The sequence below is a fragment of the Parambassis ranga genome, chromosome 13 (genome assembly GCF_900634625.1).
Source record: "Parambassis ranga chromosome 13, fParRan2.1, whole genome shotgun sequence".
Lineage (NCBI taxonomy): Eukaryota > Metazoa > Chordata > Actinopteri > Ambassidae > Parambassis > Parambassis ranga.
The window spans coordinates 15,521,968-15,763,085 of record NC_041033.1 but is presented as its reverse complement, the minus strand read 5'-3'; the positions used below and the strand labels follow the sequence as shown (position 1 = coordinate 15,763,085).

Sequence of the window (241,118 nt, the reverse complement as noted above, 5' to 3'; positions counted from 1 at the left end):
CAGATGTATGGATTTGTTCAAGGGATTAAAGGAGCAGTGGCTCTGCTGTAGTTTTAGTTGAATATTATGCACCAGAGGCACCATTATTGTATCCTATAAATCATTTTTTTATTCTATCCTTGTGTTTTTGGAGAAGATGAAATAAAGCAGTCACCACTAGAGACATCAGAAAGTTTCATGCTCGCAGTAGTGACAGTCTGAGAAGATCCCACTGGACAATGACCCTAAAAATAAATGAGTGTGCTGCACTTGGAAGACAAATTTCTATCAATTTTTCATTCCATTATTTTTGGCTGGGGCACCTGACAGCACATGCTCGTCTTACCATCGGCCAGCATTCATCAGAAAATATACCTGTTTCCTTTTATTGATTTCTCCTCAAAATAAGACAGATCAATGGTGCAGGAAGTAATCCTATGTGCAGATAAAAGTATAATTTAATCTGTGTACAGATACTCCATTATCAATATTTTTAATGTAGTAGCAAGAAAAAGAGTAATTAAAAAACACCACTGGCAGGATGCTCTTGGTACCTGATAGGTGATTGATAACTTTGTGGCCTAGCAGAAGGAGCATTTCTGAGCCTGAAAGATAACCTCATGTCATGGAAAACCTTTCATCATCACCACACACCTAAACATTGACTAAATTCATGATATTATCCTGATAAAACAATGCACAGAGCAGGGTCTCTCCATGCTAATACAGGGCATATCTGCAGTTTTTGAGGTTGATCACGACATGAATAAATAAATAACACTTGGGTCCAAGTCAGTCCATCACAGACAAATCAGTGATGTCTGCAATCAACATGGCTCACATCTCACACATGTAGCTCACTCTTATAGATACCTACTCCATTGATCTGTGTCATGGCTGCAGGGCACCAGTCCACAAGGCAAGTCCACAGTGGGGAGGGCTGATATCCAGAAATGTAGATTTCTTCAAACACCCTGCCCTGTTCCCCTGATGTGATGTGGTACCCTCAGATTACCTCTTAGCCAATGTGAAGAAGGAGCTAAGTGTTAAAATAACTAAAAGGTAAAAGGGGGGGAAAGAACGCTCTAAAGTGAAACAGCAGGATGGCTTTATAATGGGGATATCCTTGATCAGATCAATGGCAGGCTGCTGCAAGCACAAGCCTTATAGGCGGTATAAGCACAAAAAATAATCCTGAGGTTGTATTTCTGGGCAGCTCCAGTGCTCCCTGCTGCATTTGAAATTTAGAATCATTTCATCTTGCCTTCCTGCTCTTTGCTAACAGCCATCCCCAGTCTCCCCTAACAGCACTGTAGACCTAATAGTGTTACATAAGAGATTATCTTATCTTTTCACTGCCCTGGCTTGTAGAAAATCAAATTCCACCACCGGAGAAAAACAATCTCTCCCGCGGTTGTATGAAGCAAAATGTCATCATCGTCGAGGCTGCTGAAGGCCTTCAGTGTGCTTGGTGTGTTGCGTCAGCACTTCTGTAACTTTAGGTGCGGGTTAGAGGGGGGTATGTAGGTAATATGACCTTGTGCTACACAGCACACCTCCTCCGAGAATCAGAGGAATACAGAGGCTCCTCCTTCTGCATGGCCTGGTGGAAGACTTTCTATATACACCTCTATCAGTGGACTAATCAAGGACTCCTTTCCACACAGCTATTGACAATAAAGATTCATAATTTATACTAATATCTTGCCACTGTATAGACCATTGTATCTTTTGCAGAGTAAAGCTTTCACCATCTGACATAGGAGGTTTTTTCTTTAGCTTCCAACACTGGGTGTCACATCTAAACCTGCTTACACTGAGCCATATTTATTTATTTATTTATTTATTTAGTTTTAGTTCCCAACAGCCTCTTTTTATGGCAGGGAACCCCATTAAATTTGTAATTTAAATTTAAATTAAATATTTTCCTTTATGATAAAGAAATAATGGCATTATGCAGCTTTTTGTACTAGAAGCACCCATGACCTCATTTTTGGGTTGCAAAACATGTCTGCTAGACTGTTTTCATTCACTGTGAGAGACCGTCAGTACAACTGATCCGCATCCTATGAGGAACCATTGGCAGCTATGGGCGTGTTTTAGGTGCAATGACAATGAGCAGTGACTGTTTAACCTTTATGCACATATTTTCATTGCAAAGGCTGCAAAAATAGTTTATGCTAACAGCTAACTTCCAGAGATGCTCAGTGGCGGGTTGTGTTTCCTCTTCTGTGGCACATTGATCAAACAGGTTGAAGTAACCTGTCATGATAGATGATGACTGACAGACGCTTCATCCAATCACCTGGCGGGTATTGCTTTGAAAGTTCCGGACAGTTTACTAGGGCATCCTTCCAGATGGTTCTGTGTAATAAACCATCTGGCGTGTCAGGCTTACAGACAGCAGCTCTTGAGATGAAGAGCAGCTGGGAGAAAATCACCAACTGGTGCAAGAGGATCATTGTTGCTGCTGTTGATGTGGCTTACGTAGAAATATCTGTAGAAATCCACCACAAAAGGGTGTGGAGGGATGGATGGTTGCAAAAGAGTTACTCTAGTCCTTTAATTTGGCTAAGGTTGTCATCATCATGACCTGACGTGGGGTTAAGTTTCACTCATGGTTAGGTTTAGGCATGAAAAGCACCTTGTTAGGTTCAGCAAAGATTGTGGTTAGGTTTCAGAGTCTTGCCCTGAACAACATGTTTGATACAACCCCAGGTGGCCATCAGCTACACACAGACTGGTCATTTAAATGGCCTGGAATTATCTTCCTGTTATTGCACTCTCCTGTTGAGCATGGTGTTACTGTTTCCTTATTACTCAGAGCAACAACATTGACCTCCTCCATCATCACAGTGAACAAAAAGGGTCAAATATGTATATATAAAGGAGCAGTGAAATCCTTTATTAAAGCCTCATAAAAAAATCTAGATTTCACATAAAGCACACATGGAGGTGGAAGGTTATAAAGGTGTGCTTGAATGTTGTATGACACTGCAGCACTAAAAGGTCTGCAGACAGAGAAATAAGTGTCTTTGATTTCTGGTGGATTTTTTTTTTTTTAGATTTTTTTTTAGACTTCAGACAGGGACATGACAGCCTCAAAGAAAAAAAATCAAGGGAGGTGGGGCTGAGGCAGACAGACATAAAGACAAAAAAACGAGACAAATTCAACTGAATATGACTTCACTGACATAGATATCCTCTGCGTTTATCATCCAGTAAAAGAGCAGCGGTGTAGTCTGTGTTATTTGGGTGAGATCTGAGCTGATGTCGAGCAGCCAGAGGCGCACGGGCATTATGAATCCTCTCTGTGGTCATGCATGTAGAAAACAGAGACAGCCTTATCAGCGGTAACCATGTGTGCGCAGTGGGCAGCGGGGATGGAGCTGCATCCTCGCGGCCGTCGAGGAAAGCCAGGCGAGCAGCAGCAGCAGCAGTAGTAGTAGCGGCGGCGCTGTATATATATATGTGTCGCCACACCCATCACATAAAGCCAGACACGGCGCGGTAGCGGAAAAAGAAGCGTTTAATGTCGGCGACAGCGACATGACAACAGCCGAGGGCTGTGGATGAGTCACACACTTCCACCAGCAGTCCCCCTCCTCCTCTTTTATTCATTACAGCCGCTGTATATAAAGAGCTGGAGGCTGCAAATATTGATATAATGCAAATAGATGAATGGATGATGGGCGGTGATGGTGCACGTGGGGGCCAGTTTAGGAGAGGTATTTAAAGATGTGGACGCGGCTCGTTCTGTCAATGCGCATGATACTGCGGTTCCACTACTACGGCACGCTCCAACTCACCTTGAATCGGCGCACACGGCCACTTCTCCTGTCATTCGGGTGCGGGTGCGCACGGAGAGCCAATACACGCCCCAAAGCCTCAATCAGCAGCCAATCCGATGACGGGAGAGGCGGACCTGTGGCTGCATTCTCACACTTGGTTTCACTATGCGCTCGTAAAAACGGCTCCGTCTACTACAAACGCGGCGGTGCAGGTGCTCTGTCTCTTCGGGAGAGGATGCGGATGGAAGGACGGGGGAGGGAAGGGATGAAGGGAAACGCCACGAGGAAAGAAAACAGGATATGAAAAAAGGGGCTTCTGCTAATAAGAGACCGCGAGGTGCAAGGTCGAATATGAGAGATTGGTTGAACGGGGCACTTTGCGTGGTAATAGCTGGTCGGCAATAGTACTATGATTTGGTATGTGGCCACTCTGATAGCAAGTGTATTCAGCACCAGAGGAACGGCCGCTCAAGGTGAGTTGAAGTGCAATATATCTTGTGCCGCACATAGCTTATGATTTCTGCTGTCTCCGTGCGTGTGCGCTTGGTGCTGCTGGTTGTAAGCGCATGACATTTTTCTCTCTTTTTTTCTATGTTAGGTCATATGAACTGTGGGGGCAATTTCATCCTAACAAATGGCTGCATATGTCACGTGAAAGTTCAGCCCTGGCTAAATCTAATCATAATTGTCTTTGGCTCATATGCAAGATGTCTGAAAGGCCAATGACAGGCTACAAATCCACAATGATTGATCATGACAAAGATGGCTCATTTATGAGATAAAAGAAGACATCACATCCCTGTCTTCTCCTTCTGCTGCTGCTGCTGCTGAATAGAAGGAAATGTGTGCATTGTATCATAGCAAGCAGTCCCATTTGAGTTCTCCAGAGAGGGGTGTGACCGTCTCAGCCCTCAAGATGGAAAAGTAACTAAATAATGCATCACGTGTCAGATAAAATGCACTCTTGGATTTGATAGAGCTGCATGCATGGGATTCACATGCCGGATTGCACATGGATGTGGTCGCGGTCCTGTGTGTAGATCCACTGATTCACCTACAGGCTGCAACACTTGCCGTATGTGCTGATATAGGAGGTTCATTAAGTAGTCACTCCTGCAGCTACAAACTGCACAATATCCCTTTTGTTCATATTTTTTTTTCCTGAGCACTCTGTATTGACCCATGTACTTACTTAACCTTGCTTTTCCACTTGTGTCCAGATGAGGGAGACATGTGCCAAGCTGTCGCCTGGTAACTGATCCCAATGACCCCGCATACCCAGTCAAAACTGGTCTGCTCACATTTGCAGGTCTGGCTCCTCTTTTGATGCCAGCTGAGGCTGAGATAAGCAAAATTTGCTCTAATGCAGTGAAACGCGTTTGATTTAGGAACAGTGGAGCTCTCGGGGGTGTCATTTTTTAAAGCACAAATTAGCCACCTTATGCAGGCGTGTAGAGGTGGCTTAGTACTATCGATTCAAAGGTGTTGTGTGGTATCGACGCTGCACTGAAGATTTAAGTCTTATGATGTGCACCAGAGAGTCACAAATCACAACACAGTCTGTTAGTAATTACAAATGATGGCTAGTTTAAGTCTTATGTTACGGTGTCCCAGAGTATACTGTAGTGTCTGATTGCACCCCGATGATACACAAAAACCTCTGAAATGCATGATAACACTAGCTGGGACCTATTTCTCTATTCACTTGCTAATGATAAAGCCAACACGCACAGTGAGAAAGAAGGAGAACAGAGGTATAAAGTACAACTTAAATCCTTTTTTAGAGACATTATGAGACAACATTTACCATATAAACTGTAATGAGAAAGTGACGCTTCAGGCGGCAGCTAATTAGCATAGCTTAGCATAAACTCTGCTTGGAGGCTAGCATATAAAAAGATGGTATTCTGTACTTAGACACTGACTTGGTCCTCTGTTATACTTGTATTATGGTTCAAAAAATTGAGTGTGAAACTAAGATGGCTTTAGCGGCCGCCATCTTGGCTACTTAGCATGAATCACTGCTGTGAAAACGGCGGCAGCAGCAGCAGCTTTTAAACTGCATTGTGTTTATTTTTCGATAACTACCTCTAACCTGTCATCACATTGAAGCCATCAGTGGGCTCATTGAAATGTACTTACTAGCTATGTAGCATTGTATGAAGCATTACATAAGGTTGAATTGAAACCGGAAGAAACATCAGATTTGTTGTGTACAGGCCTGTCAAACCAACACCTCTGCTAATAAACCTGCTGTGTGTGTTCAGAACTTAGTTTACCTACACACTGGCACACAGGCTGTGTGAGGTCCGTCTACATCTATGATTTGACTTTACTGTAATTCAAGAATTGTCCAGACTTACAGAAAAAGAATAACCCACTAACAGAACCTGCCCAGCTCAGGTGTGAGATCTCAGTTGCAGGAAATGTACATTCAGAGAAGTTTCCTTGTGCCAGGTGCCCATGGGGGGAGACAGCATATGGTCAGGGAGACCCGAGGTTAGTCCAACAAAGTCATGATGACTTGGCAACCAATCAAGGTGAAGCAAGAGGGACGCCAATGGCAATATAGAAGTAATTAAATGTCATCTGCAAGTGTTAGGGAGTGGGATGTTTGAAGGACTATTTTCAGCTAGACTGACTCTCCTCTCAGGTCCTGTGCTGGGACTTTTGTAAGTGTTTGTGGAGCTGGCTTTTGTCCAAATGGTATTCATCTGTAATTCCCATCTTGTGAGCTGCCTCCTTGATGTTTCACAGGAATCAGCAGCTCCCCGGTGAACTGGCTTGGCACATTTGTTCTGGAAAGAAAGCGATATACACGGAAGCAGACGGGCTATGTGAAGGTGTCAAAAACGTCACTCACTTATCTGAGGCCCTCCAAGCAGTGCAGAGATGACGTCTGAAAGAACTCTCACTGTTTCTGTGGGTCCAGCTCCAGGCTGCGGTTTAGATAAATGAGTTTGTCTTTGGTTATTGTCTGAGTGTTGGAACTGTGGGGGGGGGGGCATAAAGCGAGGCTGCTTTTCACAAGATGGTTGAGAAGATGTTTTGACAGCACAGTTTTAATTTGTCTGACATGTGCAGTGTCTTCAGCAGTTTTAATGACGGATAGGGGAGTGGCGTCTTCCTAAACGTCTGGTACAGTGCACTTTAATGATGTGATGCTTTTCTGCTTTTGTTAAAATGGATTACAAACCGCCTGAAACTGCAACAAAAGAGTGAACATTCTGACACAATATAAAGGAAACACAAACACAGTTTCAGTTTTAGCTAATTTAAATGCAAAAAGGATCAAAATTAAATAAAAAACTTGTTTAGTGTTTCAGTTGATTACATTATGTATTCTAATGAGTTAGTGCCAAACTAAATTAGAGTCAGAAATACTTTATTAATTTCCGGGGGAAATGTCTTCAAAAAAAAAAAAAAAAAAAAAATCAACCTTTGACGTTGGTGTGTGCTTACTTTACATCTGCAGAAGTGCACAAGGGTCAGCATGATGAAAATTTTGTCGTCTAAATTCCCAATTTAAAATGTAGATGCAGAGGACACAGTCTAAGAACATCTGGGACAAACATCTACTACAGCTTGATGTGTAAATACAGCACACTGCTGAGTAAATAGACTATATTACTATATGCATTGCTATAGTAATCAGAGCGATAGAATGAGTGAACATTGCTCTTTGTAATGTATGATTGTGACATGATTGGATTATTCACTGTTGTAATTGAGCTTTTTTTGAAGGACAACATACATGTTCTGTGTGTTCTGTATTGTAGGTGTCTTTATAATACTTTATTGGCCGGCCTGCCTGCCTGCCCCATCTGAGATGATCTTTTCCTCATTAGGTCCAACCAATTTGCCATTTCCAATAACTATTTTTTTCCTCCTGCACTGTACTTTCTAGATCGTGAGAGTAAAGCTTAGCAATGAGCTTAGGAGAGGGGCTGTGCTCAAGCTGTGGATGGCAGACTCTCATTACTGGGCATGTGCCAGCTCTTTCTGGTGATGCCTCCCCCTCCTCCCCTCTTCTCTCTCTCTCTCTCTCTCTATCCCTATCCCTCCTCTCTCAGCCAGGCCAGTCCCAGCGGAGTCTCCTTGCAAACAAAGCCTGCAGCATTCTGGGAAAGCCAGTTTTTTAGATCACGTGGTTCTGGTTGGTTGGTTGGATTGACCTTAGATCCTCATAGCATCTGAAAGCATGTAGTTACTGCTTGTTGAAGTGTAAGAGTCAAAATGTTGATATCAGACTTTCAGTAGGTCTGGTTAAATGATCTGTGGGCCGGAGTTGTCAAGTTTCTAATTTTTCATGCAGCTACATACACACCCTGTGATCAGTATAATAATAATTTCACTTAATGATTACTTAGACTCACTTAGAAAGTCTATTCTCATTCTGTTAATAATTTTACATTACAGTGAAGATTTTAATGATTGCCAGTTATCAGTCGAACTCTCTGTTTTGCTGGTATATATTGGGACTCTTCATTGTTATGTTTATGGGAAGGTGTATATCACCATAACAACAAGAAAACTAGTGAGAGGGGTGGAACATGATGTGTCATGGTCTTTATTGTATGATGAAAAGCAACAGTGCAGGTTGTTATGACCCTCTGATTATTCAGAGTTAGGAGACATAGGCATCTTGGATCACATAGGCTGGACTGAACCGATAACATTTGGGCACTTTATTAGCACAGGGAGAGGAGTCTTCTCCTCATGGATGGTCAGGTATGCCCATAGAAAATAAGTCTCAGTGCTGACCTGAAGAAGCAGTTAATGCAGCCTTAATGTTAGACTATTCATTTATTTTCTCCTTCTTTGTGTCCTAGTGAACCCTCCTGGCTTTTGTTGGAACGACATCTGCCTTTAAGTGGTATTAAACTCATGAAAATGTGTATTTTAGTAAAACAGTGACTTACATTCTAGATGCATTTCTAGATGCATAAACACTTTCTAGATGCATTTCACTTGCAGTTTTGACACATCTTCCCTCTGTTTTGGGAAAAATATGTACATGAATCTGTCCAAGAAGTACTTGTGCTAAATCCTCAGAGAGCACACTTATGTCACTCTGAATGTGAGAGTCATAGAAGGAGGAAATGGGCATGAGAGAGGGAGGAGGGAGTGCACTGTGGATGCCTCAGGAGCTCACATCCAACATGTGCAGACTTTTTCCCCCCGCCTCACATGGTTACATATGATTTATTGGAGCTAAATAAACTAAGTGATGAGCAGCTGTAATGTGAAAGCACTAATAAACACTGAGTGAGGCGAAAGGCCTCTTTGTGTAATTACTTTCAAACACCTTGGCTGAAGCATGTAAAACTCATCTGAAAATGTTGCTGTGAGCAACTGAATCATGGCCGGATTGAAGGATTTCTGTGACTTACAGCTCCTGCCAAAGATGCAGGTGATGTGCACCTCTGGCAGTGCAGTGCCCAGCTATGTTTGTTCGCCCTTTGTGTCTTTGGCAAGTCAAGCCTATTTTACACATCCCTCTTCTCTCTCTCTCTCTCTCTCCTTGCTGCACTTTCGAGCAGGTGTCAGCACATCCATTGCATCCCTGACTGAGCATTGCTTGTCGATGTGTGTGTGTGGGTCTTTGCCATTAAAGAGGGCTAAATAATGAAGAGATCTATATAGGATTGTCTCTGCACAAAAGTAGACACAGCAGACACAAGGTCTGCTCTTCTATTCAGGCTGACCTGCAGATTCAGACTTCGTAGTCTACACCTACATAGAATAGTGAGTCTGGTGATTGTTCGTCAATCAATAGCAGAAAAATGTGACTAAGTGCAGTGGTACCAGACATAGTAAATATAGCATGACTTACATGAAGCATGTGACCAGAAAGTTATGTCAGTCTTGAAAGTGCGAGAAAATAAATAATTAGGAAAGTTACACAGAAAGTTGTCTTAATGATGTCATCACACTGAAAATGTTTACAGAGCTGGTCTGCAGCTCTGTACACTTTTTTTCTACTGGAATCTGAGGCTAAATGTGCCAAAGTAACCATACATCACGTCAGAGGAGAGATGCATTTCAGCAAGCTGTTTCTAGCATTACTATCTTTATTATAGACTTACAAAACATTGCCCTGTACTCACTGGTTGTGAATGGAGTCTCTGCAGTTGAGTAGTTTTGTAGAGATAAGTTCTCTTTGAGATGAAATACAGGAAACTGGAAGAGTGGTGATTAACTATGAATGATAGAGTGGCAGGAAACAGCCTCTTACTGACTGTAGTAAGCAAGAAAGAGATCTGTGCTTCCTGTTTCATTGCATAGTTTGTATTCTGTTGTAGTTTAGGTGTAGCAAGTTTTAATTTTACAGGCCCAGATAAACACTGGTACGCTGATACATCCTCCACACACACACACACACACACACCCTCTCAGAACCATTTGCTGATGTGACCTTCAGCACATGCAGGCTGGCATTCAATTACCGCCCTGTCAGTGGCCCATCAAGCCCAGTGGCTGCACGTCCTTGAGATTCTCTCTCCAGCCTCCGTCCAGTCTATATTCCATTACATCCTCCACATCAGGAACTCCGTCCAGCACACAGCAGCGCTTGCATCCTCATCACTGCACACACACATAAACACACACACACTCTGCTTGATGTACGCTTTGCAAAATCTACAACTGCAGTGAACAATGAATCAAGAAGAGGTAAATATTAGATTTTAGTTTAACCAGCTGAAGTATTGTTGTGATTTGAAGCAGCCTGATCAGAAACATGTTTAGCCCGTCTGAAGTTGTTGCTTGTCAGATTTCTTCTTCGTTATTGGACTGAATTACTGTCAAAACATTTCTCAAGCTCTCCTCTTCCTGATTATTGGCCAACATTGCCTTGTGAGGCTTTTTACTGTTTGCTTTTTTGTGCCATTTAAAGCTACTGAAACACACTCGGAGTTAAAATCTCTCTTGGATTTCACTCTGCTGTTCTGCTGTGATCATCTGACCTCGAACAGAGATCTTTTATTTTTTGTGATATTTATTACATAATAGGTACAAACAGAAATATACAGTGTGTCACTAACATCTTAGTGTTGTTTATGATGGTATTTTTGACTTGTGTCATGAGAGACTCTAAATTATTCAAAGTGCTCTATTTATCAAGATTGCTGGATGGAAAATCAAAATGAAATGTTTACATATAATTGAATGGTTACTACTTTGGCTTTGGCCTGTTTGTTGGAGCTTTTTCCACTATTTTTTAACATTTCCTAGCCTAAATCTTCAAACGAAATAATTAGCTGATTGACGGATAACTTAAGTAATCACCAGCAGGAGCCTGCTCACAGCACCGCTGCCAAAGGGTAAAGACTTACTGTACTGCCCTCTCTGTTTTGCTTTCGTACATGAACTGGCTGCCACAGAAGTGATTTATCTGGCAGGTAACTGAATCAGGAATTTATGATTATGACTGTAAATCCACTGTAGGCTGAGGATAGATACATAAAACATATTGGTCTGCAGGATTTATTAGATATCTGATTTATACAGATCTTACTCAACAGATTTCCCTTCTCTGTTTATTTGGAGAGTTTTGGTTCAGTTGATGTTTACAGTGCCAAAACAATCAAGTTGCAAGCATCTCCCAGCTGCATTGATCACTTTATATCTTCAGTGATGTTTTTTTGGTTTGATGTTAACATGGCTCCTTTTATTTTATGCATATCTTGTTGAGCACATAAATATTTTGCTTGGATAAGCTTCAGTACACTATATTGGGTCACTGTGTCTCCATTAGGAAAGCAAGGGCTGATTATGTCTTTATGAGCATCTTATTAAAAAAGGTGGGGGGTCATTGATCATATCTTATCTCAACTCTACAAACTTTACACTTTCCGTCTGCTATAAAGATCCAAAAATGAAGTCAGCTGGAAACCCGAGCTGCTCAGCTCCTGTAACCAGAACTGTCTGCAGAGAAAACAATGGATTTCAGCAGCATGCATTGTTGTGCCACAGGGTTTGAGCCTGTGCTTCATGTCAAGTGACTCTACTTACTCAAACCAAACAATGTATCCAGTGTGTTTCATTATGGATGGAAGCCTGCTCGCTCTTTTCTCCTGGAATCCATTGAACACAAGTGTTGCAACCACAAGTTAGGATGAAAGATCCTTGACGTCTCCAGTATAATGTGTTATTTAACACCTCGGCTCAGGTACACATATGAACGCAGCACGCCACAGCCTCATTCACTCTCCTGACTTACTATACAGCTGCTTAAATCTTTATCACTAGTCATAGCTTCAGCACCACTAAGTGGGCTAGGCTAGTTTTAATCGGACTGTAAAAACAGTAAAACTCCTATCTGACTATATCCAAGAGTTTTACTTTTAGTGTGTTTTTTTTCTACCAAAATCCAGCAAGCAGCTTGTGGATATTTTAAATATAACAAATATTCTGATGTAACTCTTAAAAAATGAGTTTCTTAAGTTGGACAAAGTCAAGCTAGCAACTTGTTTCCATCTTGTTAAGCTAAGTTCACCAGCAGCTAACCGCAGCCATTCTAATTCTGTAGGACAGCCAAAGAGTGAATTTTTCAAATTGTGTTACATTGCTGAGCCAGAATTAATTTTTTCTTCTTACCTAAATGTAATTTAACAAGTGTAGTTTGTCAGCACTTTGTGGGCTGTTGAAAGGGGTTATTATAATCGTTTTTAAAGGTGTTATAAATGAGGCTCCAGTGGAGCGTGCTCAGGTGTGAATTTCAGGCTTTTGGCGAGCCTGAAAGGATTAGTTCAGCAGATTTCTGATTTTGTTGTGCTTATGGCTGGATGGGACAGGTTTCCTGTGAGGCCTATTAAAAGGTCAAGGTTCATACTGGTTGCAGGGCAGCGTCATGCCTACAGAAACTATGTGCTCCCCTCTTTATGGGTTTGACGTGCACACTGTGTTTGATCAGACATTCACTTTAACTTTAATGATAAATGCTGCTTTAATACTGGCAAGATCTGGAAGTGTTTGTTCTCATGGCTCTCAGCTGTCACTCAGCTCCCAAATGAGATTTTCACTTTCACACAATTTTTCTGTAATTTCTCCTCATGTTAGAGTTCAGACTTCTGATATTATTTGTCTGTTAGAGGCTGTTAAACAGTCATGTGAGGTCATGCACACATGTTTGGTTGGAGTTGTGTTGCTCATTACAGCTCAGACTAGCATAGCATAGCTGTTTTCCCCCTTCTTATTAAAGAGGAACAATAGCAAAGCAAATTCCAGCAGTGAGGCCCGTAATGGGCAGACCACATCTCCACTTTTTTAAAAAAAAAAGTGTAATTTCATTAAATCTGCTCTGTTTCAGTCTAAAATCTGTGCTGGCTGAAACGAATAAAGTGGATTAACTTTGTCACAGGATAATGCAGATTAAACTGGTAAACATAATTACTAAGTGGTGCATATGGCCTTTAGGGGTGGAGCTATATTTTTTACAGACAGAGGAACTGGCTAAAAATATTTGGCTTTTAAATTCCACCATGCTTAAAGATCAGTTACGGTGCACTGTTCAAGTCCATAAAAGCATGTTCAAGTCTTTGCATATTTGTTCTTCAGTAAAAGATTATCCCTGATAATGCAAATGATACTGCTAATGAAAGCGTTAAGTTATTCAGCTGGTGTTCCTCTGGAGTGAAACGTCAGCATGTCTCTTGATCCCTGAAGCGATTTCCCCCCTGGTCGAGGGCGGGTAGTCCTGCTTGCTCTGACGCTGGAGATGCAGCCAGCTCAATGAAAGCGGGGGTGGCAGCTGGAGAAAATCCATTCCCAGAGTGAGCGTTCTGCTGAGGCAGGTACGCCGACCTTTGAGTCATCTGATAGGTCAACGCTCGGCAGCGTGCCTGGACTTTCATGGCGAAACGCCAGGCCTGGTGGTGCTCATAGTAAAGCTCATCTGAGCAGCAGCCAGCAATGATCAATGGAACCCCTTGGCAGCTCATTTATAGTACAGTACGGCACAGCCGCAAAACACTCACCAGCACATGCAGATGACAGATGACGATAGGACGTCAGGAAGAGCGAGGCCGATGAAGGAGTGACCATTCAGAGAGTGCACGGCCACCTCATTGTACTGTATAGTAAACCATAAGCAAAATCCATTGGCTTAATCGATCAGGTAATTATTGTTTGTAAATTAGTCTTGGATGACTTAAATGTAGTGAGATTTTCCTGCTTGGTCTGCAGGAAGTCTGTGCCTGAGAATTGTCCTGCATCCTTTTCTCACACATATCAAACTCCAGTCCTGCTGAGATGAATGAATCAAACTTCTCAGCTGCATTTAAACATCCTCCTCTTTCCTCTCAGGTGCCCACGGAGTGAGAGAGGAGCCCCGGTTTGTGACGGCGCGCGCTGGAGAGAGCGTGATCCTGGGGTGTGACGTGTCCCCTCCCCTGGACGGCCAGCAGCCCCCCTATGTGGTGGAGTGGTTCAAGTTTGGAGTGCCTATCCCCTTCTTCATCAACTTCCGCTTCTACCCTCCTCATGTGGATCCAGAGTACACCGGTAAGATGTGTGCAGATATGGCAAACATAAAGGGGATGTAATCCAGCTCAGTGGGAGAGTTTTATCTGTAACCGAATTAATAAGGACAGATGTAATTTGGGGTGAATATTTGGTTGCCAAGTACAGTAAATCCACAGGATTTTGTCTTGTTGACACTTGAGCAAACACAAAGCTGTTAACAGAATTTAACTTATAAACAGTGGCCAGATAGAAGGACACAAACTGTACAGCTACACCTCTCTTACATATTTTTGAAGAGGATGGAAGATTGATGCCACTATCGTGTGTATGTAGCTAATCTGAGGCTGCATTCAGCCACTTAGCGTAGCTTAGCTTAATGTACCCAAAGGACACCTGATAATTTTACCTTTTACAGTTTTACATTAGATAACATAAATGTCAATGTGAGAGGGGGAACGTGGGCCATCTGTGTACCCACCAGTGGTCTATATACAGTCTATGTACAGTCTGTGTACGGAGTAAGGAGCATGCTTCGAACTGCTAAATGTGCCTTTCTGAATCAGTCAGACTGATTTATACAGTAATGATGTATTACTACAGAAACATCACAGAGTTTTGTAAACATTTCTGTGATTGTGCAGGATATAGATTCCCCTGCATTGCTGCAGACCTAATTACGAGCTTCTGGCTGAGAGCAGAACCATTTCTGACAACCAGTTTTAAATAGATTGCAGAGCAAATGTGCTGTGTACATGTACCTCTCAATCCTATTTCACTGAGCAGATTGACCTGCAATTTCAGCATGATCCAGACCCCCCCCCCCCACCACAAAAGAACGGTACTTCAGCTGTTAAGGCTTTAAGTGTAAGGCGAGCACGGCACACTGAGGTCTTTATGTAGTAAGAGAATGACTTTTACTGCACTTCTCACTGTAGGATGTGCAGGGGTGTGCATACAGGGAAATAACAGCGGCTCAGCATTTTACTACTGCATTGTACATACGTGTCTGTTCACACACTCCAGTGACAATGGAGCACAGAGCAACACCACTATACAGTAAATAGCTAAAATGTTATATAATAAATTACACGAAAATAAGAAACTAAAACTTATTACATGTATTTAAAGGTTGTGATGGTCATTAAATTAGAATCTAGGTTTTGGAAAAATCAAGACTGCTGCTGACAACCTGAGGACATTGGACCAAAAACTGGTGACACTACAAAGCTTGAATAAAAACTGCAGAATTATGAATTATAGCAACTTTATTTGCATGTGTTTTCTTCACCTCCATGATCGCACAAACTGGAAATCTTCCTCTCAGACAACATGTCTGCAACTGCTGTTACTCTCTAGTCCCTTACAGCAGGAAATTGGTTCTTCTGATGTTGCTTCATTGTCTGTGACAAGATGGCGAACCGTCAGAACGAGGTCGAGAATTATCTTTCCCTCTTCCCACGTCTTTACCAACTACAAAACCCCTGCCTGACCTGGTAATATGCTGTGAAGAGAAAGGCAAAGCAAGGCTTGTTGAGAAGCTGCTGGATTTACCTCCCTAGTGTGAGTGTCCTAAATGCAGCCTTAACAGATTTGTAGTGTTTTTTTTATTTATGTGAATAGTGTGAAATGTGTGTGAATATAATTAAATTTACAGAATTTCGTCCCTGGAGGGGGGGTTTAAGCAGGATCTTCATTGTAGAGGAGCCTAATGGCAGTGACTCAGTGCCTTGGGAGCCCCCCCCCTTTTTATTTAGTAGTGGCTGCAGTAGATGTTGCAGCTGCTGGAGCGTTTCATTGTTTACTTTAACCTCCTGAATAACAGCGGGCTAACATCAACACTCCACTGTGCTCATTTGGACTCATACTCGTGAGCCTCTCTGCCATGTGGCATCAAGTCCACAGTTGAGGAATTACCAGTGAACAGATGCAACATGAATATGGCCAGTCTCATTACATAGATTAAAGTGTATTCTGGGGATTGCATGTGCATGGCGACAGTGTGATAATGACACTGGACTGTAGTTTATGAGGCGCTCGTCGGGGCGCTTAATGGGTCCATGTGGTCTCAGAGCTCATTTGGGCTATTCCCATGAATTGTTATCACGCCGTATGAATAAAATTGACGAATAGAGTTAAGTGTGTGATTATTCCATCACACAGCTGCTACCAAAACAGAGAAGATTTTCCATGAATACTGTACTTACAGTATCCACAAATCCAGAGCAGATCAAACCATGTTTTATGTGTTCGTTTGTTTGGGTCAGTTTCCAGTTTTGATCATTGTTAAGGGACCTACTGTGTATTAATTTTAGATGAAGTTATCATCCTATTACACCTGTATGCTTTCTCTGTCTAATATACTGCAAAGTGAGAACTGGTTCATATCTACCCACTCTCTGCTATCACTTTGCCGGTTTGTCCTGCAGCCGTATGGAAATTATAACATTTAAAAACATCTATTTTTGTGCCCACATTAGCAAAGATGCAATCAATAATTCAGATGTGCAGCTTGTGAAATTTTAGTGTTAGATCCTCCCGCTTTGGGACAAGCTGCTGGAAAACTAAATCGCATCTTTCTTGCCACCAGGTTTTAGTCACATCCTGCACATGAATAATAAGGATGAAATGTGTAATGATATCATCGTCATCTGCAGATAAATGCAGATTTAAAACGCTGCTCTTTTTATTCACAATGATTTGCTGTTTCTTGTTGGAGCTGAGGTGCTAACAGGTTATCCTGTTTGAAATCAGTTCCGTTCATTCAGTGATGTAACATAATGAAACATTAGAAGTAGCTATGTATTTATGTGCTATATGCTGATACCTTGTAAATCTGAAAAAAAGCATCTGTATATCTCCTTCTAAATGAGATATATAGTGCTAACATTGCCTTAAATTTAAGGCTTCTTAAATGTAGGAATTTCTTCTGGAATTTCTAGCATCCCTTCTTCCCAACTTCAGGTAAAATTCTTGTATTAATCTACAGTTACAATAAGTCCTTTAATTATAATCCGCATAATAAACCAAAAAACTAGCGTTCATTTCATGCATGCTGCTTTATAAGCAATGTCACATTTGGTTAATAATACATCTGCCAGATGTATTATGCTATCAGAACCTATTGATGTACTGGCAAACATATGTTTCATTTATGTTAAACAAGACTAAATCGTGTTTTGTTGCTTTGGTGCTCATACTGTATTCAAAGACAGCTAAGCTTTGCTTTAACCAAGTCATGTGACCACTGCCCTTTTACTCAATGATTTTTAAAAAGGCGTTTTTTCACACTTTGTCACATTGTATCTCTCGTATTTACCTCTCAGAGCTTTCCTATCTGACAAAGGCTGTGATGTGATCTGAACAAGGTGTTAGCTTCTCTGTTTTCACAGCAGACAGAGCCCTGTTGTGTGTAAGTGGTCAATGCCCAGGAGGCCATTCCTGACGTGGATACAGTGCTGTTAACTCTGTTTACAGCAGCACCCTCTCGCTCTTTGACAAATGGGAGCTGAGGTTGATCCCTACCCTTCACGCCACCACCCGCCCAACTCAGCACTTCAATGCCCAGGCAAAAATAGACCTGACTTTTTAAAGACAGGCTACCTTTTTACTGCAAGCCTGCAGTCCTCACTTCTCTTGCTTCCTCTTTGCTGTATTGACTTTCTGCTAACTAAAAAAACGTCACTTTTCACTACCCCAACTACGGCAGCAATCTCCGGGTTGGGTACCTACCTATCTATTGCATTTATGCTGCTGCTAGAGCAATTCAGCCCACGTTCAATGTCAATATATTTGCCTGACACTCAGTCTGAAGTAACGGGAGACTGTGCTTACACTACATCTACACATCAAAGTTGGGAAAAATGCTCCATCTCCGAACAGTCGTCAGACAGAGCAGAAGCGAGTGTTTTAGTCTGTTGGGCTGTCAGAAGCAGCCATGTGAGCAGCGGGCTGGAGGCTTGAAGACAGACAGCTTAGCAGCTGAAGATTTCACCATGCCTGCTTTCCTGAATGTCTCTCATCCCTTGTGATTTCCCTCTTTTAGAATTCCAATTTATCCTCAGCCTTGTAGAAAAAAAGAGGCGGGGATGGAGAAGTTTTATAAGAAATATTATTACTGTGAACTAGAAAGATGGTCTTTTGCCACAGTGACACCAAATACCTTATTTTAACTCAGCTGAAGGTGTGGCTACTTGGCAGTTTCATGCATAAATCCGAATACTTCATCCAAGGCGGGTTCGTTTGTGGTTAAAAATTGAGTTCAAGTCAAAGTTTTGCATTTTTGGAAATCTATAAAATAACTTTTTGCCAGGAGTTAGGTGAAGTCTGTATAACACTTTGTTGTTGGCTTAGATAGACTGAGAGAAATGGTTATGTACAAGAACATCTAAAGCTAGTAAAGCACACACTTTGCATAACTCCTAAACTTGTTTTTAGATGGATCCAACCATCTGACAGAGTTCAGATACCGTTAGCTGTTTCAGCGCACTTTTTTAGACAGTTAGACTTTGTGTTTCCCCATGCATGGCAGGGTTGCCCAACATGCTAATGCTAAGCTAATGGACTTAAACAGTTTGTTTAGTGCAGCTTCCTGGACCTTCTCTCCTATTTCATGCTTTGAAATAGGAGAGACATTACCCTAGAGACAGTAACAGCTTCCACTTTTTGTTCAACTACCTTAAGCTGTCTCCTGCTACTAGAGATTTTTGCACATGCCTGTAGGTGTATTCTCTGTTTCTTCAGACAGGACTAAGCCAGGTTTGTTCACTAGTTTCTAGTCATACTCTTAAACTACGCTAATCTCCTGTTTGTAGCCTCATGCTGAACAGGGACTGGTGTTCTCCTTATCTTACGACTGGCAAACATGCATATTTAACCAGATATCAAAACTGATGTTCTGTTAGATCTTAAAAATGTGGCTAATGTTGTGGATATCTAGACCCTTCGTGCTGTTTATAGCACACTGTGTTTCCAACAGTCCAAAGAATCAGAGTCAGGATGAATGAAGGCTCTAAATTTCCTGCCTTCCTTCCATCCAGCACTTGGAAAGCCTCCAGACTGTTGCATGAACGGGAATAAAGAATGAATTTGTTTGTGACACCCAGCTTGGACTTTGTGCATTAGAATAGGCTTGTGCTTGTGTTTATTTTTAATAAAAAGCAGCTCCAAGTCTGAGTTTATGGAGCTCTTTGCAGAGAAAAAGAGAAGCAGAGGGTTATATAGCGATGCTCTTACAAATGTTACACCACTGTGACCTGTAGGCTACTGTCAATGCAAAAAAAAAAAGATAACCCACGCTCACACAGAGCCACTGCCCTAAAAGGGAGCACTTAACCCCCGACTGCTATGATGGATCTCTGTGGCGACAGGCGAAGCTCCTGGCTGTGTGCTGGAAAAGAGCATCTATGCAACTCACAAGATAAAGTCACAATGTGAAAGCGGTTAATTTGATCTCTCTCTCTGTTTACTTCTGTGTACAGGTAGAGCCTCTCTGCATGGGAAGGCCTCCCTGCAGATCGATCCAGTGCGCTCCGAGGACCAGGGCTGGTATGAGTGCAGGGTCCTGATGCTGGAGCAACAGTACGACACCTTCCACAACGGCAGCTGGGTCCACCTCACAGTTAATGGTGAGTCATCAGTCCAAACAGCCTACTCTCTGACCGGGAACATGTGTTTGTGGGTGTGAATGAAAGGAAAAAACAGAACATGCGTCATACACTTAAGCTTCATATGTAATAATCCAGTATTTGTCAGAGGGCATTTCAGAGGTCGCTTCAGACCTTGTAAGGTTGAAATCACCAAATATATTTCAAGCGATTTAGTTCAAATTGAAAGCTTACTGTGAGTTTGTTGCAGTGCAATATTTGTTCTCTTTTTCTCAGACTTGAGGACTTATAGATTTATTAATGTTTCTATCTTCTGACATCTTATTTAGAAAACAATTCATAAAATAGTAAGCCAATAATGACGTTGCACATTTATTCTTCATCTGAAAGATTTGACCTCCAGGTCCAATTTGTTGTTTTTTTTATCATTTGAATGAGACATTTAGTGTCAGATCTGTCCTGCAGCTCCTTGTGGTTGGCCTCAGGGTAAAAATGAATGAGAGGCTGGTTAGAGCAGGATTGATTGTGGCGAGTTTAAGGCGGTTCCGGCAGGGATCGTCTGTGATAGTCTGAGAGCTATCAAAGTGATGACCAGGCGGAAAAAAAATCCGCACCTTTGCATTTCCCAGGAATGCCCCAGTGGCTCAGAGAATCCTGTGTGAAGTGTGGCTTCGTATTGTTGCAGAGGACCAGAGCCTTTGTGTTGACGGATTTTAAGCCGTGTGTGTCTGTTTTTAATATGAGAAACACTTTGTGCAACAGAGGCGAGTAAAGAATCAGCAGCCGGCACATATTCAGTGAAGAAGCAGTTCACTTTTGGGGTGTTGAAGACTCACAGGTCTCAAACTTCAAGAAGCTGTAATCCTTTGAGTTGTTCGAGACTTTGGAAGCAAAGCACTGTCAGGCTTATTCGCATGTATATTTTTGGTCTGTGAACTTATGATTGCTGTGTGTGAAACTCATGCATATTTAATTCGATCATGCATATGTTTTACACTGGATGCAATTCTTGTATTTGAATAATGATTACAACGCACTGTGCAAACTGCTGTATAAAGAACCATTTATAAAGTCCATTGCACTGCATAATCACTTTGGAATAAAAAAAACGCTGATCAGTATAAATGGTTATTATCAATGCAGAACATAATGTTTTTTCTCTTGTGTGCCGCTGTTGAAGATGAACGGGCCGTACTCTACAGACAAGTGTCACCTGCACACTCTTGTGATGTTTGGGGTTTGTGACCGCCTGTAGGCGTGTGTGCATGAATGCCTTGTTGTGTAGGCATACTGCATCTCTGTAGCTGCCTCATCAATATTCACTCTGAACTGCTCCTGCCTCCCTCTTCGGCAGCTCTCCACTCCTGTCAGGCCTTTCAACAGAAACGGAGCTCTTTAGGCTGCAGCAGAACTAATAATATCCCTGAATGTGACATGAATTTGGCATTTTAAATTGTGGCGTCTTCCATGACCTCGTGTGCATGTGTGTAATGCGTCTCATGATAGATAAAGATGCAGGTGGACGTGTTTAACTGGTGGCAAATGTTTTTTTCATTTCTCTGGTGCTGTTATGTAACGTGTAGACAGAAATTCATGGAAATATCAAACACTGCTTCTGTGTCTGGACCACCAGCAGGGGAGTTCATATGCAGACTTTCTGGTACTGTTGTCGTCTAAATGGGAGTCTGTGAGGGAAGCAGGTGCCATTTTTGTCTGGCCTTCACACAGACACTAAGGACACTCATTTCCTTCGCCCGTTGGTATTTGCATACACTCCTCCTTTGAGTTCCTGTTTGCTGGCCTTAACTTCCTGCCAAACGGACAGGGAATTCATGCCCACTCAGTGGCAGGTGTCAGATGGCACGGCCTTGTGCCCAAAAAAGACACTAAGGCCACTCTCTCTGTCCACCATCCTCCTCCTCTCCTCTCCTCCACCACCCTTATCTGTCTTGTTCTTGAATTCTTTTTTTTTTTTAATTTAAGCATCACCAGGCTTTTCAGCGATCAAAAAAAAAGTACTATCACCACATTTTTTAGTGATTTCAAGTTAATCTCATGCACTCAAATACAACAAATTATAGCCTGTCCTTGAGTTAGTGATTGGCTGGCATTTGGTTGACCCTACTGGGGCTGTAATGGCAGCTCATTTCTCCATCAGCTGCATATATTCCAACTCCAAACTCCACACTACTGTTATTGACCAAAAAACAAAGACGGCGTTGCCATCTAAATGGCTTATTTTTCTGATTTGCTTAGGGTTGCAGTGCTTCCAAAAAGCTGTCATATTTGAGATGTATTTACACACAGCTCAGGAGAGCTCTGGTGTGGCACTTTGTGGACATGTACCCTCGGTGGGATATCAGGTTAAAAGACGTGGTCAAGTCTTGTTGCAGGTGGTGGCTACAACCAAAAATAGTTTTGTTATGTGTGATTCAATGCTGTAAAATGACTGTGCTATTAAAACACAGTTCTATATTGACCCATAGCAGAAGCTGTCCAATAGTGCTGAGTATAAATATCCTGAAATGAAAGAGAATATCTGTTTGTTTTAGACAACCTGTTAAGAATGTACCAAATTACAGATTGTGTAACTAGACAGACTCCACCACTGAATCTATTGAAGTTATAATGATGCCTAGAATGCTAATTGTTTGCACATATTTGTATATTTTTACACCCCCTGAAGTCTCATCTGCTCTGATTGGTCAGCTCCAGTTATGGTATCATAAGTACCATTAATAACCAATCAAACAACATATCTGTTATTGCAGATAGAGGTGTTTGGGTGAAAAGTACAAGTCATGTAATGGAGAAAACATTGATTATCAAACTTGAAAAACAAAGTACGGATGTGAGTCCCTTGGTTACTTCTTTTAATTAGAAAATATCCTACTGGAGTTTCTGTGGAGTACCTTGAGTGTGCTGACATTAGAGGAGGGAGGAGGTTCTCCTTGAGTGCCTCTTTCTTCTCTGTAACAGTTTACACTGAAACGTTTGAGGCTTGTGATGTGAAATCGATGAAAAACGTGTTCTCCATGTAGTCATATTCTCTTAGGAGCAGAGACACGAGAAGAAAAATCCAGCAAGAGAATAAAATGATGCAAACACACTCTTTTTTAAGTTAGAGAGTGCAAATTACAGAAAATGTGAGCCTTCAAAGAGCAGGCTGAGCATCCAGGCCATCTGCTGATGTGCTGCGTGGTCTATAGAGGAGATCAGTGGGGGGGATCCTCCAGCATCTTTTAATGTATATAATTGATGAAGAACGGCAGTAAGTAGGGCAAGAATTTGATGCTCAGCTTACTTTTTTGTAGAACAACTCCCATGCTTCCCAACCATGGTGACACTTTTTTCTGTGACGAACTGTACCTGACGGTGTGAAACAAATCCCAGGTTGACCAATGTACCTGCTGCTGTCACCAGCACCTCCATGTTTGCCGCCTATTTCCTGTCAGCTGATGCCTGCTCCCTTGAGAAAAGCATGAAGTAGGATTAGAATTAATAACAGCACTTACAGTGGTGGAAGAAGGACTTTTAAAAGGCAGAAGTATGAGTATTGTTATTATATGTATCGATAAAAGGTGTGCACAGACGTCACTCCCCCACCGGAACAGAATCAGTAGACGAAACTACAAAAACAGGAGTTAAATAGATGATTATCTTCCTGAATTAAAGCCAGCTGGACTCTAAAAGTGATCGTCAAAGCAACACTAACATGTGGCCGGGAATCTGGTTTCTATGTACATCCAGCGATGTCACATGCATACGCTCTATATGTACCCTCCAAAGGTCACAGGTGGTGTTAGGACCTTTACTTTTATTTAACCTTATGATACGGACCCATTCTCTTACATGTTTAAATAAGCTAATGTATTTGAATAACTTCTGTCATATTTTAATATTATATTTTGAATGAATGTGGGATTTACACAGTGGTGAACCCACAAGTCACTTACTTAGCACTTAAGCTAAGTAATTACTTTTGTGGGCAGCAGTTTGACCAGCAATTGTTCAACTAAATTACTTTTACATTTCAGAGTGAATAATGCAGACTTTAACAAAATACGTAAGTGATATGTTGAGTTTGAAGAACAACAGAGGTCAACAGAGAGGTGACAGAAGTGTTGATGAAGATTCTCAGTCATTCAGGTCATATTTATTCAAAAGGTTGAAGCAAGGCATCTTGAAGACATTTCGCTGCTCATCCAACCAAACAGTTGGATAACTGATGAAGCTGCTTGGAAGCAGCGGAACGTCTTTAGCAAAACTCTACATGTCCAGATGCCTTGCTTCAACCTTCTGAAAGTGAGTGACAGAAGTTTAATGATATAAACATTGATTTTTTTTTTTTTGCGTAGTTTGTAGGTAGAACTGCTAGGACCTGAAGAGGATGCTATTGTTCTTATTAGGGGACAAAAAGCTTTTCGTTCACTAAATTGTATTTTGTTGATGTAATATGAGCTTATACTCATATATTTCTGATCAGTATTGATTACTGACAAGCTGACAGCTACACCGTCGTAAATTAGTAACATTTTCCAAGTATAAAGTATCAGAACCTCACTTAAGTAAATGCACTTGGTTACACTGAACACATAAAAGCATGAACACATAATGAAGCAACTGCACAGCGTCGCCTCTTAATAACTAAAATGATGCATCATGATGCGTTTAATGTAGCCGCTGACCCATCATCTGCATGAGCAAGGGACGCATAAACCAGTTGCGCATTTTATTAGAATCTCCATTAATCTACTGTATCATGTAATGTAATGAGTGTTGGGGAGTGAGAGGGCAGTATGGACGGGCAGATGTCTAAATGTGCTAATTGGGCGATTTGTTTACTCCTTGCCAGGTGCTTGTGTGCAGTCTGAAGCATGGCAGCACTCCCATCAGCAAGCATTGACCCACTTGTATAGCGGCGCCTTTTTTCTCTTAAACTAAACACAGTGCCACTATTTATAATCAAAATATTATGTTGAAGCAGTGAAAGCAGCTGGCTGAGGAAGCTACAGTTTACTGGCCTGCAGGAGGTGGTGAACAGCTCCCACGTGGCTGCTAGTGTAGCTCGGAAACATCAGGTGGAAAAGTGGGGATGACCTAAAGTTGTTACTGACGGTTTTTGTAGAGAAAAAACATGGCAGCGTGCAGATGTGATTGTCATCAGCTGTCACACGGTATCAAAGCATCATCTGTTAGATCTTTTATTTAACGCACAATACAGCATCTCAGCAAAAGAATGCAACCAGTATGAAGAGTGGGAATCAGGAGTAAAAGTCTATTTACTATATTTCACATCAGTTGAACAAAGTGGTGCAAACATTTTTCTTTTTTTTTCTTCCACAGCCCCGCCTTCATTTACAGCAACGCCGCCACAGTATGTGGAGGCGAAGGAAGGGGGAAGCACTCTGCTTAGCTGCTCTGCCCAGGGAAATCCAAAACCAATGATCAGCTGGCTGAGGGAGGGGGAGGAGCTTGCAACCAACGCAAAATACTCGGTAAGGAAAACATAATGAATAAGAGTATGGTGGTGAATGAGTATGGTGTGGCCATTTTTATGATTGTGTTCAGAAATAGAAGCAGGGTTTGTGCACAGATGGTGTCATCCGCTGAGCCCATCTGTACTCAAAGTATGTTATGGACTCACTCAGGCTAATATCTGTTTAATCTGTTATTGTGCTGCAGAAATGTCACTTCTTTATAAAGAAGTTATATGGGTTAGGATAAAAATGTATACGGTATAGGTGTATAACATTAAAAGGTTAAATGAGATGAGTTATTGTTGAAGGTTTCTATATTTGATCATTATAACTTCAGTCTAAGATAATAGACTACATCGGGCTTTGTGCAAATATCTCTGTCATCGCCTGAGAAAAGGTCCATTATGATTCGGTGGTAACACTAGTGGAGGCTGCTCCTTGTTACAGCATGATGAAGAAGTGAGCAGCTGAATTAACTATGGCAGAAAGAGCCTGGAAGATAGATGACCTCTGACCTGGAAGGCCTGTCACCACACAGAAAACCAGTGATAAAATCCATTCACCCATTTAAAAACCGCTTCATCCTGTATAGGGTCGACCCAGGTGCGGGGGCAGCAAAACCCTGGACGGGGTGCCTGTCTGTTGCAGGGCTAACATAAAGAGACCAACCATTCACATCACATGTACGGCCAATAGTCCCAACTTAACCGAACAGGCATGTCTTTAGTACGTGGGAGGAAGCCGGACTACCCATAGGCAGATTCAAACCTGTGGGGTAGCAGTGCACCACTGTCCCTTGACCAAGATCCATTTTTGATTGACTGTAAGATAGGAGTGTATCCATGCAATTATCCACAACAAATTCCACATGACCCAAGGATTGAGTTGTCTGTGTTGCCAAACTGATGAGAATCAGATCAGAACAGCATGTCAATATACAGTCTGCCTTTTTTCAAAGATGGATTCAGATTTCTTCAGCAGTTTGTGGATGTGAGTCAACCGCTTCCGACCACAGATAAATAAACAATCAAAACAGTTTCTAGCTCTGAAGAGAGACGGATCAGGGATGCAAAGGGAGTGGACTGCCTTGGAATAGAGCCACAGTATCACAGGGGCCTTGTGCTCCTCCACCAGGACACTTCTCCAGCCAACACGTCCACAGTAGTGATCATGGCTGCCATCCAGGAATGTGGATATGAGCCCACATGACATTCACCCTCAGACTGCTACCCCTTCTCCAGCATGATGAAGGTGCTCTGTGGTTGACATTTTGACAGTGATGACGGTGTCTTCTAAGCTCCTGACTTCTGCATAGATCATAAACCTCTCGGCTTCAGTAAAACCGCTGACTGATTTCTGTTTGTGTGATCAGTCCAGGCTAACTGACAGTCAGGCTGCTCCTCCATCCCCGTGTTGTCTTTAGTCAAAAATAAAAATACACTCTGAATCACTTTAACAAATATTAAAAACAGCTTCTGGCAGCTTGCCTCACAGTTCTGAGTTGTCTTTGTTGTCTGGTGATGCCTGATTTTTTTTATTCCTGTGGATAAACTCCCAAATGTAGACAGTCTGATGTCATGGCGAGATTATTTCTGGCACAGCCTCAGCATGATTTGATTGCAGCAAAATGTCTCAGCTACACAAACCAACAACAATAAACCTGAGGTTTGCACCGAATCAAAGGCGTTTAACACACACGCTCCATCAAAGATGACTCAGAAACACCAACGAGCTTTAACAAGCAGCGATGATGCATTGCAGGCACAGGATGTTGCATCCTGAGTGAGAGGTGCAAATGCCACTTTGTGTGGAGCGGAAGTATGTCTTGTTCTCTCTATGCTATCAGAAACGTTCTTGCTCCACCTACACGTCTACACCGACAAAGTTCACGTGTTAATCGAAGTTAATTGAAACAAAAAATTAAATCACAAACAGAACTCTGAACATAACAGACTGGCGATTATGTCTAACAAGCACCAGAGCATTGAAGGGCTTTTTAAAATACTGCTTCTAATAGTTTTGGGGATTTTTCAAAGCCTTCCTTTTTCTGCATGTCTTCACATTCTCATATGTCACTGATATTGCAGTCTGCTGCAGGCGCTATCAGCTCCTCACAGCCTCCTGTGTGATATTACTGTAGAGGAAGTGACAGGGGCATGCAGGAGCATCTCCTAAAGGCCTCTTTCTCTTTCATTTTTGCCTCCCGTCTCCATCCAGTCTCCCCTTTTTAACACCATCCCCTCAGTAAATGATTAGACAACATTCTGATGCATTATTAATCCCCCCCCCCTTCTGCATCAATATTACATTAGTCCTAATTTGAATGTTAGGCGATAAAGGAACATCTCTAGTGTGAGAGCCAAATGGACTTTTTACACTAGCTTTACTACATTTATCAGCTTCCCTGTTCTCTGTGTATCTGGCCTCAAATTTGGGAAAGCTCCTTCTTGTGGTGAGATGTGTGTGTGTGAGGATATATTTGCTCACCCACATGCTCAGATCCATGGAGACATCCTGGAGAAAGGGAGGAATGTGACAGACAGGGTCAGAGAGGAGCTTGAATCCTCCTCATCCTCCTCCTCCTCTCTTTACTTTTCTTCATTACTTTTTTTTAAACTCTAAATAAAAGAGTTGAGAAGAAGAGAGAGGAAACCGAGAATCACACAAAGTTTCAGACCGGTGGATTTGTCAGTTAAGTTCACGACAGAAATTGAGATTCTGCCACACCGTATCTACTGCAGACCTCCTCCTCCTCCTCCTCCTCCTCTACCTTTTCTTTAATCTCCTCTCCCTCACCTTGGATTGAGCTTAACTATGGCACTGAATGTATTGGAACAGACTGATGACCATTACATATCATCAGATCGGCTGTTGCCATCATGGCTGTATTTGCAGCATGTGTGGGAGTATAATGATCCGATCCAACAACAATTTGATTCTTTGACTTCAACATTAAATCACAAGATATGAAAACAAGTCAGAACAAACTGTATGTTTGCTTTGAGTTTATAAAAATAGTGGATGTTTGGTTTGTGGATATTTGGATATCACCACGCTTCCTTTCTGTCTCTCTTGACATTTGACCCTTAACAAGGGAAAAAAAGGGATGTCATTGAGCGTCTGTGAAGCAGACTATGTAAGCAAATTTGAGTTGAATAAATGACACATTTTTTATTAAAGTATTCATATTTAATGTCTGTAAAGTCTAAAATGAGCTCCACCTAGATTTATCGTGCATTGGTGTTTCTTGGGTCCAACAGCTGGTGCGACCTTCACAGGCAAACTGCTTGAGGCCCCTGGTCAGTCAGGGGCCCACAGGTGCTGACAATCTTTAAACTACAGTCATTGCAATGATAATAGGAACCTGTCCTAAGGGGGTCCCCCAACTGACTGCACTAACCGCCACAATTGCATGTTTAGTGCATCTTTAATGAGATAATTTTGAGATAATGTCAGATTATTTATAATGGTGGGCCCCTGTGAAGTTTCACCCAGGGGCCCAGCAGAGGGACAGCTGTGTTTTCGGCCTACAAATTAAAATATTAAAAATACATCTTTGTAGATCATTAAAACTTACATGAATGAGTCTGAATAGAGGCAGATGACATTAGTAATAAAAAAAAAAACTTTAATCTGCTCCAACTTTTTAATCAAAGTTGATGGCTCTCCAAGCCTCCAACTGATGCTTCACAGCACATCAGTGATTATTTTACACTCCTCACACTCCACGCGCCACACATGTTGTATGTTTACAGCAGCGATACACAAAGTGTTATCTGGCGATAGACTTGTCTGATGATAATACAGTTTGCCAAGAGACTTGCAGAAGTTAAATGCTTCTCTGGTTTATCCACTCGTAGCATCTTTCCTGGTTGTAAAAAGGTCTGAGAGACAGATGAATAGGAAATAATTCTGCAGTCGTAGCAGATTCCCCTCCTCAGCTGTGTGAATGGACAGACTACAGCTGTGTGTGACTTGAATGGACAGAGCCTCTCACAAACCTGTTGCATAATTTATGAGGGTGTTTCTTTGAGGTTTTGGTTAATGTGTTTCCTCACCACTTATTGGTTCTCATCAGCGCCTCCACACAGCAACGTGGAGTTAGATGTTTCCAAGGTTACCATATGCAGGAGTCAGACCTGGAGTTAATTAAAGTGTGACACATTCATGACTTGTGAGTGTTTGATGTATTGGAGAAGATTCTCACCATGAAACAGAGGGTGGTGTTTATCAAAGCGCACATTTCAAGTGCTGGTGTGATACATTGTTCTATATTGACTAAACCCACAAGTTACTTTACAAATGAATAATAATGACATAGCATGGACTTCTAGAAATTTAATACTAGACAGTACTGAACAGTCGATATAAATCAATAATCTGCACTATAATCTACAACATGCCAGCCTTGAGTGGCCATTTGACGAACTGCAGATTCTTTCATTTTTTTCAGTTGATCTGTAAAATATGCATCCTGTGAATTTCATTCTGAAGATCTGTTTAAAATGCTTCTTTACGTTCAGGTTTCTATCATAGAAAATAAGCAAATACAGCGATTTGAGTAGCTTGAATAAGTGGAAAATATCCATTTAAACTGTGTGTGGATCGATCATTGTAGCTACTCACCCTGCGACTCTAACATGTTGTGTGGATGTGTGCCTGCTTCTCTTTGCAGGTACATGATGGCAGTCTAACCATTCTTGGCATCACTAGAGATGACAGAGGGGCGTACACATGCCGAGCCTACAGTGACCAGGGAGAAGTGCTCCACACTACCCGTCTGTTGGTTCAAGGTAAAATGTTTCCTGCTCCATTCCTTACCTTGCCTGCTCTAATGTTGAACCTTCATCAATGGAGTATCTAGGTTTCATTATTTATACTTGGAGGCAGGCTGCTCTCTGGTGCACTGATGTATGTAACATAGTGTCTCGGTCTGTATCAGGCAGTCGATAGCTCAGTCTGGGCTCTCTGTATGTGCCGTGTGCTCTCGTGCACAGCCATGTGTGTACAACAGGATCTGTCTGTGAGAACGTCACTGTCTCCGGTCCATTAACCCGGCTCTCTGCTAGACACGGAGCAGATAGATGGTTGTGATACCAGCCTCCAGTTCCTCTCAGTCTCCTGAAACTGCAGCGCTTCAGGGAGTTAACAGTGTGTATTTAACAAGCAGCTGAGCATCTTTCTTTAGCATAAGGTCTATTTTTAATGCTTCTGTAGGTACAAACATAGTCGAGGAATCACACTCCCCTTTTCTTTACTGTACAGTAAATGCAGGTACACACATGCTGTAAACACAGTGGCTGCTGTACTGCTTTTACAGTAAGAATACTTTCATCAATATCTTTGTTGTCACTTGGTTTGGACTGAAGGACCAAATGTTGTGATGCATTACAGGATGAGATTTTACATTTTTGAGCCGAGTTTCTATTGTAGGCGTTATGGTGCTCATACAGCCACCGTCAGAAACATTTTTCTGCAGTCGTGATGTAGAGGAGGAGAGATGTCAGGGACCAGATTCATCATTGGTTTTATTTAAGCAATTTTTTTTTTTTTATGGACAACACAATTACACTGGACAAACCAAAAGTATTAGTTGTTGTAGTACATATGCTAACACCTTTCAATAGTCGATAGATTGTTAACAGGGTTAAAGAATTTGTTTACGTAGTTAAAATAAAAAAAAAGTCACATTTAAGACTCTAATTATTTCATAATTAAAGATCTAATTTTGTAATCTTATTTAATAGTATTAGTTGAGCTAACACCTTAATGTGTAATTAACTGTTTAAGCCATTAGGGGACATTCACTGTGTGTTTTCTGCATTTGCAGCAGAGACGGCCATGTTTTTAGGTTTTACATCTGTGAACGTAACGCTTTAGAAACACAGGGTTTCTCTTTATATTTGGAACAAGGACACTAAAAAAACTCGGAACGTTTCTATTCAGACAGGAATTTAAGACATATAATCATATACCGTACCTTCTTTGTTGTCTTTAGGTGTTACATACTGACGGATATTTTAGGTTTTTAGATTTTCACTATGTTCACAAGCTGTCTGGACTGTCAGTCGCAGTGTCATCTAAAGAAAATCATAATAATAATTTATAATAAATAATCATAAATGCAACAGTGTTCTCCAGTTTAGAGTCCGTCAAAAAAAACATTTGCAGAATAAGGCTTTTTTTAAAAAAATAATAATATAAGCCTTCATTACACTACTTCATCCATTATTTTCCATGCTGTGAGACACTGATGTTTTAATCTCAGCTGCTGTGATAACCTTGTTAACTTAATAATGAGAATAAGCAGTAGGATGTGTGATGAGGACGAAAATGTGACGGTACATGTGTGTAGTAATAATAAAACCACAATGAGCTTGGCTGAACATCACTGTGAAGAAAAAGATATGATTACTGCTCACACCAAGAGCAATAACAGGCAGATATCTGAGGACTCATGCTTCTCACTGCCGTGATCTGTTTTTAATTGTTATGTGAGAAGCCCCCGCGCGCCGCCGCCAGCCGTCCCAGCTGATGCATAAAGCCATGCACGCCGAGATGAAAATAAGCAGGAGGTTTGTATCTGGGCCCTCTCATAAAAGACAGCTTACCTTTCATGGCTTCTGCTGTTTTATTGAGAGTTCGGAGCAAACCTAGAAGCACCTCAGGGGAGGGGAAGGTTACAACGTGAGGCATGCATAAGCTGCAACACCCACTACTATTAAGGTCACAGCAGCTGGCTGCTCACTGTATTTTACATCAGGCTCTGGTGATATAATGTAAATAATACTTAGTGTGTGCTTGTTCTCACTCTGTTCCTGAAAGGGAAAATGGTGACAAAGTGGAAATGGTGAAGGACAACATGTGGTGTTATTTAACTCTTTTTGCAGTCTTTTTTGTGACACAATGAATACAACAAATAGTCATACTTGAATCATCCTGGTGGAGCACTTTAAACGCACACATTAATGACATTAGGGCGCTAAATGATCTCAGGCACATTACACTTAACAAAAGCTGAAATATAAAGTAAATATGTAAAGTAAGACATCTTGCAGAGCTCCTTGACTGAACCTTCCTACCAAGCAAATGGCCTTGACTTTGGAACAAACCTGGTTAAATAAAGGCTAAATCCATCAGCATCAGCATTGGCTCTACAAGATTCAGGATTTAAAATCTTATAATATCAGTTTAAACACCAGTATTTATGTATCTCACCCCAGCTTATTGGTTATTATTGAGCTCAGAGTGACTTTTGGAGCTATTAAATTAAAAGATGTGTCACTGTTTGGTGATGATAATTGATGAAATGACATATGTGCCATGTGAAACAGTGCATAGAGGTAATTATCACCTCACTCTGCAGCTGCTCTGCTGAGCTCTTAACCATCTCCCAGCCCCAGAAATGTACTCCCTTTTCTTCACCTACTCTGGAGCAGCTGTCTCCATGGAGAATACTCTAAAGACCTTACATAACACTACCTGCTCATCACCACGCCCAGATAAGCACAAGCTGGTGAACATAGTGGGACATTTAACAGCTAAAGAGCAAGAGATTCCCCTGAGCTTGTGGAGACCAAAAACAGAACTAAAAGAGCGTGAAAATTAGATTAAACACATCAGGTGACCTGAAAAATGACTCAAAATAAATCACAGCATTGCTGAAAAGATGATGTCACCTTTTGGATTTGAAGGCTTGTTTCTGTCCAGTTATCAGTGTTTTGCTGTAACAGTTGGTTTCCGTTTCTCTCAGGGCCTCCATACATCGTCTCACCACCTGAAAACGTCACTGTTAACATATCCCAGAATGCACTCTTCACCTGCCAAGCGGAGGCGTATCCTGGCAACCTGACCTACACCTGGTTTTGGGAAGAGGATAACGTCTACTTCAAGAAGTAAATTTATGATCAAGTTCACTTCTGTACTGTAGCTAAAGTCAGGCAAGCGGCTTAGTTAAGACTAAAGGGCCAGTTTAGCACAGAAAGAGTTAAAATCATCTCCACGCAGGCCTTTAGATTTTTGGGATGTGAGTGGCAGAGTGTGTCTTTCTGCTGTGCAGTATATTGAGTGGCTGTCCAAGTGTATTTGGTGTGTGTGTGTGTGTGTGTTAGGGCACTGTCCTGCTGTGACCCTAGAGGCAGTAAGAACGGGCCTGCCGGGGGTCCGTCTGGAGCGTGCCAGGCGAGTTAGTGCACTCCATTGGCCACATCACATGACTCAGGCCTTGTGTCATCATATGCCTCTCATGCAGCGATGATGTGAAGCGTGGCCAAGACCTCTGCAGGCTCCCCAGAGCCGGTCTTTAGAGTCTGAGAGGGCTTTACAGCAAACGAATGACAGACAGAACAAGTGGGAAGGAGGAATGAAAACAAGCGTCAGAGGGACTCTCACTGAGGAAGTGTCCAAACTCATTTTAAACAGCTTTTGTGGTGTCAATCTTGAACTTTATTCGGAAGAATAGGGAAAATGTACTTGAGAGAGTTTCACTGGTGTCACTTTGTAATAAAACACGCTTTATGGAGAGTTTATGCACTGATCAACTAGTCAGAGGACTTTTAATAATTACACCTGACAACGTCTGAGTATGAAGAATAAGAGTTATGGAACAACTTCCTTCTACCCGGAGCAAAGAGAACCTGTAAGAGCAGCTCACAGATGACCACATGATTAGTGCTCAGAGCACAAATAGCCTGTTAGAGATGAGGATTTCTTACTCATATTTAATCCAAAATAATAGGAATCCAATACGTGTTGGTATAACATGCATACCATGTGTGGATTATGATAGTTAAGATGCATCAGAAATATATGTTATTATTGTCAGCTAGATCACTTATTGTAGTAACATACTAGCTTTTAGGAACTACATATTTTTGGTGTTCAGCTCCCTGCATTCCATTAATACATTATATTGTGTATTCTGCAGAAGTCTGTTCATATATTATCCACACCACTATGCGTTCAATGTAAAAAAAACTTTTGTAATTCAGCAGATTTTAAGAAACTGGATGAAATACAGTCATCCAATGCCTCAAATCTCGAGGGCGTCTTATCCCTGTGAGGACATGTGAGGTGGTAAAACAAGCAGAAGATGTTCCTTCCTACAGCGTAGGCTGCTGAACTCCTAAAAGGCCAGTCATTACCACCACACAGGAGGCTATTGATAGAGTCCATGACATAAATAATGTGGTGCATTAGCAGTGTCCATGCAGTTATAACAAAATAACCTTAGTGCCAGCTCTCTGGGTCATGCTTGGACCTGATCAGAAGATGACCGGACACATGTTAAGGAACGATCTGCCCTTTTTTAAAGTTGAATCTGTGCAGCAATTAGCAACTGTGGATGAGACTTGAGTCCACCACATCCAACCAGAAAAGAAAGAATTAGTGACTTTTAATGGCCATTTACTGTGTGGACCATAATTCACTTTCCTTAGAGGAGACTTAGTGGTCTCCTGTGGATCACTTTGTGGAGATCTGGGTCTTCTACAAAGAAAAGATGCACCACAACTGGACTCAGTCTTAAATGTAGCGGAGGACTATGCAAAATTCCCTCCATACCCACTTTGCACAGTTTTCTTGCTACAAATATTTTGACACTTTTGTTTAAACTTGCTACAGAATTAATAATATTCTCATTGATAACCAGTTTAATAAATTCTATGAGCTTTAATTCTACTGCATGATAACCACTGAAATCCTGCCTGGACATGGAGAGCAGCTCCATTAAAGACAGCAATGTGACTGTGTGCTCCATCATGAGTGTGTTTAATTTCAAATGGTGTCAGGGGGGGAAACATGAAGGCTGAACCATTTGGCGATTATGGCAATTAGCAGATTTATTTGAATCTCTTGCTCTGTACTCTGTGTTCTTTGGATCCCTCTCAGCTGGCTGCTGTTTGACTCTCTGCTGCTCTCTTATGGTACCTCCTTGTAATTTAAATAGATGTGTGCTCTGTCCTGTTGGTGTGTCTCAGCCTCTTGGTGTGACAAAACATCTGTGTGCTCTTGCAGTGATCTGAAGCTCCGTGTGCGCATTCTCATTGACGGCACCCTGATCATCTTCCGGGTCAAGCCGGAGGACGCTGGGAAGTACACCTGCAGTCCGAGCAACAGCCTCGGCATCTCGCCCTCAGCATCGGCCTACCTGACTGTTCAGTGTGAGTGTTACTATGGCAACCAAGCGAATGGGGGGGAGGGGCGGGGAGAGACGGTACAGTGAGCTGTGTGTGGAGAAGGGAACAGCAGCAGCAGCAGGAGCAGCAGTATGGAGGCAGCTCGTGTTGGAGGCTGCTCTAGGATTTGGCAGCGCTGCTCTGCCACTGTAATGCAAAGTAACCTTCTTAAATTTCAAGGTCAGACATTACAAAGAGTTCATCCGTGTTGTTTTGAGTGAGCCTCACTGAATTATCATCCATCCCTGTGCACAGAGACGGACAGACATCTTTGTCCATCCCCTTTTACATGAAATCCTGTACATCAGTGGGAACGCCTCTCTCGGCCATGTGAGGTTTCATCGCCAGGCCTCTGTGCAGAGCTAATTTGCTCCAAAGTTGCTGCTGGTCATTGATTATTGTGCTACAGTGAGAGAGAGAGAGAGAGAGAGAGAGAGAGAGAGCTTGGGGGGTGGGGGGGATTCACAGCACTGCAGCCACTGGTTTCATCATTGGCCTCAGATACAGCAGAACCAAATGAAACCAGGGTGCTTGATGGGAGGATGAAAACACACTGCGTCTTTATGAATCTTATGAGTTGCTCCAGGAACACACCTCTGAGCAGGCCTCTACAATCACTTTGACTCATAAAGCTGCAGCTGTAACTGTCTTTTAGTTTTATAACGATTAACATATTTTAAAGCCATCATTACATACTGTGGGGATCACACACATGTGGACAAACATGATGCATAAGTTTTGTCCACACACACAAGTCCAGGCACAGGTTTCCGGCACTTTCACATTTTTTAAAGCATCTCTTTATTCATTGGATCTGTCTCACCATTATTATCACTGTTAGGTCATCATGTGTCAAGTGCTTTAAATTGCACTGACCTGCACAAAAAGTGCTATACCAATACAGTGTGATTGATGGATTGATTGAGATGTGGTGAGGAGTGGACGTCTTTACTAACTGTCCTTAGGAGTCAGCACTTGTTTTGGTTTTCTGCTGCAGGCACAGCTTGTGACAAACAAATCCACACAGTCACTATAGGTTGGCAGGTCCATGTCCACTTTGTGATGAAAAAAATGGACATTATGGGTGGCACTTCATGGACATGGAAAGTATAATACATAATGCTACACCACATCTTGCACATAGCCTATTGTATTGACTATGTTAGCTTTTGCCTTAGATAAAATAAAAATGCATCTGTGTAATTAAGTAGAGGTATTTTTTTAATTGTCCCATCATCAGTAATTCCATCAATGTTGTAAAAACATTTAATTACAGATCATGCATTCTCAGTCTCAGACATGGCTGTACAGTATATTTTACCTGTACTTTACTTCCAGACCCTGCCCGAGTGATCAACATGCCCCCGGTTATTTATGTCCCTCGGAAACTGCCAGGCATCATCCGCTGCCCGGTGGACGCGAACCCACCTGTGACGTCAGTGAAGTGGGAGAAAGATGGCTATCCGCTGAGAGTGGAGAAGGTCAGTCTGCCTCGAGGCTTGTGTTGTGAGTGTTGTTGTTTGTTTTTTGGAAGGTTGTGAATTTGGTGAAGTGCTGGAATATGTTGCTGCTGTTGAGGGCAGGTGTGTATTGAACAAACATTTCCTTCTTATTCAATGGATTTTCTTGTCTTGTAGTACCCCGGTTGGAGCCTGATGCCAGATGGAAGTATCCGGGTGGCGGAGGCCACAGAAGACTCCCTGGGCACCTACACCTGTGTGCCTTATAACGCCCTGGGTACCATGGGCATGTCCCCCCCTGCCACTTTGGTGCTAAAGGTACATGGCACAGTTTTTGTCACATCAGCTGTTTCATTTCTACATGTCTATACTGTGTAATATGTGTGTGTTTATGAAGGATCCCCCTTACTTTAATGTGAGGCCTGGGGGGGAGTACCGTCAGGAGGCTGGGAGAGAACTAGTAATCCCCTGTGCTGCTTCTGGAGACCCTGATATACCAACCATCACCTGGAGAAAGGTGACAAACACGAACCTGAATTCAAATTAGTGTGCTTTATTTTGCCTCTACCTGCTGTATGCCGTACTGAAATGTGTCTGCCCCCTGTTTAACCGTGTTGCTGTAATTTTCATGTCACTTGAAGGTGGGGAAGCCAAGCAGGAGTAAGCACAACATCCTACCCAGTGGCAGCTTACAGTTTCTGTCCCTCAGCAAGGAGGACCACGGAGAATGGGAGTGTGTAGCCACCAATGTGGTCACGAGCATCACTGCCAGCACGCGTATCCTAGTCATCGGTACAGACAGTCTGCACGGCGCTCTCAGTGACCCTTTGTGGTTATTTTCAGTTCACTGTGATCCAGCTTTGCTCTGTGGTTTGAGTGATTACTTGAAGAAGACTTGACTCGTCCTTACCTCAACCCCAATTTCCCCCTTATTAAAATTTCATCCGATCATATCTGTAATAGTTTAGTACAGTTAATTTAAAGCCTGAACGTGGACTGAGGAAACACATGCTGCAGCTTTTATCTGATTCAGTCTTTTTACTCTTAAAGTGTTTGAAAGGCAAATAGAGTGATGAAATTCTCTTTTTTAAATGTATAAAACAGTACCTAGCATTAGCATTCAGATGTTAGCAACTAATGAATCCTCCATATTGCTTGCTTATATTGTGGCAGTATCTTTACAGCTGTATTAGAAGACATTTGTAATAGATCAGTACCTTTAAAGCTGCCTCAATCCGCTGCATATCCTCACCAGCATGTAATTATTCTGGCATTGATGATTATAAAAAAAAAATATAGGCCTACATGGAACAGCAATAAGAGGAGCACAAGTCAGTATTTCTATAAAAAAATTGTAAATTATTATCATTATATTATTATTTTTGAATTTTTTTCTAAGCAATGCTAACTCTCCTCTTAATATTCTTGTGAGAGGATACAAGCCTGAATTGTTGAACTGCTCCTTTAAGCCTGGTAGTCAGTGAAATGTGAGCAGCTCAGGTTCATTGCCCCGGTGGCGATGCAGCCGCACACACAGCTGGCAGTGCTCCGTGTGACCAGCCCTCAGCTGAGAGGTGTCACAGGGCGTCACAGACAGCTGTGCTCCTCAGGCCACGCTCAGGTCTGTCTTTTATCCCAGCGAGGAGTAACTGGCTTCAGGCCACGCTGCACAGCTGTTATGTGGGTGGGCTGAACAGAGCTGTAGACAGCGACGTTGCTCCTGAACTTGACCTTAACGCTGGTCACCAGCTCCGAGCCGGCTGTAGGTTATTCACCACGAGCTGGCAGATTCTCATCATTTGCACTCAAACTGTATAAAAAAGAATAAATATTGGGAGAACATGTATTAGCTGATAATATTAGTTGATAATACAATAGGATGTGTGCATTATGAATTTATTTCTCCTCTCTCTGTGTCTCTGTGACCCGCTCAGGCACCAGCCCACACGCTCCTGGTAACATCCATGTATCGCCCTCAACAACCTCTGCTAATGTGTCCTGGGAACCGGGTTATGATGGCGGCTTCGAACAGACATTCTCTGTGTGGTACGGTCCAGTGTGAGTGCTCCTGCTTTGCTTTTAAAAAAAAAAAAAATCAAAGAAACACTTCCTGGAGGTTATCGGCCTAGGTTGACATACAGTAACTTCAATGACGATGATAAAAAATGAAGTTACAGCTGCAGCTGACGGTGGAGTTGTTTTGACAGCACATTTCTCAGGGATGTTTAGCTGATGTTTTATAATTCACAGCGTCCTGTCCAAACATCACTTTTTCACTTGCTAGTGGTCAGAACAGAGAATATTACTATTTTTTTATAAAATAAAAAAAGGTAGTAATCAAAGGTGCAGATTAGTTACATAACAGTGAGAGGAGATAAATAAATGAATAAAGTAAAATAGTCACATTAAATGAATAAAACAACAGACAGGCTTTATAGGTTTAGAAATTCTGGTATTTTAATGAAATATGAACAACAAATAAAAACTTTTGTGTAGAGAATAGATATATGGTAATGGGGAAAAATGGGGTCAGGATCTCATCTCTATTCATATGCTTTAGAACAGCTCCAGTCTGAGAAGCTGTGGGGACACCCTGTTTCAGGCATCACAGGCATGTCAATCAGGTCCAGCTCCATGAAGTGCTGCTTATATTATATCTATTTGCTGGCTGAATCTCAAATTAACAGAAAAAGACACTCTTCATTATTTCATTTTTTTCTCCGACGATGCTGCATGTAACTTTCTGTTTGTCTCATTTCTGCTCTCAGGTCGAAGAGAACAGACTTCGGTCCTCATGACTGGCATTCGATGCCGGTTTCTGGTGCTCAGACCTGGCTGGTGGTGCCAGGGCTGGAGCCTGGGACAGAGTACCAGTTCAGTGTGTTGGCACAAAACAAACTGGGCACGGGCCCATTCAGTGAAGTTGTGACAGTCAACACTGCAGGTGGGTGCCGCTCATCAAAGGTTGTTCCAGCCATGTTTACTGGTTCTTGACTTCACAGTCAACCTGCCAAGCTCCACTGAGGCACTATTTATAATTTTAGAATATCATCAGAGGCTGGATGGGAAATATCGCCCTCTAGTGACATGTGAACTGATGTGTACAGGTGTGGAACTTCATCTGGGGATGACAATGTTGGGAGAATAAAATGGATTCTGGTGCCACCCTCCCTTTAATGAAACATAATTACATTTATCTCAACATTGTTTTCTGACTGTCCTGCAGCTAAAAACCAGATGAAAGGCGAAATTTAATTTTCTCATCACAGTCACCCTAAAAACAATAAGCAAATAGTGGGTGGATTGAAATGTTTTGCCCTGAGTTTCACCTGTCAGGCCACATACAATCTAAAATTTTTTTTATTAATTAAATTATTTTTATTATATTACTATTGTCTTATTATTTTTAAAAGTAATTTAATCTTAATAAATGTATCTAAATTCCATATGCAGTGTACCATCAAATTGATTCTAAATCTAATCCTGAGCACCTCTGTCACAACAGGCCAATGTGAGATAATAAATATAATTATTATATGACTAATCAAACAATTTCAGGAAACATGCTGGACTTGCTGAACTAGTTCATGTTCATTTAATCTCACAATAGTAATAGCAGAAAGGACACAGGTGTAACTATTGAAATTAATACTGGCACTGTTCCATGTAGGTGTGCCAACCTGAACGGTTCAGCTGAGCTTTAAAAATATGTGACTGGATAAGATGTGGTTTTTTGATATTGCTTGTTAAAGCAAGCCTGTTGTTCACTAAGGATGGCTAGGCTTGCAAAGTTCTGACCTAATTCACACACTTGTATGACATGCTGACATTATGTTAGCATGTAGCTCAAAGCATTTGGTACCCTTAGGATATTTTGTTGAACTGATTCTCTTCTGGTCCACAGGCTCTCCTCTGGGTACCCCAGAACCACTGGTGCTTCTTACTCCACCACGGTGCCTCACAGCCAATCGAACGCAGCACGGTGTCCTCCTCACATGGCTCCCGCCCGCCAACCACTCCTCACCCATTGACAGATACATCATGGAGTTCCGCCTCGGAGAGAGGTGGGAGGTTCTGGATGACCTGATCCCATCCACTGAGACTGAGCTCATAGCCAGGGATCTCGTTCAGGTCAGTGACATACACACATATCTGGAAACAGTTGCTTCATTATGCCACTGAATCTAGAGGGACAAAGCTGATGAACTTCCCCATGTCCCAATCTAAAGTAATGCTTAGGGTTTATTTATCTGACAGGAGTCCTGGTACGAGTTCAGAGTGATGGCTGTCATGGATGACCTGATCAGTGAGAGCAGTAATGTGGTGGGAGTGTCTAGCACAGGTAAATGTGTTTACACACAGGAGCCTGTGGTGCTTAATGAGTTTTTCAGTGTAAACTGTCTGTTCACCCTTTCATCTGCTCCATCAGAACCTTTCCCTGCGGAGCTGCCTGATGAGGGGCTGGCGCGGCCGGTAGTGGCAGGTGTCGTGGCAACTATCTGTTTCCTGGCAGCGGCAGTACTGTTCAGCACTCTAGCAGCTTGCTTCGTCAATAAACAACACCGTCGCAAACTTAAGCGTAAACCAGGTAGGTCCCCCTGTTTGTTTAATTTAAATTTTGTAAACGTAGCTCCTGTCTGGCTGTAGATGGGTGACTAAATGAGTCTGGATTTAGACGAGAAAGGACTACAACCAGCACTTAAAGCTACAGTGCAAAACTCATTTTTTATACATGAATGTGCAGACATTCCCCTGTTGGCTCATAAGGAGGAGATCAAGAGAAAAAAAAGAAAAAAGATTGTGGCTTAAACTGAGAAGATCGACAGCAATGACAATCGCTTTCTCTCAAAAAGCCAGACTACAACCCTGAGATGTGGGCTGAAGCATAATCAATGTGATCCAACAATGCATTTCTCTGTGTTGCCCTTGAGCTGGGTTAGCTTAGCTTTTAGCTCACATTCGTGATGTTATATTTTGTGACCTATTACAGGCTGTGTACATCATTAGGTGTGTTTTTGACCTCAGAAACTGCTCAGCAGTTTTAGGGCAACCAGCACCCTTCATCCCTCCGACCCTGAAAACCGTGGGACTGATATTATTGGCTATGGTCTACATCACAGCTCTGTTTCTGTTAGACTCCGAGGCTGACAAAAAATGTGAAAAAGTAAAAATCTAGCAGAAATAACATAAGCAGAACTATTTATGAACATTCTTATATGTAAGGGCATTGACAAGGTTTGTGTAATTACACATTTTGAAAGAAGGGGGAGACAAATATTATGCACTGCAGCTTTAACAGCAGCTGTTTAACTTGCTTGTTTACTGGTGGGTGGGGTTTCTTTTTCGGTCTAAGTGTCTGACTTTTAATTTACAAATGCTGAATTGATATGTGTCTGTCCTCTCAGATCCTCCCTTGTCGGTGACACACTTCAGGAAAAGCATTGAGTCGCCGTAAGTAAAGCAACGCCACAGCACCTGCAGCCTGCCAGAGGTGGCTGCTACTGTTCATCTTCTATTACACCTTTCCCATGCATGCTGTGATGAGGCATATACTTGTTGGATGTGTTAGTGGATCTGATTATATCACGTAGCAGGTGTTCCTCAGTACTTTTAGATATATATATATAAAAAAAAAAAAAAACAAATACAGATTTCATGCTCTACTTGGAGGGTGTGGAAGAACATGCACAGTAGCAACCTCTAGCGGATCATGTGCAAATTAAGGAGAGTTCAAAGCAGCAAAGTCAGCATTTTAAGCACATTACCCAGTATGGAGTGCCCAAGCTGCAGTATGTGTATTGATTTTTGATCCATCTGTATTCTTTAACCTCAAACGCTGTCTGCTTTCTGCATGATTCTGTGTTTAATTATGCTGTTTTTTGTTTAGCTGCACATTTAATGTAAATCAGCTACATGTGTGTACTTGTTTGTCTGTAAACCTTGTGTACATGAATGACTGCAGCTCAATCCCAGAAAAAGCTCATTTTCTGAAAGTAATCTGTGTAAAATCCCATTCCAGAGAAAATGTGTGGAGGTAATTTGCCAGATCACTTCTGTCTATTTTCTTATGAAATGGTCCAGGCAGGTCAGGGAGTTTACACTCAGTCCTTCCTGCAAGTAGGTTAGTTAAAAGATAAACCAGGCCCGTGTCGTTTGTCTCCCATCGCAGGCCTCCTCTCACCCCCTTGCCAGGGGTAGAGCCCTGCTGGGACGAGCCTGCCAGGAGCAGTTTCTTGCCCCCGCCGGCCAGCCCCCTGTGAGTGCCTGCCTGCACCAAAATACAGAGTGTGCTGCACTGCACTGGCTTGGCTGCATGGTTAATGCATTGGCTGACAATGATCGTCTGTAGCTGTAGTGGAGCCTACTTCGGGCCTATTTGCATGCACAGACCCTCACGCACTACACAGGGATTAAATTGCATTAGCTCAGCTGCATGTACAGAACAATACCGTATATATGCACTCATTATAATTTATGTCTACCCGATGCATTCAGTGACCCAGTACAGTAAGTGTTGAGTATGCTGCTCCTGGTGTGGGCAAATGAGGCCTGGTTAGATGTCATCTGCTTTCCTCACATCAACATTTGGTGCAGCATATGGAAATTGGTCTCACGTTTGCTTGAGAAGATGTAGAGTCAATAGATCTGTAATATGGTTGTCATGGTTGCGTCGTTGGTTCTTTTCTCATCCTGTCATTGTGGCTTAGTTCTTTAGATGCTGCCCTGTTAAGATGCTGCTGCTGCTGCCATAAACTGGTCTTATCACCATGTAGTCCATTACAGCTGCTGTGATCGAGTGCTCCAGCTTTGTCCTGTGTCATCCGTTTGAAACTGCAGCATCAGAGATTTTTTTTGGTTTTAAAATACATCAATGTTACATCAACGTCAGATTAATTCAGTTCCGGTGTCTACATTTTTTTCCTTCAGGTTATCATCGGGGAAGATAAGTCCAGAGAGCTCTCCTCCATCACGACCTCGCTCTCTTTCTTCAGAGGGTTCCCACGGTCCAGGTCTGTACGTCAGGAAGCTGCCAAGCCCTCAGAGAGAAAGAGACAAAGAGCTCTCCTTCTACAAGAAAACCAAGCGTGCCATTGCCGGCAAGAAATACAGTGTGTCCAAACATGAGGCAGAGGTCACCACGCCTATTGAGCTGATAAGCCGCGGCCCCGATGGCCGCTTCGTCATGGAGACCAGCCCACCTCCCCGCCGCATCCAGGGCTTCCCCTTCGCAGAGGAGTCTGACTTGTACCCTGAGTTCCGGCAGTCTGATGAGGAGAATGATTTTGACCCCGGGCCTCTGCCGCCCATCATGCCCACGCTGCGGCCTCAGCTCTCCCCAACGTCCTCCAGCCTGGAGTCAACGCAGCCCCCCACCTACAGCCCCCGCCTACACAGGCCCATGGAAGGTATGAGCTTTGCAGAGGGCAGTGCACTTCACGCCTCAGGGCAGGCCCCAGCCTCCCGCTACAGGGGCTTCCCCCATGGCCCATTCTATGGGTATCCAGGTAGCCGCGTTGAATCAGGGATTCCACCACCATTCTACATGCCTGACATCAGCCCGCGTAGCTCTGCTCTGTCCTCACCGCCAGGCACCGCAGAGGGGCCCTTTGGTTACCCCTCCATCCCCGAGGAGAGTGGAGAGATGGAGCTCCATCAGTACACTGCCTCTGGCCATTCTCTCTCTCACACACACAGCCCTCCTCCTCGCTCACCTGAAAGCTGGCAGCCTCATGAGTTACCTTTCCTGGGCCTAGAGGGTCCACGGTTCATTTACCCACCTCACCATCCCTTACATCATCCCCAGGACCTCCCTGACCCACCCCCATATCCTCCACATACCCTCCCCCCCAGTCGTCTACACCTAGCCTCCCTGAAGGATCCAACAAGTCCTGGACTCCTGCAGCTGGAGGTCCCTGTGGCTCCCCCAGGCAGAGACAGGCCCTTAGGGCCTCCGGTTAGGCGTTTAGCTATGCAACAGGCCCAGAGTCTCGGCCAGCTCAGACACACGGCCCACGGTGTGGGTGTACCAGTGTTGCCTTACCCTGACCCGGCAGCCCGTGCAGGGAGCCCAAGCACAGCCCCCAGTAGTAGCCCTCAGTCCTGGCTCAGCCCGAGGGCGGGGCGCCGGGCAGACCCCAGCCTACCCCCACTAGTACTCCAGCCCTCCCGTCTCTCTCCGCTCTCCCAAAGCCCCCTTAGCACCCAGCCAGGTTCCCCAGACATTCTCGTGCGGCCCCCTCCGCGCCCCAGCATCCTCCGCACCTCTCGGTCTCTGGAGATGCCTGAGATCACCCTGCAGCCCTCAGCCACTGTCAGTTTTTCCCGGAGGTCCTCCCTGACCGCCTCTCCCACTCAGAGCCAGGGCGCCAAGCAACCCAGCCCCAGTTACCACGCCCACATGTCGTATGCCTCCACTGCAGCCAGTTACCCCTCCCAGTCCCCCTCTCCCCCTCCAGAAGGCAGGGATGTTTTCGGGCAGAGGCCATCCCAGAGAAGGACAGAGGAGGAGATGCTACCCTCAGAGCCCTCTCAGCTCCAGATATCAGCCTCAGGGTAGGTGATCCATTCCAGTTGAGAATAGTCGCATTTTTATTTAAAGAGGAGACCTGCCTCCTCATCTGCTCTCTATTCCAAATTTCCTCAGTAATTATCCAGTTTTACTTTGATGTTTCCATTTAGGACTGATTAAAATGCATATTGTACTTTAATATGCAGAAGGCATGTAATTGCATTTAGCACACATTGTGTCAGTTCTTAAAAATGACAGCTCTCTCTCAAGTTAGCGGCATGCCAAAGCTCAAACTGATTTTAAGATCAATGTATCATTTGTTTTTTAATATCTTAACCTCATGAAATATTAATGGAAATGCACATTTAAATTCAGAAAAATACACTCAGTTTGATGAAACACAGCTAATGGCTACAGAAACTTTCTGTCCCTTTATAACAATGAAATATTTTTCACAGGTTAAATCAGGTCACAGATGAAGTATTACTATGACAGCGACAACTTGTGTGAGGCACATTAAATTGACATTAGTCACAACATAAAATGCATCACTCTTTGAATCACACCTTATAATGTTTGCAGGCTTTTTTAATGCTTAGTAAACAGTTTACTAATGCTATAGTGGTATAGTATAAAGTATTTACCAACTTTTACTCTCCTCTTTTATCCATTTATTTCATTCAAGGATTGATTGAATTTGACTGATTTTCTGCACAAGAGCTGCATGTCTGGACTGAAATAAATAAACATATAACTTTAGTTGTTTTTGAAGGATCTTTTGCCCTTTTAGAATATTTAGAGCATTGAAAGTTCTTCAAATTTAACGACACATTTTTTTTATTTTTACCCAGCCCAAAACTTTACAAAAAAAGGATATGATAGAACCCTAACCACTAGGTCTGCAGGTCTGCTGAATAGTGTAATCATAAGGTTAGTAAGCCATAAATAGAAGGTTATTTGTTTTTTATTAAAAATAATAAGCACCCAAATGCATCCAGACCCTTTGTAACTCTTTTCCAGAAGGTCAGAGGTCAAACAATCCATCACATAGCTAAAGACCAACATCACGTATTACTGGAGAGTGATTGTATAGCATTAGTAAATGGTTAATTTCTAATTTTACTTTAATTAATAACAACTTTTGAATCTTTTGCAAAAGGTGCCATACCAGTAAGGAAATCTCCTTAGTGATTATGAGCTTGTTTTATTTCATTTTTAATGTCACATTATAATATTTTGACATTTTCCTACTATATTAAGACAGGACACATACATAAAACTATAGCTGAGGCTCGTTTACATTTATGCCCTATTACTGTACACGCTCCAGTGCCCCCTCACACCCACTTCTTAACCCTAGCAGCTACAGTCATATGGTAGCTAAAGCCACAAATGCAGAAACTTGCTCCTGCACCATCACTGGCCTTTAAGGGAACGTAGCTTATAGGGCTGCAGCTTTATAGAGGGTAAGGGTCTTACCTGATTTGTTTTTGATTGATCTCAGCTATCTGGGCAGCGTTGTTGTGACCCGGTCCCCTACGCCGCAATAGGTAAGGGTCGGACCCATGTCTGAGAGGGGAGGGGTCAGCAGGGGGAGGGCTCTAATCACTCTCTCCTTTAAAGGGGAATCGCTTTGGGTTGTGCCTCTGTGCTGGATTCAAGTGAAGTACAACTAATGGTTATAATGACTGCAGGACACATTTGTCAATACAGTTTCTAGGCACAGTAAGCCTGCTGTGGCGTAGCCTACAGTAATTAGGCTTGTGAGCAAGCAGGAGGAGTGGTTTTGGACTGTGGAGAAGCATTTTGTCTTTTTCATTGTTTGAATACAGACATGTCTCCCTGCACCAAAAACAAACAAACAAACAAACAAAAGCCTTGAATCAATAGAGGACGCACATGAATGATAGACTGGAGTATTCCCCTTTAAAGTTTTGTTTCATGTGCAAAATGCCATGCATGCATTCTCTAAACTTCTCTCTACGACCAAACAAATAACAACAATTCTCAAACTAAATTCTTTGTCACATTTGTTGTCTTAAGTGCTTTCGTTTTTCTGTCATGTGACTGTTTTTAATGGCCATTTCCTCTTCCTGTCATGTGACTTGTTCTTTAACGGCCATTTCCTCTTCCTGCCATCTCCTCCCGTCAGCATGGTGAAGCCTCTGTACGCAGTGTATATGTTTATGAAAGTGTGCTGTATAGTGTTTATGTCTATGGAAGTGTACCTTAACACGCTGTGGCCTACGCTCACAGCCGCTGTGATAATGGAAATGTTCTCTATCTGTCCAGGACTGTTGCAATTCTCAGATTTGTCTCCCCCTCTCTGCTAATGGCTCTCAATCTCTCTCTCCACAGTGACAAATGATGGACAGCATCTCTAAAGCTTTGTGTTCCTATGATCTTTGAAACGATACATGTTTGGCTTAATGAAAGCATTAAGTCAGGGTTTTGAGTATTCATCTCTTTAAAAGGCAAAGCCTACATCGTGCCTCATGAACCTGTAATTCTATGTTTAAGTGTTTGTGAGGTCATTATTTAACTTTATTGCATTTTTCTATGAGATGGACAACAAAACCAGAGTATTCGGTATGAGGTAAAACTGCTTCAGACAGCCTGTGAAAGTGAAGATACTTTAACTTCAATGTGATTACTTTGTGCTGATTAAACATTATTTTCATTTAAAGCATGTATCACTCATGAAATGAAAATAGTTCTTCAGCCCTTAAAAACAGGTTCTATTTGGGAAGACATGTGTAGACAAACTTCATGTCAGCACGCTGAGCAGAAATGCTGACCGAGCACCAGCTGCAGGGGTCGGCAGTCTTTTCTCTCACAGACGTTTATGCAACACCAGTAAAGTGCCTGTCTCTCACACAAAACATAAGATTTCACAGTACAATGAGATTATTTTAGCACCTTATACCTACCTGTTAATGTCCTGCTAGATTTGTTCACAGTATTGCACCTGGGTGGTCAGTGGTATCAGCACCTGGTATGTTGTTCCAGCAGATCGTCATGCCGACATTAATTTATCATGCTGGTTTAAGCTCTTGGATGACTCGCCCAATTTAGCAACTAATGCATTATTTAGGGGGGGATTTATTACTATAATTTATTCAGACCGGTTAATATTACAGCTGATTATATTGGCCTAAAGAATTCTACTGTCTACAGTCCAAATTACTATTTGCTTTGACATGTATAGGCGCATGTGTCAAAGGTTGCCGACCCCTGACCTTGTGTTCACTGAACATAGATGTCTGAAGAGAACAATAAGGCCTCATTAGTACAGGAACAACAACTTTACAGTTCCAGAAATTATTTTCATTTTATGAGTTTTATACAGCAAACTAAGCAATACTGCCCGCATTTCTAAAACAGTCACTATTTACAGACCCAAACCTGAATGATGTGTTATTGTCTAAACCTGAAAATGGTTTACTTCATTTTTAGTGGTTGCTAAGACACCATTATGTCCCCATTTTTCAGATATCAAGCTTTTGAAAGTGAATTAGAGAATACAACAAATGAATGATGATGATCAATATTATAACAATAAACCCTGGACTGGGTCTTTGATGTAGTGACTGTTTAACAACAAGCGTATAGCCAATAATTTCACCAAATCCACTGCCACCTTATGTCAACTATTCTTTATCTTTTTCATTCTTCTCTCTGTGTCTTTCTTTATTTGTATCTAACTTTTATCATCCATCAATGCAGATAGAAAGTGGAAATTCATCATCATAGTGAGAGGGCTCTCAATAGAAGTTCAAGAGCTCATCAGCTCATGTGATAGCACCTACTGGAAATAGAAATGAGAGTGCCATTTTGTTTTTTTTTTCACTCTGAGACGTGACTGTACACGACTGTTGGATTAATGCAGAACAATGTGTGCTGTGCTGTCTCTCGTCTTCTCAGGGAACCTCTAGGTGCGTCTAGTGATACTGCCGGGTCTGAGAGCTTACCAGCACTGCTACACCACTGTATTACTAAAGCCAAGGGAGTGGCTGCTAACAACAATAACAACACAACCTCCGCTAGGAGAACAGGTTTGTATGATGACCCGAGAGAAGGGACAAAAGACGGATGTGGCTGGTGAATGTTTTTAAATGAAATTATTCTGTTCTGTGACTGCGAGTACAGAAAGGTACGTGTGAAAGGAGGACCTGGTGCAAGAGAGCCAGCAGCATATTCACTGTGTGTAATGTACAATGTGGTACAACACGGAAGTTCCAGAAACTGCAGTTACCTGCATGATCACTTGATGCAAATCCGTTTTAATCCATTTTAAATGACTTAAAACTTGATCTTTGCAGAGTATCTCCCTCTTTATGACATGCAGTCTGTTTGACACACAGTACATTTTGTCTTCAGAGAGTGGACACTCTGCAATCCACAGTGACTTTACTGAAACACCTTCACGTCTGCTATGGGTGCAGCTGTCCTCGTATAATTTCACTGACTGTCGTGCTCTTTTTCAGGTGTGTCCCCCTCTCAGACCCTGCAGCAATCTCAGACACCCCAAGAGGGAGAGGATCTCAACTACCACAGAAAGAGGAAAAGGCAAAACAAGAAGAACCCCTATTTCTATTTGACCTCCTTCCTGCACCGCAGGCAGTCTGAGGAGGACCAGACAGGCATTCTGGCCAATGCAGACTCAGAGGGCCCAAATTATGGGACTCTACATTGACCTGTGTGCCCACCAAGCCATTGGACTCGACTCTCCCCTTACCGAGAAACCTCCACCTCAGCCCCTCCCTGCTCCATCGCAGTATCAAACAAATACATTTCTTATAGTGAAGTTCATCTGTATTTTGGGGAGTGGGAAACGTGGAGCTGAATACTCCGGGGTTATCTACAGACAAGAACTTTTCACCACCACTTGTCTAACTTGAAAATATATAATGTATATAAATAGTAAAACAAGGGAATTAAGCTTCCTCTTACAGTAATAATGATGTGTTGGTGGAGTATGTCACAACACGTTACAGATTTTTCACTCACTGGTCATTTAGGGGTCCATATCTTTCGGTTTTTCAGTGATACAGCGTACTGTTAAGCCTCTGGTGCGTCCTCGGACAAGGGACATGAGTCTACCTTTCCTACAATACGAATAGTGTCAGTATTTAAACACAGGGTTCTTACTGCAAAATATACCTCAGTAAAAGCAGAGTTGCTGTAATTCTTGTGGTATACTGTACGTACTTGACCTTTTTACATATGAAGCATATGGATAAAAAGGTTTATATTACACACCACTCTCATTCAGATGAACAATATGGCCTAACTTTATCTAATTTAGAAGCTTTTTACTATCAGTAACAGCTGGCATATATTGTGTTTACTTTGGTTGTGATTCGATGCCAACCATTAGAGGACGGTGTCTTAGTATTTGTAGTGCTTGATGGCTGTTTACACTCATCACTGCAGCACTGGCATTAAGACAAAGATCATAGCCTTCATGAGATCTCTCAAACTTCAAAAATTTGGGACTTTTACGCTTAACAGAGGTTGGACTCAAAGCCGGAACGGGGTGACAAATGGTGAAGTGTACTGTATGTATTTCATTATTAAGGAGTCATTTGTGAAACGTGGCACACAGGTGCCTTTTTTGCCTTTTGTTTAGTTTCTTCTAACATAAACTGCCTTTTTCTTCGCCTTTTCATGTTTGTCTCTCCGGGGTGGAGTGAGGGACTCCAGTATTATGTGTAAATTTTTACTTTCTCTGCCAAGGACACACACACACGTAAGAGAAAATGCTACAGAAGATTTTCTTTCTACCTGCTTCAACTGTGTATATCTGAGTAATAGGACAGAACCAGGAAAAAAAAGATGACGTTTAGATTGGAAAAAAAACAATAAATACACTTTACTGTCGTAGGACGAGCACTGTACATGCAACAGCTGTTAAAAAGCAATGGGAAATGTCCAAACTACGGCCACCCTGACTGTTTATCTCTAACAACTGTATATTACTTGCTCGCTACTTCTCTGTATGTTTGTTCATTTTTCAACACTAACCGATAATGAATGTATGTTTAGCTGTACAGGAAATGAATGTCCAAATGTCGCTGTACATTGAATGACCCTGTTAAATCTTGCTTATAGTGCAGCTTCAGTCAATGAAGATGACTAGCTGGCACATTAAGTCTAAATTCCTCCTATTTGCGTTCCCACACTGGTTCTGAGCCCAGTTTCCTCCATTGTGAGGACTGTGGCCACTGTAAAAAAAGGTGTATGAGTTCTATCTTTTTTTTTCTTAGAATTCTGACCTTACTTTTTTATTTTGAAAGCAAGGCATATTACATTTCTCATCAAAATTCTTGCTTTAGATTGTTATTTAAAGAAATCTGACTTAAAATTGCAACTTTTTAGGTAATTCTTATCTCAAATACTTGAAAATTAGATTTTACGCCTGATTTAAATGTCAGAATTAAGATTTTGAAAGTCACAAAACTAAGTTTAAAAAATTCTTTAACTCACAATTTTACTTTTTTCCTAAGAATATTTTTTTTTTCGTTTTACATTTTAAGATTTGTTTTGGAATTCTGACTTTTTCCTCTAATTTTCCAAGTTTAAAGAAAGAATTAAAAAATGTTTTTTAATTCAAAAGAATTCTGAGAAAAAAATCTTGGGCTCAGACATGTCTTCTTGTTGCTCTTATTGCCCTTCTGTACTAAAGCTTATTTAATTGCTCAGAGACATATCAGAGACGTATCCACTTAATACCCACATGAATGAATCGACTCAATGTCTGCTTAAGAAAGTGCTGATTGCCTGAGGTGAGCGTCAAAGTGCATATTCTACTTTAACAAATTGGTTTCATGTAAGATACAAGGAGAAAAAAAACAATCTATATTTGTTATATACTGTACATGGTGTGTATTGTATTTGTAAAGATGAATCAAACCATGTTCTACAGGAAGACCTGTATCTTGTATGAGGATGTATGAAAAATACGGGACGGCTCCCAAGCAAAATTAGATTATTATATCAAAGTATTTGCTTACAGTACAGCTTTAAGTGGATAATGTTTTTCAAATATTTTAAGGTGCCTAATTTGTCATACTTTAGCAGACATTATTTTATCTGAGAAAAAAAAAACGTAATGTTAGTACCGTACAGTGTATTATCGCCATAGCCCGCTGGCTGCACAAGTTGAGTAGTATTTTCTCTGATGTATTAGTACGTGAATGCCCATTGGAAAAAGCTTTAGAAGCAGAAGTATGTTGCCCAATATTATATTTCTGGAACACAGTGATACTGTATACTTTTGCCCGCCCATGAGCACACATGTAGACTCAGTCCAGATCTCTCCGCCTTCACGTGTCCAAAGCAAATAAACTGAAGCAAACTTTTTTCTAAGACTCACGGACATGCTGTAGTCATGTACAATACGTGCTGTGGAGGAAATTGTGTTTACATTAGTTTGATGAAGAAAAGTGTGTTAGGGCATAGTTGCTTTGAACATTACGACTTGGTGCTATGTTTAACTTTGTGGTGCTGTAGAGTTAGAGGTCTAAAGATTTTTGTTTTTTTGTTTTCTCTGTTTTCTGTTTCCACACTTTTGGCCCTGTGTGTTTGAGCAACTAAACTAGCTCCAGTAGACTCTTATCATAACAGTATCATGGTGTGACCACAGTGATAGACAATACTGGAACGTAGTCGTATAACCTCAGATAATAGAGACTTGTGACATTCAAATGAACTCAAATGACCTGTTTTCTATAGTGTGTTTGCAATGTCTGTCTGTGCTTCCAAGGTACCCTCTCTAAAAGTATATTTGTGATGATATTAACCCAGCCTAAAAGGAGAAACATAACCTGATGTAGATTAGTCACACAAACATGTACGCACACACACACAGACACACACGGGAGGGAATCTGAGAGCATCGTCAGGTCATGAGGGGATCTTTTTATACACACTTCCTGTACTGTAGGTCTTTGGTTAACAGCACTGTTTTTCAAGCACACTACTGCAGGGACGTAAGCGTCTCACATCACCCCCCCACCCCACCACCTTTCTTCAGCTCCTACTAGTACTGTACAGTATAGCCATGAGTAGCCATCGGTCCACATTTGTATTTATTCTCCTGGTAGAAGGGTATATTGGGAACGCTCATACATCCTCTCCATGGGTTTTTTTCTAAAGAATGGATGTCGTCTTCCGGGTTTTTTTTTTGTTTTTATCACTTTGTTTAGTGCACATTCAACAGCAACATGTACAGTGTTAAAGAGGGCTGCTTTGGACGTACTGTTAGCTCAGTTTTTTATTCTCATTTTCTTTTCTATTTTTCTGCTTACAGCTTTTAGTGCATCACTAGGTGCTGGTAGGATGATACTTAGAACAGATTTGATTTTTTAAATTGTATTAATCTTGCATGTAGAGACAGTACAAAAAAAAAAACGCCTATTTAGCAATCATTCATGGACATCCAAGCTGGTTGTTATTGGACGGAAAAATAGAACTATGTAGTATTTTCTATATTCTCTGTTTTTTCATGTGTACCAGCACTGAGAAACTAGAATGTATTATGATTATGATTATTATTATCGTAGGCTACAATAAGCACTACATCGTTGACTGTTTTAGCTAAAGCTCATACTCAAGCAAACCACGTAGTGCTTAAAAAGGACGAAAATTGACATTTCATTTCACCTTCATCCACTGAACTCTGTGCTGTACATCACATGTTTACATTCTGTACTATATGTTGTCGTTTTTTTGGTCTCCATATTGTTCATATGTAAATATTTCAAAACATTTTTTTACTTTTAAAACCAATAACCTGATGTTTTTGTTTTTTATTATTATTATTATTTTTAGACTTGTCTTTCTGTTCTTGTCACCGCATCAGGTATTTACGCTTCACTTAACTTTTTTTTGTGAGCAATTAACTCATACTGTATGGTGCTGTACCAAAGCCTTATGTATAATATTTGTATTACTTTTCTCTCATTTGCCACTGCTGTCCCAGTAAATTCTGTATTGTCTGAGATCATGTCTTATTCACTCTTCATGTTCAACTGCCATGGATCTCGTTTTCTTTATTGAGTAAAAACAGAAAACATGAATGAACTATGACGTTAAGGAAAAAAAAAACACTCTGGCCTGTTCTCCGCAGGCTTGGATGTACAGCGACAGTCGCCATTACAAGCCTTGATTGGGGAAAAACGCACAGGCTCACTCCTGGTGGCTCGTTTATGATGTAGACATGGGCCTAGCACATGATCTACGCTCTATCTATGGCATGTCTGTGAGAATATGAAAGCGGTGTTGTATTCATGTCACCATATCATTTCAAATGCTTAGTCCCATACGAAATTTTCCTCTCAAATTTTTGTATTTTGATATAATAAAAAAATGAAAAGAGGTTTTATTTTTCCTTGTGGTTTTGTCTGCGCTGTAGTTCATGTGCTGGACACAGGGTGTAAGTGTTGGGCAGAGAGTGGGGATAAGTGTGTGAGATAAGAGCTGCTTAATCAGGTCAGGGGCTTTTTTTGTTCATTTATTCTAGGACACATCAGGCAGAAGCAGCATAGCAGTGCCAGGTTACAAATTCAAGAATACAATTATTCTTTAAACTTATTGTCAATAAGGCAAACCTAATTCCGAATATAAGGATTAAAGACAGCGTTAAAGGGCACGCTTGTTGTTAAATGATTGATATTTTGACCCCGGCTCTGCCATCCCCACCCAGACATTAAGGAATGAACTATACAACGAACAAGGAAAGCAAATAACCTGAATCCTGAGGTCTGCCACAATGACCTTTGTGCTTTTGTTCCCCCTCTGGCGGGCCGGGAAGCAAACAAATGAGCAGCCATCTGCATACACCTGAGAAAAATGAAAAGTTCAGTTAATCCACTGGTTAAACACATTAACTAAATGTCAAAGCACTGCAGAGGTTTAGCTGCTTTGTACATCTCACTATTACCAGTACTGCAGTATTAGACAGAACAAACAAATTTATATTCAATATATATATATATATATATATATATATATATATATATATATATATATATACACACACGTATATATATATATATACGTATATATTCTACAAATGTAACATTTAAAGCAACGTCTTGATATTTTGATTGCACTTTTTTTGCTTAAACCTCATAACGAACTGTTAGGTCTCTCTTTATAGGGAGTAGTAGAAAACAGTTAGCCTAGCTTAGCCAAAGTTAGTCTATTAGCTAAGCTAACTAGTCGTTAAAGTTGAGTTGTCACCTGGCTGAGGCTCTAGGAGTGTAGTGTGTTTATTTTTGTAATTTTTACATGTTACAAACTAAAGGAAACACTAGCCTAACTCTCAACTGCTTTGTGGTTAAGTTACACATAAAAACAAAATCAAGCTAATATTTTAGCACCTAGCTAATTTTTGAAAGAGAAAGGTAGCGCCATCGTTTACAGCGGAAGCCACAACCACTAAGCTAGCTGTTGTTGTAGGTTATACTGATTTTAGTATTCTTTTGTCAAACTGCTGCTAATGTAATATAAATAAAGGTCAACAGACACTGGGTTAAAAAAAAAGAATAAAAAGCTAGCTAGCTAGCTAATGCATTGCTTTAGTAAAACACCAAAATGTTAATACATGTTGCAAAAAGTCAGATAGCTGAAAAATGTCACATTATCTCCTTCAGTGCACAAACACAATAAGATGATGTATGAGGATGAGTGATTGTGCAGCAGGTTTCACTCCTCTCACTGTTTCCACCCACCTACACTGAGGGGTTATGTAATTCAGTACCAACCATTATCTAACAGCGCACACTTCTGCCAGATGGGGCTCCTCGGCGGGCTGGCGGGTATCATCACACAGAGGGCCCGCGTCCCCTCCGCGCCTGTCTCCTCTTCCTGTACCTGGTCCTGGTGACTCGGTGAAGCTCTCTGGGAACCCCTGAGGCTAAAACCTCTCGGTGCGCGGGCACGACATTAGTTCCGGCGGTGCGCGCTCCCGGCGCTGAGTGCAGATCCTCCGCTCTTCACCGGAAAGACTCCCACACACACACCGCCTCAGCGATGCCGCGCCCGAGCAGGGGCTTTCTCCGAGAAACATCTACCTCCGTGGAACGGCCGTAGCCCCCCGTGTGTGTGTGTGTGTAGGTGTGTGTGTGTCCGAGCTGCGGCTTTCTGCAGTGCGATGCTGACAGCATGTTTCCACGTCGAGAAGCTGAGCGCTGTGCAGCATAGAGCGGAGCAACGTGCACACGGACAGGTAGGCTGCTGCTGCTGCAGCTGTCACTGACACACACACACACACACACACACACACACACACACACACACACACATTTATCCAACACTGATCATTTTCAATACAACCCAGCGCGTGGGTGTGTGCGCGTGCAGCTGACCGATGATCCGTCAGGCCCAACAGGTCAGAGTACAGCGGCGGTAAACTTTCCAGCGGTGTGACCCGCTTCTGGTCTGTGGGCAGGGTTTGCTGGTTGTGTTGTGTGTTTTTTTTAGACCCACTCTAAAGCAGTGCGTGGTCACAGAAGAGCCGCGTGTAATCTGCTGCAATACAGTGCAACACCTGCAACAAGTGATGATTATTAAATCAGACATTTTCTAAAAATGACACGTTGAGGGCTAAACCATAGTCTCTGAGGCTGTGTGTGGTCTGTGGACACATCTGTGGTTAGCTGGTTAATAGAGCCATTTTAAAAAAATAGGGACTTATTTATTAATTTGAAGCAATATTTGCCCTTAACTGCACAAAATACTCAGATAATTGCTGTTAATGTGAGGCTGTAAGGCCCCAGCACCAGAGGAGAACTGGATAAATATGGTCTGTGGTTCATCCAGCCACGGACCCAGGTTAAAGCTGGTGGTCTCAGCAGTGGTCTGACCTCCTGGTGAAGCAGTGGAGGAGCCGAGGTACAGGCAGGTGGATCCGTAAGAAGACGGCCAGTTAAAAGAGGCAAAATCCACACAGAGGAATAAATACTAATGCACAACTGGCACCAGAAGAGAGTCGGTGCTGTGCAGTGACTCCTCTGGGACATCCAGTCAATGTTTAAGATTTTAAGTCGATAAGATAACAGCACTGAATCCAGAAAGCAAGCAGTCGAGGCTAACATTAGCTTGCAGGATGCTATTATTAGATATTCTAATATTATGTGATATATATTATAACTCGGCTCCAGTCAGAGTGGAAGGATAGTAACCTGTGTGCTGATCGATCCTTCTTACACCACAGGCTCTGATTTGTGTACATAAAATGAAATGAGGCGTTCCGTCTGGCAGGATAATCTGGTGGTGTGTGTGTGTGTGTGTGTGTGTTGCACCATCAGTTACAAATTTCACAATTTGAGATCCAAGAGAAGGAAATGTGTGAGGATTTTCCTGAAGTGTGTGTGTGGTGCAACCTGATGTCAAACTACCCCAGCCATCACTACGTAATGTTATCAATGCTGTTCTACCACTTATTGGAACATGATGCTATTAAATTATGCCAAAGAATGTCCCTACGAACAATAGACACAGACAGAGTTAGCTGCTGTTGCTGGGATCCTGAGCTGGGTTTAGACCAAAGAGGTGGCTCTGATCTCCTGTAGGAGTGTTAAGTTAAAGCCTCCTCAATGTGAGTGTCTTGACTGTAAGCCTGAGGTTGTGCTGACAGATCGGCCTGTTGATGAAACATGTGGATCTCTGTTGTGTGCGGTGTAATCGTCCTGCTGTTCAGCCCGCTCTCCACCCTTCATCAGGGATCACTGTGACTCTGAAGGTTACAGAGTAAAAGATTGAGCTGTGACACGGACTCAGTGTGAGATGAAATAAAGTTAATCTCACTCTGGTAGATTTCAAGAAGATTATAGGATCAAATGACCGGCCTCCCACTAGCACCGCTTCTCAACCTCCCCCCAAAGACATGAGTCGAGTGACAGAGCTCCAGTAAGGATGGTTGTTTTTTTTTCCTTGCCCGCTCCAGCAGTCAGTCAGAGTCCTGCAGTGCAGAGGAGAGACAGTGATGCCGCCTCAGGCGGGCTGGCACCTCATGTGTCAATGCTTCTGGTCCGAGCCTCCTGTTAGGCTTCATCAAGCCTCCCTGTGCTACCTCATCCTCAGTCTGGAGGAGCATCAAGTCACGATGGACAGGGAGAGCGGTTACCGTGGCAACCGCTGGGCTTCCTCCGCTGCGCCTCTTATCCCTGTGTTGACTGCAGTCCAGAGCTTAGAATGAGAGCGTGAAACCCAACTTTCACCCTCGCTCCACAGCTCCTGTTTGGGATCCGCGCGTTATCAGCCATCATTAATGACAGTCTAAGACTTCACTTCCCATAGACCTCCATGTTAAAGTGACTTCACAGCAGAACCTTACCTCTAACTCAGTAACAGGCCTCAGCTCCACAGTCTTTGCCTATTTTTGCATTAACCAAAAAGAGAGGCAGAGTCAGAAGAGTGCTAGCACACGGATCATGGATTATTACTTATAGTCCGTGCTTTTAACACGTTGTTCTGGTTGAGCCCGGTTCTACCTGTGTTGTTCCCAGCCACAGCAGGCCTGAGAAAACCTGCTGTAAACAACCTGCCAGCACCGAGTCACAAACATGGAGAGCAGGTCGTCGTACGCTGGAATAACAGAAGGTGGTGATGTGTTTGTGTTCAAGATGCAGACACTATTCAGAGGACAAGTTTGTAGGCTGAAAAAAAAATAGGATTTTATGTATATTTATATATATCGATGTCTTAAGGCATGTGTTTCCAGTGATCTGTCACACTGTGTGTTCGTAGCCCCCTTGATCTCTCTGTAGTCCTGTCCCCTTTTGTCCAGTGATAGCAGCTAAACTGGTCAAGGATCATTTCAAAGTCAAGTTCCAAAAGTCTCCAAATGTTAAAAATGACAGCTACATTACTGAGGAGGACAGTTCTCCAAGCACAGAGAGGGTCTGAGTTAATTATTATTCATATTGTTACTCTGCTCATTCATTAGATCTTTCTGCTCCTGTTAATCCTATTATAAAAATGTGCTTAGCTCATGTTACAGCCCACCCACTGTCCATAAATGTACTGCCTAATACCCATATAGAAGCTATATTAGCACTAGCCTGTGTCTTCTGACTGTTGCAGAAACAAGGTGAAATGTCAGTTTTTATATCCATCTCCTGGGCTTTACTGCCTCCCTCCTCCCACATGTGATAAAGAGATCTGCAACACATCTGCTGTGTGTCTTTATAAACAGCATGTAAGATTGTGTAGGTTGCCCTGTTTCTCTTTAAAAATGCCATGTAGGCCATCAGACACCAGGGTGACATCTTTTTATGTGTGTGTGCTTGCTCAAATCAGAACAGTGACTTCTTCCTTTAAGAGTAGAGAAGGCTTCTTCTGTGAAGTACTGGGAAGAAGCTTTCTGCCACCTGGTTAAACATTGTTGTGCTTTTCTCAGCTACATATTTCACCTTAAATCATGCTCCGGCTTTTTATAGCTCTATCTATTTGGGGCGTCTCCAGAATAGTCTTCTTGTCATGGTGCGTGTTATTGAGCTATAGCACTGGCTTGTGTGAGTGTTCTGTCACACAGCTTCCTTTGCTCTGGTACAACATGTCCCTACACTTTAAAAGAGTCTGATGTGCTTCAATCAGCAAGGTCAAGTATTGCACTATGCACCAGGCTACATGTTTGTATCATCATGTCATGCATGCAGCAGAATCTCTGTCCTCCGTTAGCCAGAATGCTACAAAGGCATCCTGGATCCTGCCTTTATGGGCGTGCAGGATGACTGTGATCTTTTTTTCAAGACGGTGGCACGCTGCTTTTTGACTTGGTCCATGTGACCCTTTACATTAAGTACTTCTGAACAGTGAATTCATTTGCTTCCTGTGTCATGCATTGGCTCTCCTCTGGCAAGGTTAGGGTGTCTATTAGAGCGGTGTCCATTCTGGCCCATATTCCTGTCTGCCTGTTTGCATTCTGCTGAGTCAGGAGGCTTTGTGGAAGTCCGTCAACAGCAACTCAGTGAGGCTCTGGGCCAGAGAAGAGGGGCTGCTGCTGGGGAAGCTGCTGCTGTGAATCCGCTCTGAACCTCTCTGGTCTGTTGATGAGTGGAGCCGTTTGTGGAGGAGGTAAAAACTACCTCTGTGTTAACTGGAGGGATGATTGTGGAGCTGCAGGTGGGACACCCACATGCACTGAAATCATTGTTTAATGTGAAGCACCCACATGCACTCAGAAGCTAGTTATGGGAAGATATATGTTTGCTTAATCAGGACATTCCTCCTGTTAGTTTACAGTTCATATGGAGAGGAAAGGAGTGGTCATAATGGAATCTGGTAAAGGGTTGTAGTGACAGGGGTTGTTCCATGATCAGTCCTCCCATATTATAAACACGAGAAGCTCCCATTTTACTTTTCTAATGCTGCTTTAGAACATCAGCATCAAGCTGAGAACACCAACATGTCAGCATTACACAACATTAAGTGGTGGTCAGTGTTTATGCTTTCAATCTGCTTCTGGATGTTAATTAGGATTCCTCCCTGCTGTCTAATGGCCGGTTTACACTGTGCAATTTTGGACTGTCGCAGACGAAATACGACCATTGTAGGAGAATCGCTGAGATATCTTTGGTCGTGGCTCTAAAACGGTGGTCTTACATCGCACTGTGAGGCAGGTTCCTCGACGGCCGTTGCGACCAAAGATAACCTAAGATAAAAATCTAGCGGTGTCAGAAATTTAGGATGACTGTCTCACAGTGTGACAGCTGTCACTCTGCGTCCATGTCCTTCTCCTGCTCGCATGTTGACGTACGTCGTAACCTGTGATCGGCTGCGATTCAGTGAATGGTCATCGTACAATGTGCACGCATCAAACTTATCACATAAATGTGACCATTTTTTTAATACGTAATGTTTTGAGGCTCTTACCATTTCTTAATGCACACAGCATAAACATCAGCAGGTCTCAGGTCACAGCTCTGTGTGGCCTGACAAAAGGGCCTCAGGTGAAACTCAGGTGAATCAAACCTGAAATCGCCTTTTTGGATGACGTTCATAGAGGAATGAGGCCTCTGAACTGGGACGCAGCTGTTCTCTAGGTCCTCCCTGTGCTGCCCACTCTGGAACAGGAGCTTTTGGTGTGTACTGTGGTGTCTGGCAACGGATCCTTTGGGTCCTGGCTGTAGCTTGCAGGGCACAGCCTCTGTGGATGAGGAAGGTTCAGGCTTATCAGCATCATCAGGTTCGGATCTTGAAGAGATTTGAAGCCACATCAGGTTTCGGCATTCGTGTAGTTATGTAGTGGCATGTCTTATCCTGCTGTTAGTAGACACTGTATGACCAGTGTTGTCAAGGTGAGTCTGGTTCTGGGTACCAGTGGAGAATGCAGCCTCAGCTTCATGTCTAACATGTCTAACTCCTATTATTATCAGGGATGTATTCAGGAGTAATGACCTTAATTCAGCACATATTATCCTGGAGTCCTGCTGTGACAGACAAGTTTCTTTCAGGAGGATATTTTCCAGCTAAAACCTGTCAGAGTTATGCTGATATTCTGCTGAAAACATCTGATGCATTTACAGCCTGACATGCTTTATCACTGTGGCAGCTCCTCCGGCACTGTAGCATGATGTCATCGCAGATTACAGTCTGTGGATCGTATCCTTGAGAGTCGGCACACGCTGCAGCCTCAAGTGGGTTAACGTCTGGCGGCTCCATAGCATTGGACCCTTCCTCCCATCCATCCTCATGCTCTCTCTCTTTCTCTCTCTCTCTCTCTTCCTTCTCCTCCCACTCACGTTTCCCTACAGCGGGCTGTTGCAGTAAGGCAGCATCATGGAGGCTGGATGTGTGGTTGCCACGGTGATTGAGAATGCTGCCTCAGGACCCCAGGGAGAACCAGGAAGTAGTGACGTCCTTGAGGGGTGAGTTACTCCTTTTTTTTCCTCCCCCCTCCATGTTTCATGTCAGCTGATCTGAGTTATGTAAATCCATATACATGTGCGCCTAAAGGAAGTGTGTGTTTTTTGTAGCGTATATAATTAAAAGCAGGACCTCAGTGTATTTCTCACTGGCATACACTGTTTACATAATTCTTGTGTGTCGGCGTGGGTCACATGAATTACATTGTGTGTCTGTCCTGATCTCATCATGGTGACAAATCCAAGCCCTGTCCCACTCTCTCTCTTTCTCTCTCTCTCTTTCCCTCTCTCTCCCTCTCTCTCCACTCTTTGTTGCTTAAAAGTTGAGCTGAATGGACCTCACCCATCACTCCCGAATACACTGAGCCACATTTCAATTGAAGGTTTTGTTAAGATCTCCCTTGTGGGTGGATTGCCTTTATGACTCTCTGAATAGACCAGCTCTTTTTCCCCTTAGTGCATACAAAAGACACCACATTTGACCCCACAGAAGATGCAGACATACACCTGTGTGAAGGATGAGTAAGAGCAGATGTGTTTTCCCATGTTTTATTGATTAAACTAAGGCATCACACTATTAAAAAAAACAAACATATTTTTTGTGCCATGCTGGTGCAATGTCATGATTTGAGCCCTAGCTACATATGAATTTCCCTCACTTGCTCCCTCTGGAGTATTTTTTAAAAAACTACAAGCCTTAATTGAAAACCTCTTGAAAGTCTCCACAGTTGGCATCCTGCATGTGTTATGGTTCATTTTATGTAAATTTCTATCCCATGTCTTCCTGCAGTGACGTGCCACCCTCTGCCGACCTGGAAAAAGACGATGCCTTACCTCAAGCAACCAACAGTAATCCTCTAGAAGAAAAACAGCCACAGGAGACATCCACTGCCATGGTACGTGCCCACACACACACAACTCTGACTCATCACTTATACAAGAAAAAACACACACACACACACACACACACCAACAGCCATGTTGCCCTACTTCCATGAGGCTCTGTAGGTGATTCACACCATGATGGCAGACACGTGAGAGTCAGCTGTCACAGTCAGTAATGTGTTAACATGCAAATTTCATCATCAGAGGACTTCTCACCTGCAGGTGAGGTGGTGTGTTTGGTAACTGCAGGGGTAAAGGAGTAATGACACACACACACACACACACAATGTCATCCTCACTCACTGTTTTGACATAATTAACTTTCAAAATAAGAGTTAAGTAAGCATGAGCTTCATACATGCTATAGTGGGCAGATAAAGGCTTCCTGCAGGCCCAAAAGCTACCTAGTTTAAGGGTTTTAATGTTGACAAGTTGACTGATTTAATTTGGAATAGATAGATTAAGATTAATAGCACAACATACAGAGCTGTTGCATAATATAGCCTTGCATAAATATACACAGCACGACACAAAACAGCATAAATACATAACAATCAATTTAAGATGTAACCCTGCATAACATAACAAGCATTAAAAACATCAGCAAAATAGCAAAACCTAATGTTAGCATAGCATAGAATGCTAATATTGCCAGAGTATTCTATGATGTGGAAATGTAAAACAGTGGTCTACAGAAAGCTAACATTGGGTAGCATGATATAACAGCAAAAGTATTGTTAGTGTAGCGCAATGTATCCTAGCATAAGTAACATGTAACCTAACTTACACAGAATTAGAGCACAGTATAAAACCATCACATATTATTTAGCATTGCTTAAAAACCAACATTGCTAGAATTAAACATAGCATACATATAACATAATATAACACTTTAGGCTAGCCAAGTGTATCATGACACACATAAAACACATGTAACATAAAGTCATTGCTTGACATTGTCCTTGTGCTGCACCACCCCTGTTTTATGTGATCCTTGTAATTACCATTGACTGTAAATGTTGCTCCATCCGGTGGCTGACTGACACTTATCGATGTCTGCTTTCTTTGCTTTGTAGGCGAGGACTGATGACATCACCGAGCAGGCGGCCGAGCCCCTCCTGCGCTCCTGCGTCAGCACAGCCAGCATGAAGGTCAAGAACATGAAGAAGTAGGTGTTCCTCGTGACAGCGTCGCTGCTATTATAGGCTATAAACCAGGGCTCTTATCCAGGCCAGTGAAATGACGACCTATAAAGTGACGGCTGCGATGGCTGGCCTTGTTCTCATGCACAGGCCTCCTCGTTCCCTTCATCACACGGTCCACGTGTTTTGAATACTGATGAGCTGCTGTTGTGTTGTGTGTGTTTTTTTTTTTTTTAGGCTGACGTTCCCCAGAGGTCACTTCCCCAGACTGGCAGAGTGTGCCCATTTCCACTATGAGACTGTTGATTTTGGCAATGTTCAGGTGAGCTGAAAAAAAACCTGCACGCTGTGACTTCAGCAGCACAGAGCTGCTATGTTTAGTAATTGTGTCTCTGGCTCAGGTTCAGTGGCCATTTTGGTCAGCTGCTCCAGAAATGCATCTTTCCTGAAACACAGTGTGGCAGCTGAATCAATATCCCTGTCTGTCTCTTTCAGGACAGTCCACCTTCATTACTGTAGATCTTTTTTCCTGAAATGTCAAATCAGAGACAAACAGCTGCTTCTGTTGTGAGAATATTGGGTTACACTTTAATATAGGTCCAGCTGCTATAATATGGATTACAAATAAATCATTGTGTCATCACAATACACTGATTAAGCCTCCAGCAGGTATATAATGACATTTTAAATGCGCCGTCTGTGGTGAGACTTAGTAGGGAAGGAGTCTGCTGATGCTACTCATTATATGGAAGAATTATGGCAGTACCAGCTCTGGACATTTACAGGCTCGTGTTGAAAAATATTTACAGAAAACATCCACAATTTCAAGATGGTGGTCCATCATTGATAGTTAGACTTAATGGCTACATGTAGCAGAGCCAAAAGTTCCACAGTGCAGCTCTAACTTATTTCATCCATATTAGCAGAGTGGGTCTGCTGTTTGGTCTTGTCTGAAATATCTATTAGTCTGCTTTGCTTGCTTACAGGTTAAACTGTAACTGTGGATGTGGATTTTTAGGGTGTGTCCATACTGCAGTGTGAACGCTGCCATCTTGTAGCCTGGTGCATTCGGTGTCTGGTGCAGAGTAGAGATTACAATGCAGCACAAACATAAAAACATCCAGATGAACCAAAACAGGGTGTGACGTGGGAGAGATGCACCCCTAAGATACACATCATGGTTTTATAGCAGGTTGTGCTGCATGTTAACAAGTAGGAAATAAGGAGGAGGCAAACATGGAGCAGATTTCTGTGAGTGTCAGATGAAGTGTTTTTCTTTGAAACCTTCTAGTTGTAAATGTTTAATATTAATGCTGGAGTCACTACTTAAATGTAATGATTGAATTACTTTTATAGGCCAATTAATAATTTAGACATATAGATATTTATTGAGAGACTTTGTTCTCAGCAGTGATAATGAAAAGCACCCGTGGCTGCTCAGTCATGTGTGGTCATGCTTGTAGCTGCCTGGTTAACCCTGGTCCAGTTCTGTGTGCTTGCCAGCAGAGGGCATCAGTCACCTCTGCTGCGACTAGAACCCTTCTGTTTAATTTTAGCACACACACGCGCGCCCACACACACACACACACACACTCTTACTGTTCTTACATGACCATTAATGTGCTACAGTGTGGTGGGCTGGAGGGGAATATAATCCCAGGATGCTCTCGCTCTGTTGGGTAAATGTCCTGCTCTGGTTGCCATGACAGCGAAGACTCCAGCAATAAGGAAGCAGCAGCAGCAGCAGAACAGTGTCTGTGACCTTGAAAAGCTCCACAAGGAGACAAAAGGCAGAGCTGAGGAGATGCTGACACTAATGGCTGCACTGCTCACAGAGATACAAACATGCAGCGTCACTGATGAAGGTTTTTGTGGCTGTCTGAGGCTTCTGATCAGGTCTTTGCCGAGTATCACAAGGACGGCAGACAGCCTCCGTCTGCAGCCTGATCCCTGTCTAGATTAGCTCCAGTCTCGCCTTGTGTGTGGAATGAATGAGAATTGTTTTGGAATGATGAAGGCGCCGTCTGGTTAGATGTCTCATGCTACCGTGTGATGGATGAGCTTGAGTGCTCGCCGGTTGAGCCCATTTATTGGCACACTCCCCCCTCTTTGTCACCGGAGAAAGGAGAGCGGTTAAGAAAGAGTGAGGGGGAGGGTGACGGAGACAGGAGGAGGAGGGGGAGGGGGAGGGGGACGTAGATCGAATGAGGGAGGCAGGGAGAGGGGGGGGCAAGGCGCACGGTGGGCAGCATCCTTTTTTCATATCTCCTGCTTTGAATGGATCATGAGCCCGTAAACATTGGAATCACTGTACAGGAGTTTTTAAGCACGGGACGGAAAACAGGCACTATGAGGAGCGGCGTTTAAACTCTGGGAAGGTTTGCTGTGCTGGAGGAGCTCAGTGAGGTCCAGGACTGCGGCTGCACACAAAGACTGAGCCACTTCCTCCTGCTGCGGATGGATATCTGAGAATCCTTAGAGGCAGGTAACATGAACATGTGGATGACTATGCACTGATTTCCACTGGTATTTGTGAATTAATAACATGTCAGAGGTTTGTTTTGGAGCCAGAGGTCGAGGTGTGGGCTGTGTTCAGCTTTAAGGTGTGAGCATCACACAAAGCAAATGTTAGCTTCAATGAAAACTTTCAAATTTCTCCAGTTTTTCTGTATATAACCCCGCGTCCCATCATGCCTCTGGTTTTCTGGGTTTGAACTTAATTTAGCTGTTTGTTTCTGACTCTATTATGGTGACTTATCTTGCGCTGTTTGTCAGTCTGACTCTGTGTTACTGTTAAGCAGTAACTAGGTCGCTGTGTGTTGTGTAACTGTGTATTCTGGATGAGTTGCTAACAGATATAAATAACCAGAACTTCCCTCGGCTTCAAGGCCTTTGAAGTCCCTCCTGTAGAAATGTCTGTCGACATATTCCCACACTCCTGTGTGGCTTTCATCTTCTTCAGATTTTTTTGTGGGGCGCAAATGAAATGTTGGTGAAAAGAAACAAAAAAAAATCTGCAACGCCTTCCCAGCTTTGACATCGCAGCAGCTAATCTATTATACATCTCATACTGCAGTGAGGAATAAAAGTCATGGTGGCAGAGGAAATAAACTCATTCATGAGTGCTTCATATGAAGAGTCTTTCTCTGAATGCTTTTCAGCTATGAGTCCTTGTTAAAGGCTTTTATACTCCACTACTGATCATGTTTTTACTATTTAATGGACATCTGGATCTGGACATGATGTTCTTCGTGTATGCTGGGTCAAATACAGAAAGGTTGTTGTACGATACTCATTCATTATTTACTAGAGTTCCCCTCTATCTATCTTCCCTTTTTTCCTCTTTTACTGCAGTTGGCCTTGGCAGAGGGGCCGAGCGAAGGACTGAAGGCTGGTCTGGAGTCCAAAGAGCTGGTCTTCCTGGTCCAGGTCACTTGCCAGGTAACATTAAATATGCCTGAGAGATATTTTCATCACACCGCGGCTTAAGAATTTGCATGCACACAGACACATGGTTTTACATTGTAAAACACAAACATGTAATCAAAGTTGATGCAATTACAACACAAGCAAAACAAAACAATGGCACAAATGACAGTGGGCATGTTTCTAGGGGACCCCTAAAAGAGACGGACGTGGCCGGGACACACATGCTGAGAAACACTTCGATTTTTTTCTTAGTTACTGAAGTCAGATATTCATCAGAAGGAGTTGAGAAATTTCATTTGAACACCTTCATCATGTGATTCCTTAGCCTCCTGCTAATCATTAGGACAGGCAGGTTCATCACTTTTTGGGGTTCCCTTAGAAACATTTCCTTTGTGAGGACTGAAGATGTTTTACCTGATCGTATTACCTACATTTTGATCCTTGTAACCACAGGAATAGCTTTGTACAGGTGACCTTTAGTGTCTCATATTCCCTCCATCAGGGTCGAAACTGGCTAGTAACGAGATCCTATGAAGACTTCCGTGTTCTAGACAAACACCTGCACTTGTGCATCTATGACCGCCGTTACTCCCAGCTCACCGAGCTGCCTCGACACAACACGTTAAAGGACACCGTGGAGGTATCATCATCAATGATCACAGATCAATCATGATTTATCTGATAATCAAACTGTGTGACGTTTGTAAGTGTTAAAGTTTTGTCTCCTTTCAGACTGTAACCACGATGTTGGCCACCTACCTGTCCCGCTTCTCAGCCATCGCTGATAACAAGATCAACTGTGGTCCAGTTCTAACATGGATGGAGGTATCAGTGCTTCTTGTTTGCTCACATTACTGTAGGGTGATTGATAAGTTCATGGCCTGAGGTAGATAGGTAGAGTACCTTATAAGAAACCTAGCACATCATTGTTCAGCATACATTTTACACTTGTATTGAGAAGTTGAAGAGTGGTCTAGGCACAGTTTTTGTTCATCTCGGACACTCCTTGCACAGGCAGAGTCAGTCTATCATCTCTGCTGTTTGAGTAACACTTTTTATTTTTAGATCGACAACAAGGGCAACCATCTGCTGGTGTCTGAAGAAGCCTCCATCAATGTCCCTGCCATCGCTGCTGCCCACGTCACCAAACGGTACACAGCCCAGGCCACAGACGAGTTAACCTTCGAGGTAAATCATTATTATATAAGACATGTAAAAAAATGTTTTACTGGATGTTTCATGGCTGCGATCAGACTCTCATCATCACTGTCTTTCCATCCAGGTGGGGGACATTGTGTCAGTCATCGACATGCCTCCTAAAGAAGAAGGCACAGGCTGGTGGAGAGGGAAGCATGGCTTTCAGGTAAAAATGCTGCAATATGAAGTGATTTTATCCAGCAAGGTGATACTGTGCCCAGGTTTAGCTCCATTCAGTCTGCTGTCCCTTTAATGACGGCCTCTTTATTCCTCCATTGCTTTTTATTGTCTGATCTGCTTTTGCTCCCTGACATATCGTAGCTTCTGTGAAACTAGCAGATTCTGAACAAGCTGCTCCTCCATTTTTGTGTTTACCAAGAAGCTGCAAGAAGGCAGTGTGATCCAGAAAAAAAAGAGGTGTCATTGGAAACAATGAAAACTTGTGCTGGAGCCGCAGCCAGTCCAGTGTAGACCGCAGACTGGCTTGTAGCTCCTGGGAGTTGATACTCCTCCTATTTGTCCATCTTTAATATTGCATGAGTTTCACCCTGTATTTTTAAAATCATTCTCAATGTTTGGCACAACAATGCAAACAAGCCCTTTTAAGCCTGAGGCAGCTCTCATGTTTCCTGACCTACTTCTGCACCTTCACCCCATACCAGTCTGCTGCAGCGTTAAACGCCAGCCGCCAGCGCTTTGAACCTCCACTTATCTCCTCCTCAGTCTGCTCAGCCTCTCTCCTTTCTCTTTCTGCAGGTTGGTTTCTTCCCCTGCGACTGTGTGGAGCTGATAAATGACAAGATTCCCCCCAGTGTTCAAAGCTCAGTGCCAAAGCCAGGTACTTTCCACTGTGCGTCAGTGATGATTTATTTAAGACTTGCTCCCAGGATGTGAGTCGGACGGATTTACCATGGCTGTTCTGTCTGTCTCTGTGTTGTCTTAATCAGTGTGTAAGAAGCATGGAAAGCTGGTAACGTTCCTTAGGACTTTTATGAAGTCTCGACCTCCACCGCAAAAGCTCCGGCAGCGCGGCATCCTCCGAGAACGAGTGTTTGGCTGTGACCTGGGGGAACACCTGCACAACTCAGGACACGAGGGTAAAATATCCCCACAGTGTTACTTCTTATTTTTATGTGATTTTTACCTGCTGGCAGTGAACATTTTCAATGAGTCTTAATCCCAAAGTGAGAACTGCACTGTGAATGTTCTCTTTGTAAAACTTTATGTCCTGTTGGTATTAAGTTTTAAACATGCCTTTCATCCATCTATGCACAGTCACACCAGCAACCATAAAGAGTCACATGACTTCTATGGTTTGCAAAAATAACTGTGTAAAGTGTAAATGAAAACCGAGTACCTCAGGGGTGCTTAAGGGTCACAAGATTATGACCATTTAACACTGTGGAATGAATGAATGAGTGGAAACGTACAGAGAGTTTAGTGACATCATGAATGGTACATCATCAAACCACACATTTCCTGCAATTTTACTATTTGCCCTAGAACTCCACTAACAATGTTTACTTCTAAAAGATGTTTTTATACCCAATCATGTGACTGACCTACATAATTAACCTCATTTGTTGTGAGACTACCTTGATTTCTTGCATCCCGGCTAATTAATTATCTTGAATCTTACTCTTACATTTAGGGGTGGAAAATTTGTATTTTCTTTAAATATATCTATATATATAAGGGCTCTTTCTATCATTATTATTATTATTAGTCATGTTGCACTTTAAAGTCTGGTGACAGACCCACGACATTACTCTTTTTAATTAAATAAATGTTTTGCAAAGCATTGCATCCTGTTTTGATTAATTTAAGAAATAAAAAATGTCTGGGCCCCTTTTGTTTTGATGAATGCCAAATTTAGTTTGCAACTTACTGTACATCCTTCCCTGTCCTATTGTCCTATGTGCGTCATTTATCCAAAGAACATGTCGCAGATGTAGTTGTAAGAAATGCAGCAGATGATACAGTCAAAGTCAAAATATTTGATGAAATAAATGATTATTAATAATAATAAAAATAATTTGAATTCTATTTTTCAGTCTTACTTGAATGAAAGGTCATTGCTGATGTCTGTTGTCTCATGCAGTCCCACAGGTTGTTAAGAGCTGTGCTGAGTTCATACAGAAACATGGAGTGGTAGATGGAATCTACAGACTCTCTGGGATCTCTTCCAACATCCAGAAACTGAGGTTTGCTCCTGTTTTTTTTGCATAAATCTTAAATCAGTCTAAAAACCAAAACATTTGCCTCAGGTTGAGCAGCAGCAGCAGACTCCTGCCAAACATTTAAAAGCTTCTTCAAACATCCTGAGCGATGCGGGGCTCCAGATGTGTGTTTTAATATGGACTGAGTGAGTGAGTTGTTGGTTTCAGTGTAGGTCTGTTTCAGATTTGGACACAGTGATTGAAATTATACAGACAACGTTAACAGAACAACTGTGATTCCAGAGCCCACTACAGACAGCTGCTGTCTGAGTGTCATTTTTGAGTTCCTTCTGAAAACCATCAAATACAATTAGTTTCAAGCTGTGCAGCTGTAACAGTCTCCTTGTCTATTTTATGCTTGCTGGGAGGATTTTGTGAAACAAACCCCTGATGGTGTCTGACAGCCAATCAAAAGGATTGGGGCAAAAATGAATGTCACTTAAAATATGATGCATAAAAAGGTGTTGATGGGGTTTTCTGTCAATAATCAGAATCTAATCGGGGCCGACCATGTATATTTGTTATTTTTTAAGACTAATAATGTGGATTCTGGCAGGGAAACTAAAAAATCTCCATGTTTTTGTGTTGCCATCCTGGCAGATGGGAAATAGGATGACTCCCACTCTGTTCTCCTTTTTTCTGTCTTGTTGTAGGCACGAGTTTGACTCCGAGCAGATCCCAGACTTGAGCAGAGACGTCTTCAGACAGGATATCCACTCGGTGGGCTCCCTCTGCAAGCTGTACTTCAGGGAGCTGCCCAACCCTCTGCTTACCTACCAGCTCTACGACAGATTCTCAGTAAGGACCAGAGCTGAAGTGTGCAGGGCAGAAACGGGAGCTGGCATTGTGTCAGAAAACAAATCTGCATGTGACATATTTTCAGTTTCTTTGTGATAACGAAAAAATAAATGAAATAGTTCATTTTAAAGTGCTGCTCAAAATGGGGTCATTGAATTAAGATGAGCTTTCTAGGAACAGCAGGGGATGCTAAAACTGTCTAGCAGATTAAGCAGAGCTGAAACACTGGCTGCACTGAATACAAAAAAAAAAGCGAGAGGGGAGCAGGGATGCTAAGGTAACTCCCTCTGCTGTCATTATCAGCCTCACAGTGCATTTTATTCTTTGTCTCTTTGCAGGAAGCCGTGTCTGCAGCCACAGACGAGGAGAGGCTGGTCAAAATCCACAATGTCATCCAGCAGCTTCCTCCTCCACATTACAGGTCAGCCTCAAGGCTCACTGCTGCACCCTGCTGGCTCCAGGGAGAAATGGGATTTCTTGTAAAAATAAGACACAACTTCAGATACTTCTCTGATGTCTGATGCTATTACTAGTTTTGGCTCCATGTGCTCCTCCTGTCCTATGCCGCTACATGAGCAACAGTTTAAGTTGTTATTTTTCTGCAGGACTCTGGAGTTCCTCATGAGACACCTCTCCCACCTGGCCACCTTCAGCTCCACCACCAACATGCACACCAAAAACCTCGCCATTGTTTGGGCCCCTAACCTCCTCAGGTGACTATCACTGCACTGTTTGCATGGCTAATTCATCCTCTAGCCTTTCTGTGACAGTGAACTGGGGCATGTCTCAGTGGTCCAAAGCAGTGAAATAGGTCGTGATGTTCTGTAACTGTCTGTGTTTCAGATCCAAACAGATCGAGTCAGCCTGCTTCAGCGGCACAGCGGCCTTCATGGAGGTGCGCATCCAGTCGGTGGTGGTGGAATACATCCTCAACAACACAGAGACCCTCTTCAGCTCGAAGCTCAATGCCATTATAAGGGAAAGCACTGGTATGCCCATTCTTTGTGTAGATCTGTAAAAGAAAATAGACATAAAAATGCATCTCTAACATACTTTTCTTAACTTCAGGCAACAACACCTTATCCAGACCCAAGTCCCTGATGGTCTCTTCCCCGTCCACTAAACTGCTGTCTCTAGAGGAGGCTCAGGCCCGCACTCAGGCGCAGCTGGGCTCCCCAGCTACCACACCCTGCCTCACACACAGCGACTACATCGAGGTCGGGGAGGGACCTGGAGCTTTGCTCGGCAAGTTCCACACGGTCATTGAGCTCCCGATGGAGAGGTAGGCCTGCAGAGCGCCACAGCAGACATCCTTTTTTTTTTAGATTCTGCTGGTTTTAAGTCTTCTTCTTCTTTGTGAAAATAGTTTGTCAAAATGTCATGATTTTAGGGTTAGACTGGGTTAAGATGTTTTTCATTGTCACACATGCAATCAAGGACAGCAGAGCAGTAGAAAATCTGACAATTCCTTCATTTTTTTGTTGTTTCTGGCTAAATGCTTTACATTTGGAGATTTTCCTAAACAAAGCATGGAATTCAATCCTGTCATTGGGTTTTGGGATTCAGAGGGTTAAACTAGGTCTGCCACAAATATTTACTTTGCTTGATAAAGATGTGTTTTTTAGCATTGCATGATATTTAGTGCACGGATATCAGAGATTTGAATATAATGAATGATCTGGTATTTTTTTTTCTTTCCTTCTACAAGTCCTTAAAGATGATTTGTGTCTGTGTTGCAGTGGTAAGCGGCCTCCTGTTAAGGCTAAGAAGTCTCCTGTCGGGAACTGGCTCTCCTTTTTCCACCTGGGCAAGTCCCACTCTGTGTCTAAGCGTAAACTGAAGAGGCACCCCAGTGAGCCTAACGAGATAAAGAGCATTGCACTGCCAGGTCAGCTTCAACGCAGCCCAAGAAAAAATCCAGTACCTGCCTGAACCTCTACTTTTTTTAAGCTTCTTTTTCTACTCTAAGCTCTTCCCCTAGTCTTAAATTTGGATGTGATGTTGCCATAATCTATTTATTTTATCCTTTGCAGGTGGAAGAGGAGATAGTGGCACACTGCGCTCCACCAAAAGTGAAGAATCTCTCACATCTTTGCACAATTTAGAAGGTAAATATTCATTTAAAAGCCCACTGTGCACACATAGAAAAGCTCCCAGTATAAATTTTTTTTTTTTTTCAATTTCAGGGGAACCTCCAAATTACCGTCCCCTCAGACCTCGTTCAACCAGTGAGGCCATTTCTGCCATCAGTAGAGATGATTTACATTATGCTGAAAGCAAAGAAGACCGCAGAACCCACCCACTAAAAGAGAGTCATAATGGTGCTGATCGCGTTCATGCTGCAGTGTGCACTTCACCGCCTCACCAGGAGGACGATCTGGACCTTTTCCCGCCGGCTGCAGGCATCTCTTCATTGGACTTTGACCCCATGTCTTTTCAGTGCAGCCCACTCTCAGCAACACCCAGGCCACAGCACAGCAAAGATGGAAATAAATGGAGGAAAGGCGTAGGGTGCTCCAGTGAGTCAGAGCCCATCTCCTCCCCCAACAACAACATCAGCCATTCAGAGTCCCCAGATATGAGCCCAGTCCTCGGTAAAGGTGGGAAGAAGGTTACCGCCAAGCAGCTCTCACCCAAACTCAGGAAGAAATCGTTTAAGACGCAGGCAGATGTTCAATCTGCCTCTGTGCCCTCTTCATATCCCCGTGTGGATCAGTGTGGCGCTCCAGCAGCAGATGGAAAAGACCTGAGAGCAGCCTATCAGCACAGCAGCCCACTCAGCACAACGAGCCAGGCGTCAGCCATGACGGACCTCAGTCACTCTGCACAGAACCTGCCCGATCCAGGTCAGTGCCACTACTCTTTAACCACCGCTTTATTTATATATCCATAGCTAGTGTTTATTTAAATAGGAATTCACTTTTTAGGTTCTTATGAAAGCTTTTGTGTCTTGTCCCATCATGTCTTACCATAGCTTTGTTTGTCCTGTCATACTGTAGTGTTGTTTGTCTTATCCCTCCCCAGGAACAGATAGACTTATGAGTTCAGTGTCTGTTCTCCCTCGCCACCCTCCCTTGACGAGTGCTGCACGCAAGTTGGCTTTGGCGCTGGCCGAATCTGCCCAGAAGGCCAGCAGCGGCTCCCAAAGAAGACCCAACATCCCATCGCACCCTCTACAGAGACAGGAAGCATCTCACGTCCAAGACAGACTGCCCCGGCCCTCCATTCTGGATCTCAAAGTGTATCCTCAGGAGTACTGCGGCCCTCACGTCTCATCTGTTTCCCAGTGGCAAACATCCACACACGGCCCTGTGGAGACCCACCGCTACCCTCATCCTGTTCATTTACCGCCTTCACACCTCTGCTCAGAGCCACAACAGGTCACTGACGGACAGGACAGCATGTGCAATTTCACCCCCAATGTCAGCCCACTGGGGTCCGGGAGTTTTGACGAGGGCAGCACAGACAGGAAGGACCGCATGGAAGAAAAAGAGCTCAGAGATGACACCCAAGAGGAGCACACCTATCAGAGTGTTGGCGTTTCAACGCCCACTCAGCCTGTCTGCTCAGCTCAGAGCCCATCAACTCCTCCTGTATACGTCAACACAGACTCTATCAATGTGTTTAATTTCCGTGCTGTTCTGGCAGAGACCTCCATGCCTGCCTCTGTTGAGGAGGTCTTTCCACGTCCATTACAGCCCTTTTCAGCCCATCACTTCAGCCCGGAGGAGGACAGACCTGTTGGCATGATTGAGGATGTCTACAGTAATCATCATCATCATCATCACCATCATCATCACCTTCCAGTTCAGGCAGGACGGATGCCTGCATCTCGCTGCCCTCGGCCTGACGCTCTGCCTCCTCACCTGTCTGGACCAAAGAGCTTGTACAGGCAGTCCTCTGAAAGCCGCTACAGCTCTTTAGGTTTAAGACACCCTTTGTCACCTCAATACAGACGTTACTGTAGGGATGAGCACCTTATCAGACAACAGAGCCAGTGGCAGAGGTCTGATGAGAGAGGGCATCCGGCCATCCGGAGGGCTCGCTCCTTCCATGCCCCTCAGGTTAGTCACTACGAATTGGCAGAGGCAGAAGTCCTGCCCCCTGACACCATGTTTTATGTCGAGCAATCAACAAGCCAGGAAGTACCCTATCAGAGGCTGATCCAGACCGGCCTCCACCCTGTAAGACAGTTTGAGAACACACACACCGACTACCACTACAACCCTTACTCAGATATGAACCCAGCAGATGGCTCACGTTATTATGTAGAGCCATACCGACAAAGTGGCATCCAACACAATCAGTCTTACACCATGAGTTCCACCAGAGACAGTGGACAATCAGATTACTACAACTACTCTCCACACCGTGTCCCTCCAGTCAACAGAGAGCTCTACATAGAAAGCAGGGACACTGTTGTTTACAAGGCAAGAGACGCAGAGCTCTTCGAACAAATCGTTTATCAACCAGTCAAGCAGGAGAGACATAAAAACACATATCCAGCTGTGTCTCCCTGTGAGAGTCCTGTCTCACCAACGGACATGAGAAACAGAGACATAATGCACACCAGAAGTAAGTCAGACCCCGGAAACGCCTGCCTCCTCTCTGCTGACAGAGTGGAAAGCCAAAATGTTGTTGTTACATCACCAACCTCCCCAAAGTCACTGCAGGCTGACCCCGAGGTCACCAGGCAGCTGTGTGGTCACCGCCCGAGTGCAGAATCAGGGCCATCCAGACGGATTCAAATCAAAGAGAGATCCTCGCAGCAGCCGCTGCTTCGCAAAGTCCCCTCACTCCCAGAAAGAGGCTGTGCCAACCTAAAGAACATGGAGCACAATGACAGAGGTCACACACGGGTTCATGACCAGGATCGATTAATGATGACCGGCGCTGTCAACAGCTACTCCGGATTTGTGAAGCCCGGCATACTTAGGAGACCCGGGCGGTCACAGAGCACCAGAGAAAACCGTCACTGTTATCGGTACCAAGCCAAATCCTCCATGGATCCTGAACATCTGGGATCCTTCCCTTCTCAGCTAAACAGAAGGACTCAGAGCACTAAAGTCAGACCCACACAATATGACCACATGGAGGGGTATTACGCAGCGCCCAGACCTAAACCCACTAGATCCGGCAAAGCTGTGGGAGGATATTTGCCTGGCCAGGGCTGCATGTCTCCCCGCGGGCACAGACTGCTGTCCAAGGCTCTGGGTCATGATGCTTTTTATCACTCTGCACTGAGATCAGAGGCCGGAGTCTACGAGTGAGTCTGACCACCGGTCTTTGTCTGATTCCACATCGGGGCCAAAGGAACTGCACTTTATCCTCAGCCAGACCAACAGACTGTTGCTTAGAGAGTGTCTGTTTTAACCTTCAGGAGCTGCTAGTGTGAAGTGAGGCTGCCACTGGGGATCATGCTGTCGGCGTCACCGGTTATTCCACAACGTGCTTCTGGGGACGCTGAAAGGGAACAAATGAATCATATGCAAATATTGTCTTAAATTTAAGGATCAGAAAGTAACAGTGAGAAGCATGTTTGAGGACAAAATGGCTGACTTGTTTTATTTAATGTCTAACATTACAAAGGATGACAAGGTAATTTAAGAGATTTTATTAATATGATTTTAAAGTTAAGGAATGTCTATAAAATAACATTCATTTTAAATGTACATTTGTATAAATAACACACAGCTAACATGTGGCCAACGTACTGTACATTTTGTTTTCTATTCTAGTCTGCTCAGACTCCAACAAGCACTTTTGAGGATAACTGTGTATGGAACACATTGTCTTAACGTGGTGTACATGAAGCCTCTTGATATACAACATACAGTATATATATATATTTTTTTTCATGGAAGAAATCAGCTTGCTCTGAATCATTGTTTAATGCTAAAATAGCACTTTCTTGGTGAGGACGGTGGGGTAAACAGACGATAACCTCATGGTTTCTAACTTTTCACATTTTGCTTTCTCACACATTGTATACATGCAGTTTTAAAAAAGATTGCTATGATTTCTGTTAAGGTCAAAAGCTACCGTGGCAAAATATACCAGACATAAATGCAAATCTTTTCAGTTAGGTGGAAAATTGTATTTTGTATTTGCATTGTTGTTTTGTCACAAGAATTCCTTTTTCCTCTTTATAAGGAACTTTTAACAATGTGGTGTTTTACATGAAATATGAAAGATGTTGTTTTATTCATTTAAAATGCTATTTCAGATCTAAACATGTAGATCAGGATATTCTGTTAAGACATGTTATTTTAGTGAGTCAAAAAATAAAGATATATTATCAATGGTTAAAGTTTGCCGGATTCTTATTCTAGAAAAGATAATTTATAACTTTAAGTTATTTAATTTATTTAAGACTTTAAGATCTACTCGAATTATATCTGTTCTACAAATTTGATTATCGTTTGTCTAACTTTTTACAATCACTTATATTCCTTAACTTTTGCAGAAAACCTATGCCTCGCTTTAGAATTTTATATATTTTAATGAGACTGTTCTGTTCGGTTTCTGGCTGATGAGGCAGCTGGAAAACACCAGCACAGCCTGCACCGTCAGTGGGCACAGCCCGAGTCTGTTACATCCTCATGAATCCTCTGGCCTGTTGAAAAACCCTGTTTGCCTCTCAGACTGACCCCTTTCCCGACAACCACAAATTAAGAGTGAGTTTTCAACCAGTTTGTCAGCTGGTGCCACAGATTGTCTGGAAACAGAGGTTAAAGTTCTGAGAGAGGATTTTTAGGCTCATAATGAAGTTATGTGAGCCAGGATGTCTTTTTTTAAATATCATTATGCTGCAGTATTTCACAGGACTTCAAATAGGTTTATAATAGATGTGGTTTTGCAGATACCATAAACTCAGCATGTACCAAAACGAGATGACCATTAGTGGACCTTTAGTAAAAATATGAAGACTCTTAATGAATGTATTCAAACATAAAGTTAAAAACAAATGAATAAAACAAAACAAATGTTTATTGTGTGATGAAGGATTTAATCTTATAAGCAGCAAGTCTTGTGAGTTTCAGCACACAGAACAAGTAGTACTGCTAATTTAGGGATTTAATATGTTTGTTGTTACTCAGTGGGTGGACTATATTTCATCCATTCAGTATTTAGTCTTCGTCATCTGATCATTAATATTTTTCGAGCTCTCAGACAGACAGAATATCTGTTTTTATCCAAGACTGAAGAAAAATATTAGAGAAAAATCACAAAATAATTGATTTAATTGTCACCTCAGATCCTTTATCAGGATTGACCTAGGTGATTGACATCAGAAATTGTCTTGATGTTTAAATTGACTTGACCCTCTGCTACTTTAAGACTTCTCGCAGCGCTGTAGTTGCGTGTTCTCCCCACCAGGTGGCACTGTAGCACTGCAGTATTGGCAAAATCTCTTCCTGCATTCAGGGGAGATCACAGACTTTGATTGGCTTCTCAGACATCTCAGATCTGCTCAGAAACACTGCAGAACATCCTGACTATTTTATTGTTTGTGTTGTTTTTAAATTTCTTGAAAGTTATTACAAAAAAAAAAGAAATCTGGATTTTAGTGGAGAAATGTGTCCAGAGTGTGTGTTTGATTCCTCGGGTTGGTCGACCTCAACAGTAGATGACAAGCTGTAAAATGTGTATGATGTTATGTTTCATATACCTGGAGCTCGTTGCTATAGAAGAGCCATTCAATCACGGTTTAAAGAGAGTGTTGAGTGGCTGCAGGATAATCAGAGGGAATCAGTCAAGGTTGTCCGAAGCGCCTGGGGAATTGTTGCTTTGTTAGAAATTATTAAAGTGTTCCCTCCCCAGATCAAAACAGCCTCCCATTCACAGCTGACTGAAAGGCTTGGTCTGTGGCAAAAACCATTAAGAGAGCTCGCGGACTCAAAGCAATGTCTCCTGGCAGCTCTGCATTGCTCCTGGAGCAGTGAGCCATTGTTTATTCATCGCCACATTGGCATTCAAAGTGCATCCTCACTGTTCTCTCTCATAACCAACAAGTTGCAATTTTTATGCATGTGAAGGTTGAAGGCAAATTATTTATGGGAGACTGGACCTGAGGAAAGTGAACGGCCTCTAGCAAAATGCTTTACGTCGAGAACCAATCCTTTTCTATAGGCTATTGAATTCGCTGGATCATGGCAAGATATGCATGTATTATTCAGCTTTTTCAGAGAAAGAAATCGTTGCCTGCTAGACATCCTTCTGCTTTTTGAACACTGTGATGCATTTGAGACACGCTACCTTTCAGGATCAGGTTAAAGTCTTATTTTTCAGTAGGGGGCAAATGAAATGAGTGGCGAAAAAGGCCTCTCCCTCTTTGTTTGCACCACCTCTCACTGCAGCATTGAAAGGTTTTTTTTATATATATAAATATCTGAAGGGAAATTGCACAGGCCTGTCCTGATGTGCTGAAATTGGAAGGGATGTAGAGCAAGTTGAGGTTCAGCTGTGAAAGGGAAGCAACTTTCACCTGTGTGCAGAATTATTCAAGAACATCTGGTGTTGTCCAGATGCAGCGATGGGAAGTGTGAGGTGTGTGCTGCCAAACTCCAGCAGGTGCAAGGTGAAAGGACTGTCACCTCTCCAGGGGTAGGATAATAGTTGCCCTACACTCTTGGGGGAGATGACTCTTTAAAGTCGAACAAAACTGTGTATTATAGAGTGCTTACAGTCTGGTTAATGGTTAATGGTTCAGACTGTGGCTGCAGTCTGCAGATCTATTAGTGATATAGCACTTGGCAGTAGCTGTGTTGCTCTGGTTCATGGCACTTTAGAGCCTCCATAAAGAACCATTTTTGGTTGTTCATTACAGAGTAATGTTCCATTACAAAACATTATTGGAACTTTATGAATGTACACTTCCTCATTGTTTCTTTGATGGATCTTGACTGTGAAGTGCGGAGCATATTTAAATAGTAAAATGGTGCAGTGGAAGTCTGTAAAAAAAAAAAAAAGCAACCCTTTTAAAAGTGATATGAATCCAGCTGGGGCTTATTTTGGGATTCATATCAGTCTAAATATGGGCTGATTTTTTCCCTCTTCATCTTGTGAATATGTATAAAGAAAAATTGTCTTTTAAAATGCTGCTGCTGTATATAGATAGCAGTGAGTGACGGCCTGAAATTGTGCCTTAAAATAGATGTTTTAGCGAGCGCATAAAATACTACTTCAGCTTAATAAGAGCTAAAACATCCATTTCTGGTGCTTTGCCTTGCTCGCTGCGACAGAGGAGAAGTCTGATCTCACGCTCTCCAACCTTGGATCGATGCCACATTGTCCTCTGTGGTGACGGTTTCTACATTTTGGCATGTTCTTGTTATCTTTTCAACATCGTATATATATATCTATGAGGATCTGCAGTAGCTTCACATTTTGTATGCTTGTTTGTAAAATGCAGTGTAGTGCCGCTGATAAGAGAAAGTTCTTAGAGATCATCTGTGTCTCACTTAATTACCTAGTTAACATGACAATGGATTCTCATTTAATTAAAGCAACCAAGAGAACCTTGTTAGTTCTTCAGATAACCAATTAGACCCTGGCTCTGGGCAGAAATATATATTTTATTCAAGTGTATCCATGGTGTTATAAAAATGAAAATCAACTGCTTTTTCAGAGGGAGCAGTGGTGGCAGGGTGGAGGAGAGCAGGGACACAATGCTTAGTGATTGAATAAGTGATTAGACCTCAGGTTTACACAAAAGGCTCCTCACTTGCAGTAATGGCTGCCTATTAGGGCTTAGTTCTCTAATTTGACATTCACATGCATATCAAAGTGACTAAGCAACTAGACGACAGTGTGCAGGCCCATACAATGCAAGGCTCAGTTTGTGTTGCAAATAATGCTCTTGACCTTTAACTGATGAATAATAGCCTGAGAAACAGAATGTAATTATCCAAGGCATTACAGTTGGTTCAAAAGGTAACCACCAGTTGAGTAAGCTTTAGCCATGTGAATCCATTTGGGGGCATTTACTTGTAAATGATACATCTGTTATTTGGGGGTAGTGGTGGGTGGGGGGGCGGCTCCGTGGTGCTGAATACAGTTCAATGATTCTGAATTTTGCAAAATTTAAAAACCGTAAGGCATTACTAATGAGGAAATGGGAACAAAAGGCAACAGGTTACACGCTACAGAGAGTAGGCTTTCAGCAGTGCTGTGCACCTGCAGTGTTATTCAGTGCAAGCATCAGATGGAAACCGGAGAGAGATGCATGGTTACCGCACCAGTAAGGTCAAACTTGGACCAACACCATCAGCAGTAATGGAGAAATATATTAATATGCTGCGCCATTATCTGTTATTTTTGTCATCACGTTTTTTAACATACTGTCCAGGTACCTCCCACATCAGTGTTTCCAAATGTAGATGTGATGAAGTTATCAATCATCTTACTACAGCCTACCTCCAACCCACTGACATAGCAGGTCAGTAGTGTTGACATGATTGGTTTATACACACATGTTCTTGTTTTGACTGTTTTATTTAAATACTTTAAACTGTTTGCTGATGTCGTTTTTGTTTTCACTTGTTAATTGGGAAAAGAGAGACAAAATTGTTCCATCTGCAACAAGCTTCTCTGCCATTTTCATGGCTAGCATAGTGACGAGTAAAGGCTGATTTATACTTCTGTGTCGATGACATTGAGTGCTGTTTTTGCTTGGCTTGGTAGTCGTGGCAACGTATTTCTGCTATTTTGGACTTTGTGCTCCTGACCTCCCATTTTGAGTAAGCAAGCTTGGCGCTCCCTCGGTGGGTACGCCATCGATTCGATGCAGAAGTATAAACCAGGCTTAACGCTGGCCAAAATGTTTGACATGCACTACAGTCACATGACTACAAGAGGGTTCTACATAAATACAATCAAGTCGAAGTTAGAGTATGTTTTTTAATGCTGGTAGTGACTCATTATTATTCATTTTTTAATCTTTTTCTTTAGAATGATGTGTAAAACATTGTCTGATGGAGGTGAGCTGTCAGTGAGTGCAGAGCGTAGCCTTTCCCAGTGCATATAAAAGGCAGACGTTTGCTGCTGCAGGTACACACACTAAACTTTACCAATTTCCTAAAGTCAAGACACGTACCATGACATGTATGATAAAGATGCAGCAGAGAAAATTCAGTTAAGTTGAAGAGAAGAAAAAAAAACCTATAACTGAGCACAAAAGTAATTACATCCATGCAGTCATTTAGCACCAGAACAGGGAGCCTGTCTGGCTTCGGGCTCCACCTTCTGTAATTTCAGAAGTATTTAATTTATGTGTTTAAGATCTGAATTTAATTTCTACATTAGGAAACAAAGCATGCTTGGATATAATTTATCTTTCTGACATGCCCTTTTTTAAAAAAATGGAACTAAATTAAATATGCCTTTTGGTTCAGGCTGAATGTTGTCTAAGAAATCTCAGCCTCCATTAAACCACTTAACCAGTAATATAGTTATAAAAGTTAACCTTCTCAGGTAAACAAAGCAGACTAAATATTTTCACATGTGGAGGCAGAGCTGAATTCCTGAGAGGACCTGAAGACGTTTTAACTGGTAATTATCGATGAGACAAGTGTGTGTTGTTCACACTCACATTTGCTGGGTCTAAAATTCCTAAAATAACACATTACTTTCAGTTCTGCTGCTCTCCTGAAAATGCTAATTAAGCTTGGTAGAGGAGCTGTGTTCCATCTTGCTTCCATTAACTAGTCTCTTTTGTTCTTTCCTGTACACGTTTTCCTTGTTTCACCAGCTCTGTTTTCTTTTGTTCACATCACAATGACTCGCTAAGAGTGCACTGGGTGCTTACGCATCTCAGACTGCAGCTTTTCCTGTCTTAAAGATATGAATACGCAGTGATAGCACCAGAGTTATGCCTTAGATGATGGCTTTCCTCATCTTGTGGTGGTTTGTCAAGCCGCATGTTGCGTCAGTGTAGACTCGGTGTTAGATGTGCCGAGATGACCACACAGACGCACAAGATAAACAGCTTCTTCCTCTGTGATGTTTTACCAACTGAAAACTGCATCCTTTGCACAGCTGAACAAAGGAAGTGAACACCAAACAGTTCAGTATTTGTCTGTAAACTTCCATATCCAATCATTCTGAGCAAGCTAAAACACAATAACTACAGTTGTTGACACCGTCCCTCATTGAAATGATACATACATGTGTCATCTATACCCCACAGATAAGGCAGTATATGCACCTGCCTCACTTGTTGCAGCTTGTCAGAGGCACTAACCTTTGGTTCATCTTTGTTTCATTTTGGCTTTGAGAACTTTGTATTCAGTGCTTTGTGTGTGGTCCAAATATTTGCTGTAATATTACAAATGTTTGTGCAACTTTATCTAAAAGACACTGGCCACTTCAGCTCAGTGGCTCCACCAGCAGCTCTGCCCTGCTGTCCCGCACCGGCTGCTGGTGCTTGACTCTTGGCTGTGGCGTCCTCTTTTTCTTCCATGTGCCATAATCCTGATTGTCTGAGTCCAACATTACACTGAGGAGTCTGTTAAAGGACTTACACAACATACATCGGTGTGTTTTACAGCTTCTTAATTTATTGTTTCTTTATGTTAAAATGCTCGCTTCAGGGTGAGGCTGTGTTAAACAGCTAGAGAACAGCAGCCTTGTAGCTGGTGAATGAGCCGGGGGTTCGGAGTATGTGTGCAACATGGAGTAAAGTGTGATCATTCACACACTGAACCTAGTTTATGGCCTTTGCAGACTGAAGGTTGCACCAAGACGATCTGTTGTATGAAGGTTGTCTGTTTATTTTGTATGCTGCTGTTGCCTATAGCAACCCACAGTACATTAACATTTAAAAGTTTTCTGGTCACTTGAGTTGAATTTGTAGAATTTGCTGTATCCTCTTTGCAAAAAAGGCACAATAATGTTGTGTGAAGAGCTTCAAAGGATCCTGTGTGTGCAGTCATAGGTTTGCTTCTTACTTGGAAGCTATGAGGTCTAGTTTGGTCGCTTTTGGCTCTGATTTTAAGTGATTTCATATGAATAAGTTGTCAGATTTTCTTTCTGCTTCTTCCAAAAAGTTTCATAGAAGAACTTTCCAAACTTTTTTTTTTTTCACTCAACCTCACTCTCTGGCTCTCTGCATTTGTGAGACAATGCGAAGTGTTGCTATCTCCAGCTCCTGTTCATAAAGAGTGACTGAAATGGTTACAGAGCATGAAACAGATAATTTTTTTTTAACTCATCCACATCTGCCCAAATGGGATTGAATTGAAGTTCCGGCTCACTCAAGCTGATGAACTGCATCCCATGATGCCGTTTTTTTTTTTTTCTAGGTGGAGGCCCAGTGTTAGAATTCAATGCCAATTTAATTAAAACATGCAACTTTTAATTACCTGACTAATTAATTTAATAAATGAAAATAGACTCAGAGTGATAAATTATGGAAGTGGCAGAGTTCCTGCAGCAACTCTCCATCCAGCTGACTTAGACTCCATGCGACTGACTTCAAGGCTTGTAACAGGCTGTCCCATAAAAATAGAACACTTTCATATGCTGACAGCAGAAACACACACATACACACACAACATATGTGACAAACATCTATAGAAGCGTAGAAGCTGTGGAGGACTAAATATACTTGTCATGCATTTTTTTACACCTATCTCTAAAAGATAATCACAAATAGCTATCAGAGTGTTTCAAATTAAGAAACGGCCTTAAATGAAAATTAATTATGCACCAACAATACTAAATATGATAGAAAGATTACATGCAGACGTCGCAGAATAAAAGATAAGAGGAGAAGATTGGGGAATGTTTGCTTTGCTTAGTGTATCCGTGTGGTGGCAATGGAGCGGAACGTCAATGTAAATGTACTAAAAAGAAAACTTCTCTTTGCAAGACAGGAGTCACCTTGAGATTTGGTTGAAGGAACTTCAGAGGATGCTGCTGGAAGCTTAGGCTCAGCAGATAATTACAGATTTCCTGTCTGAAACACTTAACCTTTTCGGAAGGGAGTGAAGGGTAAAAAAAAAGAAAAATAAAGTCTCATTGTTTTCATAGTCCCCCCCTCCATCATTAATCACAACTCAAACTTCCAGCATTTCCTCCCTCTGGTAAACATCAATCTCTGATTAAGTATATGAAGAATTAAACATCAAGCAGCAGCATCGCTGACATTACAGCCTATAGTGCTGTTCACAGCATCTTTCAGGTTTGGAGTTAATCACCTCACAAACATAAGTCTCTTCTCCCTGACACTTCCATACAGGATTAACGGGCGGCTTGTGTGTGTGCTTTAATTAATGCAGATTTCTCTGGGTCATACTGTAGCAGTCTGGAGATAATTGTGTTGTGGTTATCACCGGCTTCAGGTGCTTGTCCTTCATCATTGTTTGAAACAACTAGCTCATTTGTTTAATTGAACATGACTTGCCCCCCCCCCAACATTAATAGAGACTTTTTTTGAAGATCCAAAAGGTGAATATTTTTCTTTTGCTTGGGATTGAGGGTTGCTCTCTACTCGTATAACTGCTAATATACCGATAAAAACAAAATTTTCTTCTAAACAGAGTACAGAACATCACATGATCAGTCCTCACAGTATATTCATCAGCTCATTCTATGCTCCACCAAATGGACAGTAAAGCTGTTTCTAATACTCTAATGTAGTTTTTAACTGTAAATAATTTTAAAAATAATTCAAGCCCCAAGAGGTGACTTATTGTTTTTCTTATGAAAATATATTCATTCCAACAATACCCTAATATGTTTAGAAAGTGTAACATAAAATGTATTTGCTTCCTCTGTCAAATGAGTTCAACGAAGAGAGCATGTGCAGGAGAGCATCATCATCCACTATTGAAGACAACAAGAATGGCGTCACGGGTGAAACTTCTGTTGTGGGTATGTTTTCTGTCTTCTTTTCAACATTTATTGGATGGAAATCCTGCCCACAATTTAATTGAGTTTATGCAATGTATTGTAAATGGTTGAAATCGATCACTAAACAGATAAACGTTTAGCCATCAAAGGTGCTAAAAGTTCAAATAATTTAAACTAAAAAACAAAACGTGCTATACGTGCTGCCTTCATCAGTAAATAAACCAAAGCAGTCCAGAGATAGCACTTGTAATCAGAATTAGAAATGAAAGATGGCGTCTTACAAGCTGTCCTCACTATGAACAGTCATGACAATATGACAATATTTCCTGTCTTCAGAATCCGAATCAGAATTACTTTATTTATCCCAGAGGGGAAATTCTTTTTTGTTACAGACAAAGAAATCAAAGATAAATTGAAATAGAAATATATAATAAATATCTAAATACCTAGATAGCATTTAAATCCCTGAGTTGTCTAAAGAAGAAGAAACTATTTACTACTGTATAAAAACCTTTACATAGTAAAGAGCATAAACATGAATGTACAGTGTCTGAGTGACTGTTTACAGTTCACAGTTCAGTAGTTTGATTGAGACGGGCAGGAATGACTTCCTGTGTCTCTCAGTGGTGCATCGTGGGAGTCGGAGTCTGTTGCTGAACGAGCTCCTGTAGCTGGTCAGCACAGTGTGGAGCGGGTGAGAGGGACAGTCCAGTATGGTGTTTATTTTGGACAACATCCTCCTCTGAAACACCTCTGTCATGTCTTACCATATGATGTACTCTGGGTCATAAATATTCAAGTTTATTTGCATTTTTGTTTTTGCACATTTACAGCAGTGGACATTAATCTGAACGTCCTCTAACATTTCACACAATAAATGGTCAAATATGTACTGTTGAATTTACATTCATTTGGGTTGACAGTACCTGCTAGTGAACATACTAGTCTGTTGTATACAGACAAAGTTTTGGTGTGTTACTCCACACGTGTGACAATAAACGTGTGCTGCTGAGAAGCAGGCAAGTCGAATTAGAAAGTTAATTTTTTGTCCTGATTTGTCTAAAAATTCAATATTTTTACTGTCAGATTTTATAAAACCTGGTGGTTAGCCTGGAGAGTCTTGGTCAGAATCTGAGCTAATGATCATTATTCATAACATGTGACAAGTTAAACATGTCATGACACAGTCTCAAGTGTAATGTGTGTCCTGCCATTCTGGCTCTGCTGTGCCTACCTCCAGTGTTTGAAAGGATCGTATCTATTTTGCTATGGATTTGTATTTTGTTTGACATTTAAGGCCAAACATTTGTTCATGTAAACTGAAACATGTCATTACCAATGGCTTTTTTTCTGCCCAGTAAAAGCTTTTTACCTTGAATATTTATATGGCTTAAATCTTCTCAAGACTGAAGCAGCATTACAAGAAGTTGTGTGTGAGGAATAACAGAATGCTTGCAACAGAGATTTGTCCTCATAAATAAAATAAATTATCCAGGTTCCTTGAATATTTGTGCTGTAAAATAGTGACGTAGAGGGAGACATGCGTGCAGAATGAGTCTGTTGCATTTGCCTTTGTTCACCCACTATTTAATCCCACATCATTTAATTATACCTCAGCCAAGCCGAGTGCTACATGCCATCAATCTCAATCAATCAATTAGCAAACTAAACAAGCCATGCTCAGACATTCGTTCACTCTCAATTTCCCCATTGTGCTAATTACACTTAAACGTGTCATTCCAGATTAAAACTGAACATTTAAATGAGATTAGTGGCATCTAACTGAAACATCAACCTTCTACATTCATGCATTCCGGATGTGTACAGACCAACAGGAGATATATGTAAAATCCTGTAATCTGCCATGTTTCACATAAAAAAAATCAAACCACAGCTTTTTAACGTTCCTGAGAGAAGCATTATATTCCAATGATTGTATGAGTAAGGCAGAAAAGTGGCTGGTTTCTAAGGTTAAACTATTCCCATTAAAGTTTGAATAATGTTATTGACCTTTACCTGGGATGGATCATTTAAAGTAATGGGAAATGGTGGCACTGACAGAATTATGATGACAGAATAGCTTATGGTTATGAATTAGGGCTTGTTCCTCAAAATGCCTATCAATTTGTCAAATCACTAACAGCCACGTGTTCAGCTGGAAAACCTTAACAGGGGCCCCTCCGAGCCTGCCGGTGTCAGTCATTGTGTCATTTAAAACATTTTCTCACCTCTATCTGTACCACAGCGCCATGTGTCAGTCACTGATGGGAGCTCAGATTGCTGCCACGCCGCTGCTGCTGCTGTTCACCCACATACACTCTACATCAGTACAGTATTTCTGCCAAACTCTGGGTCTTTCTTCTTGAGGAGTTTGACAAGTATCAGCAGCTCAGGATGAGGCGGGGCAGGTTCAATCCAGCTATAATGTATTCAGCACGTTAAACAGGCTGACAACAAATACGAGTTAATACATTCAGTTACGTCTCAGAGCAGGACAGGACTACAGAGCGAAGCTCACGTTTTTGATCAAGTCAAACCAGCACGCCACTTTAAACATTGATATCTTTTTTTTATTAAGACAAGTACTCTTCTGATTTTTTTTTTATCCTTTTTGTAAAAATGTTGGTGTGAACCAATACAAAATATGCATGGTCGTATGAGAAACAGCCTCTTCACTACACAAAAGAAAGAAATAAAAATAATGTCACCCATAAACAAAAGAGAAATTTAAAGATTCAACAACAAAAACAACAATTATTTGGGGGTTATAAAACAGCCAACACCCAGCTCCCCCACCCACCCCCACCCCACCCTCCCTCCCTCCCCAAGTTTTAAACATGAGTTTCATCCAAATATCCAAGACGTTACAGATCATTAATAAAACTTCATGTCACAGTTAATACACCATCTTCATCTATGAGAATGCAAACAGATGCTTGATTTGACTGTCGTGTGGTCACATCCTATAATCACTAAATAACCGATACTGTATGAGCAAAGTGTTACAGTGGAAGTTCCATGAACATTGTTGTGATTTTGTTGACACTTGACTGTACATCGTTTTTCATCTGCTTAACAAATCTAGTTTTCTGTCTTTGTGAACTAGGTCTATGTAAAATAATATTGAACGTTTACCGTTAACAGTGCACCATATTAAGAACACATAAACATGTACAACTGAGAAAAAAAACATGTACATCTTGTGATTTCTTTTTACTTCGTACTTTTTTCCCATAGATGTGGTATACTACAGTATATACTCGGGGGGCCATAAAATTTGCATTCTACCTGAGATGCAAACGAACACAACTATTAACACTCATGAACCTGAGAGAGTGAAAAACAAACATACTAAATATCAAGTATTTTTAAAAACAAATCAGAAATTTAGAATGATGCCTCCGACAATCTTTTAATGTTCCTCCATTAAAAGCAGCAGTCACCATTTAAAGATAAATATCAAACTCTAGGATAAATTTCTGTCATGCACATAGCTGTTTCCATGACACCGAAAACTCTACAGTCCAGAAAAAAACAACTTTTATTGTAGCTTATTATAGCTATTAGTACTGTATTACTCACTGCTGATAATACTATTGAGCCTTGTCCTTGAAAATATCCAAATAAATAACAAATGAAGTGAAGCTTGATATTTTTTTTATGATCATTAATTAAGACAACAACATTCTAGTCAGTGGAAGCTGCCATACCACCCCGATAAATAAGGAAATACTTTGTTTTTTTTTATTTATGCTGCAGTGATGCAAAATCTATGGTGCAGGAACACAGACAACTTGGGTGAGTATTGGCCCTGTAAGTTAGAAAGGACAGAAATATACAAGGTATACTGTAGGAGTGTACATGAGGATACTGTACCATACTAACCAGATGCCTCGAAATCAGAAGAAGAAGGCACTAAATTAAGTCCTTCAGTCTTTTCCTTAAAATGATACGTATCAATAGGTGGGTTTAAGGCAGTGGTTATCCTTTCTCCAGAACACATTTACAGTTTTTTTTCCTTTCTTTTTTCTTTTTCTTTTTTTTTTTTACATTTTCAGGCAATGACAATGAAATCGCTCACTAATTACTGTATCTAACAGCTTTTACTCTTCTAGCTGCGAGAGGCGTGAAGCATGTGCACACTGCTGATCTGTGAACACAAAGAGAGAGAGAGACGTTTTTTTTTAACAGTAAACAGCTCCTCTGTAAGAAGTTTTGAGGCTGCAGGATGACAGTAGGAGAGTGATCTTTCTCAAACCAGGTCTAAAGCTATAAGCAAATCTTTGATAACTTGTAAAGGCCAAGAGCCCTCACAAGCTATCAAAGACAGCCCAAAGGTAAAATGTCTTTGCAGGCAGCAAGGAAATGTAACTGATTAGGTGCCGTTCTGCTTGCGTGTGGGCAAGGGCAAAAAAAAAAAAAAGTCAGCTGTGATTTTTGTTTTTTAATTTTTTATGGATTGTGTCACATGATCGTACCTTCTTATGGTATAGATCACTGATGCAGCACAATCAAATAGAGATACAACTGTGGGAAATTAATAGAACCAAAGTCCTGGTAATATTTCTCCATATGGTCAGAAAAATGTCTATTAGAGAGCAGCTCTCTGCAAACAAGACTTTCAGCCTATGCTGTAATATTTACTGTATATATACACACACTCGCTTAATTATTATTTTTGGTCCAGGGTCGACCTCGTGGGTAGTATGAAAATATGAGAAAATATAATGCTATATTTAAACCAAAAGCTCGCGCAAACACACACACACACACGGCAGGCTGGAGCAATAGCTAACAAATAATACAAAAAAAAAAGATTTTATAATCAATGCAGTTTTTTACATACACAGCCTGTGCATCAATATTAAAATCTGACCTTACAATTAATATAACGTCTGGGCAGCCTGACTGTCAAATCCAACCACAAGCATCAGTAAAGCTCTCTAGTCTCCTGCTGTATCTCAACTATGAGCACGAGACCGTGTTTAATACAGTCGTCGGGGAGGAACCAACAAATGAAATCTATAGAAGTTTTAACTCCGTATCACGGCACATTACAGCTGTCTCAAACTGTGCTTCACAACTGGCTATGCAAACACTAAACTGACCTTACATCTACTATTTGTCAGATCTCAAAACCACCAAGAGGTTCTTTGCGGTTTGGTGAGAAATGATGCGTAACGGCACTCCTACTTCATGAACAGATACATTCTATGATGAGTTTAATTACTCACAAGTGTTTAAATAAGTAATCAACACAGTGAACCCGACCTCCGAGGGGCTCAGCTGAAATCTGTCAAAATCAATCAGACCTGCATGCATGGTGGGGTCAGGGGGTGGGGGGTGGGGGTTGGGGGAGTGGGGATGGGGGTTGTTGAATTTGCAGGCACTGTTGGACTTTGACCCAGCGTGGATTAATGTGTTGACATTGTGTTCCAGTTAGTGAACTCTGGAGATTACTCAAAAAAGCAAAAGGTGTGGTTGAGCTAAATGCTAGCTGCAGCACACATGGACAAACACCAACCCCTTTTAATCTCCTCCAAAAGCCCAACGAAACATCAGGTGGAGAGAGGAAAGAAATTCAACCCAACAAGCATGTGAATGGAAGAAAAAAAATAACAAGAAAACAAATAAAAGAAATAGAACAAGGCACAAAATTGTCTGTAAAATAACTGAACTGTACAGAATAGGCCCCAGCAGTCCAGGAAGGGTCGGATAGGAGACTCAGCAATGCCTCTTCTCACCTTTTGGCCATGCCAGTCCTACTTTCTTTCATCTTTTCTTCTTTAAATGTGGCCCTCTCGCCCCCCTAACGTGCCATCTCGTAACCAATCAGAGTTAGACATCATGCTCCTACAACACCACCACCACCACCACCATCAGCATCCCCACCCGTCTCTCCTGGCCTGTCCAGTTTAGATATAATACTCCTTCTTCTCGTCTGTGTTGTTGTGTCCTCCCTCTGCGTTGATGATGGCCGTGTCTGCATCGGCTGCATCATCCGCCCCTTTGGCTTCATGTGTGAAGTAAGTTCCTGTAAAAAGAGTACAGATAAATTAAAGCCACTCACCTGCTCCACCTCCTCGTCCCTTTGTGCACTCCACTCACAAAAAACAAACAAACAAACACTTGAACTCTATGATGTGTTCATGATCAAGTATGATTGCACTGCCGAGCACTTTACCTTTGTGTCTGGCAAAGTATCGACCAAGAACAATGAGTGCACAGAGAATGGCAAACATCACCACGGCAACCACTCCTCCGATGACAGCATGGTCAATTTTCTGTGGTGCCCCCTCGCCGGCTCTGGAGTCTAAAAACAGGACAATAACCGTAAATAATTTCATGATGAGCAAACCCCCCTCAGCCAGTAACAAAACTAATACCTCCACACAGGCGTGGACTGCACTGGAAGCTACGGCCATTAAATTGTTAGGCTGCCAACATAAACTAAATTGGTTTGTTTTGTCTCAAGGCATTTTAGCATGACCTAACCACAGAGTGGGAACACTTGGAAAAAAAAGGGCTGCTGAGAAAAATGCCAGCTTATGTTGTTTACCAGTAATAATGAGAAGATGGCATGGCACGACTTGGTCCATGGAGGATGGGAAATGAAACACAATATGTTGCTGAACGTCCCACAAATGGGCTAAAAAATATTAAGTTCTTACTAGCTGACAAATCCTTCAAACCGCTGCCAATAAAACCAAAATATCCTGTTTTTACTCAATACAATATGACTTTTTTCCTCACTAGTTTCTGTCCCAGCTTCATGTAAAAGTGTTATTGTTCATTTAAACTTAACAAATCAAGACATTAAATGTTTGGGGAGTAGGTTTGTTCACTTCTTGCCGAAGTATGATAGAAAACTAACTCCTGTCTGCGATCTCTTTTGTAAATGAAAGGAAATTGTTGCAGATTTTGAACCAGAGTTGAATGACAGGATCATTATTATCACATTATTGGTATTGCATGAATAAATATACCATCCCTCCATGTTGCCTGCACACAAAACAACTTGCTTATCAACCAGCAGAAGTCTGCCATGTGACATAAATCACAGTTCAGTTCTTCTGAATTTATATCCTATGAGCTCAAACGTAGACTTTTGAGCCAATGGGCAGTAGGCAGTGCGGAGGAATTATGAGTGATGGATGGCCATCTTGATTTCAAATAGAGATAAAAAAAAAGCAACCATTTTTGCTCTATGATCCTTCTGATTACTTTTTTGTTTTAAGCTGGAAGGCGAATTTTCACAGTTCCACCATTTTCTCTGGTTATGTAGCAGCACTTTCTGCACTGGACTTCCAGGGGGCACAGTTTTGTTCTGTATATGTGTAGTTCATATAAAACCCAGATGCTTTGTGTTATTTCTTGGCTTTGCGCAGTGATTTTTAGTTTCCTCTCTTTGTGCAATGCTAAGCTACAGCAGCTGAATGTTCATATTTATGTGTGCCATTGATTTTTTTTTTCTTATTCAACCTTTGGCAAGAAAAAGAAGGTAAATCTAAAATGTATCTCTTGCCCGAACAAGTCTGAAAAAACTCTGATGTCTCTCCTGGTTATAAAACACACATTTGTGGTGTTGCACAGTTGAACCCAGCTCGTTACATGAACGTTTTTTTAGCACCTTTTACATTTGAAATGGCTGCTCGAGCCCCTCAAGAGAGCGATGTTGAAAAATGTTTTAAGACAGTTATTCCACCATGAAACAGTAGACACTGTCTGCAATCTCAGCGAGAGTTCACACACTGTAAAATATACTGTGATTTAAGAGGCCATTTCTGGAAGTTATAGAGCTCAATCATCAGAAATAGACACAAGTCTGGAGATAAATTGGCGCCCGGTGTCCCCATGCAGAGAAATACGTGGCTGCCTCAGGTGTCAGGGAGTATCACTGTCTAGCACTTAGGCAGATTTATCCATGCACCACAGAAGAACAAGGCAAAATGTGAAGCCTTAAAATTTCCAGTCTCAGAATAGTTCACAGGCATTTATCAATAGTCCATATCTGTGCACATTTGGACTGATGGAGGAGTGGCGGGTGAGGGAATGGCTGCACTGTTCTTTGCTGCATGAGAGAGCAGCTCAATTTTCCATCAATCTCACTAGTCATGCTCTGAACTTGAATGATTTTGATAAAAGAGGAGCAGGGAGTGCAGAATTTCGAGTCGAGTTGAGCCATCCAAGACAAGTGGCACAGTCACATCTCCACCCAGAGACAACAACACCTTACTTAAGCTGCATTTACTCAGCGCGAGGATGTCTTAGAACGGGAGCTACAATGAAACTAATTAATGAGAAAAGTTTTGTTGCGGTTGAGCGCTCTCCTAAAATGGACTCATCTTCACGGAGCGCCGGTGTGCGTCGGTGTGTGTGAAGCAGAGATGTGCAAGGTGCAGTTTGTTTACTGTATCAGGGTTGTCAGATAGCACAGCTCATTCCCCGAGGAGAGGGAACGGCCCATGCTCCATGCTAATGAACATGCACCCACTAAATGGCCTGTGCACAGTCCTGTCTCCTCTCTTCCTATACCCCACACCTCCCTGCCCTCACCTTGCTCCCCTGCTGTCTTCCATTTGACACATCCACAAGGAAACATGCAGGGTCTCGGCCGCCTCTGCACACTGAGGGAGAGGTTTACTTAAAAGGAAGAAAAATTCACCCTGAGTAAGCACCAAGACTCTATCAGGGAAAAAATGTCAGAGAGAAAGTGAAAACACCTACAGTATCACCTGTTATGGCTGGTTGCTTTTCATGTCCCCTGCATTGAGTACACTGCTGAACACACTGGTTTTCTGCTTATCGGTTCTGTATTTGCTACAGAGGATGGCTGCAGAAACATGGCCTAAAATTCAATATACAGGCAATAAATGTGGCTCATTTTAATTTATTTTGAGATGTCAATATATTGTAGAGAGATTAAGAGACCTGTGATAAAATGCAGTGCAACAAAGCGGTGAATCGTAAGATGATTGCAAATATAAACGTCAATAGGCCTAAGCTGCAGATTTGTCTTATATGAATATAAAAGTGTGTGTGTGTGTGTGTGTGTGTGTGTTTGATAATGAAAAGATACTGCAGCTTGCATCACAGGAAATAATTGGTGCAGCGTTTTTGGACCTACTGTGCAAATAAATATAAAATGTAATATATAATATAAAATATTGCTTTTAGTTTGCTACCAGGGTCCTGGTTGTCTGCATTTTGGTCCTACTTGGGTCCATGAAGTGTATATCTTCCTAAGTGCCAGTGTATTTAACCAATGAATGCCTCCCCAGTATCCTATTTCACTGATTTTTGCCTTGATTTTTTTGTTTAGCTGCTGTACATGCTTGTGGTTAAAACATTTCTACCAGCTTTACAAACCTGGCATGAGTGCAAAAGTGGAATCTACTGTATGTGGCGTCATGTCAAAACGTGCTGGTGCTGGTAACAATATGTGCAGCAATCATAAACAGATCAGCTTATCACTTAATGTTGCTGGTGAGTGTTATGCAAATGGAAACATCTAGGACTGAGGAAAGAAAGGCCATAAGAGCTATAAACAGTCAGTCCTCACTGACCTCCATGTTACAATAAAACGTCTCTCTTTTAAATTGAATGCATGCATGGTAAAGGGTTTGACTGCATAACATGTGGGTACATACTGCGTTGCTAACCACCTTTGGTTAAATGAATCGGGCGGAGTCTGGAACCACCATGATGGCGAAGGCCACATCTTGCAGCAAACACATATTGCTATTATCATGGGTCATTGTCCAGTCAAGTCTATGTTGTCATAGAAACAGGAGTTGAGCACTGGCAGTGTGGTTGTGCTGATTTGATGAAGTGCTGGGATGAAGTACTCCCCAGTTTCCAGCAAGAAAATAAAACCTCACCCTTACCTGCCAAAAGGTCTTGTGCTAAAACTGATTCTAGCCCTTTATAACATTTCAACATTGATTATATATAAAGTGTGTTGTGCAGTAGAGCGTCACACACACACACAGATTTCTAAGCTTAGTCTTGTTTGTAGAAGAATCTAGAAAATGTAAATTTATGATTTATCCCTTACAGATGCAGACTGACTAAATCATCTCCATGACAACTCCATCCACACCGAGGATGAATCCAACAAGTGGCAGAAAGCTTCAGAGAAAGCAGACTGAGATGTCAGAAATTCTTTTCAACTATGACTGCATTCCTATAGCATAGCATTTACCCACCCATTCAAACACACGCATACCAAGCAGCCATCAGTGTACTGAGAATACTCTACATGTGATTATCTGAGGTGCAACTATATTTTTTGCTCTCAGAGGACAAAGTATAAACTCATCATCTTCAGGATTCAGATGCAGATCTGTGTGTGACCCTGATCTCTGACCTCAGCAAAAGTAGATCTTTGTCATGCTCTATTGAGATTGTCCTTGCTGTGTGGATTAGTTTGTCATTCAGTGCTGTAGAATACCAAGGATCAAGAGTGCTATTCCCTGTTTGTCCACCTATGCAGTTATAATACCAGGAGGTGCATGCAGTAGAAAAAAAAGACAATATTATTACAGCAGCCTTTGTGGCCTCTCACTTGAATTAAGTAGAATTTGATTATGTCTGTAATGTGGCTGGTGTCCATACCACCGGCACAGCTCTGCTCGCTGCTCGATCAGGGAGTGCTGACATGCCCACACCGGCGTCCTGACAGGATGTGCACAGCCGTGGGGATTTATGGGGGAATAAAGAGGATTTGCAACTGATGCCTGTGTCGGCGTGGCGGTGAAATCTGCTCTGCTGAACTCCCCAGTACCACATGCTTTACTGTCGTACCTTTCCATCTCCGTACTGGAATGACTAATTGTTGTTCTGGTCAGCAACACGGCGTCCTATCAGACGACCGCTGCCGGCGTGCAGATCAGAGCCGTCACCGGGCTGATTACACAGACACGTAATTTCACTTTTTCCCATCTTTTTCCTTTTAATAGTTTTCCACTCACATAAACAAGCGTTTCAATCACACATGCACCCACCTCCACAAACAGATTACAATTTATAGATGTAATTACATGGATATAATTGAAACAATGGCTCTCTAGCATTGATACAGACAAACCTTTGCTTGCACTGAATAGACTCTCACAGTAACTCTTTCCTGGTGAGCGTTGAACTGCTAACATCAGCGGCTCCTGTATTATTTGGGCGTTCGAAAAGGAAACAAGTGTAATGAAATGCACATACATGGGCAATCATTTCTGTATTGCTCTTGTAGCAGACCATCAACAGAGCACGACTTTGTCCTCAGCTGATTTCCAATGCCACTGCTCGCCCCACTAAATAGATTCCCAGAGTCCTTTGTAATAACCCAAACAATGATTCGAAGATGTACAAATAGAGCACTGACATTTAATGGAGGTGCTCAGATGCAACTGAAGGCCTGAATACAGCTAATAAAACAGCCACTGAAATGAGATTGTGTCAGTGGACTCCAACTCCTCAATGGCAGTGTATTGCATCTTTTGAGATTGGCAAAAAAATCTCCACATAAAAGAGGTTAGCACCCATCTATATTCTAGCCATCTGCACGCCCTGGTGGAGATCAAGGTAAAGGATGAAGGTTGACAAAATAATAGAAATCTTTTCTCCTTAAAGTTGCCTCATGCAGTAAAAACTACTCTGTATCAGGTGAGACTTCATTGGCATCATTCATGTGCTGAAGAGGAGCACTCATAATCATTTACAACAACATTACTGCAGTGAAAGACTTCTGAGTGCGCCAGCATTACTAACCTCTTCCCTGGAGACCAATTAAAATGGACCATTACACTATTTTCTTTCTTTAATAACAGTTTAAAGAAAAGAAAAAGCAATACTGCAGGTCAGGGTAAAAAAAAACAAAAAACAATTCCGACTGGGAATTAAGAGTAAACAAATGTGAGTGAAAAAAAAAATAATTAGCATTTCTAAATGATTCTTTAATTTTTCCAATGAAATACTTCAAAGAGAAATGATCCATGTGAGATTTTAAAACAACACTGGTAAATGTTTAATGACTAATTATGTTGAATACTAAATGCACCCAGAGCAGCCTTTGTTGAAGTCAATAGTGTACGAGGAGTTAAGACTTGAATCCCAAGACTAAACAGCAGTGGAAACCTGCCAGCAAGCCAAACGTACCAGTACCAGTGCTGAGGGAGGAACACGGCAAACAAAACACATCTGAAAACCTGCCAGCAATGGATTTCTGAAATACCATCTGGCTGTGTGGATCATGTGATTTTTCTTTTTTTTTCCTTGCTTGGACATAAAATATCTCATGTGTTGTGTCAAAGCAAAGACGCGGGAATAACCCGAAGTCACGCATGTATCCTGTGCGCCGCCTGTTAAGAGTCGTAAAGATCTACAAATCCCAGACGGCTGAGCCGAGCAAGCAATAAAAACAGCATTATTGTTAATAGTATTACTGTGTCTGAAGGGTGCTGTAGAGGCCAGACTCAGGTTATATGTGTATAGTTTAATGTTTGCCTGCAAAGCTCTTATTGACAGTTAATTTACAGTTTTGTGCTGTTGATAAAACAGAAGGATGTTGACCTCAGAAATCCCCCCCTTTAAACTGCAAAGCCACGCTTTCCTCCTGAATTATAGGGTGTAAAAAAAAACAAAAAAAACAGCAATGACAAATTACCCCTATATTAGTTATTGTTTCCTTTATAGATGCATTTATTCTAATAATTATAATAATGTTCTCAACCCGAAACCTTTTCCAGTGTCTGCAGGTATTAATTTCAGACTGCCCCAACAACCTCCAGCAATGAGGCAGGGCAGCCTGTATTTAACCTGACAGGGAGCAAAAAAAAAGCACTCACTGCACAGGGTAATAATTGAAGACGACGCAGATGAGTGCATCAATATTTTTATCAACACCAATCTTAAAACAATTTTCAGAGAGAAAAGCGAGGGGAGAAAAGGGAGGGAGGCAAAAAATGGTTCCTATTACAGCATCCTAAACAACAATTTAGTTCGGACTGCAGATCTGTGGAAACATAGGGTGTTTTCAATCAAGTCTACAACATAATTCCTTGTTCCATATCTTTCCTCTGGCTCTCGACAAGCTTGGGGGGGAGAGAGGGTTACCGCAGGCTTAGCCAGGATATGATGTCCCTGCCTTGGATCATCTCTGAGCATCTGACGAGCTGGAGTATTATCGCCACAGACTCTCTTTATTCCTTCGGAGCTAGAGATTCTGAGTAAATTCCCCCCCACCCTGCCCAGAAGAAATACAACCCCTGACAACGAACAAGTGGCATACTCATTTTTTTGTTTCCATGATGTTGTAAACTGTCTACTGTCTAAAAACACAACATTCTGCGGCATCCCTGCTAAAACGGCTTCTATCTGGATTAAATTTGGATCTGTGACGGAGCAGGCCTCAGATATGTGGTGCAACTTTGATACCAGACGTTGAATAAAAGCTCGGTTTCAGTGTAAATATTCAATAAAAACACAGAGAGAAACAAGGTCTGAAAACTTTCCAACACATAAAAGAGATGTTCTTATATGAAGCAGTGACTTATCACACACACACACACACACACACACACACACACACACTGTCTGCATCTTTAAAGACACTGGAAGATCCAACAATATGAACTCCTGTGAAAACTTTCTGAACATGAAACAGCAAAGAACACAAACAACTGTGAGTTTCTGTGGCTTTTGCTCCCTGACTGCACAAAACTATGTTTAGTTCTGGGACTGATCCTTCTGAGGCTGCACCAAGAGGGGAGAAAAACAACATTACAGAAGAAAAAGTACCATTTAGGAAATAATCATCTTTGTGCATCAGCTATAATGAAGTACAATATTCAGACCTTTTATTCTACACAGAGTATTTAATTCACTTGGTTTGTCTCTGCCCTAAGTGCTGTATAAATACTCTGTTTTGGATGGAGCTATGCAGTAAAATAATTCATAAAAACAGCTAAAATATATGTATTCAATTCTGTATTTCTACTTTATTTGCTTTTCCTGTAGCAGCTGGGAATCATCCACATGTTAAAATGCTGAGGTAGAAAAAAATAAAATAATTTGTATTTAAGGTAATTTTCCAAAACTACTAAGGCTAAAATTTGCACACAGCTTAGGAAAAGGCTGCTTCTGAGTGCAGTCACAGGCTGCTAACTATCCCATGCAGGTCCATCTTTACTGTCTATGCTAATATAATATTGATACATAGTTGAAACTAACACACACAGACCAGACTCAATGATCATAACGACATAAAATAACTGGCGGCATGAAGTCATTAAGACACAAAACATCACACAGAAATGTGGTTGTGTTATCTTGTTGTTGTTGTGTATATATGCTGTCACAGACTTTGATTCAGATGTGTTGACATGCATCCAAAAATGCACTGACTGTGCCTTTAACATCAGATCACATTTGTGGTTCACTGGCCTCTGATTACAGCAGAAAATCACAGCTGGTGGCAGCAGTGGCTATGCCAACATACACTGTAGTTATAATGAAAGAATAAGAAAAAGTGCTGTATACTTATTGGCGAGAGGAGAATACTATACTGTGCTGTTATGCTGATTAAGGTAGTGCAAAAGCAATCTACTGCAAGCCAGCTTATAGCATTGCCCCTGTGACAGGGTATTTAGAAGAGTAGTGAACTGCAAGAAAGCTCAATTACATCCTCCCAGCATGTTCTGCATAAATCACGCTAAATCCTCTTTCAAGCCTGTCTTTCGAAAATTACTGGAATGTTATGGCGGAAAAAAACACAGAGACGGCTGCGTCAGTGGAACTCCGACGAAGAGGAAGAGGAGGAGGAGAGAAGCTTAAAGGAAAACTGCAGAGTAATGCACAGGCGACTTCCTGTTTGGCTGAGCCACGCCCAGAGAGAGAGAGAGAGAGAGAGGTTGTAAGCATGCAGCATGACATACACTGCTGCAGATACTTGGAGAAGGGACATTAATTTTGAAGAAGCAGTACGAAAGCGCTGTGTCATGGTAAGAAGAGAGTTAAGGCAAGGAGTGCAAAAAAAATACAACCCTATTCTTAATAAATATACATACATATATACTTGAAAAGCCACATTTGAATATAGGAACTTGACACTGCTGCACACTGTGAGTTTCAAACTTATTATTATGTGCCCAGATTTTTATGCAGAGTGGTCACAACAAAGGAGCAGACATCTTTAAAGCAGCCATTGATACACCAATCTATTCTTAAAGGATATGTTTATTTATTTATTTATTTTTTGTATGAAAATGTCACATTCTGGCATATCCAAATGTCAACTCCCAAGGTTGCCTCTGCATCTGTCTAGCCTTAACTGAGCTTTAAGTATAATTTTTTTAATGGTTATTATTAAAAATTTGCAACAGACGTTAATCAAAGTAGCTCCAACTGAAATAACTGTATTTATTTACATTAAAAAACAAAAAAAAACAGATATTGATGTTTTTCAAGGTTTGCAAAGACAAAATGTGACTGGCATTTGTAGAGGAGATGTAAAGGGCATTATAATATGATGGATGGGCCGGTTGAGATATAGCTGCAGATGCTGATAAGATAGCAGAACAGCAAAGCAGAGTCTGTACATTTTCTCAGATCAAACATGTGACTGGAAAGGCTGTGACAGGTGTCTCTGACAGCCCTGCACTGCCTGTCCTTTATTGTCACCTATCAGCAGCACTATCTGATTGAAACTGGCCATCCACAGTCTCGCTTAGCTGTAGATACAAGCCCTCATTCTCTTTCCACCCCAATACCTGGTCACACACTGCATGCAAAGCTCACACATACACACACACACATGATTGCAGAGAGGGACAGCAGTGGGGGCATACAGTACCTTGCGTGTTGACTGGGTTGGTGGTGGGTGTGGGGATAGTAGTGGGAGCATCTAGATGAAAAGAGTAAAAAAAATAAAGAACATGTATAAGAAATAAAGAAGGACAAGAGTAAAGGAAGAGACAAAAGTCATTGAAGATGAGAAGATCTACTATAAAAATAATAACATGCTCATGTTTTAGCTACTGTGTGACTTTAGTCCATGCTGGCAGCTACGGTGGGGGAAAGTCTACCTTCACAACAACAGTCCAAATGAACACAGAAACAGGGCTTGTTAGTTTGCTATAATCTACATACCTACTATTCAACCAAGGTCATAGACAGTAGAAAGCAGCATGGAGGCCACTGACTATGTAAAGGTTTGACTTCAGTCAGTGCAGAATGAATTGTGTGAATGGAAACAGATGGAGTTTGTAGGTGAGGTGGCAAAAGCTTGCTGAAGTTTACAGACAAAGGTGTGCTTGGACAGGGGCTGTCCTGTTCACATCGCTGCAGATTGAAGCTGGAAGTGACAATCTGGCTGCTCACTGTACTCACAGCAGACAGAAACCTGACGTCAGAGGATGTGTTTTTTTTAGCAATACCTCAGGGGTGCTTTAATACAATTAACAACAAGAGGGTTGTTTGTACCAGATTTTATGATTATCCACAGTAATTCTCAACATAATTGACCAGACAACAAAATGTTAATGTCATGATTGTCATGATCCTCAGTTTGGTTTTCAGTTCAATCCTTGGTGTTTCATTGTTATTTTGATATATTTGTATTATTTTTCCCTGTCCCTTTCCCTGTTATTTCCTGTTTAAATTTGAAAGTGTGCCTGTGTTTTACTTCCTCATGTTTTCCCTCCATTGTGATTGCTTGCCCCGCCCTAATATGTTTCACGTGTGACTTGTTTTTCCTCAGGTTTTTAAGTCTTGTGCTCCCTTGTTGTACTCTTTTGGTGCCTTGGTCCACATTTGTTTGTGTAGTCCTGCTTCATCTGTGTTTTCAGTGTTTCTTTGGTTAGTTAACGTTACCTTTTTGCCTTTTGTTAGTTCGTCTTGAGGATTTTGAACTTACTGTTAAGGGATTTTAAGCTTTATGTTGGATATCTCAGCGTTGTGTTTGCATTTGGGTCCTCTTGAACACTTTAACCTAAGAATGATAGCACTAAGGATCATTTGTATACCATATTTTGTCTTAATTTTAAACATAAATATGTGTGACATATTTTACTAAAAGCAAAAACATCAACCTTGTGATGGTGCTACAGCACAAATCAATGCCCCAATAATTGCATGCATCATGTGGGGATCATGAACGTCCACTACTAACGTCAGAGCCATGTCGCCATCAAGGCTAAAAGTACACACACACACAAAAAGCTACATTGTGCTTGTGGTGTATTATATTTCATTTTTAACTAAATTTTCTAATTAACTATGAATAATAATGTCTGGCAATCATTGCCATTTTCCACAGTCAATAATTAAGTCAGATTGCAAATTAACCACTCTGGTGGTCTCCTGCTGCAGCACGGCGGAGCCCCGAGCAGCATCCTCTGCCCCTTGCCGCACTGATTAGGCCTGTCACTAACCCCCAAAACAAAATAATCAGAAAGACAAAATGGAGGGCAATTCAGGTATGCAATAGCACTAAGGAGGGCTGAAAGCTTCCTCATCAGGGGAATATATGCCAGGCTGTGTTGCAGGGGGAAGATAGCACGACCCCTTGCTGTGGGAGAGTCGCAGCATGGGAAATTGGCTGGCTGTCTCCAAGCTTTCACTGTCTGCACTCCATCAAAAGACAGCAGTGGGGAACCACACACTCCCAAACTAATGATAAAACATCAAGGACAGCATAATGTTGCCGCCGGGGATGGAGTATATGGCAGAGGTAGTGTTGATGGTGGTAGGGGGGTATCGGGGTATCAGGAAGAGATTCTCCTCTGACAGTATTTGAAAGAGGGGGCTGGGTGGGGGGTGGGTTTGATTTCTTTTCCTGTGACCGAAGGCAGTGTGATAGCTGAAATGTCAGTGTCTGGAAAGGGGGAAATTGGCCATTCAGGGATGAGGGTCTTCACAAAGGCTGGGATAGGATGTGGCACATACAATATCCAGACGAACAGGAATTCTCCATGGGCAATTTCCAGGCTGGATGACTCTGGGCTCAGCATTATGAGGGCTGAAATATGAGTGTATTTTTTTCGAGAGACCATATTTTCAGGGAGCATTTGTATCAGTGAGAAATGTGATATGAGAAAATTTAACCATAAAGTGAAACAATGTAGAAGAAATTGTTTATCTATGCCTGCTTAAACCTGCCCGCCGACACAACAGTAGGGTGGATATTTTGTTTGTTTTTATTGCTCTTGCTTAAAAGTTCAAATTTACATTACAAGTTGTATAGCTGTTTTCTTCACAAATAATGAGAAGTGTCTGTAAAAGAGTCTTGCTACAATTTATCTAATGATTTCCTATTGTGAAAAAACTAATCTACAAGCTGAGGTGTTGACTACACACAGTGTGATTCACAAGGACATCGTTTCCTGACAGCCTTCCACGGGTCCCCTCTGTTCAAGCTGTGTCAGAACCACACATTTCCAGTGGCTTATGAATCTTTGACTTTTTTTTGTCCATGGAAGATTTATGGGTCAAAAAAGTCAAGTGCGTGCGAAAGTGCGGTGTTAAAGGGCGGGCTGTTGTCCTGCCAACGGGCAGCACATGTGAGTTATAGCACCCGGTCACCTCTGTGGGGGGGGGGATAGGGCGAGCTGTCTGCAAAACATACAGCGACCAGGGGGCACACAGCCTCACAGCCTGGTTAAGACACATTCTCATGGAGAACATCGTGATCAACAACATACATGTGCCACAAAAGAACTTGATTTTAAGGTGGAATTATATTTGCCTAACGACTGTCCAGGCTGTTGCACAGTGAGAGGTCATTAATCTTTTTGAAACAGGAAGAGCCGGAAGGACTAGAAAGTGATAGAAGAAAGAAAAGAGAACTGATGGACAACTCAACCTGGTTCCTACAATACTTCACACGCACAAATATTTATCAAGAACAAAACAACTCATTAAAATAGAACTATTTGTCGCAGGACCTTAGTTTAACAAAAGGCTTCCGTTGACAAGCGTGTGATGGCTTTAACAGGAGCTCATAAATCGCAACAACAAAAGAGGGAAAATAGCAGATAAGAAGAGAAGAAAATGGTAATTTTGTTGAACAAAGTTAACAGACTGGAATAAAAAGGAGGGTGAGAATGGTGGACAGCTGCTGAAAAAACTACACAAAAATAGCACAAGGTCATCATGCCACGACCAATGTTGCAGACGCAAACCATAATTAACGCAACTGTAGCAAGCATGATTATGTCTGGGACAACAAACCCTCACATGGACCACAGAGTGATTTTGTCTGGCATTAAATCCTTCAGAAAAAGAGGAGTGGGAGATATAATTCTATGCAGTTTGAGCACCTTTTACCAATCTCCTGTGTCTCATTACAGAGAGCTGAAGTCATAGAGCTTCCAACACTCACACACCAGAGAGAAATGCTGTTTAATGGAAAGTGGTAAAATATGTGGATAGGAAGTTACTAATTGAAGAAGTCATGGCCAAAGGCACAAACATCGATAAAATAGATAGGGTAGGTTTTATTCTGGACCCTGTGAACATTTGCTTCCTGTTGTTTTTCAGTCGGTCATGCAAGCACGAATCAAATGATACATGAACATAACAGCACTACGCACAAGCTCTGAAACGCCTACAGGCAATTCAGTGAAAACTTTCAAACTGTATTCAAGTGTTATGTTGCTAATTTAAAGGTCTGTGCAGGAGAATAAAAAAAAAACATGCTTTTTACTCATTCAGAATAAGGGAGGATTTACCCACAGCGTTCACTAAATCTTAGCTTCAGAGGGAATCGTTATGCAGCAATTAGAAATGTAGTCATAATAGCTTGAATAAGTGTGCTTTGAGTGAGCTATTTGCAGGCATATGCTGTCCTTTTGTTTGGGAGTGATCATTATGGGCCCATTGGGAACAAGCAGATGTCATCATCTGCCTGGCAGAGCACGATGATGAATAACCATGGGGCAGCAGAGTTATGAGAGTCATAGGGAACCTATGTCACAGTGACAAAGTCGCACACGTCAGCTGGTAAAATAAACACATCATTTCTCTGAACATCAGCCCAACATATAGAGCATGATGGTGAGACAGTCTTTATGTGTTCCATTAATGGCGTGCTGGGAGTTTTTTTTTTCTGTCAGTGCCTTTCTGCTTTGTACCTCTGAGGGTTGGATTAGCGAGGTCCTGCTGTGTTTATAAGACATTCCTAAAACCCCCACATGGTTATTTTTTCCTGCAGATTCAAACCATCAATAACACCCATCCAGTAAACCATTCAGGAGGCAGTCATATTCACAAGTTTTTTAAAGTTTCCAGGTGTAGAAATCTACTTCCTGGGCACACACACCACCACCACCCTGATCTCCTTCTCCAACTCTTCCTCTGACTGACAGTTTCTCCTACCTCTGCCCAAGACCTTGTCCCTCCATTAAAACCCTATTCACTGCTTACCCTACAATTGGTGAAATAGTGTTGACGTGAAAACCATTACAAATGCATTTATTTTGCACATTTTCAGTAACTGACATCATAAATATTTGCAGACACCCCCCCATAAACACAGTGTTGCATTGCTGGGTTCTGACGCACAGTTCATGGCTGTCAACATGACCTAAACAAGCACACTGAGTAATAATCAAAACAATATCACCAGTCAGAAACCTGCAATCGGCTCCAGCACAAAATCCACACACACACACACACACAAAAAAGCCCATTTTCAACAACGGCTTTTAGCATAACGCCCTGAACCTCTGCTCCTCTCATCTCACACTGACACCGCTGCTTTGGGCTTGTTAGGTTTAAATATGAGAGCAGGGCCAAATCTAACAGTCTGCATCAATGTGATGAATCAGACGTAATAATATGCTTTGTACCATATAAACCACCATGTTTTGGAAGTTCTAAACAGAGCTGCCCTGTCACTTTCTTTTCCCCTTTCACATAAATAGCATGGTTTAGAAGAACACACAAAAAGCACAGGAAACATTCTAGAAGACAGACTCAAATCAGCTTTTGGAATCTGGACCAAACTGTGAGACTTATAAATGGATAATAATGGGATATATCGTATAGACACTCATGCCGAGTTACAGATATAAATATTCACATTTTAAGAGACCCATGCAACTGTAAACATGCGAAACATAGTCATAGTACAATTTGTTGAGACTTTCTAGTCTCTGTCTAGACAAATTAAAAGTCCATTTTAAAATCTACTTTGGAAGAAAATAGCATGTACATGCTTCATTAATGGAGAGCATAAAAAAATCAGATTTCCTCCCTTTATTCCTTGTTTCAGGTATGGTCACTGGCAAACAATGTTTTTTTTTGGCACAGAGAGAAACAAATTGAAATTTGGGAGTGAAATACAAAATTATTTTCTAAACAGCAGGGAGCAAGCACTCCAAGGAGACACAGCTAAACTCTCCAACAATGACTGCACCTGCTGAAAATGCATTTCCCCACTCATCCCAATCACCCCTGCCAGCCACCAAAAAATAGGAAATGAAGGCCCGAGGAGTGTGTAACTCACTGACGTCATGATGCAAGATTTTAGAAAAGATGAAGTCCTTCTGACTTTAAAAAACTTCAAACAGTACCCTCCGGGGGATTCAAGTGCAAAACATGCCTGGTGCCTTTAAACGCCTTAGTTGTTTGTGATAAAAAGTTTTTTTCTTCAGATCAGATGCATCCAAGTGAATTTACTGGCAATGATGAGTTGAAAAGAAAAACGACAAAAACAACAATTAGTGTGAAATGGCTGACAGTCATGTTGAGGTAAGAAGAAAATGAGGCATCAGTGAAGGAAGGTTAACCAAGAGGAGCAAACTGTCTGTGGCATTTAAAGTCAAGTCCTGAGAGAGATGGTCCCTCCACTGCCCTTTACTGGTTGGCTGCAAAACACATTGAAATTCCACCCACTTCAATATGAGTCAACAGCACCAAAGCCAAGTTTTAATCTTAAGAAATAAAGAGCTAATATAGACTAATTTTCATTGTTGTTATTATTTTAGTTTTTTATGTATGCACATAAATCAGATGTTGACAATGTGGCGATGCATGTCTGCACGTTGTGTGTTGTCTTAGCTGGTGAAGTCGGGACGTGATGGATGTGTTTAATATGTTGAGTGAGAAGAAGATCGCAAACTGTGTCTAAAAGCTAAGCTGCAGAAGCAGCTTTATGGTTAAATAACTGTAACCAGAATATCACTTGTCTTGAAGGGAAATTTCAAATATAGCGTAACAATAACTTTAATAGACAGTTACACGGTCATCGTAACAACTAGAGGGACGTTCTGAACACTTTTGTGGCTCCAGTGAGAGTGTGAAAATGCACCAAAGCACTTAAGGCAGTACTGGCTGAAGCTGCAAACCCTCAATTGTTAAAAAAAGAACAAAGACATGAACAAATCTGGAAATGTATAGCTTGTCAGACCTCTGCAGCCTGTTCCACATCTACACTAAGAGCTGTAGGTGACATTACCAGGGTAATTAACATAAGACTGATAATAACTCAGAGGCATATTTTCAATTCAAGGCTGCATCTTCTGAAGGACACAAACAATGACACCATGAGAGTGAGCAGGAAGGATGTGGACCTGAGAATCTTGTCGCATCACTTGTTCTTCACTGCTGAAGGGGGGGTTCTGTCTCAGAATTTTATGTGGAAGCCCTGAAAAACTGGAAACTGTGAAGGCCTCGAAGCCAAAGATTTTTTGAAAGTATACCCCTTCACCACAATTTGTGGAGTCCTCTGTATTCTCATGGGGTACAAAAAAACAGACCATCCCTGGCAATGCAATGAATCCTGATTTAGCTTAGGAGGGCTCTACAGGTGGATCCTTGTCAACGAGGGAAAGGTGTGAAGGGACTTCACACCTTTCTGTCACATTTTGAGGAACCCTCAAACTAGAACAGCCTTGTTAAACCACTAAGACACAATCAGTCTTTAAATGCAGCATCAAATTAGGCAACCCCTGAGGTGAGACACAACTAGAGTGCAGCTACTTATGAAAAAGACCTGGCAATGAATGGTGAACTGTCCTATATTGAAAGAAACAATAGAAAAGCAATTACTGTGTAATGTGACTGTACATGTGGCAAAGGTGTGGGCTTCCCGTAGCTCTGCTGCATGGACAATAAGAGTTTACAATAGAGCAAGGCTACTTGTTCCAGGACATAGCAAAGCTTTAGTATGTATGTGTATGAGCAACACAGTTTGTCTCCTGCTGTGAAAGAGTGATGGAGCCATTCAAACATCAGTTAAGCCTGATACCTACCATACACGTAGAGGATGTAGTCGTCGTAGGCCTCTCCAACAGCGTTAGATGCTACGCAGCGATAGGTGCCATTGTAGGACTTGTTGAGGTTCTCAATGTAGAGATCAGAGCCCGTGACCACAGCGTGAGGCGGTACCTCCTCCTCTACTCTCACCCAGTTGATCTGATGGGGACTGGAGAGCACAAATACCACACACATCACTCAGGCTCTGTCTATCCATGCTAGAAATCTGAAGTAAAGGTCAAATCTGAGATTGTCTGAGAGGGACCATTGGCAGGCCCTGTCTAATGATATACTTTCTACAGCATGCTAACAACTGGTAACATTTAAACGGTACACTGAAATGTAAAGGTTAGGGCGGCGTGAGGTTTGGAGAACATGGTAAATACAGTGGAAGTATACAGTATAAGTGATGCTGTGCATCCATCTGTGTGAATACTCACTGTGGTTTTCCTTCAGCAATACACGTCAAATCTAGATTATCTCCTTCTCTGGTTAAACCTTCAGGATATGTCACCACAATCTTCACTTCTGGTTTATCTAAAAATGAGAGACGAGTATTTACTCTACACCTGTAGCCAAAATAATGATTACTGGACAGTGAAGTGAAGTCTAAATGAAAGGAAAACAGCCAGGAGTGAAACATGTAGGAGGATGACATGATTATCCGACGTGCTCAGGTGACATCCAGTCAGTCTGCACTACCTTCCAGCCAAATGATTTTTTTCCCCTCCTTCTTATCAATGCTAGCCAAAGATTACCAAAATGTCAAGCGGTTCCAGTCAAGCTTTCTCTTTTTCCTTGAAAGGTCAGACAAAACAGTTATCTACCTGAAAAAAAAATTAATATTCCATACAGACTACAAAAGGGTGCCATAACCTTTCTTTGATGTTTAACAGTGTAAAGCAGTCTGTATTACCTCTTCCATCAATACACCTTTTACAAAACACCTAAATATCATTTGACACCTGAGAAAAACATGTTTTTGTTTCTCCTTTTAGTGACTGTATTTCAGTACTACTACACTCTAAGAACTGAATGTCAACTGCACAATAGATAGGGCAGTGAACACATACTGTGCAGCTATGACTCGAGGGTCACAGGGTCTACATAAAAGAGTTGCAACTACTGCAGTATAGTATAATGATTATATAGTATAATATTATACAGCTGTTTACATTATATTATAGCTTGTGTTGTGCATATTTAAGGGTGTGGTCACTCTGAGTGACAGGTGCCGTCCCAGCTCACTAGCTGTCTACACTCTTTGCCTATTTTCTGGGTCAGGAACTGCCAAAATGGCCGAGTTTCAAAACTGCTCTTCATCTGTGCTTGGTGTTACATACAGTTCATTGATCCTGACAACAGTCTATGGTTAGGTTAAAAGTACTGATGCCTTTCAGGCCACAGAAGCCATTGAAGCAATGTGTTAATGTCAGAAAGAAAAAACATATTTCCTTTTCCAATAAAAGAGACTCCACTCTAACTCACCACCTCCACTGCAGAGAGCTGGGGAAAACAGAATGTAATTAGCTCCTAATAATGGTGGGCCATAATAGTTGTTTCAGGTGGTTACGTTCTGTATTTACTTTTTTTACTCGGAGGCTCTACATCACATCTCTTTAGGAAAAGATCTTAACTCGCGGATGCACAGCAGAAGTCATATTCATTTAAATATGTGACCTCACAGATTGATGGTGAGATCTGACTCCAGATTAAGAGGCAGATTATAATGAATACAGTATTTATGTTGCATTTAGGACAGTTTCAGTAACATCTGTGTTTTTGCCATTATTTTCTGGTTGATTTTGACTAGGTAGACTCTCACTTCTCATCTCTATCTGGTGATTCTTAAATTTGTCTATTAGAGCCCAGGGTTGTGTTATTTTAGCTGCTTTGAGTGTAGAGGTGTTATTTAGGTGAAGGTAAAGCTTAGGGTTAGGGTTAGGGTAATAACATCTAAACATTTCAGAATATTTTGTGGCAGAAAAGAGGAGCATTCGTGTGTCTCCTTGAGTCTAAAAAGATCCTGTAGCAGATCCCTGTCAGCGGTCTCTGAGTGAGGTCTGTTTTCCATGTTTTGCAGTTTGTTATTACTTTTTTAAATTGTGATGGTTATCTTGTGGTGTCTTTGAATCATTTGAAATGTAGTGTTGAACCTGTGCACAGGCCCCAGAGTAAGAATCTGTCAACAAGCCAAAGCAAGGGACAGATCCTGGTCTGCTTTCATTAAATGGTGCAGTTTTGGGTCACTCACAGAGCACTTCCAAATGTCTTTGAGCCAGGAGGTCCTTTACAGCAGGGTGGTCAATGATGCAGTCCACCGGCACTCCATCATCCTCTTTGGTGACAGAAAATCTCACCCGACTGGTGACAGTAAACATCCTGTCATACATCTCTTCAACCTGAGTCATCTCACCTAGGAAACCGTCACAAGAAAAAAAGTTAATGGCTAAACAGCTCAAAAAAACAAACCAGAAATCCTGCAGGGTCACCAGCTGCTGTGGCTATAATGAGCAAACAGTCATAGCTATTATAAGCGCATAACCTGTCAAAGTGGAGCTCTTTCAGATGGCATTTACATTTAATTTATGATTGACTGATGTGATGCCTGAATGAGACTTTAGAGCATTCAGACCAGCCTGAGGCCTTCGATTCTGATGAGAGCGGTGAGGAGCGGCTGGGTCATATCAAACCTGATAATGAATGCTGCTGCTGCTGCTGGAGTTTTGAGCATTGTTGGGGCTAACCCTGCAGTAATCTGCTGCCCACTAGGCCCTAGGCTGTCAGAGGGGCATTCATTTAGAGAGCATTACAATGCCACAGGGGCATCACATTAGCCGCAGTGCTGAGTGTGATGGTTTACTCGCACTTAATGAAGTGAGGAAATAATTACAGCCCCACACTGACCTGCAGCACACTTCCATTCCAGCCTTGTCACAGGGGAACCCGGCTAGACTCAGGGAGGGCAAAACACTGTTGTTCCACAGTTGATGATCACCAATACACACATATGTGCCCTCTTGATGGAGATTAACCCCATGTAACACACACCCACCCACCTAAGACCTGCCTACATAAAATTTAAAGTACTGGGATCAGTAAATGGTCAGTGCACTTGAGGGCATTAAACTCCACCACTCTGCCAACTGCAGTAAGAGAGCAGCAAAACACACTGACCATTTGAAGAGAGTAATAACAGTAATAATCATAATCATGGGAGAAATAAAATAATAAGTGTGACACTGTGAAGAAAAGGCATTACAATAAAAAGCTTTCCTTTCAGAAACAGTAGCCAACTTGATATTTTGATATCACAGGATTTGGCCACCACACGCTCATCCACTGTTATACCGTACAGTGTTAACTGTAAAATACATCAAATCAACAGAAAGAAAGCACAGCATTAGCTCATCTCAAACATCTTTTAATTAGGCCAGAGTACTGCCAAATATCAGTCCTCATGAACAGCTGTATGGTCACTATGCAATCACAACACCAAAGCACAGCACATTAGACCGCATTTGTGAGGTCAACGAGGTCATTTCCGAGCACACCTGCCAGAAGCAGCACTCCGTGTGCCAAAGAGCTGGGTGAAGTGGAGTGTGAATTGGAGGAGTGTGGTGATTAGTCATTATTTTCTCACATATCCACACTAATTGCCCCCAAAACAACCACAGACCTACATGTAGACTGTGCAACAACAACAGCAACAATCATGTACGTTTACTGTATGTCACACTGGTCTGCAATCTCAGTCAGACTGCACAATGTAAGTTTGAAGTGTGTCACACTCCTCAGTGGATCGTTGCACTCTGATGTAAAGAGAAAGAAGAGGCTTTCGAAATGCAGCAGAACAATAAACAAGCTCTGGCCATACGGTAGTGCTCACACATCAGCCCTCTTCTTGGTTCTGGTGATGCCTCCTTCATGATTATGTTTTCCAGTTCAGTCCATTTATAAAGCCCATTCCTGTGAACGCAGTATCTCAAAATCATCTTGAGGATTTTCTTCAGATTTGGCAGCAATGTTCTCCCAAAGGGTGAGATATTGACAGTGAAAGGCTGCTGTGGTTCATTACATTTGTGTGACATAACAGGAAGACTGGCTCTAATGTTGGATGTGACTTTAAAGCAGTAATGTATAATAACATTTCATAAAATAAAATGACAGATTTGTGTTTCTGAAAGGTCAGCCTCACTGTAACATCATGCAAAAACACAACAATTCATTAGTTTAAGTGACGAAAATTAATGTAAACAGCAATCTGACAGGTCAAAAATTCTCCCTTTCTAAATAGCAGAAATCTGTAGACATTAACATTCTATTAAGTTCATCTCCACTGGTACTGTATGGCTGTTTCAGCAACAAGACAGCCTCATCATTTCCTCATCATACCTTCCTCATTAGAAGTGGCATAACGTGACCTCGCCCTGTTTGATGCAAAGTTTGTTGTCTGCACTATTGCTGATTTTGTGCAAAACCCAGCTGCCCATATCCAATGTCAAAGAGTTTCTACCAAATAAGCACCAGCCCGCCTTCTACAACGACCTCGTCTGCATGAAAGCCCCATGATGATGTGTGTCTCATTTCATCTCTGCACCGTGCAAAATACCAAAGGGACGAGCAAAACACATTCAAGGTCAGGGCGGAAAAAAAAAAGCACAGCTTGCACTCATCACAGAGTTGTCATGGGAAAAAACGGCCTTTAATTTGACTTCTTGTATTGCTTATTTTTTGTCACTAAAATATTTTAATCTTAAAAAACAACTGAATAAAGTGCTGAATCATGTTTTGAAGATCAGACTGATTACGGATGAATGGGGGCTGACCAGCGCTTGTCAATTAACAGTGTCGTCTAAGCCCACAATGAGGAAAACAAGTGTGGAGCAGGTCACAGAAAGACTCGAATATGAATGCAGAGGAGACATGAGAGATACAGCAGAGATGTCAAATCAAACGCTCTTGTGAGCATCGAGCACTGATCAATCCCAGTGCAATCAAGCATAGCCTCTTCTCAGGGTGACATTTTCTTTCAGTCAGTCTCTAACCCGAGTCCTCTGCCTGCCAACGCGCTGCAGAGCCGCCAGTGATCAAGCTGTTTCAGCACGGCTTAGACAGTCAACGGCTGGCATAAGTATTAGGAAAGCTGGCTAAAATGAAGATAATATAGATTTAAAACTCACCACGTTCACTGCAGCAGCATCAGCAGCACTGGGTGATATGTGCCTTGTTTGAAGAGAGATTTTCAAACTGTGAGGTGAATTTTGCAGCCCAGAAGGAGACATACGAGTAAAAGTGTGAGGTGAGACAGTTAAGTTATTTGCTGGCTGCTGATTTCTGGGCTAAAGTTACATAAATATTCAACTTTCGCTGTTTATCAAATTTGATTCTCCAGCTCTGAGACAGGGCTGTCATTCAAAATAAACATCTGTTATTCTGCTCATTACACTGCTCTCTTGTGTGACTGCACTGCAATAAGGAACTGAAAACTGTTCATTTGGCAGCTGCAGTGTACATCCATGTTCTCCCTTATACAATCTACAGTAACTCTATGCAGGTAAAACCTTGCTTTGATCTTTCAGATATAAAATGATTTACATCATAGAGGCCTAAATATGTGTTTAAAACCTTGTTCTGTGAGACCACAGCTTATCCTTAAGTCCAAGTGGATGTTGAAATCACTGCACAGCATGAACAGACAGCCTGAAAAACTTTCAGTTGAAGCTAATCAACTCTTTGGTGACATTTACATCACAAAACATTTATCCCCTAAGACAAACAAGGATGCTCAGCATTACAAGGTGCATAGCTTAGTTATCAGCCAATAGCAAAAAAGGCTAGCTCAAAAGATAAAGTGTTAAAGTATAGTTATAGTTAGTATAGTATAGTTAAAGTTAAAGTATACCTGTATGTTTGTATGTGTGTAATTTATCTATCTATATTCAATGAATTTTGTTTATGTGTCAGAAAATGAGTGAGGAAGGATGAAGGATACACTGTAAAAGAAAAAATCTTAAATTTGGAATAATTCATTTAACCCCTCAAGGTTGAGTGTAAATCTATTTTCAAGGTATTGAAATAAAAAATTAGAGAAAAACACTGAATAAGATTCTATTTGATTTGCTGATAACAGAATCCCAAAATGTTTTTTCCCTTGTGAATATTGATTGTGGCTGAATTTGAGATTGCGGCTTTAATGGCTGAGTGTATTTTAAAAACTTACATTTGAGCTGTTTTTCCACCTAAAAAATGTGATTATTTCTAATTAATATAAAAAATATTCAAGGTTTACTGGTTAAAATTTCCTTTTTAATCACCTGCATTTTTTAAAATTTAAAACATGAATGCAGCTGTCCAGTGAAAGAAATCACTTCCTGTACTGTTGAGCGGCAGCAGCAGCCTCCACTACATTTAAATAGTATTGCAGCTGTCATTTATGCTAACAAGCATTTTGCCACCTCGTGTGCTGAGTCTCACATGGGCCGTCCGTCCCATATACCTGCCAGCATGATGAATGGTCGCTGAACCAATCCAGCCAATTTCAAAGTGAGTTTTAAACTAGCAAGGGGACGTAAATACCAACACCATCAGAGAGATTCTATAAAAGCAGTGCGATGTGTGCTTCTTCTAAACACTGGAACTATAATGAATTGTTTAGCACGTCACATAATGAGAAGTGATCGGTGTTTCCTAGGGTACAGGAGGACGTGACTTTCTGGCTCTCTTTATATATCCACTGCCACTATGGATTAGCCCTTCTCAGCATGTCAGTGGCATTTCGCTGATCTAAACAACCCGTCGCCTCTCCCTCCTCTACACAACACTCCACAACTCATAAACAGAAATTGACTTGGACTCCTGTAGGGAGCACTGGAGGCACAGATGGCATTTAGCTTCAGATTCGCTCTTGTCTAAATATTTCATCTCTCAACAAGCCAAATGAATCCCCTCTATTCTAATACATATATAATTTGACAACAAGCTCAGAGACATCCACTCTGGTGTAAATAGGATATGACTAAAATGAATATCCCCCTTTGCTGTACAATAAAAATAGAATAAATAATTGACGACCCCTAATCATAACTGAAAGGTAATAAGGATTTTTACCAGTACAGATTATATACCTCTGTTTGCAGCAGCAGCCTGGCAGAAGGCTCTGAGATGAAGACAACAATGTTCATCACCATGTTTACCATGTACTGAAGTAAATGAATCAGCTTTATAGTTTTGAAAAACATATTCCAGCAGCAGTCGAGGTGCGACTAAATGCTCACGGTAAATATTTAAGTAATTTTAAATCGAAACCTTCATCTCTAAAATGAATATTACGGGATAAAAGTGCCTGTAGGCAAATGTTTCATTACATTTATGAGGAACATAACGTAGCAGCTCTTGCAGTTGTGAATGCACAGTTTGATCATTACATACTGTAGTATAAAGTAGTAGAAAGGAAGGGAGGAAAACACAGTCCTCCTCCAGCTGTATATGCCGGAAAGGATTATCTTCCTATACATGTCAGTCAACATAATCAGTACAACATGCATTAATGTTTCAGAGTAGAACTACATTTTGTTCACAGAGGAAGTGCCTCCAGAGACCAGGACTTGTAGGAAAGTGGACAGGCCTGCGGCATGTGAAGCAAACTGGGAGAGGCTGTTATTCCACTGACCTGTCAGTTCTTCCTCCCCTTTCATCCATCTGATGGAGGCGGCTGGCTTACTGCCAATGGCTGTGCAGGTGAGCTCCGTCTCGTTCCCCTCACTGACCACATCCTCACGGCTCTCGATGATTGGGCTGCCCGGTGGGACTGAACCGCACCAAAGGTCACAAAGACACATTTCAATTCACACAGATTAATTTATAACAACAACAACAACAACGACTATAATGATTATAATAATGTGTGTAAATAACTTCCTCAATATTAACATGATTAGGGCCGCTGTGGGGTGTAGAAGTGAGACATTTCCATAATGCTCTCAGTAAACTGAGTACGGCAAACCACAACTCTGCGACCTTCCTAACCCTAACCCAAACCCTAATGCAGAGCTAGGGTTAGGTTCTTGGCAAGTGAGACATTTCCGTAATGGTCTCAGTGAGCCAAATGTAATAAAGTTTGAACCACAACACTGTGACCTTCCTAACTCTAACCCTAACCTTAGTTTTGACCCTAATCCTAATCCTGAGCTAGGGTTACCACCTTGGACTAGTTTATATCCGCAGGATCTTATAGTCTTATATACTCCCAATAGAACACTCAGATCACAGGAGGACGAGCCTTTAGCTATCAGGCACCACTACTATGTAACCAGCTTCCAACTTGGGTTCTGGAGGCAGACACCCCCTCCACCTTTACCTGTTATTTCTCTCACTCTTTCATCCTCTCTGTCCTGTCTACCTCTTCTTCTCTTCCTCTACCTGCCCAGCTATCAGCAGGAAGGTTCTTTCTTATGAGCCGGGTCCTGTTCAAGGTTTCTTTATGTTAAAAGGGAGTTTTTCCTTGCCACTGTTGCTCTTAAGTGGGTTCAGGCTCTGGGTTTCTGTAAAGCACCTTGAGATAATTCTGACTGTAAAAAGCCCTAAATGAATGAAACTGAATTAAATGTAATGTGCTGTAATGTGATGCCTCTGTTACAGATGTATATGTGACTACAGCCTATGGTTACATGGTGTAAAAACAGAATAAGGAACAGTTCTCCCTCAGCCTCTGTATTAGTCATCACAGCAAACTTACTGAACTCCTGTTACTTGAAAGCAAGAAAGTCAGTGGGGTGCTCATTTCAAGGACTCTTCAATGCAACCCTTGGTTCAAAAATACTGCAGCTAGGTTTCAATTGTACAACTAGAGTAATTACTTTAAAGTGCTTTTAATTCCTTTCAATCCCCCAGGATGTCTGCATGTATAATAAAGCTTAACTAGAGTAATTTCACTCCAAAGCATCAAAGTGTGGCACAGCTGACTCTCAATAGGGAATCGTTTGGAGCAGCCAAGTCAACATTCACCGGGATTCACAGAGTCAACACAGCTGCCAAAAGCAGCGCGGTCTGAGCCATCAGTTTCAGCATCTGCTCCTTTTCGTTATGCTGTTGAGCACCGTGAGAGCCTAATTGGCTGACATTTTGTTTCAGTTGCTAAAGATAACAGGATCAAAGATTACTATTATTTCATATTCACCATTTATAATGGAGTGAAATACAATGAAACAGAGTGTGTGTCTGTGAGGTTCACACATGAGTCCTCACACCTACCCAGGACAGTGATGTCTGCGTAGGCTTCCTGAGGAGGATCTGTGTAGAGCTGGCACACATAGCGTCCCTCATCGGAGAGTGACACATTGGACAGAGACACCCGCAGTTCGTTGTCAGAGAAATTCACCAGCTGGAACCGGCTGTCCTTGAGAGCTGTGGGGATACATGTGAGACAGAGACAGTGAGGCTACAGAGCACAGGGACACGGGCATGAGACACGTTGTGAGAGGGAAAAGGGACGAGGGGAGAAAGTGGAAAGTGGTGAGAATGAGACAGAGAGGAAGGAGGAAGGCGAAGGAGACACCAGGAGAAAATGAGAGAGAGGAGGATGAGAGAGCGAGGAAGAGAGTGCTGCCCTTTTGTGGGCTTTCTCCTTAATTGAGTAAAAGAAAAGTGGGTTTCAAAATGATTCATACAAGTTGATTTATAAAGTAGCTTTACAGTCCACAGAGCACCCGCAAAGACAGGGAAGTGTGAAGAGTGCTCATGAGGACTCCTAACAAGCTAAGAACTCTTAAAGTGGGCTGTGGCTGGTCATGGGTGGATGCGTCAAACTCACATATTCTAGAAAAAAGGGGAGAGGCATTCAAACATACATAATGAATTAAATCGCAGCGTGGAGGTAGAGAGGCTTGATGCCCGAAACTCGAAATCAAAAGTAGCCAAGAATCTGTATGTATCGGTATAGATTGGCTGGATTTTTCTTTTAATGTCATCAAACTAGGTTAGCCATCTCTCTGAGTTTCTACCCGCTGCTTTTGATTTGGGTCAGCCCTCATCCCTGAGCACTCTTTTACATAAACAGCTTTGGTTGATTTGATTGGGAGCCCTTTTGATGTTTTGACCTGCCTTCTTTATCAAGTCCTCTCTCTGCATCTGTCGAGCTAACGAACTCCATTCAGCCCCTGTTTAAAGCGCTGAGAGTTTATTATTCCCATCAGGCTTTACACACTTAGCATCATGATCATTACCCGAGGTCTCGGGGCAGTGTCAACATGAAACCTTATCCCCCAATATAATTTGAGAGCTCTTTGGAAGTCTCTCCTCAAAGGGAAACAATGACACTGATGCACTTTGAGAGCTGAAGCACCTGCGAGGGAGGGAAACCCTTCAACATCTGAGATGCAGGATTTATACCATGTTGTTTCATAACCAGCTGACTGCTTACATAACAGCATGAAAGGTGTGCACCAAAATATGCCTATTCATTAGTGTTTGATGGTTGTCTAAGTGGATCTTTTGGTTCATAAAATAAAAATCTGTATATATAGTTATGAAATAAAACACTTGGCTTATAAAACAGGCCCAGTTTAAAGATTGTTTATAGACTGGTGATGTGTCCAGACAGTACTCCTCCTCTCACCCATTGACAGCTAGTCCCTAAACCTGCTTTGTTCTACAGCTTGTGGGGGATAATTCAGGTAAAGGACTGGATGGATGGTTTATAAAACAGCCATTGTGCAAACAGAACAATAAAAAAAAATAAAAATTCAAGTCAAACACAGAATCTTACTGGCCACTCGAAAAAAAATAGCTATTCTCTTTGGCACGTTGTTTTGATTGACACGTCAATATAAAAATAATGATTATAAATGCTTTAAGATTTAATACCAGCTTGCCAGAGCCTTTGACCCTATGAAGGGGTTTGATGCTGAAAGGAAAGTCTTTTGGCAGAGTTTCACTTTAAACATAAAATCCTTTTGTTGCACAGTCAGACAACTCCTGAGGAGTGATAGCAGTGAATAAATAATGGTGTTCTATTGCATCACCATCCAAAGAGGTCCAACCTTCACTGATAAAGGCTCATTTTTCCCATTTCAGATGACAACTCTGCCAAATTGCATGTCATTTCGCATATATCTAGCAGAATAAATGGCTCATCCTAACAAGACTCGCTCGGCTTCTACCTACGACATAATTCATCTTTATTTGCTGCAGCAGAAATTTGTTTATATGGCCTTCGCTGGTACTGTAATGCTGCTATCGTTCTCGGTGTTTGTGTGCATATCTGTTCCTCCGGCTGCCGCTTTACTCGTAGCTGCTGTTCTTGTAGCTCCCGGTGTGTCCCCGTGTCACTGCTGTTTACTTCCTTGTATACAAAGATCTGCCACTGTGTCGGGCGGCCCCGTTGACAGGTAACAATGCCACAGGCTGAGGGGGGTCCCTGCAGAACCAGAAGTCCTTTAGGAACACAGCCTAGAATAGCGCTGCCATGGGGGTTCACCAGACCCCATTACCAGAAACACAAATACACAGCAGCAGCTCGGTGACACTTTAGCTTCCCGTCAAAAAGTCTGACATATATTCACATCTAATTGTACATAAACAAAACAGTTTGTTTTTTGTAATTGACAAAGGCAGAACATTGACTTAGCAGAGGAAATGATGGAGCAGCTCAATAAAGAATAAATCGAAAAGGTTGTCTTAACAGTTTTAACAGTAAAGAGCTGATATTGAGTGTCCGTATGATGTAAAAGCTAATTAATTGTTGTTTCTTTTCTATCTTCCTCCTTGATGTGAGAATATATATGTTGAGGTGTACAGCACGACATGATCTATACACTTTGCATCAGTCCATTTTTCTCTGCCACATTCTGCGGCAGCTTTGGGTATTTTGTACAAATACAGTGAAGATGTGTACTCAAACTCCCCTGATGCTCTTCGCGAGTAAGAAACTGGAACACACATCTCACTACCTCCACTTGTGAAACAGCTGCGATGCAATATAGACTGAAATAAAGGGTGTTTCTCGTTCACCTTGAATTTTGGCTCAGATCCCAGATACAAACAAGTAAAAAAAAGCAGAAACAAAACCTTGGTTCAAAGTAGAAGTAGCCCATATGCTCATGCATAATCATAATGTTCAATATCCTAATCTAAGAGATTATCGTAAAATCGAACACTGACAAGGACACAAAAGTATTCCCATTATGGCAGCACTGTGAATTATCTCATATTAATCTTGCAGCATTCTGAGCTTAATGACTTGTGTAAAAGAGCCAGAAAGTCAAGGACAGATGGAATCATGTTTGCACAGGAAATCTAACGTAAAGCTGGAGCTGATCTTGCACTGATATCGGATACCTTCACGGAAAATGCCAAAACCATGGCGACTACAGGAGGTAGCTGTAGCAGCAACACAGTGTTACAGATGTAGCATGTAGCCGAGATAATGTAGACACAGTATTTCAGTGGATTAAAAGCTTCATGCCATATTTTTTAAATCAGTTTTTCCTTTTCTTTTCTCCCTTCTTTTTAAGGCTGCTTAACCTGCAGCTATTTTTAACTGATCTTCAATTTAGTTGATACAAAAGAAAACATTAGCATTGTTTGAAGAGCATGAAATAGACTTTTTTGATTAAAAAACTAATGATTATATTTTGTATTCCATCTTTAATATACATATATATATATATATATATATATATATGTCTTTATCTTATCTGAATCAAAAATTATTGACGTTTGCAATTTTCTTGAAAAAGCATGTCTGACTCATATACTGATACAATTTAAATTCCTCCTAACCCAACAGCACTGGACAGCAGAACTCTTGTAGAGTGTTGAAGCTGACCAATCAGAACAGACTGTTGTTAGCAGATAATTCTGCCTTTGTGCTGTATGGTATATATGTAACCAGCTGAAAGGCAGAATGCAGCATGGAGGCCAATGACCATACAGAGTCTATTTTTTATTTGTTGCATGAGTCAGTGTTGAATAAACAATCCCTACGCTCTGCTTGGGTAAAGACAGATGCAATTAGTGGCCGTGATGGCAAAGAGTCACTGAAGACAGAGATACAGCGGAAAATTGGTGCATCCAAACGTTTCACCCAGGAGTGACTGCTGATTATAGCCCTTCTCATTGTAGACAAAGGAGTAAGAGTTTAAGAGTAACCAGAGTTTTGGGGGATTTTCTGTCTTTATTATAGAATACAATGGAGAAACAGACAAGAAGAAAATAGGTGCAGGGAGGACTATTATCTCAATTTATGGGGCGTCACTCATCCAGGTGAGCTATCTGGGGTTCCATTATTAATGCTAAAACTATAGAGGCATGAAGCTACAGTATTTTTAAAAGATACTTTTCTTGAAAAATGAACTAGTGTATAAGGCAGACATTGGATTATATATAATCCATCCATCTAAAGTTATTGTACACCAACCACAAGCAAGCATTTTAAGATATCATGCTTAAAATTGAGTGCGATGTGGTTAACATTGCATCACTTACGTCTAACATCTTTGAAGTAGATGGTCTGTCTGTTAGGGTTGAGTAGCTGGATGACGGAGTCGTCGTTGTTCTTCACCCTGCAGCTGATGGTGGCCATTTCCCCCTCGATCACCGACACATTGTCGGTTGCCAGGTTCTGACCTTCGACTTCACAACACAGGCAGAAAAACAGAGGAACAGATGACATTCTTTTTAATGGGAAAACCTGCTTTCCTGTCTGGATATATTTACAGTCTATGAAATATTTATCTTTCCTACAACTGGGACTGCATGTCAACACACGCGCAGTGTAAAGATACGTGAATAGGCCGTGTCGATCGTCTGTTTGCAGCCATGTCTAATCCTTTTAATATAAGAGCCATGTGCAATGTTTGTCACTATTGATCTCCCCCAGCTCAGAGTGGGCCCTGTGAGTCAGTGCCAGATGGGCTGTAAGCTCTACTGCCCACGAAGGTAGAGAGAGAGGAGAGGGTAGGAAGAAAAAGAGACAAAGAACGAGTGTAAGAAAGTGGCAAGTAGTAGATATGGGCGGGGTGGAGGAGGTGAGGAAGAGAGGGGGAGTTAAACAGAGCTCCGGAGAACAGAGAGAAAAAAAAGAGATAGGCGAGCCGAGCTGGATGCTGTTTATGGTTAAGCTTTATCAGAGCCCTCCATCTGAGGTTCCATGTGACCAATGTGTGCTCAGTGTGCTCAGCGGTTCTGTTCTGTATCTCCAGGAATAAAAGTGCTGTAAGCATCTGAATCACTCTCTGTACACTGGCATTGTTGCCACTGACAGACCCTGGACCTTGTCATCGTAACTTACACCTCACACCAATCCCTCTGCACACAAAACGCCTGGCTTTGTTTCCACTGCCTTCACAGAAAAAGAGGAAGGAAATCAAAAGTCACCTTGTGCTATATTTATCTGGCAGCAGCCAAAAAGAGTATACGGAGAAGGGAGAATACGTTTTAACGTCTCAGATTCACACCAGTGGAGGAACAACACTCTCAGCCACAGCCCCAAGAAAACATCAAAAGCACATTTGCATGCCCGGGTTGTCAGACACCTCAATTGCGTTCTGACATTTACAAAGTGGAGGGGAAAAAAAAAAAAAAAAAACGCCTGCATTTTCAGATAGTGATAATGGGAATAGACAGGCAAACTAACATGATTCAGAATGAACTCTGTGAATGCGGCAAGCAATAAGAAATTAACCTCCTGTGGAGAAAAGCTCCTTAGACCTGTCTGATGCAATGAACTACCCATTTCATTCCACTGCCAGGGCTCAGCTTCAGGACAAAAGGAAGGTAACAGGTAAAGACAGACAGATGATGTCCAAAAAGTACACAATGCTGCACATTACAGTTTTAAAGTAAATCCACCATGATGATATATGTAGTTTATATTTACTATTTGTTGGTGTGATTGAGATTAATGGAATAAAATAATACTGTAACATAGAGAGAATTTAATAAAATGAGCCATAAAAAAATGAATGACACATTTTTTATATTTACATGTTCATAGTGTAAAATGCAGTGACTTGTAAATCACTCTATATACTCACTCTATATTTAATTGTAACACAAGGACTCTCATAGTTTTACTTCATTAAGTCCCCGTTCACACTGGATAAAGTCAATCCAGCTAGAGTAGGATTGAATCCAGATAGCCTTTAAGGTGGATATGTTCAGACCTATTTTCAAATCTGGCTATTACATACGCATGTCCGTTTGTTGTCCTCCAAACCGCTAGGTGGCGCCTCACAATATACAGAGTCCTTTCAGGCCTGTGCGTTGTGCGTTATTTTTTTGTCCTGTGTCGCTCGTTTTTTCATTTTTTTCAGTTCAAAAAGCAGTTTATTCCTTTGTAGCCCTGTCAAAATTAAACTCGGGGCAAAGCTGTCATACTTCGATGGTTGTTTACATATGACTTTTGTACAGAACCAAACTCAGAAAAAAACTATCTGGATATATCCAGATACGGCCCGAATCCAGCTCTAGCCGGATTGATTTCCCCAGTGTGAACAAGGTCTAAGAGTCATCTTCAGTGACAAGTCCTGCAGTAGACTTGTCACCCCTCACAGAGCCCTGAACTCAACATCATGGAGTCAGTCTGGGATTACGTGAAGCACACTGAGACGGCCTAAATCCACAGAGGTTTGGAACAACCTACCTGCCAAGTACTAAAACTGTGTGCCTCTACAGAGTTCATTCACTTTTGCACAGTGTTCAGAATCAAGTCAATATAAATGTAATTCTGGGTTTGTTCTGGTGATTTTGTAAGCTTTACAGGGAGTTATTATTCACACAAAAAGCCCACATTAAGCCTTAATAATAGCTTTTAAACTCATATAATAATAACTGTTCAGCTTTTTCTTCCAAATCCTGTAATTTGCTCCTGGCCTGTTAGCAGCATGGTCTTGTTCAGCACTGGGAAAGAGTAAGAAGAGAGAACTATTACTTTCTTTCTTTCCACATAAGTTGTTTAATATAGGATTATAATGTAATTCATCAAATGAAAATAAGTGATATCAAGCCAAGCTCTCCTCAGCACACGTAGCGCTGCAGAAGATGAGGCGAAAGCGCTGGTGAAGTGTTTTGATGTCTATTTTATTTCATCGCTGTAAAAGTAATATATTTGGCAGTCAAAACAGCAACATAGAGCAGCCTCAAAGCAAGGTTATTCTGCTCCCAATCTGTTGGACTGAGAGAAAGGCAACGTAAAAGATAAATTCTCCATAAGGTTTTGCAGCCCCAAGCAAGGTTGGTCCCCCTCCAATATCCTAGCCTAGGCTCATCTCCAATTCAAAACACACATAAATAACGTCGCTGTGATTAGCAATCCCATCAAAGTGAAAACAGGCCATTTTGTGAAACATGGAGGGTTTTTGCAATTGAAGTAAACATTTTCAATTGCCTCGGCATCCTGGTCATGATTGGGTGCAAATGAGGAGAGGCAGTCATTAATTCTGGGAGGTGGGTGGGGATGGAGTGGGGGGAGGGAGTGGGGGGAGGGAGTGGGCAAAGGCATGGCACAGATGACTGGCTGATAAATTCACACTCATTCCAGCAGCTGTCTGGGAGAGTAAAGTGCCTGTATCTCTACACATGGCTGCCCTCCTGTTCCTGCATCACAACATACTGAATGAAACAGTCGGAGGGAAATACAGACCTTCAAAAAGTCTGTGCGCTCTCCGAGGGGATGTACAATCTGGCATGGAAGTGTCTGGCACGGAGGCTCAGCTCATCAGCCGTACTCAAAATGCAAAACGGCACCAGCCCTCCGACCAATTTTAACAAAAGTTGACGAAATCAGGAAATATCAGTGGACTGACTCCTCCATTAGAAGTTCGGAGACAGGCACCTTTTGAATCAAGTTGGCTCTTTCTTTGAACTTTTCTGTCTTGTTTTCACATCAAAAGACATGAAAGGGGCAGTAAAAAGCAGGACAGCCAGCCCCCAATTCCTCTCCCTTGAGTCGCTGCTGTCTGCAGTAGTCGTGTCCTTTCAAGGAACAAGCAGGACTATAGACAGTCATTAACAATAAAAGTTTCTCCCTCTCCTTCTCTGATGCTGCCTTTTTATTCTTTATCCCGCTCAGTCATTAAATCCTGATCCTCATGATGAAATGCTGTTTTAAGGATGTTCACAAGTAAGAAAGCTTGTGTCTCTGGGTATAATTAGCACTGTGCCATTTCTCATAGACCCGTTGCATTGAAAAGGTTTCAAAAATTTTATACCCACTAATTTGACCATTTTTTTTAACAAAAAACTAAAGATAAGCTCTCTTAGAAGCTCTCTCGGTGTACCCGGTTGTATAATGATGCTGCAACACAACTAGAAAGTAAATCATTTACTGACTGACGTATAACAAGGTGTACTTCTGAAATAAAACTGTACTGACTGAGCACAACCTCATAAACTGTGAGAAAGGTTGTTTTCATTTTTTAATGAATTACCTCACTTGCTTTCGCCAAATTACCACCATATAAATATATTATATTATATGTCTTTGCTTCATTAGATTCATCAAGTATTCAGGGATGTATGTGATGAATTCTTCATGTCCTAGAGTTAGAACATTTTAGACACTGCTAGCAAACTAGCAAGCTAGAAACTAACCAGCCTGTCCTTACCAGGAGAACGTGACATAATGTTCATGTTTCAGTGCTTGAAAAATGCACATATGTGGGTACTTCTCTAGCTGCCTGTCTGTGTGTTCATGGGGACAGAGATATGCCTCAGTGAAAACAAAACTTGCGGTTTCAGGGGCCTTGAACCACTACGTTGCATACTGTACCTGGACTCTTGCACCTTTACGGGTCTCATGTTCAGAGGATGTTGGGCAACACAATCATATGTTCTGTAAATGTAACCGCGTTTGTTGTGCAATATGTCTAAATGTTCTGTTAGCATAAACGTGACCATGTGTCATATATGGTGGTGAATTATCAGCCATGTTTTTTTGTGTGAACATAACACAACCTGGACCATATATGTCTATAAGATTCTGAGGTTTTATGGATAATTAAAACAACAGCTTTAAATCTGAGATTTACTTTAAGTTTGCCTCTCTGAGAGAGCAAATGTTTGTACCATTGCTTTCATTGGGTACATTAAGGTCAACAATGTTGATGTGTTATTTTTTGTGTGGTGCGGTCTACATGATGTGCAGTCACATTAACAGGTGGCAACAAACAAACAATTGTGTCAACACATTGCCAAGGACATGCACAGACAAGAGATTTTTAATGAAAGAGAGACGTCCACATCCAGAAGTGGAGAAAATATGTAGACAAAGAGGCAGAAATAAGCCATGCAGGAAGCTTAGAACAACATCCACTCTCACATTTGGCAAAAAATAAAAAACAAATAATTGACCTACAGTCTGAATGACAGGTTGTGTCACCTTTGGCAGTTTGGCTTGATGCAGACAGTCAGGATATCTGTACTCTTTGACCGTCAAATCATCAGTTCATTTCTGAGTCCTTGATTTCACACAAAGGCAGGCAAAAGATGCCTAATCATTAGGATTATTGATTTCTCTGGCCAAAAAGATCACTGCAGAAATGTACCAGAGGTAGTGTGTTAGCTAAAGAAGACAGACTCTAAATGACTTTATCCCACTGACTCATTTTCAAACCCTGTAAAGTTTTTTTTTTAAATGTGCTGCATTGAGAATATCATCCTAAAAAGCTGAGGTTAAATCTCTGTGTCACCACTCCAAGATGTGAGAAGGAGATAAGAGAGTAAAGAAACAGCATGGAGTGAGTCAGTCCTAGAATTAAAAGAATTAGAATAATGATAAGGAAAATGTAGGTCAGGACTCATATTTCATTCCACTTTTAACTCTGCATGGCTGCTTAGCTGCCATACTCTGACAAGAAGTGCTCATATGTTCGAATGGGGTGTTTGACGTTTAACATTACAAGAAAAAAACACTTTCAGGAGGATGAGGACTTACTAATGTGGTGGAATAGAGTTGTTGGAGACATTCAGACATGAGATACAGCAGCAGCACCCAGAGCAGAAGGAAAAATACTAAAACATGTATTTTATTTTTCTTTCTTTCTAAATGATAATATGGTCCTTAGATGCATGTTAGCCAACAGAGAAGACAGGGACGCATTTGAAAGCTTGAAAACGTGAGGAGATTAGCAAACGGTTAATTTTCAGAGGATGAAATGTGTTAAAACTGCAGAGAAGAAATCAAAAGTCTTTAAAAGGAAATGAAATCTGTACATGTGGCAAAATGTTGACTGGAGTATTACAGCTAAAAACGGTGGATCAGTGCTGGTGAATGCACCGTTACCTCTGCCTTCCTGCAAAGAAATACCAAACATAACCAGCCATTCATGTAAATATGCACAGATGAACAGACTACGATGGACAGCCAATCAACAGATACAGACAGAAGCAAGCGCTTCCAAATGAACAGCAGGTGGCAAAAAAAAGAAAGAAAGAGTACCTGTCAGGGTTTCAGCAGCTCCTGTTGCAGCGCAGGCAAAGATGAGAGCAGCAGACAGAGAGGGGAAAAAAAAGAAGACAGGTTGTGAGCAGACAGGATGTAAGCAGAGAGCCATATTTTCACTGGAAACAAAAAAAAATGAATTCATAATTTCTAAGTAGGCATGTTAAAATTCATCAAATACAAACTCCATATGCTATTTTTGTATTTTTTCCACAATTAAGAACAATACAGAAGCCATCGTTATGAGTAAGTTCTACAAACCAGTCATTCATTTTTTCCACAGGTGTGTGTGATCCTGACATAATGATCCATTTTCCTGAGTGTTACATTAATATGGAGGAACAGAGGGAATATGCAGACTTTCTTTTCTCCCCCCCCTCATGTCCCTGATTGAGATTCCAGCCAGCCCCACTGAGGAGCAGCCACTGCCTGGAGACGCTCCCCTGGGAGCCGTGGTGTATCCTGGAGAAGAGAGCACCCATTCGGAACGGTGCCCACCCAAACTGGCATCTCGCAGGGCATGGGAGACTGGCGTGTTCCCAAGTCCCTGCAGCATTGCTCAGGGCCTGTACCCTCGGGAGAGCTTCCATCATTCATTGTCTGCTATTCATAAACAACCCCCCCCCCTCTTCCTCCTCATCCTCTTCCTCTTCTCCTCTCCTCTCCTCCTCACTCACACTTCCTTCCTCCCCTGCCCTCTGCTGCAGATCTACATTTTTATATTTCACACACCATCTTTTATTATATTGACATTTCACACAGACTTTGGGGCTCTTCTTTTGCTGCTGCGGCTGTGAGCAATGGGAGCTTCAAGTGCCAGCCGTACTGTATGTTGAACTGACTGCTTGTCTCACTTGTCATTGCCGGCGTAATAAGGGTGTAAGGTATGACACATGTCCTTGTTACACTCCTTTGTGCATTTTCAACGTGTCAGCAATTCCCTCAGGACAAAAAAAAAGTGTGAGTGACAAATCACACGCGATGGGAAACAAATTTTTAACATTGTCCAGGAGCCGGCTGCAATATCTCAACAGCTTATGTTTCCGCTTCTTCAAAACTTTTGAGTGTCAGTCTAAACTTTATTATGTGATAATTCAATATAATGAGGCTTCTGGGTGGTTCGTGGAAAAAAGGAAATGCGGCGGATGGAAGTTGATAGTCAGATAGTCAGACTGGAGGTTGGATGGGTACACCGTGTGTGTCCCAGTCCAAGCGGCCCTCAGGACTGCCCATAATGAGGCTTTTGAGCTGCTTTAATTGCCAGGTAATTATAATGTTGTAGCAACATTATGTAAATGAGTCATTATCATCTTGTATGTGTAGTATATCTGCCCTTGTTTTATGTTTCTCTGTTAGAAGTGTAACCCAGAAAAAAATGTATCACCCTCATACCGTGCCATCTCAGTGTTTCATCTTGTCAACGGAGACCTATATCTAAACACAGAGATTTGTGATATAGTGTGGTGACACCTCCCCTAACCCTTCAGTATGATCCACTTCCTGCTGGTGGCCTCTGAAGAGGCTATAAATAGTGTGACTGTGGCGGCGTCGTGCCGTGCTCCCCTTTCTCTCCCTCTGTACCTGCAGCACATTAGGTAGAAGTTATGAGGTGCCAGTTCGTCTGTGATTAGATGTCATGGCTGTCGCTCTGCTTAGACAGCGCTGATAGACAGATTTCTGGGGGCAACGCATGCGATGGCATTCGTACGAAGTGCTCCCATTGCACCAATCCGTCAATCAAGCAGGATGAGAGCAGGCAGGCCAGCCGTCCTTCCAAATAGTGTCTGTCCTTGTCTCCTCACCTCCTCTCCTTTTCATCCCAAATCTCATCCTCCTGTTCTGCAGCAGCTTTATGTTCAGACAAGTGGAGCATTTCACACTCTCCACTACAGTGATGTTACACTTCCTGTTGTGAACATTTGAAAGGCCATATTCTCTCACTGCACTGTTCTCTACATAAAGTGAAGCTGCTCTGGTATTCAGGGAAGCCATTGCCACCCAAATGAATCCATAATAATGTGCACTATTTTTTTAGTCACTGAGGCAAACTAAGCTCTCTAGAGACAAGACGTCTGTGTGGTAAGAGTGGCACATAGCCTCTCTCTTTTTCTCTCTGTTTTGCTACTGCTCAGTAAAAGCAGTGGGGTAACACTAATGAGGCAACATCTCTTCTCAGTACTGGTGTGATGCCTTTGAATTAATGTTCTTCCTTTCAGGTAAAACATTCCCTTGCTTATTTATGCTCATGATCTGCAGCGTGTTGCATGTCAACCTAGTGTGTGATCGTACTGCATAAGAGGACACAGCAGAGTTGGATGCTGGTGCTCTGTGTAGTTCCCCATAGAGACACCCACACTGGAAAGGACACAAAGGAAATCAGATCGAGCTGCGAGCTCCTGCCGAGTGGACCCAATAAACAAGAAGGTGACTTTTGAGGCCAGGGTTTTGACAAAAGAAACCGATCAAAAGAGTTCCAGATTTCCTTAAAAAAAGATAAAATAAAGATGTCTGACACTTTACGCTAGTCTTTGTTGTCAGGCATCATCATTTTCACATCCACATTAAATAGTTATATACCTCATACAGATGCTATGGGAACAACCAACGCTGATGCTTTGATGTTGAACTGAAACAATAACTATTAATTGATCAACAGGAGATTAATTAACAAACACTGCAACACTAATGAGAGCAAGAACTCCTCTTTGGTTTGATTGGTTGAGGTGTGTTTAATGCTTCAGCTGAAGAACGTTCTCAGAAAGATGTGTGGCAGCTTATGCTAAAGGGATCGAAGGCTTAGAGAAGTTTTTGGGGTAGTTCTTGAGCTCTTTCTGGTTAACGCTGTGTGACAGTTTTCAGATTTTAATCTTTTCTTAAACTTGAGAAGCAGAGAATAGAAGCAATAGAAAAATCTTAGATGAAGGATCCAACTGCTAAAAAGTTGTAGTTTTAATAATCGAACACATAAAAAAAGCTTCACGTCTTACTTGTTACCTCATTTCCTGTCATAGGAAAACATAATATGAGGTTATATTTCAATCCTTGGAAAACATAATACCTTTCCAGTTTTCTCCAGCCACATCTTGATTTATTTATGAGGGCAGGGTTGCCATGGTAGCTTAATAAGACACCTAACCCACCCACTGTTTTTTGATGCTTGACCAGTAATTTTTAATGGTTAACCCATAATGATCCATCATGCTGCTTTTGTCACCATTTACCCACCCCTGCCTCCAAACGCAGACTTCGGGAGCCATGTCAGTTCCATGATCAGATGACGTTAGCCAATACGTCCATATTTTCATAACTATGAGTCGCATCTGGGGGCTTGTAATCATTAAAGTGTTGTATATAATACAAGGTGAATACAAACCACACAGACTAACTTCTGAAAACAGGCGCACACATTTCTTCATCATAGTGTGTGAAAATCACACCAGGATGAGAATAGACAAAATAATTGATTAATAAACAAAATAATTAAATCATTAATTGAACTGTAATGAAAATTGTCATTAGGTGACTAATACTGTTAGCACTAATTAATTGAACTTGAGTTAAAATCACAACTTCTGCGTAACAACAGATGAATCTCCATGACAACTGAAATGAACTTTATCCACCAATAAAAAGCAGCTGCCAACTGTCCCTTCAGTCTGCTACAGATCATTTATGTATTCAACCTCTAAAGGTTGTGCGACAATTCAATTCAGAAGCTTGTTTCTGTTAACTTGACCCACTTCTTTTCTTATCAGTGCTCAGGTGCAGCTTAATCCAGCCAGTGAGATATCAGAAAATGCTCACCTGTAAACACAAGTAGTAATATTCAGTTTAATTCTCCCCGGAGTCACCTGAGACATAATAATCAGGTCGGCTTACAGGAGATGCTAAGCATGTTTCTGCTTGATAAACTGTAACAAAAAGGAGATTTTGCATGTATCCCCACAGAGGAAGGTAATTGCTCTCTGTTAATGGGATACGCTTTGTAAATGTCCGGCTTATTGGCTTGAGTGTGTTTGTGCATGCCAGGAAGACACGTGTAGACATGTGAGGGGGGGCTTGACGTTGGGAGATTAAGAGGTAATCCTTCAGAAATGCTGGCAGATAAAAAGCAGATTTATTGAATTCGGTGACCTGTCTCCTTTTACTAAAGTGCAAGCAGCATCATAGACAAAATTAAGACATGTCAGTATTCCATTCGGCGCTTTGAAAACAACCGGGTCCTGTCATATACATGAGAATGTCTCTGCAGCAACCAGCCGCTTTAATGACAACTCTTCCGAGCTCAGGTTGTGTTCGTGCTCTTGCAGTCGTGTCAAGAAAAAAAAAAAGAAAGCGTTCACACATTTCTGATGACTGTAGACACGCCACACTGCTGTGCTACACAGCCTCACATGATAGGCACCCAGCTCTGCCTGTTATACAAATGAAACGGCAGAAATAAAGTGAAATTTAAAAAGAAAAAAAAAACAGTCAGTGACACATTTATCAAAAAAGGTAATTCAACATAAAAAACACAATTTTACCAGGCAGGACGCCTCAAATCAGCATAATAGAAGGCTGGAAGAGTGTTATAGTAACACACTATTAAGTCATGCTGATTGTGACAAATGCAGTAACTATAAAGGTCTATAAATCACCAAGCAACTGCTTTTGCTGGGAGGTACTACGCAGATTTCCATTTCCCTGCCAAGCACAACGATCCACTCCACTGTTAATAATAATGTTAACAAGACTGGTTGACTGAGTATGGACTTAAACCAAAGACAAAGCTTAAAGGGGCAGTACACAGTTCTTCTGTTCTGGTTCCAGAAAGCATATCCTAGTTATAGTAACTTCTTTCGATGCAATATTTGAGTATTCAGGGATGTTTGTTGGCCACAAGGCACTGCTTAAAATGTGTTAATATAGTGTATAATAACAGCTTGTGGCTTGAAACTGGTCTATTATAGTGTCACAAAAATCAACTGATTTTAGTTTTGTAACTAAAAGAAGACATTGCTATCAAGTTTTTCGGTTGTATATTTAGAAGCTGTGACCACCACAAACCAGAGTGCCATTAGTTCAGTTTAAAGTCTGAAATATCTCCAAACTTCTTCCTCTCACATCAGCCTAGATGATTGAAAAGCACTACAGGCCGCTGAAAAGAATATGCATGTTTGACTCTGGTGTGAACCAAGCAGAGTGACACATCACATCTATATTCAGGTGGTCCATTTTCAGATGATGCTGCAAACCTTTTGGTGTTTTTTTCTCCTCAGAGGCAGCAGAAACCTTCTTTTAGCCAGGTCATGTTTTTTTTTTCCCAAAGAAAGTAGCTACAGAAGAGAAATCAGCGCTCTGATTCTGCCCAGGATCAAACATACACACACAACATTTCGAATCAAAGCCCCTGGAAGAGTCTTGAGGGAGGATTCTTTGTTATTCTGGTGACACAGTAATACCTCACCTATACTGTGGTCTCTTGCCAGGGAAACTCACATGAGCAGTGTTCACAGAGGCGACGGTGGGAGTGTGTGCTTTGTGTCTGCCAGTGTATCTGCTTACTCACTAGGAATGTGTGTACATCTGTGTCTCTGTATGCATGTGTGTGTGTGTGTGTGTGTGAGGGGTAATTAGGACATTAGGAGAAGCTTCTGACAGGCTTGTCATTGCCACAGCCTGCCCAGTGGAAAGGAGGTGGTCAGAGGGGGTAAGTGGGGGTCCGGCTGGGTCAAGAGACAGCTGCTGCACCACCACTCACTGTCTGGAAGCTCTCAGAGAATATTAAACCGCCGGGGCCTTGGCCAAGACGCTCCCTCATCTATGGAATACACAAAGCCTTTTTTTCACAAGGAGGCAGCGACTAATTTATGCCACTGTTATAAAAGAGCCACTGTTCTTCTATCCTGAAACACGAGGGCATAAACATAAAAAAGACCAAAATAAATGGCGATGGCATCGAGGTAATTGAGGTTATTTTGTAAATTTGGAATGCACTGACTGTTGTTCTCATTTTTACACTCGCACTTTTTTTTTCCATGATGATAAATCTGTGTGGTCTCACACCTCCTGTGTATGTGTCATCAGCAGAGAGAGAGGCTCTATTATTACAGTATAAGACATATTAAGTACATCCCCCACAGCTGATGACCTTGGTGATGACATACCATTAATTGTATAGATGGATTATTATCATCACAAACAATAACATGGCTGCTTTCCTGCTCCTACTCTCCTAAAACACCTGTGCCCATTCTCTGGCTGCCTCCACTCATACACTCATAATCACTTCTATCAGCCCAAAACGTTAACTGCATCCGGGGACGCTAAACACGTCCATTTGTTTGCAGTTGTAATGTCTTTTGTGCGCCTCAATCAGGCACCTGTCAGGCACACACCTGCTACCTCAGAGCTAAGAGAAAAGGCAGAGGGAAGGCCTTTTGTTTCCTCACAGAGTTTATAATCAGCACGTTGTTTCCAATCTTCTTCCACCATTTTTCAATTTCCCATTTCCCTTTTCTCAGTCAAATCACTGCTATCAATCAGGTGGGTGTTTGAAAGAGAGCGAGAGAGAGAGAGAGAGAGAGAGAGAGAGGGAAGTTCCTTGATGGAACCATCTCCAGCCCCAGGCCTCATTAGTCAGAGACTGCAGGAGGAAATATGTGTGTGTGTGTGTGTGTATGTGTGTGATAAAAATGAATACTAGTAGAGTGTGTCTGTCAATATGAGGCCATTTAGCAATTCCTATTCCATCCAAATGATGCACAGCGGACATTACGCTCTCTATTCGAGTTCCTCTAAATGGATACTCAACCTTAGTAAGTTGCATTATATTTTGCCATTTCCCTCCACTGTGCTTACTGATATCATGACAGAGGATGACCTATAACGTCTCAAAAACAATTTCTGTGCAGCCATGACAACACACTTCTCCATATCAGTGCACAGTACATCTCAGAAACCAATGCACCTGACTGATGTGACAGTCAATACCAATCAAACCGTAACGGCTGCATAGGCACAGGCCTGTATTGATCCTGCACCACAAAAGGGAGCTAAAAGTGCAGCGACGTCCTCTGAGAGAGTCAACCTGATGGTAAATACACTTTCACAACAGAAACAGCCTCTGTTAACATTCATGAGACACAAATTAGGCAACAAATACAAACAGTGAATAAAGGATGAGCAAGCACACAGAGGCCAGATTTTTTTTGCCTACGTGGCAATACGTTCGATGTTTTACCGAGTGTATTGATTATAAAAGAGATCTATCTCAAGTGGCCGCACAAAATGGCAACTATAGTAAATTCACAATGGCAGGGTAATATACGGCTTCACTGCTTTCATTTATTCACAGCTTGACATTTCCTCCCTTGCACAGAGTGTGCTCTAACTGTGTGCCAATGGCCACATCATTTAGACTGGACCCACATGAATATTTAACATTAGTGCCTGGCTCGTAGCTCGCAGAAAATGAATTATTTTTAGTAGGCTTTGCAGAGGCACCGTGAAAAACCCTCACTCTGGTGATGAATCGCTGGAGAGTTTATGTTGTATTAAGCAGGCAAAACAAATGGCTATCAATCATTTGAAGCTTTCCACGCTTGCCAGCTACACGTCTCTTCCCTCTCGCCTTTCAGAGATTCAGCCGGTTTTCAGGGGGATCAGCTGCCAGCCTTGGGAACGAAAAGAGAGGGTCAACCTTGAGTCACTGCTGTTTGTTGTTGACAAGCCCTTTCTGGACGACAGACCCAGTCCTAGTGCAGTTTTAGGCAAATGTAAATACAACTATAGACGCAAGTGGCAGGCTAGCATAAGGCTACTAAATGAAAACAGTAATAATAATAATCATAATAATAGCTATTGCCACCTCTTCTGTTGCAGCAACAGCTTGTCCTATTCAAATGTTTTCATACCATTCTATGACTGACAGTATGGGCCCTCGACCTACCAGCATATTGTTCTCATGCAGTTAAATAGCCCATTTGTTACCATCCCAGCACCGGGTAAAATGTTTACTGTTCAGGTATCATTCCCTTTAACAGGTATGTGTTGTTATAACTGCCATACTTGAGGCAAGAAGGGCCCATTAGATGTATTATCATGTGACTGTTGTCATCACATTAAATGGTAGTCGTATGTTCCGCTATCAGTCCCTTCAATGGCTATCATCATTTGTGCTATCAACCCACTAAGTGGCCATGTTATCAATAGCTGTACCTGTTGCTACTATGCCCCTCCTCTACACACACACAGGTAGCATAGGTGCACTGATTTAACCGAGGCTCAGCTGAATGCAACATTTCAGCATTAGTGATTGGTGGAGGACCCTAACTGTGGGGGGCTACTGTCATTACTTCAGTACTCACTGTTCACATTTCTTTTCTGTTTTTATAATTATTATTCACATGACCACAAGAGGTCTCTGTCCTCATCACTCATCACCATACATGACAAGGCATCGCCCGGTCAACTATTAGGTAAATACTGTATGTGTGGGAGATGATTATGACACTTACTGGTGAATTTTTCCTCTTTACATTGTACCAAAGTAATCCAACTCATTACGTAGCTATTTCTTGAAACATTTCCAACTTAACAAGTTTGAATGTTGCAGTTTTAAAATGTTTCACACTGTTTGACGTAGAGCATAATGAACTTCAATGGCAATCAGCTCAGGCTGCAGGAGACGTTAATGATATTAGCTCTCATAATAAACCAGTTTGAGAAAAATGTGAGTTATATTAATCCTTACAGACTTTTTTTTTCCAATAAAGAAACCGTGTTTAAACTATCTGTAACCTATCTTTAATAACTTAAAATGATATAAGCAGAAAAATTCAACTGCTTTAAAATGTATATCGGATATAAAGTAATTCATTGTATGTGTAACTGTATGTCTGTATATCAATTGCTGCATAGGACATGTTGAAGGGACTCAAATACTTGTGATGTATACAAGCATGATTCAGCAACTGTGTGACCTACATTTAATCTAAGAGTGGGAAGGATTCAGGAGAACGCTTTCCACAGCAGCTGCATTTGTTTTTTAAGCAAAGATCGATGAAAAGAAGTTCGAGGCTGATGTCTGACTCATCATTTCCGATTTGTATCACCTGAGTGCTGACAGATATCTACCAAGGCCGCTGATGCAGAGGTGTGAATGCTAAAAAATACAGTACAAATAAAATCAGAAAATTAATGGTGCTAAAAGATCAAAGAGTGAATGCAGGAGCAGTTCTTATGGATGATTAAATCAGCACCTCATGCCTCTCCTACCTGCTTTGAGTTTTATTTGATTGGCTACGCAATTACCTTAACATTGGTTAATTGCTAGTTAATTTACCTCTCATAGCAATCACATAACCCTCTGCTCTGCCAATCAGTCACTTAAAAATCATGTATAAATTCAGTCAGCTGAAATACACACAGGCGAGTGCCCGGGGTGCCGGTGTGACACGCCGAGTTTACAGATTCTCGGATTACTTGACAGTTTCATTAAGACAGATTACAGTGACCCTGAAGTTTTAATCTTCCAGATAAAGTAAAGCTGTTTTTACACCCATCCTTGAGGATGCACTTCATTTCCAACAACATCCAACACGAGATGAGATTTGGCCTCCTTCAAATACAATCTGAATTGCTTCAATTGATTAAACAAGAAACCGGCAGGCTGAAGAGAGCAGAGCTGAGTACAAACCTGTCCACGCAGCCACTGGCAACCGTGGACGCAAGATTGAGGGCGAGATATCTGCGAGTGTCCTGGCACCCGAGTCAGAGAGATAGTCCTGCTTATTCTTGGGAGGGAGGGGGTCAAACTGCAGACCGGGTAGCTCTGCCTGTGTTTTCCCTTCAGGTTAATATTTTATGGATGTGCGATACAGTTCAGATGACAGCTCGAGATGACTGAGAGTCAGCAAGGAGGCGGCACAAGTTCAGCGATTTATTAAAAGGTAGGGGAGTGTGGCACGGTGGAGTGTGAGGCTAAAGAATGTGTGAGTGGCTGTTAATGCGAGGAGTCTCATGATGACTAAAGTTTGGGCTCGTACATGCATCCGTGCACATGTGTACAACAAGAGACCATTAAAAAGCAGACGCACACCAGCAGTACAGATGTGTGTGTGTGTCTCTCTGCGAGCCCGACATGAAACACAGGAAAAGGTCTCTTTGATCATTACCTACCTGTCAGTCTGCCCTCCACAGGGACCGCCTGTTACGATTGCTGATGTGCCGCACTGACAGGCCAGAAACACACATGCTAACTCAAACACATCAAGAAAAGAAAAGAAAAGGGAAAAAAAGCAGCGTAGTCTGACTGGTGCCGGCATACAAACCCGTCCCCAAGGAGGTATAACCATGACGACCAGTAGTGTGGGCAAAGCGCAGGTTTATTATTCTATATTTGGATTCCAATTAGCCTCAGTGACTGTGAGGCTTGCTGGGGTCCACATTCACATTCGCACTGACGGGCAATTTAGTCTCCAATTTTTGTGATTATGTGTTTGTTGAATGTAGGAGGAAACAAGCAGAAAACCATGTGATCAAAGGGAGAGCAGACCCACAGGGGGGACAGAACTTTATTTGTTTGCTTCTACAGTAGATCTGTGAGTATTTGTAAAAACATGTAGACTGTCGTGATGATGCCACCCAGTCAATAAACTGCTCTAATTATGTGGTTTTATGCCATTCTGCCTCCTGTGTTTCTTCACTTCATTTTGGATGACAGTGATGATAATTAAATCCGATTTTAACTTTCAGGGGCCTTACAGCAGCCTTAAAAAGTCCATTCAACAGAATTACTGAAAATATAATGTGTCTGTTTCCTTCAGGGACAATTTGACAATATTTTGAAACATCTAGTGACAATTATGGCTTTGTCCTAATACTTGTTACTACACTACAGTAGAAACAACACGTTCTCAAAAAAAATGTCCCAGATATATTTATGCTAATGGACATCTGGATGAATTGTCTGGCATGCGACATTATTTGATATTTATGCTGACCGAACATGAGATTGATACTGCTGCAAAAGCCTGGTAGTTGGTACAGTTGGATTTGGCATAAAAAAACTACTGGTTAAGGTTGGGCATCAACAACAGGGTTATGTAACGATCGTCTTAAAACACAAACACACTCAACATGAGACGCATTTTACAAGGCAAACCACTACGGCTGCATCACAGTGAGTCCCCGCCCCCATGAAGATGTAGAGATTAGGGATGCACCAAAATGAAAATTTGTGACCGATGCCGAAGCCGAATAAAAAATTAAAAGCTTTGCCGAATACTGAATGGTACCAAATACCTCTGAAAGCCAATGTCCTCCACAACACTAAACGGTTGATCACCCAAAGCCATGTACTCCATTCTCTTCTTTGTGATTCTGTTTGCTTTGGCACTGTCTTCTGCAAACTTTTTCTTCATTTCAAAGACGTCGGCCACGGACGGAGTGGGCGTCCTGTGATCAGCATGCTGTTCAGGGTGTTTGGCTTTTAGATGACAAATTAATGTAGTAGTGCTAAAGTTCTTTGCGGAGGAACCCCCTCTAGATAATTTGGCTGAACATTCATTAAAAACTGCAATTCTGTTATCGCTCTCCTGCACTTATAATAGCTCTATAATATCTATAATATCTCCACACCGCAGACATGTTAACTGGCGCCAGGTCACAGCGACACTGTACATTGCGTGATTGCGTGACATGCCACTAATCCGCTTTGCCTTTATCTTTTAACCAAATGTGGCTTTTTTGCAATATTAGACCGAATATATTCGGTTCTGGTAGAGATCCAGCCAAAACTACATGCACTCATTACATTTCTAAGGGTTGAAATATTGACCTCATGTTACGTTTACCTGGTGGGGGCTCACTTGCTATAAAACAGCGGTGAATTTTCTCTTTAATGTAATTTCAAGGGATCTTCAGGTGAAAGTTTGCAGCCCGGTCTGATTAATCCATATAAGATGCTGTGGACAGTTAGAAAGGCCGCTGGAGCCCATGAAACTAAACAGTTCTGAATATCTCATTTCTGTGAGCACCACAAACAACATTTCACTGTAAACTAAAACTTCAAAGTCAGATAGCAGATAAAATATGCCTGACCCTTTGAGGCTATGGTACCGCTGTGAAGATATCAGCAGTAAAACTGGCACCACACTGTGCTGAGGCCTGCTGGCTTTGACGAAAATAAACTTTGCCAACCAACTCCCAAAGTAAAACTGTCTAAAAAGTGTCTGCACTGCATCTGTATTGTTGGTGCTGTCTCTGTGTGTATCTGTGGGTTAGCAACTGTTGGTCATCATTTTCAAAAGAAATTCTACAGAGACTCAGTTTGCTAAGCTTGTTAGGGGAATATCAGCACCTTTATGATCAATCAAACAGTTTCTGAATCCTCATGTCCTCTGCTGCCTTTGTGGCTTTTTTTCCACCACAGCCCCTCGTTTATCTCGTTCTCTGATTTTTTTTTTCTTTCTGTCACCGCTGTTTCCAGCTTCGATAGGTTAAAGTTACCTCTTTAATCTTTATGTGCCCTCAACAGAACCCAGTGTAAGAAGAATGAACAATATCATGCAGCAACATAAACACATTGATATGCAGAGCTGTGTTTGTGTCTGTCGTAGGTGAATTTGACTGTGTCGTTAACGCCCACATGACTCAGGGTGGTCACATTTGGTTGCAGCAATTTACACAGTTTAAGTTGTAATGGCTTTTCCCACATCTTTCTCAGAAGCAGCTAAGACACCTCTGTAACTACTTTGGGAATACATTGTGCGACCACAGCGCCGACACCATTAGCATGCATCGTACTGTCAATTTAAAGGCAGCGTTTGAAGCTCATTCTAATGGGGATGAGTCCATTTGCTCTGAGAGCAGGATGGCAGTGTAGGACAGAGGAAACATGTGGGCTGTGATGTGCTTTAGATTTGAGCAGGAACATTATATTGTGCCGCTCTATATGCAGAATCTCTTGATGTCCTCCACATGAGAGTGCGAGATCTCACGGCACACATCAAACACGTCTTAACATCCAGACCAGTCAGTCCCAGAGCCTGACAGCAGCTCGCTGCAGCGCTGTCCGGCTGCACGGCTAAACTGTCCGTATACCTTCAAACCTGCAGATACACTAATATGATTGTATCACACGCTCGTACATCTCTTCCTGCACTTCTCACCTCAGATAAGAAAGATGCATATCTGTCAGTGCTGCAGCTGCCTGCGAACACTTGAAACATAAATTCTTGTTAAATAAATAATGTAGTCTGTCACACTGTGTACAGTGGTGGAAGAAAAATGTATTTACAGTGTAGCTTCGCTGTGGAGAAGCGCTAACTGTGCACAGCCTGGTGAAGCATTTTACAGCTAAACTCCAGACTTTGAGAAGACAAACACAAAGCTGTAAGAAGAGTGAATATTCATCATGTCGCCTGAACCACAACTCCAAACAAATGCTAATGTTGATTCATATCTGCCGGATGTGCAAATAATGAACTGTTCTCAAACACCATTTACCAAAACAGCTTTAAGGTGACGATATGTCAGCGTTGTGTTTACAGCTGGTTGTAAGGGTAAAAAAAAATCAATAATTGTAGCTCAACTAATTCTTCCACTTTTGGTTGATTACTTTGAGTTGCTGTTTTGAATTAGGCTGTTTAATCGGATTTAATCTTTCAATGTTTGAGCCGAAACAAAACAACAAAGTTTCTCTGTAGTTTTCTCTGCTACCAAAGATTTACAAGCATTTATTCACAGGACCACAGGAGGCTTTCACTCACCTTAAGATATAAAAGCACCACTGGCATTTCCCTGGTGTGAACTAGATGTAATCTATATAAACTTGACTTTGTAGCATAGTTGCTGAGGAAGAGTACTGACAGAAGCTGATTTAAGCACAGAAATGTTTTCAAAATGCCTTTGGTAGGAGCAAAAAGGGCTTGCAGAGATGTATATATATATATATATATATATGCAAATATACACAATAGAAACAACACTGTTGTCATGAAAATTATTACAAGCTATTGCAGCATTTCATCAAGCTAATTTTAAACTATAATCCCAATTTAATAACTTCACAATTAAAACAAACATTTATCTCTGAGGTTTTTTTTTTCTTCATTAAAAACACTCAATTTAGGTAAAGTTATTGGTTTTGGATTTAAACTGACTGTAAACACATCGTTATTGAACACACACCACCTGCAACAAGCTTCTCTGCCATTTTCTTGGCTGCCATGGTGACAAATCATGCAGGAAGGCAAATAAATAAAATATTCATAATATATAATATTTATATGATAAATTCCTCTGAAACAAGCAGGTGTTGCATAGCACGGTAGCCATATGTAACACTACAATTAGGAGCAGACATTTAGTGTGTTTGCTTTTGCTTTTTCTCAGCACCAAAACAAACACACACAAAGAACAACTAATAAGGTCTGATACCAGCTGGTGCTTGTATTATCCTCCTCCAGTCCAGACACATAAGGTCTGATTTTATATATAGTTCTGTCACAGCAAAAGCTATGACAGCTGCAATCCACTGTCCATCCTGCTACTAGTAGTAGTACAAATGGAAATGATAATAAAACATGATTGTCAGATGATGCACAGTGGTCCTTGCCGGGGGGAGGTGATGAACACTGCAGAGATGATCATTGAGGAAATAAAGACGAGGAGTCGGGTAATCTATGACACAACACAGCTACACCTCATAAGATTAGAGCCGCCTCTCAGTCTAATTCAGCCCTCTATCTGCATGCTCAGTGCTGTGCAAAGCAGTGGGGTTCTACCCTCAGGGGTGTATGGCCCACACTAGAGTAGGTGCCAGACTGCAGAGCAGGAACACACACACACACTTCTGTGTGCAGGTACACACAGAGTGAAAAAATATCCAGCATGATGATTAACATGGAAAATTAACAACGTCTTACAGAAGGTTTCCGTGGGCTGATGGCACAGCCACAGTGGTGGAAGCTCCCCAGCAGCCATGAATCACAGCTCAGGAGTTTCCTCTCCTTTAAATTTAAATGCAAACTTCTCAGGTTCAACCTTGCTGTGAATACAGCAGTCAGAGAAAAAAAATAGCATTTGAGGTGAAGCACACCGGTGAGAGCGTGTTTTCCTGGATAATCAGGCCAATGAAAGGGTATTGTTTGTTTTGGGCAGACAAGAGACAGCTGCTGGAATGCCAGTGTAAATACCCGCTTTTGTCAGTTCTCTGTGCTGCTGTTTTGGGATCCGGAGCGACCACAGGATCAGCATCAGAGAACATTTTTATCCCTCAGCTTACAAACCTACTGAACTGCAGCTCTACATCCTCTTCCTAGCCTTACTGCTCTTTGCTGTGAGCCAGCTTTACTCCACAACACAAAAAAATGGACTCACAACTCGCTCCTCAAGGTTGAAGGAAGCACAGTTCGTTGGCAAGTTTTTGCTTCCTTTGTTGCTGTGTGAGGATTTTGAGGCTTGTTGTTGAAAGTGATAAAAATTACAACTGAAAAAGAGACATTAAAGAGTTCATACTGCATCTAAAACAAAGCTTAAGAGCATATATGTTGTCTCTGAGGCTGAAAAAAGAATTACACACACATGTGCCTTCACCTGAGCTCGTCCCACGGTGAAATTAGCTAAGCTAACCCAGGCTGGACGTAAGTGAGAAACTTGATCATCCTCGTGCAGATGGGGTATTTAAATAATCCTAACACTTCCTCAAAATGATGCAACATACCTCACCGATGCAGATTACCATTGTCTCCCTATTACAATAACATATATAATAGTCAGTTTTACAAGGCAGTTGAAACAAGTAGTGTTTACAAATCTTACGCCCTCCTGTGGCCATATAAGGATAAGACAAGAGAGAGATGAGATAGATAAGATGAGATAAAATGAGATTAGATAAGGTTTTGGGTTGAGGCAACCTGCAGATGGGATGAGTTTGTCTTATAAAACAACAGACAACAGATTTAAAACTCTTAATTATGGTGAAAAACAGACAGATTTACCTGCTGCTGAAAGGCTTAATCTGCATTGTGTGTTTAAGTGTAACTGATGTGCTCATTCAAATATAAAAGTCAGATTACTGTAGCTCTGAACCACTTTGTATTCAAGAAGGCAGATGCAGGCTGGAAGTTGATTTTATTTAAATTGAATTACTGGAGTCAGTTTCAACTATGAAAAAAAACCCTCACATTCAACCTGGCGACAATGCAGACCCATATAATGAGGTAGAATAAAGGCTAAATGAATCCAAATCAGAGGAGCCATGGGACTGAGGGAATGTGCACTGTGAACAATTAGCTAGCTCACCCAGCATACGAATCAGCTCCTGGCACATTACGCACATACTGTAAAGCTCATTACTGCCGAAAAACACACACAATCAAGTCGATCAAACTCAGAGACAGAGCAGCAAGTGAGCTCCGTCAGGATCCACCAGTCATTTGACTCTTTAACCCGCCGCTGTGCCGCAATCACCCGGCGCAGACACAACAGCAGCCTCATGTCGTGTTTTCACAAGTCATGCTCCGTTGTTATGTGCAGGACTTTTCCCAGACTTTTGCGCTCTTTGATGGATGCTGACTGTTGTGATGCTTTCATCTCCTCCCTATATATATATATATATATATATATATATATATAAAATAAAAGGTAATAAAAGGATTCTTGAACGCAAACACTCATGGTTAAACATAAAAGGGCTGAGATATTTTAAAACTGACATGACTTCAAAGGGAGCGAACACATTCAAAGGGTATCACAGGAAAGAGATTCAAAAGCCAGCTAGTCACCTGTAATCCACTGCTAATACTCGGTCCCCATACATAACGTTCACATCGTTCACACACGCTTCACTTCAATGTATAGACGGGCATCAGGTCATTGACATGCAACCAGCACAATGTACAGCAGTGAGAACTTCTCATAGATATCTTGTAGTTAAAGTGTCTGTATTGATCCAGCGTGCCTATACACATACACAGGGATTAACCTGTGAATATATCAGTGTCATTACAGATCAGCTGCTGTGTTACAGTAACAGCTATCCTGTTCATCGCTGAAGCTCTTTGTCTCTGCAAAAAACACATTCTTGGAATTTATGTGAGTTGTTGAAAGGTATAGTTTTCAGAGGAGGAACTACCTTACAAATAAACCGAGGAAGGAACTGTGCCTTCAAAGGCTTTTCACCATGGAACTAACATTTTTTTTCCTTTCAAAGTGTAAGAAAAAAATCCTTGACGCAGCACAAACAACCATTTAGCAGCTCCGACGAGCTTTTGATCACAGCTGTAGGTGATATTTTACTTCCAGTAAACTAAAAAGCCACATTTACAGCGTCACTTTCAAAGTTTTTTAATAATCGGTGTCACATTCTGACTATGCTCTTATTATATAGCTGCTTTTAATTGTACTTTGGTTTAATTTGTTTGGTTATTAAAGGTCAATGTGTTTTTTTGGCAAGCCCTGTGAGCCAATGAATGTTGGGCACAGGTTTTTTTTGTGTGACGTTTATAGTGAAATGTACACCATGTTCCTGCTACCATGTGTCAGGCACAAACACTCTGACTTCTTGGCTGTCAGAAAGTCGTGATCATGTGTTCTCATGTACACGTGTGGAACATGTCTGCATACATTTTGTAATGTATGTACAGCAGATCTGCTGTTTTAAGGTTTAAACAGTCACTGATGATATAAGATGTTTTCTTGTATATATTGTATTTATTGTTCTTTGGTATGCTGCTACTACAACTTAATTTCCCCATGGGGATTATTAAAGTAATTCTTAATCTTAATTTTAATCTTAACATTTTAAGATTTACATTTTATGGTATTAAATGGCTGCACATTCACTGTTAAATGATTATAACTGCTGTGAGGATTCAGGTTTCAGCTGCTGATATTTGCACATAACAGCATATAATGTTTATAAAACTTATTTTTTTAAAAAATTGAAACATTTTGCACAGGCTGACATATTAAAAAATATCATCAAAAAGATGTTGTGACATTTTGAATAAACACCAGAATACAGTAGCAGTGCTGCTCTGTAAAACGATCTCCTGCATCAGGCCTAGAAAAAAAAAGTGTAAACAATGTATAACAGAAGGAGTGTGTGGACGTCAGCCAGCGTGGCCTCAGAACTGTCTCTGTGAAAAAAAAAAAGAGAATCACACATTTTGGCAGAACGCTCACAATCTCTTAAGGGAAAAATGAGCTTCATCTTTAAGCTGCTCAAATTTCCATTTCCATTTGATTGCTCTCTCAAACTGCAGCGTATTAGTTTGGCACAGCGGGCAGATAGAGAGTCCACTCTATAAAACAAATCTTTAAACCATTATGTTTCTGGGCATCTTCATTTCAGCACAAAAAAAGTTTGCTGATTGTGTGAAGAGACAAGTGAAGCCAGCAGAGGAAATTAAGACACAGCAGCAAGATGAGTTCCTTTGTGGAGCAGATATTAAGGTGTGCAGTTAGACCTCAAACATCTTTACACCTTTAATTTGTTCTATTTATGTATTTTTTTATAAACTCACTTGTATTCTGCACAAAATGTCCTTTACACAAGTTTAAATTTAGTTTTTACCTGATTCCTCTTAAATCAATGCTCCTGTGTTGTCTCTATTTCAAGGAAGATAATTGTTGATGTCGCTCAGAGCGACCACCCTGCAGGTGAAGCTGCTCCACCTTTCTGATGATGATGATGATGTATGTCTTTGTAGGATGAGAACTGCTAATCTCTCCACTCTGATTATTGCTATCACTTTAGATTTATCCATTGTAGGTGTGCAGATTCGGCAGTCAATTTCATAGCCTTAAACACAATCTCCCAGGGAAATGCTAAGGTCAAGAAGGATCCATAAATAATCCCTTAAAGTCTGTGGCTCTTCTACTAAGCGTTATTCAAAGAGGATCGATAGGATGTTGTGATTCAAACACAAAAACCTATTCTTTTGCTTATCAGCAAAGCTCTCTCCCGGCGGTTTGTGGTGATCAATTATTAAAATCAACTTCACATGGCTCCCACGTGTCAACAAAACGGGGAAGTCAGATTTATTCTATAGGCTAAGACTTTTGAGAGGTCATTTTTCATCTGAGTGGCCTTTAGCATTTCTTATTAAAATACATTATTGTTCTTGTAGATTTATTTATTCAATGTGATAGCTCATTAGTCAGATTAATGTAATGTACTCTCTCTCTTCTGTCTGGGAATGGTACGCCTGCAAAGAGGTCCGTGTCGCTGTATAAATAAATGACAAGAGGGAAAGTTCAAGGCTTTTTTAAAAAAAAAACTGAAACACTGACTTTCATTACACATCTATTTTTAAGTATGCTAAATTTAACTGGAAGCAGACTCAGCTAAAGCAAAACTGTCTAAAAATAAAAAAAACCCATGACATCATTTATTAATACTGTTCATTTATTTAGTAAAGTTGCACTGAGTCATGCATTCTGTTCACTTTGTAAATATATTTTTTTCTTCATTAGTCTCTATTATTTAACACATACACCATGTCATGTGTGAGAACTATCTACATGCACACTGCTACTCTGCCACTGTGCGACGTGTGCATCATCTCAACTATCATGAATCTGATCACAATCCTGAGAGGATGAACCTTATTTCAGGCTGGAAGAAACTAAATTAGTGATTTACCCAGAATGCATTGAAGTAGCTGCTCTATTTATTATCTTAAAATTAAAATAAGTATCATATTTACTTATACATCATTGTTTGCCTCGGCACCACTTAACTGTATGTATTCAAACCTTATTAGCATGCGGTATGTGAATGTAGTCATCTGTTGGCCTTGAAATCAGAAAAAGCTAAAAGGCTGCATATACTATTGTGTGTAGGAGTGTTCAGATATTAATGTAAAAAAAAAGTACCTGTTTATGGTCAGGCTTACAGATGTGCAGAAACAAGCCAGCTAGCACAGGCTGAGGGCTTACACCTACACAACACAATGCATGAACAGCAAAGATTCTTCAAATCAACACATTCTGAAAAACTGTAACACCAGGTTCAATAGATGTTTGATTGCTAACCAGCTAACATCACCCTGTTCCCTGTTTGTAATGCCACACTGAGCCTTATGATGGGCTATGGAGTCACTTCTTCATGATAGCAGAGAGTGTGTTCTTCTGCACATGTAGCATAGACGTCGACACACCAGTGTTTAGGACTACTGTGGAAATCTAACCTGCAATAATGATCAGCTGGATAAATGATCCCACCTCTTTGTACGACCAATGCCAAAAGTCTTAATGTCATTATAATTATATTAGGACTTAAAATTACACATAATTATGGGCTTTGAGTGACAGGCAGGTGCCGTATAACAGCACAAGCTGGCTGCTGCCGGCCTCAATTCTAGTCATGCTCCACCTCTTTGCCTGTATTTGGAGTTAAGGCAGACTATGAATCTACTACAATGGCGACAGTTGGAGCTTCCCACAGACTCAAAACAGCTCTTAATAAAACTCTGGGTGATGTCACAGAAGCTTTGTCCAGAGTTATATTCTGTCTGTGGTGCTTTCTGATGCTGGCGGCCAGCGCAGCTAGAGGTTGGTGTTTGCCAGGCTACAACCACCTCCTGGACCAAACCCAACTACTGCATTCAACACACCTTTGAGTTGTATCTTTGTTGGTTGATGTGGCTTAGCACATGTAGACAGACTCACTTTAGTTTGTGTAAGAAATGCAGGCACAGAACGGGTTGTGGTATTAATTGATGTGTTAACATTAGCTCAGTGCCTGTTTCTGGTTACATCTCATGATTGGTGGACGAATAGATACAAAAATGGTTCCTCATGCTGCTTTTACAGTTTTAATTAACCTTTGAGTTGGTAAACACAAATGTTTGATCATGATGAAAGTGACTGCAGTATACCAGGGGTATCAGCAAAGTTTGTTTAAGAATTACATGTTTAAATACCAATTGATGAGTGAATTAATTAGATACTTCACAGCATATAAACTTCCTGAAAAATGTTATTTATTCACAGTTACATGACATACACAGTGAATGTGTTAGGAGGCCACCAGGTTTACATTTGTTTTGTGTTTTTTATTAATGTATTTAAAAATAAAAGTCACTGATAAGGTTTTTAATTAGTTTTCCTACTTGCTGAACTTGTTTAAGGCTAAGAAAGGGTTGTTGTGATTTACCTCATTTATTACTAATCACACACACTTAACATTAAAGTTCATCACTGTGCAAATCATGCAGCTCCACGTTCACTGCTTTCAAAGCGTCATTGGCTTTGATTCCATTGCGTTGCTTTGTATCCACGAGCAATCGTTATGAGCTGATGCAGATCTGCAGAACATTATACTGAAAATACAATTCTGACAGAAACTATAGCATGCCTGATGTTTATTCTGATTTTTGCGTCAAGAGTATTGATTTTGTAACAACACATAAGTCAGTCAGTGCATGACCCCTTAACACTGGCAGCCAAGCTTGTTCACCATTAAGAGGTTTCGATGTCTAAACCTATATGACATGTGTTTTGACATCATTAAGTGGTTTTCCACAGCAGGACCTCAGGGTCACCTGATAGCTTCTTCGCTAAAATAAGTCAACAAATCCAGTCTTTACCTTTTTCTACCCAGCTCTTTTCAAGGTAAGAGGTCCTACACTGAAAGAGGTGGGAATGTGTACACCAGTTGAACTGAACTAAAATGACCAGTTGGTTCCTGCAGTGGGATAACACCAATTGGCAACTGACCTGTTCTGTTGTTATGTGTTGCTGTGTGTAACAAACATTTCTAAATTTATGCCTGGACAAAAATACAACTTTTTCGTGTAGTTTCTGTTTTTAGCACTCCAGCTCTCCTATGTATGCTGTTTACTGCACTTCACATCAAAGCATTTAAATTGTCTCTCTTACTAGTGTGTAAAGGACACACCTTTTACTCTGGGAAAACACTGCCCATCTTTGTGGCTATTTGAGGAACTGCAAACTCCCAGAGGACTAGTAAACAGCATTTGTATAAAATGTAGAACTGAGTCATCTCTTCTCGAAATGCCAACCTCCACTCAAGGAAAAAAAAGAAGGTAAGAAGACGTCTTTTTACTATGTCAGGGGGAAAAAAAGACAGCGATTACAGATAAACACTGTTTACAAAATGTTCTAATACTGGCTGTTTGTGATGATGTGATTCCAGTGTTTGATCACAGTCCTAAGGCAATTTTTCAAATCTATCTGCACTACAAAACAGTCTGATGGAAAATGCATTTGCTGTGCTCCGATTACAGATTATTACAACCCAATGAACAAACATTTGTCTTGTCAACATCTGCAGTATGAACTACTTCCTCCTGATTGTGATCCTATTTATATCTCACCGTATGCTATCCTTCATGTCATCCTTCCAACATCTCAGGTTTGAGTCCAGTTGGAGAACTGGTTCTGTATGTGACTCCTCTTTGCACTTTTTCTTTCCTCAATCATGTGTGCTATCATCCTTCACCTCACACTGCTCAGTCAAGGCTGGGCATGTAGTAAAATATGACCTACATGGATGTTGCAGCCAGCCATGCAACACTTGCCTTGAGCCATGACGTCTGTTATTATCCAACTAATAATAAGGTGTTATGATAGAAACAAAGACAATGAAATGTAAAATTTAAGGGTCATGTTCTCATTGGTTCTAATTGAATATGGTGCAAATCATGCACATGGGTAGAACATAAGTAAAATAATTACTGTGTTCATTGTATATTTTATTAAACGTCAAAGTGACTTCTAAAGTGACTTTAAAGAGTTTATGTTACCACTATTACTCATCTGCCTTCCTCCTGTCATTAGTGACACTACTCTTTGATGACATGGTGTTTATTGTAGCTTAAATATGTATTTGCCAGCAGCAGTGGTCAAATTATCAAGGCATTGTAAATGACCATGTCTGATCTGTGGGAGGCCTGTTTGTCATGACGCTGTATTCTATTGTCCTAGGATACCCTGGGCCATGATGGATCCACCTGATCCTACAGATGACTGTCATAGATGATAGGTGGGAGAATCTTTGGAGGTGGCAGAGAAGAGAAGGGCAGAGCATGAGCAAAAATGCAAAACGATTTTGTGCAAGATGGCGCCAGTGTGTACGGCCCGCTCTCTGTCTCCACAAACTCTGGTTGTAATTCTGCTGTTTTTATTGCTTGCCCTTTTAAATATCAACGCTCTGCTGGTGTATGATCGCCAAACGCTTCTGAATCTTCGACTGTCCTTTGAGAATTTGGAGCAGTTTGGACATGATGGACAGAAAACTTTCTGCCCCCCGGTTCTCTCTGGTATACCGGCTTACCTTCTCCGTGTTCCGCCTCTACCTGCACGCAGAGGGCGTAGACGCCGGGGAAAACGCAGTGGCAGACTGGTGAAGCTGAAAGCGTGCTTGGCGTGCTCTCCTGAGGCCGCTTTGGAATACTTTGGACCCGACTATCGCCGCTTCGTCTCGTGGCGCTCCCTGGATCCGATCGCCTCCTCCCTGGTTACGGTGGCTGGTACAGACGAGGGACCGGGGACTTGTCACTCCTCCTTTCGCTACCTTCATGGGCGCGGGGTGAACCTGCACAACTTGCGGCCACTTCTTCGGATCCCACAGACGACTAATGCGCCGGCTCCAGCTCCGGTCAGGATGGCCCTGGTGAATGCTAGATCACTAGCCAACAAAACTTTTATCCTTAAGGATTTCTTTACGTCGCGCCGGTTGGATTTTCTGTGCGTAACAGAAACATGGATGACTACCGGTGAGTCCAGTGCTCTTTGTGAACTTTTGCCACCTGACTGCTCATACTTCAACTCTCCCAGGACGTCAGGTCGCGGAGGAGGCATAGTGACTGTTTACAGGGAGAGGTACATTTGTAAACAGCTCACGCCGACTCCTTCTTACTCCAGCTTCGAGCTGAATTTATTTGAGCTGGGCTCTGTCTCTCCAGTGTTGTGCGCCGTCATATACAGACCTCCCAAGTACTGTAAAGACTTTGTTGATGACTTTGCTGACTTCTTGTCAGGAATAATGCCTAAATATGATCGAGTTTTAATAGCTGGGGATTTTAATATCCATGTGTGCTGTCCTGTAAGGCCATTGGCTAAAGACTTCTTACATCTCATTGATTCTTTTAATCTCATTCAGCATGTGTCTGGTCCTACACACGAACACGGACACACGCTTGATCTTGTTTTATCCCATGGTTTTACTGTTTGTAGCCTAGAGGTTTGTGATGCTGTGTTCTCGGACCACATGCCTGTTGTGTTTGAGGTACCTCTGCCCTGTCACACAGTCAAACCTCGCGCTCCTGTGCAGCGCAGTCGTATTATTAACTCTTCCACTGCTGCTCAGTTCTCCTCAGCTTTTAACTCGGTGTTCAGCCCAACTGAAGATTTGGGCTCAAATTGTGATGTTGAGGCTCTCTCCTCTTATTTTAACTCAACATGCCAAACTGTGCTCGATGCTGTGGCTCCACTAAAAACAAGGCCTTCCAAACCCAGACCTAAGCCGTGGATAAATGACTCTACACGTGCTGCCAGACGCGAGTGCAGGAGAGCAGAGCGAAAGTGGAAGAAGGACAAGCTACAGGTGTCTTTCCAGATGTTGAGGGACAGCTGGCGTTTTTATCAGAGAACTGTTAAGGCTGCAAAAACCAAATATCTTTCTGATATTATTTTATCTAATTGTCACGATCCTCATGTTTTGTTTAAAACTGTAAATTCTGTTCTTAATGCTCCACAGTCATTTTGCTTGGAGAATTCCACTGAAGTATGTGAGAACTTCCTGAGCTTTTTTATCGACAAGGTTGTGAGCACTAGGGCCCTGATTACTCTCCCTTCTTATGATCCTTCCATCTCTGTCACATGCTCGGCTGTGTTCAACCAGTTTGAGCATGTCAGCCTGCCCTTTCTGAGAGACATAATGGATCATATGAAACCTGCTGGGTCTCCCTGTGATCCAGTCCCCCCTCGTCTTTTTAAAGAGGTCTGCTCTACTCTGGCACCACACTTGCTTAACATCATAAACAGCAGTTTGTCAAGTGGGAGTGTACCTGTGAGTTTTAAGCATGCGGTGGTGACACCACTGGTTAAAAAGCCTGGCTTAGATCTTTCTGTGCTTTCTAATTTTAGGCCAATTTCTAAACTCCCATTTCTTTCTAAAATTCTGGAGAAGATTGTCTACTGCCAGCTAAATTCTTTTTTAGAGGGGCACCACATTCTTGAGATGTTTCAGTCTGGGTTTAGAACCCGTCACAGTACGGAGTCAGCACTGTTGAGGGTTTTTAATGATGTTCTTTTAGCTTCAGACGCGGGTCACTGTGTTGCTCTGGTTCTGTTGGACCTAACAGCGGCCTTTGATACAGTGGACCATCAGATCCTCTTGTCTCGCCTGGAGAACTGGGTGGGCATCCAAGGTGGTGCTTTAGACTGGTTCAGGTCCTACCTAACAGGGAGAACCTTTTGTGTACAACTTGGAACAGTGGAGTCACGTGCAGCACCTCTCACATGTGGCGTTCCTCAAGGCTCTATACTTGGCCCTATTCTTTTCTCCCTGTATATACTTCCTCTTGGATCTATTTTCAGAAAGCATGGTGTCACATTTCATTGTTATGCTGATGACTGTCAAATTTATCTGCCACTAAAACAGGGAGAGGCTTCTTGTTTAGAGAAACTTTTAGAGTGTATTGCAGAGATTAAGGCATGGATGTCATTAAACTTTCTCAGCCTGAATGACGAAAAAACTGAAGTCATGTTGTTCGGCCCTTGTGATGCTTCCAGAATTCATGTGGATCTGGGTCCTCTGAGTCAACATGTGACACAAACAGCCACAAATCTAGGGGTAAAAATGGACAGTGGTCTGAAATTTGATGTGCAGATCAAATCAGTTGTCAAGTCCAGTTTTTATCATTTACGACAACTAGCCAAAGTCAAGCCATTTTTACCAAGACATCACTTCGAGATTTTAATCCATGCTTTTATCTCATGTAGACTTGACTACTGTAATGCACTTTATGTTGGGCTCAGCCAGACGCTGCTGTCTCGTCTGCAATTAATTCAAAACGCTGCAGCCCGTCTTTTAACAGGTACCAAAAAATTTGAGCACATCACTCCGGTTTTAGCTTCCATTCATTGGCTCCCAGTGCATTTTAGGATTGATTTTAAAATTCTTTTATTTGTTTTTAAATGTCTTAATGGCCTCGCCCCACAGTATCTGTCTGACCTGCTTCAGCCATACACTCCCTCACGCTCTCTTAGGTCGGCAGATCAGTCTCTTTTAATAGTCCCACAAACAAAGAGGAAATCTAGAGGGGATCGTGCTTTCGCAGTCACTGCCCCCAAACTATGGAACAATCTGCCCCTGCACATTAGGCAGACTGACTCTCTTGTAGCTTTTAAATCCTCTTTGAAAACATACCTTTTCTCTTTGGCTTTTAACTCAGTCTGAGATGTTGACTTTTACTGTTTTATGTTTTTACTATGTTTTTATTGTTCTTTTTATCTTCATGTGTTTTATATGCTTTTGTATTTGTGGACAGCACTTTGGCCAACTTGGTTGATTTTAAAGTGCTCTATAAATAAAGTTGAGTTGAGTTGAGTTGAGGTTTAGTCTATGATCAAACCACTCTGCCTATTGGAAACTGCACTACAGCGCGATGCTTTTAGAATCTGACCGAACATCCATATGTGATGCCTGTGCACGAACTTGACCGACCTGTGCAGAGCTTTGACTTGAGCTCCTTCGGGAGAAGCAGTGCCTGCAAATCCAGACCTCATCGCCTAACATCGGGGGCTGACCTCACTAAATCTCTTGTAGCTGAATTGGAGCAAATCCCTGCAGCCTGGTTCCAAAATAGTGTGGGAAGCCTTCAGAGTAGAGGCCTTACAGGGGCACAGTAAAGCTTATAGTTTTGGTACAAGATGTTTTAATGATGACATTTTATAATCTATAGTATAATAAACTCTCATAAGTGCTCCTACCTGGAGACCTGTCACATCTCCTTGCTATCCTTCTGTCGTCTGCAGTCATCTGAATCTTACAGCCTGTGTGATTTGTGCAGATTGTACCTTCTGATTTCTGCTACAGCTTGTAACTAATGGCTGGCACTGTCTCTGCTAGATGGGCCATTTGGTGAAGTTTGGCAGTAAGAGTGACTGTGGACAATCACCCAATGGGATTTTGTATTTGTTTTCATTTTTTTTACATTCTTTAATTTGTTCTTTTATGAACTGAAAATATTTTTGTGTCAGATGTGTGTGGGCCAGAGGGCAACACATATAAGGTTTGAGACAAACAATGCATTATCATATTACAAAAACAATCCGAAAAGACCAAGAGAAGGAGATGAGAGAGCAGTCCCACAGACTGGAAGAACTTATGCAAAACAATACATCTCACAAAACTCATCTTATACAGCCCTAACTGAAGCTTTGAACTCAAAGAAAGAAATTAATTTCCAAACTTTAAAGTTTTCCTGCAGGCGATCCAACACAGAGGATGAACTTAAGGTTCAGCCAGCTGAGCCGAAGAGCTGAACCACGACCTCCACTGACCTCCTCGCTGCCGTCATTATAAGAAGCAGGAGCTGTTTTAATAAGTAATAACCTCACAATCGTTTTTAAATAATTTCTCTTTAAACATGTTTACAATTCAGTTATTAGGATAAATAATTAAACAAAAACACTATCACTGCCACTAGAATGGTGCAGAAGAGCAGCCAGGCTTGATTCTGGGGGTCTTCGCTTCATTTTAATACAGTTTTCATGCAGCTCACTAGGAGAAGCTAAAAAAAAGAGGCACATATTTGCAAATAACTGTGGTCATATCTCATCCGAGCGGCAACCTCCGGGGCTCAGACATGCGCCAATACGGAAGTGTTAAAATTGCAGTTCACGCCACATCTGCCGGGAGCTCCCATAGTCTGCCGTCGAGCCTCAAAAACAGCTCCTCAGAAACCAACAGGTGACGTCACGGGAGTTTTTTCCACAGTTTTTTACTGTCAAGGATCTGATAATGCCTACACATGAGTGCGAGTGAAACCCTGGGATAGGTAAATGTTCATTTATGAGGATGTGTTTATTTCTTGTAGCTATTTTGTGCTTGGAAAACCCATTTCTGCCAAGAAAATAAAGGGAATAATAGATTTACTGTAGGCATGATAAGAATTTAAAAATCTATTTGTTGAAGAGCTTCTCTCTAACCAGAGCTGTCAGCATCGCAAAATCATTATCTGAATTTGAGATATATTTATTTCGATTAAATGTAATGTAAACCTCAAAACATGAATTCTTAATGATGCACTGTATCTGGCAGAAAGTGCTTAGGACCACAGAGAGGAAACACATTGAACTTCTGCAGAGAGCTTTTGTGGGGAAAAATGATTCCCACAACTCCACTCATGTGCGGCCCTATGCAAATCCACTTACCACCGATGTGCATAAAACCCTCGTCAGCCCGAGCTCAGGCTCTCCACTCTGAAGCTGCTGCTGCTGCTGCTGGTGGTGGTGTTCCCTGGTGAGGCCACCTTATTAAGCTGAATGACAAACACTTCAGCACTTGGAAGTGGAGAGAAGCTGAAGAAGAGGAGGAGGAGGAGGAGTGTTCCCACATTTCAGTAACTTTTTACTTTTCCAGAATGAGCTACTTTAGTATTCTGCTGTGTCATCTTGATTAACATCACACACTGTTTAATAGTTTCCTGTTTTTGTGGGACCTAATTTAAGTACTTTATTTAAATAGTATCAATAAAATGTTTAATTTTCAGGTTCACAAGAATAGTGTACTTCTTATTCAACTATATATAAACAGACTGTTATGATCCACAGCTGTTTTGATGTAGTCTTGGTTTTTCTGTAATCTTGGTTGTCCCTGGACTTCCTGTTTTATTTTGAAAGTCTTATTTCTGTGTGTTTGCTTCCTCTTGTGTTTCCCTCCCTGTTGATTGCTTGCCCCATCCTGATGTGTTTCACCTGTGTCTTGTTATCCTCATGTAGTTAAGTCGCATGCTTCCCTTTGTTGGTTTGTGCTGGGTTGTTCCTGCTCATTAAAGCTCAGCTTTAGTTGGACTTCTTGGCTTTTGTGTCTTTGTTTGGATCCTACCTGAACTCTCTCACATCCCATCTAATGCTACATACAAAATATGAGGCTACAGATACCGTGCATGCTAAATCATATGTGAAAATATTATATAAGTTTATTTTTTAGCTCTGTCTTTGTTCTCTTACACTTCCAGAAAGAATGTGTTGCTCTTCAGCTGCTAACTGCCCCTGTCAGTTCAGCAGCTAGTCACACATTGTGTCTGTGGGCTGTTTGGTACGGGAGCTTTTTCTCTGAGAGGAGCTACCTGCTGTGTTCAAAATCACCACAGGGAGTAGTGAGAGTCAATCACATTAGTATTGTTACGACCACCCAAACAATGAGCTTGAACTCAATATTAAACCTCATAAATAAGAGCAGAGCTTCAGATTCAGATCATCATTCTCTGTGGGTTCTTCTCTAAAAGGACTTAGAGCAGACAGGATGGGCTGACTGAAAGGATGAGGCTGGGTGGTGCTAACTCAATTTTTAGACTGGGGTAATTTTTAACTTTTCATAGTTGTAGGAGAAGATCATTGCTTGTATTAACAAAATTAAACACATGCTACAAAGCAAACTTCTTATTTCTTGGCTGACATGGTGACGCTCAGACTATAGATAAAGACTAGAGATAAATTCCCACTCCTTGACAATTTGAACATAAATTAAACTCACAGTAGCTTTGTGAACATAATTAACTTATTCTGACAACGAACAGAGAAAGGTTACACACAATCCATATAAATTAATTAATCACAATGCTTGTGACAAACACCCTCATTATAACCGCTTTATGTGGAGTTTTTTTTTTAAAAGCATAACATCTACATACTTATTCCACAGACTAGGAAATGCACCGAGCACATATAATCATTACCACAATAACTAAAAGACACAAAATCAATATAAAATCTCAGAGGTCAGCTCAACAAGCCTGATATTTAAATGCATTTTCCCTAGAAATAAGCAGCAGCTTCCCATGACATGCAGGCCAGGTCCAGACTGACAGGGCGAGCGCTGCTCGAGGCTCTGTTGCCGCAGAAATGCAGTTTAATACTCGCTTTTGCTCCAGCACCAAGATATTTCCCCTGCTGGCTTTCTAATTCAATGTATGACCTCTCGCCAGAGACTTTTAAAAGTCTTCAGGCAACGATCCAGCAGCTTTAGGTCTGGCCAATGACAGATGAGCTGCAGAGGCAGGAGCAAGACAGCTTGCCCCGGGCAAACCACAGAGCTTTGGTCAGCCTGCAGGGGTGAACTTTGACTGCAGCCAGGGGGACAGAAAGAGCTTGCGTAACATTATTCTCCATCTACAACATGGCATCGTCCTTTCCAGCCAGCCCCCAACCACAGCATGCATCCAGCAACTACACTGTGATACAGGCAGTTCTTCCTGTCTGACTCACTGCCAAAACATACTGTAGACCTGAGCTGTTGTCACTTCCATACGTAGGAAGTGGTCACCTGTCTAAATGAAGCATGTAACTTCTTCTGTTGACTAGTTTATATTTAACTGGATGATCAGCACAGATCACAGCTCACAGATTCAGTGGTTAATGACACCAAAGGGACACATTATGAGAGCAACAAGAAGACAAGCCATGCTACCCTCTGGTGTTACTAATTGCTACCACAGAGTTTTTTGTTTTTTTTTCCATGAGAATTTTTCTGGAGTTGCTGGGACGGGGCAAAGCTAATTTAGTAATTGGATATGCAAGCAAGAAAGTGAATAATAGATCTCAAGGAGTAAAAGGGCTGTTTTGCATATGAGGGAAAGCTGCTATTTTGCATATTGTAAGTAGTACACTAGAGTATGCTGGTCATTTTGTTTTCACTGATGAACGAGCTTTTATGTTTGTATGATGTATGACATGCATGAGGACACCTGTTCCCCTGATTAAGAGGCAAATGGTGATTTAATGTTGAAAGGACTGCCTTATGTTTCTTATTAGCATTTCACTGCCCTTCTCTATAAATGTAGTAAATACGTATTGCATTAGACACAAAAGACGCAGATGATGTTAGATAATCGACATTAGGAGCTGCTTTTCTGCACTTCTGCTGTGATATATTTATTAACAAACTGATCATCTGCTTGTTTGTTTCTGACTCGTGCATACAGCACAGATCTCTGCTAAAGCACACTCTGTGGCATTGTAGTCCAGTGCTGGAGGGGAGCCTGCCCTCCAGTTATGCCGTTATCAGACAGTTGATAAAATGTTAACAAAGACGACATTAGAAAGCAAACGAGGGACAGCTGGTGCAATCTTAGCTGAGCAGAGCGGCAGAGGAGATGTCAGACAGACATTGTGAGTCCCTGCCAAAAGCCACAATATGGTCACTAAAATTGCACTGCATGGACAATTTGCTTTTCTCTACAAGAAAAAAAAGGGTTCTTGAAGACTTAGTAGAGCATAAGAAGAGTTCTTTTTACAGCACTTTGAGTGTTTGTCTGTTGACAAATTGCTTTATAAACTCGATTATTTTGACAAAAACTAAAATCTCTCACTTTTGGTTAGATTGTTGATGTTAAAAAAAAAGGTTTACAGAAGGGAGTCGCAGAAAAAGCAGCTATGATAAATAAATACAGCGTGCTAACCAGCAGGCCCCAAGATACTACATGGTGTAATACCACTTGGCACCACTAGATGACTGGACAAGTGAGACAAATTAGCATCGTCTCCATGAGTAAAAGAAGAAGTGTTGTGCACGGCACATTTTGCAGACTAGCTAAACACCTGTCCACCACACAGGGAGGAAAGCAGCTCTCTGCAAAAAGTCTTCCTGTGGTGTTTACATCAACTTGGTAAAAGAAGTTTTATATAAATACTCTGAAACGATAAATGTAATGACACATTTATAACACGAGGCATTGCTGGTCCCTTTAGCAGGCTGACATTGTGTAGCTTCACACAAAAACATTAAGCGGGTTGGTTGTTAGAAGATCTGTGTGCCATGAAGGTAGACGTGCATACTCCAGTATCCATTTGCTATAAAAAGTCAAGAAAAAGGAGAAAAAAAAACACTGCACGGGTAAAAAATACATGTTTTTCATGTGGGAGAAATCTTCTTTGCTTTTTTTGTAACACCAACCTCAGACTAGAGTGTTTTCTTGTGAAGTACATGTGTAATCACCTTGAACTGCAACTATGATCCAACTATTTGAAGACCCAGAGGTTTCACCTTAACGCCCAGTTAAAAACGAAACAAGTTTTTAGAGCCACTAAACACAACATGAATCTGTCCTGAATATGTGGTTTGAATGTGTATGAGGAAGGAGCTGCAGCCATTAGCAGATCTTAAAAGAGGGGCACTTGGTGGTACACATGTAAAAGTCTGACATTAAACATCCACGTGCATTCGGTCTCACGCTGTCTTGGAAGAAGACGTGTGTTAAATTTATCATCTGGCAGGAAGCAGAGATCGTGTACAGCCTCCACTGCTTTTGAGGGGGTAAAATAAAACAAGTGAGAAATCTTTCTGCCATCTTGTTTGACCACAGGTGGCTGAAAATAAGATAGCTCAAAGTCAATTATTGACAGTAAAGAATCATGTGGGCAAAAAAAGCCAAGGCTGAAAGTCTTCCACTGCCAAAGGGCTGGGTTACAGAAAAGCTTAATCAATTGTGAACGACTCTGTCCTGTTGGTTGTTTTCTTTGAGTTTATCTTTGGAGCCAGCAGGACCAATTTCTGGGCTGGCCTGCAGCAGTCACCGGTGAGCGCCGGCAGTGTGCACACTGCACATTTGTCATAATTGTCTGCAGGCCAGCACACACAAAAATAGTAAGTTAGAGTTGTTGTGCTGGTGATTCTGCTTTGACAAGTAAGCATACTGTAGGTGAACACACCCAGCTGTGCGATTGGCTGAGCTGAGCTGGACTGGATCTCTGAACCATGAACGTAAGAAATTCAGCATATTCTGGTGCACAGTCTATCTGATCAAACGTCTAAATTCAGGTCACAATCACATTAGGATTATGCAGCTACTCATAAATTGTGTAAATCGAAAAGCATGCGTGCCACTGTGTGTTCTCTGGTGTTGTACTATGTGAGGAGAGAGATCCATAATATCTTTTGTTGCATCATACAGACTGTCATTCATCAAATAGTGTGACCTCTGGCCGGTGCCCTTAGCCACATCCACAGAGTCTAGCTATGATGGATGCCTTATTAGAGTCCTTTATTAGTGTACTTTAGCCGGGAGATAAACTTTGTAATTAATGTCTCAGTTTGAGTATATCTCATTTATTTCAATCGGATAAAGGTGACTCTTCCAGCCGACCGGAGAACAATGGCCATCGGAGGAGACAGCAGCTTGGCAGCCGAGCGGAGCCTAGGAATGCTGAATAACAATCCCATCATCCATCATGGTATGTAAGGGAGCCGGTAGACTGTGTTCGTCCTGAGGAGGAGCTCCAAGGAGCAGTTCACAACCATGAGGAATGGCGAGGCTAAAAAACAGCCTCAACCCCCCCCCCCCACTCACTCACTCACTCACTCAGCATCACAACCTTCAAAACAGAATGATTGTACTTATTTACCAAAACTGGCAGCGCGGACTTCAATTAGATTTCAAAGCATTTTAGCAGTCATGGTTTCCAATATGTACTGCCGGCATGCTGCTGTAATCTACAGTTCAATATTACCCACGCATCATTAAAATCTGAGCTGATAAATGACATAATGATGAGAGCAGCTCGAGCTCGGCTCAGTCTGTGATGATGGCAGTGGTAATTTTCCTGTTAGCCTGGCCCCTCCTGTTTACTTAACCTTTCCGCAGTCCTCATTAACTCACCAACACCAGCAACTACGTTGGGTTGCCAAGGGCAAACACAATGGGCAGATGGAGCTGAACTGAGACCATCACTTAGCTGGGCTGAGGTCACTCTGATATCCCGCTGGTCCGAACTCTTCCTTCTGAATCTTAACATGTCATTACATTATTCCTGCTGCTAGCTATGCAACCAGCAATAACCAGTATTTCACAGGCGCTCATTCTCATTTAAGGATGAGGCGAGACGTAAACCAGCAGGGTGTTGAGAGAAAGAAATCTCACATTATTTCCTCCCGCTCTGAAGACACTTGAAGCTGTTTTTTTTTTCTATGCTTCAGTTTAGCGCCATGAGAGAGGACAAAATGCAAACCCAGCACCAGGGGTAATGGGATATGCAGTCATTCATTCTGCTGTGGGTTCCTACTCTTTGGCCAAATGACATCTTGGAGCAGAGCCACGCTGATACAGTAGCACCTCGTGAAATCACGGCTATTATTAATCCCAGAGAAGGGCAGCAGTCTGATTACACTCAGCAATAAAAGACACACACAACACATGGAGAGTTAGCTGTGCCCATTGAAAAGCTTTGCAATTAAATTTTCAGGAAATCCAATGTGGTGATAAAAAGAAAAAAAGAAAAAAGGAAAACACTTCTTAAAGCTGCACTCCCTGACTTTCCTCCCATTCAAATTTAAGCACCTTATAAGTGTCTGCCTGACACTGTTGTTGCACTACAGTGATTAAAGAATGATTTATTCACTGAAAGTGACAAACATGCACTCTTAACATATTCAGCATGCAGTACAGAGTCTCCCTAATGCAGAGGTAGAGTCTGAAATATGTTAATAAGAGCAAAAACAGCTTCACCTGGATGTCACACTCTTCTCTCTCAGGCTGCACATATGCCAAAACAATCAAGTAGCAATGCAAAAGCTACTTTTCCCATTGTTTTTGAAAGCAATCACACATAATTAACTTATGATTATGGTTAACTTATGATTAAACTGATTATGAGACCTTTAAAATAAAGAATCATTCAGAGATTGAGCTCAGTGTCGGTAATTAAACAACAAGTATTTTGATAAAAATGTAAAAAAAAAAGGTAATTTCGAAGTCAGATTTGCTGGTTTCTGCATGTTAAGGATGACGTCTCTGCAGGTCTCTTTGCTTTGTATGGTAGCCACTTGACTACCTTTGATTGTAAAACTGTAAACTGCAGTCTTAATGAAAAGATAAACACATGATCTGTAGGTCTGACTGAAAAAGCCTGCTGTCAGAGCTAATTTTGATCATTAATAGTAATGGCCAAAAATAAAAGAAACAATTTACAGTGATGTACAATATATATATGTATTATTAGCCCAGCTAAAGAAGACTAAGACTAAAACAAAGCTGCTTGCTCTGTTTTAAGTACCTGCTTCCGTGCTGCTCTCCCTGTCGACCAGTTAAAGCAGATGGCCAGTAATGTCAGCGCTAGCAGGAACTTCCTCTCCTAAGCCCAACTTAGTCTCTGTCAGGTCCCTGTGGTTATTTGAAACGCTCACCAAAGGTCACGTCTGCCATGTTAGAGTGAACAAGAGACCGGTTATAGCAACATGTTTTGCCTCTGTAACACTCTCTGCGGGATGTCCACACTTTGTTTTGTTTAAGTAGGCCTGGCTCCAATCACTTAAATCAACAGCAGCCATTTGGAACAGGAGCCCGAGTGACAGGTGAACTGTGGCGCTGTGTCTGCTTTCTGGCTCCGCTGTGTTATCAGCTCCCAGGTTTGTGAATGGCAGGGCTTGAGCCACTCTTCTGTCGATAGCGAAACAACCCACAGGGACACACAGGAAATCCATTAGCCTGGTACAGCTGTTTGACATGCTCCAAGTGAACTGCACCTATCCTGACACACTGTGAGTGAATTACTGAGTGCACTGAGCTAACTGAACAGTCAAAATATTACATTCAAATCAGTCAACTGTTTAAGGATTTAACCTAAAGAAAATCAGTAAACTGTCAAATATAAGTAAAAATGTTTCTTAGCAGAGGCCTCCTGGTTTTTGAAGTTCAAATGATACAGACCAATCACATTTAAGAAGGGATGGATACATGCAGGTACAAAGATGCTGTGCAGAGTAAAAGTAGCAGCATGGCTAGTCAAACAAATATCTAAAATGAAGTCTGTGTATTACATTAGAGTGTCCTGTTGGAGAATTAATCTTTCAACAGGACAGTCTTGAATGTCTCATTGTCTCTCCCTCCCTAGTGTTCTTAAGGTGTGTGTGTCCCTTCACTCCCTGCCGGTTCCTCTTGTGTGTTTGGTGTGTTACATCCGAGCGTTCCAGCCTTGTTTCTAGGTTCTAAGTTTCCTGTTGATGACTGTTTTATGAATTTTTGCCTTTTGCCTTGCTCTCTTTGTACCGTTGCATACTAGGATTGACTTCTCTGTGTCAGGGAACCCTTCGAATTAAACTATGGAATCTGGGTCATCTCTCATCTAGTTCCTGACAAGCCCCCAGCAAAGATGGGAAAATTAAAGGTAGACAGGTTCTATCTTAAGTTATATTCAAGAAAAAAAATCCTAATACTCAACAAGAATATCAGGTTTAGTTACCGTAATCTGAAACAATGTCTCATACTGTATTTATTGGCAGTCCTCCTACAATCAGTGCTTATTACAGAAAGCCAGGAGGCCACCTGGGGTTAGATATGTGATGGAAAAAAAAAAGCTCAGACACTTCAGGCTCACAGCAATCTGCAGTCCTGCAACCTCAGCACTCCCAATGTGACTCTATTAATCGAATCACAGCACTAATAACGGAGCACCAAAAGGCAACAAGGAAACAGAAAACAATGTCTTCCTCCAGCTGGTTGGCTGCCTTTCTGGCAACCGATACGACAAACCGTGTTACCACAAAAAAAACACATAAATTCACTGTAGAAGGTAGCATTTTGCATGCATAATTCTGGATTCTCTCTCATTGTGTGTTATTTTAACACTATAATTTCTCTGACCTGCTTAGCTTTCCAAACCATTTTGAGGTCCAAGCCACCGAAGCATGGAAGTTTCAAAAGCAAGCAAAGAGCAAAAAACAGGAAGTAGTAACCTCTCAGCAAGATATTTGGAGAGGCATGATCCTACAGACCGGTCTGATGGTGTTACTCCTAGAGACGCTGGCACCAGCTCCTCTCTGTTTATAAAGCTGGCGGGCCCAGAGCATGGGGTGGAGACTGTAGAGATCTCTGATATTTGGCAAAGTCAACAGTGGTAACAGGAGGATACTTCATCATAGTCACAGTCACTGTCAGGTAGCTGAGACCTTGCCAGCTTTTTCAATTTCTACTGGCCTTGTAGCAATTTGCCAAGTAGTGAAATAGCAGTTGAATTGCAATCTGTGCGTAATTTTATTTTGTATAACACCGTGGAGGGAGTGACCTAAATGGAGCTGAAGGACACCTGCAGAGATATACCCAATAATGCAGTCAGAGGTGCTATATTGCTTGGCTGCCACTGGAGAAATGTCTCTTGAGTTGTTTGGAGGAGGTCACCAGATGGCATGAAAGTCACCAGACTATCCTATCCCCCCCCCCAACAAACTGACGAGCCTGTTTAGTGAGAACTGTCTTTTACTTTCAGGTGTGAAAGTGCTGAGGAGTCACGCTCTGACTGTGAAATGTCACTTTAGTTAAACAGAAAGTAGCAAATATTAAAAGTTTTAATCCACCTGAATTACAGGAAAATCATGTTTTCTTACTACACAGTTTGACATTTTGAGAAATGTATTTATTCTCTTTCTGGCAGACATTAAGAGCTTTAAATCTTTCTGCTTATGCACATATTTCTTTCTTACATCGGCTTTAAATAACATACACAGATACTTTTTGTATTAACCTTTCTTTTTTTAGCTCCTCTGATTCAGGGTATGAGGTTCTTTATAGGCTAGGCCTGAGCTACTGTAAAAATGCTAACATTGACAGCATGTTAGCATTTTTACCGCTAGTTATAGAAATAATCTTGATGCTTGGGCAGCTGTGCTGGTAGCACGTCTGGCAACACAGGGCTTAATTGAGCTTTTGTCTCTACAAAGAGGGGATGACATCCTTTAGTCAGCAGTGCACCACTGCATGTCTCCTAGCAACCCTCCCATGTCAACTGTTGCCACGGCGAACGCACAAAATTTGACAAGTATTTCCAAAAAAAAAAAATGTACTACAGCTGCCGTATAATTATAGTAAATATATTCTGACACAACTTTTCCACTTTCATTCGGATTAAATCAGAGTTTTTAATTAAAAGCCAAATATCATCTGTGTACATCTCAGTGTGTGCAGTATCTGCATGTCAAACAACACAACGCACAGACCCCCAAACACACACACACACACACACACACACACTACTATCACAAGAGCTGAACTCAGAGGAAGAGACAGGTTATGACAGGAGTAAAGTGGTTATCTGAGATAAGGAATGTCTATCCTTCAACCGAAAATCTTATTTCTCACTTCACATTTTATCTGTGGCTAACACCTGTTGCAATAACAACAAGTCAAATGGTTACAGACGCATGAGGGCGACTCACTTGCCAATATGATTTTAGATCCAGGGCAGGGGAAATTTAGCCACACTGTACACGGTGTCCCCTTTTTTTCACAAATGACACTTTGATGTGCAAATTTGTACAAAGTCACAGTCTGTTTGCTCTGTAAACACCGAAACAAGTGCCTCCATCCAAAACCACAACAACCACATGTTGCAATTCACTTTAATGCCACAATCAACGTAAACATGTTGTATTTATCCCACCGAGTTGGGTCTCTCCACTGTGACGTCCATCGATCATGTCAAACCGCTGCCTTTTTAGCTTGGGGACATTTTTTTTGTATTTGGACAAGCGTCACTAGACCGAGCACCCTGTGTTTAAGACCGAGACCCTGTGTTTATGTGGCTGCTGGCAGTCTGGGCCGTGAACTTACATGTGCCGTGGAAACATGATCCATTTATCTTTGGGATTGTGAAGATGCATCTGACCTTGCTGCCCTGAGGAAACGTTGATAAAGCTTGTTGCCTCTGAATCACGGTTGATAGCATTAAGTTTGCTCTAACGCTTTCTGTGTTACACATCAGCTAACATGTGCAGACCAGAGAGAGAGAGAGAGAGAGGCGTGTGGGATGCTATGCTACAATATGCGGTGGCTTGAAATTGGATATTTCTCAGTTTCTTGGCAACATAATGTAACATTGTGAAAGAGAGAGGGCAGTGCTGAAATGTGCAACTTTTTCTGCTGGTTTCAGGACAAAACACAACAGATTTGTCTTTACATTACTCACTCACACTGCACAGCTGCTATGATTTAAGGATGATCCACATATATATGTTGTAACACGACAAGATGCCTGACAAAAGAAAAGCAACATGATAAATTAGGTCAGAGATAACAAGTGTCAACACTGTAGCTCCATCTCCACCTCTCCCTCTCTCCTTGCTCCCTAATTCCTCCCTGTGCACACTTATAGCGGGGTCCTGGTAAATTCCACCTGTGCATCCAGCTCTCACCTGGTGGCAGCTGCTGCCCATTATCTCACACCACAAGTCATCCCTGCTTATTTAAGGCCTCCAGTCGGCTGTCATTTTAACATCCTCTGCTGAATTGTAGCTGTGCACATCAATTTAAATACTGTAATTAAGTACAATTATTCAGGTGCTCTACAGTTTAGTTGTTATAGTATTATTAACTATTATTAAAGGTCACACACACAAACACATTTGTTGTTGTTTTTTTAACATGGCCTCAGTAGGACTAACATGTGCTTCCTAACTAGAATATATCTTGCAGCAAATATGAGTCCATATAGACAATAACATGTTCCAATGTCAAAGTTGACTATATTATTATAGTAGTCAGAATAATTATCAATATGAAAATATCTGAGTGTTTTTTTACACTAACAAACACCCTGGAGGGCAGAATAACTACAAATTGAACTCCCACACTGTCAGCTAATGTTTCTGTGTCTCAGTTTGTCTCGGTAGATTATGCTCAGCAGAGGAAGCCACAGTCTCGATGTTCCTAAAAGTTCCTAAAAGTTCCTATAAGTCGAGGATGCTTCCTTAATAGGATGAGTATTTCTGTATTTCTGAGTCCTTCACATGCCAGTCTAGACTGCTTACTTCAGAGAACACATAACGGAACGATTTAACAAGTGTGGAAGATCCAGCCTTTGTCTTTTTGTGGATGGAGGATTATGAGTGCTCTGACAATGACAAGATACACATGAAGCCTTTAATCCTTTAAATTTCTCAGAAGAGAAAGGGACTCAGTCCTAGAATCTGAAGGTTCCCCAGACAACTGAACAGTCCTTTGATGAGACTGGATGACGTATCCATAGCAGTTAAAGGCACTATCCAGCAAGAGCTGTGCAGTGAGGAGAGACAACATGGAGGAAGAAAAACAAACACGCTATAAATAGAGATGGATCATGAATTGATGAAACTTGCAGCTTTCTGACTGCTGTAAAGCCAGATGGATGTTCTTCGTCTTCAGATGGTTCTCTCTTCTAGCCGGGTGTTGGAACACTAAGCCTCATCTCGGTCTTGACGTCACCTCACCTGCCTCCAAGGCAGATAGAAAAATCTTGACCCCTGCATTAATCCTCTTCACTTCCCCTCTCAGTTACAAGTCCTTCAAAGGAGACTCTCTACAAAGCTGTAGTGTTTTCGCTCGCTCTGACTTTTTTGTAGTGACACTGATGGTGGCCTCCCTTTGTGAGGGGAATGGTGCGGCTTGTTCCACCTGCCCTGCCAAGCTCCATCTGTTGACCTCTGCCTGTGTTCACACATCTCTGTAGGCTTTGTTACCTGCCTGTCCCCTCCTGATAGGAAAATAGCTTTTCTTCTGGCACTGATTAGCTCTACATGGAACAAACCCTCTGACCGAGGGGCAAGCAAAGTAGAATTCAGCTTCATGATCAGATGTGTCAAAGGCCAGGAGTATGTCACTTTGTAGATTTCTAAAGTTTGTCTCTTCACTCTGAACTTTCTAACACCTTATCTACAATAAGTCACATTGTCCTCTGTTGCATGTCTCATTGATGGCTCTGCTGCTCGAACACTTCTGTCCTCTAAAGAAAAATGAGTTCATTTATCAAAGTGTTGAAAGCAGCATATGTTTAGTTAAGTCAGAAAATGACTCTTGTCTGCTAGGACCACAAACACAGAGAAGCTGAATCATCTTGTTGTGTACTGACAGTCAATGTTATTACTTCTAAACCTGATCCTGCCAATAAAGACGATGATGATGACGATTTATGTCTCTAGCAGTACCACTTCATACCACAAGATGGGATAGTGAGTAAATCCGCCTCCTGTCAGGCAGGTTGTTGATAAGTTCGGTTTGTTTTTACATGAATGAACAACTGGATTATTTCTATGCTGTAGTGGATGCTGATATAAACACCATCCATGTGCTGTGGACATCTTACTGTCGTACTGTGACTTAACGACATGCAGGTCAAATAGGAATAGTGTAAATTGTTCTGTGGATTTAATCCAAATTTAAGCTTCTCTTCTCTTTACCAAATCGCAGGCGATCACAGGCTACGACATACATCAACATGCGAGGAGGAGGAGCATGTGGATGCGGATTGACGGGTCGTAGCAGCTGTCACACTGTGAGACAGTCATCCTAAATTTCTGACACCTCTAGAATTTTATCTTAGCTCATCTTTGGCCATCGAGGAACCTGCCTCAGTGCGATGTAAGACCGCCGATTTAGAGCCATGACCAAAGACATCTCCACAATTCCCCCTATGATGGTCGTGTTTCGTCAGAATCACAGTGTAAACCGGCCATACGTCATCACCTTCAAACCTGCCATTTAAAACAGTTAAATAGTTTCAGCTGCAGCATCCACAAACGCTGATGATTTTATTTATTTATTTATTTATTTTTTTAAATCAGTAAATGTTCTGATAGGCCCTTAATAGGCGAGGTCATTAGTAGACATTAGAATAGCCAGCAATCATCCCTGCCTTTCTTGCTGTTTAGACTGTAGATGAGCTCGGAGGTTGAGCAGGGAGTGGGAAACCAGCATTAGCACCACACAGAGCAGCAGCAGCACTCTGATTTACTGTTCCCAGGCCTGGTGATTGAGGAGAGCGTTACGTCACAGCTGATAGATCAGAGAGTCTTACAGCAGAGTGGAGCTCCATCAACTGCAGCTGACAGTAGCGTTAGTGCTGACAACCAGCAAAAATGGATTTATGAAAAAAAAAATACACAGAGATACTCCATGAACTGACACAAAACAGTGACAGGCACACATACATCTGAGCTAACTCAATACTGTGCAAGCTCATAATTCTACAGGGCAAACACACATATTCAATAACAATACATGAAGACATTGTTATTCAGATCTGCACAACACAGAGCGATGAGAACAACGTGCGGGAACAAACTGTCAGTCTACAGTATTTCACTGTTGGTTTATGTATTTATTGTCACTGGGTGACAGTTACTGCTGTCTCAAACTGAGGTTTTCTCCAATAATCCAATGACATGCAAGGTTACAGGAAGTTTAAACTGTCTGTATGTGCTTTTGATTTGTCTCTGCATGATGTTTTCTTCACTGTTTTTCCAAACCTACAACTTTTCAGGGAAATTGTCAGCTTTTTCATACCTGTGGTAGCCTCAGAAAAAAGCATGTTAGAGCTAGAACTGAAGCACGTGGCCCTCCATTTCCATTAGCACTGTCTGTTTCCATCACATTCAATTCTGGTCATTCTGAGAGATGATATGTTATAAAGGTTTACAGCCTGCTATGCTGTTATCTGGTGATGATCTGTGTAGACACAGCTATTTAAAAAGGTGCAGTGATTTAACTGAGATTGATCTCAAGTAGTTATTTGAACCCTTAGAGAGTTAGAGGCAACACATTTTTATACTGTGGAGTGTTTTAACAGATGATCACGCTGTGGCCTGCAGTCACAACTTTAATTCAGGTACAGCACATTAAACGGTACCTCAGTGTTCAATGCTGCACACATTACAAATGATTGTCGGCCTTCTGTTTGTGTTTTTTCAGATCAAGTAAAAAGCATGTCCTGAGATAGGCCCTGCCTGCTGCACGGGGAGTGTGGAATAGAAAATTGATGAACTGATGGATGTTTCATCCTGATGCATTACTTCACCACTCACCATCTGGATACACACAGAGGCTTTGATGCACTCCTAAAATACCTGTACGGAGCAGGAAAAGTTTGCAAAAAGGTATTTAGGTGCATGTTTTATTTAAAGTGTACCTGCGTATCTGAAACTTTGATTTCACAGGAGCCAGCGGCTACAGCTTTTTAATGACTCAGTACATTGAATAAATGTATGATTTGGCTTCATTTATTAACAACAAATGGCTCATGTTCAGACCTTAAGCAAACCCTATTAGACTTATAGAGCTAAAAGGCATCTCTGTGTGCTGATGATGGACATGCACCACATTGCTTTTGAAGCTGAGGCTGCTACACAGATTAATAAGGCTTCATTTCTAATATATACAGTACATGCTATAGTATTAATCCAATTCTGTGTAATTGTGTTACGCAATACTATGTGTTATGTATTTTTCCTGGAAGCTGAGAACCAACCATCCGCCCAGCAACAACAGCATGCGGCGACGACAGCGCTATAGGCTCTGCATACCAACTGCTTATCAACACAAATGCTAATGTGACCTTTAATATTAGAAACAAAATTATGAATGAGATTCACTTTCAATAGCTGGCAGACATGTGCGTATCCTTTGCATCCATGAAGGGAACCTACAGCTTCCACTCTGTGCGTGCTGTAGGTTAATTGAAGTTAACCCTTTACAGCAACACCAACAGGTCGCTGAATTTAACAAAAGGAGGACAATGTAGATGATGATACTTTGATACTAGTTCATGCTCAGACATGTTGTTCCATTAGACAAAATGTAGCAGACGTACTGCTCGGAACACTGCCTGCTTTTAAGGTTATTTCTAGCTGCAGAGAAACATGCTAAAAGCTACACCACTCACTGTTATAACTATAGAGGCAGGCCCAGCTCTAAAAATGTAAACAGTTTAATAAATATAGAATTAGAGGGATGGAAAACATGCTCGTGTTTTGTAATATTTATTTTTGAGTAGTCGCACACAGGCCGTGTATATTTTGTATGCTCTCTTTTCTGAGCGGTTATTTTTCTATAACAAGAGGGATGGCAATGAAAACCCTACACCAACATGGCCACTGCCATTTTCATAATTACAGGCCTGAGGGTGTGTTATCATATATTCTTCTACACAAATTAATCCTAGTCGTGTGATGTGCATGTGCATGCAATCGTGTTTTTCCTTTGTATTACCTCAACTCAGGGATGAGAGCATCTCAGTCTTCTTACAGACAGCACCTCTAGTCAATATAACGCTGGCTGGTTTAGGCTCTAACAATGCAGTGCATTTTACAAGCAACAAATGTTCAGCGTGTAAAATCCTAATGTGCATAGTTACTGGTTAATAGCAGGACAGCACAGCTTTAGAGCACCATGTGGAGACCAATAAAATGCATACAAGTAAGCAAACAGACAATGATTATATTTAAACTTCTATTTCTAAAAGGTTTTATCTGCTACAGGGGCTCTAAGGAGCAAAATTCTGTGATGTTTATAACTGTGTTTAATTAACTAGTAAACTATCACTCCTTAAACAAATATGGAAACATTATTTAGACAAGATCAAACACTTGCAGCAATCTGTTGTGGCACCTGGGTTTACTGGTAGTTAACTTCACACAGCCACTATATAATTAAAAAAGGCAAAAATAGCAAAAACAAGTGACATAAAGTCAGAGGTCAGGCATGACTTGTTTGCAGAAAGATACCCTGTCCATTAGACCAGAAAAAATAATCTGCGTGTATGTCAGAAGGTTCAAAATGGAAGAACCTGTGGCTGTGAACAGAAGGTGCCCAGGCAGACCCAGAAAGACTCATAGCAGATTGGACTGCATAATTGTGAGTAAAATTAAAAAGAAAAAAAAAAACACCCCGAGAAAGGCAGGAAGCACCTCTTCAGAGGTGTGCAAGAATTCCCAGATACCACTCAGCTCACAGACCATTGGATACAGTAAAAACAGTTGAGCTCAAATCACACACAGCTACACATGCATATATCCTCAGCTTCAGACTTCTGCACTGCTAAATGCACCAAATGTAATTGAGATATGTTTTTGGAGGAGCTGGTCACATTTGTAATTAGCTGCACAGCTGCAGAGCTGCACAGATAAAGGAGTCTCTTCAATTTTCTTTAATCAGATGTTAGAACACAAAGGCAGCCTGATAAGGATTATTTCTAAGACGCTCCAGTGACGGCTGCTTGTGTGTAATGTGCGTTTGCAGTATGGTATGTTGCTTATTAACAGTAATCTATAGACTTCCTGAGGGCATTAGAGTAGGGCGTCTCATTCAGACATATGGCACCCTGAATCGGAGGGGGTGGGAGGGGGCTCTACTCACAAGCCATCCTGAACCCACAGCTCACAGTTACATAAAGAGATAATCTCTTCAGCGTTACATATTCACACAGAAAGCATGATTTCACCACTGCTCATCTCTCAAGGTTGCTGCCTCTTCTTTTGCCTTGAGCAAAGTCTTTTCCATCCAGGCTGGGAGTGATGAGCCCTGCTATCCAGATTGAGGTGAGAGAAGGGTTGGTCTCCTGCCTCCAGCACCATCTGCTCCAAAGGGCCACTTTTAGACATGCTGAATAGACAATACTGTACTCGGAAAACACAGGTGGTGATTATCAAATGCATGACGTCATCAATATAGACAGAAGGACGATCAGCTCTTTTAGAGATGATGCGCTAAACCGAGCTTTAACTGTATCTTATAAACTGATGCTTAAGACGAATTACCCATTTATCTGCAGTAATTGAAGACTTGCTTCAAATCTAGCAGCAACAGACATGACAAGTAAAAGTATGTGACTGAAATGTCGGGTAAAATGTAGTCAGCCCCATGTTGACACTGATCCAGCCTGTCCTCACCATGAGAGAACAAGTTAACACTGTCATCTGCTTTGTCTGTACCTATAGGCTACAACTGTGCCAAAACTTGGTCCACTCTCAGTACACAAGCTTCACTTGTTTCACCAAGTTATACAACACAAAACAATGACAATACACAGTTGTAATTGCCAGTGCTGATGACCGTAGTTTCAATGTACGTCATCACAGACAGTCCATTCTTTAGCAGACAAAGCCTCACAAAAACTGTTGAAACCATCTCTGCTGACACTTTGCTGCACAGAGGTGGGGCGTCCAATAATTGAAGTATGAATCACTAATAATACTAAACAACAAAGCATCAAGCACCCAGCATGAACTCTACACTTTGCCCTCATCTGTGTAAGTTTAAAACAACCCGTGCCTGGAGAGCTATTAGATCAAAGCAGCAGGCCAACCTTTGAACCGAGGATCGAAAGAAACCCAGCCTCAGAGGGAGGGAGGGGGTTATTGACTGAGAGGGAGAGGCAGGACCTGAGGTGGGAGTTTCCGTGTCAGCGGGCTCATCTTACAGCCTCCCTGATGGACGCTGGCGATGTCCCCCACCAGAGTCCAGATGGGATTCAGTGGTCAGCTCGGTGACAGCTGGTGAAGAGTGGTCAGGCCTCATGCATAATGGAGGCAAGGCAGACCACACCACAACCCAACTGCTGCACTGATGTGGAAGTAGTTCCATCACAGCGTCAGTGCTGCAGGGTTACTGGAATATTAACTGCTGTTTAAGGCATAAACCTCCTCCATCAGTTGTACCATTATGTTTTAATGTGACATTTTGTAAAATCCAACAGAGCATTTGAGCCAACGTGTTGATTGATAGTTGACTTTTTAAAACTGCATCTCTTGTGGTTTCTCATTTTCTGTTGCATGGTCTACTTCTTACAGTAATGACAGTATTGTGCTCCTGTATATTGGTCCTAGGGACAAGGTGACTTTACAACAAGAAGAGCCAGCGGGGGTGAGGAACAAAAGCGGTCAGATGTTAGGTTTAGTTTATCTTGATGATCTGAACCTTTGTTTGTTTTTTAAATAAAGAACTAGTATTATTTTATAAGCTTATCTTCCACTATAGCCACAGTGTAGCCAGACATGCACTACCCAGGACACTAAATATCACCATAATAACAGTGATTGCCCACCGTGGAACCATCACATGAAAATTTCAATAACATCAATATTATTAGACCATTTGTGCCATATTCATAAATTAAATATGCACATCGTGCAAACGTGAAATGTGATACTAACACTCACAACTACACAATGCTGAAGTCCTGCTAACAGCCTAAAGGTGCAAGGAGTTATCAGCAGTTATAAGGACCCAGTCAGTCATACTTGCAGTGTTTCTCTATTTGCTGATGCTTTGTCTGTTTGACTATGACTATGTGCATTGCCACTCTGGTGGTCACTGTGAATTACAGACATGTCAGATTCCACAGGATTAAATTCACAGACCTTGTGGATAAACTAGTCCCATGTGAGAAGGGCTTATGTCAGTAATTTGGAGTGACATGCAGACTTGGCTTATCCCATGCAAACACTCCTCACACACATGTGGAGGGATCACTTCTAAAGAACATGAGGCCTCCTAGTAATACTAATGTGCATGCACACAGTAGAGGATAATGTGCAGCAGTGTTCAGCCAGGTCAGAAGGTTGAACCAAGGCAACTGGACTTGTAGAACTTCCTTGAAGTCCAGTTTCTTTGGTTCAACCTTCTGAGTGTTAAGTAGCATGTGTCAGCAGAACTGCATATTATTCACTGGGATTTGTATCCACCTGATAAAATCCAATATTCACTCATTCTCATTTTTTTCTGTCCACTAACTCCAGAGAGAAACAGTTTGAGCTGTTTTAGCAGCTAAACACTCCACTTTGTCCACCAGTGAGTCGCTAACATTATCTCTTTGCCATCTGGTGCTGAGCAGGTAATGCAGGATGCATTTAGCACAGCTTTTAACTGAACACAGCTGCCTGCTGCTGTGCTGATGAGCCAGGACAGTAAAGCAAAAAACCCAAGAGAAGGAGCTTAAAGATGCTAAATGATTTTTGTTATTATATTTTTAATATAAAACATTTTTTTTTATTTGATCCATGGAAGAAAGAAATCTGCACTTGTTCACAGCAAGCAGGCAATGGACTGTTTTCCATTTTCTCATTTTGGCCTTGTTTGGTTTGTTAAAATGTTTGATTAGCTGATGACTCATGTACTTGTGCTTGTTGTGAAAATAAAACCCAGTTTGTGTAAAAGAGAAGGATTTCCTGCTGGTATGTTACTGGGTGTGGGCAGCGCACCCCCTAAGTCCTCGCTTGTCAACGTGTTGAGGTATAAGAGCTACTAGCTATTCTGTTGTCAACGGACACACTACAGTACATCACCTCCATCAGTCATCGCAGCCCTCATAGGCAGCCACCTCGACTAGCGACCCGACCCCCATCCCCCGGCACGGCAGCAAGAAAGTGCTTACCTAGGAGAAAAAGACAGAGAGGACATTAAATCAGTGAGCATAATATTCCAGTGAGCACTAGACTCGCTTTCACAGATTAGCCAATCTCTCCTCTGCACAGTGCTCTGCCATAGAGTTTTAACCCTCTCCAGCTTCAATTGAAATGGAGAGAGGGGAGATTATCCTGTATTCTGCTGCTCAGCATTTTATAATGTGTCTAAAAGCAGGCAGTAACAAAGGTCATGTGTGTCTGTTTCTCAGGGAACAATTTATAAAAAATGAAACAAAATAGTATAAGGCCAAAAACGTGTGTTCTTATGCTTCTGATTATTCACAGAGCACAGGCATTAAAACGTTAAAAATAAAGAGGTTTTGGGGAGCGTCTAAGCCTTGCATTCAGGCCGTACACCCAGTGTGAAGTGTTTTTCACTCACAGAGTGCCTCGCTCAAAAGACAAGGATGTCTTCCAGTGCCGGATGTTACATCACACGGTTTGATTCTCCACACTCTTTTATCTGTTTCTCTGCTTATTTGTACCCATTCATAGTCCAGGGAACCCACAACCTCTCCACCGAGCCGACACAGGCACACAGACAAGGCTAATGAACAATCACAGGAAGGATGGCACAAAAATAAAGAGAGAAGCGTGGCGTGTCTGTGAAGGACTTCAGTGAATGGGATTGTGATCAGTCAAGTGCCTGCTGTTGATAGATTGTAGTGAGAGAAAATAACTAAGAAAGCACAACTGGGTATTGTGCTTAAAAGGCAGCATTTATTATGAAACCATTTGATGCAAATACTTACTCAAGCCATTAATATGTTATATTATGATTACTGAATTCATGTATTAGTATGTCTAATGTGGCATGTTAAAGGCTGAGCTAACACACAGGTAAGAGCAGTAGTCGTACATTTATCTTTTGCAAACATTCACATCATATTCATGATTCTCTATTCTATATAGAAATCATGATGGTTACTGCTACAGAGGTCAGAGGTCTCCCAATGAAATGTAGGTGTAAAGAATTTTTTTTTTAAAGATTTCTTTAAGCTTTGCAGATCTACAAAGAGGCTCACAATGCTTCTCATTCATCCATTCACACACACAGAGGCAAAGTAGCTACTATGGCAAGGTGCTTGCCTGCCAAGAGCCCAAGGACACTTTGAGGAAGCTTGACACAGCCACCCCTGCCTGAGCCTCAGCCAAAGTGTAGTGGAGTAGATAAAATAATTAAGTATTTATTAGGTGTTCATATTACATCATTTAATAATGCTTAAGAAGACATTAATCAAAGCACTGGGATGCACTAAATATAAGTAAAATAGTGGGTCCCTGCTCTCTGAATGGGTTCATCATTAAAATGACCTCCACCCTTCTTTCTATTGGACTGTGGACCCCAGGTGTTTCAGAGCTGAGCTGAGCTGTGACAGCCAATAGAGCAGGACAAAGATCGACTTACACAGAGAGACTGGCTGCCACAAAGCCTGGGAGAGAGGAGGCCAAAGCATGCTGTCTAGACTGCTACTGATAATCAGTCAAAACGCATCGGTGGGTCAATGGTTAGGAGGAGTTCAAGGTTGTCCACCTGAGTGGGTCTTCCTCAGTGGGAGCTAACACCTGCCCATTCAATAGATTAGCCATCAGGTTCCTGTGAGCTCTGAAAAGACACAGCCGAGCTCCAGAGAACAGCCTCTCACATTGTATTTACCTTTAATAAGGAGATATCTATCCAGTTAATGCTGCTAAAAGAAAAAAAAAACTCACACTACAGCAAGTAAATGAACAGGCAGTTCACTCCGGGACATACAACTACAGTTTTGCTACCATCAATGCTTTATAGAGCAGCTCTTTTGCTGTTGTTCTGTGGCCTTGAATCAACAACCGAAAAAGGACACACTCTAATTTTCCAGCCTTGAGAAGTGCTAAGAGCAAAGACTGCTTCCAGCTTCACAAAGCGCTCTGAGCCATAAATTTGCAGAGCCGAGCTGCAGAGCAAGGTCATCTTAACAAAGTTACATGGATGCAGATAGAGAGAGGTATCCTTCAGTTACAATATGCTATATATCAATAGTGATAAAGACAGCAAGCAGAACTGCAGAACTGGCTTATATAACAGGCCATATGAACTTTAATAACTGCTGTAGCTTTCACTCTGACGGTGTTGAGTCACCGAGTAAAGCACTATGAGCAGTGGCCGTTTAAATTGTCATTTTTCTGTTGGTGTCCAGGTGGGAAAAGCAGGCAAATTCAGTGGGATGCAGTCTACACCCTCACCACTAGATTTCACTATATCACTCACACCGGTCCTTTAACATGTGCTCATCAGAAGAGTTTTATTTTAATCCATCAAAGTATGTCATTCATTTGTCATATATATAATAAGTGAATAAAGAATACATTTCAGGAAGCCTCTCGGCAATTGAATGCAGAAAAATGTGAATATTAGCTTCATTTATGAAGAAGATCAATGTGAAAATAACTGCTGTGTCAGAGACATGTAACGAGTTCCATCCCTCGGATAATTTATGCAAAACAGCCAAAGACTATTCAATTAACGGTATGGGCTGGTCCGCTAAGACCATTGATTAACAATAAATCAGCTGATGAATAATTAACCTCAAACCTAAAACAATTACTTCATCACTCTGGGTGACACCCCTAGCTGTTTTATGTCTGTGCTGTTTTTCAAAGATACATATTTACTATTTAATCAATGTGAGTGTGTGAGTGAAATCACAGCAGCTGCAGATCTGCAGCCTGGATAAACTGACACTCTGTGTTCAACTGAAGTAAAAAAGAACAGCGCTTGTTTGGATTTTTCCTCAGGCACTGTTATGCAAAACAAGCCTCTGAACCCTATCAATACTGCCCTCCGTGTTGAACTGAAGACTTTGAGCTCGCCCAGGGTTGTCAATCTGCAGCGCACACTTACAATTTGCTCCTGTGTCAAAAACAAATACATGAAGAGAAAACAACAATCCAAAGCTGCATAATTTCACCGACAGACAAGGGCAGGGAGGCGGTGCGAAGGTGGCACGGGCAAGACGGCACTTGTGGGCATCGTGCAGCATTTTAAACCACTGAGGCAGCTTTATTATTTGTTTATTTTTTTGGAGGATTCTTCCCCTCAGAGCTGCAGCAGCTCCCTGTGGATCACATCAGTGTCAAGTCATCATCGGTGACAGCAAACTGTCACTGCTGAAGACAGCAAAATGCACCAGTAAACTCACACCAATGACAAGCTGCCCAGTTAAAAAATTCAACATATCACGACAATGAAGCCAGACCATATCAATTATCAATTACACTTAATGGTGGGGGAGAAATTGAATTAAAACAGAGTCATGGCTGACCACAGAACATGAAGAGATATTGTTCTTGGCAACCGCATTTTATTCATTCATCATTGACGTAAAGGTAATAGGACTTCAGAGCTGTACTAATGACCAACGACAGCCTCTCTGTAAAATAGATGAAAGGTGTGCCATTATGGGGTGGACTCATGAGAGGAGAGGCCATGCGGCTAATGACTCATTAGAGACATCTATAGCCAGACAGGCTGGGAGCCAAAAGGCCAGGAGTCCTTTTTAAAGACTCAATACCCCAGCTGACACTAATTGTAGCCGTCAGGATAGCATGGATTTTCATCGCAGATAATAACAGTCTGCTCCCCTGACACATCTTGGCCTGGTACCCACGACTGGCTCTGCTCAGGTCTGCTATCCCAAAGAGTTTGGTGCACCGCAGAACCACTATAAAACAGCCAGCGCTCGGCGCAGTAATGGCGGCTTTAAATCTGATAAGGTGCTAAATGTGTGTGAGTGAGATGCAGCGGCAAGGCCGGAGCTAAAAAGAAACGGCAGCCAGAGTAATTTTCAATAATCTTGTTGCATCATTCAGCTTCTGCAAGCACCTGCAGTGTGTGAACAGACACATCTCTCATTTGGACAGAGGCAAAGCGGGATGCTTTATGGTCTAGTCATACTCCCTGTCACTGTGCTAATGTGATTCAGTTCCAAAACAGAGGAAATGAGAAAAGCTACTCTTTCCTACCCTTGCAGCGCTCAGACATGGTACACATGGGCTTTATGCTGCTAGCAGGAGGGGAAAGAGGAATTATAAAAACCTTTCATGATACACTGACATAAGGGGAGGAGAGACACTTACCACCGACTGCAGCAGCGGCAGCAGTTGATGCTAGATTTGAATGTTAGAAGGAGGAAAGATTGGTGACAGTTCACTTCAAACTGAAAATGACTGGCAGCAGAAAACAAGAGCTGGAGCACTGCGTTTTACAGACGACAGCCTAACGAACGCACTGCTGGTCAAAGCGCTAATCAGAAAAACATTCAGGAGAAGCCCTGTGGTTTGTTTTTTCTTTAAAATACATAATAGGTTTTACAGAAAGCACTGGGATAGCATTTGACCACAATTCCTCCAGTGTTCACTATTAGCCATTTAATAAATAACAGGAAAAACGCTCTGACTGGAAACAGAAATTCACTTAAGAGGGAAACTAACTTAAACCTTTGCATCACCGTGACTGTGCAGGATGTATGTTTTGACGGCTCATTTTTAATATACTTTCCATTAACCTGAACAGCAGAGAAGCCAGGCGGGCCTGTAGGCTATTTGAAATAAGCTTCTATGAAGGACAGATGATGGTTTCTAATTCCACCTGTTTGGTATAAGTAATAAGTTCATTTTAGAGGTGCCTGTGTCCTGATTTACCACCTCTTTTATTTGGTGTTTGTCAAATGTTACACAAATTTACTATAGTTTTAGTAAGTTAAGCATATTGTCACTGATTCTAGCAGAGCACAAACAATGAACCTCTAATTGATTACCGATGACATATTGTGCAAAGCTTACTGACTTGAATATATTTTTTAATCTACTGCTATGATGCAAATAGATGTAACTTTTTTTAATCAACTAATGTAGAAACATCTTACTATCTTAATATTTCAGTATTTTCTTTTTGCTCCCAAAATCTAGATATTATTCTGAATTGTAAAAATATACATATACATAATACATAATACACATATACATAATATTACATTTGTTATTTTGCTTTGTCACCAGTGTTTTAACAACCTTAGTGCCCCAGTCGGGCTTTTAATTTGAAAAGTGTTGAGTGTAATTAGAGCAGTAATTAGGCAAAAAAAAAAAAAAAAACATCAGAGGTCTGGCTGCTAACATCCATCTCCTTTGTCTTCTCTTTGGCACACCCTGTGGTGATAAGCTGTAATTGCAGGTCTAAATAGCGACACCTCTGTGACATCATCATCTCCTACTACTATAGATCCTCATTCGATCTATATTTGACTGGAACCCAAACATTGACTCAGAGAATAAGCCCACCTGCCCTGTTGGTGTCTAAATATCCACCGATTACACCGCCATTTTGTTCCTTTTTTTTGGCTCCTTGTGTGAAATAATTCCACAAAGCAGAGGAGGCCTTTCTTGTCTATGAAATCGGGTGTGCTTGCTTTTTAAAGGGCTTCCAACAGCGAATTAAAACCATGGCTCCTCAGTCAACCATCTCAATGAGAGGGAAACAAATCCATAACCACTGGCTTTAAAAGGCCACAGGACCAACAAACCTTTTAAAAGACCAAAAGAGGTGTAAGCTGAGAAACAAAGGTCAATCTAATATGGACTTCTTTAACGATTGCTTCGCTCTTTGACTAATTCCCAGAGGCAAAAAGAGAAAGACAGGAGAGAGAGAGAGAGAGAGAGAGAGAGAGAGAGAGAGAGGGGAAGGGGAGGCTTAGTCCTCTCTGTGCGCTCCTCTCTGGCTGTTGAGAATCCAACCAAGGTGAGATTTCTCCCACCTCTAAAGTGTTCTTCAACCTTAAACTCGCTCTTAAAGCTAATGCTCACCATTTTCATAAATATTCTAAGGTATGCCACTGTAATGGTGAGGGTGTTGGGTGGTGGGGCTAGTCCTGCCTCGTGTCTGCTATTACGAGGCTAATCTAACCTCCCCATGAGAATTTCTAGATTTAATTTAGGCATTTGGGGATGATGCTTGGCGGAGACAAGGGCCATCCATCTTCTCTTAACAGTCCTAATCTTTATAGAGGCTCCAGACTTCAGGTAGTGCATGTGATGGATAGTACCCCTGGCTGAGGACAGTCCATTAGTAGGAAGAGAAAACCACCAAGCCAAAAGCCCAGTTACACTGTCTTAAGTGCAATTCAGAGGGAGTGGCAGCTCTGTGTATACTGCATTACCAAAGCAAAAAGACAATGTTTTGGAACAGACGTCCACCCTGGTTAACCGTCCCAGTGCACCTCATAGAGTTCAACTCTGACTGTCTGGCACCTCAGCAGCCAAGTAACCCAGTAGTATTATTCTAATTTAGGTAAAACAAACACATAGAAAAGAGACAACTAGAGGCGAGTCAAGTGCATTCACTTCACTTTGAAGCCTCAATCAGAAAAATATCTGAGGAGTGTTCAGTAGTTTAGCCCCGAAATAGCTAAATAAAACGTCTCAGCTGTGACTGACAGAGCTCTTGATACAGTAGGTTGATTGACAGTGTGTGACAGCTCAGTCTGTATTTGATATCAGTGGAAGTTTAAGCTTTTTTTAAAAAAAATAAAAATAAAAAAGTCAGACAGAAACTAGGTCTATATTTTGGATTTCTGAGGGGTGTGTAGGCGGGTAAAAATATTCTCTGCCTGGAGGACCTAACCTTGAAGGTTGAAGATGTATCCTTTTTTTGTTGTTGTATCTGTTTCGAAACCCTTCAAGCAATAAGTCATGCTCAACTTTATGAATTTATCAGCGATGCTAATTTGTATAAGCAGAGATCTCAGTGACCTTGTACTGTGCACATTATTGGGATGACGTTACATCAACGGAAAATAAACAGAAAAGCAAACTTTGCTCGTTAATCAGTTGAAGTGAAGATGATGTGCTTTTACTCCCCCCATGATGTCCAATTAAGAGTTGTGTTTATCACTATGAGCTCTGCAGCGGAGCTTTTCACAGGTACCCACTGCTGCTGCTGCCACCACTTTTATCTGCACAGACAGCAGGACACCGGTTCAAAACAAAAACACAGATTATGTATAAAGTAAGGGAGGGGAAGAAAAAAATGTCTCGCACATATTTGCAAAGACTTGTTTGTTAAATCATTTTTGCGCAAACACAAAAAAAAACACTGTTTATCACACATTCATTTGGCATTATAGCAAGCTTCAGTGCATTTCCACTGAGTAAATAAAGGGAAGATAAAATGCAGTAATCCATCACAAATCATCTCAGGCCTCCTGTCATCTCACACAGCATGCTAGCCTGCCTTGGCTTTAATTAAGTTATTCTGGAACTGCTGACAACAAAATAAATAAAGAAATGGAGGGAAAATAGAGGAGAGTGTGAAGTGTGGGGAGTTTCTATGGAGACCTGAAGCATCTGGCTTGATCCCAATAATTTGTTCTCTGCTGTCTTCATCTCTTTTTCTGTCTCTCTCTCTCACAAGTTTCTACACACAGAAACTCCTCTTCTTCGCGCACGTATCCCCACAACGACATGGAACTCACAACTTACATTATAATCGCTGTCAGTCTTTAAACATCAGAGCATCTGAGCACATAAAGGGCAAACAGTTCTTTAAAACTGCAATTTTGGAATAGTTTTATTAAATCCTCAGGGTTCTGATGACACGCTGCTGCCTTAAAGACTTAATGCCAAACACTTAATGTATTGAAAATACGTCAGTCATGGTCGTATTTTCAGGGTCTAATACCTATCTGAATATTGATTATAACTAGAAAGGGTAAAGGGGTTTAAAAGCACTGGTTTCACAGAAATACTGATAAAAAACCGACTGCTGAATACAAAAAGCCATCACATGGTTCACACGTATGTTTATTACAAGCTACAAAGTGAAGAGCAGGATAACTAATGGTGTAAAGGGCTGAACTGTGCCACTCAGCTACAGCATTTAGTCTCAATTTAGACAGTGAAGGAGCATCACCTTTAAGAGCCTCGGGCTTGTTTGGAAGCCGTGATGGAGGAGTAGCTGTTACAGCCTCTCTACAGCTGATTTTAGAGACAGAGACGAGACATGATAGATGGTTGAACTTTACATTTGACCAAAAGGAAAGCTGAACACAGTGTAAACTGCAGGCAGGCAGCTGAACTCAAAGGTTCAGCAGACAAGGTATTCAAACATATAACCATAGTGCTTTTTACTAAAGGTGTAAAAGCCTTTTTTAAATAAAGATGGACAGATAATGGATGGTATCAGTCTGAAGACATATTTCTTGTTCTTCTTCTTCTACTTTACAACAATATTCAGGATTCAGGTGTGAGTCTGGGTGGGTTTACTCTTCTAAATGATCATACATGTTTTTTTAGAAGCCCTTCATTGTCAAAATATACACATTTATGTATCAGGGATGTGTTGGTCACTTGATCTTAACGCAGCATGATCAGCTGCTGTGGATATTTTTCAGTAAATACTAACATAAAACAAATGAGTTGTCCCTGTATGTCCTGTTTTATTCAATATATAAGTCTTATTAGTCTTATTATAAGTCTTATTTCTGTGTGTTTTGCTTCCTCTTGCGTTTCCCTCCTTGTTGATTGCTTGGCCGGTCCTTATGTGTTTCACACGTGTCTTGTTAGCCTCATGTAGTTAAGTTGTGTGCTCGCCTTGTGTCTGTTTGTACTGTGTTGTCACTGTGTCTACCCTGTGACCCCCTGAGTCGTTGGATTTTAGTTACACTTTAGCTCTTTTGTTTGTACGTATTTTTTTTTTAAGTTTGGTTTTTCTGTTTTTTGGACATTTGGACTGCCTGTTTGTTAGTTACATTGCCTTAGCTGTCTGTGTTTCTCCAATTCGAACTCATATAACTGTGTAGTTTAGTTTGTTTTATGTAACTGCAGGTCAGGAAAAAAAAGTTACTACTTTAACCACTTCACTTTTTAGGATTTTTTTTGTTTACCATGCTAAGCATAAATGTATGCACATAAAGACATGGTATATCAGTGGGCATGAGATTAACGTTAGCTAGATATTAGACCATCTTTTAAAACTCCTCGAGATTGAGGACAAATGAGATAAGTTAAATGCCCTAAATTGCTTGTGCTTCTTGAAAACTTTGAATTTGGCATTAATATGAGAAAAGTGTGAAATGTTTCCTCACACGACAATGAGTGGGCACTTTGGCAGATTAGATTTTTGAAATAAGACAAAGCAGAACGGAAGATTTCCTCATGGGAGGAGAAACCTTGGCTCATAACTCCATCCATTGTCTCCTAGTCTTTTATTTTCCTCTACTTCAACAGAGGGATAATCTGCTTCAAATGACACCATATTGTTGATAGCAGAGAGGCTTATTGTCCTCCTTTCATGTCGCTGATAAAAGACACAGAGAGCTACTGTTCCAGCCACCGGGATTGAGAAGGGAGTACCATTACATTTCCTCATCTCCATAAAGCTTCCATTCATCCATTTACCTCTAAGGACTCTGTGCTGCAGCAGCCTGAAGGAAGAAGCAGTCGAGTGCAGAAAGCTGCTTCACTTTGCTCAGCTCAGTCTGGTATGGCACCCAAGCAGGCTGATGTGCTGAGTAGTGACAGTCAGCAGATTCGCTTTGTTGTGCACTTTCATTTAGGCAACAAGGGGCTGCTTTCGTTAAGTGCAACTCGCTGAGATGAAAGAATTAGAGTTGGCGAAGGCTGGCGACGTTAGTTTTTACTCCATCACTTTGAAATCCCAGCTATAACCATCTGTCTAACTCATTCCAGAAATTCAAGCCAGCAGACCCAGGGACAGATTATTCTTTGCAGCTTCTACAGTAGATGCTGCATTGTAGTTGTGAGGCTTATCTTTGCGGCACTGAAGTAGACGGACTTAAAGTTATCACAATGGAATTTTAATATTACTTAATTATCCTTCATGGGAGACATCAGTGCAAACATTGCTCGACTGAGCATTTTAACATCTCATCGTTTATGGGTGAGGAGACTTTTTACAGTCAGAGGGAGGGTTTACAGATGAAGGTTTTTTTTTTTCCAACACTTCCTCATACATAAAAGACGGTCAAATGCTAATGAATCAAATATCAACATGTGGCCTTTTAGCTAGTATAGCAGGCTAAACGGGCAGACATGTTTGTCCACAAACAGGTGGGCTGGGGGTATATGCATGAGTTCATGTATCCTGCTGTTGTGTGTCTCACTAATTGGCACATCATGTTTAAAAAGATTGTGACATGAGTTAAAACCATCATGCCTGTTGTCATTTTTTGATGTGTTGGCGGTGCATCACCCTCCTGTGTGAGGCTGAAATAATGTCTCACTTCCAATGCGGCAACATGTAGGCTAGTCAGGTTCTCTGAGATCTTCCCTGATCCCTTTTTGGAAGTTTTGTTTTGTCCCGCTGTTGTAGAAAAAAAAAGATCATGATTTGTCGCCTTAATAGAAGTGACCGTGATGGGACCAGTGTCCATTTTATAAAATTTGGAGACCAAACAGGTTAAAATGGACCCTTTAGAGTCCAAACAAGCTTCTCCATCATTCTCCTGAATACCGTGGTGATGGGTTTTGATGTTTTTTTTCCATTTTCTTTCTATTTCATGTAAGAAAAACTCCAGAAAAACAGTTTGAAAAGAGTTCAATACCTCAGTTTCCTTTACAGCCAGATGGCTGAGCATTAACAGGAGAAGCTGCAGTCTGAAACCTGACAGTCATTCAATTCACACATCCACTGACCTGGCCGCCCACCTAAACCAAAGCCTACCCCACACACACTCACACACACATTCACACAGTAATATGTGTTTACAAAATAGAGCCCTCGAGGAACATAATGGTCGGCAAAAGCTTTTGTGAGCTCTGGAGTGAGGGGTGAGCGACCCTCACTTGGCCATCTTCATTTAAGCCTCTGAGAGAGCAAAGAGAGCTATAGGCCAAAGCTAAAGTGGAGCAAGGCTAACCAGCACTCTCCCACTCATGTGACACACACACAAACATTCCCACACTTTCTATGTTCCCCAGCACACATACATTTGTTTTTCAGGAAACAATGATCAGACATGCATGCCCCGTCAAAGTCTGTTCTCACTCTATAAAGGTCATATTCACAGGTGCAAGGATCGCTTAATTGCACATTTCATACAATCCTGAGCTTCTGAATGAAACCGCCAAGGCATTTCTAAAGATAAAAAAAAGCAATAAGAGCTTCACAATATTATGTTTCTCCCCAAACATATTTGGTAGAATCATTGGCATTCAAATTACACAGTATATTTTCCAGCTGATATACTTTAAACAAGATAATCATCAGCAGAGGGAAGTGGGGTAGAAATTTCATTGAGCAAACAATGATTATTTTATTCATAATCCAGGAGAGAAAGAGAGAGAGAGAAGAAATATGGAGAATATCAGATGAGATGATTCAAGGTGAGACAAGCTTAAAGCCACAGAGAAGTCCGCCATCATCAAGCGCTGTCCTCTATGGACGGAAATAAAACAAAAAACGTTCTTTGATCAATAAGATGATGGAAGTTATAATATTTTTTTATCGTCTCTACATGTTACTGCAGGATGAAGCATTCTCGTATGGAGATATTGTGTTTGGCACTTTTCATGCGCTATCTGTCACAGTGGGGGTTCATAACACTTCATAACACACTTTATATACATGTTTTTCCATGTGCAAAATGTTACTCGAGTAAATCGACTTGAAACATATACTGCCAGCCTGACTCACAACAACAACATCCTACAGCTCATGGAAATATATATAAATAGGATGTTTGTCTCATATTTTAGGTGGAACATTTCTGGCTTTGGAGCCAATCTTACATGAAATGTCACTGTCAGTCACACATGTTGAGTTGTATCTCATGAGGATGAGCCTTCAAGCTCAAGCGTTCCTAATAACCTCAACATTGTCTTGAGTCAAATAACTTCTACCAGAATCCACCAGAGCTTTACTGAAACAGGGTTTGGACTGCACAGGGGTGACAGGCGAAAAACATGCTCCTCTAAGTGACTTAGTGGAACCTGTAAATGCCTTTAAGTGTACCTTTTGAAATGATAGTAGATGCTCAGCATGATGCTCAGCATGATGGGAGAGGTGTGAAGTGAGTGTGAATTGATCTTCAGTTCTTCTCAGTATTAAAGATGTCAAAAAGTATGGCTGATCTATGTCTAAATCTCTGACAGCTGTGAACTGCAGCCACAAGTGTGAATGAAAAGCTTCGTATAAAACTTTTTCTCATCAGAAACACTGAGCCGCTGTGGGTTTTGAGACATGAGAGGGTCACAGAGGTGTATGCAATTGAAATAGTTGGAATCAATATAGAACAGGAGGACAGTGAAGTACAAATAGAAAGCAAGATAATAGGAAATATCGTTTATTTTAACCCCTTAAGCATTGGGGGTTCTTTGTGGTGCCAGCAAAATGATTTAAAATTTTCAGTTTTACCATGATTTGCTTCTAGTTTGTTTTATTGTGGTCACTTGATCTGAATTTTAAAACCAAGTGTTAACAAGTGTTAAAAATATCAACCTTAATATTGTGCTATTTATCCACATGGATGTCTATACAGTTATGTGAGATATTTCACTCCTCACCACAGTGGTGAACCACCCAGTACTGGCAGAGTGCCACTGGTGCGTCCAAAAGTGTTGTTTTTTTTTAACACTAGATGGAGAGTGAGAACTGGAACATGGAGGGAAAGCAACCTGCCTCACTGCTCTTTCTAACTATGTATAAACTGGAGACACATCAAGCTGTCGTCAGTGTTGATATCTCTCCTCTAATTTTAGATCAAGTCTAATTATCTTCAGATGTTTTTTTACCACAAGTCTGACCATGTTTAGAATCACCATATGAGAGTCCTTTTGTTTTGGAAAACTAATTTATGCATGTTGAGTTTGGTAGGTGAACCTTTCTAATCAGGTCCAATTAAAACACTCCCACCCACTAACTCTGACTATAATGTACCTTGGATCACACAACAGACGCAGAGGACACCGCTGCCAGAAACTGAACCTGGCTCTCACAGTTGGCACTCTAAAGTGTTTAGCCTCTGTTTAGCAGCACATGATTCTTGATTTTTTAATCTTATGTTTTTTTAGCTTATTCAGATTAACACAAATTTGTATGGGTAAATTTGTTGCCATTTGTGATATCTCACTGGCAAATGTTAGAACTCAGTGGATGTGCTGATTGCAGAATGTGTATGAAGCAAACAGTGATGTCTAATGGAAACCTATTTTACTAATATGAAACCATTTTTGTATTTCACTCACACTATTACACCATTACACTCTTCGCCTCCATTTTCCAGGTGACCTGGGAGAGGTCTCATTATGATAATGTCGATAAAAAATGTCAATAATAAATTTGCCAGACATACATCATTATGTTACATTTACATCATATTTGCCTGACGTCATCCATTCATGGGACCAATACATCAGCAAAAGTCCAGGTAAGGAAGTAGGTTGGGAATGGTGGGAATCCAGGGCCCCCCTGACACCACCAGCAGGTTTGTTTTCACTGTTTTTTGTTGTTCAGTTTTTGTCACAGCTAGATTTGGCATGAAAAACTACAGGTTAAGTTTAGGCGTTGAAAACATCGCAAGGGGTTAGGCAGAGATCATCTTAAAACATACAATTCCATAAATTTAAAGACTTTTTACAAGGAAAACAGCTCCTGTTGCACCATCACCAACTACCATCATGACTGAATGACTGAATTGTTCACCCCCAAGGAACATGTAGAGATGAGGCCAGAGAAATATGCACATATATTCAAGGACTGAAATGTAAATATTACATGTTTTCTTGGTAAGGATGGGCTCGATAATGCACCTGTTGGCCCAGTAGCAGCTAAGATGGTTCTACCTATTTGCCAAAATCGTGGCTTTAACTGATAAGTGCTCTGCAATGGGTGAAAACCTATCAAGTACCTCCTAGACTTTTGGTTCACAGGGATTTTTCAACATATACTGTTGACCTCATATATTTGTCCATGTTTAATTTGAATATCCAAATTTGTAGCAGGGTTCAGAGGGAGCAACAACAGTAACGCAGGCGTTCCTGGACAATTCCAGTCACTGGCTTTCACTCGATCCTACCGAGCCAGAGACGTGACAGCAGCTCATCTCACTGCCCTGCAGGACAGAGTGGTTCAGAACAGCCTTTGTACCGACTGCCATCAGGCTTCAAAACAACTCAGCCAATAGTGTAGCTCATGACCTTCACTCTCTATTGAGAAAATCACTTTTCACAGACCAATCATTGGCCACATTTTGCTCCCTCCTATCAAAACAGTCTCATCAAAAAAATAAATATCTACTTGAACACATCCATCCAGCTGAGATAAGTGGCTGCAGCAGCAAAGCAGCTTCCATTTTGTGAAAGGTTGACACCTAGAGACAGCTCTGAATCTCCATGACTGCTTCATCAAAATTGAAAACTACCAAATAAGACAGACTTGCAAATCATACACAAGTCCCTGACGAGCATCAACATTTCCTTAGAAGGCTGCTTCATTTATTTTTCAGCCATGCATATTTAACAGTTGCTCTCACTTGGGGGGGAAAACAGGCCACTTCATGGAACTCATTCCAGGAATTCATCAGCACTGTCAGGGAACATGACAGCCAAATATTTCTATGTCAGTGAAGAAAAAAACAGAAGAAAAAGGACATACTGATGATCAGCTGTGCTCCACACATGCTGAACTATAAAAAGTACAATTCTTAAGATGATAATCAGTCATTTCACTCCGAACTGCATGTCCAAATGTTAGACAAACAAACCCAATCTTCCGATCTCCCTTTTCCAAGATGTTAGATTTTATCATCTGTACTCAAATTTTTTTATTCCTGCTGCCTTAGATGTTAAGATTAAAGCAAAAAAATCAAAGAATTTTCTATGTTGTCTCTAAGTACATTACAATTCTTCTCTGGGAATCTTGGAATTTAATCCTATCTGAAAAATCAAAACTCATTCAGATCCCAATCAGTGACGCGCTGACAGCGTAATGCGTTTCCAACCTTTATCTACAGACACTTCATTTGTGGCATCTGCTAAATTTCAGAACAAAAGAAAGGCAACAAAACAATAACAAAAAAGAAATATTTGGTTGAGTACCATGAAAGCCGGAGTTCAAAGAAATACGCACTTGCTCTGTGTTGCATCATGGGATTGGGGGGGGGGGGGGGGCACACAGCACCGAGTCTTCTGCCACTGAGCTCATTCCAGACAAACCTGCAGCTCAGTATATGTGCAACAAAACAGAAACACTCATTGATCTGTTTTTTTTTCTTTCTTTCTTCAAATCTCCTGCATGATATTTATGGGATGGTATAAATAAGAAAAGTATTTCAGGGTCACTTCCATCAGCTTCAAGTGTGAGCACAATCAGTGCTATCACACACACACACACAGGTTCCTTAAAGAAAAACAAAAATCTCCATAACTGCCATTGTGAGACTCGGAGGATCTACGTGGCTGCATCATAAAGGTCTAATTTAGCCTGTTTTTCTGAGCGGGAGCTGCATGAACACACCCACCGTTTGCCACATGACCTCCGCAAAGAACTAAAACACAGGGTGTTTTCCCTCAGCGCAGCCATAATGATACACTGCTATTTATGTTCCGGCAGCTGGTGGGTGGCTGCGCTGAAAAGTCACTCAGTCTGCCTCCTTTATTTGCCCCCTTGAATCTTGTAAGGCTCTGCGAGGTTCAGTTTTATGTGAATGCTTCATGTAAAATTACTTTTACAAGTTGAGTGATGGCTTAAAATGTGTTTTTTTTGCTGTGAATATAAAAATCTTTACCATTTCAAATGACTTCTTCTCCTGTGTGTTTTTAATGTTCAGTGGCTGCTGAGAGGGGGTGAGCTGAAAGATGATTAACCTGTAATTAAATTCAAGCAATCTCTTCCACTTGCACTTGCTGTAGTGTGACTTTCTCCTATTATATGTAGAATATTTCCTGATCAAACAAGCATTTTTTATGAGCAACAGGCGAACAAACGAGGCTCCACGTGCGTATTCTGTGACAGGAATATCAATGTTTCCCCCTCCCGTAAATGACTAATCTATTAAACATTTACAAGGGAAGTGTTTGCCGTCTTTGTTTATGTAAGGCCGGTGTCTAAACATCGTGGGTGACCATGTTCTCCTCCTCGGCCTCGCATTTGTTCTCTGCCTGCCAAGGGCAGAGCTCAGCATAATGCATGAGGCACAAAACAGTAGGCGCACTGGGCACATGATGAGAAGTTAGATATGCTTTTCTTTAAGCTTTAAATACCGCACGCAATCAAAGGTGAAATTAGCACTTTCTGGCTTATTAAATCTCACAGAGGGACTCATTTGATTATTCTGCTCCTCCACTTGTGCTTCTCACCACTGTCACACCTCAAACTACAAATTAATTGGGTTTAAATGTAAAAAAAGAAAAGAAAAGTTGCATTTTCTTACAGATTTCCTCCTAAGCAGGCAGGCAAAGGCTCACCATGAGGATACACCTTCTACAGCTGAATACTGCAGTCACAATATATTCAGCGGTCTCAGGCTTATGTATGAGGATCATTATCACTCACTTTTATCTCTGAATCTGCATGGATTCTTATATCGGGTGTTATTCCACAGCGACACTTTACCTAAGCTCCACATTTAGCACATACTGTAAAAGCAGACACATTATTTATAGCACATAAAGTCTTATGTTAGTACAGCCAGAATTACAACTAGGCTACAATAATGCTGCAGCATATACGTCTCTGTGGACTGACTGATCTGAAGCCTGCCTTGAGCCCAGTCATGGAGCTGTGACTTTAGGACTTTAGCACTTCTGTTTTCATATTGAGGTCAGGCTGAGCTGGACAATAATTCCAATATTGGATATCAAAATAGCTGCTATTTATGTCTTTGTACCTTGATTACTCATTGTAATATATGAGGCTTCAAAAGAAATAGGCTGCCCAGTGATTTCCTCACACTAACCATACACTGAAAGCTAGATAAGCCTCTGTCAAACATTATCAAGGTACAGTAAATACTTTGTCTAAGTTCAATATTGATTTTTAGCTACTGCTGCTCTCAGTGTAAACTTTATCTGTCTATGCATCCACAGACTGGGCTGGATGTTTCTTTCCTTTTTTCTAGTCCTGCTCCAGACAGGCCCAAAGCCATTAGGGAGGATAAAAACAATGGTCAGGCAGCTAAAAGAAAGGAAGAAAAAAAAGTTTCTGACTCCTTTTTCATCTGGAAATTAGCCATTGACAAGATCCAAATCGGTAACCTTAATTAACTGAAGCTGCTGCGCTCCAAAGCCTGAACCACCTGGCTGTCAGACAGGGAACACAGCTGGCCATTGACGTGCGGTCAGTGAGTGTGGACCCGTGTGTGTGTGTGTGTCCTCTTCATTACAAGAGTCTTAACTTTCAAGCTAAATTATATTATCCGTTGGAGCGGTAAGCATAGAGAATAAAGAGCAACAACCTCTTCTTTCACTTCAAAAGTTTGACCGTTCTGTTGCTTTTCTGGTGAGAAAAGGCCAATTATGATACTATTACAACACTGGATTGTTATCACTGCAGTGTTAACATGTAACCAGCGAGATAAAGGAGGAAGTGTTAGATATAATAGATGTTTTTCCACTGCAGGAACTAAAGAAAAGAGATTAAAAAAACATATCACAACAAAGTATGTTCTGTACACCCCTAAAGAACATGGAGCAGGGCTCTACTAGACGATGACCAACAAAAGGCCAAGTCTGGATAACACAATATTTAACAGTTTAATTTTCAAGGCTAAACAACACATTTTATATGCACCATATTCAGATGACTACAGGAGGCTAACAGTCAGAGCTAAAAGACAAAAAGCAGCTGGAAAGCTCCATGACATTGTTCTGCAGTTCATCTAAGTCACTTCATCAGATCTAAAGAAGTCGCCCAGAACTCCAAATGTTCAGTTGCTCTCCATCTTTTGGCTCTTTAATTAACCACTACTGCCGTTTTCCAGAAATGAAGTTTTAGCTGCAGATCATTTCAATTGATCATGGATTATGTGTTCACCGCGGAGGAAATACAAAGGCCAGGTCTTTCCTATGAAGCTCCTGCAGTATTTCCACCACCACTCATGCCTGATGTTTCTAATGAAAGAATAAAAATAGGAAATGTAAGACTCTGCAGATAGAAATAGTGTAATTGCATCAGAATCACGAGGCAACCATGATAAGTACTCTTTATGTTATAGATCATGAGTTTTATTGTCAGTTCACATCCTCAAATCATTTCTAAACTTTAGCAGCCCAGTAAATTGTCCTACTTATTACCATATGGCATCTCTGGGAGAAAAAATAAGGAGGGCTGCCAGTGTAATTCAAAAAGCCTCCGTCCGTCCTCACATTCTGCAAAAGCAGCTTAAAGAACTGCTAGGATACTATTTAAGTTTTTAAAGGTCATACAGTTTGATCATTCACACGGCACTACCTGGTGACAGATGTGATCCGGTCGTGTACTTTGCTTGGGCTTATACGTCTGACCCAGAAAATTGGACTGAGAATATTCATGTGAGCGTCCTTGGAGAATTCCAGAGGCTCTCTCTTTCATGACCGTCATACGACCCTTCCTGTAGCACACATTGGGCACACTGCCACACCATACTGTAAAAATGCTACCAGATGGCCTCCATATCCCTCTTGCTGCCTGACTCTGTGGTTATGGGTTAACTGGGTGACACCCACTCACGAGTATTTTTCGCTCTGATTGTAGCTGCTGCTGTTTGGACAAACAGCACAATCAGCCTCACAACCGACTACACAATAACAAACACGGGAGGACAATCTCTCACTTGTTGTTTCTTCAGAAAACACGTAGCATTCATTCTGCATGTTACTGCTGCACGACTATTCAAATAAACAGTATTTTATTTTTTATTTTTTTGCCCAGCACAGAAAATAAATACAATAAAACACAGGTTTCGCTAAAACCTAAATAACCTTTTTATACCACATCATATCAAATCAAACAAATATCAGACTTCTTTACTAATCCATGTTTAATCAGGTATTTTCACATGAATGAACACCCAAGTTGGAAAAGCTCTTGAAATGTGTTAAAGTGAAAATCTATTGTAGGTCCATGCAGTTGATGGATAACTTTTAGTGTTTAAAAGCCACATTATAAAAAAAAACATGTTTTTTTTATCCGTTTTGAATCAACTGTTGAGAAAAATAACCACCCACTGTGATTTTCACACCTCCAACTCCTCTGTATTAAAACTATTTTATTAAATTGTAAATTGGCTGTAAACACACAACTCTCCTGCTGTATTTCTGACAGCGGGTGAGATATTGCCACTGTACCCACAGGTGTTGTGTCATCTATAGAGCAGGATTGAAATATTTCATAATCTGTGAAGCCGGACCTGACGTAAGTCCTAGGAAAACACAGCAATACTGTAATGTTACTTTGTATGAAAGTGTGAAATACTGAAAGAAAAACACAACAAGTTGAGTCCGGCCCTGATACATTTTAACATAACTGACAACTCACATTTGTTTTTATGGAAAAAATGGACATTAATATCTTAAAATATATGGCATCAAATATCTATAAACAATTATTTAAGTTAAGTTCATGGGTAAGTAACCATTACCACCATGGAGGTCTTTCGCAATCTTGCCATAATTATGCCATTTATAAAAACTGATAACAGCCATTAAATGGGCTGATAGGGCTTGTAAACCCTGCCCACTTTAAGCCAGTGTGAAAAGTACACAGAAAGACAAAATCTCTCAAAAGATATCTGTAGAAGCCAATCCATGACTGGAACAATAATAATAATGTGCATTTAGGCCCCTCCACTTTTTATTCTAATCTAATTGATCACTCAATCACTGTCTACCTCAGCTTTTCAGAGGACGGAAGGCGATTTTCAATAATGCACTTAGTGCTGCTTTTCAAAACTGGAGCAGGGAGGAAGGATGTCAGAGTAAACAAAACAAATCAGGCCTAATTGTGTCTAAAATTAGATAACTGCAAGACAGGAGGATTTGTAATAGTGAGGGAGACAGTGGATGAAAGTGCAAATCAAGTCAAGATCATGGAGAGGTGAGTAACAAAGCCCTGCCAAGCTTTACAGTTTCAAGAAGAAAAAAAAACCTCACCTCAAGGTTACAAGCAGCCAGGCTATGTGCAGCAAATGAAATACTCAAGGAAGACATAAGTCTCATTAAGGCCCATAAAGGACATCCCTAATAAAATCCTCAGCCTGACATGCAAGAGCTCTCCAGTGATGGCTGATTAATTGCTGGTGCAAATGAAAGCATGAGAGAGAGAGCCGGGGCTCTGTGGCTGTAATTTATCCTCTCCTGTCCTGTCTTGTCCTCACAGCCTGGGGAGATCGCCCAGGAAGACAGGAGACGGAGAGTGGGTGGATGCGGTGGAGGGGGGAGAGAGAGAGAGAGAGGAGAAAGGAGAGGAGAGGAGGTGGGATGGGTATCATCTTCATATTATGTGGAGGAAAACATGTTTAGGTGGCCGGTGAGATCATTTGTTTAGATTGTTTCAGTTATAACAAGCTGTATGTGTTGACATCTGGGTGTTTGAATGGGGAGAAAAATTCCCCGAGCAGGTCAGACTGATAATGATGACTGCAACATGGCCTGTGAGGAAATATGGTGGCAGCAAAGATGACCCAAAATATATTCTCGGCAGTCATACATCAAGTAAAGACCAGGCTATTTCATGACAGCTTGCTCTGTAATCCATCAATAATATAATGTTACTGATTCTCAGTCAGGATATATATTTCATCATTTCATCATCTCTCCTTTGTCAGATCTGTGTTTATGATTCATGGAAAGCTTTTCCAATGCCAGGAGGGCATACTTGTCAAACATATGGCTAATGAGTGACTAATTATTTCCATAAAATGCTTTGATGCTTTGCCTTTGATCATCTCCGAATCAGACCACAGCGGATTAATCAATGGTGGGGATGGCTTTAAGAATAGCCAGTGATGTATGGGGGCTGCCGCGGCTCAGGTCGGAAGACAGACATGGGGGTCCAAGGACAATCTGGGCCAGGATAATGCCCAGCTGAGGCCAGACACACCTGCCCTCTAACTGTAATAAGTGGCCGTGGCACATAAAAAAAGGGAGAGAGAGAGAGAGAGAGAGGGAAGAAACAAAGGAAGAGGGGTGAGGGGAAAAAATACTTTTACACAATCTGATCCTGCAGGGGGTTTATCTTCTAAATTAGAAATCTGCACCCGACTTAAATTCACAAATAAATTGGTTGTTTTCAACAAATAAAATCTGGCATCATGCAGTTCATTAGTGTTTCTACTGGGATCCACTGTTATTACTGCACTCATAAGTTTCCTTCCTTTCTGACAACCGCACATTTCATAGTTGTTTCGAACCGGCAGGATGTGATTTCTGTAGTGACACCGCCTAAATGTTCTGTTAATTACAGCCTGTCATTACAAGGGAAATTTACAGCAGAGGTCCAATTCTGAAGGCAGCTGAACCTGCTGGTGCCCTCCTACATTCATGCCAGATTCTCACCAGCGAGAATCGTTAGAGACGCTTGCCTGTGCATTTTAACCTAAACTGTCATCACCATGGTTAAAAATTAATGGTCCCAAATGGAACACATCTTCTGACTTATATGCTGTTTTTCATCTATATCTGAGGAAATGTTTGGCTGTTTTTCCCCTCTGCAATTATGCAAGTATGTCAAAATCACATTTTTTATTTAATTTTTTAAACAACTTTTTTTTCATTAAGTTACTGTGAGTTAAACCTATGAAGAAAAAAAATATATAAATAATAATAATTTTAGGATAAAATAAACTGCAAAAGTTGAATAATGGTATCATGAAATATGTGTGGATTATTTTGGATTGAATTCAGTACAATTATATACAGTACAGTCATTAGGGGAATATGATAATATCACCTTAAATATTTATATTCCATGCTGATAATAAATGTGAATGGGCCCAAAAAGAATATATGAGGAAAAACACGATCTAGCTTTCTTTAAATGATTTATTGTTTGTTAAAAAAGCCAATAAAATATATTTACTATTAACCCTTGGCACCCGTGGTGTTACTTGGGCGTTATGGTGGTCATGTGACTGCTGCATGTCATCGTCTCTCAGTTATCTCACTGCACATACAGATAAACAAAGCACAAAAAACACTAATTTCCTGCTGAAATCTGTTTTGTCTGACAGATAACAATTAAGCCTGGGTGTGCTGTCACCATCAGAACAACAAATTGGAGAGAAAAAGCTTCCTCCTGGCTGTGACCGTTACTTTCGGTCAGACTGTGGAAATGCACAGAAAGCTGAGCAGCGGCTGATGGACAGCAGCATCACAGCGCTGTCAGAATCTTCACTAACAAGCTGCTTCAAGCTGATTGAAGCCATGAAAAATTCAACTGGCCACATCACTCCAACAACAAGAAAGTAAGACTAAAAAAGGGCCTAAAGGGAAAGTCCCCTAAACTAACAGTTACTGGCAGTTTAAGTGACACTTAACTCAGCAGCACGAGAGCGATGGCTTAATAACGGGAAACAGAAGCATCAAACGGCTGCTGAAATGAGCGGAGAGGCCGGCTGCCAGACTCATTGTCACTGTCTGCTGGTGGTGCGTACGCTGCAGCTCTAACAGGTGATATATCATGTGAACTATCATACAGCTGGCAAGAGTGATGATGATTTAAAAGGCTCGGTGAGAGGAGACAGCTTGTCTGAAAGCCTTGTTTCAGAGTGTCCGCAGTCACCTTCAAATGCAGCTCCTCTTGACTGAAGGCTTGATGACTCTCATAAATACACAATCGTAATTATGAGCCAGCAACAAACAAACCTCCATTTTTCAGGCCATTCTGACAACACTAAGGGTAAACCAAGTAGGCCTTGCTGGCATTTTGCATATCTCATCTGACTGATGTGTCATTGTGACGGTTTAATACTCCATAATTATGCCATTGTGGATGCCTGATGGCCGAACTGGTCTGAGATGGCAACGTGCGGCTGCAGATTGAAAAGCGAGTCGACGTTTTTTGTTTTTTTTTCTGCAAATTGCGAGGGTGTTGATGACACAAGAGGTGATGAATATCCGAAAGTGACCTACACAACACAAAGAGTGATAGCTGGAAAGAAACGCAAACAAACAAGCAGTTGGTCTGTCTGACATGCCCGCGTGTCTGGGAAATCATTAGACATAATTATGCATAATCGCCGGACAACAACATGTCAGCCATCACTCTAACAGTTTGTTTACTGTGAATAGATCATTTCAAACTTTACACTTTATATAAGCACACAGTGACAGCATTTTCCCTAATAATGTCACTTACACTTACAATATACTCTGACAGACAGGTGCTCCCCCGAGGGCCCCGCCAACTGTCATTCAACACTTTATCAGCCATGGGCTCAATGTGTCATCTGAATGAACCATAAAGTCAACATGTGCTGCTAATCAACAAGTAATAAAGTCAGAGACAACAAGTGTCTCTTTATTCTGCAGGAGTGACATTTACTGAATAAATGTCTTGTGTCAAAATAAATCTGTTCATACTTTTGATTTGTTAACTTTATGCATGTTTTGCTGCCACCTGATTTCTTTATCACACTATGTAACAGACAGTGTTTGGCCTACTTGTAACTCACTTCATATTTCTAAACCCAGTCCTTTAAATCTTAATCTAATCCCAGGATCTCACTGTTATAAAACAGCACCTGATGAGACACCGGTCTGTTGGTTGAGGCTCCAGTATGAACATGATGAACTGTTGTGTGAGGACATGTGTTGAATAATGTTGTAAAGTTACAGTAAACAGCAGCCAAAAACAAACAAACACCCACATCCTTCGTTGTTATTCAACCTCCAACCTCCAGAGTCAGGAACTGAAGTTCCCTGTGTGGCCTCTGGGGGGCTGCCTCCACAGACCTCACAGACCTACATGTTAAAATGTTCAGCTGTAGAGCACATTAAAATAAACAGCCTGTTTACATATGTCACTCAATATGATATTTGTAGTTTTTAGCATAATTAGGAGCCACAAAGGCACATTTTTACACAACCAAGCTACATCATAACGATGGTTCGGTTCAGGTGTCAGGTGATCATGTCATGAGTTTTCACTGGTTCCCTGTTTTATTTTGAAGGGCTCACCTCTCCTTCTCATGTCAGGTGTTTTGACTTCCTCGTCCTTCCTGTGTCTCCTCCTGCCCCGCCCTAAGGTGTTGCACCTGGGTGCCGCCGTCTCTTCCTCTACCTCATGTATCTTTGTCTTCCCCTCCCTCCCTGCCAGAGTATTGTTGTCTTGCACTCTTTGTTCCAGCCAGTTTCCAAGAGTTTTCTCTTTTTAGCCCAATTGGATTTTTGACCTTTGCTTCCTCTGACTTGGACTTTTTGCCTCAACCCTATGTTTTTTATTATTTTTTATTGTGCCTAAAATATGATTAAAATCTTGAACTCTTGGTCATGCATTTGAGTCCAGCCTATTGTTCTTATGGTTGTTGGTCTATTCAGTTTTGTCCAGAGGCTATAAACGCTGATAAGAGACGCTGAAAATCAAAAATGAACTGAGAGACTTCACAAGCTAATAATAATTGATTTTTGGTATATAACTCTACTTTCAGAACTAAAGAAAACACTTTTTGGCAATAAGATGCTTTCTGTTAAACCCTTTGTGTCAAAAAATCCTTCAGCAAAATATCAGTAATTACTTCTGTGTCAAAGCTGCTGAAGTTGTATTTAATCATCCAATTCAATTTTGAACTCAGCAGAAGTGTGACTGAGATTAAGGGTACAGTTTTGACCTTAACTGAAGCACAGCAAAATGCTGCTTAATTCATTTTTTACACATGCGTCCCTCAGCACTCGTACCAACCTTGAGATTGGACACAGGGATGAAAAACACAGCTCTCCCACACACAGAGGTGTATGAATGAATGTGAGGATCACTTAATACATTGGCCTGCACCACAACCTTGACTGAAGTCGGTAAAAAGATAGCTATTGGAACACATCTTTGTTCTCCACAGTATTCACCCCCACACGTTTTCACCTCAGCAAAAACTACAATGGACATGAGAATCATGTTTAATGGCACCAATGGAATTTAAAAGTCGTCATTAATTTACTTTAGAAATCAAGTATTAAAGTAGTATGTTGGCATTTAGATGAGGTGGTTAATAAGGTATTAAAGTATGGTATTAGGTAAGTTTTTTCTGAGTTCATTGGTACACACACACACACACAGGAACAGCTCCAAACTGCTGTATTTCTTTTTCTTCCTGTCCATTCTTGTCTCTATATTTCTGACTCTGGTTTGCTCTGAACAGAGTGGTTAAGTCCCGCCCATTGCAGTGAATTTTCTGGGACCTTAATTCTAAAAAAACAAAAACAAAACACATGAACAGTGGTCTATGGAAAGAGACAAATTATTACTGTGAGCCTGTCTGTATCTTAGATTCAACATATGATCATTTGCCAATTTTATTGTATTTTTTTTAAATAAGGAAGGTCACAGTTTGTTGCAAAACTGATAAAGGTATGAAACTGTCAAGCAGTCTCTGCTGCAGTCAGAGCCGAGAGCAGACCCGCACCACTCTGCCTCCAACCGTGTAGAAAGCTGCCGCTGGTCCCGCCAAGGCTTACAGAGCGGGATGTACAAAGCATATTTCAATGTGGCAAAATGAAAAGAAAACAAAAACTGTGGAAATTCGACCACAATTATGCAAATGATGCATGATGATGTAATTTAGTGGGACAGCCAATAGCTACTTTTCTTACTGAGGAGTTGGCAACATTGGAGAATCTCTCTGAAGCACAAACACAAGCAGAGACAGCAACAGCAGCAACACTATGTAATAACATGGTAAATGTTGGATAATTGGGATAGATATTTTATGCTGATCTATGGTATTTCCAGAGTGTTAAAAAATTAGAAAAAATCTCAACAATGCCAGTCCAAATAGTCAGACCTGTCTAAGCCTATAGAGTCCATGGTGTCACACATTCAATTTTAAAGTCCTCATACAACTCAAGACTATACGCATACACGCCTTCACAGCAGGGCACCCTCTGGGCTGCAGTTCTATTTGAAAGTTCTATACTTCATCTGATTGTATGTCATTGTTGCAGTGTTCATACAGTGGACATGTATTTTCTTTTGTTTCTTCCTTCCTTTATTAAAAGCTCAACGTGCACATCAATATACATGAAGAGTGTCTGACAAAGTTTTCAAACTTTTTCTGTCTGTCTGGTGTTTCTTTTTAAGCATAATATGCACACAGCATAAAATTGAAAAACATCTACCTTCTTCTTTTCATAGCTGCATCTGACATAAAGCACAATAATTACCACATTTTGATGCTACAAAGACACACCAGAAATGAAAGCGACAAGGTCAGGCTGACCTCAGCTCATGTAATTTCATACCAACATATCCACAGATAATTAGTTTGTTTTTTTTCTGTGGGTTAAAAATGTCTTCTGACGATTCAAATAATGGCAGCCCCTCTTTCTTCAAATGCAACATTTTGATGGATTATGCAGTGTCAACCTTCACCGCGCTGAACACATTTGAATAAATGTAGATTTGAGATTTACTGAAAGATGAGGCCAACATGTCAAAGTGATACACAACTGAATGCAAATGCTCTGTACTTTGAGGATGCAGCGGTTCAGAAACGTAGCAGAGACTCTTACACCGAATCAAAAATGTTTTTCATGTTGATTTAATTTATTCAGGTTGTTGTCACACCATGAATATCATATTGTCACATTGAACTGACAGGCAGTAATAAAGTTAATAGTGATTCGTCTGTGCTCAGACATGTATTGTACAAACTGTCTTCATTTCAGACAAAGTTTTTCGCTTGCTGTCGTCACGTCATTAGAAATTCAGGGGAAAGAATTTCGAACATGAAGAGATTCTGTTAAATTGGCCTGAACGTACCGTATGAAAAAGCAGGGGGAATAAAAGAGTAATTTGTTCACACAGTGAGAAACAATCAGCTTAAACCTTAGAAGATGTGACATTTGGGTAGCAGTGACAAAATGAAATCATGTACAACAATCCTATTACACATGTATGCCATTTGACAGCCCTTAAGTCTACTGATATTTCAACCAGAATAATCCACGTTGTGCAGGTCCAGCCTATTTATTCATGCACAGATCGTGATGCTCTCTGGCTTGGGAAATCAGCTTTTGCCTCAATACCAGCCTTGTCACACACATACTTCCCTTGCTAACTACACTATCTCCCTGCCTGTTCAAGCAAAACCTTATGCTAAGTAAATCATTTACATCTCCCAAGCAGCCTATCTACATTTTCCAATAAAACCCTAAATTGATGGATGTCATCTTAGTGCTCACAGGCAATAACTCCTGCTGCTTCGAAATAACAATATGTTTTGGTTTTATGAGGTCTAGACATGCTATTCTTTTTAATGACATCCCTAGGCCAGTGCTGTTTACATTTATTGATATCTGTTTTTAGACTGGGTCCTCCTCAGAGCTTTTCTATAGAGAGCTGGATTTGACTTATGCTGACAAACTCAAACTTTTCATTCAGAGAGCTTAGACCACAGGCTGAGGCAGATAAGGCAAATATTTTCTTTATATTCTGCACAGACAGGAATTCTGATGAATTGTTACAGCTGAAAATTCATAAAAGAAAAAAATTGATTGGAGTGATTGAGTTTGATGCTTTTGTTTTGATAATGGGAAAATAACAATTCTTGTATGAGTTAATTTTTGTACACAAAGTAGCTGAAAGAACTGCACTGTACAAGCTAATCAATCACACCACATCTGAAACTGGATACATAATGCCACTTTGTACTATAAGATGGTGGAAAGCAAGTCAATCTAGCTTCTGCTATCAGTCCAACTCAAGAGGATGAAAATGTAGTGCAACCCCTAGATAGATAGATAGATAGATAGATAGATAGATAGATAGATAGATAGATAGATAGATAGATAGATAGATAGATAGATAGATAGATAGATCATGTGCATTGTGTGACTATTCCACATAAATAAATGAGATATTTTTTCATACCTTTGAAGAACCATGAACAAACACATTCTAAATATCTGTGCTGTTTTTCTCTGAAGTGGGCAGAGCTCATCCTTACAGCACACCAACAACAGGGTGCAATTACATAGAAGCTATTATCATACATTATCAGCAAGAGTGTTAGGAGCTGGTATCCGTCACATGAGCTCCTCTTTTCTCTTTTAAAAGCATTGCTCTCCACACCATGATGTACAATTTGGCAGTGAGTGACGAGCTAGGAGGAGGCTTGTCCCAAGAGGAAACTCATCCTCTGTGCGAAAGGAGTGAAAACATTTAGCAGGCGAGATAAAACAGCAGAGGAAGTCACACTGAAAGGTCACATGTCAAGCGGTAGGCAGATACTGTACATCAAACGTAACAATAATCATTTTATTTTTGGTAATGTGTCATTATCTTCCACTGAAATTATTTTTAAAGAGAATTCAATTAAATTTAGTTGAATTTAGATGCAGCTGAGTCACTACTGCCAAACTGGGAATGAAACCGTGTTTATGGCTGCATAAACTGACAATTCCAGTAATGATTCTGTTTACGACTAACAAATAATGATCTCGTTTATGAGCCACTGCGCCTGGAGAAAATAAGACTGCAAAGTTTCACGGGCCTGCATGAAATCACAGCCCTCAGACTTCACAGGAAGGAAACAGCAGAGCACAGAGCTACAGTACCCTCACTGAAAGGACTGACAGCCCTCAGAAGGGGGGGGGCATCAGTGGAGCTTACAGGGAAACTAAATCCATATGTGGTTGATGCAGCACATGAAGGACAGAGCAAAGTTCAGTGTGTGCTAGTTACCGGTCCTAAAAACGTTGGATCATTACTGTGCATCAAGGAGTCAAAAAAGATAGGTGTTGAATCTTTTTGTAAGCAGTAGCTCTTCGATAATGAGTGCTGGCATGTGTTGTGCCTCGGAGGACAACAGAAAACCAATTGAAACTGTTTTAGAGGGGGCGGAGGCTTTACAATGACAAATTACATTTATGAACTGTCAAAATTAAATGAAACTGGATTGCAGAAAAAAGCATGAAGAACCACAAACAGGTCTTTGCGAGGAATGCACTTTGCTTGTTGCTGCTGCATGTGTGTACTGATTTTAGGCTACAGAGATCCAGAGGTGAGGGTGTGCTGAGGTGCCATGTTGTCATTCTGTTGTCTAGCTTTTGTGTTTATTGTGCACAATTTCCCATCTATATAAGGTGACCATCTTGAAACTTAAACAATTTGGACAATTGGGACATCAGAGATTTCATATCAACGATCACCAGAATGTGATTTACAGTTGCATCTAGTGGCGCAAAGTGGTATTGCCAGAGGCTAGCCACTTGACCTACGAAGTTCAAGAACTATCGTTATTTCTTCACATCCTGTGTTCCATTGTATATACAGTAAAAAAGAACTAACATTATCTGTAAAGCGTTAAAAGTCAAACCTAGTTATTTCTGTCCATGGCAGCGAGATGTTAAAAACATCTGAAATCATGTTAATATTGGATACTGTCTCCTGCTCACAAAGAGCAGGAGGAGATGTGTGTTTTGTGTGTCTCTCCTACAAAAAGCCAGAAAGCTTCAGTGAAGACTCACAAACAGCATTAAAAATAGTGCACTTTTGAGTATATTTATATATGCAAATATAACTGCTCTTCCCATTTTTTCCAGAATTGGCACACTGGTGGAACAAAGAATGAAGAAAAGATGAAAGAATTAACTTGAGTGAAAATCTGACATGTGGAATCGGCTTATCTTGACAAATGAATAGCATTAATGGAGGTTTGCCACAGAGATCCATCTAAAGTGAGAAGTGGAACTACTTCCAATATAAGTTGTACAAGACTCTTTAATAGGAAAAGTAACAGAACCACAATAAAACCAGCATCAACACTTAATGATAAAGGACAAATGTGATTTGTTTACCCCATTAGAGCCCATAGCTCATTAAGGGAGACTCAACACCTCTTTTAGATCCACTGGGAAAACAAACGAAAAAAAATCCTATATACTCACATAATGAGAGAAAAATCATAAACTAAATAAAAGTTAAATGAGGAAAAAAAGTTAGAAGATACAAACTTTGCCATTACGTCTTATTTTGGTGGGACTTTGGTTAGGTAACGTATCTTTTGAAGCTTAATTAGTGATTCAAATACAACCTATTCCTGAAAAAAATCACACACAGAGTTAAGTTGATTGTGCTATCCATCCTTCTTAAGTTTAATCTTTTGTGGCACTTTGACTTAATTGGATAGCCAGCATAGAAAATCAGGAGGGCAAAACGGGGGTCGTGTCAGATAAAGACGCACCATCAGGGTGTCTACGTGTTAAATATTGAAGCTGAAGTTTCACTGTATCATTCGTTTTTAACATTCATGGAAGCGGGGTTGATTTTAATTGAAGTATTTTAGCAGCAGGAATAGATGCCCTGACATTAGCTCCTCTCATCTCATCATAAAGTAGACGTGGTGGGAGTTGTTGCCACGGTAACCGAGACGAAAATCTTCACCTAAACCTAAGCAAGTAGTTTTTGTGCCCTTTGTTGGTCTGAAACGCAGTTGCAAGGCTGGCAACATGGACTGTGATCTCACAGATCTCACGAGAACATTCTGGTACTTTGCACCTACTTATCTACTCCGTAATGGGACATACTGAGTCTTTTTCTGGCACACTAAATGGTGTAGCAGTATCTGGGTACCACCACACCGCCTACAATGTCTTAATGTTCTGAGGGTGCAGTTGATGGTAACTGTTCTCCCACCATGCTGTACTCTAAGAAAAAATTAAAACAAACGGTGTGAAACGGCTTCAAGGACTTCTCCAAAACAAACAAAAAAAAAAGTGCTGTTTTCAATTTCTGGACACAAATTCGATTGAGAAAAAGAAAAGCTGTCGTGCGGAAAGCTCCCCGTCTGAACTGCAGAGCAGCTGCTCGGGCCTACCTCCCCTGTTTAGCTGCAGACACACTGCTATTTGGGAGCCAATGGATCAAGCCCATATTTCCTCTCAAATACATTTACCTGTCATCTTAGATGTAAACAATGTGACTTTGAGTTTCCCCCTTCCATTAGCTCTATTGCCTCCCATGTCTCTCCGCAGTGCAATGACTCAAGTATGAGAAGTAATCAATAGGCTTCTGGTTTGGGTGAATGAGTCTTAGTGCTGGGTTTGCACAGTCTTGATCAGCCTGACAATGACAGATTATACTGCTGTATCTGAGAGTAATTAAGATGTGTGTATCGTCACACTGATAACTCAAGAGCATGATGCGCCCCCCCGAGGCCGGCAGCGCCAACCTGTCAGACAACAGCTCACTTCTGAGTAAACAGCATCGAAACCTCTTATGATTCACCTTGAAAAGGAGCCGTCAGCCACATTTTCAACCTCTCATCTTACATCTTTACATTTTTTAGGTGCAGCCAAGTGTTACCCTTATTATTCCTGTTAAGTTAAAAGCTTGAGTGTTTAGAGGAAAAAGAAAACTCTTTCACTTCCTTCTCTATAACAGCTGGAATTTGGAGCTCTGCTCAGATATGAAATATAAAAAAGGCTACATCTTGGTTATATTTTAACAACCTTCTCATTTCTGCCCACATGACTGGTGACATTAGCTTATAGCCTGGAATAAAGACTGGAAACAGGGTTCTCCCATCACCATGTTACATCTCCGAAAAGAACCTAAAGTCAAAGCAGCTAATATACATCTGAAAAATATACTGAATAAACACAGAGACCGTCAAATTATCAAAATGTGCCATATAATTTGCTGGTTTAAGCTTCTTAAACGGGAGGATTTACTGCTTTTCTTTGTTTTGTTTCACTTTAAATTTAATATTTTTTGGAGATTGGGACTCATGTTGAATTTACAATAACAATTTTATCAAAAGCTAAACATTGTCAGTGAGGTAGATGTTATTTCAGGGCGGTTTCCTGAATAAATCACATCAGAGTTTGTATTTTTTCCAGTCTTTTAAAGTACTTAATGTTTCTTTAAGACGTGTTTGTTCTTTCCAGCTGGCATCCCTGAGTGTATTGTTCAAATAAAATTAGAGAAGCACTGAAGGAGGGGGAGGGGGAGGGGGGTTGCAATGGGGGCATTGCTGAATGGAAACACAGAAACTTGGAAGGTCTGGGCTATTCTAATGTTGTCCCCACGTCTAGCTACATCCTGCTGTGTAAGGGAATAATATTTCATTCAGTCTGCATAAATGCATTTACAAACAGCGCTCCAACCAGAGAGGGAGTGACTGATTCCATGGGATGGTGTTAAAAGCGAGAACGGTGCCTGTGCTGATTTCTCACTGTATATAAACAAGACATGAATCTGGGAAAATGAGATTTTTTTTTACTCCTATCTCAGAGTAAAATACAGCAGCAGCAACAAATTGCCTTTACATTAGTAGTGTAAGATGTATTGATTAGAGCAGTGTTTGTCATTCTGTCAGTCCTCAGTAGGAAGGAATGCTCGTACTCTTGATTTTGTACAATGGCACTGCATTACTCCCACCTGTGTGTGCCTGTTTACACAGGGCTCTGGGTACACACTGGTTATTTTATCAGATCTGCCCAAACAAGCCAGGGAGGTAAAAGAGAGGTGCTGCTCCTCTCTGGTCAACTCAAATGCAACTGAGCTCTGCCAGTCAGTGAAAAGCTCCTGTCTGCAGACTTCTTTAAAGTGAATGACCCACCATCGAACCACACAGGACACCGAGGATAAAACTCATCTAAGGGAGGTCTGGGCAACTCAATACCTTCCAATGTGGCCAAAACAAGCTACTAATATAATGATAAAGCCACTCATGATCATTTTTCTCAGCAGTCCAGACAAAGCCAAACACTGCAGCTGCTGATTTGAGCAGCAAAATCTTTTTCATTTCAACTGAAGCAGTGGATTAGGGGCAGCTCGATAACTGAATTTATTGATTAGAGATTCAGTCTTTTCTCACAGAATGAGTCCTTTCTTCTTCCCATTGATCAGCTGTTATTTAGTCTTAATGTTTTGGTCTGATTGTCGTTCACTCTCAGCACTGCTGAACTTCTCTCTGGCACTGAATGACCTAAAGATGAGCCGATTTTTCATGGGGATATCTGTTATCAAACGCAACCAGTGGCATTCACTGAGACAAAAGACAGTGAATACTGGACACAAATCTGTCAGAAGGACAAAAAGTAATTGATAATGGCTTAATGTAGAGATATACAGCAAGTCAGTGGCCATCTGTCATCATATGGGCTGATGCCAGCATTAGCATTAGCTGCTATTCAGGCTACACCAAATCTCATACGGCGTTCATGGTCTCAGCAAAGTTTCTGTCTTCAAACGATTGTTGAGCTTCAGGATAACCATCTCTGGACTATCCAGTCTCTGCACAGCTGTCTTGCAACACATTTTTCCTTGACTGTTAATAGCAGCAAACACCCAGTGAGCAGAATCAGTGGGCAACATGCTGACATACTTGCCCTTGCAGCTCTGGAAATTTGGCAACAACAATATCCTAACAAGTGTAGCCACCATCCCTCAACTGGGACTTCTTCTTCAACCCGCTACATCCATAGAGGATCTCGCCGTCGGTTTGTTTTGTCCAAACTTGGTGACTCCATCATTTCATCCCTCTTGACTGCAGCACATCCCGTCACACAGCTGGCACGTCATCACATGCATCATCAGAGCAGACCACTGCTGCGAATAAAAGCGCCAGGCTCTTGTTCAATGTTGTTGTGCTTGGTAATTTTGATATCCATGTTGACTCTAACTCCTGCCGCCATGCAGCTGAGTTCATGCAGGTTCTGGATTGCCTGAACCTTCAGTAGCTTGTTGATGCCCCCACACGTAACCGGGGACACACCTTGGACCTTGTCATCACCAACATTGCCCCAATTACTGACCTCCATGTATATGACTTAGATGTCTAAGACCACCTGGCCATCACTATGAGGCTACCTTTCCCACCTCTCCCCATTAAGCCACAACACCACATCACTTCCAAGAACATCAAGAACATCTACTCCACCTCCCTCAGCCTGCACCTGCAGCTCCTTCGACCCCCTCCACATTTATCGGTCAATGACCTCACAGACTTTTACAGTGATAGCCTGAACTCCATACTGGACATTCATGCCCCACAAACAACCCAGCCATTCACACGCTCAGCTCCCTAGTTCACGAGCTTAGGCACTAGAAAAGTCGAGTTCTGGAATGAGCGTTTACAACCTCAGGGCTGACATAAACTGGCCTACCAGGAACACCAAAAGACATATGTCAAGGCACTTTCTAAGGCTAGATTAGATTATTACTCTAAAGTCATTGACAAAAACCTTTGGCACTCAAAACAACTCTTCTCAACCATCAGCCACCTTTTTAAACCATACACCCCATCGCACAGTAATCACACTGTTGACCACTGTAGCCAGTTCCTAGATTTCTTCACATCAAAATCACAACAAACAACACTTTTATTACAGTCACATCACAGCATCTATCACACTTCTCCCCTACCATGCAGCAGGAGGTCGAAAACATCATCTGCAAATCAAAACCCTCTACATGCCCTCTGGACCCCTCCTCTTCCTGAGAACCCACAACCACGCAATCAGTCTGCTCATTACAAGAATCAGAAACCTCTCTCTCCAAACTGGCCATGTCCCACCCTCCCTATTGCTCTTATCAGGCCCCACCTCAAAAAACCCACACTAGATCCTGAAGTCTTCTCCAATTACAGACCCCTCTCCAACCTTCCATTCCTCTTCAAGATCGAAGATATGAAAACATCCCATCTGGTTTTCGCTTATCAGAATCACAAATGTCCTGTTGATGGCTTCTGGCTCTGGCTCCCCATCCCTCCTCATCTTTCTCGACCTCACTGCTGCATTTGATATTTTTGATCACCATATCCTCCTCCACCTCCTTCAGCATTACATTGGACTCGACAACACAACTCTCCACTGGTTTCAATCATATCTCACAGGGAGGACTGAGTTTGTAGCCCTGGGGGATGCAAAATCCTGGCCCTATAATGTGACCAGTGGAGTCCCCCAGGTCTCAGTGCTCGGTCTGACTCTTTTCTTCATATACATGCTCCCCCTTGGCCATGTAATCAGCAGGCATCAGGCTCATTCCATTGCTATGCTGATGACACCCAACTGTATATCAAGGTCACCCTTACCTCCACCCCATCGGCCAACATTACACACCTTTCTTCCTGTCTTGAGGAGATAAAGGTGTGGATGAGTCAAACCCTCCTGCAGCTGAATAGCTCCAAAACCTCAGCCATTTAAATCGGCAACCCTCACAAGCTTAGCTCCTCCCCATCACCTCCATATCATTTTCCGGTCACTACATTCCCCTCAGTGCTAACCTGGGGGTTGAATTTGAATGCTTTTGAAAATCAAACTCCGCCCCTCTTAGGGCACATCACCCCCTTCCTTCATACGCTCCATTATCTCCCCCATCCACCTCTGCATCAAATACAAACTCCTCCTCCACACTCACTTCTGTCTTTATGGTATTGCCCCTGAATATCTCACTGAACTCCTCACCCCGCACACAAATTCCAGAACCCGGTCAAGCCAGATGTTCAAACTGCGGCCTCCCAGGACTCACCTCAAGACCATGGGTGACAGGGCCTATGTGTCTGCTGCTCTTCATCTGTGGAACGCCCTGCCAGACCACCTCGTTTCTACAGTATGTTGCACTTTGAGATTTGCTATCAAATGTACAGTGCATTACAAATAAAAACGTCATTAACAAATCACCTCATTATAATCTCATATCTAGAGCACTAGCCTAAACCTTACTTGCCCACAAAGTTATGAACATTAACAAGGTTATATAACACTAGATACTCCCTCTATCGTTTTATACCTATCTATCAACGCTGTGATAAACTGTCACATCTTTGGATGTTAATTTTAAAGTAACGACATGACAAGTAACCAGACGTCTGTTGATGACAACCATTGATTTCCTTACTTTATGTACATTATCATGCAAATTCTATGCAAATATATGGGTACGATATTTGCGATTTTGCCAGGGGATTTTAATCCCAATAAGTTTTTGGCTGCTTGAATTAAAAAAATTGAAAAATATGTGGGGAACGTGTGTGAAAGACAGATGGGCCGAGGATGATATACAAGCAGAACTGCAGGAAGCACATTAAAAAGGAAAGGGGGAAATCAAGTCGGCTCTGAACTGGATCCTCATTTATATATTTATTTTATTATTATTATAATAAGGTGCTGGTTATGAAGGATATCAGCCTACTGGAGTTCTTCATTTAGAGAGTGCTGAGCTTTGACTGCTCCACAGCCTTAATGGTGGCTTGTAATTGCTCCATCACCCATACTAATGTGCACTCTGTGTCCCTTTCAAAACAAAAGCATCACAGCCAATAGAGTGAGGTCTCTCAGATCCGGGGAACAGAGAGAACAATGTCATATTCATAAGCGGAGACATCAGCTCTCCTCCTCATTACCACGGCGCTGTGAATGGAAGCTTCTGTCCCCACCGTCATGAAAGAACCTGTCATCTGTCTGTTTCTCCTAATTGACTGTTTACTACATTTCATCACAGACACAGACAGATACGTTTTTGATCGTCCTTAGTTTGTCATTTAGTTTGACGCCACATTACAAATCACTCACAAAGAAAAATATTTTTTTATACAATAACTGATATAGCATATCTGCATCCGTGCTCCCATGACCTTGACACAACAAGCAGAATCTGTTTTTACTTAAAGGTCAAGCTACGTAGACAAAAGGCCTTGTACTGAGTTGATATCTCCAAGGAAAGATTGGAGTCCTTCAGATACTGACAAGAATAGTGAGTCAAGGATAGAAAGAGATTTTCAATTTTTTACCAAAGTGGACCTCTATAACCAACTTCTTTCTCAGTGTGCATTGGCTGACAAGTACTGAAGTGAATTCTGCCTGTTTGCTTTTCAGCTGCAAGGACCCTGTGCACGCCGTTCTACAACTCAAAAGACTATGAAGTTTGATCGTGAACATACACACACTGTCACGAACAAGGGGATGGTTTAAATATATTTACAGATTAAAACACTGAAAGTAAAGTCTTTGTTACATCTGCTACAAGTGGTTAAATTCCTCACATGGATCATGTGCCAATTCTCCAGCAGCCCCCCGCTTCCCAACAGTAAGATTAGCTGCCACCGTATAAAGTAGTGCCATGCATTATCCAGCAATTAGAGTGAGGCTTATTAAGCAGAGTTTAATGTAAATTTAATGAGCAATAAATTCAATTTCTTTAAATAGAAGAGTATATTATTGTTACAAATGATGTACTACGGTGATCTCACCGAACAGGCGATGAAATACTTCACAAGGCGGGCACATATCAACGGGCCATTAAGTGCGGTATTAAATTTATCCTGAAACACTGTACAGAACTCGGAGTGCTTTATATTTTTTTTACACAGACAGTAGAAAGAAGACCACGTCTGTTTGCCACAGAGAGCTGCTGAAACATCATCAATTAGCAGAATGACAGAAAATCAATCTGCTGCTGTTTTGATAATCAGTTAATTGGTCGAGTCATGTCAACAATAATAACTTGGGAGAATCTGGTGTTCTTTGTTTTGTGTGAGAGAAAATTGAATCTTGTATGAAATATGATTTGTTCAATCCATCATCACAAGAGACCAAGATCAGAGGATGAAGTTTAATGGTTACGTAGCTGTTTGCCCTCTTGTGGTCAAGTGAAGTGTGCTTAAAATCTCTGGATTGAGGCGTCGCCACAATTGCCAAAAATGGCAGAGAAGCTTGTTGCTTATGGGAGAAATTTGCCCTCAAGCATGTCATGAAAGAGGCCATTAAACCTAACCAAAATGATAAACAACATGTCTGAAAAGATCTCCAGGCTCATGGGTGGAAACTAGGCTTGTGCAAAATCGTATTGTGTGCAATTAATCGTCAGAAAAACTGTAATCGATTAATATTTGCCACTTATCGATTACGGCGATTAGTGCCTCGTCATGATGACGCATTTTTGTGTGCGGCGTAGTCTCACCATCACCCGCGCACATGTGAGCCCACAATAACAATAAAAAGACAGTGGTGTTCAGTTAAATAATGCGGAGCAGCACGTTTCTAACATAAGTTCAACGTCTGTCACCATAAGCCCGAGCACGAAGAAAGCGCAACGAGGACACAACACTACACTACAGCTGTATATAGTGCCGCGACATGCATTAGGTGAAGCGTGTAGCGTTGGTTGTTGCTATAGTAACTGAATTTTTGCTCGTATCAAATGAATAAACTCCGATCTTTATTTACGGACTCCACAGCAAGATAGGAAACATTGCAACAGCGAAGTCTCCTCCAGCAGATATTGGAAAGAATTCCACTCAGCCGAGAATCCGCGGTACGTTTAGTCATTGTTCTCCTTACGACCAAACGAAGCGCTGGAAGAACGTAACGTAGGTTGATTTGCACAGACACACATTTAAATGTGAAATTGTCCGGTTTGTTTATTTGTTTGTTTTTTCTGCTGCTGTTCTACAGTCTGAGTGAAAACATGCACTAGTGTGGGACATATTCCAGTCACATTTGCGCAGACACATTTTTTAACTTGAAATAATCACTGATGTGACTTTTCTGAACTTTGTTTGTCTATTTGTCTGTTTAATTTTAATGTTGACATGCTTTGTGACCTTAAGATAAAAACATTTGAAGGACAAAGTTACTTTAAATGTTTGCTTCATTATTATTTTGAAGCAGTTTGTGCCTCAATATTATCAATACATATTTCCATGGCTGGTTGGTGCCTAATCACCAGCTTAGCCTGTTGTGAATGAAGTAGTTAACTTGACTGATGATTTGTCGGCATCATGCTAGAACACTGTGCCAATTTAGAGTCAAAAACATGTAAGTGCAACTGTCATCAATTAATCGTCAAGTTAATCGTTATCGGCTAAATGCCATCGTGATTAATTAATCGTGATTAATTTTTTTGCCAATATCGCCCAACCCTAGTGGAAACCTCAATTTGGGTCTGTCCATTGTCTCCTCGAGAACTATTTGAGAAAACAAATTTACAAATCTGTAAACATGGACATTTAACAGACTTCCTCCCACTGGCTACCTAGAAAGAAGTTTTTGTCAGATTGACTTGATGTGTGAATAAAAAAGGTAATTGTTTGTTTTAGCATGGCACCACATCTGAACTAAACAAAACTAAACCATCTCTTCAGTAGCTCCAGTGTGATTGTGAAAGGACAACCCCGGAGTTCATGAGTGAAAACAGACATCTTGGTAATCAATCTATTCCGATGTGTTGGAATTCACAGACAGACTTTCACACAGGTCTACCTTGACAACATCAGAACAGCCTTACACAATAAAATAAAATGATTGAATCAGGAAACATATTTGAGCAACTTCCTCCACTCTCATAGCATCATTTCACCTGCATCAGCTCTAAATGCACTTCACACTGCCGGCTCAACACCTAATAGCGAACACACACAATTAGAGACTACCTTGTGGAGCACTTAGCTGCTAAGGATCCAGATATTTCCCACAGGAGCTGGCAGAGGCCAAAAACACAGTTGAAAGAGAGTGGATGTTTGGCTTAAAGGTGAACAGAAACAAATAATGTTAACTGCTGAACAACTGCTGCATGAACACGACTTCCACTAGAAGAACACAACAGACTTTTTAAGCTTTTCAATATGACTACGATTGACCCCCCCAACTCCTCCTTAGTGCCTCTCATCAAAAAAATCCACACACTGTGAATAAATGAATAAACTTCCTGTCGGTGCTGACACGCACCACTGCCACAGGACAAGCGTAACACACAGGGAGATGAACACATGTAAGAAAACTGAAGAAATAACTCCCGCCTCCAGAAGAGGAATAGACATGAACACAAATTGAGGGCAGAGCAGCGCACACTGTGAGCAGATTTCAGCAGTATCTGTTTCAAAGCCAACACCCCCCCCCCCACCGCATATGCAGCCAGAGAACATCTTCAATCACTTATCGGGTCACATGCCAACTGGCAACCAAGAGCACCCTAACAACAGTACGTTTCCTTTTGTTCCTCTGAGATCCTGTCCTTCAGCAGCGCCTTGAGGCTTCATGACAGCTCGTATTGATCCACTTCACCATCACTCAGTCCTGATGAATGACTTTAAACCAGCAATAAGTGGGGTTATGCAACCTTAAGAAATTCAACCATCTGATCCGCTGCAACAGGCCGAGCCCCAGGAGACGCCAAAAGAAACACCGCTAAACACATTCTTTGTTGCAATGCTAAGTCTCTGCATTCATAACAGGATCCTCAGATGAGAGTTTTATTGGTGCCTACTGTAACAACAACTTTCTCTTATGATGGCCCACAGCTGTATTTATATAGCCTATATATATCCACAGCAACAGAGAAATCATACAAACCCTCAGGTTAGGTCTGGCTTTCTACCTGAACCAGGAGGCTGTATGTTCAGTTTTTGACTACTGCTGCTGCTTCTGCAGCCCTCCGTGTGCTGAGCTCCAGGGTATTGCTCATTCATAATGCCTTATTTTATTCCACCGAGAGGTTAATTAAATTAATGTGACAAGGAGACGCTAGACAATGCTGTAAATGTCATTCAACTGCTATTCAACACAGACCTTAATAAATCCAACAACTGTGAAATGAAAGCTCTGTAAGCAGTCAACTGAAAACACACACACTCTAAAAGTAACCTCATTTCAGGAGCACTCACACACACACAGAGAGAGAGAGAGGCGCTGATGACTTTCTGCAGACCTGTTGATGGCTACTGTAAAGTGTGTGTGTGTGTGTGTGTGTGTGTGTGTGTGTGTGATTCCACTAAGGGCAAAAGAATTCAAGTCGCTCAAGAAGTCTTCAAGTGTAAACCTGTCATCGCAACTGTTGCTTGCAATTTTAACAGCCGGGTGGATTGACAACGCAACAACACGTCCATCCTACCTCTGGGAGGGATTTAAAGTGACTGCGAGCTGACATTTTAACCGCTTCACATGCGTCATATTGTCAGCGGATACGTTTTCCAGGAAAAAAATAAAAAACACACACACACACACACACACGCACACACACACAGACTGACGCATGCAACTCTGATGCAACCGCGGCGGAATAACGGGGAAATTATGGGACGGGGGTTACTGCAATAGTCGTGCACGTTTAGGCACCCTTGGCTCATGCAGTGGCACATTGGAAAAGCTTTTAGAGCGACGTGGCAGATACACGTTTCCAGCCTCACGCTGTCAGGAGGAGAAGTGTGAGGACTGCGGATTGGAGAACACACACACACACACACACACACATTGGCATCACGGGGCTGCAGTTGTGCGGCCAGAGGACACTGTGCGAGACAAGAGCTGCAATGCGTGTTTTTCTCCAAAGCGCACCTGACTTGAGAGATGTGTAGACAGCGGGGTGAGTTTGGACTGAGACGCTTTATGCTGAGGGACAGTGCATGTGCGTCTGAGTCTTGTCCCCCTCGTGGCAAAAGAGTCGGTCTCGTTTGATAACACAGAAACACGTTTCAAGCAGAAAGTGCCTCTCACTTGTACTCGATCTAAACACTGTGGGACCACTCGATTATGACTTTATCCCCGCCTATATGTGCAGCAGGACTTTTGTGTTTATAGCAGCCCTTTGTAGCAGAACTCGGGACAGCACCTAATCAGCGCTAAAATTACAAGATAAGTACAGTCTCCAGAAACAGCGCGAGTATCTCGGCTGTATCAGAGCCCATAGAAAGTGATGCTGAGATTTGAGGGGAAGCTTGTGCGCATCGAGCGCGCAAACGCACCACAACTTCTCCCCGGTAGCTACTCCTCGGGCTTTTTTATGCTGTACAATGTACAATTCTGCATCACGCACACAAATCACCAGTAAAAAAAAAACTTACCTTTAGGAAGAAACGCCGCAGAAATCACGAAAACAGAGAAAGAAATAGCGAGAGATCCGCTCCCCGTGATCGCCATGTTGGACACCTGCTTGAGACTGGCGGCGCTAAATCACCTAGAGACGGCCATGGGATGAAAATGTAGACACATGAGAGGTGGAGGGAGGGCTCAAGCAGGGAGCCCGCTATCATATTGGGCTGCGTTATGTTGCAATGACACCTAGGCCTATAAAATAATAGCTATATGAATATTATAGTCACGCATAAGCATGATTTAGAATGTTTTTTTGTTTTTTTAAACTGAATACCAAAGTCTGTAATTCCCAGTGGGAATGTTGGAGTGATATTACAGTGATTCTGTGGGAAGTGTAAAACACCACACAGGGCTGTGAGGTAAATTCACCACAGACACTTTATAGGAATATTATAGTAATTTTCTTTTATGGTTATAGCCTGTTAGTTCATGCGAGTGAAACCAACCTATACTCAACTGGCTGCACTTTGGTTTTTATAGCCAAGGCTGCAGATAAAACTGACTTTATCATGCAGTCAGCTGTGCATTCTTATGTGTTTGAACACCCTAAAGGCTGCAGCCAAACACATAATAACCTATTGGAGCCACAAAGCGGTGACTGCAACACTGCTGCATGTCCTAAACAATACAAATATGTGCATTAAAGGGATGTACATGTTCCCTTTTAAACCACACACAGAGCTGTTCAATTAAAGGAGCAATTAGTCAAGTTTAGTAAAGCTGGATCTTAAGTCATTCAACTCAATGCCTACTCAAAGAGCGCCCCCTTTTCTTCAAATTGTGCACTACACTTTGTAGCAGAGGCATGATCTTCCACATAAAAAAAAACAAATCATAAGTTGAGGTTTTAAAAAAAACAGTTTGTATGGAAATGAAATATTGCAGCTTATTAATAAGTGTGACCGACTGAACTCTCTCCGTGCTTTATTATGTCTCCTAATGTTTCAGCTCCTCTAACTTATTCTCACCTGGTATATGTGGACAATCTTCCGGGAATCACAGAGAGACAGAGAAGCGTGCATGACAACGTTGAATCTCATTTCCCTTTTTCATTGTGTCAAAACAGCACAAAGGCTGCTAATTGCACAATCTATTCTCTGAGACTGCGTGTCAGTCCTCATTCCATGGATGAGTAGATAGCATTTAGAACTTCACTCTAATGCTGCAGCCGTCCCTATCGCTACAGATTGAATTCCACACATCAAATTTATTTCAGATGTTATTATCTGTGGCAGCTTGCCAGTTCTGCCTGCCACTCACACAATGTCTCCACAAGGTGTTTTCTCCTTGCATGCAGCCCCGGCTGGTCTGTTATATTTTCTGACAGCATAGCACTGACTGGGCATCAGGCTGCAAAGTTCAACTAGCAGAAAAATGTTCAGTAAGTCAGAAAATTTGTACTTTTTCTTTAAACATAAATATGTTTTTTGTGATAATTTGATTTGCAATATCTCACAAAACACACAATGTTTTGTTTTCACTCCCTTTCTCTCTCTTTGCTGTCTCAGTGATTCACTCCACTACTGCATGGCATTTCCTTTGCTCACGAGAATGGGGTTCCTGGGTCTCTCTCTCAGAGAAGAGAAGCCCAGCGTTTCTGTCTCCCCCAGCAGGATGAATAATGGATGGGAATAGATCAGATGACTGAACTGCTTCATCTGGATCCTCTGTAGTAATGGCCAGCCATAGATTCTCTCTCTATATATATGTGTGTGTGTGTGTGTTGTGTCTTGCAAGGAGTTTATTTTGGAGCTCCTGCATATAGGAGCTATAGTCATGCACTGAATAGCGATGGTGCTGTTTAATAGGGCAGCCATCAGCATTTTCTATTTAAATTAGTGGAGAAACTGGTAATAAAAGATTTTCACTCAGGCCTCTTTCTCAGTTAGTGTTTGATTAGAAATGCAATGGTTTTAAATTAAGATTTCTTTTCCCCCTTGGTATGAAATCAATCAAATTAACGGAAATTGAATTATTTGAGATGGTAATCTGTTTAGGCAAACCATTCAGCATGAAAATGTTTTCCTCCTGTTGTGAAAGGAAGAATAATTGAATCAGACCCTTGTAAGTGACCCCCGATGGCTGAAGCAGAACCAGGCTTATTGAAATGAAATGTAGATTTTCTCATGCTTGGACCATGTACATGAACATGCAGGGGTATGTAACATTTAAATTTCCTCACATAGTATATGTATATGGACTCACACGTGGATGGTTTGTAACACAGCAGGATGGAATCATGTATGAGGAAATGGGTGTTTGCCAGCCTTAAACTTTAGCCCAGTTATCTACATTTGTTCCCCCAAAGTTATTTTAGTACATCAGGATTTATAAAGGAGAACAGTAGTACTGCAGATTTCTGTCTTTTTTTGAACCCCTTTGCAAATTTTGGGAGGAAATGATACTCCAAATATATCACCACAGGTCATCAATTCTTTATGCCCCTAAGGTATGAAACACGTGCGCTCAGTTTGATTCCTGCTTCTTTTTTGGTCACACTATTACACAGAGGTGTATATTTACTAGAGGTAAATGACAGGCAGAGCCGTATTTTGATGCAGTCAAGCTGATATTTTGCCATTAATAATTACTTGCCTGTTTGTGAAAGAAAGCATACAGATGTGGGGAAATACATAGTATCCTCCGTGCATGTGTTCATTTGTGGCAACAGGATTCACCGTTTCCCCTCAATAATTGCATACAGTAATGATCTCCATCATTCTCCCCAACAGAAAACAGCTAAATGCCTAATTGGTACACACATGCTACACATTTTATCAGCCGATGCATGCACGGGCAATTCTGCATCAGCAGACATACGGCAGGTGATTGTAATAAATCACGAGTCACGTGGTGCCTCACAGTGGCTTAATGGTAATAAATTTGTCAGGGTAGTGTATACGTCAACCCGACTGGATAGGCATGAGAGTGCCTCTCTTGTCTCTATATATGTGCAGAAGAAAAATAATGTTTCAGTCCTCCCATTTGTATTCGTCAGAGCTCTGGAAGACTACGGGGCCATGCACTCTGCGTTCTGTGGTCACTTCAGTCCTTTTCAGAGCTCAAAATGTTCTATTAACCTAAATCTGCCTTTCTACCTGCTTTCAGTGTTCCTTCTAATATATGTTCTCCTGTGTGTTAATTAATATATCAGACCTCTTCAGCTTTTAATCTATTGCGTTTGCTAACTTTGTTTATACACATAAATCATAATCAGAATCATTTAGTACTTCTACAACAGTATCAATTTCATTAGTGCACTGTTTCTTTGCTTATTTGCTGGCAAAGAAGCTGGAACACACACACACTGCAAGTAAAGTGTTCATGGCAGATGGTACAGCTATTTTTGTTTTTCTTTTAAATGACCTGAGTTACTAATGCTTTCCATGCACCTCTTGGTGACTGCAGAAGTTTCCCCCTGAGGTAAAAGTACCCCTGGGTAAGAAACACCGCCTCAGGGCCTTAAGAAATCTTACAGAGCTGCTTTAAGGTTTTTCAGCCTGGATTGGATTACCGACCTTTAATTTGTTGATTTATCACTGGTAAAAAAAAAAACATTCATACGTGATCATTGTATCATTAATATGGGCAAGAAACACCAGGGATTATGAGCTTTTCATAATACTTCCTTAAAAAATCTGAACAAATCTGTGTTGGTTTTATAGCCAGTGATGGTGATGTATCGCTAGAAGTGCTTTACTGGAATTATTAGCACAGCTGGAATGCTTGGCTGAAAGTATCCACATACAGTAGAATGAACAGCATAATACAGGGCCAGGATCATTAGTATCAAACTGTCCATGTCTATTTCTGCAGGGAGCCAAACGGCTGGTGGCGACCTGCTGTTAATGAAGAATAGCATGCCTATAATTTTCCACATTAAAGTCAAAGTCAAAGCGATGATATAATTCCTGGAATATGAACACACAACCATCAGAAAACAAACCTGCACGCAGCATCACAGCAGTGAAACAGCTGTAACTCAGCCAATCAGTCTGAGGCATTCATTCACATATAGATTTCACACAGTACATGTAGATTGACCTACAGTACATGTCAGGACACAGTATGCCAAGATAAAGCTCTAACAAAGTTCATTGTGTGTGTTATTCAAAAGCCAATATTTTCCTGGGCTCTGTGTTATACAGCGTCGCTGCAAAACACACGCCAACGACCAACTGAGCAGGAACCAGGCCTCCGAAAATCCAATAAAATGCTTTAACCTTGACAGAGCATGTAGCAATCATCTGTAATCCTATTGGATGCACAAATTAGTCTCTAAGACTATGCTTTCACACATCAAAATAATTTCATTTTTCAATTACTGAAATCAAAGAGACAATAATATGGCTCAGGAACATCCAAACACTTCTTAATAGTTTTAAACTGCACACACTTTTGGGTTAAGGATCTGTCAACCTAAAATAAAAAGGGAAGCTCCTGGTGCTAAAACTATTTGAACTGAGGGAATGTTTTCATTTTTATTTTCTGAACTTAAAGCAAGAACTAACAGGAGACATCTTCCAGCATATTCTATTTAATTGGCTGCGGTTGCAGCAATGACTGTTTACATCAAAGGTCTTCACTGACACTTGTGATTCAGCAGTTGTGCTGTAAAGTGTGGAAGTCTGGCAAGGCGTGACGTTCTGCGCGCTCTTTTAAGTATGAGCACTGTTCATATTTTGCAAAGTAAGACTTATGGAAACATGAGTTATTGCTCCAGATTTAATTTGATGTTTTAATTAGATAGTTAGTGGCCTGTAAATTGTTAAGAGGGCTTTATAGTGTCCCAATTTGTATGTAAATTTTCATTGTTATAATCCTACTGTGTAGTGTCTTTGTGTCTCAGTTAAGATGAGCAAGCCCTTAAGGGAGACAGTTACAGGGTTAACCTTTGTTATACTTGATATTTGGTTGAAATGAAATTACACATTTAACTGATAAGAACTAGGGTTTTTAAATGTGTGACCGTTTCATGATGATATTGATGCACACAAACACACACACAGTCTTTGTTTATATGTTTTCTTTAGCCTAATAAATGAACTGAATTTATAGGCCTAACACCACCACTGCACTTATTTGTCCTAACTAGCCTCATTTGTATTGTCCTTGCTTAATAAAATATCAAATAAATAACTTAGGCTCCAGTTTTAATCATTTACCCCGTGAGGCTACTTTTTAAATCAGTTCTGTGTAGAAGACACAGCTCATCAAGCAACAGCCTCGCATTACAGATTACTTTTCCTCCCCTGTGTTTAAAAAGTTCCCCCGGTTTAATAAATGAATGGGGAACTGCAGTATGAGAGTCTTTATGAAAACAGACAGGATTTCATCAGGTGTGAAAAAGCAGTGTTTTAGCCAGGCTTAATTGGGTTTCATATTTTTTGATTCCTTCCTTCCCTCTCCCTTTCTCTCTCTCTCTCCCTCTCTCTCTCTCTCTAATTCTAAAAAACTAGCTTCACAAATTTTTTGTTAGATTCTTTTGCATTTTCAAATTTACCAAAACTACCCATTGTTGCCCACAAAATGTAGGTTTACATCTAATTCTGAAAGAGAATTAAAACTAGCAATGTATAGCTGCAGTGAACAAGGCTTCATCAACAAGAAACAGCCTTTTATATAATGCTGTATTAAATATTTGATTTGCAGCCAGTGAGTTATTAGAAGTTTCTGCCACAGTCACATTGAGATATATTGATTTGTCACTTTAAATGAGCGTATGAAGTCAGGGAGGCCAACATAAAGCATCGAGTTATATTATGTATTAACTACAGCTGATTACAGTTTACAGGTCCCACCATAACTCATATAACAAGTCAATCAGATTATTATACTTGTCAGCAAGTTTGGGATTGCTTTTCTTCCAACTTGTAAAATTTGATGTGTTGAAAAAAAGAGTGGTGAGTGCAGAGTGGTGGGGGGTAATTTCCACATGGGTGCAATTGAGTCCCTGGTTTGATTCCCAGGAGGCCGCACCTTCACTGCATGCCACTTGGCTGCCCTTTCATCCATATTGGCTGTCTGACTTCACTGATCCTGTCAAATAAAGGCAATAAAAAAAAACTCACAAAACTTTACTTTGGATGAAAGTTGAATTGGTTAAAAACAACAGTACAAAATACACCTGTCCACAAAAAATGTGTTTGTAGTGTATTCAAAGAGCAGCAACATCAAGCTGTGAAAACCCAAACTGTTCTTTGCAGTTATGTAGGTAGGGGACTGATTGATGGCTATAAAGGCAAACAATAATGATTGAATGAAAAATAAAAGGAAAATGATTCAAATCCCCTAGGAGCAGTTCGTTAAAATACGACGAGTGCGAAATGCTAAATGGCGAGGTTTTTCCAAGACAGCGGACTACCTGTATGTCTTAGAGGAGACCTCCAAGAGACTTTTTTTCTCGTCTAGAGGTGATACATCTGTGTACCGATTTTCCTGTCTATAGGTCTATGGGGAGCCAGATCTCAATCTAGGGGGCACTGCAGAGCCATCTGGCCCTATGGCGACATTGTCAAGTAGGACGGGGGACGAGTTTGGGTATGTTTGGTGACTTTTTGAGCACGTTCAAGGGGTCAGTGCGATCAAAGACATAGGAGAATCATAATAATTCCTTGCATTACAATAGGGCTCTCACATGTTTCGTGCTAGGGCCCTAATTATATCAAACTTGCCACTAATTTTAAATCAACATCAGCTATTACAGCCATTCATTGTGCAGTGTTTATTCCTGCAGATGCTCACAACACTAATCTCTTTTCTCTTCTCAAAGACACGCTGTTGTTTATTGTCTTCTCTTAAGTGTTTTTAACATGAAGTGGTATTTCTGGCAGTCTCCGCCTCGCTCACTGTAATTTCTGTCAGAACTGTATCACAAAAGCAACTCAAAGAGGTTTGTCTTCATTATGAACATACAGTACATGCCCTGACTGAATACTGGGGAGTTCATGAGAATGAGGTCACTTAAATAAAAGACTCTCGTCTCTGACACTGTTTCTGCTCACATCCACAGGCTTAGAAAAAATGGCTGAATAACAACAAAGTGGTGATGCATGGAGGATCTGTTGCCACACTGCACGGTAAAGCTCTAAACAGACACTACAGTGCTGCAGTTTTGTATATCACTGACCAGCCTTATAGCAAAGGCAGGGAAAATGCAGGGAATAAGTCAGTCAGGATGGACAGTTAAAGTAATATGTGCATATAAGCAAATATTCACTGTGCAGAGTGAGACCGCGTGGCAAATCATTACAAATGAGGCCACATATAAGATGAAATACATCATGAAGCAGCGATGCAGTTAGTTTCATCAACTAATTTACACTCCAAATTATTCAAATCACAAGCAGTGGGGAGAATGACGGCTTGTGTTTACACGGTGACCTTAATTATCAAAATACTTCATTAGCAGCATGCACTGTCCTGGTATGTTGTCCCAATAATGTTCATCCTGTCTACTAAATAAACACTCCTGACGCCTATCAGCATATCATGCGTAAAGCTCCAGTGTTTTTCTAAGTGCACACTAATGATGACTTTACATATTTTTAGCCTGAATCCCCCCTTCTGAAAAAGGAACATTATAAAATATGTAAAATATTAGACTGCAAAGGCAAGTGGAAGTATTTTTGTGTGTTTAGCTGTATGTCACATTCATTTAAAGAATAAACACATGCTTTTCTTGCAAATTTGGTACTTGCCATTGTTTGGATAGAACATCTTGTGGGTTTCTGAGTATTTCCTCCCAATTATTTGAAAATCAATAATTGCAGCACAATTTCTTGCAAATTACAGCAAAACGAGGAGAAGGGATTCGAAAATGTGTGAAAGTCTGCTTTTAAAACACAGCACTATACAAATACGCTTTGAAAATATCTTCAAAATCCTCCTGCGCATAGTTTTAGTCTGAAAGGAGTAACCTTCCAAAAACATTTACTTGAGGAAGATAAAAAGTAAACATAAGGGTGTTCTGCATTGAAAAGGTGAGCCGTGTTGGCCTCTGCACCTCTTCTACTCCACTCTCATCCTCCACATTCCGCCTTACTCATCCTCAACCTGACCTTTGGCTTGATGTCTTCCACCTCAATGTCCAGTGTCAGGTTTTAAAAAGCAAGATAAGTAGTGGATGGTGCAGGCAGCACTGACTTTTCCTTGTTTTGTTTTATGTGTGTTATTCACCATGCCTTCCATTCAGTCATTTGCCTTCAATGAGGCAAGGCTCTATCACATACTGTAGGTGTGTTACTGATAAAATCTCCATGCTGGTTTAGATCTGTTCAGATATTAATTATTAATTATTATGATCTGTCATCTAAAATTTTAAAAATTTGTTACATGTCCCAAGGAAGGGTGTAGATATAGCTAAAGTTGTAACAAACACCACAGTCTTATGATCTGTTTCTATGAGGACACTTGACCTTTCTGATCACATAATAATCTGTTGTTATACATGCTGTTTTTTCTGCTCTGTTAAAAAGGGCGATCTTTCTGCGTCTTGGCAACCTGTCTAATAGGTAACTGCTGAGGAAAAGTATTTCATCAAAAGCCTCATGAAGTTTGGGTAAAGAACAGGTTTAGATTTTGTGCTAGTTCATCCTGTAAGCATTAGGGATTTTTGCTGGATTAGTAAAATCTTTGTGCTTCTGGTGGCACCAGCTTAAGTCAGGAGGTCACCAGAGTCCTGATAATTCATCTTCTGGGGAACATGCATGTAGGCAAAAAATGCCCTGGTCCCTCTTCTAATAGCTGTTTCAGCTGCAAAATGATAAAAAATAATAAATTAAAAACAAATTAATTAAATTTTGACCTATTTCAAGTCCTGAAGACTTTGCATCCTTGTAATTTCTTGATGTTAAATATGCTGAAGGCTGAACAAGGTCTATGTTAAGAGAACACAAGCTAACCTACAGCAATCTACACCAAGTCAGAAAATGGAATTGAATTAAATATGCACTTGTCTCTCAAGTGGAACTTAATAAAACCCATCACTGCAACTCACATGCCGTCAATGAACGTTCAGCAGGGGATACATTCTGCTTTTATATTTCCTCAGTGTGAGATAACAGGTCACTGTGAGAAATAGAGATGAAACATAACTCTATTCTCTATTCTCTGCAGAAATGCGTATATTGATATGCCAATTACCTACCAACTGCAGCTGAATTTGCCTTTATATACTGCTCTGTATTAGTCACTGCATCTTGAATCAATTCAGATTCTAAATGGGTTGATGTACAGTCAGCTACAAAGCCTACATTTTGTAAAAATGTTAGTCACAAATGCCACACTGGTATTCTGAAATGGTTTATATTCATCCCCAGGCACGCCTCAAAAGCTCGCCGGCTCTCAGAAGTACTGTTCCATCCCTCCTCTGTACACAAATAAACCACAACTGGAGCTATTGTTTGTCCTTTTCCTGAGAAATGCTGAGATACGTTTTGCCAGACCACAAAGAATCCTTCAAATAGAAGCAGCTAAGAAGAAAAATAACTTGTAGGTTGAATCACTTAGACCTTAACCTGTGGGAAAAGGGTCTGAAGTGAACATTATGTTGCTTCATTTCAAATAAACATGTTTGACGTTTTGGGAAATTTAAAGTTTGATGAGATGATCTATCTTTTCTTTTGTCATTGCAGAAAACAACAGTCAGCAGATTAGCTTAGCATAAAGACTACGAACAGTTGTTTCTCTGTAGAGCTCGTTTCATGCTTGGAAGCATCCACCATGTCTGTCATGTCACTCCAGCCAATCACATTCATGTTTTTTAAACTAGCCCAGCTATCGCAGAGCACTGCTTTCAATGACTACTCACTATAAGTTTGAGAAATGTGATGCACTGGTGAATATTTGATTTATTATTTATTTACATTTAATATATAAGTTTGATATTTCAAGGTTAGTAGACCACAGGAAACAGGAATGAATCTAGTGTTCAGGTCCGTTTGACCTTCACAGTCTATGCCTTTAATCTGAAACACAGCTTGTCCCATTTTGCTCCTTAACATTACCAAGTGTTCTTCTTGTCTTTGTTTTTACAAGGGTTTTGTCTGTGTCTGCATTTGTATTTCTATTTGTACACTGGTGACCCACACTTTTGTCTACTGGATGTCTCCAGAGACATCTCTTCATGAACATGACAGCTACAGTAATGTGGTTTCTCTCAAAATGGAGGAAATCTGACATAGTCAGTCCCAGTTTGCTTTGCCCAGATGTAGCTCCAGTTTGCATTAGCAGACATCACAGCACATGACACAAATTACTATTTCATGGTGTTAACCCTTGGGAGTTCTGCAGCAGCTATATAGTAAGCCACAATGCACAACACTGAAACTTCACCTGATGAATTACTCACACTGTTTAGTCATGTTTAGGAAGACGATTTGCATTAAAACCTTCACAACAAAAAAAAAGGGTTAATCAATCAAAATAAAAAGCGTTATTGTTGGCAAATAATCACTCCAACAAACACAGACACTGTCCAATAATGTATCATATAAATATTATTCTTGGCACTGTCCAACTCTGACACATTTTTCTGAGACTGGGTATATATTTTAAAAAAATAGCAAACTATTCCTTTAAAAGGGCATATAAGCAGTAGTCAGGGTCCATTGTCCATTAAATGCTAAATGTTTATCAAAGTTTAGCTCTGAATAACTCTAGCCCAGTTCAGAGTCTGGGCAAAGGGGGTGCATGAGTGGTTCAGGGGCAAACTCCTTACCTGTGTATTACAGAAAAAAAGTTTTTTTTTCCCAAAAATTTGCTAGGACTCTTGTTGCACATGTACCAGAACTGAAATCAGGTTTAATCTTTTATATCAAAAGAGTGTCTTTGGCTGTTCATTCATCCGTCACAAAGGATCTCACAGCAGACTGCAGGTATTAGCACTCCATCTGAATAGCTGAATACTGACTAATATAAGATATCTTTATTAAAACACGTCCAGGTCTACAATCCAGCACCTGCCTATTCAACAGTTACATGCTGTTCATTAAGTCTCCCCTTTTTTTTCTGTCAGTCATATCTCACCCTGGCCATAGCTCAGCAGGGGACACGAGTGATAAGACCGCCATCGTGGGTCTTTTCAATTAGTTTTCTGAGATGAAAAATATATAATCCTCATCCTTCATGCCAGGATGCTTTCACAGATTACAACACAATCTGTATTAATCATAAAATTTATGAACAAAAAGTCTGGGCTTGCACAGTACTGCCAGTCATATTGTTGGGCTCTAGGCACTGATATCTACTCATGCACAAGCATAACAAGGACAAATAACGGTTGAAGTTTTTTTTTTGGTTATGTTCTGTTTGTTGTGTTCTTTTATTAAAAACAATAAACACTAAAATAAGGATTCCTAGCACTTTAAGCCCTGAGGCTGTGGGCTGTTTAGATTAACATTTGCTCCATGTGGCTGAAAATATTACAGAGCTACACAGACACATATCATGATTCTAGGATGTGTTTCATATTTGGAGATTTGCCACTCAGGCAGACTATAGTGTGCAGGAAGTGAGAAGAGATAAATTCATTAACACTTGGATGAGAAACAGCCACACTGGTGGTACTGGTGTTAATGCCCTCAGATTTTTCTTGATTATTTTCACAAAATCATAGCTGGTGGAAACACCCCATGATTCACAGTATACCTCAGAAATCCACTTCAAATGGAGGCAACAAAACAAAGCAGAAGCTTCAAAACTGGGGCGAAGACTTTGAGGGAAAGGGACCATGTTGGCACAACCCCTTCAGATATTATCAATTCGAAACATAATGTTTGTGGAGTCCTCCTTTGTCTATCAGGTATCAGGGGTCAGCAGTCATCATCCCATTAAATGGCCATTGTCAGTTCTGTAATTACCCAAAATCTACTGTTTTTGGGTCACATTGGGAATATATGATCGCACCTATTCATATTGACCACAAGAGGTTATCGACACAATTAGCATTGCCTTCTCATTATCACTGTTGGCTGGTCCTAGCTTGCATAGGCTACTCTTGACATAATAATTCCACTAATAATGGCCATTCAGTGGGCTGGCAGCTGTAAGTCATAGCCTGTTTTAGTGGCTGTGACATGTGGTTCTTGTCAGCAACATTTTTAATCCAGATACCAGTGACTGGGTATATGATTTCTGCAGTATGCATTAAAATCCGGATACTTTTTGGAGTAATAAATATGAACAGATAGATAGATACAGTGTTTTGGTTTCTAGTAGTTTTATTTTTTATTAAACAAACCAGCACATTAGGGCAATTAAACTGCCTTGAGAAGTATTACTATTACCAAAAACTAATTTGACATACTGAAAGGTGAAATTTTATGTCCTGCTAATTCACCTCAAACCATAATGGGAACTGGAGATTCATTCAAAGACTCCTTTATAATAGATAAAGGGTAGCACATTTCCTTTTCCTCTTTTTTTAAAAACAAATTCCTCAAGGTCCCAGTCTGTTTTCAAACAAAGATGTCTGCCTTCGTCACATGTCTCCTTGCTTGCATTGTACAAAGCAGATGAGCAAGCATTGCATCATGGGTTCCTTCCCAGTGGTGACAAGTATCTCGTTGTATGATGCCATAATGCAATGACAAACTGAAGAGTTGTTGTCACTCTCAGTAAGACACTCAGATATAATTTGAATCCCCATTTTAGCAGCAACATGACAGCTAATTTTGAACAGGTCAAAAAGTAAAGTAATGAAAAATGATCTAGAGGTAAGTGGATCTCAAAGTACTTTTGAGACATTGAGACAAGCAGAGTCTTAGGCATAAACAGTGGCTGGCAGTGACCTATATGCATACATCTGATCACCTGATGATCACCTGTCAATGTAAGAAGTCACAACTCCACGGGGTGGGTGGTGGGGCAGTAATCAGGCAAACTATTTTCTTCCTGTTTGACTGGTTTGACATTCAGTGAGTGGACTGGCTATTCTGGATGTGGCCCTTAACATGACAGCTGCTGTAACCTTGGGGGAAAGTTGTCTGTACTATCAGCTTGGCCTTTTCTTTCAGGAAAAATGAGACGCTGAGTGATGGGCAGCGCAAACCTATGCTAAATTTAGGCCCATCAGCCAGGCTATTTTTCACTTGACACATTTCGTGTCACTCTTTGTTCCAGCGTGCATTAACAATGATTCAAATGTAACTACCTGGCACTAAATGTGATAATTCGGTGGTGTGATGAATTGAATTAGACAGAAGCGACATGCATATGAATACTGTCTGAGCTGAAATTAAAGGAGGACTGAATGACTCAGCCGTTTCAACACACAGCATCATGAAATGAGCTTACAGCACAGGAGCTCAGTATTGACTAACTATTGCAGGGGTCATTTAATTATTTTTGATTTTTTATTTGAGCAGCAATTTAATGACTTAATGAGGCCAATCAGTTTTTAAGGAAGTGTCAGCAGAATGAAGTGAGAAGTATACGTCTTGACTATTTTAACTGTAGAAATGGACAAATCCACTCCCATGAATTGAGAGTTAATGGACCAGGTGCATGCATACAAACAGCCGAGCTATCAGGCAGCATAATTAATTAGCACGCAGCGTCTCTGTCAAAAATGGGGAAAAAACATGATATGAAGATGTTTTGCACCAAGACATGTATTACACAATATCACTACAGGAGGCTGGCATCATTATGCACCGTTTGTCCTGTCTGATTCTCTTTTATTGATCCTCGTCTTAAGAAAGTGTATTTCCTAAGACCTCTCCATATTGTCTGTTTCATATTGAAAATGCAATTTAAGGATTGTCATCTCATACAATATGATGTGTTGATGTGAACTTTGGAGGGTCAGGCGGGTGGATTTTGTTACCTTTGGACAAGTTTTAAAGCAACAGTACAGAATATCTGTCTTCCCCAGCTTCCATAAGAGTAATTGCACACAATACCTTCAGTGACTGAATGCCTACAGACACCTAATTCACAGTATCATTTCCTGAAAAGAAGCGACTGAGGGCAGACACGGTGATGTGTTATCTTGGATAGGTTGATGTTAGCAGCTACAGTTACACTACTACTAAAAGATAACCTTTTTTTGGGTACCAGCCTCATAATTGCTGGAGCTAACTCCTTCTCTTAACTCCTATCACATAATCTTATATACTGGAACACACAGAGAGATTTTCCTGGCACTGATAGGCTTAGAAGAGACTTGGCTGTAACAGACTAATATCTGTAATCTACCAGCAGATACAAGAACTGACTGATTTTTAACCCCGGTCTCTTCTACTTCTTAAACCCTTTCTCACTGCACAATTTCCAAACACTATGAGACGGTGATTTATATCTCAATACACACACATAGGGTGGTTGGTGTTGATTTAGGTTCACTCTTTTTTCATCTCTGCTTGCCACAGCTGATAAAATGCAACAATCTTCATGGCCATCACTTGATGAAGGCCAGGCTGTCGAGGATTTATGACTCAAACACACAAAGATGTCATCACAACATGATGACAACAACTTAGGGTATTCGGCATGATTTCTCTAATTATCTGAGTATCTGTCAAAGCATTTTGAAACACCGCTCCATTTGCAGCCTCCCTTACAGCTGTAATAACAAATCATAGCAATTACCTGTATGGCTTTGTTTTGTAGCTGGTTCTTGTCAGGAAGAAATCCCTTGTTCCTCTTACATGTCATTCATGTCATGGATTAGAGACATTTTACAGCTTCTATTTTTAAGCCTGAATATTTAAGGTCATATGGAAGATGTGTAGCTAAAAAAACACTTTTGCTGTCATGTTTAATTTTGTCTTTTATCCAGCCTACAAATATCATATTTAGTCTGGTGTACTCTATATACTCTTAGACCCAACGGCTTAACTGTTCCATGAGAATGGTTTAAAATATCACATTATGCATGTTTTCAGCAGAGTTTGGTTGCTCTGGATAGCAGTAATATTGTAGTATTTTATTCGTTTTATTTTAGTTTTTTCACCCGTTTCCTTTCTTGCTTACGTATTTGTGATTTTGCTCATCCTATACAATGCACAGAAAACCTTGGTCACTTTTGGTTGTTCTAAAATCTGTGAAATTAAGGATTAGTACCATGGTCTTAGTCAAATTTTAGACACTGTGAAGGTAAATAAACTTTATCCAGCAGCACTATATCTGGCATAGCTGTTAAAATACAACATTCTCTTCAATATAAAACATTCTGACATTTCTGACCCCAGATTATGGTGCATGAGTTGCTCAGGTTACTTTATAGAGGAAAAGCAATGATAAGATGGGTGAAGGGCCGTGATTTCTGAGTGGGGTCAACAGAAAATGACCAAAAGGTAAAAAAAAAAAAATCTGTTTTCTTATCCACCCTACTCTGAAGTCTGCATGGTACCACTCCTAGCTCCTTGGAGTGACACAGTATTGTAGAATAAAAAGTACAATACATATTCATTCTCCGGGTTAAAACATGTACATTAAATCACACTTCCTGCGATAACCTATGAATAATCTATGAAAATAATGTGCTACAATCAAGGTACACTTACTGTTTTATAGCTGCTTTGATGGAAAAGGTGTATGCAGCATTCAAAGCAAATTGCCACTATAGAGTAAATAAATCACTACACATTAAATCCATGGATCACTGTTGCAAATATTACAACAAAGACGGACTTGACTAATGAGCATTTCTTTATGGTTTAAATTTCAGAGAAGAAACCACAAAATGACCATTTAGAAGATAACATATTACATCCCGTTTGTAGTAGAGATGTAAACAATTGACATGATTTTGGTTATAAAGCTAGCTTAGGCTATTTCTTGGAGATACATGGTATCTCAACTGGTTGCCTGGAAGGTGCTAAATACAACAGTCCCCCATAAAACAGCAAATTGTTTTTAAGTTTTTATGCAGACTAAGTAAATGTGTTAATCCGCAACCGTTTAAAAAAGCCCCAGGTTTACTAAGGTGCAGGATTCAGGACCTGAGATGGTTAATATTCTAATTCAGTAGTGCACATGTGCAAATAAATTAAATTAAGAAGACCTATAGGCTATAACCAGAAGAACCTCCAGCAGGGTGGATGCTCTAACTCACAACTCATCACATATGAGTTCAACATCACATTTCAATGAACCCCTTAGCAGCATCCTTTGCATTTTAACATGCATGGTAGTGCAAGATAAATTCAACTTTTAAACAGGGCTTTTTTGAAGCTATACCTTATAATGCAACACCTCTGACTCAACCTTGAAATAAATTTACAAAAACCATAAATTACCATATCACACGTTTAAATATGTGGATTTTTGTTTTAAGGTGCAGCACCAGTGCTGTTGCTGTTCAGCGCTACTGAACATTAGACAGAGTTCTATTTCAGGTGATGTCTTCCTGTGTTTAACACACACCTTATTTTCAGCATCATTCTAAGAGTGCATTCAGCCCCCACTGACGTTATAGCAGAGTCTGGAGTCAATGAACCATGGCAGAGTTAACTTCCAGGTTGGTTTGCAGGAAAACAGCCCCACTGGACTGGAGTGGCTGTCGAGGCCCTAACATTATTCACATGAACACTGTGCATTGAAAAACCTGTTAGAACACGACTAAACACACACACACATGCACACACAAAGACCTGCTGTGTTTCTAGAACTCTATCAGACGCCTAATAACACCTAGCCATAGCCAGTAGTAAGTAATAACAAATACAGTGAAAATAACACACATGTGCACTTAAATACAGGGTGCACATACAAGCACTGCAGGGCCTTATTTAGTACATATAATCAGTGATCTTCTTATCTCCCACTGTACATTCAAATGATGATCAACACTAAAAATGAGTGTGTGATTGTCATCAATCACACATTTTATGGATCTCTCATCTTTTGACTTCTTTGTTGTCTCAGTAAGGCAGAAAGCACATTGAAGGCGGTTTGATGACTGAGAGCAGTGTTCTGCATAGCCTGAGGTTTTGAGATGGGGTTTGGGTATGTTATAGAGGCTTGTCATACATCTTGAATGAAATCCAAAGTGACAGGCTTCTTGAAAGACTGAAGATCTGATGCGAACTGTCACCATGCATTACAGAAGCTGGCGCCCGCTAAGCTCGGTTTACAGCATGTTTGAGTTGTCTGCAGTGAAAGTCTCACTATCAGTCTGTTGCTCTAATCATTAATACCCTTTCTAAATAAGTGCATTTGGAGAGGAGGTTGTTTGCTTGTGTTCTGATGGATTTATGACACTAGTCAGCTCTTTGCCACCTGTTCAGATGCAACATCTGATGCACTGAACTCATTTCATGCTATTATCAGATGGCAATTTTGGAATATATCAGAGGCCTGCTACAACAATTTGTCTATTATTGTCTCCTAGCTGTGAGGTGTAGTACCTGTCTGTGGATGCATACACATTGGAAATGCCATTAAAAGGTCAAATTTGTATTGTATTAAAAAACTAAGTAATTAAAAGGTAAGGCAAGAGCATGATGAATATAAAGCATGTACAATATATATACTGACGTCTACTGTAGCCAATTCAGATTTAAAGACTGGCTTGAAAACAGTGCTGGGAGCAACCAGCCATAAATCCATCACACTTCACTGCAGTGTGTTGGTCCATGTGTGAGTTAAACCTCCCACCCAGCTGGAGGGTTGGGTCAGAGTCAAACAGTTACTTCTGGGCCAGACACAATGGGCACAGAATGAAAACCAATTATCTGCTATTTTGCAAATTACACCTCCTTTATAGCTCAAAAAGTGATCAGCATTATTTATCATTTCTTCCTAATTGCCTTTGTATTACATGCCGGCATGAATTATACAGGAAGGAAGATGCTCTGTGGAGAATGTGTTGTTTAAAATAGAGATATGCTGCCCTCGCATGTCAGAACGACCACATTACATTTAAATATTATTTCAGGATGTTTGGCTAGTCTTGTCCTCTGTGCTGTAACGTTTTTATATCTCTAGGTGGCAGCAGAATTCTAAGATATATTTACAGTAGACTGTTGGGTCCCAGCTTGTTCATCCATTATTACAGGATATTCAGTCCCTGCCATGCAGCTCTTTGTTTTAAACAAAACATTGAAAGCGGAATTATCTTGAGCATTTTGCAGACTTTAAAAAGAACGTGCACAATCTAATGTCCTTCTAATGTTTTAGTTTGTGTTATTATTGTGTTGGATTTTTTTATTATTAATTATATTAGCTGTTATGGTTTAGTTACAGATTCTTATTTAGATGGGCAGATAGCACTAGAGATTATTTTCATTGTTTACTCTGGGCCCTCTATGTCATTTGGACATTGACTTCACTTTAATTGGCTTCTTTGTGAGACATAACCGACTCTGTCAGCATGTGGTCAGAGTATTTTTCCCGAGTTACATTGTTGAGGCAGAGGTGAAGTATCGTCACTGGTCTGGCAGGCAAACACTAGACCATGAGCAGAACTAAGCCCTTCTTTGTGCTCGTTGATGACGAAAGTTGGTCTCAGCATTGCAATGACATCTGGCCATGACACCTAATGTCTACAGCGCTGACGACAAGCTTGCACTTTCAGTGTGTTAATCATATTAGAAGAATGTCATCTTTATGACAGGGGAAGCTGATTGGACATTACATCCTCTATTTCTGCTGTTGCATAATGAATATGCATATGGCTGAGTCTGTGCGTGTGTGTCTGTGTGTAGTGATGTGTGTGGTTGTATGTGAGCTTAGTCAGACTCCTCCAGATCTCTGCCTGTGCAGATTAATATCTGGGGTCCACAAAGGAGCCCTGTGTGCCTTGCAGGACAGAGTCTCTGAACAATGACTCCACTGTGTGACAACACCACCTCTCACTCAAGCTAACTGATACACACCCATTTAGTCCTGAGATTATAGGAAGCACAGTCTTCCAGCACTGAAGGTGATAATTAAATGATAGAGCTTTCCAGGTTTTCTCAATACTGTTCATGTCATGTTATTCATCTAAACCACCAAACATTGAATAAGAGGAGACAATAGCTTCTACACTCTACATCTGGGCTGCTCCCAATTACAAAGAAATACATATAATGCAGCAAAGAAATCCAAAGTCACTGAGTCAACAAAGTCATTTCTGTCAGCCTGCTGCTCCACATTGTGCTTTTCTTCCATTTTATTTTGTCTGAACTGGACAGTTATGGATTATATAACACACACCAACTCAGTCTCAAAAACAACGATATGCAGTCATCGTATAGCCTTCTCCATTTTGCTCATTAGTCCCACAGAACATATTGTATGCAGTCATCTTCCTGTGCACTCGACCTCTGCCTTCCATGACCTAGAAATCACTGTTTATACCAGCACTGTATGTTGCCTTCTGTTACAGTAGTGGAGGAGGAAATAGAAGCTATTTTAGAACCCTCTTACGGTGCAGGACGTCCGCATGTATTCTCTACTGGAAGTATAGAGGATAGATGGATAGATAGCACGGCTTACTACAGATGCTGCACGTGTGTTTGTGCATGTAGGCGTGAGCTCAACGGAGTACGCATGTGTGCTCATGGCTCTAATTGGTTAAAAAGAATGAGAGGAGACAGGAGAGAGAAAGCGAGATACTGTTCAAATGAGAGGAGTCCGAGAGGAGCACAAAATACCCTCACACATCCCAGTGTGTAAATGAAACACATGCTTTAGATATGCTTGCTTTAAAGATAGGTGTACATGTAGTGGACATTCTAATTCAGCATGTAAGGCCTATTTCTGCTACTACTGCTATTGCTGCTACTGAACACTTACAGATGAGGCCAAATATATCTTGGCATGGTTTTGAAGAGGATTCTGGGTAATCTGAGTAGATGAAAGAGCATGATGTTATGTGTGCTTTACCACGAATGGGCAGCATATTCAGTGTAATGGAAACCGTGTTGATAGCTCAATACATGATACATGAAGAAAACATTTTCTGCAGAGCATTTTTTATGAAGAGAATTAGAGCATGTGTGAGATGGATGTAATTTAAATAAGACACAAGTTAAAAGCATAACACTAAGGTTGACTGGACCTATGAGATCCTATGATTCAGATTTATACCTTTTTTATTCTTGTCTTAGAAATTCAAAATTTCCTGAGCTGTAATATTAACTATAAAAAAAATAAAGAGCTGCATCGCCTTTTTCAACTTACACATGGAATAAAAGACTGAAACGCTGTGTATGTAGAGTGCCTCCATATGAGTCATCAGCTGACTCATACTTATCTGATGTTAAGGCACAAATGCTGGTCAAAAGCCCCCCCTCCCTTCCTCCTCTTGGTGAGCATCTTAAGGTGACACTCCCTGTGGTGGTAGAAATAGCTTATGGAAGAAAAAAGTGGCTTGAGGAAAATAAGTAAAATTTGTCCACAGAACATTTTTAGGCAGCCCACAGATTGATTTGGGTTTGCTAAATTTTGGCCCATTGCATCTCATTTGCCGGCCAACAGTGCAAATGAAAAGCAAGCCTCCCTCTTGGGGAGCCCGATGCTACGGTACATCTCTGCTGTGCAGGATAATGACGCTCTCTTCTCTTGCATCATTATTCTCTCAGGTACCATTCACCTAATAAGAGTGTCTGCATAAGGCTCACTTTAGTGTGGGAAGGTTCAAGAGAGTTTTGTACTCGCAGCATATTTTTACACAAGTATGTTGAGGAAATAGCTGCGGTTTGATGTCCTGTGTTTCAAATGTGTGACACTTAGCAGTGAGCATCTCTGTATATATTTTGCATTGTGGAACAGTAGGGCTTTCTTATACAGCAAAAGAGAGATGATTAAATTGACACAAAGATAACTTATAGTGCAGGAGTATAAATATGTTGGAAGACAAAAGCCTAAACATTAATATGTTTAGGCTTCATGATTTGGAACTTGGACATCTATTGATTGTATTTTGGTTCAGAGTCTCTCATCTGCATGCATTACAATAAAAGGGTATAATTCTTACAGCCATCAGAATATTTTAATGTCTTGTCAAAAGTGATTATGGTCATGATTTCAATTGCGGGGAAACCCTGCAGTAATATTGCATGATTTATTCTTTATACACAGACAAATCATTTTTGGCTATAAACACTATGTGATTTCCTGAGGAAATGTGTGTTTTTTTTTTAGGAAAACATAAGTAACACATCTTGACAAGCAAATTTTCAATAGTGATGATATGAAACACACAAACCAAACATTTTTATGCCTGGAAATACAGTTTGACATAAAT

General features: G+C 41.3%; 3 protein-coding genes across 5 annotated transcripts; 2 read left to right on the top strand and 1 right to left on the bottom strand.

The window, feature by feature from the left end:
* Positions 1–4,123: 4,123 nt before the first annotated feature.
* On the top strand, positions 4,124–50,998 carry igsf9ba (immunoglobulin superfamily, member 9Ba). The gene is made up of 20 exons (XM_028419986.1): positions 4,124–4,243; positions 14,079–14,276; positions 19,715–19,861; positions 25,187–25,338; positions 29,996–30,113; positions 33,074–33,215; positions 35,335–35,480; positions 36,834–36,976; positions 37,133–37,273; positions 37,353–37,472; positions 37,597–37,747; positions 38,890–39,001; positions 39,724–39,899; positions 40,860–41,086; positions 41,213–41,297; positions 41,385–41,543; positions 42,361–42,406; positions 43,883–45,508; positions 49,389–49,519; positions 49,952–50,998. The coding sequence occupies exons 1-20, from the start codon at positions 4,180–4,182 to the stop codon at positions 50,158–50,160; spliced, it is 4,293 nt and encodes a 1,430-aa protein (XP_028275787.1). The 5' UTR covers positions 4,124–4,179; the 3' UTR covers positions 50,161–50,998.
* Positions 50,999–56,277: 5,279 nt separating this feature from the next.
* On the top strand, positions 56,278–78,280 carry arhgap32a (Rho GTPase activating protein 32a). The gene is made up of 22 exons (XM_028420516.1): positions 56,278–56,700; positions 62,231–62,344; positions 63,132–63,237; positions 64,303–64,394; positions 64,606–64,690; positions 67,723–67,809; positions 68,300–68,437; positions 68,530–68,622; positions 68,863–68,985; positions 69,080–69,160; positions 69,751–69,832; positions 69,942–70,091; positions 71,096–71,198; positions 71,867–72,011; positions 72,350–72,432; positions 72,617–72,724; positions 72,855–73,000; positions 73,080–73,293; positions 73,751–73,899; positions 74,045–74,119; positions 74,198–74,857; positions 75,036–78,280. Exons 2-22 carry the CDS (start codon positions 62,256–62,258, stop codon positions 77,279–77,281), a joined length of 5,055 nt encoding a protein of 1,684 aa, XP_028276317.1. The 5' UTR covers positions 56,278–56,700; positions 62,231–62,255; the 3' UTR covers positions 77,282–78,280.
* Positions 78,281–90,875: 12,595 nt separating this feature from the next.
* cadm1b (cell adhesion molecule 1b) lies at positions 90,876–220,035 on the bottom strand. Of its 3 annotated transcripts, none has more exons than XM_028419751.1 (11): positions 219,907–220,035; positions 129,556–129,576; positions 123,603–123,749; positions 119,370–119,522; positions 117,790–117,927; positions 112,372–112,533; positions 110,558–110,654; positions 110,114–110,286; positions 102,712–102,762; positions 93,052–93,180; positions 90,876–92,901 (listed from the first exon to the last, which is right to left on the bottom strand). In XM_028419751.1, the coding sequence occupies exons 1-11, from the start codon at positions 219,980–219,982 to the stop codon at positions 92,783–92,785; spliced, it is 1,266 nt and encodes a 421-aa protein (XP_028275552.1). In that variant the 5' UTR covers positions 219,983–220,035; the 3' UTR covers positions 90,876–92,782. The 3 variants fall into 3 exon arrangements, with proteins under 3 accessions (XP_028275552.1, XP_028275554.1, XP_028275553.1); XM_028419753.1 differs by having other exon boundaries at positions 112,372–112,455; XM_028419752.1 differs by lacking the exon at positions 129,556–129,576 and having other exon boundaries at positions 219,907–220,027.
* Between the last annotated feature and the right edge of the window lie 21,083 nt (positions 220,036–241,118).

Bases quoted from the DNA above. Each gene is read 5' to 3' on its own strand.
- igsf9ba (XM_028419986.1), top strand. From the start codon at position 4,180: ATGATTTGGTATGTGGCCACTCTGATAGCAAGTGTATTCAGCACCAGA. The intron at 4,244-14,078 runs GTGAGTTGAAGT...CTTTCCTCTCAG, and splicing joins CAGAGGAACGGCCGCTCAAG to GTGCCCACGGAGTGAGAGAG. The intron at 25,339-29,995 runs GTAAGGAAAACA...TTCTCTTTGCAG, and splicing joins CAACCAACGCAAAATACTCG to GTACATGATGGCAGTCTAAC.
- arhgap32a (XM_028420516.1), top strand. From the start codon at position 62,256: ATGGAGGCTGGATGTGTGGTTGCCACGGTGATTGAGAATGCTGCCTCA. The intron at 63,238-64,302 runs GTACGTGCCCAC...TTTGCTTTGTAG, and splicing joins AGGAGACATCCACTGCCATG to GCGAGGACTGATGACATCAC. The intron at 69,161-69,750 runs GTAAAAATGCTG...CTCTTTCTGCAG, and splicing joins GAGGGAAGCATGGCTTTCAG to GTTGGTTTCTTCCCCTGCGA.
- cadm1b (XM_028419751.1), bottom strand. From the start codon at position 219,982: ATGGCGATCACGGGGAGCGGATCTCTCGCTATTTCTTTCTCTGTTTTC. The intron at 110,655-112,371 runs GTGAGTGACCCA...TCTCATTTTTAG, and splicing joins AAGACATTTGGAAGTGCTCT to ATAAACCAGAAGTGAAGATT. The intron at 93,181-102,711 runs GTACTGTATGCC...TCCTGTTTTTAG, and splicing joins CAACCCAGTCAACACGCAAG to ACTCCAGAGCCGGCGAGGGG.